Here is a 273,846-nt window from a genome sequence, read left to right as displayed (position 1 = left end):
ATGCTCTTCCTTCTGTATGACCTTATCCTCCATGAACCATCACTGTATGTTAAAACGAATTCTGAAGTTTCATAATGCACATGCCATAGCAAGTGGAAACTATCAGAGCTTTCTTTGCATGTATTCCCTTTTTTTCCTAAACAAAATTGTCATTATATATTATGTTACCTCTGCAAGGGGGCTAAACTTTAGACAATTAATCATCCATAAAATGTGATCACCATGAGCAATTCCTTCAGCTTCAGTTCATTTTACACCTGTCCACATAACATCATTGTCTCCACATGCTCTGATCTTTTTCTGGGCAGAGCATGTTATATTCTGTTTCCTTATATGCTCTAATAATATTAATCCCCTAGATAATCTAAAGAGAAAAAACTTCAATAATATATACATTTTAGCCTTCAATGGCATAGTTAACTTCCTCTACGGTCTTTGCTTGAGAAGATCTCTAAAAGATCCACAGGTAACACTCAAAATAACATACATCTTTTCCCAGATACTCCACTCATGATTCCTTTTTTTTAAGATTGTATTTATTTATTTATGAGAGACACAAAGAGAGAGAGAGACAGAGACATAGGCAGAGGGAGAAGCAGGCTCCATGCAGGGAGCCCGATGTAGGACTCAATCCCGGGTTCCAGGATCACGCCCTGGGCCAAAGGCAGGCGCTAAACTGCTGAGCCACCCAGGGATCCCCCTCCACTCCTGAATCCTAAAAATGTATTACTACCTGTTTATTATAACCAAATCTACTCAGTTTCTGCTTTTTCAAAAAGAAAAAAAAGGAGTCTCAGGATCATGCTTTCTGAAATGGGAAGTACTAATACAATTACAAGTTAAAATGGATAGAAATCAATCTTTAGGTTTCACAGTAGTGAACTACAATATTTAGTAGCTGCACAGTAGAGAACTACAGTATTTAGTAACTTCATAATAGTAAACTACAAATTTAGTATCCATCCACACAATAGTAAACTACCCTGTTTAGTAGCTCCATAGGAGTGAACTGCAGCATTGTGACTACACTCACCAATACCAAGGCTGTCCTGAGGATGATTTCCCAGGAGGATATATTTTTGCAAGGGTGAAATGTATTTCAACCACATGGTGCAAATAACACTAACAGAAACCACACAGCACCAACATATTTCTGATAGAGCTTACAAAGTGAAAATCAAATTTTGTAGTGAAACCTCAGTGATATCAGGGTCAGCACACTGAAACACTCACTGGTAAGGAGACAGAAACAGTTTATGAAAAATGCCACCTGTCTCATGTGGCAACAAGCTAAGTTAAACATGAAAATCATGCTTTCCCCATAAGCAAATGCATCCCCAGACATAGTTTATTTAGGATAAGCCAAATGATTCCATGGATCTACTACATGTAAGTCACTCTATGTATTGCAAATGTGCTTTCCCTCAGAGGGCTTATCTCAACAGAGTCAATAACTTGTCCTATTTGCTGAGTATGCCCACGTCTTAGACTATAATTTAGAAATCCCATTTGGGTAGGAGCCATTTCTTTCTTGTTCGTTTTAGTGCCATTGCCTAGCACACAAATCTTGTTGACTACAAAACACAACTGTGCCAAGCTTCATGGGGTAGAAGCTGGGGAGGACTTTTAAAGAAACATCACAGCATCCCTGTCCTCAAAGAGCTTATAGACCTCAGTGGAAGAAGACATCACAAAAGACCAAAAAAAAATTTACAGAATAGATTTAGTGTGGGGTAAACAGCAAACAAATTGTTCAGATAATAATTTACATAGACTTTCTATACATGGTACTACAATATACATCTTTGTAGAACTAAATCCTCAAGCACTACTCCTAGAATTGGCATGATTTGGTCATTGACTATAGGAAAATAACACTAACACCCTTTTTGGAAAAAAAAATTTAGTTGAGCAATGTTAATATTTGGGATACCCTAAGCAAACTTCCTGGTTTAAAATATTTCTTAAAATGTTTATAAGATATTTTAATAGAAATATGATTAAAATGTAAAAGATAAGGAACTTTAAAAACCATTTCCTACCACCACCTAGTAACTGTTATCACTCCAATACATGGAGAGCTTAGAATTTGTCCCTCCTGTTTTTCAACAAGAAAAAGCTAAACAGATGGATAATCAATGAACGTTCTTGGATCCATGAAAGAACTGAGGTCACAGGGCAATCCATTGTCCTGAAAATTGGAAACAGAGAATAAAGAGAATCACTGTGCAACCGACTTACCTGGAGGAAACAGTTATATGGTGATTTTGGTGACTTGCTAATGGCTACATGTGGACTAGCTTGAGAGTGAGAAATTCCTGGGGCCACAGCTCTGGGGACACCCCACACTTCTATGGGTCTTACCTCTAGGAGTCCCATGAGATTCTCAGGTGAAGAGCCAAGAAAAATCCTCCTCTGTCTCTAGCAAGGAGGGGGAAAGGAACCAGTTTGAAAGACATCTGGAATGTCCATCATTACAAAGGCCTACTGTGCAGGGAGATTCGTCCACTTGAGCAAAGACAGTTACCCACTCCAGCCTTCCTTTCTCCCTGCAGGTGATAGAGGTCAGGAGTTTGGATGTAGGAATAAATGAAGGAAAATGCAATTTTTTCATATTTTGACCTATTCTGCAAGATAACTGCTTTTTGTTCCATTAGGAATCATAGTAATGATGCACTGGGTGATTACAGCATATGGATAAGTGTAATGAATGACTGCAGTGGTATAAGGGATGAGCACAGAGATTGTGACACTTTGCTACAAGGTGCCTGCCTGTCCTGTGAGGTGCCTGAAAGGATTACTTGAAAGAGAATTCAGATTAGTTGTAAACATATGTTCCACACTGTCAGACAACCATTGAAAGAAAATCTAGACATAAGTATAACTGATGAGCTACAGAGAAGAGAGAAAATGGGATCATATAACATTATGATCATATAACATCCATTGAAACCAGAGAAGGCAGAAGAAGGGGGGGGGAACAAATACTAAGTATAGCAAACAGAAAACAGTTACAAACGCGATAGACAGCAACCACGTTAAATGTGAGTGGCCTAAATACATGAATTAAAAGACAGAGATTAGTCTTATCAGAGTGGATAAAAAGCCAAGACCCAAATAAACATGGTCTCCAAATACCTCCTGCACTTTCTGATTCCCTGACCAAACACAGAACTCCACCCAAGCCTGAGGCTCTGAAAGGATGGAGCCTAATGTTCAGCACGTCTCAGCAGAGGGATGGACACTAAATATGATCCTAATACCCACCACTGATTGTGCATCTCCTATGTGTCGAGCACTGTGACCTCAAGACATGAGAAACCCTTAATGCCCGTTTGGTGAATAGATGGATAAATTAATAAACCAGTTAATTAATGAAAGCTCCAAGCAAGCTGAGCTTTCTCATCATCTGTATTGATACCCAACTTTCTCTTCTGGAGATCTTCTCAGACCTTGGTTCATGAGAGCTGCAATGGGAGGGAGGGCATAGATTCCAACCTAACACGAAGTTCCCTGTAAAACAATTATCTCAATCTAGTCAGTGAGCTTTTCATCTTTCCCTGCCTTGCCCCTCACTGACACTGCTCCAGACTGTCTCCCTGCTTTTTCTGGCTTTGTACACTTTTCAGGTAGAGAACAGGAAATGAATAAAGGACACAGCCTGGTAGCTTCACCAGTTGGGCTGTCATTATCTAACAGACAGTGATATGCCCTGGGAATAAGTGTCTTCAAAGTAATCCTGCCCACAGAGATCCTATCTTCCCTTCCAAACATTATAACAGTCAGTCTGGCATGTCATTTGATGCCCAGGCTGGATACAGGGCCGAATGTCCCAAAGCAGACCACCCTGGAACAGCATGGAACAACCACCAGACAAAGATGGAGGCATGAGCATTGGCCTGAACACCAGGAGATGCAGGTTCCAGGTCTGATTTCTCACTAATTTGCTAGTAATTAGTCTATGCAAGTTTCTTCACTTCTCTGGCCTCAATTTCAACATCAATGCAGTGAACTGACGTATCCTAAATAATCTTTGATATTCTTTCCAAATTCATTATCCTGTAATTCTAAATTGATGAAAATAATACAGTTAAACATGCACAACTCTATGGTACAATTCTAAACTACCTGTGTGTATACAGAGACACTACAAATTATGGTAAGAGAAGTTCCCGTTGCCTTCTTTAACATTGATTTATAATTTGAAAGCCAAATATTATTTTGTATCAAATATAAAAACAATGTACATAAAAATAGCCCCATTCCACACATTTCTTACCTTTCTTAGCTCTTACACTTAAGTATTTTGTTGTTACTGAGAGAGAGCAAGAGAGAGAGCATTCATGTGCGAATGGAAGGTGAGGGGCAGTGGGAGAGAGAGAATCTCAAGGAGGCTCCACACGCAGCATGAACCCAACACAGGGTTCAATTTCACAACCCTGAGACCTGAGCTGAAATCAAGAGTCAGACACTTAACTGAGTCATCCAGGTGCCCTGGAACTTAGTAAAGTTTTAATTAGCATCATGTTTCTTTACAACAAGCCAACTTTCAAACCTCTCTATTCATTTGTCCTGAATTCCTGACCCTTGATTTTGCTGTTTTAATGCCCAGAATCCTATCACATCACAATAATTCCAATGGTAATAAATGGCATTCATGTCACAATACTCCACTATACTCAATGGTGTACACATTACTCCTTATTTTCCCAGTTTCCTATTCATCTTCCTTCAACTTCTGGATCAGCGTGACTGAAGAGTCACCTGAGACTGCAAGGTAAAATGTCAAAAATGTGTTCCTATGTTCAGGTCTGTAGGGCACCGTGCAACCAAAAGACAAAAGTAAACAGGATGCAGAGCCTGGAAAACTGATAATGTAACCCATAATTCCTGATTTCAGATGTTCATCAGATTTCACTATTGTTTTCATTGATTAACTTCCTAATAAGACAGTCATATTTATTAAGTATCATATACATCCAACATACTATCATTATCGTTTATTTTGTCTGTTGAGGCTCCAAGCTCATTTTTTCCCAGAAAGGGGTTCTGGCACTAAAGAGATTTGAAAACTATGATAGAGTGGCAAGAGCAAGGTGTGGACTCAGACCCAGGTGTGAATTCTGACTCTGAAACCTACTAGATTTAAAACATGGGCCGAGTGACTTAACCTCTCAAAGACTCAGTTTCTTTATGGGTTAAATATGGATAACCCTTACTTCACAGTTTTTCGAACAAGGCCAATAACCTTGCTTTCTCAGTTGCCTCCCCTTAAGGAGAAACTATCACAGAAATACTGCCCTGGGTATTTTTTAAATGCTCCCTTTTGAGATACAGCACTAAATCGATATTTTGTAGGCTAGGGATAGCTTACCAAGTGTCGAAAAGTAAAACAGCAGAGTGACCGGCTTCAAGAGTTCTCTTAAATAATATATAGTTTTGGTGCTGGTAATGCATTAACAAAACTATTAGTACCTGAAATGTTTTGGTCAAGTTTTGCAAAAATGGCATAAATCTTTAAGATGCCATCCACACAAGCTAACTGCCAAGGAGAAAAGCAAGACTATGGAATATTTATAAGATCCAATTTAAAACAGTTCTAGGCCGTCAGCCAAAAAAAAAAAAAGTGCAAAGATACTCGCTTCGTTTTCATAATTTATGAAATTCAACAAAACAGAAGAGGAGAATTTGAAAAATTTTAGGTGCCTGAATAACACATTTCTTGAGATGGTTCAATACACTCATAGATGCATTTTTATAGAGTTACCCATTTCTTCCCAAAGAATTCCTGAGATGTCATCAGAATTTCATTACGGCACCAAAAAATAGCTGGTCTTCAACGGATCTTCAGCTTAATCAACATATGGAAGAAAGCATAGGGGGATTGCATGAAATATGCACAGATGGTAAAGGACCCCTGGACATGGGCACTGGGATTATTAAACCACAGTGGACAAAGCCCATAACCAGCACACTCCTGGCTCACCCAGTGAGAAGGTAAATCTCCAGAAGCTCTGATGTCTAGCCTTGTCCTCTTTACACCATGTGCTGTGCTGAAAAAGCTTAGGTTGTCCCTAAGCAGCAACCTAAGCTTGAGTGAGTAGGAAAGACACTCATGACAAATGATTTTGCTATAGTTCAACTTCTCATGTGGAAAAGTATAGATGAAATGAACTATATAAACTCATTTTTTTTGATCCAGACTCATTTGCTCCAGGTCAGTGAAAAGGGTGCTATTTCCTTCATAAAACAAAAATTGTGCTCAGACATAGCATCCTGATGAGCTTGAATATTGTGGCCTACTTCTAGGAATTTGGGGCCAGGACTCAGGCAAATGAGGTTTCTCCCACACTATCATGTCAGAACTAGTTCAAAATACAATGATAAAAATAAAATGGGCAGTCCAGGAGGCTCAGTGGTTTAGTGCCGTCTTCGGCCCGGGGCCTGATCCTGGAGACCCGGGATCAAGTCCCACGTCACGCTCCCTGCATGGAGCCTGCTTCTCCCTCTGCCTGTGTCTCTGCCTCTCTCTCTCTCTCTCTCTCTCTCTCTCTCTCTCTCTGTCTCTGTCTCTCATGAATAAATAAATAAAATCTTTAAAAAAAAAAAAAAAAACACATACACACAGCTGAGCCTAACAGAAGGAACAGAAAACCCCAGAGGCCAGAAGTGAAAAGAGAACCCAGAGGAGGCAAACGAAGACTTCAGGGACTGGCAACCACACTGCGAGACCTCAGCTTCTGATTGTGGTGACCCGGGAGCCTGCTGCAGCAACCTCCAGCCCAGCCCAGGGTCAGCCGGAACCCCTAAAGGCCACCAGTCAGCGCATGGGGCATGGCAGGATGCTGGCCATCTCTCCATAAGATACAGGCTGGCCAAGTCCAGGAAGGGGACCCAGAGAGCAGGAGCTCCACACACGGAACCACCTTGGGCTCAGTCTGGAACCACAAGAGAGCCAAATACATTCTGTGTGGGGAGCTCCAAACCAGGACGGGTGGGAGCCCCACACGCACGGACACAGATGCACATGAACACACACACCATACAATACACTCATTTTTCCTGTTTTGTAGTTGGAAACTGAAGAGGAAACTGTTTTGTAGAGGAAACTGAAGCACACAAGAATTATGTCATGTTTCCCACTGGTGAAGCGCCAACGAGTGATACAGTTGATATCTGCACTGAGGCAGTCTGGTTAGACTAGTTTTTAAAACCCCATGTTGACTCCGACACTGAACCTCGCCACTGCTACACTCACATAGCTGCATGGACAGGAGGAAAATCCGTGGCCTGCCAACAGATGTCCCTTGAGGGGAGGTTACACATCTAGAGTCAGATGAAATGAATGCCTCCAGAGCCGTGAGAAAATCCCTGTGTTAAAGCCCTAACCCCAAATGTGACTGTGTTTGGAGGAAGGGCCTTTAAAGAAGCAGTCAAGGTTCCAGGAGGTCATAGAGTGGGGCCCTGATCCTATACAACTGGCATCGCCATAGGAGGAAGAGGCACCAGGGATGGAGACGGAGAAAAGCCACCTATGAGGACACAGGAGAAGGCAGCCACCTGCAAGCCAAGGAAATGTGTCCTGAGAAACCCCACCTGCTGACACCTTGATCTTGGTCTTCCAGCCTACAGACTTGAGACCTTGAATGTCTGTGTTTAAGCCACCACTCTGTAGGATTTCCTTACAGCTGCCTAAGCTAAGACATGGGCACTGAGCAATCAGACACAGATCCCTGTTGTGGGTCTGCATCTCCCTTGCTTCATCTCCCTCCTCCTCCCGGTACAAACTCCCTCACTTCCGGGTACCCAGGAAACTCAAAACAATGGCTCTTCCACTCAAAATTTTCTTCTCCAGCAGCACCCAGCCCTGGACCCTTTCTACCTTCGTTCCCAAAATGTTCTGATGCTGTGTATACAACTTTAGGTGTGGACACGAGAGGAACCAAAGGAGTGGAGGGAAAGTCATTGTGCTGCCGCATGAACAGGGGAGACCCCGTCGGCAGAACATGGCACCTGCATATGGAGAACACAGCCGTCCACATCAGCAACCCTGTCTGCTGGGGACACCAAACCCCGAACAAAGGTCAGAGGAGGGAACCACAGCCAAGCAATAGGGTTCTCAGCTTGTTCTGATGCTGAGCTGACTCCTTTCCCACTTCCCGGGCTATTCAATGTGGTGAGGGCCACAAAATAACCAGGGCAAAACAGTAAATGTATTACCCATATGTTCCATGACCAGTCACTGGAGAAGAAACCGAACTGCTGGACAAACAAGTTTGCATGCACCAACCTTGCAAGTATACATTTCTGTCAAACTCTAAGTTTTTATAAATACTTTAATTCTTACTAAAAAAAAATTGTTACTCCTTTGCTTCTTCTCCTGATTCACCAAAGTTCTGCCTACTACCTCTGCTGGAACAGTCACATGGTGCCACATTGCTGGGATCAAATGAGGCTCCCACTTCTAGTTACTTCTGTTAGTATATCAGTACAACACAAGGACATGTTTATGTCTCTGTGCTGCCTGTGCATCTTTCTTTGATGACTGGCCTTCCAGTGATGTGTGAACTATATTCTGCTTCTATAAACCCAACCATACAAGAGCCTCCCATTTTGTTCCTGTTATGTCCCAGCAGGTCCCTGAACTAGTGAAATCCCATAACGTCTGTAATTTAATTAATAGTATGGTGCCACTACTGGGTATTTACCCAAAGGCTACAAACACACTAATTCAAAAAGATATCTGCACCTCTAGGTTCAAGCACCATTATCAACAATAACCAAGATATGGAAGCAGCCCAAGTGTCCACTGATGGATGAATGGATAAAGAAGATGGGGTGCATATACTGCAGAATATTATGCAGCCTTCAGAAAGAATGAAATCTTGCCATTTGCAACGACGTGGATGGAGTTAGAGTGTATTATGCTCGGTGAAGTTAAGTCAGAGAAAGACAATTACCATAGGATTTTACTCATATGTGGAATTTAATAAACAAAACAAATGAGCAAAGTGGGGAAAAAGAAGAGAGGGAGGCAAACCCAGGAACAGACTCTTAACTCTAGAGAACACACTGCTGGTCACCAGAGGGGCAGGGGGTGAGTGACACAGGTGATGAGCACCAGGTGAGGTACGGACCTGTTGACTCACTCAGCTGTACACCTGGAACTAATATAACACAGTGTTAACTAACTGGAATTAAAATTTAAAAATAAAAACATAGTATCATGCCAATGGTAATTTCCTAGGTGTTTTTCTTAGTTATGATTATTATACGATGGTTAAGTTTGAAATCACCTTAAAATAATAAGTTTTTAAAATAAATCTGCCTTTGCTGTTGGCCTGGAAACTAAAGTGAAGAAAACATTAAAGCTGGTGCTTGTTTTCTGGTTCAGGAAATGAGGGATGGTGATGCCACCATTGTCAATAAGGAAAGCTCCACTTAGAAAACAGTGGATCTGTAACCAGCAATCCCCAAACTTCCCATGGCTTAAGTCAATGAAACGGTCTTTCTCCCTCCAGCACAGTCCAGTGGGCGTCTCCCATCTTGGACTCATGCTGCCAAGGTCCCCAGGGTTCTGCTGGCAGAGGGAGGCTGGGGGCGGGGCGGGGCAAAGGCCTGCCCCCGAAGGTGCTCACAGCCAGGCCAGAAGCAGGATGCATCTCTAGCACTTCAAGCCCAGCAGCCACGCTCAATCATGTGGGCCCCAGCCTCTGGGTGCATGGGAGGGAGAGGCCACTGGGCGCAGACGCCCTCATCACCAGCCGTCAGGTGTGCATTCACAAGCATCTCACCTTGACTCAAGAGGTGTCTACATGTGTGCCACCGCCTTCCCTGCCTGACTTCTCACACTTGCCCTGAGAACGCAGGCCTGACAGGCCCATGTTAGGGCCAAAGAGTCCACAAAAGTACAAAAGGCCACAGCCCCTGCACCCCGGGACCTCACACTCAGGGGCCCCTGCAGACAAGTGGGGATGAGAGCGGTCAGCCTCCAGAGCCCGAGGCCTCAAAGCTGTGCCTTTCCACCCGGGACACACAGCCTGAGGGCTCGGCAGGAGCTGTGACCTGGAAAGGTCCCTGCAGCCACCTGGCGTGGAGGCAGGCCCTGTCACCTGGTGGGGCCACCCCTCGGAGCACTCTGCAAGCACCATTAAGGAGACACCCTCCGGCCACGACTTCTAGCTTTCCTTGGTGCCCCCCAACTTTGGGCGCTAATACAACCTGAACTTCTGGAAGCAACTATTCCTTTACACGATCAACTGGAAGAGAAACTCAGCATCCGCATCGTGCATTTGCCGCTGCTCCCTTGCCTGTCTGACGGACACGTGCTGGCGTGAGCCAACAACCATAGCCTGAAAACTAACAGCACTGGAGAGGCGGCTGGACCGACTGCCACCGAGACAGGTCGTCTCTTGGTCCCCTGGGTCCTGTCTCCTCCTGTAGCACCACTCTGGCCTCCACGCCCCCTCCCAGCTCCAAGACTCCCAACACTGCGCCCATGACCCTGGCGTCCTCCTTTTCTTGCCTTTCCTTTGTGTCAGTGAGTGAGGCCCGAGCGACTGAAACAGCGAGTCTGTGGGAAGTGAGTGCCTGGTAGATGGCAGAGCTTTCAGGGGCTCCTGCCACCAGCCCCGCCACCAAAGCCACCACCACTGCCAGCGCCCAGCGGGAAACAAGCTCCCTCTGTCTCTGCGCTGATAGCGAGGCTCATTATCGCCCCGGGTTTGTGCCACCAGCCACTCACCAGGCAGAGTCTATTCATCACAAGTGCTGAGACCTTGAAAGGGACTCACATTCCTGAGTAATATTTGTTCCTATGCTAATTTGATTTTGGAAAAACCAGGTTTCCCTCCCAAGAAAAGGCAAGGAAGACAAGAGCGGGCTTTTAGCCAAAATAAATGGGAAGAAGAAACTAATTCAATTTCTACTCATCTCACAGACCCCTTCCGAGTTGCGTTTTAAAGAGGGTCCACTGCTTCGCTTGTTTGTCTCTGTGACTTAAGACAAATCCAGCTGACCGCAGCAAAGCACGTCCTTTGTCCCCACATCAGTTAATTGAAAGGGGACATGTTTACAAACAGCTTAATCTATTTAGTGCAAATACTCCTTGGCATTCTTTTCCTCCATCAAAACAAAACAATAAAGGCTTCAAAACTCGCATGGAAACTTCCAAAGTCATAAGCTGGCCTTCACAGCCACGTGATGGCTTTGTGCACATTAGCTGCACAAACAATCCGCGGTCAGCTCTTCAATGTCCTCCCTTTGTGAAATGTGGGGGCCAGAAGCTGGCATTTTGAGTGGCTGGCCTCCATTGTCACCACTTCGCTCCGCTCGCACCGCACAGACAATACCAATGAAAGCTCACTTTGATCCAAAAAATATCCCTTCCTCCAAGAACCAGCTAAAGGAAGAACAACTTTTATGTTCAGCAGAAAGCTGACCATAGGCTTCCTTAGACTTGATCTATTTAACAAGCAGACAACTGCCTGTAAGTTCACAGTGGAATGCACCAAGTTTGCTTTTCTGTAGGAGTTACATAGTTATATCAGGAGACGTTTGTTTCTACCCAAGGAATCCACTACATGGAAGCTTTAACATTGGATTTTCCTGAGAAGTACAAACTAATTCTAATACTCTGCTTGCTTATATTTTATTTTAACATACAGTAATCTCCTAAATTGGATTTAGCTATAAAGTTTTCATAAAAGTAAAATGCATGATCTCATAAAATCAAATCAGTATTTAATTGAAACAATAAAAATCGCATTGAAGTAATGGTCTCTGAGTCAACAGCCCCACAAAGTAGCAGCTGGAGAGCCGATCTTTGCCATCTGAGTAGCTATTTCTTCAACATTTCTGTAACGAAAAGATGACTGGCTCCAGTCTCCATGGCACCTTGACTGGATTTCCACCCCACCCGACCAGGAGGTGGTGAAGGACCGGCACAGAGTGAAAGGGCCACACCAGACCCAGAGGGTTACAAACCAGACGAACCCGGTCCAAGTCTACACACGCTCATCTAGAGGTGAACGTGAATTTTTTGTCATTGTTGTCACCGCACAGCAGAAATGTTTTCCCGCTATTATACACCATGATTTGCTAATACGTGGGTTATAGGATTTGTAAGTATGATCTCCATTGTTTTCAAGTATCATGAAGGAAGCCAGTAAGAAAGTGCTACTTTACAAATGTATTTTATTTCTGGAAAGGCTCCTATTCATTTAAATTTTCAAGGTAACACGTGTTACTTCTGTGGGTTTAACGGATGTTGAGTTTTTCCTGAGTGTAACAAGGGGAGGAGGGATGGAGGAGCTTGGGGCGCAGCCCAGAGCCATCAATGTGATGTGTGTACCTTAGATTGTGACAAACCTTAGACTGAGGAGCTAGAGTGCAGGCAGTAGAGGCACGGCAGGGGGTGGGGGTGGGGAGCAGGTGCCTGTGTGCATGGCCCGCAGCTCTGAGGGACCCGGAGAGCTGGGCTAGAGAAGTGACTGGCGCCAGGGTGGTGGCGGGGCAGTGCCCGGGGTTGGTGCAAAGATGCTCAGGCTGGGGAGCCCCGAGGCCTGGTGCCCCTGCCTCGGGCGGACAGCGGTCAGGCCGCCCCTCTGCTCCACACCCCCATGCCCCCACACCCAGCGGAGAGACCCCCAGAGCTCCAGCCGACTCCTGTCCCTGACTCCCTGCCGAGTGCACCAGGACACACGCACTGTGTGAATGTGAATGTGTTTCACTCATTCTGTGTATGTGAACCGAGTCTCCTAGTTTAAACTAAAAGCCCCGTTGAGGGTGTTGAGGAATGACACGAGACCGGAAGATGACACTGCTTAGTTCTGACAGTAAATCGTCCTATAACCTTGTACGATTTACCTAATTTTGTCTCCGTTTACTCCTCTACATACCAGGGCCAATGGGCAACGATGTGCCCTACGCCCCAGCTCTCGGTTCTTCTGCGGTATTCCTCACCTCATGAGTGTGATGCCTGAGAAAGCATCCACCAAATACCAGCCTCTGATCTCTCCTCTCCCCCAGCTGACAGGGCAGGCGAGCTGGGAGGCCGGGATGATGCTGGTCCCCACCAGGCAGACTCCCCAGGTCTGCAGTCTGACAAAGAACAGCCATAGGATCCCAGAGGTGCCCTCACCAGTGGACAGACATGGAAGTAAAGTGTTCCTAAAACCCACTCAGGTGCTGCACATGGTCTGATACCAACCTCTGCTCAGGGTCAAGCCCAACGTCTGTGAACCTTTTATCATAGCCAGACTCTCTGAGAATGTGGTTTTGGTTAATAATTTTTTTCCTACTACTGAAAGAAAAAAAGTGTATCTGGCAAATTCTGGTTTCATTTAAGTCCTAAATGAACTGAACATTAAGTAATTTTTCTTGGCATAAATGTTTTGTTTAGAACCCAAGGACCTCTTCCAGCTAGATATAAAACAAAGCTGGCCTTAAATACACATGTCACATTGCTTTTATTACAGAAATTACTGAAAACAATTTATTAAAGTTGTTTCAGAAAGCCTTCTCGGTGATAATACACCAAAATTGAAAATTTAAGATAATTTCATGTACCTCTGACAAGCTTAGTATATGGAAAAAGCTACAAAGACACTAGCCAGGGGATCAGGGTCTGAGCAGCTAGGAGAGGCGATATCGAGCAGGGGCTCAGAGGATGACCCTGGGGGAGACACAGCTTCTGGGGCAGCAGGTCTTGCACTTTTTCTCCACTGGAGTCACCTGGGGAGCTCATTAAAGGGCAGATGTTTCTGATTCAGGGAGTATTAGGGGGAACACCCTCGAATCTACACATCTGACAAGTTCCCACAGGAGGCTGATCCTGCTGACCCAGGAAAAACCTGAGGGCCACTGTGCAGAAAGGATGGGACAAGCAAAGGCAGAGAGCATACAGGATGCAAAGGGGCCGTTGGGGTCCTGGTGTCAGGGCCGCTCCGCCAAAGACACTGGCGAGCTTGTTTGGGGCACCTTTAAAGCTCCCCAGGTAATTATAACATGCACCCAAGTTACACATGAGTACCCCAGGCCAGGGCACGAACTACTTTCTATCCCAGAGACCTGGGTTTTCTTAACTCACCAACGAAGCCACTGACCAGACGGTGAACAAGGTGGACTCAGGAAGCCCAGCTCTAGAGACTTTCTTCTCCCCACTTACACGAGCAGTTTCATAGGTCTGGCATGGGCCCTGGGCATTGTGCTATGTCCACATCTATATACTCGTACTAATTTATAAGCTCCACAAGAGCTGGGAACTCAGCAGTCTCATTTACTGATACATGACGCAGCAGGCAGGGCAGCTCTCCATCATCAACGTGAAGTGGCAAATACTGGATTAGACCCAAATAGATTCTGAAATCATGAGCAAGTAGCTTAGCCCCCATAGTCTGCTACATGACATCATCTCTTAATCCATAGCTGTGGCCTCAGGAAGAGCATCCTATGACCAGTTGACTTCGAAATGGAGAGCTCAGGCCTGATGTACAGATGGCTGTGCACTATATGCTGGTACCACCCAAAAGTGGGCAGATGGGGCAACACAGCCCCACACAAGATGGCTCTAAAAGACAGCGGTGGAGGGAAAGCCTCCCAGTAGTCAGAAGTTCAAGCAAAGCAACCAGCTGTTCATTTTGCCCAGAAGGAAACATGGCCAGAGATATCGTGTACAGTAGCTATCAGTCTGAAGGACACTCAAAGATTTGGAAGGAATATTTGGGAAATGGTAACTAAGAAGTACTGGGAGCATGTGGACACATCTCTCCAACAGACACAGAGCGTGCATATATTACCTGAGAAGCTTAGCAAGAGCAACTTCATCAGAGAAGGATTGGAGAACCAGGCATCTGATGGGCCTGCCTCTGTCCCCAGCCACCCGTGGCCTTACCTATGGGGCTCGTGAGCAGCACAGCTATGGCAGCCAGAGCAGGGATAGTGTGGGCTTAGCAACAAGGACTCCCACTCACTAAGGCTGATGTGGCTACAGCCACCACCGAGAGTGCCAACAGCAGAGACCAACTGTGTCCTCAACATTGCCCCCCACCCCCACCCAGAGAGAGCAGCTGTCCCACGTCAGCACACTGCCTGCACCTCCATCATGTCCTCTCTCTGGAAGGACTCTGAGTGCTCTGAGTAGAGGCTTGTTTTCCCTGCCCACAATGCTTTTGCCAAAATCACCACCCATGGAATTACAAAACACATGCTTCACATAATATTGCTTCTGACCAGGGAACTTATCCTATAGCAAATGATGTGTGGCAACCCACTCATGCTCATGAAACTTACTAGTGTGACCATGTTCTCTGTTACCCTGAAGCAGCTGGCCTAATGGTATAATGGCCTGTTCACCACTCAGTTATGGTTCCAGGGGTATAGGAACACCTTGCAGAGCCTGTATAATGGCCTACAGGATGTGGTACATGCTTTGAATCAGTGACCAACATGAGGTTCAGAGTTCAGCCTGGGTGTATATCCCAGGAAATCCTTCATGAGCCACACTTCCCAATGCATGCACTCTCAGACTGAGTTGAGTTCTCCTAGATCACATATATCCCTTTATCATAGTCATTACTGCATTTAACTAAAATTATCTGCCTATATATTATCTTCCCTCCGCCCTAAGTATAAAATGTTCAGGGGCAGGAAACATGTCTTACTTATCTCTGTATTCCAAGAAGCTGACATGGGGCCTGCCCATATACAACAGTTGATAAATATTTGTTAAGTTGATCCCATTGAACTTTATGATGTATCTGTGCTGACAAACTCACATAGAGGCAATTCTGTAGCAGTCACACAAAATTGATAAACACCAAGCAAACACATTGCTTCCACACCTCACTTTGTTATTTCATTCAACCCAAATCAGGATATTTAATTAGCTTTCTTTCTGACCACATTTCTCTGCACCTGTGCCTCTTACTCCCTTCAAAGTATTCATGTGCGTACAGACTATAGGTTCTGCTCTTTCCCCTGTATCCCATGCTGGTCACATGTGAGATATAAAATAATTATTTATAGAGGTTTAGTAGATTAGAAGTAAAGGGACTAGTAAAAGAACCATAAAGAAAATATTACCTAACAAATTTGTAGACTTTAACTAAAGCAATAATTAATAGAAAATTTGTGGTCATATTAGGGTAACAGCAGACCTCTCCACAGAGACCTGGCAGGCCAGAAAGGGCTGGCAGGATATATTCAGGGTCCTAAATGAGAAGAACATGCAACCAAGAATACTTTATCCAGCAAGGCTCTCATTCAAAATGGAAGGAGAGATAAAGAGCTTCCAAGACAGGCAGGAACTGAAAGAATATGTGACCTCCAAACCAGCTCTGCAAGAAATTTTAAGGGGGACTCTTAAAACTCCCCTTTAAGAAGAAGTTCAGTGGAACAATCCACAAAAACAAGGACTAAATAGATATCATGATGACACTAAACTCATATCTGTCAATAGTAACTCTGAACGTGAACGGGCTTAATGACCCCATCAAAAGGCGCAGGGTTTCAGACTGGATAAAAAAGCAGAACCCATCTATTTGCTGTCTACAAGAGACTCATTTTAGACAGAAGGACACCTACAACCTGAAAATAAAAGGTTGGAGAACCATTTACCATTCAAATGGTTCTCAAAAGAAAGCAGGGGTAGCCATCCTTATATCAGATAAACTAAAATTCACTCCGAAGACAGTAGTGAGAGACGAAGAGGGACACTATATCATACTTAAAGGATCTATCCAACAAGAGGACTTAACAATCCTCAATATATATGCCCCGAATGTGGGAGCTGCCAAATACTTAAACGAATTATTAACCAAAGTAAAGAAATACTTAGATAATAATACACTTATACTTGGTGACTTCAATCTAGCTCTCTCTACCCTTGATAGGTCTTCTAAACACAACATCTCCAAAGAAACGAGAGCTTTAAATGATACACTGGACCAGATAGATTTCACAGATATCTACAGAACTTTACATCCAAACTCAACTGAATACACATTCTTCTCAAGTGCACATGGAACTTTTTCCAGAATAGACCACATACTGGGTCACAAATCGGGTCTGAACCGATACCAAAAGATTGGGATCGTCCCCTGCATATTCTCAGACCATAACGCCTTGAAATTAGAACTCAATCACAAGAAGAAGTTTGGAAGGACCTCAAACACGTGGAGGTTAAGGACCATCCTGCTAAAAGATAAAAGGGTCAACCAGGAAATTAAGGAAGAATTAAAAAGATTCATGGAAACTAATGAGAATGAAGATACAACTGTTCAAAATCTTTGGGATGCAGCAAAAGCAGTCCTGAGGGGGAAATACATCGCAATACAAGCATCCATTCAAAAACTGGAAAGAACTCAAATACAAAAGCTAACCTTACACATAAAGGAGCTAGAGAAGAAGCAGCAAATCGACCCGATGCCCAGCAGAAGAAGAGAGTTAATTAAAATTCGAGCAGAACTCAACGAAATTGAGACCAGAAGAACTGTGGAACAGATCAATAGAACCAGGAGTTGGTTCTTTGAAAGAATTAATAAGATAGATAAACCATTAGCCAACCTTATTAAAAAGAAGAGAGAGAAGACTCAAATTAATAAAATCATGAATGAGAAAGGAGAGATCACTACCAACACCAAGGAAATACAAACGATTTTAAAAACATATTATGAACAGCTCTACGCCAATAAATTAGGCAATCTAGAAGAAATGGACGCATTCCTGGAAAGCCACAAACTACCAAAACTGGAGCAGGAAGAAATAGAAAACCTGAACAGGCCAATAACCAGGGAGGAAATTGAAGCAGTCATCAAAAACCTCCCAAGACACAAGAGTCCAGGGCCAGATGGCTTCCCAGGGGAATTCTATCAAACGTTTAAAGAAGAAATCATACCTATTCTACTAAAGCTGTTTGGAAAGATAGAAAGAGATGGAGTACTTCCAAACTCATTCTATGAGGCCAGCATCACCTTAATTCCAAAACCAGACAAAGACCCCACCAAAAAGGAGAATTACAGACCAATATCCCTGATGAACATGGATGCAAAAATTCTCAACAAGATACTAGCCAATAGGATCCAACAACACATTAAGAAAATCATTCACCATGACCAAGTAGGATTTATCCCCGGGATGCAAGGCTGGTTCAACACTCGTAAAACAATCAATGTGATTCATCATATCAGCAAGAGAAAAACCAAGAACCATATGATCCTCTCATTAGATGCAGAGAAAGCATTTGACAAAATACAGCATCCATTCCTGATCAAAACTCTTCAGAGTGTAGGGATAGAGGGAACTTTCCTCGATATCTTAAAAGCCATCTACGAAAAGCCCACAGCAAATATCATTCTCAATGGGGAAGCACTGGGAGCCTTTCCCCTAAGATCAGGAACCAGACAGGGATGTCCACTCTCACCACTGCTATTCAACATAGTATTGGAAGTCCTAGCCTCAGCAATCAGACAACAAAAAGACATTAAAGGCATTCAAATTGGCAAAGAAGAAGTCAAACTCTCCCTCTTCGCCGATGACATGATACTCTACATAGAAAACCCAAAAGCCTCCACCCCAAGATTGCTAGAACTCATAGAGCAATTTGGTAGCGTGGCAGGATACAAAATCAATGCCCAGAAATCAATGGCATTCCTATACACTAACAATGAGACTGAAGAAAGAGAAATTAAGGAGTCAATCCCATTTACAATTGCACCCAAAAGCATAAGATACCTAGGAATAAACCTAACCAAAGAGGTAAAGGATCTATACCCTAAAAACTATAGAACACTTCTGAAAGAAATTGAGGAAGACACAAAGAGATGGAAAAATATTCCATGCTCATGGATTGGCAGAATTAATATTGTGAAAATGTCAATGCTACCCAGGGCAATTTACACGTTCAATGCAATCCCTATCAAAATACCATGGACTTTTTTCAGAGACTTAGAACAAATCATTTTAAGATTTGTGTGGAATCAGAAAAGACCCCGAATAGCCAGGGGAATTTTAAAAAAGAAAACCATAGCTGGGGGCATCACAATGCCAGATTTCAGGTTGTACTACAAAGCTGTGGTCATCAAGACAGTGTGGTACTGGCACAAAAACAGACACATAGACCAATGGAACAGAATAGAGAATCCAGAAATGGGCCCTGAACTTTATGGTCAACTAATATTCGACAAAGGAGGAAAGACGATCCACTGGAAGAAAGACAGTCTCTTCAATAAATGGTGCTGGGAAAATTGGTCATCCACATGCAGAAGAATGAAACTAGACCACTCTCTTGCACCATACACAAAGATAAACTCAAAATGGATGAAAGATTTAAATGTGAGACAAGACTCCATCAAAATCCTAGAAGAGAACACAGGCAACACCCTTTTTGAACTTGGCCACAGTAACTTCTTGCAAGATACATCCACGAAAACAAAAGAAACAAAAGCAAAAATGAACTATTGGGACTTCATCAAGATAAGAAGCTTTTGCACAGCAAAGGATACAGTCAACAAAACTCAAAGACAACCTACAGAATGGGAGAAGATATTTGCAAATAACATATCAGATAAAGGGCTAGTTTCCAAAATCTATAAAGAACTTATTAAACTTAACACCAAAGAAACAAACAATCCAATCATGAAATGGGCAAAAGACATGAAGAGAAATCTCACAGAGGAAGACATAGACATGGCCAACATGCACATGAGAAAATGCTCTGCATCACTTGCCATCAGGGAAATACAAATCAAAACCACAATGAGATACCACCTCACACCAGTGAGAATGGGGAAAATTAATAAGGCAGGAAACAACAAATGTTGGAGAGGATGTGGAGAAAAGGGAACCCTCTTACACTGTTGGTGGGAATGTGAACTGGTGCAGCCACTCTGGAAAACTGTGTGGAGGTTCCTCAAAGAGTTAAAAATACACCTGCCCTACGACCCAGCAATTGCACTGTTAGGGATTTACCCCGAAGATTCAGATGCAATGAAACGCCAGGGCACCTGCACCCCGATGTTTCTAGCAGCCATGTCCACAATAGCCAAACTGTGGAAGGAGCCTCGGTGCCCATCGAAAGATGAATGGATAAAGAAGATGTGGTTTATGTATACAATGGAATATTACTCAGCCATTAGAAACAACAAATACCCACCATTTGCTTCAACGTGGATGGAACGGGAGGGTATCATGCTGAGTGAAGTAAGTCAATCGGAGAAGGACAAACAGTGTATGTTCTCACTCATTTGGGGAATATGAATAATAGTGAAGGGGAATATAAGGGAAGGGAGAAGAAATGTGTGGGAGATATCAGAAAGGGACACAGAACATAAAGACTTCTAACTCTGGGAAATGAACTAGGGGTGGTGGAAGGGGAGGAGGGCGGGGGGTGGGGGTGAATGGGTGACGGGCACGGAGGGGGACACTTGACGGGATGAGCACTGGGTGTTATTCTGTATGTTGGTAAATTGAACACCAATAAAAATTAATTTATAAAAAATAAAAAATAAAAAAAAATAAAAATAGGTCTCTATAAAAAAAAAAGAAAATTTGTGGTCTTAAATGTCTATGTTAGAAAAAATTAAAGTCAAAAATAAATGAGCTAACCACCATCCTTCTAAGAAAGAAAGAGAGAGAAATGAAGAAATAGAAAAATGTAAAATAAACTAAAGAAAATAGAAGGATTAAATAATAAGGAGCTGAAATTAATGAAATAAAAACATTCAATAAAGAGGACCAAAAGCCAAAATGTTGCTCCTTGAAGTGATTGGTGAAGTTGACAAGTTTCTGATCCCGAACAAGAATTTACAGAAAAGGAACAAACCACCAATATCAGGAATGAAAAGAGGGACATCACTACAGACACCTCAGGAATTATAAAGATAATGTTATAAACAACTTTATAACTACAAATGTAAACATTTAGAGCAAATTGAAAAATTCCTGGAAAAATACAATTCATCAAACTGACTCAAGAAATAAAACAAAATTTAATAAAACTATTTAATAAAATAAAATAAAACTAATAAAAATTTTAACAAAATTTAATAAAACTATTACGATTAATGAAATTGAATCAATAGTTTTCCCACTAAGAAAATACTCAGATGGTTTTATAAGCAACTTCATCAAACTTCCAAGAAACAGATCACTAATCCCTTAACAAAAGTGCAGGAATAGAAGGGAAGTTCTTAACCAGATAAGGAATATCTACAAAAATCTGCAGCAAATGTCACTTTAGTGATGAAGCATTGGATGCCACCATGTCTTCTACCCAACCAAGATGTCCAGCAGCAAGAGAAGACAACAGGATTAAAGACCTGACAATTGGAGAAGGAATTTCATTACTAACAGATGATGTGGCTTCCAGAAAACCCAAATATTCAGACAAATCATTAGAAATGATCAGAGTTTATCAAAAATAGCTTACCAGACAATCCACATGCAACTATCAGTACCATTTCTTAACCAGAGAAGCAAAATAATACCACTCAAACAGCAATGAGGTATAAATGCAACATAACCTACACGGGGACATTTTATGAAGCTTTCTTGCAAGGCAGTAAAGGGGGATCCCTGGGTGACTCAGTGGTTTAGCGCCGCCTTCAGCCCAGGCGAGATCCTGGAGACCCGGGATCGAGTCCCCCGTCCGGCTCCCTGCATGAAGCCTGCTTCTCCCTCTGCCTGTGTCTCTGCCTCTCTCTCTCTCCATCTGTCTCTTATGAATAAATAAATAAAATTAAAAAAAAGAAAGGCAGTAAAGAAGAACTGCAGAACAAGTGGAAAGACCATGTTTACACACAGAGAGACTTAGTATCTTGAGGGAGTTCTGCCGTGGCTGATGGGGACACAACAGAATCACAATCCCAGTTTTGATAAGGCTTTCTATGGAACACGACAGGCTGATTTTTAAATTCACATGAAGCAGTAAAAGGCCAGAAACAGCCAAGACAACTTGACAGTGGGGGCTATAGCCCACTAGAGTAAGAAACATCATCACTCCAGAGTATGTAAGATAAGGACCCAGTGTAGACAACCAACCACTGGAAAAGAACAGGAATTCCACACTTAGACCCAGACTTAGACCCAGAAAGTTGGAAAATGGATATAAAAAACAGAGACAGTCTGTATTTCATTGAGGAAAGGATAGCTACTTACTAAACAGCCCTGGGGAAAATTACATATCTACTCTGGAAAAAAATCAGACTGGATCCCTACATTCTATCATAAATAAAACTCCGCTCTAGAAAATTCAAAGGCACTTTAGGCGAGTATCTTCATGATCTCAGGGTAGAGAAACAGCTCTTATGAAACAAAAAGCACTAACCATAAAGTTTGATAAATTGGACTACATTAAAATTAAGAACTTCTCTTTACCAAATAATAATATAAATAAAAAGAAAAAATAAGTCACAAACAGGGATATTAGCAACACATCTAACTGACATAGGACCTATATTCAAAATGTATAAATTTCCACATATGATGATGCTAGGAAAAGGTAAATGATATTAGAAAAATAGAAAAAAAATATGCGGGGGCACCTAGGTGGCTCAGTGGTTGAACATCTGCCTTTGGCTCAGGTCGTGATCCCAGGGTCCTGGCATCAAGTCCCACATCGGGCTCCCCACAGGGAGCCTGCTTCTCCCTCTGCCTGTGTCTTTGCCTCTCTCCCTGTGTATCTCTCATGAACAAATAAATAGAATCTTTTAGAAAAAAAAAAAGATGCAAACAGGGATTTCATGGAAGAGGAAATATGAACAGAGAATTATCATATGAAAAATGTTTCTACCTTAGTAATCAGAAAAATTCAAATTAAAACTACAATGAGGGGGAATGAGGGGGTACCTGGATGGCTCAGTTGGTTGAACATCTGCCTTGGGCTCAGGTCATGATCCCAAGATCGAATCCCATATCAGGATCCCTGTTCAGCAAAGAGTCTGCCTCTGTCTCTCTCTGCCCCTTCCCCTGCTTGTGCTCACTCACTCTCTCTCTCTCTCTCTCTCTCACTCTTGCTCTCAAATAAATAAAATATTTTTTTAAAAAGAAGCTTAACAATGCCAAATGTTGGAGACACTACAGGTTACTGAGAACTTTACCTACCCTCTTGGTAATACATGTTGTTATAACTACTATGAAACCACTATAAAAAGCATCTTAAAGGGAGCCTGGGTGGCTCAGTCAGTTGAGTGTCCAGCTCTTAATTTCAGCTCAGGTCATGACCTCAAGGTTATGGGATCCCATGTCAGGCTTCATGCTCAGCAGGGAATCTACTTGAGATTCTCTCTCTCCCTCTCCCTCTGCCCCTCCTCCCCCCAAATAAATAAATAAATCTTTTTCTAAAAAACACCTTGACATTGTTTTCTAAAGTTGAACATTCGCATACCTCCCCTAGCAATTTTATTATTAGATATAAACCCTAGTAAAGTTCTTGCACTTCTACATTCCATGTAAAATCAGCAGCCCTGAGTCTAATAAAATAAATAAATAAATAAATAAATAAACAAACAAACAAACTAAGAAAAATATGAATGGCCATTGGCTGGAGAATGGATAAACAAATTAAGGTATAAGCATCACATAGAAAACTATGGAGCAGTAAAAAGACAAATGATCTATAGGCAATAGCATGGATGAATCTTAAAAACATGAAATGAACAAAGTCCCAGAAGATGATAATCAGTATGATGCCATTTGTAGAAAGCTGAAAAATAGAGAGGAGGATGTATACACATTGAGAGGATTAGAAACATACAGACTAAATACATAAACAAAAGCAAGGAGATGATAAACACCAAATTTAGCATGGCATGGTAGTTACCTCTGCAGGAGAGTCCTGGAATAAGAAAGGAACAGAGGTACATACAAGGCAGTAGTAATCCTCCAGTCCCTATACTGGGGTGGTGGGTTCAAACATTACTGTATTAAACTTTCACATATATATTTATACATAACATATAAGAAGAGGGAACCCTACTCCACCTTATCCTAACACCAAAACCAGGCAAACCCCCTTTTCTTATAAGAAAGCCAAATACCAATAATCCTCATGAACATAAACACAAATTCTAGCAACAAACACAAGCAGAATGAATCTAGCAATTAAATTTTAAAAAAGAGTAATATTCCATTATCATTTGGGGCTTATCCCAGGAATACAAAGCTGGCTCACCATTCAAAAATCAATTGAATCCATTATATAACAGACAAAAGAAGAAAAACCACATGACCACATGAATTGTTGCAGAAAAGCACTTAACAAAATTGAACATTAATTCATGATACTCAGCAAACTGATAAGAAAGAAATACCTTAATCTAATAAGGGGCATCTACAGAAAAATCTAGAGCTAACATTACATTTAATGGTAGAAAACTATTTTCTGTTTAAAACAAGAAAACCAATCACTACTACTATTCAGCATCACACTATAGGTCCTAGCCAGTTCAGTATGGCAAAAAAAGAAAAAGAGGGGCACCTAGTTGGCTCTGTTGGTTGAGCATCAGACTAGGGTTAAACTCAGGTATTGATCATAGGGTCGTGAGATTGAGCCCTGCATAGGCTCTACACTCAGTGGGGAGTCTGCTTGGATTCTCTCCCTCTCCTTCTTCACTTCCCCCTGCTCTCATGCTCTCTCTCTCTCTCTCTCTCTCTCCCAAAGAAACCTTTTTTTAAAAAAGGAAAAAGCAGGGATCCCTGGGTGGCGCAGCGGTTTGGTGCCTGCCTTTGGCCCTGGGCGCGATCCTGGAGACCCGGGATCGAATCCCACGTCGGGCTCTCTGCATGGAGCCTGCTTCTCCCTCTGTCTGTGTCTCTGCTTCTCTGTCTCTCTCTCTGTGACTATCATGAATAAATAAATAAAATTTAAAAAAAAAAAAAAAAAAAAAAGGAAAAAGCATACAGAAAATTTTCTGTATTCTCAGATGTCATGATTATAGAAAATCCCAAAGAACCTATAAAACAAGCTTCTAAAACTAATGAGTTTATCAAGTTTGTAGGATACAAGATCAATCTACAGAAATTATAGTTCTATATATCAGCAATAAATGAGAAAAAAATTTTAGACAATACCATTTACAACAACTCCAAAAATTATATATCTAGGTATAAACACAAAACACTTTTTGAAAGCTATAAAACCCCAATGAAAAGAAAGGAAGAAAGACCTTAATAGATGGGGAGGCCTACAATGTTCATGGATTGGAATACTCTCCAACCAACCAACTTAGTGCAATTCCAATCAAAACCCCAGCAGGATGTTTGTGTATGCATTCAAGCCAATTCCAAAATTGATATGTAAAGGCAAAGAATCTAAAAGAGCCAAACAAATGTGAAAAAGAAGAACAAAGTTGGAAGACTCCCACTGTCCAATTTTAAGAACTATTATAAAGCTACAGCAATCAAGACAGTATAGTTTTGTCAAAGGAAGAGAAAAAGTACCTAACAATGGAACAGAATAGTTCAGAAATGGACCCACACAAATGGCCATTTGATCTTTGACAAAAGATAAAAAGGCAATTAGAAGAATAATGGTAACATTTGTTTTCAACAAATGCTGCTGAAATAATTGGACATCCATACTCAAAAAAAATTAACCTTGGTCTAAACCTTGGGGCACCTTGGTGGCTCAGTTGGTTAAGCACCAGACTCTTGATTTCAGCTCACATCATGATCTCAGGCTCATGAGATCAAGCCCCACATCTTGGACTCTACACTGGGCAAGGAACCTGCTTAAGATTCTCTCTCTCCCTCTGCCTCTGTATTCCCCTCACCTCTGCTCAGGCTCCTTCTCACTCTAAAAAATAATAATAAAATAAATAAATAAATAAACAAACAAACAAACCTCACACCTTATATAATAAGGAACAATGCGCCATAGATCTAAATGCAAACTGTTGATCTATGAAACTCTTGGGAGAACTCATGGGAGTGACTTTTGTGAACTGGAGTTAGGTAGTTTCTTACATAAGATACCAAAAGTGGAATCCTTGGAAATAAAAATTGATAAATGATTTCATCAAAATTAGAAATGTTTGCTCTGCAAAGATACTGTTTAAAAAAAATAGGCTACAGACTGGAGAAAAAATATTTGCAAATCACATCCAACAAAGGACTTGTAGCCAGAAAATATAGTAAATTCAAACAACCCAATTTTTTTAAATGGGCAAAAGACCTGAACACACATTTCACCAAGATATATTGGTAGAAAATAAGCACCTGAAAAGATTCTGCATATCATTCTCCATTTGAGGAAAAGTAAGCCTCACTGAGATAGAACCACATTAGGGCGGTGACAAGGGGGAAGACAGCAGAGGCCAGAGGAAGAAAGGCCAAGCTCAGCTGGTGCTGGGAGGGATGCAGGGCAACCAGGACATGCCCACAGTGCATGTAGGGAAGCAGCAAGACACCCCCAACACAGGGCCCAACAATCCCACTCTTAAATACTCATCCAAGAAAAATGAAAACATAACCTACAACACCACCAGCAAATGACTGTTTACAGTGGCTTTTTTTTATAGTTGCCAAAAACTTGGAAACAATCCAAATGTCCACCAACCCATGAATGGATCATCAAAGTGAGGCAGATGGAATATATCTCCTCCATGAAAAGGAACTGTGGATGCATGTCACAACATAAACAAATCTCAAGTGCATTACACTCAGGGGGAGAAGCCAGATTCAAAAGGTCACATATCATATGATTTTGTGTGTGTGAACATTCTGGAACAAGCAACACTATAGGGACTGAAGACAGACGAGTGCTCGCCAGGGCCTGTGGGTAAAGAGAAGAGACTGGTTACCAATGGGCCTAAGGAAACTTTTTTGTAATGATGGTCATGTTGGAAATCTTGATGTTGGTGGTTTCATTACTGTTTTTTGCATTTGTTAAAATGCATGAAACTGTGCAATTTGAAAGGTATGCACATCATTTACCTCTATATAATTGACTTTAAATACATATCAGGCATAGAAATAAAAACTCATGAGAAATTGACTACTTCAAAAAAGGAAGCCAGGGCAATGGTGATAAAGGTGTGCCTGAATAGACTGTGCCACATCCATACTATGCAGTATTCTGCAGCTATTAGTAATATTTTTATAAGCTTGAAGCTCCTTCTAATAATTAAATCTACAAATTGAGATTGAACAAAATAGCTAAATACCTTTTAAGAGAATCATAATCTAGAACAATAAGAGTTGAATATATAAATATGTTCTACATCCCAAATCTCTCGCTTTTACCTTTCTATTGATCTGAACCATTGTTCATGAAAACCAGAGAGGAAATGGAAGTACAGAGCAATCCTGGAAAACAATTAATTTATCTCACAGTATAATCAATTTGACCTCAATAAAAAGAATCTGAAACCAAATGTTCAAATGAAGAGATATACCTTTGTTTTCCACCCAGTTTTTATGCTGTTTAAACAAGGATTTTTTTAAAGCCTTGACTTTCAGAAGGTCACATGTGCAACATTTCCCTAAAACTTCGTCTGCTCTCTCAACAAGGTGAGTTTCCTTAATGCTGCTGCAAATCAGGTAAAAGGCATGCCGAGGGGAAAGTTAAATAAAAAGCTATCTCAAATAGCATTTTTTAAAAGGCAAACATCAACCTTGTAAGTAGTAAAAGCACATTCTAAAATCCACTCTGATGACAGTTTAAGAAAGCCGCTTTTATGTGCGCAGAGCCCTGCTCTGCAAGGTCTTTTAAATGCGAGTGTTTACCTAAAAATACAGGCAAGGGCCAGAATCTGGCCTTGAAGAGGCGCCTTTTGATTGCACACAGTGAACTCAATCTTTAACTAATAAATTGTCCCACACCTTTGTCTCGCCCAAGAAAGGCAGAGGTCTGCTCTCACAAGAACGTACAAGCCTCTCTAAAGGAACAGGGTTTTTCACTCTGCATCTCTATGCTTGTTGATTTAGAGCTTCTATGAGTGACAATGCACATCACTGGCTTTTTTTTTTACCTCTGTCATCTATGCTACTGAGTGTACTTTGACTCAGATCAAAGTTGAAAGCTTCTAGAAAGATACACAAACCACAGTGTGACAAATAGCATGCTGTGTTTGACCCAGCAAACAATAAATTACTTTCATCAACCCAGGTAAAGAATCCCGTGTTTTCAATTCTAATTCTGAGGTCTGAAATGATAGAACTTTACCACATTCTCAAAGAACGAGGAGCTTTAAATAATAAGGAAAGGACATAAGTGAAACTCACAGAATAGGAGCACTGAATTTTTCATTATTCAAAGGACTGTGGTTTCCATTTGCCCTTGTCTGAAAACTATCATAAAGTTTGATCTAAGTAGCATAAGTTCAAATAAAATATGTTATTCTGACTCTATTTTCTTAGATGAGAACCAATCTGTAGTGCATCTGTGCCCAACCAGGCTATATGAAAACACCTCTGATATTAGTCAACAACAGTATGGCCAACTACTCTTTTCCTGTGTAAAACTTTACCCTTTAATTCGGAGTGACAAAGAACACTGGACACAAAATGCCCACTTTGCTGGATTGTGCATCTGGTCGCCTGCAACTGCCACTGTCCGCAGAGACCCCACAGACTCAGTGAGTTTGAGCTATGTCCTAGGCACTGGGGAAGTGCTTGACACATACAACTTAATTCACTCCCTGCAAAGTCCTGTGGGGCAGAAATTTCTTCCCCCCAGCTTCCAGATGGGGAGACTGAGGCACAAAGACATTAGATCACTTGCCCAAGGTCACACACGTCTAGAAAGTGACAAGAGCCTGGATCGGACCTGGGCTTTTGGCTTCTTTATAAAACCCAAGCTTCACTGCACCTGCTGGCTGAGGACACTGTATTCCAACAAACATCCGAGTTATGGTAAAGGCCTAAGAGTGGCTGCACTGGTCTCTGATTTCAAATCCTTCTGGAATCAAAGAGACAAAGTCCTCCCAGTTTATCCTTACTGAGCACTTTAATGATACCTGGTATTTCCCTGGTATTCCAACAGGGAAAATTACAAATTCCACAAATATTATGACAGGGCACTGAGCTGTGTGGTGGAGGCACTATAAATAAGAAAACAAGCAAAATTATTCTCAATTCTGTAAGAATCATGTTTTCAATGTCTTTAAAAGACATACTTTTGGGATTCAGATGTCCTGGCAGAAACTAGAAATCATTAAATCCAAAACTGAGCAGAACATTCAATGTTCCAAACTGCCACCAATCCTTTTTTTTTTTTTTGCCACCAATCCTTCTACCCCCGACAATAACCCAGAATAATTAGGAAACATGATTTTGTGCCATTTGGGCAGCAACTGATTATCATAGAACAAAAACAAGGCAATTGCAAACTGCTGAATGAAAGCTACTGGCGCTCCCTCTGTCTGCCAGGACAGCAGGTACGAGGCAAGGAAACATGTGAACACGCTGTGCAGGGGATCCTTAGAGCGAACGGACCATCTTAACTCTTGAGCGAAAACCAGAATGTTCTCACTGGATTTGCTTAGTGATGCCTTATGTTTCAGGGTTACAGACTTTTTCAAGGTTTATGATAGAAAGTCCTATAGAAAAAGATACTTTCAATTCAGAATCTAAAGCTTTCTTCTTTCCACCATGAAACACTGCACAATGAGCTTCCATTCATAGAGCACCTTCCCCCACTCCCCGCACTGGACTGGGCTGCACGCCTCCTGCTGCCCCTTCCCTAACCCTGCTCCATGGCCCCTGAAAGCTTGCCTAGGCTCCCCACTCCCCCTCTTCAGGGACCCCACCATCCCCACACAGACCTGACCAGTGTTCCCTGCACCAGCTGACCTCTGGCTTGCTCCCAGCCATCAGCACACAACCTGCAGGAGAGCAGGTCTAGTCCTCAAGGGCCTTGATGGACTCTTGACAAGCCATCCCCGCCCAATTTCCTCCAATGCCCCTCCCAGGTCCAGGATGGGCTTCTCCACCTGCACATTTGTCATCCTTCCGGGCACTTTCTCACACACTCGGCAGGCCACATCCTCTCTGTCCTCACAGTCCCATTCCACCCTCCAAGGCCACTCTGACCCCACACCCACACCTCCAAAGCCATGAGCACTGTCTCTTCTCAGAAGCTGCACCAAACGCACCTGTGGTTCTGTCCCCAGCTCTTTCCACCTGGATCCAGTTCTTCACATGCACATCTTTCTCCTCCTTCCAAACTCACACCTCCTGAGGGCAGGGCTCTCACCTGGTCTCACTGCTTCTCTCTCCAGTTCTCAGTGACATTCTTTCATAAAATAGGTATCTAATCAATATTGGTTTAATGAGCAAACAAGTCAAACATGAATTTGAAGACATGGCCACCAGCTTTCCTAAATCGGTCATGCTGAGAATAACACAGAAGTGGACACTATAATTAAAATAAACATGAAAATACACCTAATATTGTATTTTAGAGAAATACAATTTTAGAGAAAGAGAAAATACTTTCTGTATTATTCCTTTATTCAAAAGTTTCTTCTTGTATTTATACTAACATAAAACTATATCTGTTTCTGTTAAAGTTCAAGCTTGGTAGCAGTTCTGAACACGATACTTGTTCTAGTGCAGTGTTTACCGCCTCCAGGAACAGGTATTTTAAGAGTAATAAAGCATCTCAAGGCGCTCACAATAGGACACTCACAGCTGAGGCAGCTGGACCCTTTCAGGACTCAACTGCATGTGTTGCTGTGCACACAAAGCGTGATGATATCTTATAAAATCACACACCTGCTGTACTTAAATATACTCCAAACATTTTTCTCAGGATCCATTTAAGGGTAATAAAGGGATAGTGACAGTCATTATAATAGGATTTAAGCTGAATTAAAAGTATAACCAGTCCGCAAGACTATTGCTACCTAAAGGCTCATAACTAAGAAACCGAGTGCAATCAAAAAGAAATGAATGGACACTTCACTGTGGAAGCTCCCAGAGGGTTGCAGCCATGGGGAAAATAGACTCACAGACACTCAAACGTTCACAAAAACATTTACTTCCAAATTACCTTTGTCTGTGAAAAACATACAGATCTGTGAGCAGAAAAGTGGCTTAATGGCCTCATTTTAAACATTTGATCTATGAATTAACAAATTGTAGACTCATGGATTAGTAAGATCTCCTTTTAAAAGTAGTAGTGATACATTTCAATGAACAACCATTAGAGAAGTTGTTTTCTTATATCCAACAATTCCACTTGCCTGGACAAAGCAAATCGAGCAGCCAAGCACAGGGTCAGGAGTACAAACTACAGAGACACAACGCAAAGAGATTGCAGAACTGGCACCAGTTCACCATGTCTCCCCCATATTCGCACATTTTGCCAGGCAGCCCTGCCGCCCCTCCCATTCTGATTCTGGGCCCCACCACATGACTTGCTTCTCCTAGTAGCACATTAGCAGACACACAAGCAAAGGCTTGGAACAGGCTTGCACACTGGGGCTTGGCCCCTCGCCCTTCTCCACGACCATGAAAACCCTGCCTGGGCTCGCCAGCCGGAGGATGGAAAGCTTGTGGCGTGGGGCTGAGTTTCTCCAGTTGCCCCAGCCAACCTAGATGAGCCAGCCGACTGCCAATTCCATTCGAATGATAGTTCTTTTTGGTTTCTTCTTCAGTAAATTGCCAGTTCAGACAGCAAGTGATCCCAGGTGAGACCAAAATAACCCCCAAGCTGAGCCCAGACGAAAAGTGCCAACCCGCAGGCTTCCTTGTATACCAGGTAAATCCTAATGTTGGAAACCCCTGACTTTGGGTGGGAGAGGGGCTGCGATACAGCATTAGCAGAAGGACAGGACAGTGACAGGCATGGAGGCACTGACTGTACAAAGGGACCATCGCCAAACGGTATATGACAAAGAACGCTGACCACATATATGTATACAATGGAATATTACTCAACCATTAGAAATACAAAGACCCACCATTTGCTTCGACGTGGATGGAACTGGAGGGTATTATGCTGAGTGAAATAAGTCAGTCGGAGAAGGACAAATATTATATGGTCTCATTCATTTGGGGAATATAAAAAATAGTGAAAGGGAATAAAAGGGAAAGGAGAAAAACTGAGTGGGAGATATTAGAAAGGGAGACAGAACATGAGAGACTCCTAACTCTGGGAAATGAACAAGGGGTGGTAGAAAGGGAGGTGGGTGGGGGGTGGGGGTGACCGGGTGGTGGGCACTGAGGGGGGCACTTGATGGGATGAGCACTGGGTGTTATTCTATATGTTGGCAAATTGAACACCAATAATGAATGAATGAATGAATGAATGAATGAATAATTAATTAATTAATTAATTAATATGCTGACCACAGTCTCTGCAGCAACTGGCCCTGAATCCTCAGGACCTGGCTAGTGACTGCGGCACCCACTCCCAGCTTGCAACAAACTAGAGAAAGCCACGCATGCCCCACATCAGCCTTGCAAGATATCCTACTTGTATTCAGCCCAGTCCAGCTTCCCTGTGCCAACAGCAATATCAGGGCCCACTAGAACTTTCCCAACATCCCTGCCTGCCACCGAGTGTCTGCTGAACACAGTGATGCTACAAGTCCCACTGCACAGCAAGCTCTGAATAAATACCTATGTGTCCCTCATCTGACCAGTTTCTCTTTACTTCCATGACATGAAAGAGCACAGAGAATTGAGAATGTTATTACAAGCCATAACAGATGCATAACCAGGAGCCACATGGATGCATCATAAAACATGATTACAGTAGTATGAATAAATAATGCCAGATTTAAAAAACTACATTGTGACATTTGTTCACTTCAACTTTGACTTCAACAAAAGCATAGTCTTTTGTCACAAATGATGCATTGTGTTCCCAGGAGCCTCTCTCAACCCCAGTCCTATAAACCTTTCTCTCTTGAAGCCCCTTCTTGCCATCATCCTTGTCATTCTCTCTTCTAAAATCATCACCTATGGGTGACGGGCACTGAGGGGGACACTTGACGGGATGAGCACTGGGTGTTATTCTGTATGTTGGTAAATTGAACACCAATAAAAATTAATTCATTAAAAAAAATTAAAAAAATCATCACCTGATCTGGAGTGCCTGGTGGCTCAGTAGGTAGAGCATGTGACTCTTGATCTGGGGATGTGAGTTCAAGCCCCACATTAGGGGTGGAGTTTACTTAAAAATAAGTAATCATTACCTGGTTTAATTATGCCAGATTTTCAATCAGTAATGGCTCTACATCATTTTTTTAATTTTTATTTATTTATGATAGAGAGAGAGAGAGAGGCAGAGACACAGGCAGAGGGAGAAGCAGGCTCCATGCACCTGGAGCCCGATGTGGGATTCGATCCCGGGTCTCCAGGATCGCGCCCCGGGCCAAAGGCAGGCGCCAAACCGCTGCGCCACCCAGGGATCCCGGCTCTACATCATTTTTATCAAGTACATTGAATCTTGAATTTCTTTCACAAGATTTGTAATTTTACCTTTGCAATCTATGCCTCATACTTTCACAAGTTTGCAGTGTCCCTTCTGCAAGACACCCCAATGATCCTTTGGCACAGATGACAGTGGGACAGGGGAAGGGACATTCACTTATTTTGTAAGTGGCATAGGAAAAAAATTTCATAATAAAAGTAGAATATAAGTGCCTCAGTGTTTTCATAATTTTCCCTATTTTAGAAACAAACAATAAAACTCAATTTTTATTTTAAAATAGCAAATACAGTGTGATCCCCTTTATCTCAAACTAATTTTCACAATCTATCTGTATATTGCGTTGGAAATACAGCTAAATGATGTTCACCATGATCACTTCTGGGAGGCTTTAAGTGTGTGTGCACACATGTATATATGTGTATAAATGTTTACTTTCTTCTTTGCACAGTTATATATTGTTAGAATTTTATAACAAGGTTCTATCATTTGACAAGAATGTAAGGTTACTCTTTTAGAAAACTCCAAACTTGAAAATATACAAAGATCTAAATCTATTTATTCAATAGTTTCCTGACAATTTATGAAAATGAAAAAACCAGAGAAGAGTTTAGAAACAGGCACACACCAAGTGAACAGTAGGCCCTAGGACAAAGGGAACATGGAAAAACATCCTGGGGTTATAGAAAATAAAGGCAGAAAGACCAAAAAGACAGATAATGAGGGAGAAATGAAAAATATCCAAAGAAAGGGAATGAAAGGAACACAATAGTTAAATGAAAAACAAAACAGCCAAACAAAAGCTTATCCAGACTCATCAATTCCAGATTTTATTCCAACACAGAGTTTGTGCCCCCCACTCCCACCCTCATACCAAGAAAACAGCTGAATAAACTGAAAATCAACAACTCTTCTGGGAGCAACCAGAGGACTGGGGTCAGAGGGCAAGCTAGCCACCCAAAAACCAGAGAGAGACATGAGCACAGGGCACCACAGTAGAGTGGGGCTGCAGTTGGCAGGTACACTACACCATAACCGATAACCACTGAGTGCTGAGTATGGATGAGCCCTAGGGTTAAAAACCACAGCAAATGTCATTTTATGGGGTGCCCATACATTCATGAGTTTCACCTGCAGGAGCCTGACCAGGTTCTCACAGTGAATACTGCACAGAAATCCCCTAGTGTTTGTAGCAGTGGGAGGAGTAAGTAGGCATTTTGAAACACAGCCAGAGCTTCCACTTTGCTTTAGGGACTCGCCCTCAGGGGAAGCATTCTTGTTGGAGCCTGTGTGACCTGGGAAAAAGATAATTGGATGGATTAGACTCTGCTGGTTTTCCTGTCTTATATAACAGAGGAGGAAAAGGGCTGAGGGACTCTTGTAAAGGTCACAGCCCAGGGACATTGGTCCATTAAGAAAATGAGAATTCAATGGTAAGATTATATAACACTTGCCCCCATCAATAGAGCTCCAGGATAATCAGAGTGGGTCACAACTCAGTGAGCTGGTAATGGAGGCACAGCATCTATTTAAGAAGGAGCCTCAAGGGAAACTCAAGGACAAAGGAGGTGCACTCAGTAAGAACACTGGAGGAAGGGGATCCCTGGATGGCTCAGCGGTTTAGTGCCTGCCTTCAGCCCAAGGTGTGATCCTGGAATCTCAGTATCGAGTTCCACGTCAGACTCCCTGCATGGAGCCTGCTTCTCCCTCTCCCTCTGCCTATGTCTCTGTGCCTCTCATGAATAAATAAATAAATAAATCTTAAAAAAAAAAAAAACAAGAACACTGGAAGAAATACAAGCTTTGACACCTACAAGTACAGAGAAAATTAAACACAGCACAACTACTTGCCAGATAAAAATACAGCTCTCATTAAAGGCCTGTTCACCTCATTTCCTATTATCCAATATATATGTCTGGCTTTCAACAACAAAAGAGATATGCAAAAAGCAACAAAAGACGCAAAAACAAAAGTGAGAACATTGTCTGGAGAGACAAAGCAGGCATCAGAATCAGGCTCAAATATGGCAGAGATTTTCAGAATTATCAAATGAAGAATTTTTTTAAACTATGGTTAAGGGACTTATGAGTGGCTCAGTAGTTGAGCGTCTGCCTCCAGCTCAGGGTGTGATATCAGGGTCCTGGGATCAAGTTCCGCATCAGGCTCCCCTAAGGGAGCCTGCTTCTCCCTCTGCTTATGTCTCTGCCTCTCTGTGTGTGTCTCTCATGAATAAATAAATAAAATCTTTAAAAATATATATGGCCAAGATGTTAAGGGTTGCAATAGAAAAAGTATACACCATTCAAGAACAGATGGGCAATGTAACCAGAGAGATAGAAACTCTCAGAAAGATTCACAAGGAAATGCAATAAATCAACAACACTGTGGCATAAATAAAGAATGTCTTGATGGTTAAGGAAAACACCCATCCTGAAGACATATCAATAAAAGCTTCCCAACCTTAAGCTCAAAGAGAAAAAGTAATGAAAACAATGGAAGAGAAGAAACTGGAACCCTCATACATTGCTGAAGGGAACATAATATGATAAAATGATATAATCTCTGTAAAAAAAAATAGTTTGGCCATTCACTTAGAATTACCATATGACCCAGCACTTTCACTCCAGATATATACACATACACACAGTAGTGCTACTGACACTAGTCAAAAATCAGGAAACCACCCAAACGTCTGTCAACAGAGGAATGCATGAACACACAATCGTATAGGCATACAACAGATTATTCAGCTGTAAAAAGGATGAGGTACTGATGCACACTACAACATGGATGGACCTTGGAACATTATGCTAAGTAAAGGAAAGTATTGTTCAATATAATAAAAAGGAGCAATACATTGAAGGATTAAAGTTATGGATAAGTGAAATGAATGACAGCAATATTATAAGGGATGGTAGGCAGAGATAGGGAATATTCTTAGGAGGTCCCTGCGCTACCCATGAAGCAGTACTATGTTACTTGAAATTGAATTTAGGCTAGTTGCCAACATATATGGTATACTCTCAAGCAACCACTAAAAAAATAACTTTTAAAAGAAGTATAGTTGGGGTGCCTGGCTGGCTCAGTTGGTAAAGTATGCAACTCTTGAACTTGGGGTTGTTGTGTACAAGCTCCATGTTGATGTTGGGTGTAGAGAGTGCTTAAAATCTTTTTAAATATATATATTAAATATTATATATTAAATAAATATATATAACTGATATATATATAACTGATATACTAAGAAGAGAAAATGAAATCAAAACTGCTCAGTTAAAATCACAAAAGGTAGAAAAAGAGGAGAAGTTGTTCCTTTTTTTAAGAAACAAAGGACAAATAAAACTGTAGATTTTGTCAACCTCTGGAAAATAACTTGCTGATTGTGATGAACTCATAGAAAAGTTGGGAAGAACCAACATCTTATACACAATGAGTCTTAACTCCAGGGATGTGGAACATCTCTTCATTTACTTAGATGTGCTTTGTTTCTTCCATCAGCTTCGTGGTTTTCCATGTAGATCTTGTACATATTTCATTAGATTTATACCTAAGTATTTCATTTTTTGGTGCAAATATAAATGACATTCTGCTTTTAATTTCAAATCCCACCTGTTCATTGCTCATCTATAGGACAGTGGCTGTCTATTGTATATTGGAACCTTGCTATGACTGTTTATTAGTTCCAAGGTGGTTCGTTTTTTTTTTCCAATTCTTTGGGATTTTCTACCTAGTCTCCTGTCATCTGTAAACAAATACAGTTTTATTTCTTCCTTCCCAATCTGTATACTTTATTTCCTTTTCTTGTTATATGCATTAGCTAGGACTTTCGATAGGAGGGTGAATAGGTGGTGAGAACGGACATTCTTGCTTTGCCGGAGGACTAATGCATGTAGGGTTTTCATTAAACATGATGTGAGCTGAACAGAAATCTCACAGAGGAAGACATAGACATGGCCAACATGCACATGAGAAAATGCTCTGCATCACTTGCCATCAGGGAAATGCAAATCAAAACCCCAATGAGATACCACCTCACACCAGTGAGAATGGGGAAAATTAACAAGGCAGGAAACCACAAATGTTGGAGAGGATGCAGAGAAAGGGGAACCCTCTTACACTGTTGGTGGGAATGTGAACTGGTGCAGCCACTCTGGAAAACTGTGTGGAGCTTCTTCAAACAGTTAAAAATAGACCTGCCCTACGACCCAGCAATTGCACTGCTGGGGATTTACCCCAAAGATACAGATGCAATGAAATGCCGGGACACCTGCACCCTGATGTTTCTAGCAGCCATGTCCACAATAGCCAAAACTGTGGAAGGAGCCTCGGTGTCCATCAAAAGATGAATGGATAAAGAAGATGTGGTCTATGTATACAATGGAATATTCCTCAGCCATTAGAAACGACAAATACCCACCATTTGCTTCAATGTGGATGGAACTGGAGGGTATTATGCTGAGTGAAGTAAGTCAATCGGAGAAGGACAAACATTGTATGGTCTCATTCATTTGGGGAATATAAATAATAGTGAAAGGGAATAGAAGGGAAGGGAAAAGAAATGTGTGGGATATATCAGAAAGGGACACAGAACATAAAGACTCCTACTCTGGGAAATGAACTAGGGGTGATGGAAGGGGAGGAGGGTGGGGGGTGGGGGTGAATGGGTGACAGGCACTGAGGGGGGCACTTGACGGGATGAGCACTGGGTGTTATTCTGTATGTTGGCATATTGAACACCAATAAAAAATAAATTTATTATTTAAAAAAATAAAGTAGTTGGCAGAAATTATACTGAAAAAAAAAAACATGATGTGAGCTGTAGTGTTTTGCAGTGTTCTTTATAAGTTGAAGGAGTTTCACTCTATTTCTTATATCCTGAGAGGTTTGGGTTTTTTTCAATTGAGAATGAGTACCAAATTTTCTCAAGTACTTTTTCTATTCATCTAATACTTCATCTATTGATATGATCATGTGAACTTTCTTCTTTAGCCTGTCGATATTATGAGTTACATTAATTAATTTCTTAATGTTGAATAGGTCTTGTCCATCTGGGGTAAGTCCCAATTGGTCATAGTACATAATTCGTTTTATACATTGTTGAATTCTATTTGCAATATTTTACTAAGGAATTTGGACCTATGTTCATGAGGATATTGGTTTGAAATATTCTTGTAGATTTATCTGGTCTTGGTATGGGAATGGGAACTCTGCTTAATTTTTCAGTAAATGTTTTGAAATAAAAACTGTTTATTAAAAAAAATATTACCTTGATTTAATCAGAAAACAGCCTCCTCTGTATTAAACATATCACAGCGTAAACCAATTCAAGTTTACAGAAACCGTGCTACAGTACCAGCATGCTCTGATTTCTCAGGTTACTGTAGAGGCTGTACTAGTAAGCTGGTATTTGTAATGCTTTTACACATTTCTCAAAACTTTCAGTTAGGGCAGAAAAATCACAAATGCCTGAGATGGGTTCACATTACCCAATCAAACTCCTTTGATACAATGAATATGTACTAATTGCTTTTGACAAGATTTTTTTAAAATGTCTGGTACATGGTGATCACAGCATTTTTAGCATGAATATCTTTATCATGTCAGTTTTTAGATCATTAATAGGACACTGTTCTTTACCAAACTGATAAACTGCTTCTAAATATATTGGATTCAAAAACAAAGAATTAATTTGGTCCAATTTCTATACAGAAAACAAGTTTTTAACAGAGCTCTTTTGTTATACCCATGACTTTATAGACAAAGAACTGAAATAAGATGATTCCTCCCCATTTCTCCACTGCACGATATTTTCATCAGTTACTTTACCACTATTATAATGTGAACAAGAATGATGTAATCATCTTACCTCTTGTCACAGATCAAAAACAAAAACAGAAACAAAAACCCACATTTGTCTGCATTTTGCCAGAGGAATTAAAACAATTTGTCCTAAGCTCTTTTTCATTTCTTTATTTAAAATGAAACAAAATCTAGTATGATCTCTAAGAAAGAAAATATTTTAGGAACTCCTACCAGTGTACCTAAGTCTCTACAGTGACCACTGCTGTGGGACAAGAACAGACAGCAGACTCTCCCCAAAACTGCTGGACCTCATGTCTCACAAAATACAGAATAGAACTTTGAGTTATTTGAGGGAAAAAAAAGAAGTACTAGGGTGGAAAGATGTTTAAGAATAGATATCAGTAATAAATCTAGAAGTGTTAGCAGAAAATTAAAGGCAATACAAAAGATTAAGAGGAATAAGTCGAAGGAAACATGATTTCAGTGAGGATTAAGCTTGAAAGCTATATTAAGGAAGGAGAAGGACTCTGTGCCACTGACGTCTGCTCCTTATATTTATTTCCAGCATCAAGGATTGTGTTAGGAGAGGCAGGAAGGGAATATGAACTGACAGGATTAAGAGTTATTTTATGGATTACAAAAGAGAAGTGGGAGAGCCCTGAGATATTAAATAGGAGAGGAGGAAGACACTGAACCAGTAGAACCATTCTGACCCACTCAGGTGTCTAGTGGAGACTCTGCAGATGGGCAAACACAGACCCTGTGGGGGTAGGATGTACTAAAGATCCAGACATTCCCAACATTGCTACCCGTGACTTGTCTCTAGGGTCGTGCTGCGAAAACCTCATCCCCAACCAGCAAACCAGCTGCCTTTCTAGAATGTGGACGCTTTCTCTGCATTGCCTCCTGCACAGACAAGATACAGTGTAAGATTCCCCTCCATATCAATGTTTCCCACTCAAATAGCCAGGCCCTCCCAGCCTTGAACCCCCTCCTGGAGACACACAGCATCCTCATCTTTCTCACCAAAATGTTGATTCATGCATCTCTTTAATGAGGTACCACACACGACGGCTTCCTGTGTAGGCCTGGCAGGGCCCAGGTGCATGGCTTGTTTACTCCCGGCACACTCACACCCTACCCTGTGTGACCAAGCAGAGCAACCAAACACTTCTGGTCATCCACATACACCCCTACCTGTCTCTCATCTTTGTCAGCCCTTTCTCTTCAGACCATTCCCAGGAGATTCAATTCATGTGCTGAAACTCCAAAATAAATGAGTCACAGGAGTGCTCTTGCAAAGTGTGCTGAACAGCACCACTGAGAAGGTACTCCACAAGATTTCTAGAAGATGCAAGCACACTTGCCCTATGTACAGGATCTTGGGCCCATCTTTAGACCAACAAAAAAGCTAATGCCATAACATGAAAATATAAACCGCTGAGAGAACCTTTTGGGAGTGAGACCAAGAACAGAACATGCTTGCCTGGAGGAGGACAAGGAAAGTGCTCCCCACCGCATCCTCTTCAAATGTCAGCCATGTCAGCTATACTTTTGTCAAGAATTACAAAGCAATAATTATAAGGTTAAATTTCCAAATGAAAGCCTGAAGACAAATAATTATGTGTAGAGAACAAGAAAGATCATTTTTTTTTTGGTAGAAACCATGCAGGTAGTAAAACTGCTGTGAGATTTTGAACACAGGGAGGGAGAGGGAAAATGTTGAATGGGGATTTTTCCTAGAACTTAACAGAGTTCAAGAAGGATTCCTTCAAATGGTAATGAAGAGTGGTAGGCACTGTCCTAAGGCCTTTGTACACGTAGGACGTTTTTCAATCTAACCACAGGAATAGACGGATAACTACACCCATTTATATCATTCACCTCATTCCTGTTACAAGGAACAGAGAAAACCAGACCCAAACTGGCTGAAGCATAAAGGAAATCTGTTCACTCAGGTAAGTAGCAACACTGAGTAGGGCTGGCTCCAGGCTCCAGCTATGTCGCTCAGGCTTGGACTCTGGCCCACTCTGCTTGGTTTCCTGTGTGACCCTCTTGTAAGGCTCACGGGAGGGCCCACAGCACCAGCTCCCACCTTGTGATGACTGGAGAGCTGGCACAGCTGCAGTTTCACATCTTCTCTTATTTCTACATCAGTAGGAAGAATTAAAAGAATTTTCCAGGGATTCCTGGGTGGCTCAGCGGTTGACCGCCTGCCTTAGGCCCAGGGCATGATCCTGGAGTCCTGGTATCAAGTCCCACATCGGGTTTCCTGCATGGAGCCTGCTTCTCCCTCTGCCTGTGTCTCTGCCTCTCTCTCCCTCTGCATGTGTCTGTCACTCACGAATAAATAAAATTTAAAAAAAAGTTTTCCAGTAGCTCCCACAAAAATACTGAGTCAACCCGACTGGCCTAGCTCAGTCATATGCCCACCCCAGCTACGTCACTGTGGCCAGGACACCGATTTTCCGACTAGCTCAGGCATATGTTCCACCCAAGGACCAATGAATCCCCAGGGCTAGTGCTGAAGTGCTGGCAGATACTGAGAGGAGTGGTAGCAAATGCCCCCTGCATGTATAAGAGACCCCGAGTTTCAGAAAATGAAGTAACTTGCCAAATTCAGACACCTATAAAGTCAGTCTAGATTTGAACTCAGGTCTACCTACCTAAACCTAAAGCTTTCCCTCCCAGTCCTAACAGTCATGAATGAAAAACTCTCAGGACTGCAGAGAGACCCCTATCTAATGTTCTAGATCCAATACCACCAAAACATTTATCAAAATTACAGTATCTGTTGGAAAAGTTTAAACTACGTGGAAGATTAAATCACTTAAAATTAACTTAATTATGAATTTAATTTGGCTTATCAAATATGTTAGCTTTAGTCTATTTTAAAAACTTCCAAACAGGAGTGGCCAGCTTAGAAAACTTAATTCCACTAAAAAAAAAAAAACAAAAAACAAAAAAAAAACAGTTATCTGAAGTGGAACTTCAGATCATCTTGTTTCACAGAATACTATTTATTCCAAAGTCATGACGAACATTTTCTTTTAGGTCTTTTCATGATCAATGACCAATTTCTAATCAACTTGGTAACCTCTTTAGATCCGTTTTCAGAGAAGTAAAAAAAGGGGGGGGCAGGATACTATTCACATTGTGTATTTTTTTTTCACTTTCAGCTGAACTTTATTTCAATAAAAGTCCAATCATGAGTTTAAATAACACAACTGAGTCACTGTCATTAAAAAAAAAAAAAAAAAAGATGAACTTCTACTCATTTCTGCTTCTGGCCATGATGGGGGTTTAAGGACCAGATTTAAGCTCTTACCTCCAACAAGTAAAAGATCAGACACAACATATGACGCAATGGTTCTGGGCACCTGAATGGTATCCTCGAGAAAAGGGGAACCAAGTGAGCTGGGCGAGTTTCCAGCCCAGGGCCAAGAGTCTAAATTATCTGTGGACAGAAAATTGAATGTGCAGGAGGCTGGCCCAGCGGGTCGGGGGAGACCAGGTGGGGACCCCCGGTGACCCCCAAGTCCTGGGGCTGCAGGCGTGCCGGGGGCCGGCGCAGCGGGTCGGGGGGAGGCCAGGTGGGGACCCCCGGTCACCCCCAAGTTCTGGGGCTGCAGGCGTGCCGGGGGCTGGCGCAGCAGGTCGGGGGGAGGCCAGGTGGGGACCCCCGGTGACCCCCAAGTCCTGGGGCTGCAGGCGTGCCGGGCGCTGGCGCAGCGGGTCGGGGGGAGGCCAGGTGGGGACCCCCGGTGACCCCCGAGTTCTGGGGCTGCAGGCGTGCCGGGGGCCGGCGCAGCGGGTCGGGGGGAGGCCAGGTGGGGACCCCCGGTGACCCCCGAGTTCTGGGGCTGCAGGCGTGCCGGGGGCTGGCGCAGCGGGTCGGGGTCCCCGGGTCACCCCCGAGTTCTGACCGCCCCGTAAGACACCGCACCCGCACGGCGGCGCCCCGACAGCTTCCCAAGCCACGGGGAGACGGCAAGAACGCGCAGGTCGTCGGCGTATCAAGAACCGACACCCATGTCACTGGACGCAGGGCAGACACTTCTGGGCAAACGCGGCTGAGACCCCGCCAGGCCGCGGGACGCCCGCCGAGCCCCGCAGCGCCCTCCGCGAGCGTGCGCACTGCGGCCTGCGCGGGGCGGGGCCGGAAGCCGAGCGGGCCGCGGACCGGCCGGCCGTGTGCGCAGGACAGAGCCGGCGAGCATGCGCAGTGCGGCTGGGTCGCCGCCGGCCCTCGAGCTCGGCGCGGTGCGCGGGGCGGGACCGTTGGGCATGCGCGCCGGGTTGCTGGGCAACGGCGAGCGGCGCGGCGCTGGAGGTGGTGGCGCGCGGGAGGCGCGGCGGGGAGCCTGCGGGGCAGCCCAGGCCCGGGTCCCCCGCACTCAGCGCCCTCGTGACCGCTGCGGGGAGGGCGACGCCGCCCGTCACCGAGGGGGAGCGGAGGCCGCAGGTAGGGGGGCCCAGCGACCGGGGGCCGGGGCCGCAGTGCCCGCTCGCGCGGCGTGTCCCGCTGTCCGGGGTCCGCACGGCTCTGCGTTAGCAGGCGGCCGCCGGGCGGGGCCTGTCCGCTGGACGGAACCGAGCATGAGTGCGCCCGCCGACTCTGGCTCTTCCTGCCCTGCGGGTGTGGGCCTCCCCTGACCCGAGGGGCTCCCGGTCCTGAGATGCAGGGACCGCGGGATGGAGACGGGCAGACCTCCCTGCAGTTCTAACCCGGACACGGAGGGGGCTCCCAGCACAGGCACCTGTCCACACCTGCAGCTGCAGGGATCAGTGCGGTGTAGGCTCCGCGCCGACAAGGTTCTGGGAGGCATCCACAGCACTGCATGCCTTCTCCCGCTGCTGTGGTCCACACCGCCCCACGACCCGCTGCTGCGGTCCACACCACCCCAACCACCCGCTGCTGTGGTCCACACTGCCCGATGACCTGACCTGAGGAAGCACTGCACAGAAGCTCTGTCGTGTGTCCTGAGACCAGCACCGAAGGGGAGCCCGAGCGTGCAGGCCGCACCACCACCTGGTTCCCGGACCTCTTAGCAGCTGTCCAGCCCTGGAGACCTCACAGCTGTTTCCACGGTCCTCACTGCTACGCTGCGAACTGAGGTGTAGCAGGTGTTGGTCCTTAGATGCATAGTTTGGATTCATTCCTTTCAAGCCTTAAAATTAGGCCCATTCCTACATTACCTTAATCACTGTTTCTCCCCATTCTGTTTATTTTGGGCCCTTGTCTTCAGAAACTACACCCTTGCCTAAAAAACTAAAAAGACCAATTCAGATTCTCCCACCAGTTTCACAGGGAATTGGAGCAAAATATCCATTTACAGAGTACCTTCTGCATGAAAGGGTCCAATTCAGATTCTTTACAAAGGGGGGGCTCACATAATCCTAAAGGTAACCTTGTAAGCCGTGTGTTACTATACCTGTTTAAGGTGAGGTACCTGGAACAGAAGACAACTGGACCCAGATGGGAGGCCAGGTGTGCTCCCCATACTCTGCAGCTCTGCGATGGGGACAGGCTGAAGGCAGCCTTGCTCCCCTTGCATCCAGTATATTCATTGTTCCCTTTCGCTCCTAAATTATAACCACCTGCCCAGTCCCTGAGTGCCTTTGCTCCCCTTGTACTGTAGTGTAGTGTGTTCACTTCCTTCTTGTCTGTCCTGAAAATCTCAGTTTAAATGTTCTCTCTTTAGGAGGCATTTCACTTACTGGGGCACCTGGGTGGCTCAGTAGGTGAAGTGTCTGCCTTCAGCTCAGTCATGATCCCAGGGTCCTGGGATGGAACTTCTTGCTCGGTGGGGCGTCTGCTGCTTCCTCTCTCTCTCTGCATGTTCTCGCTCACTCAAATAAAATCTTAGAAAAAAAAAAAAGAGGTATTTCACTTACTATTCTCTGATCTTTTCAGTCTGAAATTTTGTTGTACTTATGTACAGTATTGTAGTGGGCAGTGGACTGTACTCATTCATATTCATATGCTCCCTCCAGCTGGAGATTGGAGGCCAGGGCTCAGTCATGACTGGCTGGAATCCCAGCAGAATCACAGTGCATAGCCTAATGCTGTGCTCGCATAGGCACTCCCATATCAACCAGACGCTCAAACCTATCTTCCCATAGACTTTGTAAGAGATGTTTACATACACACCAACTTTGGCTTTCTGTTGATCATGTTTTTACAGTGGAAGAATTAAAGGAATGTGATATGATGATATAACTTGATATCGCCAAGCAGCAAGTTTTTCTGACTCAGCATGTCAAAAAATAAGGTACAGAATCCTGTTTTAAAGCACTATTTTAGGGACACCTGGGTGGCTCAGTGATCAAGCATTTGCCTTCTGCTCAGGGCGTGATCCTGAGCTTCCCACAGGGAGCCTGCTTCTCCCTCTGTGCGTGTCTCTGCCTCTCTCTGTGTGTCTCTCATGAATAAATAAAATCTTTAAAAAAAAGTTTTACCCATGAATATATTTTAATTCAGATGTTTGAAAATATAAGAATATAGTTACAAACCTCGCTCCCATGAGGAACTATCTGCCATAGCACCAACCGCAAGCATGTCATAGGTGCCAGCAGTTTTATTCTGTGTAAGTTTCCATCAAAAAAGCATGTACTTAAATGCAAGATTCCGTTCATATTACAGAAGCAAGATTTGCCTAGAGTCTAATTATAGTGAAACAGAATGTAGTCAGGCATGCACAGCTTTTATAGGTCATAATAAATTAATTCATATTATATTTAAGACCTTAGTAATTAAATGAAAAGATATTTACTCTGTCACCAACATAAATGATGAGACTGGGCTTTCCTGCAGTTAGGTAACGTGGGCCAAGCATTCTTCACTATTAGATTTGGTCTAGTATCCCCCCCCCCAAATTAAGTATTAAAGCCTGTTTTCTTCCAGATGATATTATGTAATGTTCTAAATATAAGGCTTCTTCCCCCCTACTTTTTAGGGTCATTCATCTAAACGAGGTAACTTAGCAGTCACTGCAGTTGCTTTACAAGATCACATTTTACATGATCTTCAACTTCGAAATCTTTCAACAGCAGATCATTCTAAGACAAAGGCACAAAAGAGAGAGAGCAGACCCAAATCTCTAAAAGGAAATACAAAAGCAATAATAGATACTGGACTTAAAACAACTCTACAAGACCCTAAAGTGGAAGATCCAGAAAAAGAATATGTTCTTGATCCAAAACCACCACCATTAACTTTAGGTAAGTTAGTCTTGTCATTTATATTTTGGCTTATTAGAACTGAGGAGTCTAAATGAGATTAATATGAATTTTTCTGGAACAGAAACTATTCTAATTTTTAATCTTTCAGAAAGAATGTATGTACTACAGTTTTAAAATGCTGATGGAGACAATATGAACAAGGAAAAAAAGACAGTACTATATAGAATAAATAAAAGCAGTAGAATACAATCAATATTCACTAATCCACACTGGTAGAAATTAGTCAATAATGGAAAAGAAAAAGCTCTTTCTTGCAGTAGAATGACAACTCATAAATATATAGACAGGGGCCAGAAATAGAAAAATCACCATGCGGCCAACAGCACAGTAAGAATAGGCATCACTGGATGCTGAGACCCTGAGGAACGGTGCTGAGACACAGAATGTGGACACAGCTTCACGGTGTGCCCACCCACCATGCTGCAGCCTCATCTTGGTGACATTGTGCTGGCAGCATCCTGACCAAGTGATGTAAGTGCCATCACCAAAGGGATACACGCCAACATGCCCCCGATCCCATGCAGCATCTCCTCTGTGTAAATCTTGCCAAAATGCACATCTGAATTTAAGAGGAAACACCAGACCCACCTAAACTGACAGATGTTCTACATGGTTCCTGACCAGTACTCTTCAAAAAGTGTCAAGTCAAGAAAAACAAATTAAGATTGAGAAACCATCCTAGATATGAGAGGCAAAGGGGACATGACCACTGAGTGCCGTGTGTAATCTGGATCCAGAAATAGAACTTGAGATGAGAACGAAATCGAGTAAGGAATACAGATTAAGTGGCAGTGTTGGATCAACATTAATTTCCCCATTTTGATCACTGAGGCTATGTAAAATATTAACATCTGGGGAAACTGGGTAAAAGGCACATGAAGATTTTTTATCCTGGGTTTCACAACCTTTTGCAAGTCTCAAATTATTTTAAACTGTAAATTTAGAAATAGGAAAGATTTTTAAATGATGCTGGGTATGGAAATTAGGTTTGTCTGGGGGTGATGTGCCCTCGAGCAAGTGTGATGGATGGAGGCCACGCTGGAAGCCTGCAGGGAACCTGCTGGTACGGCAAGGCCAGTGGACACTCATTACTTCCCAAGGACCCGCAGACAGTGCTGGTGGTGTTCTAGGAAATGGCAATAGCTCAAGAACAGGCAGAGGCATGGAGTGTTGTTATACAGCCATGTAGTGAATATCTTGTGCATATATATATATAGAATTTGTGGGAGATGATCAAGTCATTTTAGGAGGGAAGGTTTACATTAGACATCAGGAAGGGCTTCCCAATTTGGAAAATAAGTCAGGTTAAAAAGGAGAATAAATGAGCTATCTTCCAGGAGTTCTTTATGAAAAAAAATTTTTGACTATTCTGTGTATTGGTCACCAGTAAGTGTTGAACTATATGCTCTTCATTATTTTCCATACTATTCAAATTGCACTCTGATCTTTTCTTGCTGATTTTCTGGAGTTCCTTATGTACTCTACATATTAACCCCTTGTTGATGAGAAGATCTCACTCTGGCACCGTCTTTTAATTTTCTGTTATTTTATATTGAATAAAATCTTCATTCTGATTACTGTTAAATCCATCAGTTTCTCTTTATTGTTTATGCTTGGGTGATTTAAGAAATCCTTACCCATTCTGAGATCACAAAGATTTTCCCACATTTTCTTTATCTTAGGTGTTTTACCTTTCACATTTCAACCCCGTCACAGTTTACTTTGCGTACAGTACTGGCAAAATCAATTGGTATAAAAATTTACATTAGATTCTTCCCTCAAACCATTATCTAGCCCTTCTTTGTTGACCAGCAACACTTACCTTTTGCTTTTGCCAAGTTTTGTAATATGTCTTAAAACTGGCAGGAAAAGACTCAAAATTCATTCCCCAAAAGTATAGTCTTTCCTTACATTAAAATACAGTGGGTGATCTTTTGATTTTATCTTTGTGGAGACATTCCTTCTAGAACCTTCCATCACTCTGCTTCATCTGGACCAGTTGCTCTGTGGGGCTGGTACAGAGCCGTCAGCCTGGGATGTCTTCTCAGCATCACCCTGCAGGCTGATTCCCTTTGGTTCTCTTGCATCAGATACTCTCTCCCTGATCGCATGGCTTCTCCTTCTCAGTTTATACCCTCATTGGGGTGAAGCTGCTCCTCCAGCAGCTTCCTGGGAAAGAGCACCTAAGAGACTAGTGTACAAGCTTATAAACACAAGGATCCCTTTATTCTCTCACAGTCCATTGATAGCTAATAAAGAATTTCAATATGGGAGTCTTTCTCAGAATTTTAAAAGACTTGCCTTCTCATGTCTGTGTTGCTGGAGGTAAGTCTGATGTAATTCTGACTCCTGACCCTTTTTGTTTCTGTTTTTGTTTTTTTAATTTTTTTATTGGTGTTCAATTTGCCAACATATAGCATAACACCCAGTGCTCATCCCACCAAGTGCCGCCCTCAGTGCCCATCACCCAGTCACCCCAACCCCCCACCCACGTCTCCTTCCATTATCCCTTGTTCATTTCCCAGAGTTATGTTCCTGACCCTTTTTGACACTTGTTCTTTCTCTTTCTCTCCCTCTCTCTCTCTCTCTCTCTCTCTCTCCTCCTCCCCCCAGACTCAGATCTGCTTTTTGTGCCTACAGCTGTGAAGTATCACAGGGCAGGATTTGGTGTGAATCCTTCGTTCTGGGCTTTCCTGGGGCCTCTCAAACTAGAATCTCGTGTCCTCTTCTGGAAAATAATTTAGACTATTTGAAGATCTTTACTCTCAATTTTGTTTTCTCTATGGGATGTCTGTCTTTCAGATGTCAGACCTCCTAGACTGGTCCTTTAATCTTCTTATCTTCTGTCTCCTGCTTTATCTCCTCTACTTCCTTTGAGATTACCTCAACCTTCCTCTTCCAGTCTTTGGGTTGACTTTCACATTTCTACAAAAGATTTTTTATTTTTAAGAGTTCTTTTTTGTACTCTGATTATTCCTGGTACAGCTTCCTGTTCTTATTTTGTAGATGTAACACTTCACTTTCTATCTGAAGAGAGCCCACAGGGTGGTGCTTTACCCATTCCTTCATTTGTTGGATGGGGGGTGACATGACACCAGGGCTCCCCCGCCAGCACTGCTCTCCAGCTGCAGCAGCTCCCACTGGAATGTGCGCTCCTTTCTTGATCTAGAGGGGACACATGGTGGGCTCTCAAATATTACTGAGGTGAGGAATCAATCCTGACAATAATTATGTCGTAAGAATTTTTAGCAAGGGAAGAACTTGATTGATACTCATTCTGTGAAGGTCACTGGTGGTGCAAAAAAAAAGGGGGGGGCTGGAAGAAGACAACACTGAAGGCTGAAAGATAAATTGAGTGACAAGTGAGACGCTTTGGCCAATACGTGTGAAAACCTAGTATTCTTCAAATTCTCTTCCTGAAAATTGGATAGCAGTCCTACCTACTGTAGAGAATACTATGAACATGAAATAGGGGTAGGGAATTCTTCCTAAATAAGCGCATAAAACAAGAATGGAAGGTATCATTGATTTCTATGTACCATGGAAGAAGTTTTCCATAGATGGCAGAAGTATGCAGTATGTTTTGCTTTCAAATTTTTTTACAGAATAATGTTTAAACAATAGATGAGTGCTACATTCTGAATATATTGCAACTTCTATTTCATATTGTTTTAACTTTAGCACAGAAGCTGGGCCTGTTTGAACCTCCACCACCACTACTATCCTCAGATGAATGGGAAAAAGTGAAACAGAGATCCATCCTGCAGGGGGACTCTATGCAGCCATGCCCCATATGCAAAGAGGAATTTGAACTCCGCCCCCAGGTTTGCAGCCCGAAGATCAGATAAGCAAACCCCATACTAGGCTGAGCTGGAGCCTAAGATCCTAGGCTTCATGTTTCTAGTTTCTTCCGCCTATATGACCTCAAACACTTTTACATTTTCTTTTCCATTAATTAAAGAGAGAGAGAGAGAGTGTGTGTGTGTGTGTGTGTGTGTGTGTGTGTGTGTGTGTGAGAGAGAGAGAGAGAGAGAGAGAGAAGGCTAAACACCCTCATTAAACAGTTTTATTTACTGAATGATAGTCTCAAGTACAAAACTCATACAAAAGGAATGCTCCCATTCTACTGGCTGGAAAGAGCTGAGGAATGACTGGACACTCTGCTAGGAGGAGCCCAATGCAGGAAGAATGAGAGCAAATTGGAATTTTAAGCTGATTTATGAATTGAAATCATAAAAGAAAAAAGACTAGGCTTGAATATCTCCAAAGAATTTGTGTAAGAATCTTTAAGTAAAATGTTTTATTAATAATCTTTATTCATGAAATTTGACCACAGTAAGGTTGATGATGTTATAGATAATATGCAATCAATCTGCATCATAGGTTTTCTGTACATACTATGTCTGCCTAATCTATTGGAATCTCCTGGCAGTCAGGGATGCTTCCACTGCTAGAACTTTGCATTGTGTTTTAAACTAGCGGCCACACTACAATGGTTCCCCATGTGTGCAACATTGTGCTTCCTTCAGAGCAGGCACTTGAAGGTTTGCTGGAAAAATCCAGCAAAAAGAGTCAAAGCAGGCCTAAATTCGTAGCCTGGGAACCTCAAGCTTTACTCACTACCTTGGCACTTAACTCTCAAAGTTAATTTGTTTTAATGAGTTTCATCATTAACAAGTTAGTTCATAGTCATAGAACGTTTGTTCTTCACTAATTTGAATTTACAAGTTATTTTAAGCATACTTACTGTATTCCAGATCTCTATCAAGACCTAATCTTAAAGCTGGGTATTTTGGGAAAATTTTAGCCTTTGAACCACAGAATTGTAGGATAATGTAGTATTTTAGTGTAGCAAGAGTTAATAGAACCACAAGGAGTCTTTCTGACCCCAGCAACCTCTTTTTTATTATGCTATAAATATTTAGTGTGACTGTTGTATGAAGAATGAAAACTTACATTGACTATCCTAAGCAGGGCAGCAGGGAGATCGGAATGCATCCCATCACCATTTCTTCCATTCTGTTTTTTATAAATTTCTCACTAAATTCTTATCTTTGTTTGGTTATAGATCCAAACACTTATTTTTATTTTGCATTTTTAGTCAATTGTTCTCATATTTAGCTTTTTTCCTTCACTATAAACAAATTTGGCATTTCCTCAGCGTTTAATGATTTCAGAGGACTTCAGTAATTCTTGTGCATCACCGAGGGAGGCATTGTACCCATATAACAGATGAGGAAATAAGTGGTCCACAGCAGGGCCACGCAGGACGTGTGCTCAAGGTCGGCTGGAGTCTAATCCCAACTTCTAGGACATTTTTAGTGTATTTACCACCACCTAATCATTTATTTTTATCTCAGAGAATGTTTGCTGATAACAAACTTTCATGGACATTTAAAAGTATAATATTTTAAATATCTAGAAGTGCAGTGTTATTCAGTACAGAGCATCAAATATCTGTTGACAAAACACTTAAAGATTAGATTATTCTATCAAGCATGAGAGAGGAGTTAAGATGGCGGGAGAGTAGGGGGACTTGTTCCTCGGGCACAGACAGATAATTCCCAAACCTTCCTAAACACCCAAGAAACCAATCTGAGGACTGAGAGGACACGGGTAGGAGGTGCAGAGAGTGGATCTGAGGGCAATGCAACTGTGGGTACTGCGGGAGGAAGGAGCCCTGCTGACGGAGACTACAAGGTGGCGCACCCCGAAGTGCAAGATCCGAAGGTGTAGCAGTCCGCCACCCCCAGGGTCATGCCTGGCTGACGCGCTCCGCGGGCAGGAGCCGATGGACGCAGGAGTGGCCAGGGTGCGCGGAGGCCCCCCGGGCTGCAAGGAGAACGGGTGGCATCCACGTGCGTCAGCTTCCGGGCATAGGAGCCGGGACTCCGTCTGCCGGCGGCCGGCCTGGGTGCCAGCTCTCTGCTGCACCTTGCCATAACCTGGACCGCTGTGCAGCGTGCCATGCTTCCTGGCACTGGCCAGCCACACAGCAAGAGCACAGTGAGATGCTCCCCGCGAGGTACAGCGGGGGTCCACACCAGAGGCACCCCTGAAATCCGTGGAGTCCTTAGACCCAGGGACACCCGGGATAAAACAGCTCAGACACAGGCAGGGTGAAGGCAGGGATCTGATGGAAGCTGGGAACACTAGAGGGGTGACTGCTCACTGAAGAGGGGGGCGCAGGACCTTGCAGCTCCAGGGCCAGAGAGCAGGGCGCCCCATGTTCATCCCGCCCCTCAGTGCGGAGTCTTCAGGGAGCAAGATGGCGCCACCTAGTGGAGGCCCGCGCTGCGCACACCAAGCCCCGCCCCCTGGCCCGTCTGGCCCCGTTCGGGTCCAGGTCCGTCGTGTCTGTGTCCGCCCAGCTTGTCCACCTGTAAGGAGCCCAACAGGCCCCTCCCGCTGAAGGCCAGCACGAGTCTACACTCCTAGGATGCCGCAAAGCTTAATTAAGCTCTAAAGGAAATAAGATCTAGCTTCCTTTTTATTTTTCTTATTTTTTAATTCCTTTTATTTTAAATTTTTATTTACATATATGCATTTTATATATAGTTTTTGTTTTGTTTTGTTTTTAGATCTAGCTTCATTTAACAAGTAGACCAAAACACACCCAGGATCCAGTTGTGTTTTTTTTTTCTTTTTTTACTGCACAAAATGATAAGACAGAGGAGTCCACTGCAAAAGAAAGAACTAGAAGTAGAACTAATGACCAGTGATTTTTTTTTCTTCAAATTTTTATTTAAATTCTAGTTAGTGAACATACAGTGAAATATTGATTTCAGGAGTAGAATTCATTGATTCATCACTTACATACAACACCCAGTGCTTAACATGACAAGTGCCCTCCTTAATGCCTATCACCAATTTAGCCCATCCGCCACCCATATCCCTCCATCAACCCTCAGTTCTCTAAGTTTCTTTTTTAAAAAATATTTTATTTATTCATGAGAGACATAGAGAGGCAGAGAGAGAAGCAGGCTCCCTGCAGGGAGGAGCTCAATCCTGGGACCCCAGAATCATGCCCTAAGCTGAAGGGAGACACTCAACCACTGAGCCACCCTGTGGTCCCTTTAAGAGTTTCTTATGGTTTCTTTCTCTTTCTCTTTTTTTCTCCTTCCTCCCATATGTTCATCTGTATTGTTTCTTAAATTCCACCTATCAGTGAAAGCACGTGATATTTGTCTTTCTCTGACTGACTTCTTTCACTTAATACACTCTAACTCCATCCACACCATGCAAATGGCAAGACTTCATTCTTTTTGATGGCTGAATAATATTCCTTTATATATATATATATATATATACCACATCTTTATCCATTCATCAGTTGATGGACATTTGGTCTCTTTAATTGTTTGGCTATTGTTGATAATACAGCCAGGGATTTAATCAATACAGATATAAGCAAGATGTCTGAACTAGAATTTAAAACATTTATGAGGAACTAAATGGGCTTGAAAAAAAACATACAAGACCCTAGAGAATCCCTTACTGCAGAGATTTAAAAAAAAACACACAACTAAAATCTAGTCAGGCTGAAATTTAAAATGCTATAACTGAGATGCAAACCCAAATGGATGCCATAAAAAGAGGATGGATGAAGCAGAGAAACAAATCAGTGATCTAGAAGATAAAATTATAGAAAATAATGAAGCTGAAAAAAAGAAAGGTAATGAATCACCAAGGTAGACTTATGGAACTCAGTGGCTTATTAAAACATAATAACATTTGTATCATAGGAATCCCAAAAGATGGAGAGATAAATGAGTAGACAGTTTCTTTGAGCAAATTACAGCTGAAAGCTTCCCTAATCTGGGGAAGGACAAAGATATCAAAATCCAAGAAGCACAGAGAACTTCCATTAAGTTCAAGAAAAGCCGGCCATTGCCAACACATATCAAAATCAAATTCACAAAATACACAGACAAGGAAAGAATCCTGAAAGCAACAAGGGGGAAAAGTCCTTAACCTGTAAGGGAAGACAGATCAGGTTTGCAGCAGATCTGTCCACAGAAACTTGACAGGCCAGAAAGAAGTGGAAAGAAATACTCAGCATGCTGAATGGGAAAAATATGCAGCCAAGAATACTTTATCCAGCAAGGCTCTCATTCAGAATAGGAGAGACAAAGAGTTTTCAAACAAAAACTAAAGGGGAACTCTCCTACACTGTTGGTGGGAATGCGGACTGCAATCCAAATGGTGCAGCAATTCTGGGAAATAGTATGGAGGTTCCTCAAAAAAGTTAAAAATAGAACTACCCTATGACCCAGCAATTGCACTATTAGGTATTTACCCAAAAATACAGTTATGAAGGGGTACACCCCAATGTTTATAGCAGCATTATCAACAAAAGCCAGACTATGGAGAGAGACCAAATGTCCATCAACTAATGAATGGATAAAGTAAATGTTGTGGGGGCACCTGGGTGGCTCAGTTGTTGTGTCTGCCTTCGGCTCAGGGCATGATCCCAGGGTCCTGGGATCAAATCCTGCATCAGGCTCCCTGTAGGGAGCCTGTTTCTCCCTCTGTCTATGTCTCTGCTTCTCTCTGTGTGTATCTTATGAATAAATAATATCTTTTTAAAAAAATGTTGTGTACACACACACATAATAGAATATTACTCAGTTATCAAAAAAGAATGAGATCTTGCCATTCGGGAAAATGCGGATGGAGCTAGAGTATATTATGCTAAGTGACATAAATCAGAGGAAGACAAATAGCTTATGATCTCATTCATATGTGGAATTTAAGAAAGAAAACAGATGAACATATGGGAAGGGTTAAGTAAGGGAGAGAGGGAAATAAACCATAAGAGACTCTTAACAAAGAACAAATTGAGGGTTGATGGAGGGAGGTGGGGGGTGGGGATGAGACAGATGCTGATGGGCATTAAGGAGGCACTTGTGATGAGCACTGGTGTTGTAAGTGATGAATCACTGAATTCTACTCCAGAAACCAATATTGCACTGTATGTTAACTAAATAAAATTTAAGTTAAAAAGAAAAATCTCAAATACACAATCTAACTCTACACCTAAAGGAGCTAGAAAAGAAATAGCAAATAAAGCCTATAATCAGCAGAAGGAAAATTAAATAAAGATTAGAGCAGAAATAAATGATTTAGAAACAAAAATAGTAGATCAACGAAACTAAGAGTTGGTTTTCAAAAGAATTAATAAAATTGGTAAATCCCCCTGCCAAACTTATAAAAAAGAGAAAGGTCCCAAATAAACAAAATAATAAAGAGGAGAGATCACAACCAACAACAGAGAAATTATAAATAATCATAACAGAATATTATGAAAAATTATATGCCAACAAACTGGGTGATCTGAAAGAAATTAACAAAGCCCTAGAAACCTACAAACTACCAAAACTGAAATAGGAAGAAATAGAGAATTTGAACAGATCCATAACCAGCAAAGAAATTGAAGCAATAATCAAAAATCTCTCAACAAACCAAAGTCCAGGGCCAGATGGCTTCCCAGGGTTTCTCTGTTAGATATTTAAAGAATTAATACTTATTCTTTTCAAACTGTTCCAAAAAAATAGAAATGGGAGAAAAACTTCCAAACTCATTCTATGACACCAGCATTACCTTGATTCCACAATCAAAGACTATTCTCATAAAAAGAATTACAGGCCAATATCTCTGATGAACATGGATGCAAAAATTCTCAACAAGATAGTAGCAAATCAGATCCAATGGTACATTAAGATTCTTCACTACAATCAACTGGAATTTATTCCGGGGCTGCAGAGCTGGTTCTATATACACAAATAATTCAGTGTGACCACATTAATATAAGAAAGGATAAGAAAGAACCATATGATCTTGTCAATAGATGCAGAAAAAGCATTTGACAAACTACACCATCAATTCTTGATAAAAACCCTCAACAAAGTTGGGACAGAAGGAACATACCCCAACATCACAAAGGCTGTATACAAAAAACCCACAGCTAATATCATGCTCAGTGGGAAAAAAACTGAGAGCTTTCCCCTACGGTCAGGAACAAGACAGGATGTCCACTCTCACCACTGCTATTTAACATAGTACGAGAGTTCTAGCCTCAGCAATCAGGCCACAAGAACAAGAACTAAAAGGCATCCAAATCAGCAAGGAAGATGCCGTACTTTCATAATTTGCAGATGACATGATACTCTATGTAGAAAACCCTAAAGACTCCACCAAAAAATTGCTAGAATTAATAAAACATGAATCGGCAAAGTCACGGGATATGAAATCAACGCACAGAAATCTGCTGCATTCCTATACACCAATAACAGGCAGCAGAAAAAGAAATCAAGAAATTGATCCCGTTTGCAATTACACCAAAAACCATGAGATACCTAGGAATAAACCTAACCAAAAAAAGTAAAAGATCTGTACTCTGAAAACTACAGAACGCTTATGAAGGGAACTGAAGAGGGCACAAAGAAATGGGAAAGTATTGCATACTCATGGACTGGAAGAACCAACACTGTGAATGTCCGCACTACCCAAAGCAACCTGCACATTTAATGTGATCCCTACCAAATAGCACCAGCACCGTTCACAGAGCAGAAACAGTGGGAAACAAACCATGAAGAGACTCTTAACGACAGAGAACCCAGTGAGGGCTGCTGAAGCGAGGTAAGGGGGATGGGGATGAAGGAGGCACCTGTCATGCTGAGCACCGGGTGACATATGGAAGGGATGACTTGCTGTACTGTACACCTGAAACTAACATTACACTGTATATTCATAACTAGAATTTAAATAAAAATTTCTAAAAAAAAAAAAAAGAATGGGGACCTGAGCATACAAAAAGCTGCTATGAGATTAAATGGTGAAATTAAAAAGGACCATATTACTGAAGTTTTCCAGTTTAGGCTTGTGGGCAGTAAGTTTCAAGTCAAGGTTTTACAACTTTGTAAGTTCTATTTATTGCGATATTTCTTCCATTCTTCCTATTTAAAAAGAAAAGAGTAGAGTGAAGGCAGGGAGGGGGGCGGTCACTTTAAAAATGGGAGAGCATGACCAAGACCAGGTGGCCCTCGTGTCCGAGACTTGGGTGATCCCCAGAGTCTCTCCCGCCCTCTCTTCTCTTGGTCCCACACACTTCAGAGAAGATAAGCCGGTGGCTGAGAGCTTGGAGCCCTCGTCGACCTCCCTCCGTGCGTGCGCAGCTCATTCCTGCTGGTGTCTTGCTGTCATCCCCTGGTTCTGCTTCCAGAAGAAGCACCTCCCTTCCTCCTTAGAATATCCCCACTATGTGGTAGGGAATCGGGGTCCCAGAGAGGTGACATTTTCTTGTGAGTGTACTTCCCCTACATTTAAGAAGAAAAGGTGATTCCTTATTTCTGAGACATTTTAAATTTAAGTGTGTCACAGTTAACACGCTGGATGCTAAACAAGTCAGGAGTGCCCCTCAGCTGAACAAAGCCCTGCCCCGTCCCCACACACCCCCACTCCAGCCTGTATCCTTCCTTGGATCCACCCAGGAGATGCAGCCACATCAGAAGTTGTAAGTATACACTAACATTAATGGCTTCCTAGCAAACACGGTGTGTTTGATGTTCAGATTGTTGTTAACTTAGCTTTTCTTGTTGAATTATATACCTGTGCTGTGCTCAAATACTAAATATTAGAAATATCAAGGTTATTAATCTGCATTTTTTCATTTTTCAAAGAAACAAGACAAGCCTACCTTTTAAGCACTCAGAATTTTTCTTTTTAATTAAATGCATTTATGCTGCTGCTTTTTCAAAACTCATTTAAACTTCAAACATTTTTTTGTCTTCTCATGCACAGGTGCTGCTTTCATGTTCCCATGTGTTTCACAGAGTGAGTGAATCCTGCCTCCCTCCCTCATAAAGTGTTGCAGTGTGTCACCCTCGTAGCTCTTACTCATTTAAAGTCTCCTAAAAAGAACCACTTATTTTATCCATAATCATCACTTAGAGTTAGAAATATGACTTTAGGCTATAGTACAATTCATCCTGTTATGAAAATTATGAATTTTATGTGACAAAAGAACCACAAATGTTTATATAACACAGTGCTGTGAGTAATGTGCATCAAAATGAGTGACAGCTTGCTTCCTATGACTGACTGCATGGTAGCCTTCTACGCTGGGATCATCTACCTCGACACGAGTGGTTTTCAGAAGTTTTTGATGTATCTGCATGTATATTCTTGTAAATTTTCATTTTTGGAACAAGTTTCATGAGGAAGGTGTTAACATCTGATGAAACTTCTACCCTTTAAAATCTAAATTGGACTGTCTCATAATTCTGAGAGAAAAGAACACTATAATTACATTAGAAGTGAAAGTGTTATTTATAAATAATTACTTATACAATTCTAAGTGAAATGTTTTTCTTCAGGCATGCCTCCAGGCTTTTGAAAAGTTCACAAATAAAAAAACCTGCCCTCTCTGTAGAAGGAACCAGTATCAAACCAGAGTGATTCATGACGGAGCCCGGCTATTCAAAATAAAGTGTGCGACAAGGTAGGACAAGGGTCCCCCTTGCCTGCCAGGGGTGATGGCTCATTTTAAAGGAAGGAGGGATTTTGCCTCCCTCCTTGGCCACTGCCTCCCCCGGGGCCTTGCTCTCTTGTGAAGTACCTGCTAAGGCCATCCTGAGTTAGTCATTTCAAACATCTGTGTTCTAGGATCCAAGCCTGCTGGAGGGGACATGTGGTCAGAAAGTGGTACCAAGACCTGAGGAGAACAGTACCTCCCACAGATGCCAAGTTGAGGAGAAAATTCTTTGAAGAAAAGGTAGGTCAAGATCCTTGATTCTCCAGATAGTCTGTGCCCACCAGTGATTCACTGGGGTCAGGGAGGCTGGCAGAGGCAGTGAAGCCTGGAGACTCACTTCATTTGTAGGCTTTTTACAAATGCTTGAGATGCTACTAAAAACCCCATTCAACATAAACTGGCTTTCCAACCAGGCGGCAGAGTACTGTGAGATTTTTTTGTAGTTAAATCATAAATTTCATAAAATTAGAAGGTTAAGTTCAAAACTTTTGTTTTGCCATTTCGTGATACTTCCTTAAATAATCTCTTCAGATAATGGAATGGATAAAGCTTAAGATTTTCATACCCCTTGAACTGCAAGTTATAAAAAAAGTGTCTCCTTGGGCACCATGAGGTAACCAAAACGTGAGAGTTTCAGAAATAAATAACCTCAGTTTCTACCATTTCTTTAAACCATTTTTTAGCTTTTATGTGTACTTCTTTGGCTTAACAGTTTCCCACACTATACCCCATATGGAAAGGACAGGCATGGTGTGGTGGAGTCAGGGGAGCCAGCTGCGCCCGCGCTCACCCCAGTCCTGCCCTCAGCAGCTTGGCGGCTCAGGCAAAGCCTCCGTGTCCTCCTCTGTGATATGACAGTAATAATCTCTGCCCTGCAGAGCTGCCCGAAGAATTAGAGTTGTCCTGACAAAGGCCTAGTGCACAGCAGGCACTGAGAATGTTCAATCATTACAAATGTTAGTGTGTTGCTCGAGGTCATCTTTATGGTAACGGCTTCAGATTTAGTAATTGGAAAGTCTGGTGTTCTCACATCATGTTAGCTTTAAATCGCTAAAACTCAACAGTTGCATGTTCCTGTAATCATTATTTATGGAAGTATCCCTTACACATTTATTTAGATCTTCCCTACATTTATTTGTTGTTTTAGCCTGCACTCTCATCTGGAATAATGAGTGATAGAAAATTACCCTTTACTGTATAAAGAGATCCCTTTTCTCCCCCTAATTATTACGTCCCTCAGCATGGGAAGCTAAGTGACCTCAGTCCTGTGCTGGAGGAACAGGCTGATTTATGGTTTTATCAGACTCCCAATCTGAGCTTCACAGGCCAAGGAGCTGTCTCTCCGTGCACCTTGAACCTCGCCATCCTTGTCTGCCCTAGGTGAGGGGCTACTTGAAAGTGCCAGAGCTGCGTAGGGATCCAGAAACTAAGTGCATTTAGGCTCCACTCTCAAACAGAATGAAGCCAGATTTTCCCAGTGCCTTTCCTCATTGCTCAGGCAGTTGGTCCAAGCAATGTAGTTATTAGTGTGTGCAAAAGAAAATCTGGATTTTGGCTAATTGTGACATCATTAAATATTAGATTTAATTAAGAAAATGCATTTATCTGCCCTCAGGAGTAGGACAACATTAAATGCAACATATGAATAAATGACCCTAAAATCCTATATATCTGGAAGACAAGAAGACTGAACCACAGATTCCTTTGTATGGCAGATTCCTTTGTATGGCAAGGCCAGCCTGAGCACTGGGTGGAGATGCCATGAGGGGTCCACTCCAGCTTATACTGGTGCGGGGTGGCTCTAGTGATGGGCAGATCCTGCTGGTCACAGAGGTAGAGGCAGCCAGGGGTTGGGCAGAGACTATGGAGACAGAATCTGACATTCTACATGTGTATAAGAAAACTGTATTCTCTGAGTCATTCATGCACCTTATGGCATGAATTGGGGAGCAAAGGATATTTAGGAAAAGGGGACAGAGTCCTAGTTAAAGCTCCCCTTCCCATCTCTGCTTGTGGGGTGGACATGAGAAAAGCTTTGCTTTGTTTAGCAGTTAATTAGAAATTATTGATTTTTTCCCATACAAAATTTTAATTACAGATGATTGTCATTTTACCCATGTGTATAAATATTTTTTCATTTGCATATGTCATCTTATAATAATTTTTGAAAATACAGGCTACTCTACTTTCACATAAAGCAGTCATGACACTTGATTAATTATATATCTGTACACAAAGATGCACACACATGCACACAAACACACATGCACACACACGCTTACAAAACCACACACTGTAATTCAGATCATTCTTCCCTAAAAGTACTGATTTAGTGCTAAACTCAATTTGTTGCACAAATAGCCATTTTATAATTGTATCACTATTTTTTAATTAATTCAATAATCCTTAGCTCTTTCTGCTAGTTTCCTAAATGTTATCTGCAATTTCTTCATTCCTCACTCTACTTACTTACCCTATTTGGCTATAAACATAGAAATCTATAAGCCCAAATCTCATCTTATTTTTTAATCCAGTTAGTTAACATACAGTGTAGTATTAGTATCAGGTGTAGAATTCAGTGACTCACCACTTCCATACAATACCCATTGGTCATCACAAACAGTGCCATCTTTAACACCATCACCCACTTATCCCATCCCCTCTGGTAACCATCAATTTGTTCTTTATAGTTAAGAGTCTGCTTCTTGAGGTGCCTGGGTGGCTCAGACGGTTAAGTGTCTGCCTTCAGCTCAGGTCGTGACCTTGGGGTCCTGGAATTGAGTCCCACATCGGATCTTTTGCTCAACATGGAGTCTGCTTTTCCCTTTCACTCTCTCTCAGTGTGCTCGCTTTCTCTCTCTCTCAAAAAAAAAAAAAAAAAAAGTCTGTTTCTTGCCTCTCTCTCCTGTCCCCCGACCCTGTCCATTTGTTTTGTTTCTTACATTCCACATATGAGTGAACTCATATGGTATTTGTCTTTCTCTGACTTATTTCACTTAGCACAATACTCTCTAGAGCCATCCATGATATTGCAAATGGTAAGTTTTTGTTCTTTTTGATGGCTGAGTAATATTTCATTGTGTATATACCACATCTTCTTTCTCCATTCATCAATCAGTGGACACCTGGGCTGCTTCCATACCTTGGCTATTGTAGATGCTGCAACAAACATAGGGGTGCATGTATCCCTTTGAGTTAGTAGTTTTGTATTGGGGGGTAAATACACAGTAGTGCAATTACTGGACCATGGAGTAGTTCTATTTTTAACTTTTTGAGGAACCTCCATACTGTTTTCCACAGAGGCCATACTAGATTGCATTCCCACTAACTTCATGAGGGTTCCTTTTTCTCCACATCCTACCCTACACTTGTTTTCTGTGTTGTTGATTTTAGCCATTCTGACTGGTATGAGGTGATATTATTGTGGTTTTGATCTGCATTTCCCTTATGATGAGAGATATTGAGCATCTTTTCATAGGTGTGTTGGCCATCTGAATGTCTTCTATGGACAAATGTCTGTTCCTTTCTTCTGCTCATTTCTTAACTGGATTATTTGATTCTTGGGTGTTGAGTTGTATCAGTTCTTTATATATTTTGGATATTAACCTATAATCAGATGTATCATTGGCAAATATCTTCTCCCATTTCATAGGTTGCCTTTTAGTTTGTTGATTGTTTCCTTCACTGTGCAGAAGCCTTTTATTTTGATGTAATCCTAATAGTTTATCTTTGCTTTTGTTTCCTCAGGAGACATATCTAGAAAAAGTTGCTATGGTCAATGTCAGAAAAATTACTACCTGAGTTCTCTTCAAGGATTTTTAGGCTTTAGGTCTTTAATCCATTTTGAATTTATTTTTGTGCATAGTGTAAGAAAGTGGTCCAGTTTGACTGTTTTGCATGTGGCTGTCCACTTTTTTGCAGCACCATTTGTTGAACAGACTGTCTTTATCCCATTGGATATTCTTTCCTGCTTTGTTGAAGATTAATTGGCCATATAATTGTAGGTTTATTTCTGGGTTTCTATTCTGTTCCATCGATCTATGTGTTTCTGTACCAGTATGATACAATTTTGATCACTACAGCTCTGTACTAGAGGTTGAAGTCTGGAATCATGGTGCCTCCAGCTTTATTTTTCTTTTTCAAAATTGCTTTGGCTATTCAGGGTCTTTTGTGGTTCCATACAAATTTTAGGATTGCCAAAACTAATTTAAAATAAATGAAGACAGGGGCACCTGGGTGGCCCAGCTGGTTAAGTATCTGACTCTTGACTTCAGCTCAGGTCATGATCCCAGGGTAGTAAGTTTGAACCTCATGTTGAGCTCTGTGCTGGGTGTGGGGCCTGCTTACGGTTCTCTTTCCCTCTCCTGCTGCCCCCTCTACTCCCATTCTTCAAATAAATAAATAAATAAATAAATAATAAATAAATAAATAAAGCATTTACTGTCAGATATTATATTTGTAGTAGGTACACACTCTTGTCGTTGTTCCTAGTTGCTTGTATGGATACATGCCTTACACAATTGTCTGCCCTTAGCCCTGGGGGATGTGTTCCAAGACCCCAGCAGATGCCTGAGATTGCAGATAGTACAGAACCCTATATATACTACATTTTTTCCTATACATACCTGTGATAAAGTTCAATTTATAAATTAGGCACAGTAAGAAATGAACAACAACAAATAATAAAATACAAAAATTATAATGATATGCTGTAACAAGTCCTGTGACTCTGGTGTCTCTCTCTCTCTCCTCTCTCTCTCTCTCAACATATCTTACTGTATTCACCCTCCTTGTGATGACATGAGATGATAAAATGCCCACATGATGAGACGAAGTGGGGGGGGCGGTGAATGACCCAGGCATGTGACATAGCATTAGACTATATTGGCCTTCTGACACTACATCAGGGGAGGATCATCTGCTCTGGGACCATGTTGGCAGAAGGTAACTGAAACTGTGAAAAGTGAAACTGCAGAGAAGGAGCCAGCTTCTTGTTTGAATGTCTATGTGGTCAGAGCCCAGAGGGTGTTCTTTCCTATATAGACCACTTCTTAGTCATTTCCTGAATGGTCCTTGCAATTTAATGATTTTTCCCTACCTTTTAAAAACTCTCCTGCTGAGTTATAGCCTGAGTTAAGGTCTAGGAACTGTTCGTCTACAATTTTATTTATAATTTTAAATGCCAATTTGTTTTAACATTTTAATGAAATCTGAAAGAATTTCACATTACACAGGATTGTATAGATGCATCCAGACCATGTGGATGTATACACAAGTGATAGTTTGTGGAGAACTTTTATCAACAAATTAAAATACTATAAACTACTGGGTAAAAGATTGTTGAGGAATAGGATATTCACACAGTCTCAAAGTATCAACTCACAGATTATGTATAATTAACAAAGAGTATGAGAAAGACCTATTGGAAAGGTCTGACAGACATCTCAGCCCAATGAATGAAATTAGCAATAACTGGACAAGTTGACACCATGTGTTCCTATTGTGCACAGAGTGTACTAGGATAAAACATCACGTTTGTACTTTCATGCCAAAAATGCTTGACCTGAAACCCAATCAAGAAAGTATGTGGTCAGGTAAATTCAAAGTGAGGAATATCCTGTAAAACAGCTGGCATGGACTATAAAATGTCAATGTCATAAAGACAAAAGAAATGACTAAGGAATGTTCTAGAATAAAGAAGTCTGAGAACTATAAAATTTAGAGGAAATGACAGGTCTTTGGTCGGATTCTGGATCAAAACTAAAACTAAAACAAGTGTGATAATTGGGATATTGGGAATGTGAATATGGATCGTTATTATGACCGTGGTATGTCAATGATAAATCTCTGTAGTGTGTTAACTGTGTTGTTGCTGTTGGGTATAGTGTCCTGGGTCTTAGAAGGCATATTCAGGATGATTTAGTCAGGGGTGGTGTGTGGTTGTGTTTGCAGCTAAACCTTAAAGAGGTCACAACTCAGACATACATACATACATACATACATACATACATACATACATACAGAAGACCAAATACACTGTAGTGAAATACTAACAATTAAAATGTAAGGATAAACTCCAGCGGTGTTGGACTGGGATGCACAGTTTCTAAATCCAAGGCAGTGGACTGGGAATGGGAGGATGGGAGAAGGAGAGAGGATATAAACAAAAATAGGTTTCACAACTTATAACAAAATATGCTCTGTATGGAACAAAGAGTTAAACAGGAAAATGAAAACATAATGCCTTTAGAAGAAAGCATTATAAATTTATGATCTAGGATTTTAAAACCACACACACAAACATAGACACACACACCATATAGGAACTGACTGATAACTATATACACTTACGTAGAGGGAGAAAAAATTAAGACCAATGACAAATCAGGCAAATATATTTGAAATTCAAAGGACCAGGGGCAAATCTCCTTAGTATGTGACAGCAGTTTACAGAAGGAGGACAACATGCATGGTTACTATATAAAAAGGTGTTCAACCTGACTCATAATTAAAGAAAACTAAACAAAAATAAGAACCTGTTTCATCTATTAGATTGGCAAGAATTGGAAAATGTGACGATAATTATCTAGTACTGATGAGACTGAAGGGGAAATGGATATTCTTATAGGCCATTGGTAGAACAAAGAATGCACATCTTTCTGGGTGAGAAAGCCAGTGGCTAGGGGTTCTCCGAGCCCCTCTCTAGAAGTCACGCTACAGATATACATGTTTGCTGAGATGTATCCATGACTATGTTCACTATAGCAATGATTATAAAAGAGAAAGAACAAAGAGCCTGCCACCAAGAAGCATCCATATAGTGATTACTACACAGCAATTGTAAAGACCAAGGTAGATATGTATGTGGGGATAATAAAGGATTTCCAAGAAAAGGCAACAAGAAAGAGTAACATATAGAAAAGGTAGGATGATAGGGTTAAAATATAACAATAATTACAGCAAACATTGAGATTAATTTCCTATCAAATAACAAACATATTGGAAAAAAACCCACTACTAGCTGCTTAGGAGAGACACATTTGGATAAAAAAAAAAATGTCCTATATAAAGGCATGCTCAAAAATAAATGAGGCAAATGCAAAAAGAAGAAATAAAATTGAAAATCACAGGGTGCATGGGTGGTTTAGTCAGTTAAATGTTTGCCTTTGGCTCAGATCATGATCCCAGGATCCTGGGATCCAGGCCCACATTAGGCTCCCTCCCTGCTCAGCTCCCTGACCCTCTCCCTTGCTTGTACTCTCCCTCTCTCAATTAAATAAATACAATCTTAAAAAAAGTAAAAGGCATAAAAAATAGAAAATCACAATAAAACAAATGAATATTAAAGTGCATCTGGAAATTCAGAGTCTAAATTATACATTGTCCTGGTGCTCATGACACTGAGCACACTAGTATTCTGTGGCATACAGCTAACACCGTGGTACATGTGGCACTGTAACACATGTAGCAAATAGTGTCAAGCGTATTTATTATTAAATAATAAAGATTAAAAAATGATGAACTAACCATTTGAGTCAAAAAGCTATTAAATATTAATGAATTTTTAAATGTAGGAAGTAAAAAGTATAAAGATAAAAGTAATTTATTACGATAAAAGTAAAACTGGTAAATGAAGTCAATAGCTGGTATTCTGGGAAAGAGAAACTAGAAGATATCTCATCAGTATTTAAAAAACTAACAGGTACAAGGTAACGTCCTACCAGAGTTAAAACAGATAAAACAGAATGCAGACACACAGAATGGGAGGCATAATCATATATGTGGAAATCATTTTTAAAATGATAAAAGACATACAACTTCATGCTCTTAAATCTGAAATTATAATTAAAATTAACTCCTATCAACATAAGAAACACAGAAATATATAAAGATGACTGAGAAAAATTAAATCATCTCAATCTTAAAAAAAAAAAAATCATCTCAGGACACCTGGGTGGCTCAGTGGTTAAGTGTCTGCCTTTGGCTTAGGGAGTGGTCCCAGAATCTTATGATCCAGTCCCGCATTGGGCTCCCCTCGAGGAGCCTGCTTCTCCCTCTGCCTATGTCTCTGCCTTTATGTCTCTCATGAATAAATAAATAAAATTTGGGATCCCTGGGTGGCGCAGCGGTTTGGCGCCTGCCTTTGGCCCAGGGCGCAATCCTGGAGACCCGGGATCGAATCCCACGTCGGGCTCCCGGTGCATGGAGCCTGCTTCTCCCTCTGCCTGTGTCTCTGCCTCTCTCTCTCTCTCTGTAACTATCATAAACAAAAAAAAAAAAAAAATTAAAAAAAAATTTAAAATAAATAAATAAAATAAATAAAATCTTTTTTAAAAAAATCACTTAAATCTTTACTGAAAAGATACTAAACAGCCATTTTTAATGACAGCAATCTTGAGCTAAGTAACATTTCCTTATCACAGTAAAGACCATACATCAAGAAACTAAAAACTTTTAGATAGTGAAACCCTAAAAATGCAAAATAGGTTGCCCACTATCAACACACTTTAGCCAATCCTTGCCACTGCAGTAATACAAGAAAACAAAATACAATGTGTGTGTGTTTGTATGTATTATATAATACATAGTACATATATTCTCTATACACATGATTTAAAATCAATAAAATCATTTGAAAAATTATTAGAACTATTAGAAGATGTTCAAACTGCAGATAAATATACAATGATTGTTTCCTATAGAGCAAGAAGAGTGAGATACAAAGTGCAATGGAAAGGATCCCTTTCATAATAGTTAACACCTAAAAATAAGCTTAATAAGGAATGTACAAGTACTGATCAGGAAAAAAATATTTTCTGGGGGTGACATTAGCAACATGGCCAAATGAAATGTTCGTCATTCATACCCACCACCACCCCTTTGGCAACAACAGTCTGCCATCCAACCACAGATAAGAGTGCCTCTGTGGGAACTGTGGGATCCAGCACCATATGGCAAGGGACCCAGAAGGAGTCTCACCCACCCACGTGTCCAGTAATAGGGATACACACCTTGGTTCCTGTAGACCCTGAAGGGGCCTACGAACCTGCTTTAGCGCATCTTAGCCACAGTCTGTGAGCCCCTGGAGAGCGCTGCCTCAGACAATTACCCACATACAAGAGAGCCTTTATGAATCCAGGTTTCCAAATGAAAAGATCCATAACACCCATGGGTATGCTTTGGATAGGGTTAGAGGAGGAGTTACACTTTACCCATGTCACCCCTCCCCCAAGGCAGCACAGCTCAGGACCAAGAGAGATCTTCTTACCTGTGATTTCTCCTGCAGGGGAACATAAGGCATGTGAGTGAGCACCCAGATTTTTCAGCTCTTTCTGACACTGCCAGAGATATTCGTCCAATGTACTGAGTTGTGAGCTGCATGACTGTGGGTGGGAACAGGCTGGAAGAGTAGCAGACAGGACTCCCAGAGGGCATGAAAGACACAAGGATCCTACTAGCTGTGTTGCAGCCTCCATCAAGAAGCCCCACTGGGGTACCTCACCTGCAGATCCCCCACACAGCCCCAAGTGCTACATATGCCCCACCCACACCCTGTGGCTGGCTCTCCATGCACACTCCTGAGGGTAGGGGCAGGCGCTGGCAGACAGCTAGTAAGCACATACAGAAAGCCAGCCTGACTCCGTGGGCCAGGGAGAGACCACAGACTTAAGTTTTAGCATCTACCCTTGGGAAAGCTAAAGGGAGGCCAACAGTCCCTGGCGTGGAGTGATGCAGAATCCAGAGATGGCATACGAGCATAAGAGGGAGGAAGACATGGAGCAGGTGTATCCCCAGAAGATCTGACAAAGCCTCAGAATCCATAGCAGGGCTGACAGAGGTACTTCTCTCCTGACACCAGTTAGTCAAAACACAGAAGGCGACTGCTATTGGTTTGACAACAGCAACGCAGGACTGGAAGAAACATGAAAATCAGGGAGATTCTCAGCAACCTTCTAGTAACCAACCCCAAAGATGTGGAGAGCTACAACTTACCTGGTAAAGAACTCACAACAGGTGTTTGAAGGAAGCTCCATGAGGTGCAAGAAAACACAAAAAGGAGCATTTGATGGAATGAGGAAAACAATATGTGAACAAAAGGACAAGCTCAGCAGAGAGAAATAATGACAGAGAACCAAGTAAGTCCTGGAACTGAAGAACAGAGAAGAAAGCATCACCATCAAAATGGATCAAGGAGAAGGAAGAATCTGTGAATTAGAAGAAAGGAATTTTGAAATTATCCAGTTGGAGGAAAACAAAAAAGAATGAAAAAGCATATGCGACCTATGAGATACCATCCAAGGGAACAAGAGGGCAGAGAGCTTATCAAAATAAATAATGGCTGAGAACTTCCCAAATCAGTGAGAGATTTGGATAGCCAAGTTTAAGAAGCTCAGAGTCAACAAACAAACTCAATTAAAGAAATCACACATACAAAAAAATGAAATCTTCCCCAAAATACGTTACAATAAAATTCAGTAACCAAAGAATCTTAAAAGCAGCAAGAGAAAAAAAAAATTCCACACTCACAGGGGACCACTCCTAAGCCTGCAGGCCAATAGAGACTGGGACAAAATATTCAGAGTGCTGAAAGGAAAAACTTCCAACCAACAACACTCTCTCTGGCAAACGTGTGCTTCAGAAACGAAGGACAAATAAAGATGCTCCCAGACAAACAAAACCGAGGGATGTCACCACCACTAGGCCTGCCTTACAAGAAGTGCAAAATGGTCTTCCTCAAGCTGAGATGAAAGGATGCTAGTTAGTAACATGGAAATACGGGACTGTATACAACACACTAGTAAAAGTAAGAATATAGGCAAATTCAGATTCCTCTACTACTGTAATGTGTTGAAGTGGTAAATTCTTAACTCTGTGTGTAGCTTAAAGGACAAAAATATTAAAAATACCTAGAGCTACAATTTGTTAATTAATGTACAGTATAAAAAGATAAACTGTGGGGTGCCTGGGTGGCTCAGTCAGTTGGTTGTCCAGCTCTTGATTTCAGCTCAAGTCTTGATCCTCAGGGTCTTGGAATCCAGCCCCAAGTCAGGCTCTGCAATCAGTGAGGAGTCTGCTTGAGACACTCTCCCTCTTCCCCTCCCTCTCATGCTCACACTTGAGCTCTTGCATCTCTTTCTCTCTCTCCCTCTCTCTGTAATAAATCTTAAAAAAAAAAAAAGATAAACCATGACATCAATAACATAAAACAGGCAGTAAAGGGTAGTTTTTATATGTGACTGAAGTTAAGTAGTTCAGTATAAAATAGATTGTTATATCTATACAGAGTTTTACATAAGCCTGCGGTAACCCCAAAAGGAAGCCTACACAAAAGAGAAAGAGAAGGGGATCAGAGCACATCTCTGTGGAAGGTCATCAATCACAAGGAAAAGCAGCAAGAGAGGAAGAAACATGGGAACCACAAAAAGAGCCATAAAAGAATGAATTCACTTCTCCAATCAAAAGGTGTAAAATGGCTAGATGGATTAAGAAAACAAGACCCAACTATATGCAGCCTGCAAGACTCCTTTCAGCTTCAGGACACACACAAGCTCAGATGAAGGGGCAAAAAGATATTCCATGAAAGTGGGAACCAAAAGAGAACAGAGATGCCTATACTTCTAATCTGACAAAATAGACTTTAACTCAGAAGTTGTAACAAGAAACAAAAAAAGTTCTTTATATAATGATAAAGGGGTCAGTTAAAGAGGATATAACAAAAATTAACTCAAAATGAATTAAAGAAATATTTAAGATCTGAAACCACAAAACATCTAGAAGAAAACAGGGAAAAAGTCTCCTTGACATGGTTTTGGCAATGATTCTTTGGATATAGCACCCAAAGCACAAGCAACAAAAGGCAACAAAAGCAAAAGCAAAACTAGGGGCACCTGGCTGGCTTGGTCAGTGGAGCATGTGACTCTTGATCTTAGGGTTGTGAGTTCAAGCCCCACATTGGGCGTAGAGATGACTTAAAATATTTTTTAAAAAAGGCAAAAATAAATAAATGGGACTATGTAAAACTAAAAACCCTCTGCACACAGCAAGAAAAAAAATCAACAAAGTGAAAAGGCAATGTACCAAATGGGAGAAAATAGTTGCATCATTTATCTGATAAGGGGTTAATTAATTTCCAAAACATATAAGGAACTCATATAACTTACAAAAAATATATGATTTTAAAAATGGGCAAAACCCAAAAGCATGATACCTAGGAATAAACCTAACTAAAGAGGTAAAGGATCTATACCCTAAAAACTATAGAACGCTTCTGAAAGAAATTGAGGAAGACACAAAGAGATGGAAAAATATTCCAAGCTCATGGATTGGAAGAATTAATATTGTGAAAATGTCAATGTTACCCAGGGCAATTTACACGTTTAATGCAATCAGTTGGAACAAATTATTTTAAGATTTGTGTGGAATCAGAAAAGACCCTGAATAGCCAGGGGAATTTTAAAAAAGAAAACCATAGCTGGGGGCATCACAATGCCAGATTTCAGGTTGTACTACAAAGCTGTGGTCATCAAGACAGTGTGGTACTGGCACAAAAACAGACACATAGATCAATGGAACAGAATAGAGAACCCAGAAGTGGACCCTCAACTTTATGGTCAACTAATATTCGACAAAGCAGGAAAGACTATCCACTGGAAAAAAGCCTCTCTTCAATAAATGGTGCTGGGAAAATTGGACATCCACATGCAGAAGAACGAAACTAGACCACTCTCTTGCACCATACACAAAGATAAACTCAAAATGGATGAAAGATCTAAATGTGAGACAAGAATCCATCAAAATCCTAGAGGAGAACACAGGCAACACCCTTTTTGAACTCAGCCACAGTAACTTCTTGCAAGATACATCCATGAAGGCAAAAGAAACAAAAGCAAAAATGAACTATTGGGACTTCATCAAGATAAGAAGCTTTTGCACAGCAAAGGATACAGTCAACAAAACTCAAAGACAACCTACAGGATGGGAGAAGATATTTGCAAATGATGTATCAGATAAAGGACTAGTTTCCAAGATCTATAAAGAACTTATTAAACTCAACAGCAAAGAAACAAATAATCCAATAATGAAATGGGCAAAAGACATGAACAGAAATCTCACAGAGGAAGACATAGACATGGCCAACAAGCACATGAGAAAATGCTCTGCATCACTTGCCATCAGGGAAATACAAATCAAAACCCCAATGAGATACCACCTCACACCAGTGAGAATGGGGAACATTAACAAGGCAGGAACTACAAATGTTGGAGAGGATGCAGAAAAAAGGGAACCCTCTTACACTGTTGGTGGGAATGTGAACTGGTGCAGCCACTCTGGAAAACTGTGTGGAGGTTCCTCAAAGAATTAAAAATAGACCTGCCCTACGACCCAGCAATCGCACTGTTGGGGATTTACCCCAAAGATACAGATGCAATGACACGCCGGGACACCTGCACCCCGATGTTTCTAGCAGCAATGTCCACAATAGCCAAACTGTGGAAGGAGTCTTGGTGTCCATCGAAAGATGAATGGATAAAGAAGATGTGGTCTATGTATACAATGGAATATTACTCAGCCATTAGAAATGACAAATACCCACCATTTGCTTCAATGTGGATGGAACTGGAGGGTATTATGCTGAGTGAAATAAGTCAGAGAAGGACAAACATTATATGGTCTCATTCATTTGGGGAATATAAAAAATAGTTAAAGGGAATAAAGGGGAAAGGAGAAAAAATAAGTGGGAAATATCAGAAAGGGGACAGAACATGAAGACTCCTAACTCTGGGAAACGAACTAGGTGTGGTGGAAGGGGAGGAGGGTGGGAGGTGGGGGTGACTGGGTGGCGGGCACTGAGGTGAGTACTTGACAGGATGAGCACTGGGTGTTATTCTGTATGTTGACAAATTGAACACCAATAAAAAATTTATTTAAAAAATAAAAAATAAATGGGCAAAGGAGCTGAACAGACATGTTTCCAAAGAAGACATCCAGATGGCCAACAGACACATTAAAAGGTGCTTGACATCACTGATCATCAGGGAAATGCAAATCAAAACCACAGTGAGATAGCACCTTACCCCTGTAAGAATGGCTGCCATCCTCAGGTCATGATCCTGGAATCTTGGGATAAGTCCCACATCCTGCTTCTCCCTCTGCCTTGTGGCTCTGCCTCTCTCTGTGTCCCTCATGATAAATAAATAAAAGACTTTAAAGAAATTTTTAAAAGAATGGCTGCCATCAAAAAGACAAGAAATAACAAGTGTCAGTGAAGATGTGGAGAAAAGGGAGCCCTTGGGCACTGATGACAGGAGTGTAAATTGGTATGACCCCTATATAAAATAGGATGGAGGGTCCTTAAATAGTTAAAAATAGAAATACGATGTCATCCAGCAATCTCACACTTCTGGGCATCTATCTGAAGGAACTGAAATCAGTATCTGGAAGAGACACCTGCACCCCAGTGTTCACTGCAGCATTATTCTCAACAAGCCAAGACATAGAACAACCTAAGTGTCCAGGGATGGATGAATGCACAAAGAAAATGTAATGTGTATCCATACAGTGGAATATTACTCAGCCATGAAAAAGAAGGAAATCTTCCCATTTGCAACAACGTGGACGGACCTTGAATAAAAAAAAATACCATATAACATACTCAAAAGTGGCTAAGAGGATAAAACTTAAATGATCTCACCAAAAAAAGAAATGGTAATTATGTGAGATGATGCAAGTATTAACTAACCCTATCATGGTAATCATTTTGCAAGATAAAAATGTATCAAATCATCAGGTTGTATGCCTTTAACTTACACAATGTTATATGCCAATTCTATCTCAACAAAGTTGGAAAAAATAATTATAATCTTAATTTTTTTCCTCTCAGTCTGCAGTAAAGGAGACATTTCAGATCAGTGAAAAAAAATAGTAACTGGGAAAATCCACTAAATGGGAAATTGAGACATTCATGTCAAGGAGGGGGTACATTACTTCATATTTATCCCAAAAATGTTCCACAGTGGGTTAGCCATTTAAATACTTTTTTTAAAAAAGATTTTATTTATTTATTCATGAGATTGAGAGAGGCAGAGACACAGGCAGAGGGAGAAGCAGGCTCCTTCCAGGGAGCCCCATGCAAGACTCGATCCCGGGTCTCCAGGATCACGCCCTGGGCCAAAGGCAGGCACTAAACTGCTAAGCCACCCAGGGATCCCCCATTTAAATACGTTTTAATTGAATAAACAGGCTTAATAGAACTCAATATAGCCCGCTCTGTTAGGGAGGGGGGCACAGTGAGCACAATAGATGTCACAACCTAGCAGATGTCTGTGGGGTCAGAGAGCCCGACTGTGGGCACCCAGCTCTGTGCAGCTGCTTAGACGCAGTGGTTTGCATGGTTGCTCTAGGGGCACTCCCACTCTCTAAAGCCTGGTCGGCAGAAGAAACACTGTAGGAATACACCAGGTGTCATTGGTGGCAAGCAAAATGATTGTCTTTATTTGAACTTTTAGTATCCATAGAGTATTTGCTTATACATATATTACAGTTTAGGGGTTCTGGCTATTGTGCTTTTTTTTAAAGATATAATCACGTGAGTAGAATAAGTATTCTGCAGTTTGGAAGCAGAGCAGCCTAATAACAAATAAATGTTGACACACGAAGCAACTGCGTGCCCTGCATATGTGGAGAGAGCAATCATCACCTAGAACTGCCCTCACAGAAGGCTACCTTTTGTCTTAGTTTAATGGTAAACAATATTGTATAAAAAATATTTAAATAACATTTTTCAGGGCACCTGGGTGGCTCAGTCATTTGGTGTCTGACATTTGGTTTCAGCTCAGGTCATGATCTTGGGGTCATGGGACTGAGCTCCACACTAGGCTCTGCGCTAAGTGTGGAGGCTGCTTGGGGTTCTTACCCTCTGCTCCTCCCCCACCCTACTCTCTTGCACACACTCACCCGCTTGCTCTCTATAAAATAAATAAATCTTTTAAAAAATATATTTAAATAGCATTTTTCAATGATAGAAACAATTATTCTCATCAAGAAACAAACTTGTTTTAGGTTTTAAAAGTTTGAACTAATTGTTTTCCTTTAAATACCTATAAAAATATTTTGTTTAACATAAGCTTGTCAGTAACATGAAGCTTGAAAATCAAGAAAGCACAAACTAAATATTTGAAATAAAAATACAACTCTTGGTCTGGGTTTCTCATTACATCCTGCTGGTGTTTCAGAACTGAACGTGTGCGCTCAAGTCCAGCTTCGGGAGCAGCAGTGTGTGTAGTTTTCCTAGTAATCCACCATTTAAAAAAAAAACAAATTCCAAAGCCAGAATGAACAATGACTTTATCAAGGCTCCTCTGGGTGGGAGTCTAGCTTTGTAACATAGTCATTGGCATTCCAGAAATGCCGGGTTTTCCTACTCAAGTTTGTCTTTCGGCTCTGCCTTTTGACGCCTATGCCTTTTCATGTGCCTGTTCACCCACCACCTTCCCCACCACCTAAATGTGCATGAACTGTAGATCAGTCAGCTGTTAGAGATCTAGCATTTGCATTTTGGAAATTAGAAAGTTTACAAAGCAAAATGTGCAGTGACAATTTGTTACCTTCAGGGGAAAAGTCTGTAATTAATAGGAAAGAAAGGCAAAAGAAGGATAATAGTATGACATTCTTAGGCACAATAAATTAGGAGATGCTTGTTTTGTTTAGAGCTTCAAGATCTCCCCAAGATGGACATGTTTTTAATACTGTAGATGAGATTAGCTCAAGTCGTTGTGTTTTTATAAATTGACCTCTCTTACTTGTAACAGAACTCCGGCCTGTCTTGTCCTTCCTCCGTTACGGGGGATTAATGAAGTCTCTTTGTAGTCTCCATGCATCTGTTGGATGTTAACTAATTAATAAAATACAGAGGTCATCTTTCTACAAACACTAATGCTTCAATACACTGAGAATTTCTTTTTGCTTTAAAATATCATTGGCACATTCCTAACAAACTGAACCAGAACAAAGTGATGCGGTGTCATCATGTGGGTTCTTTCAAATAGATTGCAGTCGTGTGTAAAGAAGCGAACAGATCAAATGTTGGATTTTGTCCCTCAGAGTGTCAGCAGCGCGTTTGTTTGAGCAGGCACTGGAGCTGTCGGGGATGGCACAGCGGTCCTGGGGCACTCGGATCAGAGCTGCCTGCAAAGGTCAGGAAAGCTGCTGTGCTCATACCTGTCACCAGTGTGTACAGAAAACCCAAGTGTTGCCCAGAATGCAGTGGTTGGTCCTTGACTGTCTTTGATCCTTATCTAGAAAGTCTGCTAGCATATGTCATATAATTGAGGTATGGTCTTTTATTGCCGCAATTAAAACTTTTCAAATGCATTATATTATCTCCACCCACGCTAAAAGTCCTGACCATTGTTTAAAAAGTAAGGTTAGTGATTTGTCAGATGCCGTGGTTGACTTTAGGGGCTGCCCGCTCCCACACCCTCCTCGTGAGATTTCTCTTACTTTTTTCATTTACATCTCACCAAACAGCATAATGGTCTTAAAGTTTGTTTAGTCCTTTGACTTCCTTTATCACATAGAGATGGCAAACATTCTGTTGCTAACTTGAAGTGGCTCCAAGCAGCAAGACTGGGAGGATATTAAACCAGTAAAAGCTTATCAACTGATTCATTGATATGCTGTAAATTCCAGGCTTTTCATTTTGCTTTTGAGGGTGGTCATAAGTCAACACATTAGTAAGCAATTTGCTGACATCCAGACGGATCACTTAGTGAGGCCTCCCAGGCAGACAAAGTTCACCTGGGTACTTTTGTTAGTATATATTTTTTTTAATGTTTAGCCAGTATGTTACTTGTAAATGACCAGTAATTGCTTTACATATCAATAACCTAAACTCTTATCAAATATCTGAAATTCAAGACTTAAAAGGAAAAACATATGAAGATATTCATTCTTCTTAAAATTGAATATTTTACACATTTTGTTTCTGTAGAATTAACTATTGGTTTAAAAACTAGAACTGTCTTTGGGGGGGGGGGGCAGTTCTTGCCCTGTCAATTACTAAGGGTATCGGACCCAAATAACAGTAGGGAAATAAAGCAAGAAGGGTACTGAACACATAAGAACTTGAGATTTCAGAAATAGTTAATAATAGCTATATTTAGGACATGGCTTTGAATGGGCCACTATAGGTGATCGATAAGTATATGTTGATTTAACTTTATAAATATCACCCTTGCTAACTTTTGAATATGGGAAGCTACAAGAATAAGGTCACACCAGGTCACTGTTAGAAATCTGCTATGAATATATACTGAAGGATTTTCGTATAAGTAGTAACAAGCTAATGTGAGTGTTAACGATTAAAAGCTAAACGCCAATGCCTTGTTGAATCTTGATAGCTGGAAATAACTTCAAAATCATTCCTCATACTCATTGTTCCTTTTTTTTAATCCCAAAAAGATTATTGTACTGCACTTCTTTAGAATATATACTTTGGGGCATATATGTGTCCTCATTTCTAATCTACTGCAAACTTAAAATCAAGATTTTTTTTTTCAAGATTTTTTTTAAACGAATGCTAAGGACCTTAGCATGAATCAGGTGCTTCTCTGAATCTAAGGAACTCATTCGAGGAGATAAGAAATACACACAGGAAAAAGATAACAGCATCCAGCCAATGCTAAGTGCGGAGTGAAGGGGCCAAAGTGTGCTGTGAGAGCTGAAAGTGCAAGCTCATCTGATAGGAGCCCACGCACACGGGGCACACATGCAGGCAAGAACAATGCAAACAGGAAAATGGGACAGTTATTCACGGGATTCCGTAAATGACTGGCCGGCTGGGAAATTCCTATAGGAAAGGAGTGGGAGGAAAGGTTGGCGCCAAGCCCCAAGGGATCACAGCCTCCAGACAGGCCCAGGATGAGGATTTCGGGATCAAATAAGAGGTGGTGAAGGCAGTGCTCCAAAAAGGCGACTCGGGCATCAGAGGAGAGCACCACCCCACCCCTCCCTGCTCCCCCTGTGACTCTGAGCCCTCCACTCAGCCCTCCTTGTTCCCACCTGGCCTTCCTGCGAGCTAGGGGCCCTGTTGTTGCTCAGCCATTCCCACACTATTGTACTGACCCCATTAATCATTCACCAGGCAAACACTGAATGGCAACGTTATTTAGCGGAGATTGGATAAACTATGCTTTAAAAGTTCTTAACCGGGATCTCTGGGTGGCTCAGCAGTTTAGCACCTGCCTGCCTTTGGCCCAGGGTGTGATCCTGGAGTCCTGGTATCAAATCCCGCATCGGGTTCCCTGCATGGAGCCTGCTTCTCCCTCTGCCTATGTCTCTGCCTCTCTCTGTGTGTCTCTCATAAATAATAAATAAATAAATAAATAAATAAATAAATAAATAAATAAATAAATAAATAAATGATTTTTTTAAATGTCCTTAACCATCATTACATATAAAAGGAATTGTTACTTTTCTCATTTATGAAATGCTTCTAATTGCAACTAAGGAAGAAAGAAGGATTTGTTAACAAGTGTGAAAATAACATTATGTTTGCTAGGCAAGCTGAGTAGATACAAAAATATACATTAAACTATTCCAAAGGCTTCCGGTGACTGAAGCCTGCAAAGCCTGCAGGCCTGTGCTTTGCAAAACTTGTCTAGCCTCCTAATCCCTAGGACCACCTCCTTGGGGTCGGGGGTCCTGTCTGTTGCACCTGCCCTCCTGTGGGGGAGACAACAAATAACACCTGTTGGTAAGAATGTAAATTTCAGAAAGTAGTGAGAGTCATAAAAGTACAAAGAGATATAAGGGATGGGGAGCAAAGTAGGGAGCAAGAGGTGGGGGGGGGTGGCGACGGGTGGAGAGGTATAGAAACCAAACTGGAGGAGCTTCACAGACAGGGTGAGGGGCTCCAGTGGCCTGTACCAGGGGCCAATCAAGAGAGCACAGGTGCAAGGGTGGCAAGTAGCTGCGTGCACCCTTGTTGAGGTGAGAGTAGCAGGAGCTCTACCTGGACACTCAGCAAAGGGCTGAGCTGAGAAAGAATCCGGGAACACTGCCCAGTGAACACTGGGACCCTTGTTCAAAACCAAAACTTTCTTCTCTGGCCATTCTCAGTCTGCCTGCCTCTCTCTCCCTGCCCTGGTGGTTTTTATCTGCTCTTTAATGTTGTTCCAAGCAAAGAACAAATTTTAAATTATTAGCATAAATTTTATGCTATACAATGCCTATTTTAAGTGTCACTTAAAAGCATTTAGTTCATATGTAGAATCTCCAAAATTACACAGTTTGCATCTCCTGCCTCATGCATGCATATTTAACTCTTACACGAACAGATAAAAGCCGAAACAAAACTTAAGTCTGAGCCCTCGGCTCACAGCAGAGAAGGGACTCTGGGTTTCCTCGTGCTCCCCTTTCCTTCTGAGCCACCATCTGCGATGGAAGTGGCATGCTGAGGAAAGGACACGAAGGGATCTATCCAGGAACCAGAATTCAGGAGAGAGAGGGAGCATGGGCACAGAGAGCGCAGCTTAAGGCAAGAAGACTACAGATTTTTCATATGGGAAAGGGTGTATACACAGACTTACACACCCCAAGGATAAAAGGCCCTAATATGAATTAAAAAAAAGAAGAATGCATGTTTAGTGAAGCTGCGGACTTCTTGGAAATAACAGCAGAAATGTGATGAGCACTGGTGTTATACACAACTGATGAATTACTAAATTCTATGTCTGAAACTAATGATGAACTGTATGTTGGCTAACTGAATTTAAATTTTGAAAAAAGGAAGTAACAGCAGAAGCCAGAAGACCTCACATCTCAGTGTCACAAATGAGGCAGTAACAGCCAACCTGGAATTGTAAGTGTACCAAATGAAAATTCCAGTTGGGAACAGAGGCAAGGGGTGCATGGCTGGCTCAGTCAGAGGAGCGTGTGACTCCTGATCTCAGGGTTGTGAGTTCAAGGACCATGCTGGGCATAAACACTACTTTAAAAAAAAAAAAAAAAAACAGGCAAAAGAAAGACAGTTTCAGAGAAAAATGAGGACAGTGTCACTAAAATGCCTTTGCTAAAAGAAATTCTGAAAGATGCTTTTCATGAAGAAAGAAAATGATCCCATATTCCAAGATGCAAGAAGGGGTGAAGTGCAAAGAACTGGCAAAAATGTGGCTCAGGGAATAGGCACTGACTCTGTAAAGCAAGACTACTAATGTCATATAGGACTCAAGAGAGGATGAGAGCTCCTGAACACATGACAGTGCCATCCCTCAGTAGAATATCCACTTCAAGGGCTCCAAGATCCTTGCTTATGTGAGAGGATGGAAATTCTGATTGACTTTCGACTTTAATAATTCCAATATGCATTTCTAGGGTAACCGCTAAAAGAAGTAAAATGGAATTTCAAATCAGGAGAAAGAATAATAGAGATAGAAATTTCCACCATAGAAAAGAGCAGAGATAAAAACAAACGGATGGCAGGACAAGTAGAAAACAGAACGGGATGCCCGCAGAGCAATCTCGCAGACTGGACTGAACGTGCCAGTGGCAACAAGCCCAGTTGCAGGTAACTCTTATGTATGAAAAGAAGAATGAAATGTGTATGATATATGCACAGACATACCACACGCACACATACACATGCGGAAAACTCGACACAGAAAAAGACGGGTACTGACATCACACAAAACAAGTATGAAGCAAAGGCACTAGGGATGAGGACACACAGAACAGTGACTGCATCATACATGCTCTTTCAAAACACAAATATATCAAACATATCACTTATAAAAAGTGATCATGAACATTCCCGTCACAGTGTAAAGAATTAAAATGTGTAGGGCATGGTCTCTGATCACAGAGCTAGAAATTTAAAATAATTTTTAAGTAACTTAGAAATATCTCACACATAAAGAAATTCAGAAACAGTTCTAAATAACTGGTTGGTAAAGAAAACATTAAAATGGAAACTAGAAAGTATTTTGAACAGAATAAGCAGCAAAATACATAGCAAAACTTGTAGAATATGACTAAAGCAATAAATCTGTTCCTTCTATATGAGGTATCTTTTGAAAAATCAAACATTTGAGTATAGAATTAGTTTATAATTCTCACATATCGTAACATATCCCAAGCATGTATTGACTGTTTTGCTATCAGCATTAAGATTAGCATACTGAGCCTTAGGATCTATCCTCCCCAGATTTTCTTGCTGCATCTGCAAAACTGGCAAAGCCATGTTTTCAACAAGCACTGAAGTGCCTGCCATGGTCAGTGCACATCCTCGGCCCTTGAGAAATGTAAAGATGGAGTGGGAACCCTTGAAAAATACCGTATGGTGTCAAGGTCCAGCATCCCAGCCCCCAAATTTATAGTAATGAAAGCAGCGAGGCATGTGCCATTAGCACTGTTGAAGGCAGGAGGAGGAGCACCTGGTAAGGTGACACTTAGGGTTGTCCTCACCAGGGCCACCTGGGAAGTGCTTTATCTCAAGCTGCAAGAACTTACCCACATGTTAGAACGACTGGGATGCCTTCAGCGATACCGGGCATACATACATCTATTATCACACACAACATATGCATTAATATAACTTAAATGTGTGTGTGTGTGTGTGTGTGTGTGTGTGTGTGTGTGCCCTCGGTCTCCATATTTACTCTGTTGCTCTCTAAGGGACCTCTGAAAGCTCACAGTGATACCTAACACCCGCAATTGGGAGGGCACACTCCCAGGAATGGTGATGAGTGCTGTTTGTAAATCACTTTGACTCTTAAAATCAATCAGGTAACTTCTGCAACAGCAGTTCTCAAACTTGAGCGAGCATCAGAGTACCCTGGGGAGACATTTCTAACACACCTGGCTGCTACTGCCGAGGTTCTGACCCAGCAGCTTTGGGGTGTAGCTGAGAATCAGCATTTCCAACAAGCTCCTGGGGATGCCACTGGTCCCAGCACTACACTTGAGAATGAGCATCCAAATCAATCATTCACACTCATGCATCTTCTCCAGACAGCACTTCTGTATTCAGAAATAATTTCAGAATATGCCACATAACCCGAAACCCTTTCTAAGGTGTAGAATAGAATGTGACCTCTTTTTTTCTGAGGCATAATTCTGAAGGAAGAGATCTTATACTCCATTCCAAGAATATATGGGAAATCACTTTCACTCCCAAGAAAACTCACAGAGCATATGGATCATTTAACATGAATCAGAAGGCCAACATACAGAGTTCCAAGGAATCCCCCCCTTTTACGCAGTAGGGAACTCTTCTCTCAATCTTTTATGTAGAGATTATCAAATAGTTGAAGGGCCAAAGAACAAAGAAAATTAAAATCAAAGCCCTAGGATACACTGTCAGTTAAAGAAATTAAGTTAAGCCACAGTTGCCTGGCAATTAGAATTAGGGTCAGTGAAATAGAATTTGATTCCTAACAGAAGAGCATCTTCCTCCAGGCCTCTAAGTGCAGATGCTCCTTGGCTTACAATGGCACTAGATCCTGATAAACCCATCATAAATCAAAACTATCATTAAATCAAAAATGCATTTTACACACCAAACCTACCAAACATCACACCGTAGCCTGACCCACTTTAAGTGTGCTCAGAGCTCTCACGTTAGCCCGCAGTTGGGCAAAACTGTGTAACACGAAGCCTATTTGACAAAGTGTCGAGTAGCTCCTGTAATGCATGGAACACTGTACCCAAAGCGACAGACAGAACGGCTGTGTGGGTATAGACGGCGGTCGGTGTATCGGATACTGACTCTTGTGATTGCATGGCTGCTGGGAGCTGCTGCCACCACCCAGCATCATGGGGGGAGATCAGACCACGTGTCACTAGCCCCAGAAGAGACCCACATTCAGACATCCACTTTTACACCTTTGTAAAGTCGAAAAATTGCAAGTCAAACTACTTTAAGCTGGGGAAGGGGCATCTGTATGGCTAAAAACGAATTGCAAGCAAACCCCCAAAACAAAGGTGCCTGAAAGATTCACACACACACAATTAACCCCCCCACCAAGCCATCAGCGATGGGGGCACCTGTTGTGTCCCAGCATCTCCTTTCCCTGAAGCCCAGCACTCATTCTTGTAACAGCCAGGGACAAAGACCTTCCTGTGTGTCTCCAAGGCTGCTTAGGGGAGGAAAAGAAGTGGAAGGGTAACCTCATCCCTCGAGGCACTGAGGTTTGACCTTGGAGAAGTAGCTCTGGAGGTGACTTACACATATTCTGCAAGGTGGGTCCACATAAAAACAAAGAACACACACACACGAGATGTCCAGAAGACTAGAACGCACGTCCCTCTGACTCACTCACCTAACTTCTTGTCTTTGAGAATCCGACAGGCTTAGTTCACTTCACCAAGCCTAACAACACAAGACAGGTATAACCATTAAATCAGAGTGCTTCTAAGTGCTGGGGCAAGTAACTCCCAAGTTTTAGTGACTCAGAGTAGGAGCTTTGGTCCCACCCACAAGTGCAACGTGCCACCCTGTAGGATGCAGGCACTGTCCCCTCCAGCCTCTTGCTCTGCTGTCCCTGGGCCCCTGTGTGTCCGGCCCAGAGACCCCATTTCCATCTGGAAGAGCTATGTCACATCACCCAACCTAGCAGGAGAAAATAAATGGGAACTGTGGTTTCTGGATGAGATGCCAACTTCTACAGATAGCTCTGTGCTGGGGAAGGACCAGCCAGAGAGCAAGAAGGTGACGTCAACACGGCCCTTTGGAACACATGACTCCACTGCTGTTTTATATCAGTCTTCAGATGTTCAACAGAGGAGCCACTGTACAGCCCTGGGTGAGCTACCTCTCGTGCCTCCAGCACTGTGGTCACTCTTCAGTGATCTGGCTTCTTTGTAGCACATTTCTGCACGAGCCATCAGACTGCACTGTCCAGTACAGGCCACCACCTGCCACGTGTGGTTGTCACGTCCCTGAAGTAAGGCCAGTCCAAATCAAAATGTGCTAGGGACACACAGGAGCTTGAAGACTTAGCAGGAAAAAAAAAAAATCTCAATAGTTTATTCAATTGATATACTTTGAAATAGTATTTTGGATATATTGGGCTAAGTAAAATATTAAAATTAATTTCACCTTTTACAAACTTTTAAAAATGTGGCTCCTACAAGTTTTAGGATTACAGATGTGGCTCATGTTACATTTCTTTTGGACAGGAATGATGTAGAGTAGCTAGCTCTTACATTTTAGAAAGTTCTAGAAACAAATTCTACTTAAAGGGTTTTTTTCTAAGTGTATTATACACTATTTTGAGAAGATAAAGAAAAATAATAAAATATAGATCATCCCCAAAAGTTTTTTTTTTAATTTGAATATAGTTGACACAGAATGTTACATTATTTTAAGGTGTACAACTTACTGATTCAAGTTTATACTTTATGCTGTGCTCACCCCAAGGTAGCTCCCATCTGTCACCACACAACACTGTTTCAACACCATTGACGATATTCCCTATGCTGTGCCTTTCATCCCCATGACCCATTCATCCATGATTAGAAGCCTGTCTCTCCCACAACCCTTCACCTATTTTGCCCATTGCTTCAACCTCTTTCCCTCGGGCAGCCATCACTTTGTCTTCTGTATTTATGGGTCTGTTCTGCTTTTTGTTTATTAATTTTTATTGATTTTTTGAAGATTTTATTTATTCACAAGAAAACAGAGAGAGGCAGAGACACAGGCAGAGGGAGAAGCAGGCTCCCTGTGGGGAGCCCAATGTGGGACTCAATCCAAGGACCCTGGGTCATGCCCTGAGTCGAAGGCAGACACTCAGCCACTGAGCCACCAGTGCCCCCCTATTAATTTGTTTTTAGATTCCACACATGGATGAAACCATATAGTAACTGTCTTTTTCAGTCTTATTTATTTCACTGAGCATAATACCGTCCTTTTATGGTCATGCTAAGATGATCGTTCATAATCGGCAACCACGGTGGGAAGACAGCTGGCAAGGAAAGGGATGGTAAGAGCACGGGGCACTGGCCATACACCGTGGAGCCCTATTTACAGATGAGAGTACAGGCAGCCAGAGCAGGGCAAATGGGACTAATTCTGTGCAGCTCTAATTCCTTTCTCCTTCTTCCTTTTCCCTTTTATTAGCTCTCAACTTTTTCTTTTAAAGATTTTATCTATTTATTCATGAGAGACAGAGACACAGGCAGAGGGAGAAGCAGGCTCCGTGCAGGGAGTCAGACGTGGGACTCGATCCTAGGTCTCCAGGATCACACCAAGGGCTGAAGGCGGCGCTAAACCACTAAGCCACGGGGGCTGCCCCCTCTCAACTTTTTTTTTTTAATAAATTAATTTTTATTGGTGTTCAATTTACCAACATACAGAATAACACCCAGTGCTCATCCCGTCAAGTGCCCCCCTCAGTGCCCGTCACCCATTCACCCTCACCCCCTGCCCTCCTCCCCTTCCACCACCCCTAGTTCGTTTCCCAGAGTTAGGAGTCTTTATGTTCTGTCTCCCTTTCTGATATTTCCCACACATTTCTTCTCCCTTCCCTTATATTCCCTTTCACTATTATTCATATTCCCCAAATGAATGAGAACACACACTGTCCTTCTCCGATTGACTTACTTCACTCAACTTTCAATTCTAATGTATTTCTTGTCAACCAAGACTTACAACCAGGTGGACTCTGTTGATTATCTCTGCATAAGCTATCTGGACATGGCTTTATTAAGTAAACACCCATATGTCTCTTGCTCCAGAAAGTCTTATTCAAAGGAGAGACCTGAGGAAAGTTAGTTAAAAGGTGGTCAGGACTCAAGGAGCTTCCCTGGCACCTACAGGTAGCAGCTCCCCCTGGGCGCGTTAGTGTGCTGCCTCTGTGTCCTTTCCAGTTCACAGAAATCAGCCACCGCATCCTGTGCTCCTACAACACTGACATAGAGGAGCTCTTCTCGGAAATTGACCACTGCCTGGCCATAAACCGAAGTATTCTTCAGCAACTGGAGGACAGGTATAGCCATGAACTCACAGAAGAAGACTGGGAGAAGATCCAGATACAGGTAGGTGTGGGTCACTCACTGGAAGCAGTGGAGCCCCCAGGAGTCTGGGTGACGTCAGGGGGAGACTTGGGGACCCTGCAGTGCCAGGCCCATTCTCTCAGCCCTGGCTGTGCCTTTACCCTGAACCTTTGTCATCCAGTCTGGGGTGAGGTCAAGGCCCTTCAGTTGGAAACTGGTTTGATAATGCCCTTTTGTGAATAATGAAAACACCCAAGGGGAAAGACTGCCCTATGTGGTAGCTTCCTGGTTTTCCTTCAAGCCCTAGCCTGCCATCCTCTGGCACCTGTGGTAGCCCTGGGAGAAAGGGAGACTGAGAATTCAACAGAGGAAAAACTTACTTAGAAAATCATTAAAAATAGGAAAATTTATAAAGAAGCTTAGCAGCTACATGGGGTCAAGGATTTTGAAAAAGACCACTCTATTGCTCAACTAAAAGGAAATCTTTATCGCTAATGTTCAGCATTTTATAAAGTATTTTTGTTTGTTTTAAAATTGCTTATCACAGGTGGTTACTATCCCTTTCCATTGTCCAAAAGAGTAACATTATATGAAAAAAAAAAGAGTAACAGTATAATTAGTGTTACTGTAACACAGGATGAAACTTCATTTCAAGAAGATGTATGTCTCTTGGTATATACAGCTCTCACTTAAATGTAGGAAGTTTCACATTATGACAGAGCTAATACCTGCATGACTACTCACTTCCCGTCTCGTGGTGCAGGCCCTACATCGGGAAACCTATGAGTGCCCCATCTGCCTCACCCCACTCCCAGCCAGCAGCGACTCTCACCAGGATGCATCAGGGATGCGCTGCAGCCAGACTTCCCGGGAGACAGTCCTCCTGTCCTGCTCACATGTGTTCCACCACACATGTCTCCTTGCTCTGGAGGAGTTCTCCTTGGGGGACTGCTCTCCTTTCCATGCCTGTCCTCTCTGTCGCTCTTGCTATCAAAAGAAAATTCTTGGATATTGAATTCACAGTCAGGAAAAAATTATATAATTCCTGGAGTCGGGGGGATTTACCTCAATTTTGTACAGATTGTAGGAGTTTGGGGTTAAGTGCTATAGTGTCATCTCTTCTCCAATGAAATATACTCTTAGTAGGTGTACATAGGAACCCTAAATATATTTTAAAAGCTGGCAACCTAGCCAGCTTTAGTCTTTAGTTTATAAAAATTTCAAATTGATGGATTTAATCAGTTGAAATAAGTGAGGAATGGATAAAAACTTGAGTTTCAGAAGTTCTATAATTTAGTGATTTGCTATACTTCAAGTTGATCAGATGCTCCCTTATTTTCATGGTCATCTGACTAACTGGCCTATTTCCATGAAGTTCTGACTAGCACCAGTTGGACCTGCCAGGATGGTTCCAGCACACTGTTTCCAGGCTCAGCCTATGTATACAGCTACTTATATATAGTGACTGTCTGACCAATAAGCTGGTAACCTAAAAACATTCTTCAATTGTCTTAGACCTCCTGCCATTCCTAATATTTGTTTTGTAGTAATTGCTTTATTTCCATGTGATAAATAACTATTGCACTTCAGCACTTCAAATATGTAAACCCAAAGTATAAAAATAAAATATTCAGTGATATTCAACACCAGAAGATGGTAAATCACATTTTAATGACTTAGAGCCATAATACTATTTTAGCTTGTCCATGAAGAAGAAATCTATGAAACTACTTTGATCAGAAGCATTTGACTCTGGTTTACTCTTCCTGGGCACTTGGTTGTTGACAATAGCAAAGTACAGTTCTACAGGTCAGGTATCACATAAGGCCCTGCATTTCAGTGGTTTACAAAGAAGCCTGTTCTTTCTGAACCCCACAGCCCATCAGCAGTGGGGTGAGGGCTAGGGGCTGAGGGGTTCCTCTAAGTGGCCTCTGGCTCCCTAGCTCCTCTGCCCTGAGCCTGTGGATGTTCTCATCGCTGGGGAAGGGCAGGCAGATACATTTTATGGCCCATGCCTTGGGCATAGGGGTGCGCATCACCACAGCCATAGCTAACTACGGGGTAGAGACAATGAGTGAGAGCCCAGCAGGAAAAAGATGCAGGTCACCAAGCCCAGATGCACATATGTCAAGAGTATAGGACAATCCCAATATCTTACAGAAAGAAAGAAAATGTATATTCCTATGTTTTGATCTCATCCTTTTAAAATATTCTGGTATGTTTTATTCACAAATAGCTATGTATGTACATACATATCACTTATGAATAAATGACACTTATATTGGGGTTTGCTCAAACATGTTTTTAAATGATGGAGTATCCCATTGCAAAGTTTGGATAAGTAAAAATTTGTCCAAAATTTGTTATAATCATCCCCCCTCATCCATAGGAACTGTGTTCCAAGACCCGCAGTGGATGCAGGAAACCGCACATGGAACCAAACCCTATTTTTCTGCTACACTTTCTCCTATACACACCTATGATAAAGTGTAATTTATAAATTAGCTTTGTAAGACATTAACAATAGCTAATAATAAATAGAACAAGGTACTGTAATAAAAGTCATGTGAACATAGGCTCTCAAAATATCTTACTGTGCTGTACTCACCTTCTGGTGATGATGAAGCTGTAGATAAAATGCCTACATGACAAGATGGAAGTGAGGTGAATGATGTCAGCCCTCTGATACAGCGTCAAACTATTGCTGTTCTTCTGATGACCTGTCAGGATGATCATCTGTTCCAGGACCATGGAAAGTGGGACTATGGAAGGGGATGGGGGGCAGAGTAACTCAGAGAGCTTAGAGTGCTCTAAACAAGGAATAAGCACTTCTGTCCTGAGACAGCAGAGAGAAGCTGCTCACAGACCTCAGGTGTCCACTCAGAAGGCCAATGAGGCAGATGTCTCTCCCTCCATGGCCCGACAGGAGAGAAGAGCCATGTGACCAAGGCCTGGGCAGTCTGATTCCACTGCCCCAATCTTGGAACCTGGATAGAGAGTCCAAGGTTGCACGGGTAACTGAGTGACAGAGTCCACTGAGGACTGTGTGTGGCCACATCCCAATGCTTGTTCCTGGGCATAATGATCTGGGTCTTGCTGCCCAGACCCACTGCATTCCTGCCTTCCTTCTGAACCCATTTATTCAGCTTTCCCACTAATATCTGTGCTGCTATATATCCTTCCAGTAAACTTTTTTTCCTGGTTAGGGGCAGAGTCCACTTCTGCTCTGTGCAACCAAGTACTTTACTTGACATAGGAATTAGTGAATAGACTCTCAGGAAAATCAGTGGCAATGGCATCTGGAATTGGTCCTCCCTGGGGATGAGGGCAGTGAAAATCTCATGAGAGCTCAGAGATGAGTCTCAGGTAGCTGTGACAATCTATGTCAAATCAGGTCATTTTATCTTTTTTTTTTTTTTGATTTTTTTAATTGGAGTTCGATTTACCAACATATAGTATAACACCCAGGGCTCATCTCGACAAGTGCCCCCCTCAGTGTCCGTCACCAAGTCACCCCATCCTCCCACCCACCTCCCTTTCCACCACCCCTTGTTCGTTTCCCAGAGTAGGAGTCTCTCATGTGCTGTCACGCTTTCTGATATTTCCCACTCATTTTCTCTCCTTTCCCCTTTAATCCCTTTCACTATTTCTTATACTCCCCGTATGAGTGAAACCATATAATGTTTGTCCTTCTCCAATTGACTTACTTCACTCAGGATAATACTTTCCAGTACCATCCACATCAAAGCAAATGGTGGGTATTTGTCGTTTCTAATGGCTGAGGAATATTCCATTGTATACATAGACCACATCTTCTTTATCCATTCATCTTTTGACGGACACCGAGGCTCCTTCCACAGTTTGGCTATTGTGGACATGGCTGCTAGAAACATCGGGGTGCAGGTGTCCCGGCATGTCATTGCATCTGTATCTTTGGGGTAAATCCCCAACAGTGCAATTGCTGGGTCATAGGGCAGGTCAATTTTTAATTCTTTGAGGAACCTCCACACAGTTTTCCAGAGTGGCTGCACCAGTTCACATTCCCACCAACAGTGCAAGAGGGTTCCCTTTTCTCCGCATCCTCTCCAACATTTGTTGTTTCCTGCCTTGTTAATTTTCCCCATTCTCACTGGTGTTAGGTGGTATCTCATTGTGGTTTTGATTTATGTTTCCCTGATGGCAAGTGATGCAGAACATTTTCTCTTGTGCATGTTGGCCATGTCTATGTCTTCCTCTGTGAGATTTCTGTTCATGTCGTTTGCCCATTTCATGATTGGGTTGTTTGTTTCTTTGGTGTTGAGTTTAATAAGTTCTTTGTAGATCTTGGAAACTAGCCCCTTATCTGATACGTCATTTGCAAATATCTTCTCCCATTCTGTATGTTGTCTTTTAGTTTTGTTGACTGTTTCTTTTGCTGTGCAGAAGCTTTTTATCTTGACAAAATCCCAATAGTTCATTTTTGCTTTTATTTCCCTTGCCTTCATGGATGTATCTTGCAAGAAGTTGGTGTGGCCAAGTTCAAAAAGGGTGTTGCCTGTGTTCTCCTCTAGGATTTTGATGGAATCTTGTCTCACATTTAGATCTTTCATCCATTTTGAGTTTATCTTTGAGTCTGGTGCAAGAGAGTGGTCTAGTTTCATTCTTCTGCATGTGGCTGTCCAGTTTTCCCAGCACCATTTATTGAAGAGACTGTCCTTTTTCCAGTGCATAGTCTTTCCTGCTTTGTCAAATATTAGTTGACCATAAAGTTGAGGGTCCACTTCTGGATTCTCTATTCTGTTCTATTAATCATGTGTCTGTTTTTGTGCCAGTACCACACTGTCTTGATGACCACAGCTTTGTAGTACAACCTGAAATCTGGCATTGTGATGCCCACAGCTATGGTTTTCTTTTTCAATATTTCCCTGGCTATTTGGGGTCTTTTCTGATTCCACACAAATCATAAGATTATTTGTCCCAACTCTCTGAAGAAAGTCCATGGTATTTTGATAGGGATTGCATTAAATGTGTAAATTGCCCTGGGTAGCATTGACATTTTCACAATATTAATTCTTCCAATTCATGAGCATGGAATATTTTTCCATCTCTTTGTGTCTTCCTCAATGTCTTTCAGAAGTGTTCTGTAGTTTTTAGGGTATAGATCCTTTACCTCTTTGGTTAGGTTCATTCCTAGATATCTTATGTTTTGGGTGCAGTTGTAAATGGGATTGACTCCTTAATTTCTCTTTCTTCAGTCTCATTGTTAGTGTATAGAAATGCCACTGATTTCTGGGCATTGATTTTGTATCCTGCCACACTGCCGAATGGCTGTATGAGCTTTAGCAATCTTGGGGTGGAGTCTTTTGGGTTTTCTATGTACAGTATCATGTCATCTGTGAAGAGGGAGAGTTTGACTTCTTCTTTGCCAATTTGAATGCCTTTTATTTTTTTGTTGTTGTCTGATTGCTGAGGCTAGGATTTCTAGTACTGTGTTGAATACCAGTGGTGAAAGTGGACATCCCTGTCTTGTTCCTGATCATATGGTCCTTGTTTTTTCTCTTGTTGATATGATCTATCACGTTGATTGTTTTACGAGTGTTGAACCCACCTTGCATCCCAGGGATAAATCCCACTTGATCATGGTGACTAATCTTAATGTACTGTTGGATCCTATTGGCTAGTATCTTGTTGAGAATGTTTGCATCTTGCATTTTCATTAGTTTCCATGAATCTTTTTAATTCTTCTCTAATTTACTGGTTGGTTGACCCACTCATCTTTTAGCAGGATGCTCTTTAACCTCCACGTGTTTGAGTTTCTTCCAAATTTCTTCTTGTGATTGAGTTCTAGTTTCAAAGCATTGCAGTCTGAATATATGCAGGGGACAATCCCAATCTTTTGGTATCAGTTGAGACCTGATTTGTGACCCAGTATGTGGTCTATTCTGGAGAAAGTTCCATGTGTACTTGAGAAGAATCTGTATTCAGTTGCATTTGGATGCAAAGTTCTGTATATATCTGTGAAATCAATCTGGTCCAGTGTATCATTTAAAGCTCTTGTTTCTTTGGAGATGTTGTGCTTAGAAGATCTGTCATTTGCAGAAAGCGCCGTGTTGAAGTCTCCTATATTAGTGTATTATTATCTAAGTATGTCTTAACTTTGGTTATTAATTGATTGATATCCTTGGCAGCTCCCACATTCGGGGCATAAATATTCATGATTGTTAGGTCTTCTTGTTGGATAGAGCCTTTAAGCATGATATAGTGTCCCTCTTCATCTCTTACTATAGACTTTGGGATAAACTTTATCTGATATGAGGATTACTACCCCAAATTTCTTTTGAGGACCATTTGAATGGTAAATGGTTCTCCAACCTTTCATTTTCAGACTGGAGGTGTCCTTAGGTCTAAAATGAGTCTCTTGTAGACAGCAAATAGATGGGTCTTGCTTTTTTATCTAGTCTTAAACCCTGTGTCTTTTGATGGGATCATTTAGCCCATTCACGTTCAGAGTTACTATTTAAATATATGAATTTAGTGTCATCGTAATACCTATTCAGTCCCCGTTTTTGTGGATTGTTTCCTAGGGCTTCCTCTTTCTTTTACGGGGTCCCCCTTAATATTTCTTGCAGAGCTGGTTTGGAGGTCACATATTCTTTCAGTTTCTGCCTATCCTGGAAGCTCTTTATCTCTCCTCCTATTCTGAATGAGAGCCTTGCTGGATAGAGTATTCTTGGCTGCATGTTCTTCTCATTTAGGACCCTGAATATATCCTGCCAGCCCTTTCTGGCCTGCCAGGTCTCTGTGGAGAGGTCTGCTATTAATCTAATATTTCTCCCCATATAATTTAGGGATTTCTTGTCTCTCACGCTTTCAGGATTGTCTCTTTATTTTTGGAATTTGCAAGTTTCATCATTAAATGTTGAGGTGTTGAACGGTTTTTATTGTATTTGGGGGGGCACCTATCTCCTGGATCTGAATGCCTGTTTCCCTTCCCAAATTAGGAAGGTTCTCAGCTATGATTTGTTCAAATATACTTTCTGCCCTCTGGCCCTCTTGGCGCTCTCTGAAACCCCAATTATACACAAATTTTTCCTTCTGAGGCTATCATTTATTTCCCTTAATCTTTCCTCATGGTCTTTTAATTTTCTTTTTTCCTCTGCTTTCTTCCTTGGCATCAACTTGTCTTCTATGTCACTCACTCTTTCTTCTACCTCATTAACCCTCATCATTAGGACCTCCAGTTTGGATTGCATCTCATTTAATTGGTTTTTAATTTTGGCCTGATTAGATCTAAATTCTGCAGTCATGAAGTCTCTTGATTCCTTTATGCTTTTTTTCCAGAACCACCAGTAGCTTTCTAATTGTGCTTCTGAATTGGCTTTCTGACATCAAATTGTGATCCAAATTCTGTAACTCTATGGCAGAGAGTATTGTTTCTGATTCTTTCTTTTGTGGTGAGTTCTTCCGTCTAGTCATTTTGCTCAGTGCAGAGTGGCTGTATGAGCAGGCTGAGTCAAGAATATCAACCACGACCTAAGAAATTTTACCCTAGATGATTCTGCCGAGGTCAGAGACCAGAAATTGAAAAAAAAGATCAGAATGAAATAAAACAAAAGGACCACTAAGTGAAAAACAAATTTTAAAATTAAGTGGTAAAAAATAAAAGGCGAAGAATCCCAAAGAAGAGGGGGAAAAAAAGCAAAAGTAAAGAGGGGAAAAGAAAAAAGAAAAAAAGGGGGCGGGGGAGACTGGGAAATGGTGGTGGTGAAGAAGCTGTAGTGGAGGGAGAATGTAATCTACCTCAGGGCTCCTAGGGGGTGATCCTCTTGGTTCTGAGTATACTTAAGTTCTGTATGTTAGAAGATGCTCAGTCCCAAATTTATATAAACCAGAAATACTTGTAGAGGGCCCCACCATTGACCACCAAAACATAAGTGAGATAAAAGAGGGGGGCAGAATGGGAATGAGGAATCTCACAGAATGAACCAGCACGGTATACCACTTGGTTCTGGGTGCATGCTGGTCACGTTTTAGAAGGTATTAACTTCTGCCATTGTAGAACAAAATGAGGCAGATAAAACAACACAAAACATAAAAACCATATCGTGTATATCTCTCCAAATTAAGTTCAGTATGTTGAAGGAAATCTAGAAGTGGAAAATATATCTAGGACCTGTAATCGTAGAAATATTAAAGTCAAAAAGGAAGAAATTTAAATATGAAGAGGTGGTAAAATATTGTAGTTAAGGTGGGAAAAGAGAAAAAAATGGAAATTTACAGTCTGATATAAATCGAGTTGCGCTGGAAAAAGGAAGAAAAAAAATAGGAGGGGTATCTTCTAGTTCTATATACTGTAAATCCCTCAAACTGCCCTGGGGCTTTCCAGAGCTGCCTGGTCAAGAAGTTGTTCTTCCCCTGTTCTTCCAGTTCTTCTGGGGGAGGGTCTGCTGTGCTGACTCTCAGGTGTGTGTACCTGGGGGAGATGCCCCACCCCCTGCCGGGTGCCGAGCTCAGTGGGAGCTGTTTACCCCGTGAGGCCTCTGTTCCCGGTGGCCTCGCCTCTCCCAGACACACGGTGAAACAAGGAGGAGCAACAACACTGGCTGCGGCCAGATTTCCAGCTCTGCAGTCAGCTCCCCCAGTAGCCACCTGCAGCTCCCAGTCCACACTGGCCTAGATGCTCCCGGGGCAGCGAGGGGCGCTGATCTGCACAGCTTGGGGGCGCCCAGCGGCAGGAGAGTCCTCACGGTCCACTGCCCTCCCCGCCTTCGCCTGTCCCGGGGGAATGCAGGATTGTGGGCTGTGTCCACTCAGGCGCCCTGTGCTGCTGCAATCGCGCTCCCAGGGCGCTCGACTCCCAAAGGCAGCAGGGCGCAGCCCCCTGACCCACCGGCTTCTCCCGGACGCCCCGCTGAGCACGCGCTCCAGCCCTTTACCAGCTCGGCCCGCGGTGTGTGGCGCGCACCGTCCCCCGGGTGCACTCCCTTTATTAGGGACTCCGGGAACCTGGAGGCTCCACTGCCCCTCCAGCGATTCTGCTTGATTTACCTGCTGAGCACCTTTATCCGGGAAGAATCCGATGCGGATTTTTAAAGTTTCTGCTTCTCCGGGGCTAGGCTTTCCTGTCCCAGAGGCTTTCCCACAAGCCTTAGCCCTGCTCCTGGAGGGGCAGGGGGTTCCCCCAATTGATTCTTCCCCCCCCCCCACCTTCCTACCTTGTTAGAAGCAAACACATTTCTCTGTAGCATTCCAGCTGTTCTAGATCTCAGGATGATTTGAAAGTTATCTAGGTTGCAGTGAAACGCCGGGACACCTGCACCCCGATGTTTATAACAGCCATGTCCACAATAGCCAAACTGTGGAAGGAGCCTCGGTGTCCATCGAAAGATGAATGGATAAAGAAGATGTGGTCTCTGTATACAATGGAATATTCCTCAGCCATTAGAAACGACAAATACCCACCATTTGCTTTGACATGGAGGGACCTGGAGGGTTTTATGCCGAGTGAAGTGAGTCAACCAGAGAAGGACAAACATCACATGGTTTCACTCATACAGGGAATATAAAAAATAGTGAAAGGGATTAAAGGGGAAAGGAGAGAAAATGAGTAGGAAATATCAGGGAGGGAGACAGAACATGAAGACTCCTAACTCTGGGAAATGAACAAGGGGTAGTGGAAGGGGAGGTGAGCGGAGGGTTGGGATGACTGGGTGACGGGCAATGAGGGGGGCACTTGACGGGATGAGCACTGGGTGTTATACTATATGTTGGCAAACCGACTCCAATAAAAAAATATACAAAAACTTATCTAGGTAAGTTGGTGGGGCCAGGTGAGTTGAGAACCCCTACTCCTCCGCCATCTTGCCCCGCCTCAAATCAGGTCATTTTCTTATTGAAAACCCTCTGGAATGATTCCCATCAAAGGCTTGGGAGACCCAAATCTCAACCACAGAATAAACAGGGACTTCAGTGAAGTAGCTGCTTCTCTGGAAGTTTGATGATGATGACACATTTTCAGGTCAAGTCACAAAAACCATGCAGACTTCCATACAATTACAGCTCAGCCTCAATTCTCTTATGTAAAAACTGGGTCACTGACCAAGAAAGAGTTGGGGCCCTCAAGAAGCAGGGCATCAGTAAAGGATGTGGGAAAGAAAACTCCTGTGATGCTATTTAAATCCATCATCATAATCATGTTTATATTTCCCAGCGGTTGGGCACTTAGTTTATTACCATTCTGATCAGTACATTCCAGTTTTGTTTCAGGGCATCAGGGAATAGGATTTATCAGTCCTGTTAAAACAACAAGCTCTTATTTCCTGTTTGTTGGATGGGGCTTGGCGGGTCTGCAGTGGGTTCAGCTCCAAACTGTGCGTTAGATCCAGATATGTTCCCTGAGCTTTGTGAATTTGGTTTCTGGCACATGAAACCAAAGAGTTGTGATGAATACAAGAAAGCACAAACTAAGGTGGACCCAAAGAAGAGAAAGAAACAAGAATGGGAACAAAGACAGGCAGGAAGGAGGCTGAGCTGCCTGCTCTGGGAGCACTCCACGTTGGGTTCTGAGCCTCTTGGTAGGGGACTTGAAAGGGACACTCATGTCTGTTACACAGTTCATCATGTCCACGAGTTAAAAACAAGACAAATATTAGGAGAAGAATGACAATTTTTTTTTGATAAAAGTGTCTCCTCCCTTCTGTTTCTCAAACTGTTCACTGGGGTGGCCGTGGAGGAGCACCCCACAGATCTCGTTTCAAGAGAATAGACTGAGGAATTAGAGAGCGGACATCTTCCAGCCACTGCCGCTTCAGATCTGCCTGAGTGCCAATGCCAAGGCCATATGCTTACAGGCACCCCCTTAGCACTACAGGGGTCCAGACCCTGCTATGGGAGAGCACACCATTCACATTGATATGTATTCCCACCTCATGGACAACCACTGCTCATACTCAGACATGAATTTTACCATAAGGACAAAATTATATGACACAATAAATAAAATGGTGTTCACTCTGGTGTCCCTTCAGATATACAGTGGTGAGTTTCATGGGACAAATCTGTAAAATGTTCCTCAGTATAATGGCCACACCATGGTCAATGACAGCAATTTCTGTGAAGTTCGCTCTGATGTAGTCTAGTGGAGATGCTCTCTGTGGTGTATATGGCTTGCTTGACCAGAATATCTGTAAGGGTGTACTGACTGCGTATACTTCAAGTAATTCTGATGGAAAGTCATTTCTAGTGCTGTTTTGATAAATACTGGTGAACAGTAAGTTTCTAATTTACTCCCTAATAAGTACCAGGACTGTTTGCTTCTTTCATATAAGACAATCTGCATATAAATTGATATACCTTAATAGACAACAACAGCATGTTAAATACAGTTAACTACTTCCTGGAAAAGCTGAAAGCTTATAAAGGGCACCTGCAGACAGAGCTGTCCTTACTCTTCCCTGAGGTGAGCCACTAGCAGCACCAGAATTTCCATTTAAAAGAAATAACACAGCATAGAGAATACAGTCAATGGTATGATGGGGACTGATGGTAGCTAAAGCTCTGTACCTGATACTAATGTAACATTGTGTGCCAACTATACTTAAAAAAATGTTAACAAAAATACAAATAAATAATGTGTGGATCTGATCTCTTATTCTAGCAAACTAGGCAAACTCAAATGCCTCTGCAGTCAACCAGGTAACAGATTAGTGAAGAAAGCAGTTATTATTGGGTTGATTCCAAACTGTAGAACTTAATGTTGTCAGATTTTCTAATACTTCAAAAGAATATCTCTCAATCAAAAGATACTTAATCTTTTGACACTGACAGCAATATAGTATTGGCATAAAAATATATCAGTGAAAAAAAAAATATATCAGTGAATCAGCCCAGAAACAGATACACACACACACACACACACACACACACACACACAGTCAATTAATTTATGACAAAGAAGCCAAGAATACGCCACGGGGAAAGAACATTCTCTTCAACAAATGGTGCTGGGAAACTTGACAGACACGTGCAGAGGAATTAAACTGGGCCACTCTCTTATACCAGACACACAAATCAAGTCAATGGATTAAAGACTTGAACCTAAGACCTGAAACCATAAACTTCCTAGAAGAATACATAGGTGGTACGCTCTTTGATGTTAGTCTTGGCGATTTTTTGGATTTGACACTAACAGCAAAGGCAGCCAAAGCAAAAATAAGTGGGACTGCATCAAACAAAAAAGTTTCTGTGGAGAAAATAAATAAATAAATAAATAAATAAATAAATAAATAAATAAATCCCACAATCAACAAAACTGAATGGGAGAAAAATGTTTGCAAATCATATACCTGCTACAGGGTTAATATCCAAACTATGTAAGGAACTCATACAATCTAAGAGCAAAACACATAATCCAATTTTAAAAAGGGCAAATCTGAATGGACACTTTCCCAAAGACATACAGATGGTCAACAGGCACATGAAAACATGCTGTTGGTGAGAATGCAAACTGGTGCAGCCACTGTGGAAAGCAGTGTGGAGGGTCCTCAAATAATTAAAAATAGAACTACTATATGATTCAGCAATTCCACTTGTGTATTTATCCAAAGGAAATGAAAACACACATTCAAAAAGGTATTAGCCTTGCAATAAACCACACCATTTAAGTATTAAAAAAAAAAAGGTATTAGCATGCCTGTGTTTACTGAATTATTCACAATGGCCAAGATATGGAAATAACCCAAATGTCTATCAATAGATAAATAGATTTTTAAAATGTGATATCTATATCTATATACATAAAACACACACTGGAATATTATGCAGCTATATTAAAGGGGCAAATCCTGTTGTTTGGGACACAGATGGACCTCAAAGGCATCATGCTAAATGAAATAAAATCAGAGAAAGACAAATACCATGTTATCTCTCTTATATGTAGAATCTAAAAAAATACATAGTAACAGAGAACATAGATTGGTGGTTGCCTAAAGTGGGGAGTGGGTAAAATGGGTGAAAGCGATCAAAGGTACAAACTTCCAGTTATAAAATAAGTCCTGCTGATGCAATGTACAGCATGGCTATGATAGTTAACAATATTGTATTGTGTATTTGAAGGCTGCCAAGAGTAAATCTTCAAATCTCTCATCACAAGGAAAAAAAGATGTGTAACCGGGTGGTGGTGGATGTTCACTAACTTACAGTGGTGATCATTTCACTATATGTTGTTAAATCATCATGTTATGCACCTGAAGTTAGTATAATGTTGTATGACAATGATATTTCAATTTTAAAAAGACACTGAGGTTACAGCTATAAACTAAAACAGCTATGGTATTATGATATTTTTGTGATTTGTTAATATTGACTAAATTTTTAAAATGTTGAACTGGTAAAATCACGCTTTGAGGTGAGCACAGCCCCCAGGCCACTTGTTTGCCATCTATATATTACACAGACACACTGGGGTGGGCGGGGGAAGACCATGAAGATCAGCTCCCTACAATGAAACCAAGATATTCAGGGCTTGAAAAGTTTTCTTTTAGATGGATTATCACAATGATATCCCAGTAAACATCCATAACATAACTGGCTTTTATTTTATTTTTTTTAAGATTTATTTATTTAATTATGATAGACAGAGAGAGAGAGAGAGAGAGAGAGAGAGGCAGAGACACAGGCAGAGGGAGAAGCAGGCTCCATGCTGGGAGCCCGACATGGGACTCGATCCCGGGACACCAGGATCATGCCTTGGGCTAAAGGCAGGTGCTAAACCGTTGAGCCACCCAGGGATCCCCCCATAACTGGCTTTTAATAACACTACTTCTTAATGTAATTTTCTAAAACCATTTAACTAAGATAATTTGAAGTAACTTGGTGGATGTGATTATTAAAGGTTGGGAAATACCCCCCACCCCCAAACAATTTAATTTTAACATAGCTGATCAGTAGCCAACAATTAGGTAGCAAGAACAGCTGTTTGGATCCATCTTGGATCAAGATAAAAATATTAACTGCGTTAAAAGGCAGCAAAGGGGAAGAAAAAGTCTTCCTTGACCCTCCTGGATCCCTGGCTGGTTCTAAAAATTAAACTGACAAAGACCACTTAACAGGAGAAATGCACACAAATACATTTAGTGCAAGTATTACATGACATGGGAGCCTTCATAAAGAAATGAAGACCCAAAGAAATGGACCTATTTTCTACTACATCTGATGACGAGTAGGCAGTTGTGGGAAACAGGATAGGTTAAGGAGTATGAGGTAAGTGTGTAAGTTGGGGAACTCAGCAAGGCCTGTTAGGATTCTCTGAAATAAGGATGCTCCTCTCCTCTGGGTATAGGGAGAATGTCTCTCACAAGAGGGTCTTAGGGCCTGTTTTAGCGAAAAAGGGTAAACCTCAAACTCGTTCAGCTTAAAATATTCAATATGCCAATGTGCCACATGTGAGAGTAGTGTGTCCTGAACCCTATCACATGCTTGCTTGCTGCTTTCTGCAGGGGGTGTAGATATATATCTAACTTACCTAAAATGGTGTGAGAATATTTCAGTTTTATCTCTGGTCTCACAGTAGCATTATGGGATAAAGTTCTAAGTCCCAATAATCAGGAGTAATATTAAATTTATAAGCCTAAGGTATGACCTATTTCTGTCTAGAGAGGGAAAGACCTAAGATCAAAGATTACACTGTCCTTGACATATATTCCATGGGTTTTGCTGAAAAACTGCAAGATTCTCAGGCCTACATATGGAAACACACACACTACAGTTTTGTCAAGGACACTGCTGGTATACAGTATCAAAAGAATACCTGTAGAAGCCTTTACTGGGGGTGGGTAAGGAGCACACTGTCTTTTGTCAATATACAGATCATCTCTGGATGCAGCCTAGCTAGACCACTTATAGGGCTGAGGTGAGCAAGTCAGGGACCACAGACACCTGTGCCCCTAGACCACACACTTCTTTCTGTTCCACCCTCTGCAAGCACATGGCTTCCATCCTTGAGGGCACTTTGCAGAGGAGTCAAAATTTTTAGGTAAGAGTTTCAGAACCAAGCATAATTATTTTACAGCATAATTCTTTATTATATAATGTCTCTGGGATTTTTAAACACTTAAATTGTTGCAAACGATTAAACAGTTGCATAAATAGAATATCCATATAGCCTTCACCAGCTTCCCCTCATGTTATCATGCCATAGTAAAATTATCCAAACCAGAAATTGACAATGATACGTGTTAACTAATCTACAGATTTTATTCAAATTTTTTCAACTGTCTCTGAGATGTTTTGTGAATAAGAACTTTCTTTGCCAACGTGAATGCTAATCTGTCTGAAAGAATACATCTTCCAAATTATAATTCAAGTGTATGTGGTAAAATTACCACATTAACTGGAGGTTTAAAGACAGTAGAATGAGTCACTGACAAGAACCTCAGAAGGCAAAAGTAAATTTAAGTATTAATTCAAAACACAAGATTAGTGTTTGGTACAATAACAGAGAGGTTATTCTTCAAAATGAGTTTATGAGATACATTAATTAGAGGATTTAGAATATAAAATTTAGAAAAATGTTTGATTTTTATGGACATTTGATTCATAAAAACAGCACTGAAATCACACATACTGTTTCATATATAGTTCTGTTACACTGGCCTGTCATTTGGGAAAACAATAAAACTAGTCAAGGAGAGGTTAATATTGCATTCAGTCACTCCTATCAGACCTGAAGGCAGCAATCTGGATACTCAAGGGGCTTCCATCTCCACAGAAGCCAAGGAGGGGTTGCAGGGCAGCTGTGCACTCAGTGGGCATCCAAATTCTTTCAGCTGTCTTCACAGGCAATTTACAATGTGAAGTGGCTCTTGGAGTCCCAGCTGTCACATCCTGTCCCATTCACAGCATCATCAGCAAGAGAGGATCGGGCGGCGAGGGGCAGTGGTAGTGCTTCTTCTGGCTGACTGGCTTCTTCCAAGTTATCTTTCTGAAGGTCCCACAGGATAGTCTGAATCAAGTCCCAGGTCAGATCCAAGTCACATGGCCACACCTACCTGCAAGGGAAGGTGGGCACACTGCCACTCTGAATAAAACTGGAGCTGTGTTGCCTGGCATTAATGGTTGCTGTGTGGCCAGTAACATGTCTGCACAACCATTATCTCATTCCTTTCAACAAGATAAATCCAGATAAAGTGTTGATGAATTATGAAAAAAAAAAATAAAGACATAAAAGTAGTTAGGTTTGGGGTAATGAAAATGATCTAGGACTACACGGTGATGATGGGCGCACCACCCTGGGAATACACTAAACATCAATAAATCATATGCTTTCAGAGTGAATTTTATAATATGTGAATTATATCTCAAGTAGTTAGGGGCAAATATTGGGGAATATTTTTGAAAGTCTTAGGATAGGGAAAGCCTACGTATGACACCAAAAAAAAAAAAAAACCCACAAAAACAATGCGGAAAGTTAAAAGAATAATCAGGAAAAATACACACATCAGAAAGACATTTAATATCTATAATATACAGTTTTTATAAAACAACAAAATTATAAAATACCAGAAGAAAAATAGGCTAAGTACATTTAATGATAATTCACAAAAGTAGAAAAATAGCTGATAAAATTTTTTAAGTCCCCCCCAATAGTTATTAAAAATGCAAAGAAAAACAAATATTTGCCTCTCAGGCTGGCGCTAATGTAAAAGACTGGCAAAATGCAGTGTTAGCTAGAAAAACATCTTTATATGCTGTTGATGAGAGTATATACTGATAGAGTCTTTTTGGAAGTAGTCTGAAAATGTGCACTTCTTTGATCCAAGACTTCAGTAAACAGTGGTACTGGGTAGCCTGATACAAGCTGCTGCTCCAAACCAAGCCTGTCCAAGTAATTTATAATAAGAAACATATATTTGGTCTTCCTCCCCACTCCTGGCACAGAGCTAAAACCTGTGGAATTTCCTAAATGATAAGATCAAGGTGTCTTTTGATATTCCTGAGAAGCCCCTTTCAACCACACCTGATCTGATGTTAATGTTGTCTTTTGGAAAGCCCCTAATGATGGCCAGTGGAAGCAACAACTTTCCGTCCCACCCTTCTGGCCTCTGGGGAGTGGGGAAGGTCTGGAGGCTGAGCTAATCACTAATGGCCAATCCTTTAATCAATCATGTCCATATAGTGAAGTTTCCATAAAAAAAAAAAAACCCAAAACCCAAACTGAAGGAATTCAGAGAGCTTCCCAGCTGGCACCCCTGGAGAGAGGGCATGAAGCTCTGCGACCACCTCCATACCTGGCCCCAGGCATCAGCTCCATCTGGCGCTCCTGAGTCTATGCTCTGTAATAAATAGGCGATCTAGTAAATCAATTGTTTGGCAGAGTTCTGTGAGCAGCTCTAGCACATCACTGAACCAGGGGGTGCTGGGAACCACTGATTTATAGCTGGGTGGGCAAAGCACATGGGACAGCCCAGACATGGGACCGGCATCTGAAGCAAGGAGTGGGGAGTCAGTCTTGTGGGACTGAGTCCTTAACCTGTAGCATCTACACTAACTCCATATAGTGTCAGAAGTAAATCAAACCAGCACACTGATGTGGTATCCACAGAGAATTGGGAAAATAGCTCGGTGTAGAAACGCCCCCCCACACACACACATACACAAGTGAAGTATTTGAGAATACAGAAAAAGAGAAGTTTTTCACCACAGGTTTCTAAAGCAATAACAAAACAATGTGATAAGATATAAGTAAAAGGCTATTTTGTTAGTACTTACAGCCATTCAATATGATACAACAGCTACAGCTACACAGTATGACAGCTACAGCCGCTCAATTCTATAGCATGTCCTGGGTTCTGAGGGGCCACTGCTGGTAAGCAGTATATCTTTTACTAAGAGCTTTGCAAGAGAGAAGACATTCATACATTCACACAGGATTTTTAGTAACTAATCAAACTTTCTTCCTCAGATTCACATTTAAATCTCTATGTCCTCTCATTCAGACACTGAAGATCTTTCTGTTCATACTAGTCGTCAGGAATCATACACATCGGGTGCTGCTGCCCTACTTTTCATAACCCATGCTTGTGAATTTGACTTTTCCAGTATGTTTAGGAAGAACATAAGACCAAAACCACATTCAAGAATAACTGGATTCTGGGATGCCTGGGTGGCTCAGCCGTTGAGTGCCTGCCTTCAGCCCAGGGCATTATCCTGGAGTCCCAGGATCGAGTCCCACATCGGGCTCCCCACATGGAGCCTGCCTCTTTCTCTGCCTCGCGCTCTCTCTCTCTCTCTCTCTCTCTCTCTCTCTGATGAATAAATATATAAAATCTTAAAAAAAAGAATAACTGGATTTTGTCCGAATTTCCTATTTGATCACGTGAACTTGAAAACACTTACTTAACTGAATTACACAGAATAGGAAGTTAAGTAACTTCTCTTTAATACTAGGTCCCAGCTCTATTTCTCTAAGAAATATGGATCAACCATCTAGTTTTGAAATTTTATAATCCATTTTTTAGAGTTCCAGCAATTTCTACTGATTTTAATTACAATTTTTGCAGTGCAACAAGTAATCTGCATATATAATACTTTTGCTTCAGTGGTATTTGCAATAATGAATTTTACCTAATAGTCAAAAGTCAAAAAAAAGTTTTTGTGTTCGTTCATCTTTTAAATAGATCCCAGAAGTCACGTTTTTTCCAACTGAAGTTCACCATCCATTAGTATTAGTGGTTTGTGTCTAGTATTCTAAAAAATAGAATGAAAAATTCCAGCAGGCATCACATACAGTAAAAATATGTACTGTTTTGTTAAATTTTTGTTCACATGTATAGAAGTCTGTGCATGTGTGTGTGTGTCTGTGCATACTACAATGTAAAAAGTATTTCTTCTTGTGGTCAGAGAGTTGGAAAGCAAGCCACTGCTGTAAAGGCTTCTGTCTGGCAGTGAATTCACCAGATGCTAATGCCATTTACTCTTCCATGAGCTCTGGATTAAGCTGCCTGACCACAAGTGGGTGTGGTTCAGTCCTTCTACGGAAAAGATTAGAGGAATCAAATAGATCTAAATAACTCAAACAATTAGATGACATATATGATTTCAATTGTTGATGTTACATTTTAGCTGCAAATGTTTAGAAGAAATTCATCTACCAATAACTCCAAAAAGAGAGAGAACATTCACTTCTTCCTCAGTCCAACATCTCACCAGAACCATACTGCCCTTTATAAAAAAGAAATGGAAGTAACCTATACATATACCTTAAGTTTTAGCCACGATGGTACTTAAGACTTAAAAGTAAAACAAAAATACATTTGAATGCTTATAAACCAAAACATGAAATCACTTTTTGTAAAACTTTAATTTCTAAGACATTCAAAAAGTCACACTAAAAGTATCCCATAGAAATAAACATGGCCAACAGATAATTTGTAAACAAAACACTCTGTAAACAAAAGTAATATACCAGTGCATCTAAACATTATTTTAAAAGTAACATCATACCAGTTTTTTAAAAGTCAGTACTGCATAAATGCTATTTTTAAAAATTATTTTAATAATTCTGCCTTTATACATTTAATACTGTGCTAACAACAAAGAAAGCCACATAGGGTTTTCAAATGATGTAAGCCTGTGCTGTAGGCAGGTTAAGCGGTTATGGGGGCACAGACAGGTAGGTCTACTGCGATCCAGCAAAGCAAGCAGACACTGATGCCCCTAACTATCAGGTGCACACAGTACACTACCTGAATATTCCAAGAGTCAAACCATGCAGAAGACTTCATTCTCATCCACAAATCAATCAACCTCTCAGTGTGGCGCTAAAGGAGCTAACATCTATGTGCATGCGATTTTCATATAGTCTCTTCTTTTAGAGCAGATCTATTTTTATATAGAATATATATAAAGCTTAAGTAAATACTAAATCTAAGAAATATCTTGGAAAAAATCAGTAAAAATTACAAATGTTATCTATAAAATTTATAAGTTTAAAATAAGTATTACAGAACCAATTAAGAATAGGCTAAGTCTCCACAAAAAACTTTGTAACTTCAGTGTCTAATGCCCTTTTAAAGTTGATCCTAAGGTGAGAAAAAGTCAATGGAGCATCTGACTTCACACAGCCACCTAGCCCCCTACCCAACGAGAATAAAATGGCCATCCCAGGGGCCACTCTTGACTGTGGGCACAGGGTGTTCTGGTGTCAGGCCAGCCAGCCGCCTTCTCCTTCACTAGCACAACAACTGCAACAAATGAAAGACTGGGGGGGGGGGGGGCTGTTCTTACCAGACTTCAACATTTGGCCTCAGTGTGCTGCCTGCCACCCATTTCTGCCATGCCCTCATGCAGCCAGCCACCAGTGTATGTCCAATAGAAACACCTGCATTTAGACTAAGTCTCTTACTCAAGAGGAAGACTCTTGTGTACATGACCAGGAATATACTCTTTATAGAACCCCAAGTGGCCGTAATCATGTGGCAAACAGAGTATATTAACAGTTATTGTTCCCAGAAAAGGCATCTGAGACCCAAGGTTCAAAACTGCCCTTCACGTGCGGCAATAGTATCCTCTGTCTCAAAAGCAATGAAGATGCACCCAGTAACAGCTGTAAGAATTTAGGATACATTTCACTGCTTACTAATCCAAACCTGGCCTAAATTTTCTGATGGAAAGAAACTTTCAAATGAACAAAAAATTGATATAGACACTGAAAAGTTTAATATTTTACTCAGAAATTTTCAGACATCTTACAAATACCCAAGAACTTCCTATGGATGTGCCCTGAAACCAGTGTAAGTTACAAGTGACTTTTTTTATTTAAAAAATTTTCTTTCTCTTTTCCCCTTGACTTAGTCTGCTCAAAATATGGATTGCAAGCAAGTTTCAGTAAAAATCAAAGCTTGCAATTAATGTTTAAAGAAGTGTAATTACCAGTGAAATTAGGAAACAGCCAACTTCTGTTAATTTCCTCAATATGCATATCTTATGTGGAGAGAGTCACCAATACTAGACTGATGGTATTTATGGAGTGTTGTTTAGAATCACAAAATGTTCTTTTATTTTAAAACTGGGCTGATTTTAACAATAGAAGCTCAGAATGAAATATAGAGGTATAAATAAAGAAGTATACTCGATTGAATTTAGGAATACAGATTAATTTTTCTTATTATTTTGGCTCTATGTGGAAATTTTTTTGTCAATTATATACAGTCTGATTTTCATAAATTTCTCCCATAACACCCTTTAAACTCAACAATTTGAGAAAAATGTTCTTTTACTTTTGTCTGAACACAGACAATCTGTTGCCATACACATAGTGCATGTGAACCTATGTGTTTATAGAGACTGCATAACTACAAAGTATGTACAAGGGGCTCATCTCTCATTTCTGCATGCACAGTTTTCAGTACTCTGAGTGGATGGTAATACAGAGTACAATTTCATAGTTTTTATTCAGTGGACTTAAAGTCCCCAGAATTACTTATAATTTAATAACTGAATGATTATCAGATCATGATACACTACAAAACTATTCTCACATCATGAACACTGACAATGTGCATCTGGGTGTTAAAGTGGAAACGTTTATAAATCTGAGGTGTAAACTGGCATATATAAAAGTAACCAAGGCCTGAAGAATGTGGTGACGGGGCGGGGGGGGGGGGAGGGTTCTACCACAGAGCGTTTGTAGTTTAATAACAGACACAGGAGCACAAGGAACTGAGAGATTTTGAAAAAATGCTTAAAAAAATTAAGTGTACATATAGCCTATAAGGCAAAATCCAAGTTACAAGTGTGTTCGACACTGGCAACTATGTTATGAGAGGTAATATTAAATTACATACACAAAAGATATCAGAGAACTACAAGTACATAATACTTCCTATGTAGTCTACTACACTGTACAGAGGAAGGTATTCCCATGGTGTCCTAGCATGAACCGGGTTTTGAAAGAATTTTCTATTTTCCCCTTGACTCAAAGTCCAATCAATATCATTCTGAAATATAAACCAGAACTATGCTTTTGTCCTTTTCTTTAAGGAAGTGAAAAATATCATTTGCAAACTACCGCTCCAATGCCCCCACTGAAATAACGGCACCTATAAACCTGCATTTTTGCAGGGCCTTCACTTCACATCCAAGTACCAAGAATGTATTTCACGTCAGCTTCTCCATTTTGAATAAAATATATAATGGGATTTAACTGAATTCTTAGAAGGCCCCCAAAGTTTGCCTTTTCTAGCATTCTCATATGGGTGATTGTATCAATTGGTGCAAGCAAATATATCCACAGAAGAATGTGCTGCCCTAAGGAGCCTGCCTTTGGCTGGCAACTGCGGGATTCGTCACAAAGTTAAATGAGAAGAGGGCCTGTGGCAGCCAAGTTCTTAGGAGCTTATGAAAGAAATGGCACTGCCAGGTTCAGGCCCTAAATGTGAAGCATGGTCAGTGCGAGTTATTTCTGACTGACAGGCATGTCAGGAGTGTGGGGGTCCCAGATCTCTTGATCGCAGAGTGCTGCTGCATGTCTCACAGTGCTTTGTGATGCCCGTTTGCAGATGCCTTGGATGTTTCTGAATCCCTTGAAGTATTTGATAAGTGAAGCTTATGAAGCCCTGCAGAAAAATTAAGAAAATGGTAAGAAATGATGTATTGTTACTTGGGTAGGCAGAGGGCTAACAAGGCAGAGTGTCAAGTGTTACTGAGAAAGCTCTGATGTGCTGGCTGGACCCCCTTTAGGATGAAAGATCTCCTGTCCCCACTGGAGGCTCCCTGGAGGGCTTAAGCAGAAGACAGCTGACCCCCAGGAAACCATGCCTTCTCTTCAGCTCCATGCAAGCTCTGGGGCCCGTGAAAGCTTCTGGTTTCTTATCTCTGCACAGTTAGTTCCTTTTCCACCTTCTGCCCTCCACACAATCCCAAGAGCACCCTCTCATACACCTCCTCCTTCATCCCAGCCCCAAAGTGTGATTCCCAGGGGAACTAACCTGAGACAAGTATGATCCTATTTTTGCTTTAAAAACATACATGCAAGCACACACACAGGAAGACATACAGAAAGACACACCAAAATAGTAAGCACATAATTAAAAGGAAAAGCTTTGGAAAACATGATCAAAAAAAAAAAAAAGAAGAAATGGCAAAAGAATAAATTGAACATAAAGATTTTGTTATCCAAAGATATATCACAGAATAAAAATTTAGACTACACTATCTTTTAAAGTTATATTAGTTTCCCTCTGGATCATCCACTAGTCTCTTACATAATGTACCTGATATATACAACAATACTGTGCAACTCAGGAATAATAGGTAGAAGAAAATTTAAGAGTTCATGTGGCACCAAAACTGTCAGCACTTATTAACAAAATGAAGCACAAAGATGTTCAAGAATACCAGCACATCTATGGAAAAGATTTTGAGGAAACATTTTTATGAGGTTCAGACTTTTGTGACACCTCAAAAACATACTTGGATAAGATTCTATTCTCCTAAGATTCCAGAAAGCTATCTACCTGGCGGTTAAGCAATTTTATATCGCTCTTAAGTCAACACAGCATTCTGAATTTTAAAATTTCTATCACCTGCATATCTTAATGCAAGAAAAGGTAAAATTAAGTCTGTCTATGATGGACGAATGGGAAGGAGAAAAGAAATCAATCCAACACAATAAACAGTTCAAGTCCCAGGAATGGCCAAACCACTGCATGACAACAGGAACCCACAGCTGGTGGGTGTGGGAAAGCATATTTAAACCGGGCCTGCTGGAGAAGGAGGTAGGTGGAGAGAGAAACCAGCTGAGTAATCAGTGCCCCAAGTGAAAAGGAATCCCCTTTGAGGACAGACTTTCCATTATTACTTCTAAAACTTGGGTACAAAAAAAACAAACAAACAAACAAACAAAACTTGGGTACAGCACAGGCTACACATCTTTAAGAAAAACTACAATGTGTCTCTCTGCAGAAACAGTCACTTCCACCACCATCTATATACCAGATACTCTATAAGATAGGTACTGTCATTATCAATGGACATAGCAGCAGAAGAAAAAAGCCTACAAAAAAAGGAGGGAGGGATAATAAAATTTTATAATCAAATTATGATTCCCAGTGAAATCAGATTTAAGATCTCAGACTATTCACACATTATTACATAGACTTAATGAGGATCTTTCTGTACTTAAAATGCATTTCTTCCTTAAAGCATTCCCAAGAGTAACAGAAAACATTTTGGACAAAAAAACAAATCCATCTATTAGTTTTACACAACTCTTGATAATTCTACTGCCTGTTATGGTCAAAGAGCCAACACAACATACATGACTTCACTTTAATGATATCTCACTGCATTAATGAAGACTTCCTCAGAAAGATGATACCTAGAATACTTAACTCAAAACTAAATTTACTGCAATTTGTCTACAAGCATCTCATGTTAGTGACAGCTAAGTGGGAATTGATCTGACATTCTGGCTAACTAGTTTCACTGATGCTACTATGGGCTTAAAAATGAACCTCTAGGGACACCTTGGTGGCTCAGTGGTTGAGTGTCTGTCTGCCTTTGGCTCAGGTCATGACCCTGGGGTCCCAGGATCAAGTCCCACATTGGGCTCCTGTGAGGAGCCTGCTTCTCTCTCTGCCTTGTCTTTGCCTCTCTGTGTGTTTCTCTCATGAACAAATAAATAAAATTTTTAAAAAATGAAGTTCTAACTTTAGACATTTCGCTGAGAGAACTGTTGATTCCCACTTCACCTTACAAATTTTAACCTGGCCAACATTAGGAAACATAAGCACGAAAATTCATACATTATCCGGTGCTTCAGCTGAAATGAGATGTCATTTTCACTTCAAGGCACTACTGTACCAGCCACCCCTTCACAGGATGAATGTAATAAAATATGTAGGAATAAATACTTTGAATTATTTTTCCCTTTCCAAAGGTCATCCCTTCAGTCACAGGGGTTGGAAGAACTTGGTGGGGTGAGAAGCTTTATTGTTGTTCAGAAGTTTGAAGTTATGTGGATCTTAATGAACCAATCACTATGTAGCCTTTTGCAACAGCTAAAAGCCACAATGGAATACAGTGTATAAGCATTCAATGTCAAGCCAGGTAAATGACCTAATGTTAGGATTTTCTACAATAAATCATTACCTTTCCCTTCTGTTATTAGAAAATTACACACTCCAAACCCAAGAGGGTTTATATAGCAAGATAGTTTATACTTCCCTGGTATTCCTACAATATAAAATAAAACTTATACAAATATAAAGTAAAATAAAAACATATAAAAATGTTTAGTGCTAATGTTGAAGTAAGAATGGAAAAACTCATTCATAAGTAACATTTATACACTTTCTAGCTTAGCCAAACCTAAGAGTTTTTTAATATGGTCATAATGTATGTGACTTATGGAATACATAATAATGAATACCATCTCTCCTATTAATGACAAGAATACTAATATTTTTATCCTGAGTTATCTGGCTTACTGAAGAGCATTATAGGTCAGCCCAATACTTGTAAAATCTAAGCCTCAAAAGTAATCTGTAACTAAGAAATTGTAAGAGGTATCATTACCAAAAAATAAGTCTCTTGGCCATTAGCCTCACCTCACTCCACACCATCATCCTAACAATAAAAGAGCTCATTTTATTGAGCTCTTCTGATGTGCCATGACTCTCTGCTCAGGCCCTTACAAGAAATATTCCAGTTAATATTCACAACAGTCTTCAAGAGAAGAAGATATTGTCATCATTTTACAGATAAGGAAGCTGAGGCTTAATGAGGTGATTTCACACAAGAGCATAACCAGTAGTAATGGGTCAGAAATGGCACCTCTATGGTTTCACACAGTAGGAAAAATGAACAGATGAAGATTTAAAATTAATTCAAATGACAAAATTAGAAATTAGCAGAAAGAGAGAAAAAATACCCATAAACCTCAGGATTACCTAGGGCCTTGAAAAGTTCTTCTCGTACAGCAGAGGTGAATTTTCTGACCAGACACAATGTGGTCACAATAGCAAAAAGCAAATTGTAGGATAATACAATATAGAAATTTCCCAGCCAATTAAACCTTCCAAAGTCTCCAAGTAGATCAAATCTAGTGATTCCTGTTAAAAATAAATAAAATAACCCTTAATAAAATCAGGTACAATATATTTAAATGTTACAAAATAAAGTACAAATCAGATCAAATTCCATGGACTTTCTCATTTCTGTTAGTGGGAATCCTAGTTAGAATATGTAATTGTTATCTTAAGGAACCTCAGCCAGCCCTAACCTACTTTCTCTGTGTGTCACAGTCTCTTGGAAGTGATGAGGCTGGAGTGAATGTCCCTTGTCACTCACTATACTTACCCTGACAAGAAATCCACTGTGCGGCTCATGGGGAGAAAGGGCACAGTATGCTCAACTCAAATATGAAGAGTCAGATGGAATCTGACGGAGAAGACAGTGGACAAACCTTCAGACCTCCCACTCCCCACTGCTTGGCCACTCCCTCCATGCAGGTCCCAGGTCAAACATCACTTTCTTGGAGAGGGCAACTGTTTCCTCTACATGAAAGAGCTGGACCCTCCATGGCCAACTATCCTAATTACATTTCTTTGTAACACATACTACTTGAAATATTTCTTTTCCTTTCTGGTTTATTTACTGCCTACCTTCCCTACTAGTATACTACTACTAAGTTCTATGAGAAAAAGGACTTTGTTTCACTTTTATAATCCCAGTGCCCAGGGCAATGCTTATATATACATAATAGTTACCACATAAACGAATAAACAACTAGGGTGATTCCTTTCTGGGTTGGCAAGCTGGGGAGTGGGAATAAAAACATTATTAATCTGAACCGGATACTACAGGCTTGTGGAGTAAAATGGCAAACCTAGAGAGGCAGTTATTTTATATATATTTTGAAGTTACATAAATTCACCTACATACATTTTAAAAAGCAAGTCTTTTTACTCAAAAAATAATTCAGTCATCCTATTCAGTAATTATGTGCCCTAGACCAAATACTTATTGAAAAGAATACGTGAATGCTAGGATTTTTCTGACCACTGTAAATAATTAAGTAAACAACATTTAGGTAGTCAGTCCAGCGACAGATGATGGGACTGCTGGAAGAGGTACTTGGGGCCATACAAAATTTTAACCACAAAGGACTGTATAAACAAAAACCAGTATCTTTATTTTAGGAGTGGTCTAAGGATTTCAAGAGTAACAAAACTCCACTTCATATCAGCTGACTTTTAAACTTAGCTCTCATCCCCACCCAAAGCAATCCATAACCTGTTATAGAGACAGATTCCACAAAAGCAGTGCATAGAGACAACAGAAAGACCTTCATATCCAAAAGTATCACAAAAATAGGTTTCAAGAAGTAGTTCTTCTATGGCCACATTTACACAGGGCCAATGTATTTGAACTTGAGAGACAATAATCTATCTACCATAATATTTTAAAGAGAAGATTAATAAAAACATACAATAAAATATCTTTTTAAAGAAAGTAAAGGGACCCAGACTCCACACAGAATATGCCACATAGACTACACCCTGAACCTGGCTGAGGTACCACACTGGGACAATGGTGCCATGCACTGAGCACAGTGACAATGGAAGGTAAGTTATGAACAACGGGAAGTACTTTCACTAGGACTATCTTGGTGGATTCAACTTGATATCCTGAGAGTCAGGGCCAAGACCTAATATGAAACCCCAGACAGAGAGCAGTCTCTTCAGTATATGTGTGGCCCTAAAGACATCTCAGGTTGACCTCACAGACAGAAATCCAGGAGGATGTTGCTATAGTGCACCAAAGAGTACCAGACAAAATACTAGATTACAGGGACTAGTTACAAAGATGCTGGTGTCTCTAATTTAATTTAATCTTTTAAATATCTAACTGATATCATCTGACTAAAAGATCACTCTGGACAACACATGCAGTTCTTCAATTCTTAAAACCTTCTGTAAGACTGAACAGCAAGAACTTGGAAACAATCACTTCCTTCAACTTCTGTCTGAGAGGTTTATGTCACAGCAATTATTAAACTTTAAAATGTACTTTGTTAGAAGCACCAACACTTAAAACATAACAATACTTGAAATTTTAATTTAACACTTATTGTACAAATTTATTATTCTTCAACATCTCTATTTCTGGAGAAAGATATAAAACGGTATTAAAACAGCATATTTTAAAATAATTACTAACTAAAAAAACCTCAATTATCAAATATTGATATTTAACTCTTCTAGTCAAATACTGAAATGCTCACTCCTATTCAGAAGTCATTTCCTTAAAAGATGAGTAAAATACACACCAGGTAAAAAGCCTAGTTAGTTAAGCAATGGCTAAGCATAAGCCATATTATCTGGACTATCTGGGAATAAAATACATTAAGATGCAGTTGAAAATGTTTTATGCATAATTCCTTGAATAAAGATCTTTTTCTAGTCATACCTATATAAGAACCAAAGTACAAAACCTCATTTCAGGAAAGAGCTGGTTACTCCACCTCCAATATGAATCACGAGAATTTTCCTTCATTAGCCCACCTGATCAGACTCTGATTTCTAGCAAGCATACTCCTGTTCTTTACTAGCAAGAAGCGAGAGAGAGTTTATAAAGGTGGACACACTTAAGGATCATTAAAGTAACTTTATCAAAAAATCATATATACTGGCATCTCACACAAATGGCTGACATGATATGATACGGCTTTAATGTAAGACTGCCAAAAAGAACACACATATCTTGTCATAAAAGATAAATGTATAAGTTAAATGTTCTCTGACAAAACACTGAGATTGGGGGATCTGGGTGGCTCAGTTGGTTAAGTGTCTGACTCTTGATTTTGTCTCTGGTCATAATCTCAGGGTCATTGCTTAAAGCAAAAAATAAAAACAATGTATTATAGGGTTTATAACATGGGTGCAAATAAAATGTATGATAACAAAAGCAGGAAGACTGGGAGGGAAGAAATGGAAGTATGCTGTGGGAAGGCTCTTCTACTAAGTGCTATGATTTTACAGTAATGGCTAGTAGGTCAACAAAAGAGATAAAATGGAATCTTTTTAATGAATTTTTAATGCATTTTTATCCAGAAAAATGAAGGTAACGAGGAAAAAGGGACCAAAGAAGAGATGGAAAGAAAAAGATCATAAAGAGCAAGACTGTAGATTCAAACATAATAATATCAATAATTACATTTGAAGTAAATGGTCTAAACATCCAAATTCAAGAATGAAGATTAATAGATTGAATTAAAAAACAAGACCCAACTCTACATTATCTGTAAAAAAAACAACTATTTAAATATAAAGACACAAATATATTGAAAGTGTAAGAATGGAAAAAAGTATACTATGTAACCATAATAAAAAAATTGCTGACATGGCTCTTCAATGTCACACAAAGTAGATCTTATAGCAAAGAAAACTACCAGGGATAAAGAATGTCACCATCATCATCATAATTATAAAGGGGTCAATTCATCAAGAGAACATAATAGCCCTAAATATTTATGCATCTAATAACAGAACTTCAAAATACATGAAGCAAAAACAGAAATGTAAGAAGAAATAAACCAATCCACATTTTTAGTAGATTTCAAAACCCTTCTTTCAATAAATTATAAAACAGTTAGAAAATCAGTAAGGATACAAAGAACTTCAGTAATATTATCAGCTAATTTGATCTGACATTCATAGAACATTCTACCCACCAATACAATACACCTTTTCAAGCACATAGAGAAGATCCATGAGGACAGACCATGTTATAGGCCATAAAGCAAGTCTCAATAAATTCAAAATGATTCAAGTCATATAAAATATATTTCCTCACTACATGGAATTAAATTAGAAATCATTAACAGACAGATCTCTCTGGAAAATCCTCAAATATGTGGAAACTAAGTAATAGGCTTCTAAATAATCCATGGTCAAGAGATGAAAAAAAAAAAGGAAAGTCAGAAAGGATATTGAGCTGAATGAAAATGGAAACACTACAGATCAAAATTCAGAGGGGTGCAGCCAAAGCAGTACTTAGAAACTCATAGTGCTAAGTGCCAGTGTTAAAAAATAAAGAAGATCTCAAATCAGGGAACTCAGCTTCAATTTTAAGAAAACAGAAAAATAAGAAAAAAATAAACCCCAAAATAAGCAGAAGAAAGTAAATAAGAGAGAATCAATGAAAGGAAAATATAGAAAAATAAATGAAACTAAAAACTAGTCCTTGGAGAAGATCAGTAAAAATCAATAAACCTCTTGGGGCTCCTGATTCTTGATTTCAGCTCAGGTCATGATCTCAGGGTTGTGGGATCGAGACCTACAAGGGGCTCCAAGCTCAGCAGGAAGTCTGCTTGAGATGTGCTCTCTCTCTTTCCCTCTACCCTTCCCCTAACTCGAACATCTGTGCACTCTCTCTCTAATATTTTTTTTAAATCACTCTAGCAACACTATTAAAGAAAAAAAAAGACACAAATTACCAATATTAGCTATGAGTAGGTAAATAACACCGCAGTACACTGATATATCAATCTATACTAGAGGGATAATAAAGGAACTTTATGCCAAAATACTTGATAACATAGATAAAATAAACAAATTCCTTAAAATACATTAACAAACTCACTCAAGAAGAAATTAAAAAGCTGAGTAGTCCTCTATCTATAAAAGAAATAGAATTTGCTGTTAAAACCATTCCACAAAGTAAATTCCAGGCCCAAATGGCTTCTTCACTGGTGAACTATATCAAACATTGACAGAGAAAATACCCCAATTCTATAAAAACTCATTGTCTTAAAAAAAAAAAACTCATTGTCTTGGTTCCTTTAGGGTTGCTATAACAAAATGTCCTAGACTGAGTGGCTTACAAACAACAGACATTTATCTCTCACAGTTAGTTCTGCAGGCTACAAATCCAAGATCAAGGCTCCAAAAGACTTGGTGTCTGGGGAGGGTCCACTTCCTGGTTCACAGACAGCTATCTTTTCACTGTAACCTCACAGGGCAGAAAGGGCAAAAGAACTCTCTGGGGCCTCTTTCATAAGGGCACTGATCCCACTCATGAAGGTGGAGCTTCATGACCTATCACCTCCCACAGGCCCCATCCTAATATCATCACACTAGGGATTAAGTTTCTACATACGAATTTTGGAGGGACACAAACATTTAGTGGATAGTATTTACCCAGCAAATTGAAGAGGAGGAAATACTTCTGGATACTTTCAATCAAGATAACATTACTTACATAATCAAAACCAGAAAAAAGTTATTAACAAGAAAAGAGAACAACAAATCTATGCACTCATAAATACCAATACAAAAATCCTAAGTAAAATTTTATCAAATTAAACCCAACAAAAAAAAGGGGGGGGGGATACTATGTCATGACCAAGTGGGATATATCCCAGGAATGCCAAGATTGGTTTAACATTCAAGAATCACTCAGTGTAATTCAGCACATTAACGGTTTAAAAAAGAAAGCCATGTGATTATCTCACCAGATGCAGAAAAAGCATTTAACAAAATCCTACATCCGATAAAAATTCCAGCAAAAGAGAAAAAAGGATTGAGGATGCCTCCTCAACCTGGTGAGAGGCATCTACCAAAATAAACAAGCAAAGGAATACTACCGCTTTTATCAGTTATCACTAAAGAACAGAATGCTTTCTTGCTATGGTGAGAAGTCAAGTTTGTCTGCTCCCACTACTTCTATTCAACATTGTGCTCAAAGCTCCAGGTACTGCAAGAGACAATAGACAAGAAAAATAAAGCATCCATTTTGGAAAGGATGAAATAAAACTAACTTTATTCACAGACATTATCATCATCAACAAAAATTCAACAAAATCTACAAAACACTATCACTAATAAGTGAGTTTAGCAAGGTTGCAGAATAAAAGATAAATATATACAAATCACTTGTATCTCTATATCTCTATGTACCAGCCATTAACATTCTTAAATAAGAAATTAAATTTTTAGGGATGCCTGGGTGGCTCAGCAGTTAAGCATCTGCCTTTGGCTCAGGGCATGGTTCTGGAGTCCTGGGATCGAGTCCTGCATTGGGCTCCCTGCGTGGAGCCTGATTTTCCCTCTGCCTATGTCTCTGCCTCTCTCTGTGTGTCTCTCACGAATAAACAGATAAAATCTTTAAAAAAAAAAAAAAGAAATTAAATTTTTAAAAAATATCATTACAATAGCATCAAATGTGCAAGACCTAAACAAAAAATGCATACGATGCAGAGACAAATTAAAGAACTAAATAAGTATACAGTATTCAGGGACTAAAAGACTCAATATTGTAAAGATGTTAATCCTCTCCAGTTTGTTCTACAGATTCAACACAATCCAAAACCCTCATAGACATTTGTGTAGAAAATGACAAGCATTCTACATAGAAAACCCAAAAGCCTCCACCCCAAGATTGCTAGAACTCATACAGCAATTTGGTAGCGTGGCAGGATACAAAATCAATGCCCAGAAATCAATGGCATTCCTATACACTAATAATGAGACTGAAGAAAGAGAAATTAAGGAGTCAATCCCATTTACAATTGCACCCAAAAGCATAAGATACCTAGGAATAAACCTAACCAAAGAGGTAAAGGATCTATACCCTCAAAACTATAGAAGACTTCTGAAAGAAATTGAGGAAGACACAAAGAGATGGAAAAATATTCCATGCTCATGGATTGGCAGAATTAATATTGTGAAAATGTCAATGTTACCCAGGGCAATTTACGCGTTTAATGCAATCCCTATCAAAATACCATGGACTTTCTTCAGAGAGTTAGAACAAATTATTTTAAGATTTGTGTGGAATCAGAAAAGACCCCGAATAGCCAGGGGAATTTTAAAAAAGAAAACCATAGCTGGGGGCATCACAATGCCAGATTTCAGGTTGTACTACAAAGCTGTGGTCATCAAGACAGTGTGGTACTGGCACAAAAACAGACACATAGATCAATGGAACAGAATAGAGAACCCAGAAGTGGACCCTGAACTTTATGGTCAACTAATATTCGATAAAGGAGGAAAGACTATCCACTGGAAGAAAGACAGTCTCTTCAATAAATGGTGCTGGGAAAATTGGACATCCACATGCAGAAGAATGAAACTAGACCACTCTCTTGCACCATACACAAAGATAAACTCAAAATGGATGAAAGATCTAAATGTGAGACAAGATTCCATCAAAATCCTAGAGGAGAACACAGGCAACACCCTTTTTGAACTTGGCCACAGTAACTTCTTGCAAGATACATCCACGAAAGCAAAAGAAACAAAAGCAAAAATGAACTATTGGGACTTCATCAAGATAAGAAGCTTTTGCACAGCAAAGGATACAGTCAACAAAACTAAAAGACAACCTACAGAATGGGAGAAGATATTTGCAAATAACATATCAGATAAAGGGCTAGTTTCCAAAATCTATAAAGAACTTATTAAACTCAACACCAAAGAAACAAACAATCCAATCATGAAATGGGCAAAAGACATGAAGAGAAATCTCACAGAGGAAGACATGGACATGGCCAACATGCACATGAGAAAATGCTCTGCATCACTTGCCATCAGGGAAATACAAATCAAAACCACAATGAGATACCACCTCACACCAGTGAGAATGGGGAAAATTAACAAGGCAGGAAACAACAAATGTTGGAGAGGATGCGGAGAAAAGGGAACCCTCTTACACTGTTGGTGGGAATGTGAACTGGTGCAGCCACTCTGGAAAACTGTGTGGAGGTTCCTCAAAGAATTAAAAATAGACCTGCCCTACGACCCAGCAATTGCACTGTTAGGGATTTACCCCAAAGATTCAGAGGCAATGAAACGCCGGGACACCTGCACCCCGATGTTTCTAGCAGCCATGTCCACAATAGCCAAACTGTGGAAGGAGCCTCGGTGTCCATCGAAAGATGAATGGATAAAGAAGATGTGGTTTATGTATACAATGGAATATTCCTCAGCCATTAGAAACGACAAATACCCACCATTTGCTTCAATGTGGATGGAACTGGAGGGTATTATGCTGAGTGAAGTAAGTCAATCGGAGAAGGACAAACAGTGTATGTTCTCATTCATTTGGGGAATATGAATAATAGTGAAAGGGAATATAAGGGAAGGGAGAAGAAATGTGTGGGAAATATCAGAAAGGGAGACAGAACATAAAGACTTCTAACTCTGGGAAATGAACTAGGGGTGGTGGAGGGGGAGGAGGGCGGGGGGTGGGGGTGAATGGGTGACGGGCACTGAGGGGGACACTTGACGGGATGAGCACTGGGTGTTATTCTGTATGTTGGTAAATTGAACACCAATAAAAATTAATTTATTAAAAAAAAAGAAAATGACAAGCTAATTTAAAAAGCCACAGGGAATGCAAAGAACTTAGAATAACTAAAACCACTCTAAAAAAGAATATATTTCACTGCCTGATCTCAAATCTTACAATCTATAGCAATCCAGACAGTATGGTATTGATGTAAAGACAAATAGCAATGGAACAAAATAGAGTCCAGAAATAAACTCACACCCATGCATACATGGACAGCTGATTTTCCATGAAGTTTTCAAGGCCATTCAGTAGAAAAATGAATAGACTTTTCATGCAGTGGTGCTAGAATAACTGGTTACCCATATGCAAAAAAAAAATCTCAATTCATACCTCATACTATAAACAGAAATTAACTCAAAATGGGTCTAAGGACAGACCTAAGATCTAAGGACAGGACCTAAAAGTATAAAACTTCTAGAAGAAAATATAGGAGATAATCTTAGTGACTTGGGGTTAGGGAAAAATATACCAAAGCATAATCCAAAAAGAAACTTGGTAAATCTGACTTCATCAAAATTAAGGATGTCTGTCCTTTGAAAGATATTGTTAAAAGAATAAAAAGACAAGCCATCAAATGGGAAAAATATTTGCAAATCATGTACCTTGATAAGGAACTTTTATCTAAAAAAAAAAAAGAGGAACTTTTATCTAGAATATGTAAACAGCACCCAGCACTCAAGAATGAGAAAATAATCCCAATTTTTGGCTAAAATAAGCCGAAGATCTGAATAGATACTTCACCAAAGATATACAGACAACAAGTGACACTTTAGTCATCTGTGAAATGCAAGGTAAGTCCACAAAAACATACCACTATACACCTATTAAAATGCCAAACATTCACTGATGGACTCTACCAGTGTTAGTGAAGATGGAGAGGAACCAGGATTGCCATGACTTGTGCTGAGAATGCAAAATGGATAAGTACTTTGGGACAGTTTGGCAGTTTCTTAAAAATGAAGCATGCACCAAACTTTCCATTTCTAGTTATTACCCAAGAGAAACAAAAGCATATGCCCATACAGAGACCTGGATGTGAATGTTCACAGTAACTTTACTTAAAATAGCCAAAAATCATGAACAATTCAAAAGTCCTTCAGTGGGTGATAGGATAAACAAATTGTGGTCCATACATAAAATGAAACACTACTCAACAATGAAAAATGAACTATTGACAAGTGCAGCAACCTGGGTGAATCTTAAAATATGCCGGTGAAAAAAAGCCAGACAAAAAACAGTACATATTGCATGATTTCATTTATGTAAAATTCCAGGAATGTGAACTAATCTATAGTTATAAAAAGCAGGTCAGTTGTTGCCTGGGGATATAGGGTGGGGGTGTGATACAGTGGGAGAGGTGTGAAAGAGGAATTACACACGGCTGAAAAGAAACATTTTGAGGTGACATATATGTTCACTATCTTGATTATGGTGATGGTATCACAGGTGTACAAATATGTCAAAACTTGTAAAAAAAAAAAACCCAAACTTGTCAACTATACACTTTAAATATGTACAGCTTATGGTATGTCAATTATACCTCAGTAAAGCTGTTAAAATACATTTATTAGGCTTCAGGCTAAAAACACCCCATAGCATGCATGCCTATATTAGTTTATGGCTGTGGCAATTAGATTTAATTAGAAATTCTGTATTTCTATATTTGTTCTTATAAGTTAAATTTTTACAGTATTTTTCAGTTCCTATCATATTCCTAACACTATACAGGTAGCATAGGAGCTACAGAGTAAGTATATAAGATATTTATTCCCTTCATGGAACTGACAGTCTCCTAAGAGACTTTCAAAATATATTTCATATATATTTCCAGCACAACTAAATGTCTTTGTACAGTTAAGTAAAATGGGAAATGAAGCATGAATTCCCTGTGTGTCTGCCCTGTGCAGACCACCTCTTTCCTCACAGTTTTATGGAGGGAAGAGAGAAGTAAGCATTTAGAACACAATATGCCCAGTGACGAGACAGGTATGTGGAGCATTAGGAAGGGTGATTTGAGAGCATACAGGAGGGATGGCTGAAGGGTGGAGACTCAGGGGGAGCTTTCTCTGTGGAGTTAATGGGTGAGCCAAGTCGCCAGTGACATGTCAGGTGTGCCAGGGAGTGGATGGTGAACAAAATCATTCTTGTCAGATGAAGTCCCATGTTCTAAGGCATGTAAAGTACTTTGTTCTCGCTCAGCACACCCAAAGACCACCACTATTATTGACAGGTTCAGAATGAGTAAGGCTTGGATTGGCAAGAAACGAAGCTGGACATACAAGGAGGGGTTAGGTTTAAAGGACCTCCTATGCCACCTTAGGGAGACAGAATCTTATTCTAATGGCAAAAGTCTTTGAAACACAGAGAGTTGGGGAGAGACAGGATCATACTTTCATTGTAAGAGAAGGGGGGGAGTGCTAAACTAGCCATTAAATCATGAGTAGACTTTGCATGGAGAGGAGGCTGGAGTGTGCTCCTGGTTAGGATTCTATCTATACTATAAAGGCCCCTACTGTCTGCTCCCCCTTCCTTTATAATAAACAGAGAACATTCAAAGGCTGACTCACGATCATTAAAAATAGGTAGACCTCAGGATTAGTTAGATTACCACATCAAGGAAACATAAGAGAGAGCAAATATTTACTGTCTACTGTTCTACTGTGTAAGGGTCTTTAAAAAAATAAGTTTATTAAGATGAAATTCACATATCATAAAATTAATGATTTTAAAGTAAACAATCCAGTGCACTGAGTACATTCACAATGTTGTATAAATCTATCTAGTTCCAAAACATTTTCATCACCACAAAGTGAAACCCCATACCCATTAAGCAGTTTCTCTCCATCACCCCTCCTCCCAGTCCCTGGCAACCACTAACTTTCTTTCTCTGTCAAGTTTTCTACTCAGGACATTTCATATAAATGGAATATTACAACGTGTGGCTTTTTGTGCCTAATTTTACTTAGGATCATGTTTTCAAGGTTTATCTATATTGCACCAGAATACCACTCTTTTTTTCCTTTTTTTATTTAATTGTAGTAAAACACAACACAGAATTTACCATCTGAACCATTTTAATGATGTTAAGTACATTCATGCTCTTATACAACTAACTTCTAGAACTTTCTTCTTACAAAACTGAAACTGTACCCATTTCCCTCTCCCCGCCCCAGACCCTGGTGACCACCATTACCCCCTCCTGTCTCTATGATTTAGATGACTCTAGGGACCTCATGTAAGTGGAATCACACAGTATTTGTTTTTTCATGACTGGCTATTTTTACTCAGACATCATTTCTTTTAATGGTTGAATAATATTCCACTGCATGTACTGGACCACAATCTGCCTGTGCATTTTTATCTGTCAATGAATTCTTGGGTTGTTTCTACCTTTGGGTTGTTATAAGGGTCTTTAAAAAATAAAATAAAATACTAGGGTCAAACAAGCTTAAAACATAGAAAGACAACCAGGATGGAAGCAAGACACTTGATTTCCTATTCCAAAACCACAGTCCACACTCAACATGGGGCACCCAGTGACACCACAAATATTTATTAACTAGATGCTGAAAGGAATAAAAAGATGCATAAAATATGGTCTTGTCCTTTAAGGGATGTATAGTTTCTTGAGAAAGCCAATAGATGCAGATAAGTGTAACACAAGGTGGAATGCATAAAAATCTGAGAGCTTCTTGTGTGACTAGCCTGTGACCTGGCCTTAGAGGACAAGGAGGAACGGGACAGGCAGACAGATACAAGGACAGGACTGTGGGAGCAATGGGAACGAAAACTCAGAGAGAAGTGTATTTGCAAATATCAAACCAATTTTAAATCTTTTTTTTTTAATTTATTTATGATAGCTACAGAGAGAGAGAGAGAGGCAGAGACACAGGCAGAGGGAGAAGCAGGCTCCATGCACCGGGAGCCCGATGTGGGATTCGATCCCGGGTCTCCAGGATCGCGCCCTGGGCCAAAGGCAGGTGCCAAACTGCTGCGCCACCCAGGGATCCCTATCAAACCAATTTTAGTCACAACTATTTACATGCTACAAATTCATTTTGTCCTAATACGAAGGCAACTTAATTAGTAGTTCAGATGAACTAGAGTATGTGAATTTTAATAAACTAAAGCCAGTGAAAGAGAATGCACTATCCAAGAAGCATCTAAGTGCTCACTTTCAAACAGGTGATCATTTAAGCCTTCTAAATTGGACAGGGACAGTCTGCTCTCTTCCGGAAGAAAACATCCAGAGATGGAGCCTCCATGGTGTCCCTCTATAATACTTCCTCACTTAGAAAGTATTTCTTCAGTTCACTTGCTTTGGTTTCACTTCTTTATTCTCTTCAAAGAAAAGAACACATGGTTAAGAATCTACTTCATGAACATTCCCTAACAATGAAGTATTAAAATAAAATCATATATTCAGCTCTCTGCTTGGATGTTTACAGGAGTCTGGCTCTTTTCATTTTTTTTCTAAGGGAAATAAGAAGCAGCAGCAAATGTGAGAAATGTTAATAAGATGAAACTGAGTATCACCATTAGGTGTCAGCATGAAGAACTAGAAGCATCTAATGTAACTCTCAGGTTTCTGCTTTGGCCTATTAGAAAGTGGCTGAGGGGAAATAGGAGAAAGGGAGGAAGGAACAGAGAGAGAGACACACTCAAGTGTGGATCCTGCTGTAGAAATGGCCAGTGTGGGCTGGCACCCAAATGGAGTACAGAGTTAGGATTATTTGTTATTTGCTCAAGGGTAAGTTCTGGGTGGGAGGTTTGGGTTTGGGGACAAGTGTATGGGTATGGCTGAGAGCACAAAAGAGATAGCTGAGGAATGGCCAAAAAGAGAAGAAAGAAATAGGGAAATGAGGACCAGAAATAAAGAAAGAAGTGATATGGGAAGTGGGATTATAAACAGCAAATGCTATGGAGATAAGACAACAGAATCCACAAGATCGAATAATTAAGAGGTCACTGGTGATCCGAACAGAATGAGATAATTGTTTAGGGTCTGAAATTCATTTTCAGATAACTGAGTTCCAATAGAGGAAATGATTTCAACTCCTACTGGATGACACACTGAGGTCAGGAGTCAATGGAAGGAATAAGAGTGATGACCAGAGTCAGCATCCAGGTAACCCCCAGGTGAGGATTTCACATTTCCTGCAGAGGTACCACGTATGTCTACATATGCATGGAAGAAGACCTGAAGACCTGGACACTATGCAGAGGGACCTGGGAGTAAAACTGGTGGTCACAAAGAATTGTAGCCTGATCTCTAATTTTAGTATTCTTTATAATTTAGAATCTATTCACGTCTATACTTATATAATTAATTAAAATTAATTTTAAAATATAATCTCTTACAAATAAGGAGATAATATATTCACTGGTCTCAGAACTGACTGTGCAGGTGTGCTATGAAGTATTCTCAGCCAGGCTAGAGGCCTTTCTTCTTAGTACAAAGTAGACCCTTATTATAGCTTACTAACTGGTTTTAATGGCAACATTTTAAAGATTACATCTTAATCCTCTTTCTAACTAAATTATCCTAAGTATAATTATTTTCATATAAAAATATTTTATAACAAACTAAAATTTAAAATATTCGAATGTACGTCAACAGACAGTTAAATTATTTAGGTAAGTATGGCCAACATGACTATGTTCCCTGAAACAAGAGTAGCATCAGAAGAATATAAGATACTGGGAATAAGAGCATTTAGGGACTGGGCATTAGTCTTTTAACTCTTTTAGGTATCTGACACAGAATACATTATCTTTATTATCACAAACTAGATATATAAAATTTACTCTTCAGATATAAGAATAATACTAATCAACCAAAAATCAATTAGTGCCATTCTCTCTGCAACATAACTGGATATAAGTAAGTTATATACAAATTTTTGCTGACAATTTTTCAAGAGGGAATTTAAGATTATTTTTACATCAAAGTCATAGTTAGGAATACATATTACGATGCATAATCCTATTTTGCACTTCTCATTTCTAACTATCATTTACTTTTGTTTTACACCGAGAATTGGAAAGAAACGGCCCAAGGTAAAAATTAACAGTGTATGTATGAAACCCCCAAAAAAGACCTCTCCAAGGTGAACCAATTTTTAAACAGATTCCCTTCATCTCCTGCAAGATTAGGGACTAGATGGGACCCAGATGAGAAATACTAAAAAAAAATTCAAGGTGATTCAAAGGGGTAAATATTCTTGTTTTAATATTACAAGCACATTTTCTTTTAAAAGTCTGCATTTGGGTTTTGTATAGTTTTACAAGTTACAGAAAGAGCTTCAGGATAACAGAATAACTATAAAAATTATTTATTTAAGACTTTACTTATTTATTTGACAGAGGGAGCAAGTGGGAGCACAAACAGGGGGAGCAGCAGAGGGAGAGGGAGAAGCAGACTCCCTGCTGCGGCAGGGGGAGTTGCACAGATAAGCATTTGGCATTGCACAGATAACAGAGTAAGGAGGAGCTCAATCCCAAGACCCTGGGATCATGACCTGAGCTGAAAGCAGACACTAAATCGACTGAGCCACCCAGGCTCAGCCACCCAGGCTTATTCCTTCCAAATTATTATAAAAATAATTTTAAAATAGAAATTAGTAACAGTACTACAACGTCTGTTGGTTGCATTTGGGAAAAAATTTCCCGGTTAAAGGAGATGGAAAGTAACAATTTGAAAAAATGTTGATCTCTCAGTAGTTTCTTGATTAAGCATAGTCAAGAGCATGTCAGCAATCCTACAAAATCTGTTCTTACAGAATTCATTTCTGCCTTTAAAATATTTTATTGCAGAAAAGTTTGGCCATATGCAGAGAGTTCCTCAGGCTTGGTCTGGTTTCATGTTCACCTTGTTCGCCAGCCACCTCCTCTAGTCAGGGTCAAACCAAACAGTAAACTGTTTACTGCACATATGGACATCAGATCCCCCAAAATGATTCTTCAAACCTCAAGTATAAATAGGCAGCAAAACAGTGTTTTGGAAATCACATGCGTGGACACTGACATTACTGCCTTAATGAGTTCGAATAAGAAATGTTATACTCAGATTCCTTGTGTTTCCTACTGACAACAAAAACATCATTTATATTAATTACATTTAACTGAAAACATGCTGAAAATCTTCCTCATAACTTAATTCCCAGTTGTCAAGTGATATGCTTATAAAATTTACTCTGTGGCAATTTTCCAATTAGTATAAAGCTTTCTGTATTCAAATATAAGAAGCTGATCAAAGGAATTCTTTAATGACTGTCCTCTCACACTAAGCACTGAAGTCTAAAGCTAGAGTTTAATGATGCATCATCTGGTCCACCAGCACCACCAGCTAGCAAATTAAAAAACCAAAAACCAAAAAACTCATAGAACACTTTCATTTTTGAAGCAAAAATATCACCATATTAATTATTTTATACAGGATTCAATGTATTTTCAATTTACAATCAAAGTAAAAACTATCACTGATAAATTGTTGAAATACAAGAAAAGCTGCTCATATAGAGGTAATGCTGGGTTTTCCTTGCTATTTCATTTCTTATTGCACTGTAAGTGATGGGGTGCTACTGGTGCAATTCCCAGGAGCAGATGAAGGGTCAGGCTTTCCTTGGGAGAGACAACGAGAAAGAGTGAAAACTTTCACAGCTTGGAATCTGGTTGTGAAACGCATCCTCTATTCTAGGCTTATGAGCTTTTCAGCTGGTAAATCAAAACCCTGTTATACACCAGGATAACATTCATGACAATTCTCCACATTTTATCTTCTTAAAAATCAAAGGCTCAGTCCTAAAGGGTTAATAGAGGAATTACAAAGTAACTCTCTAGTTTGCATTTCCCATAATACTAAAATAAAGCTGCTTCTTTTAGTCCAGAAATTTGCTTTTTTAATACTGTGAAAAGCCTCCATGAATCTGTTTAACGTATTTACTTCTTTTCATCTATTCAGTGCCACTGGGCATAACCTGTAATGCAGTGCGTGTTGATATTTTGCAAAGCGCCACATGACTCACTGTACCCTAATGCGCTCCATTAATCCTGTTTGGACAGCTGGGTCCAGGCGTTTGTTAGCTGCATTCTAATTGTCCCATCTTTCTTTTTCTTCTTTTTAGTTATCTCTATGGCAAACTACTCAGGAATTTAATTTGTTGATCTTCAAAAAGCAAATTTTGCCATTAATTTGCTTTCTTTGTATGAAAAGTATTCCCAGCATGCAATTTTCTTCCATAAAATCAGTATATATCACTATTAACAATTAATCTTAAATAACAGATCACAGTACATGAGTTTTATAAATGACTAAATGGTAGCGTGGCTATAATATCACAGAAATTATTGTTGGACTGTCATAATACAAACGATACCACTTTAGATATAAATGAAGTTACTAACGTGCATACTTTTGGCATTTTCGAGATTAGCACACCATAAGCAGATGTCAAAACAATAACAAGTCCTATAAAGCAAACACAAAAGAAGACCACTAAGTAAATAAGCTTTGTATTAGTCTGTGGAATAATGGTCCCCTTACATTTATACTTAGATTTCACTTCTTACTAAAACATGAAATTCTCGGTAAGCATTGCGCAGATAACCGTAAATCCTCTATTTCCCTCTTGCAGCCAGCCTCCCCGCTGGCCAGGAGTCTTGAATCAACAACGGAGGCAAAAGAAGAGATAAACAAAAGCAACTCAAAGAGACTAGTAATTTTTGTTATGAGCAAGTTGCTGAGGTTGAATGATAGATTCTTCTAATCATTTGTGAACACTCTTAAGTGGAAACCTACGTCCAGAAAACCAAACAGAACTAACTGCCTAACGGAAACTTTTGTCTGAAATAATATTTAGCCAAGAAGCGAAATCACAGCCTGCAACATGCTTTATAAAAGATAAAAGTCCAAATGAAGATTTGTTCAACTATTTCAGTGACAAAGTAGAAATGTATTACTTTTAAAGATGATCAAAGTTCCTGTAAATTGAAAAATTAAGAGAACTATATAAATGACAGGCAAGTAAAAAATTAAACAACTAAAGGATTGTCCTTGAAATCAGCACATGCTCGCAAAGACCTCACTGTTTCAAGTCTATTTCATGGACACAAAGCAGCTTAAAATGTTTTATACATATTCAGTTTTTAAACTACATACTAAATTATATATATATATTTTTTTAATTTTCATATAAGAAAAATTAGTTTAATACTTTCTAGACCTTAAACATTTTTTTAATACCACAGTTGTCTCACCAGAGAACTCAAAAGCTTAACCAATCAGTGGGAAAATCTGTCCATTGTTTGGAGAAAGAACATTTTTAAGTATTTAAAAATAAATAGCCTTAATTTGATAAAAGTACTTGTTTTGGTATGGCTCTCTATATAAAAGACATACAGAAGTTATAAAACAATATGCAAGGAAATATTATATTTCAAAGGCTGTTTTTTTTAAAAAGTTCAGAAACTAAAAGTTAAGGCAGAAGTTTAGGAAAGAAATGTTAACAAGGTATGGGCTTTTAAAATGGACATTTCTCTGGTAAACTTACCCAGTGTTCTTGACATTACAGGCAGTGCAGAGCTCAAGACCAAGATGGACACACAATTCCCAATGATCTGTGTAGAGATCAGAAAGAATATTGGGCAGTCAGAGAAAAGGATGATAAATGCAATCAATCTATTCACATTCTGGGAACTTACTGTACATTCTACTTACCTGGTACTATTGTCCTGTACTTTGCTAGCTTCTTAATGATATTACTCAATATAGAATTTAAAGAGAACAAGAAATTTTTTTATAAATATTTGAAGTTACATCTATAAAGTTCTTGAAGATATTTACAGTAGCTGGCATAAAGTTACAGAACACTTAAGTTACACCACAAACAATACATTTTACTTTATTAATTGAGGGTGCCAACTTTAAAAAGGTTTGCCTGTCAAGTAAAATAGAATGAATACATTTAATACTTCTGACTATATTTTTAAAGCCACACTACTGCTCAAGATATATAATACTACATCTAATACATTCAACTATTAGAAGATATAATACCAAAAAGGTGAAATCTAAAACCCCTAAATTCTAATAATTCATTTCCAATGTGTCCTATGCTTAATCTTTTATATTAAATAAAACAAGTTGAAAATACTGTTTAATGCTGATGATCACTTAAACTAAATGCTAAGTATCTTAAGAAGTCATAGCATTTTAAAGATAGGTAAATAAAATATATAAAATGACTTTTTCCTTTTAAGATAGGCTGAAAATATGTGATATATAATTTAAAAAAAGAAAAGAAAGCAGCTCTTATTACTTATTCTTCATGGTCAGCCTGTGGGAATATTTTAAAAAGAAGCAGTCACTATATAAGGTAACAGTCTTTGTTATTCCAAAGCCAATGACACATTGTAGGAAGTCAAATTAGCCTCAAACTACAAAATGTTTCTGAATAGAACTCTTCCTTCTTGCTTTAATTATTCAAATTTGAAATACTTTGTCCCTACTACTTGTAACAGCTAAGTTCTTCAGATTTCAAACAAGCTTCCTGAAGTACAGTTTGCACAATCAAAGTTACTCATTAGCAATACGTTTTCTTTAGAGGAGAAAGAGTCCTTTCAGTAGCCTTCTGTAGCTAGTTAACAAGCTCTGCAGTTCTATGCATTTACAAGTGAATGGATGTCATCCAAATTAAACAGAGCAGCACATCCTTTTCCCACTCATTCAGCATTTTGAAAATCTTTCAGTTTGTGTTTATGCAATTTACAAACAAATACCTATCAGCACAAATGAACCATTCAGGGCGATTACAAAATAAAACAGTTCATTTGCCTTGGAATGCAAAAGAGAAGCATAGCCACCTAACTCTTTACCTTACCTTTGTCATAGTTGTGTCATCCTTCTTGGGAATAAAGTTTCCAAAAAATCGGAGGCTATAGAAACCAACAACAGAGGACACCATAAGATAGCTGTGAGAATCAAGGAAAAACTCTCCAAAGAATGTGAGTTTCCTTAAGTCCTCACTAGTCTCCAGAAACTCTTAAGATCCAAAGGAAAAACAAAACAAAAAGCCACTTGGCGTGATTGAGAAACACTGACTTGTTTTTCTCTTCTAGGCAAGTGTCCTAGTAAATTACCACTGTCCCAGAAAACTAAACAGAAAATTTGTTGACAATGTTTAGTTAAAGAAAGGATACAAAATCAAAATGATTTCAAGTGCAGCTCCCACAAAACCAAAAGCAGAAAGAGAAGCATTTCCTATTCCAGGACCCTGGGGGGAAAAAAATCACTTTTCAGAATTCAATGACACTATAATAATTGCTTTCCCATTCTGTTTCATAAATATAGGAATTGGGAATGTTTAATACCCCGGAATAACATCTAGATTTTCAAATGACAGTAAAACATGACATTAGACCTAGTTCACCAACTAATGCAAGCATGTGTTAACAATTTTAACAAGCTCAAAACATCTCTGATCTACCTCAAATGTAATTTACTTATCAAAATGAACCCTCCCAATAACATATACAAAAATTATATAATTAAACTATATCAGAGTAGGCTAAGCATAGAAAGAAAGTGAATGTGCATATCCCATTTCTACAGTTAAAAGTTTTCTTTCCCCAAATCTTCCTTGGGAATTCAGAGGTTTTTAAAAGACATAACTTAATTAAGACAGATTTTTTTTTAATGTAACACTACACATTTTTCCTAAACATTGTATGTATTCTCAAAACCTATTTTTATCTAGAACTTAAAAAACCAAAAAACCTAGTATTTATTAATGAGACAAGACAGGCAAAAACATTTCTAGTAGGAAGAATATTTTCAAAGCCTGCCAATTAAAGAAGTATTCAAATATCAACTACTATTCTATCAGCTTTAATTATATCGAACAAAAATACCAGGAAAATTAAGACTCTATAGTCAGGCCAATAAAAAAATAAGCCTATAATTAATATCATACATATTATATATACATTCTAATTTTGACATAAAAAAGTAAGAATACCCATGGAAATTTCATATATATATATATATATATATATACATATACACACATATATATAAACAAAGGCAAAGAATTATCAACTTTTCATCAATCTTTTGACATAGAAATGAATAATGCTAATAGAAAGCTTATTGGCTGGGGGAAAAACATTTTGGAAATATTCCCTGTCTCAAGAGAAGTCCTCCAGGCAGGATTAGGATGATTTGATTTATTTACACAATCACGCATGGACTCTACCAGGTAAAAGTCCTTCTCTATGATACACTAAGAGGATGGTACAAAAATGTACCAATAGGGACTTACCCAGTGTGTGCAATGTATAAAAGAGGGTTACAAAAAGCATAGAAACCAACACAATAGATGACTTCCTGCTCTATCAATGAATTTGGGTCTAAACAGAAGATAAAGACCAGGTTGCAGATGGAGTACTGTTGAGTGTTGTTTGCTTGAGGAGTTAGGCACCTGGAACACGTTGGTAGGCTAGACACTGGGCAGTAACAGAGGGCACAAGGTCCAGCAAAAGTTAGAAGAGGGCAGAATCTAACTAGAGAATATGGCTGGAAAAAAAAATTAGCTGTGAGAGATACAGTATCTCCGCCTTGGACTGAAAGGAAGAAATTTAGGTTGATGCTGGCTTTTTCCTAGGAGAAGAAAGTTATATATTATCTGGTTCAGAGAGAGAAGTGGCACCAAAAAGTCTGGAAGAATTCGGAAGTCTTTTCTATGGGGAGTAAGAAAGCTACTGACTTAGAAAAATATAAGAGAATGTTAAAATGTAAATGCTACTTTCATAATCAAAAGTTTACAGACACTCCCAGAAGTATGCCAAATATGAATCTTCAGTGATAACTACCTCCTGTACGGTGAACACATTTAAGTTGGCTAAAAGATAGGATTTAATAGAATCATCAACTTTTACAGGAGAGAAAACAAAGTTAATTCATGAAAAGGTGTACATCTGACTCCTCCAGTACCTAAACATTTGACTCCGTTTCATAAAATGTGACTCTTTTGAAACAGTCCCTACTAACCATATACTTGGATCTTTTGCAAACACTATGAATCAATAATAAACTCCTTCCACATCACTATTTCACAGAGTATACATTTTCTTACAGAATTACAAATATGAACTTTGGTAAAACAAAAATAAACTATGATACAAAGTCTAACTTTGCTATTTGATAAAAAGGCTGGCCAACCAAAAGTAAGAAATTAGAAACAAAAGTCATAGTTTTATAAACACTGTTTACAAAGGCTCTTTATATAAAGAAATTCATACAACCTGAAATACACATGCAGAAAGGTGATGTTTTAAATCATGTATTTGAAATACTCAGGGTATATATAGAGAACACTTTTGCAAAAGACATTTAAAGCACTTTACCCTTGTTCCCTTTGGCATGGCTGTTTCATCAACCAACAGGCAAAGAATATTACAAGCCACCAAGAGGACCGAGATGGACTACAACATAAAAAAATGAGCATCAGTTCTGAATTTCACAGATATTTTGTGAGTACACATGTATTAAAATCTAAGTTACTAACCAAATATATGCTTCAGAACAGAGAAGAAGAGAAGACAAGACCAAAATTCTACACACAAAAAAACAAAAGCCATCAAACTATCTGTAAAAACTCCAGAATAAACTCTAAAAGCTTCTGCAAATTATTACAATTTCAAAGCTTGTGACTAAAGCTAATAATATAGATCCAGTTACTGACAGATTCCACCAAATGGAAGCCCACAACTCCACAGATTTAAAAAATGGTTAAAATGTTATCAGAACTAATTAATAATATAATTTTCATATCCCATCATAGAGTTTGAAGCAAGATACCTGCAATACCTCATCTCTTAATTCTAAATGGCACAAAAGAATGATGTCCTGCTTTCATGAGGAAATAGTTAATCTTGAGGACTTTCTAAAACTTGCCATTAATTTCCATTTTTGTTCTATTGAGTTTTTCCAAATAAAAGTATAGATGGATTTTAATCCTGTAGATAGAAAACTAGTTTATATGAAACCATTTAGCTGAGGGAGTTGTCATACTCAAATACCAAAGTAAATAAAAAATAATTTGTTTTATTTAACTAGGCAAATAAATTCTTACTGTCTCAATAAGGAGGAGAACCATAACAGCAGGATACACCAAATTTCTTTCCCATGCTGAAGCTTTTTTTCGCCTTTCTATTAGGGGAAAAAAACAAAATATAACAAAAGATTTCCAAAAATATCTCTAGATCCACATTTTCATTCCTTACTGCTACAACCAGTATGTATTATTTTTATAAAACTTCTTTTTCACAAAACATAAATTATTTTTAATTTTCTTCCACAAACTATAAAGATCAGTTTTAAAATCACTTTGCTCAATCCTAGGATGCTTACATTTTAGCTCTATAAAGATATTTCAGTTGCTAACCAAATGTACTGTTAATACCCAGCTTACTATGAAAATATAGAAATATTTGTATTTGATATAGATTTACATATTGATAGAGATTTGAGTGAGTAAAGTAACATGAGTAAAAATCCCCTCTAATCCAAAGATAAATATCTGCAGTATTCTAAAGATTGGAAGCAAACCTCTGGCTACAGTGATCTACCTGATATCATAACAATCCTTACGTCATGAACGACTAGTAAAAAACAAATCAAACTTAACTAAGAAAAAAATCTGCATGAAAGAATCGCAGAGCCTCCACAACAAAACTGTGAGGTCAATACTCTGTGAAATGGATTGATGTGATCCCTCATATTTGCACTATCTTTCCCTGAACACAGTTTTCCAACATGACTGACATGGCCCTATGAGGCTGAGAAATCAAGCAACCATCAGTAGATAAAAGAAAATGATGCTAAAGCAATGCTTTCAGCAAACTCAACAGCATCAGGAAAACAAAAATTGGGAGTGTGGGGCTGCCAACACAGCCGAAATCTGAGAGGCTAGGATCCCAGAGAAAAGGAAAGAAGAAAGAAGGGAGTCTAACATTCAGCCTCTTGTCCTTCAAGGAACCAGGGACCACAGTGACCAGAAGGTACAGCAAAGAGAGAAGCAAAGCTTCTGTGAGGTTCATGTTTTGAGATGAAAACTGAAGTTCAAGGTGCACAGAGAAGGCTTGCACTTAAGAAAGCTATACACTAGGAGCAAGGCCAAACTGCAAATCGACCATCCCTTGAGAAGACCAAAACCGACTCTGGAATGATCACCAGCCCAGACGGAAAGATTGATCTAACTGCTCTAACTGCCTACCAGAAGAAAAAGTAAAGCCTCTCAAGAAGAAGAAAATATTATCCAGAGTTTTTACAGTTCTGTGTAAGAAATGCCTGACACTCCATCGAATGCTCCCTAGAGATAAGCACAAACGAAAAAGATGATAGAAACAGACTTTCGGTTTACCCAGATATTGAACTTATCAGAAGGAGGCCTTAAAATAACTGATTAATATATTTGATAACATAAGTGACAAGCTGGCAAATGTTGTAACTTGAATCTAGAAAATAACTGAATGGAAATTCTAGAACTGAAAAATCACTGTAACTAAAGTTAAAGAGTTCAAGAGACAGTTGGGCAATAGTTATGACACAGCTGAAAAGACAGCAAAATGGAAGACACATCAACAAAAAATATCACAGATCAAAGAATGTAATAAAGGAGGGTAAACTCAAAACAATACAGAGTGAAAAGGTCTAGCACATGCACAGTTGGGGTCTAAAGAAACTAAAAGAGAATGAGTAGAGGCAGTAATTGATGAGACAATGGCCAAAAAGTCCCCAAATGGATAAAATACATTAGGTCACACATTGATGAAGTGCCACATATCTCAGAAGAATAAACACTAAGAAAATCAAACCTAAGCACATCAGGGTAGAACTAGTAAACAAAGACATAAAGAAAATCTTAAAAGCATTAAAAAAGCGCAACAATACGACTTTAACCAGAAACCAGAAGACACTAGAAAGACATCTTTTTAATGCTGAAAACTATCAAATCAGGATTCTAAATTATGTAAAAATGCCCTACCAATGAGAAGGTAAGTAAAAATGTTTTCAGGTAACAAAAAGAGAATTCATTGCCAACAAACCAGCACTAAATGAAATGCTAGCAGATGTTTTTCAAGCAGAAGCTGAATAAACACTGGCAACACAAATCAGAGACATACAAATTAAAACACCAGTGAAAACCACTTCACGTCCACTAAGTTGGTAAAAATGGAGTCCAGCACCGTCAATTGTTGACAAAGATGGGGAGAAACATGAAGTCTCACTAAAGCCAGAACAAATGCAAAATAATACAACTACCTGATAAAACAATTTGGCATTATTTTAAAAAGTTGTATATCCATAGACTCAATAATTCCACCTCCAGGTATGTACATTGAAAAAACATACATACCAAGAGATATGCAGAAGAATGTTTATACCAATACATTCATAACAAAAGATAAACACATCCAGTACCCATCAACAGCAGAATGAACAAAGTAATTTTAGACAATATGACGTTCACAAAAATAAACAGGAGAGCACCATATAAAATGGGAGAAGGTATGTGCAAAGGATATATCCACCAAAGGGTTAATATCCAAAATATATAAAGAACTTCTAGGGCAGCCCGGGTGGCTGAGCTGTTTAGTGCCGACTTCAGCCCAGGGTGTGATCCTGGAGACCCAGGATCAAGTCCCACATCAAGCTCCCTGCAAGGAGCCTGCTCCTCCCTCTGCCTGTGTCTCTGCCTCTCTCTCTCTCTTTCTGTGTCTCTCATGAATAAATAAATAAAATCTTAAAAAAAAAAGAACTTCTACACCCCTACATGAATTAAAAAATGAACAGAGACTTGAATAGACATTTTTCCAGAAACAACAGATGGCCAACACAGACACATGAAAAGATGTTCAACATCATTCATCATTAGGGAAATGCAATCAAAACCACAATAAGAGGGGATCCCTGGGTGGCTCAGTGGTTTGGCGCCTGCCTTTGGCCCAGGGCACACTCCTGGAGTCCCAGGACCGAGTCCCACATTGGGCTCCAGGAATGGAGCCTGCTTCTCCCTCTGCCTGTGTCTCTGCCCCCTCCCCCTCTGTCTATCATGAATAAATAAATAAATAAATCTTTTTTAAAAAACACAATAAGATATAACCTGGTACCTGTCAGGATAACTAAAATCAATAACACAAGAAATAACAAGTGTTGGCAAAGATATAGAGAAAAAGGAGCCCTCATATATACTGTTGGTGGGAATACAAACTGGTGCAGCCACCATGGAAAACACTATGGAGGTTCCTCAAAAATTAAAAATAGAATTACCAAATGCTCCAGTAATTCCCATACTGAGTATTTGCCCAAATAAAACAAAACACTAATCCAAAAAGAAATATGCACCCCAATGTTTATTGCAGCATTAATTTAAAATAGCTAAGACATGGAAAAAACTCAAGTGTTCATCCATAGATGAATGGATAAAGAAGATGTGATATATATACATTTGTACACACATATACACATGGATATTACTCAGCCACGAAAAAGAATGAAATCTTGCCATCTGCAACATGGATAGAGCAAGAGTGTACTATGCTAAGTGAAGTAAGTTAGAGAAAAACAAATACCATAGGATTTCACTCACATGTAGAATCTAAGAAACAAAACAAATAAAAGACAAATAAAAAAAAAACAGACTCTTAAATACAGAGGAAAAAACTGGTGATTGGCAGAAGGGAAGTGGGTAGAGGATGAGTGAAACATGTGAAAGGAATTAAGAGTACACTTATCAGGACAAGCACTAATAGAAGGAATTGTTGAATCACTATACTGTACACCTGAAACTAATATAACACTGCATGGTAATTACACTTCAATAAAAAAGAAAAATTAAAATAAATAAATTTTCAATAACAAAACACTGGACTTCATTTCTGAATATGGAATAACTATAGGGACCAATATTCCATGCAAGTTGAAATAATTAGGAAACAAAAAAATACACGCATATGAAACAATTGCAGGACACTGCATTTGTGAATCACAGAAAGACAATGATCTCTGAGAGATGGGAAGCAAACAAAGCAACCCCTGGGTTTGCCCCTGCTTACTGTCTTGAGACAGTTTGCTGGCCAGAGTACAAGGCACAGGAACCCAACCACAGCCCTGCTCATTCCTTGAGTTGATATAAAATGAGAGTGTGGAGAGACCAAGTTAGCTGGACTATATAGAGCAAAGTACCACAGGCAAAAGTCCTCAGAGAAAGAACTCCACAGATCTTCAAAGGGTCATAGTTGAGTCTTCAGTGAAGATCAGCTCAGGTATGTGAGCAAACAACCCACAGCTGAAGAAAGGACCACCCAAAAAAGTTAGATGGAGCAGCATCCAACCATCATAAAGTGCCAAGAATAGGGCCTGCTTCCACAAGACAAGAATGAGACCTCATAAATCCTGAGCATTGTTGCCTTAGAACAACTGGCCCTAGAGGAAATACTACTCTAGCCCAGCCTGACAAGTCTTCAGAGCAAAGCCCAAGAATATCAAACTGTTTCCAAGTAACTTAACTGCATCCCAGAAAAAAAGTTCCACACTTAGAGGAATACAAAAATATCAGTGCCCAGCAATAAGATTCTCAGCATCCACCTTCCAATCTAAAATTGCCAGGTATGCATAAAAGTATAAGAAAAATCAATCAATCAAAATCTATCAAGAACTAAACACAGAAATTAGAATTAGCAGATAAAAACATTAAAACTGTTATTATAATTATATTCCATATTTTTTAAAAAGTGGAGGACACAGACTAAACAGTCTAAAAAGAACTTCTAAATATAAAAACTGCAGTGTCTGAGGGGCATCTGGGTTAAGTCAGTTGAGCTCAGGTCTTGATCTCAGGGTCCTGAGTTCAGGCCCCACATTGGGCTCCAAGTGCAGCCTGGAGCCTATTTAAAAACAAAACAAAAAAAACTGCAGTGTTTGAGAATACAATAGATGGAATTAAATGCTGTTTAGACCCTCAAAAGGAAAGATTAGTATACATGAAGATATACTAATTACTATCCAAAATGAAACATCCTGAGAAAAACATCCAAAAAATAAAGGAAAATCCATGAGTTTTGGGCCAGTGTACATGTAACTGGAGCCTCTGAAAGGGGGACACAGGAAAAAGAAAAACATTTAGGAAAACAATGGCCAAAAATGTTTCAAATTAGATGAAAACTATAAATTCCCAGATCCAAGAGACTCAGTGAACCCAAAGAATAAGAAGCATAAAGAAAGCCACTTTAAAGGACATTTGAATCAAATTGTTCAAAGTCAATGACAAAGAGGACATCTTAAAAGCAGAGAGAGAAAAAGGACAATTCAAATGATGAGGATGACAGAAGATTACTTGTCAGAAATAATGCAAGTCAAGAGACAGTGGAGTGACATCTCCAAACATCAGCATCTGAAAAGTCACTTTATGCATGTACAAAACAAACAAAAAAGGGAGTACATATATGCTTATCCCCTCCCCAAACTAAAAGGCAGTCTGTACCAATAGCTATTGGATACACTGGAAGATTGTACCATAAACTAAAGATTTCATAACTTTTTGACTTTCAGACTACAGGAAAGTCTATGGAAAGAATCCAAGACCAGTGCACAAGTCAAGAACAAAAACGTACAGTACCTAATTTTGTCTTAAGAGTCTTCACATTTTCAAGTTCTTGTTCCAAATCCATTATGTTGTAATCCACTGATGAAGACAGTCCTATCAAAAGCAAACATATTTTAGGAGTAGAACAGAACCTTAACAGCACAGAATTTGTAGCCCTCACATTTAATTAAAATATAAGATAACACATGACAAATTCTGATCACTGACTAAAAACAAATGCTGCTGTGATTCACAGAAAAATCCATTTCTTTACTACTTAAGACTTCCAAGTTCTTGCTGATTAAATACTTCATGTTTCCTAGAAAATGCCTTACTCTGATAAAATTTTTACTTGATCTGTTAATTTTTCATTAATGATAAAAGTATCATATGCTTATTATAGAAAGTGAAAGAAATTCATGATCTTCTTCTCCATCCCATCCTCCTAGAGTCACAATTGGCCAACAGCCTAGTTGATGATTCCAAATCCTTCTTCATGATCATGTAAATATTCACATATACATATATACCACACATGATTTCTGCTACATATTTTATAAGAATGGGTTAAATTGGACACATTTAGCCTGTTTTCATAATCAGACATCTATGTTTACAGATAGTGCCAACTTCCTTAACAACTGAATAACATTCAGTTATGAAACATTCAATTATCCAACATTCCACAGTATGGATGCACTTCAATTTATTTCAGAGTTATTCCACTTACAACTAAGCAACAAAAATTTCTGGATGCATATCCAGTACATTCTAATTCTATTGTTTCTGTAAGACAAATTCCCAAAATTCTGATTGCTGAGCCAAAGGTTATAACCATTTACAGTTAAGAGATATTTAAAGGTTACTTTATTCCAAATATTATAATTTATTATAATGATTTAAATATCATAATTTTTTAAAATGGGGCACCTGGGTGGGTCAGTAAGTTAAGCATTGGGCACTTGATTTCAGCTCAGGTCATGATCTCGGGATTATGAGATCATGTGTGACAGGTTCTGCATTGGGTGTGGAATTCTCTCCCTTCCCCTCTCTCTGCTGTTACCTCTATACATGCTCTCTCTCTCACTCTCTCTCGCTCAAAAAAAAAAAAGAAAAAGAAAAAAGAAATTTTGTAATAATTTACATTTCCATTCATAGCTTTTGAAAGTACCTATTTTCTTCCTATATCTTCCCTGCACTGGATGTTGTAATTCTTGAATTTTGGCCAGTATGATGGGGGAAAAAATGTTTTCTTATTGTTACTTTAACATGCACTTCCCTAAATGGGGTTGAGCATCTTTCCAGATGTTTAACACATGGATTTTCCTATTCATGGTTTCTACTTATTTCTATAATGACTTGTATACCTCCATACTCTATTTGTTAAATTCTGAAATGGGTAAATTAAAATTCCCCACTACAAATGTACCTTTATTGAGATCTCCTCAACTTTTAAGAATTTTTCCATTATGTATTTGTATTTGTCTGCTAAGTTTTTCAGGTTCCTATAAGACTGTTATACTCACCTTATGAATCATACCTTTTAACCTTAGATAATGACCCACTTTGTCTTTCATGTTTTTCTGCTTAAAATCTGTTTTGTGGACCTTCAGTTCTATGATCCTTTTTGTTTTTACCTGTCTTAGTTACTTACTGATTTACTACAAACTTGCAAATAAGAGACAAAGAAAGATTAAAATTATAGATATGTGTGTATATCAGCTGAATCTTATTTGAGGTTTAACCTTATCAGAGTTCGTTGGTTATGAGCAACTGAAGTTGACTGACTGGTTAAAAAAGAAAAGGAATTTACGAGACAGAACCAGTAGGAAAACTTCCAGTTTTCCTGGAAAGGAGAGGAACCATGCAGCTGGGGGCTCCAGGTGGCAGGAACAGATGGACTGTCTCCTCATAGTATTACACCTGGGATGCATCAGTCCCAACCATTTTCAATCATCATGTTGCTATGATCAAGAATGAACTTTTCAGTCTTTATGTTGCTAGGTTCAAGAATAAACTTCCAGTGTCCTAATGACCTAGCTCGAATTCCTTGAGTAGGGGAGGCAGAGAACTTTGACAAGCAGTTCCATAGATATGATCAAATAGGAGAAACAATAAAGCCAAATCAGATGCTTTTTCTAGTAAAGAAAAAAGAGCTATGGGTGCTTATAGCAAAATAGTTGAATAACCCAATCTGACAGGCTCTATTCCTTAACAGTGGAATTCAGCCCATTTACATTTAGTCAAATAGAGTATTTGCATTCAGTATAACTTTGTATAACAGCTGATAAATTTGCAGACTGCTTGTCTGAACTTTAATTTTTTTTAATTTTATTTTTATCAAAATGAAATGGGCACAGAATTCCAAGTGCCACATCCCGGCACAAGGCACCTACACACATGCCACCTTCCTCCCAAAGACTGTCACTTCAGGTCATTTAGCTGATTCTTTCAGTATCTGTCTTCTTAGCACTGAATCAACAGCTTCCTTTGCTGCTGGGTCTTGATTTTCCAGCTCTAAGTATTAACTATGGCCTTCCTACCAAACCACACCCTTGGCCATTCCTCCCTCTCCCAATGTGGATTACTGGACATCTTGGTTACATCAATATTTGATGTCTGCATTATTACAAAAGAAATGCCACCCACTGCTTACCTACATAATAAACTATGACTAGCTTTCCTTTCTTCCATAATAGTATTCTTTTCTACCCCTAGAATTAGTCATTTTTCTCATTTGCTTAGTCCTCTATGTACTTATCACTGTCTTGAAGCCACCCTCTCCTCCCAAATGTATTTTTCAATCAGTGTTTAAATTCCTATTATCCCATTCATTTCATTATCTGGGAGCAATTTCTCCTGGAGTCATTGAGACCTGCCTTGGTCTGGATCAGCTTCTCTCTAGGCCTGATGCACCCTGGCATCCTGGGCCCTGTGGCACATCTCTGATTTCCAACTCAGTCTTTCCCACTGCTTCAATCTCTCATCTAGGTGGCACATGGCTTCCCCAGCAGCTTGCAAAGAAAGGGTGAACGGGAGATAGTATTTTTGAGACTACACGAGTCTGGATATTTTACCTTTGCTCTTATGGTTTGGTTAAATATGGAAATCTACGTCATAACTAATTTTCCTTCAGAGTAAGTCACCGTTCCACTGTCTTGCAGCTTCTGGTGTTGCTCCTGAAAAGTCAGAAAAAGTCCTTCCTGTCTCCGTATGAACTGCTTCCCGTCCTGTGAAATGTACGGAATCTTTGCAGTGTTCTTGCATCGAGTCCCCTTCAATGGATGATGCAGGGTACTAGTGAGCCCTTCCAATCTCCAAATTTACATCCTTCAGATCTGAGAAATTTTCTCTCCTCTTCCCACTTGGAATTCCTAGTAGTTGGATGTTAGATATCCTGAACTGGTTCTCTAATATTATTAATTCTTTTCTCCTATTTTTGTCATTTTGACCTATCTTCTTAAAAAATTTCCTTATCTTCTAGTCTTTTGGATAGGTCATTATTTCTAATTATCAAGTGTCCCTTTCTGTTCACTAGATATTCCATTTTTATGGAATCCCAGCCTTCCTCATGACTGCAATCTTGGTCTCCTTCAGGGTATTAACAACAGGTATATTTTTATGTATTTTTCTCTAGAATATATTGTCTTCCTCGAGGTCTTTCTTGTTTTGGCCTCTTCTTTCATGTTGCTCAGAAGCCTGATGCGCCTTAGAGGTCTGCTCATATTTAAGAATAAAGCACTGGGGTGCCGGGGTAGCTTGGTCAGTTAAGAATTTGACTCTTGGTTTCAGTTCAGATCATGATCTCAGGGTCATGAGATCAAGCCCTATGTCAGGCTCCACGTTCAGCATGGAGTCTGTTTGTCCCTCTCCCTCCCCCTGTTCTTCTCCCCACCACTCCAATGTGCTCTCTTTCTCAAATAAAATCTTTGAAAAAAAAGTGACCTACAAAACATGCTAAGTTGAAACTCAAGAGTGTGTGGGTGGTGGCTGACAACTATGAGACTTCATGCTGGGTAATCCAGCCAGGTCTTTCACAGAGGACACCCCACTGCTGGCATCTGTGGGGCTTTCCTCCTAGGCTAGACAGCCTCCACAGATAAGACTCTTTGGATCTCTTCCTTGGCATATTAAAGCTTGACTGTCCAAGTGAAGGGAGATAGGAGCCTGTGAGCACTCACCCCATCCTCTACTTAACACTGTGTCTAGGCCACAGCCTCTGTTTCACTTTCTGGAGAACAACCCTCCCTCTTCTCTTGGGATAGGAAAGAGGCAGTGCCTGACACCTTGGATAGAGGGAAAAGATGTGGGAATCAAATTGCTTCATCAACAGGATTTTCAACCAACCCTCTTTATCTTAAACTTCCTCCACTTTATCTCCACATTTCCGTATCTGATGGTGCCACTTCCTGAGACTTTGGGCGATTCTGGGATATAAATCAAGCACAGATGGCTTAGGATTTAGATTCCTTGGGTCTGCTAAACTGATTACTTCTAAGATTTTCTCAGGTCTGCTAAATTCCAAAATTTTATTGGGATTTTCTCAAGTTCTCATTCTCTGAACATTAGTATTCTCATATGCAAAATGAGATATATTTAGGATGTTTTCCACTGAATCAAAAACATCAATTGAAAGTAACTTAAAAATTAAGAAAACAATTTCATGAAATTACAAGTTTAGACACAGAGTGGGCTTCAAAGTTCATTTTCCCACAGCTCAACAATGACATACAGGGACCAAGCTCTGCCATCTACAAGTCGGCTTATGAAGACTGGTGGCTCTCTCTCCTTTATGTAATTTCATAATTTCCATTTATTTTGCTCTTTATTTCTTCTTTTCCCAGCTTGAAGAATTTCTGTTTATTCTTTTTCCCCATGTTAATCTGGCATTTCAATGGTTACTTTCTCTTGTTAACACAGGTAGACTTGTATTTTTTTTCAATATAACAGTTATAACCCAATAGTGATGTTTTACTGAGTAACTTTTCTGCACCAAGGTGAAACTTTCACAGTACTTTTATCTATTTTTTCATTGCTTCCCACTCAATCATCCTAAATCCTGGATTTTGCTGAGATTACTTTAAAGTATTTAGTATACTGGGCACCTGGGTGGCTCAGTTAGTTAAGCATCCAACTCTTGATCTTGGCGCAAGTCATGATCTCAGGATTGTGAGATCAAGCCTGACGTCAGGCTCCACACTGGGCATGGAAGCTGCTTAAGACTCTCTCCCTCTGCCTCTCCCCTAACCTCCTCAAATACAATCAATCAAGTATTTAGTATAAGATTATTACTAGATTTTTCTTTCAGTATAAAAGTTGCCATATCCTTAATGCCTAGAATAGTTTCTAGCACAAATTAGATACTCAATATACAGATATGAAATGAAGCAATAAATGAATGTCTTTTTTGGCCCTAACATACATACAACATATTTATAAATATGAGTTTTTCATTGCAATCTCCCCCCCCCCACCCTTAAAACTAACAATACTATTCAATAATCCTTAGCAGGTTACAAACGGGAGGTTTGATGTTGATTTCTCTCTTCTTTATAAGTAATTTTTCTATGTGAAAGTTTGTAAGGTGTTTTATTATCACTACTCTTGGAATTCAACAATGTTACACAATAAATCTAGATCTTTAAATGTCCTGCTTAATAATCTTTTCTAGGACTCTATGGTCTTTTAACCTGCACTAAAATCTTTCTTCAGCTCATTGACATTTTCTTCTATTATCTATTTACTTAACTTTTTTCTACTTCTTCTTTTTCCTCCTTCTAGATGTTTATTATTTAGATTAAGTAGCTCAGCTCTACAGTCTATGTCAGCCATTTCATTGATGTTTCCCTCTCTTTGTACTTATGGTCTCTGACATTAAATAGTTTTCCCACTAATTCTACCAGATAATTCAATTTTTAGAAAGACTACACTCCTTCCCTATCACTACTATAACAAAGTACCATAAACTTAGTGGCTTAAACACTACAAATTTATTATCTTACAGTTCTAGATCAGAGGTCTGAAATCTAGGTGTCAGCAGGATTGTGTTCCTTCTGGACACTCTAAGAGAGAATCTGTTTCCTTGTCTTTTCCAGTTTCTAGAGGCACCTGCACCCATTGACTCACGGCCCCTCCTTCAAGTCTCTCTACCTTCACTTCCACTATCATCTCCTTCTCTGATCCTCAGTTATAACAATGCCATGAGGACAGGACACTGGGCCCACCAGATCATCTAGGATGATCTTGAGACCTTTCACCTAATTACCTTACAAAGTCCCTTTTGCCATGTAGGGGACATGTTTTTAGGATCAGGGTGATTAAGACATGGATACTTCTGCAGGGTCACTATTCTGCCTACCACAAGGACTATTTCATCTTTTGTCTACTGAATTTTTAATTTTTTTTTCACATTGTAGGTGGTCTTTTTCTTCTCTCATTATGTTTCCTTAAAAGTCTTACTGTTACTTTTTGGGTCTAAGTACAAATTCTTATTTGTCTCTCCATTAAATTTTAACCTCAGTGGGAATCATTGTTCTAGATTCTCATCTTAATCTTCATCACTCAGCCTTGAGTGATCATTTTTCTTTACGCACTGTTCTGTTCTCTTCACACTGAATCAGGTCAGAGAGTCCTTCAAACAATGACAAACCATTATGAGGTCCCAGTAATTTCTGTTTTGGGGGCCTGGGGATGAACTGGCCAGAAACAATGATTCAGGAAGAAGCGTCAGTGCTCTGGGACAGCACTCCTTCCTCAAAGGTAGAAAGAAAACAAAGGATTCAGGCCCGAAGTGCAAGATGGCAGGGGTGCTAATGCAATAAGGGAATTCAGTACTATTTCTGAAATGCTGTGCTTTTTTTTTTTTTCAGGTGACACAATGCTAGGTTCACAATAGACAGTTAATGCTGATTTACTTGCATACAAAAACTAAAAATACATTCTCATTATCTCCAAACAAGTATGCTTTCATTAAATGACTAGATTTACCCAGAATAACAATTTTCAAAGACATTATCATCCTTTATTATATATATGTATCATTACTTAAGTGAGAAGAACAAGCTTGTTTAGGCAGAATTTTCCATTATATATGACCAGAAGGAACAATGGCTATTGTAAGGAATCAAGACACACTGAAACACACATTGGAATGTGATGTGAATTTAAGTTGCACTAGAAAAAATCATCAAAATATCCTGAACAATTGTATTATCCTTACTTTATTTCAAAATGAATCTAACATGTTCCATGTCAGCATTGTCTAGTCAATAAGTCAAATTGGTAGACAAAACCTGTCTGGACTAGTCATGAAAAATAAAAAGGGATTCTCCAAGAAAACCACAAAGCAGCTCATTTAAGGTCAATTTAACGGTATTATTCTGTTTTTCTTCCAGCCTCGACACAAGATTTCACTACCTCAAAGGAAATTAGAAGAGTATCTATTTGCATTCCCCTAGGTGATTGGCAGTTCAACACCAATTAGTTCAAAATTACACTGTTACTAGCGTGCAATAAAAACAACACCTTTCATCTTCCTTACACAGGTAAGAATACCTTCAGAGCCAATAACTTTGATCAAGTAAGTATTTTTGATCCTGCCCCACCCGTCTCTTTGGATTCAGGAAAACTAATAGCTGAAGGCAACTTTTCCCGGCTTTATTCTTAAGCTGAAAAACTAGTGTGGTATTAAAAATATTTTGCTTCCAAGATAACAAAATTTCCCAAAGCCTAGCATTTCTTCAATAACTAAGCCTTAATATATGACAACTTTAACGGACATTCATATGTTAAAGGGCAGATACTAATTATTTAATTTAAAATATGTAATACATTTTTAAAAATAAATATAAATCTCTATGTTGATATGTAAACAATTCAAATAACATGAAGCAATAAATCTCCCTAAACAATTTAGTGTCCTAAACTAAGTCTCATAATAAATACTATTTAGAAGTAGATACCTCTGGTATAAACGGACTAGTTTTTCATTTAACTTTTTAATTTAGCATATAGCCAAAAAAAGTTGATTAGAAAATCTGTTGCTTAACACTTTAAAACTTTGATTATGCTTAGTATATTAAATTGACCAATGTGATCTCTATCAATACACTATAAGGTCCCTCAAGTACTTTTAATTATTTCTAATCACTTAGATAATTTGTTTAAAGCCCAAGACTCCTAAAATTTCGTAGTGTCTCCATCCTCTAAGCAAACACCAATTACTGTTCAGCACACAGCTACTGCAGATGAGGCAGACCCCCCAGAAAGTTTTTGAAAACTGAAGCCTAGACATTCAAATCTCTAAAGCATCTATCTCAACATCAACAAACTCTGTTATTTTCTACAGAAGAGATGGACAATCTATACATTCAAACACACTATTTCTATTCCATTTGTAATGCTAATATTTGTTAAAGTATTAGTTTCTATTTACTAGTGACATATCCACAAAATATAGCTAAGTACAGAAATCAAGTAATATAAGACTCTTGATATTAAACACAATTTGTTTTTTTTTATTGAACACAATTTGAAAATCAAAATTCAAATACATTTTCATTATAAATAACCACAAGCAAGACAGAAAATACTAAACAATTAGCTTTAAGAACATTATAAAAAGCTATGTACCAGGGAGCCTGGAGCTCAGTTGGTTAAGCCTCTGGCCTCACCTCAGGTCACAATCTGGGGGTCCTGGGATTGAGCCCCAAGTCAGGCTCCGCAGGGAGTCTGCTTGTCCTTCTGCCCCTCCCCGAGCTCATTCTCTCTCTCTCTCTCTCTCTCAAATAAATAAGATACAGTATTTTTTAGAAAAAGCTATATATAATTAATTGTTTGGCTTTTTTTTCACCTTAGATATAAGCTATTGGTAAATCTGATTATTTTTTAAACTTATTTATATATGGTACTATCAGGAATACTATCATCCAAATAGGTTATGGTTAAAAAAAAAAACAAATAGGTTATGGTTGAATAAACAGCTCATGTATATTAAATTTTATCTTCTGCTAAAAAATTTAGATCATTTATATCATATCATTTATAGAAAATATATGGTACTTGACTCTTAAGTAATTCTACAGTTACTCCAAACTATTCCTCATCACTGATATATATAATCTTATATCTCTTCAGTCACTTCATTTCATCTTGCAACATATCATTTGTTTGGGCCACAATTTATAGTCAAGAAAGTGATTATATGGCCCAAGAAGCTGAATAAATAGTTAACAAGGCATCTCTCACTGTTTGAGATGTTAGGATCCAAATGCTGGTTATCTTACTGGGAAAAAAAAATTTAATTAGTTTCACCAGTAGAGTTAATATTCTTTCTTGTTAGCTCAGGAAGTCAAGATATTACTAAACACTTTCTTCTAACATAGTATTGTCCAAAAGGGGGTCACTGAGTGTCAACAATTTTTGCTATATATGTTGTTGATGAGAGCTGACACTTGATCATCTTCAGCCAGCCTAAGCTCATCATGCTATGCTCAAAGTGGCCCAGGGACTGATACATTTGCAATATTCTCAACTTCAGTGATATAACCAACAGTAGATCGTATTCATGGAATAACCACTGCTAGGCTATAGAAGAATAGCTAGAGAAAGTCAAGATGAAAGTATGTAGACAACATAAGATAAGATTGGGATAGAAGCTTCCTTACAATATTAAGGGTGTTACCTGAAAGGCTTCAGATAAGTAATGACCACATCAGCAAACTGTTCTGACAGTGATGATAAAAAATGCCTCTAACAGGATGCAACTACTCTAAACCAAGTGTAAATACCACCATAAACCTTGGCATCATCATAAAACTGCCTGGCAAACTCAACTCAGTGACAATAAGCAAGGTTCCAAGACTGATGGTGACCAATCGCTTCTGACAGGTAACTAAGTTCCATAAAAAGATCGAATGAGTTATTTTTTTTTCAATCCTATTTTTCAGAATACAAAGGTACTGCAACTTGACACACCACAAAAATGAAACAAGTATATTTTCTGTGCTCTTAAGAATAAAGAATACAAGCTTCAATGAAAAAGGCTTTTAAAGGAAGATCAAAATCAAGCAGGAAAGTAATTACTACCAAAAGTGATACACTAACTTTTTATCATGAAGATGAAAATAGTACCTAACAAAATTGAATTGAATCATTAAGTTCAAAGTCTACAATATTTTTAAATAAATTACATTAAAAGAACTGTCAAGGTTTTGAACTTAAACAATAAAAAATAATTCCTATTCATTATGGTACTTCTAAAGTTACCCAGTACACCCATAGGCTATATACACACGAAAGCTAATTATTTCAATTAATGCTGTTGCATTACTTAAACATTTAAACATGCTAATGATATATGCATCCTCTTAATCCTGGGTAGGAATTACAAAAGATTTTCTACCACAATTAATGTAATGGGACTTTCTGTTGGGCTACTCTTCTAGGGTCTTGAAGTAGAAATGGATTTTGATTGCTCGTATTTCATGGCTTCACACTAAGGGAAATCACCTTATCTCTGCTTCTTTACTAACACTCCAGGGCATAAGGTCCTCCAGCCCCACAATCTTGGCTTGTCTTCAGAGGTCTCTACTGTGGGCCTTCCTAAATGTTGTCTCCATGTAATTCTTTTATCCTATCACCAAATTTTATTTCTTCTTCCTTCTTCACTTCTTTTGGTAAAATGGCAACTCTCCATCATGCAATGTTTTTCATCTATTCATTCACTCATGCAACAAGTATTTACTACCAACCCACTATATGGCTGGGGATGGTGGGATCAGGAATACAGAAAGGAAGAAAATGAACAAAAATCCTTGCCTATACAGTTCCTGTTCTACTATGGAGAAACTGGCAACATATAAAAAGTAAAACAGTGGGTCACAAGGTGAAAGTGTTACAGGAAAACATAAGGCAGGAAAGAGGGAAAGAAGTGCCAGGGCAGAGGTGGAGCTTAGCAATATTAATCATATCCACAAGGCCTCAATGTGGAAAAGCCCACTGAGAAGGGGATCTTTAGGTAAAGACCTGGAAGACAGGAGGCAGAAGGGAAACACATTACAATGCCCGGGATAAGAGGCAACTGGCCAGGGTTGAAAAGCAAGAAGTTTGCAATAAAGGAAGTCAGAGGGTACATGGGGGGCTGAAAGGGAACCACTGCAAAAACTACCTTTATTCAGATTGAAAAAGGACACCACTAAAGATCTGTGTGCAAATAAGTGAGAAGATCTGACTCATAAGGCCAAAGATAGACCCATGGAGGCTAATTAGGAAGCTACTGTAAAATTCTAACCAAGAGGTGATTGTTACTCAAACCAAGGTGGTGACATGCAAGCAGATACTTTGAAGCTAGAGCCAACAGCTTTGCTAAAGGATTCCATATGGGAGTTAAGAGAACAAGACTCTGAGGAATTGGCCTGAGCATCTAAAAAAATGGATTTGCCATCTATAAAGACAGGTCGGCTATAACAGAAGCAGAAATGGGGAATAAAATCTTTAGCTGATTTTGTTTATTTTTTTTATTTTTATTTTTTCTTTAGCTGATTTTGGAGAAGACATGTTTCAGATGTCTATCAGGCATCCAAGTAGGATTGTCTATTAGATGGATGAAGAGGTCAGAGGAAAGGTCAGCAGCATATAGATGGTATTTAAAGCCATAAGACCAGATTAAGATAACCAAAAGAATACAGGTAAACAAACATGAGAACAGTTTAAGGACTGATGCATGAGGCATGCCACTGTGAAGAAGCTATGGACACAGAGAAAAACCAGCAGTTTTTTGAGAAGCAGTAGCTCATCAGTAAAAGAACAAGGAAAGTATGGTGAATGGATAACCAAGTGGAATGAGGAGTGTGGATGAGTACTCTGAAGTCACTGGGCAACTTGATAACAGCATGTCAGTTATAGCGTGGAGGCAAGAGTGGCTACAAAAACAACTGTGGAGCACAGAAATGAAACCAATGAGTTTACAACCCTACAAGTTCTGCTACAAAGACCAGCAAAGCAATAAAGTGGTGAGGCAGAAGGCACAGGAGGTCAAGACAGTTTGATTTCATTTCCTTCCTTCCTTCTTTCCTTCTTTCTTGCCTTCCTTCCTTCCATTTGTTCATTCTACTAGAAAAATTATAGCATATCTCTATGCTGAAGGAAATCATCCAGTTGGGGAAAGACTGGTTATGTCAGAGAAATAGTAGAATGGCCATAGGTATATCCTTGAATCAGGGAGAAGGGACTGAATCCAGTGCATGAGGGGAGGGCTGAGCTTTGCCAGAAGCATGGACAGCCTAGCCATAGGATCAGGAGAAAGGCAGCATGTGCAGGGGGAGTTGCAGGTAGATGAATCAATATGATTTGTGTCAACATTTTGGCATGCTTGCTTCTATTTTCTCAAGAAAAGAGGAAGCAAGGTCTTCAGCTGAGACTGATGGTGAAGAAGTCTTGAGAGAAGACATAAAACAGTCATCCAAAAAAAAAAAAAAAGTCATCCAGGAGAATGTAAAGTATGTTTAAGCTAGTGGTCATATATTTAAAGAAAGGCCAGGCAGGTGTTACAGTTAGTCAGCTGAACAGGCGTGCATGCTGAGAACATGAAAAGCTGGCTACGACTAAGGCTAGAGTTTGGCCAAGCAGAGAGAGGGAAAGGGAAGTGGGAGAGCAGGGCACTGAGACAAACCATGGCCCAGGAATTTAAACTGTGTGAGGCAGCAAGGGTCTGAAAGAAGTGAAGGAAAAAAGACAGTAAGAAGCTATTAAGATGGATAGGGGGCATGAAGCACTGTAGGACATGGTACACCACAGGCAGTGAACAGGGTGACTAGTGGTGAGATTGCACAAGAACTTGTCACTGCTCATGTCAGGTCTGTGCTGTGGCCCGAGGCAGTAAGTAGCTGAGAGAGACCATTAAGAGAGGTCTATGGATGGCCAAGCAGGCTGGAAAGGTCATCCACGTCATCCACGACACTGAAATCACTAGTCGTGACCAGTGTAATGGCAAAAAGCACAATCATGAACAAGAACCAAAACCTTAAGGATGGAAAAGGAACTGTCTGAAAGGAGAGGAGTGAAGGGAAAAGGGAGAAGTAATCAGGTCACAATCTAATGACATGAGATTCAAAGTGTGTGAAAGCAGCAGAAGAGAACGAGAGGACACCTGTCCAAATTCCTGGATGAGTGAAGTGAAGGATGTGGGAAAGAACAGAGTTACCACCTGAGAGGGACTAAGAAGCAGCTCGTGCTGGGAGGGCCAAGTTTCTTCTAGCAAGAGGGAGGAGACTGAGGATCCAAGTGGCTCTGCTGCTGTGACCCAGTAGCTCTTCGATCTACATGGTTCCACATGGTATAAGCAGTTTCAGGAGCTCAGGGACAGTGGGAAATAAGGTCAGAAATGCAAGTAGAGAGAAGTAGGAGATAGTCTGAGACACTAGGGTCCTGGACATTAGAGGCTCCTTATGTTGACTATCAGAAAGGAGGAAGGCCAGAATGCATGCACCATTCCTCCTGGCCTCAAGGCAGACAGCAAAGTAAGGCTGTGTCCTGGAGACTCAAGGAGAAGAAGCCTTTCAAGGACAGTCCTGAGTCCTGGGGTAGCTCCTCACTCCTGCCATGGTGATGTGGACACTGGGGAAGGCTGTATGGACCAGATGGCTAGAGATCTGGGGCTTCCTCCTGCTCCAGGAATACATACAACTCCTACCACCTATTTCTTTGTTTTTCAAGTATTTCAGTTCTGGATAAAATCTTATAGATTCTTACCCTTCTTTTTCTCTTCTTCAGTCAACTATGATCTTAAGATTCAGAATCTAAATTCATTTGCTCAAGGTCTGGTGCTTAGAAGAAGATGAGTAGTAAACAGAAAAGGAAAAGAAAAAGCAGAGCAGACCACTAACAGGATGGCTTCTTTAGAACACTGATTTACATTATAATAGGACATGGCATAAAATAAAATATGTTTATTTTATTAACATATTTTCTGAATAATAATATTAAGAACAAAACTAGCACCAGCAAATGATAAATAGGAACAATGGAGAAGTCACAGGCAAGTATTCCATCAAAAAACTATACTGATACTTTAAAAACCATGCATGAAAATTCAACTCCAATAATATCTACCACAACAAGTTATAGATCTTCCAGGAAAAAAATGTTATGTTTTTTCAGATGACCATGAAGCTGAGCTCAAAGCAAACCATACAGATGTCCCAAAAATTCCTGTGATGTGCATCACACATTCCCACACAGACCAAGAAAGCACGCTCAATGGCCACTAGCAAAACACTATCATGAATTCTGGGGTAAATCACTGCTGTAACATTTTTTTAATCTTTTATTATTATTCTGCAATTCAATAGCCCAGCATATAGGGCACCTTGGTGGCTCAGTCAGTTAAGTGTCTCTGACTCAGGTCATGATCCCAGGGTCCTGGGATTGAGCCCCACATCCAGCTACCTGCTCAAGGGAAATTCTGCTTCTCCCTCTGCCCCTGCCTCCCACTCATGCACTCACTTTCTCTAGCTCTCTCTCTCTCTTAAATAAAATATTTTTTTAAAAAAATAGCACACAATAAAAAATATTTTAATTTACTTTTTAAAAATAATTTAAAATACAAAATAACTGCTACAACAAAATACATTTCATATGATACTAGATTAAATTTAAAAAGTAGGGATGATTTCCACAACCTACCTTCTATGATCTATACCTTTTTTTTTAAGTAGGCTCCCATGCCCAGTGTGGAGCCCAACATGGGGCTTGAACTCATGACCCTGAGATCAAGAGTGGGACACTTAACCAACTGAGCCACCCAGATACCCCACATATGGGGTATACTTTCTTTAAAAATAGCAAATCATAAAATACTGGGTTTGTTATAACCTTGTTTTCTTTCCCCTGCACTTATTGATATACTCTACTCAAGCTTATGATTTTAATCCATATTACTCTATGTGCCCATTTTGCTATAGAACCTTTTATGTTGCAAGCCTGTTGTTTTCCACCTGAAGCAGTCTACAGTGCTAACAAATAGTAAATAACAAAACTACAGCAACTATCCCAACATATCATTAAAGAGCCATCAACAGAAAGACTAACTACCTACCAACAGAATAATCAGAAGCAGTGCATAGCTTACCAAAATGGTAGAAAACAATGATACTTAGCATTAGCTATCATATCATACTTAGTCCTCTCCAAATTATATTTCTGTGCTAGTCAAAGTATTTTGTTTATTTGGATTTGGCTTCACTTTGTAATACATCTAGACTTCTGGCAATGACTTCTTTTTGAATTTCTTTAGACATACTAATCCACTTTTGAATTTGAGGAGCCAGAGGATCTTGAAAGATTCTGGAGGGACTTTTTCTTGAAGTGAAAAGTGAAAAAGACTGTATTTTGGGCTTGGTGTTATTTTGACTTAATTCAAACTCTTTAATTCATGGAACACTTTTTTTTTTTTTTAAGTAGGCTCCACATTCAGCACAAAGCCCAATGTGGGTCCCAAACCCACAACCCTGAGATCAAGACCTAAGCATCAAAAGTTGGATGCTTAACTGACTGAGCCACCCAGGTGCCACCATCAGGCACTATCTTTTACCCTTCCTAGATCTCAAGTCTCCCTGATCTGTAAGACAGAAAGACCTCAGGCTGAAACATAACTGTGTACTGTAGGCAGTAGTGTGACAGTTCAGGCATATTTATCACATATTAGCATGATTACCTAAGTAAGACAGATTTATTATGATATTCACTACTTTAATGAAATTTTATGAAACTGACAGTATCACGTAAAGTTGTAACTCTGAAATAAAATATAAAAATAGCTTTAATAGCATTAAAGAATAAAAGATACATTTAGTTCTAAATGTTAGTGGTATCAAAGTATACAGTATTATTGCCAAGAATTCTCTATATTAGATAAAATCTGAAATTCTTTGATCTAAGAATAAAGGTCTAAATGTTAGCAACACTTTTGCGTTGATGATTTAAATTCGCTAATTGTAACTGAAGAAAGTAGGTATATTTCTTCCTATTTCATATTTAAAGTAACCTTCCATTTTATACCTACTCTTTAATTACAACCCTGAAATACAGTTAGCAATTAATAGTCTGATCTTGGGTTGATTTTCAACATTAAAGGAAAAAAAATTTTGCAGGAAAAGAGTACAGAATGAAAAGCATTTAAGTAAAATAAAAAGAAAATTTACCCAAACTATTATTTCCCTGTTAAACTACGTCATTATTACTTTTTTCACTGGTTCTTCATTTGAAGCCAAAAAGGATGAGTAAATAAAAATTAAACTTTAAAATCTTTGACATACTTCCTTGGTTATCAACAGCGGATAATGAATAGCATTCCTAAATAACAACAGAGCTCCTAAGCATAACTAAGACTGTCAATTTTGGCACCTAGTAGCAAAGAGACATACTACTTTTGGCCTTAAAGATTTCAAAAGGAAAGAAATGAAGTAGGGATATTAAAGTGACTAAGAAAACATGCAAATCTGCAAAACCTCAGTGCCTAAGTCATCGTGCTTAAAATACATTAGGTCTTGGTAGTAGAGGTGTACCTTAATGGCCAGTGCCTCAGAAGTCAACTGGCCTTGCTAGATTACAGCTAATCTCAGCTAGGGAAAGACAGGAACTGGACTGCAATGCCGCTAGTCTTCAGCAAAACTGTCCTCACCTAAGACATTCACATGTTACTCTTAAATCTTGACCTGGCGCCTTGGCACAATGTCCTAAGAGGCTTGTAATTTTCCCCCTCAATTAGCTGTCTTTTTTGTAATTGAATAATTTTTATTGAGCTTTAACTATGGAATACATACGTACCATTTAGTCGTCTCTGGAGGGCTTCCTCCTCTAGGGTAATAATATAAATTTGCTCATCCAGGTCTTCAAGAATCTAAATTCAAAGATCAAACCATTGACTAATGCAACATTACAAAACTAGTGCTTATGAGAATACTTAGGCTATTTGGCCTATGATTTAGATAATCACTCAAAATTATTACAAATTTAAAATAAAAATACTCAAACTATTCTATTTGTAAGTTAAGGAAAATTATTTTAGCATATAACTAAACACATAAAAAGTTGCCTATTAGAAAATTCACATATATTTAAATTTAAGGATTAAAGAACACTGCAGCTCTCAATGACAAATAAATGTCTGAATTCTCAACATCCAAAAGGCTAATAATAATATCTCTTACACCCAAGCCAATATTTTAGAGCAAGAAGGAATAGATCACTCTGTCCAACATTGGCTTCTCATTTATATTTACCTACATAATATTTAACACAAGAGAACAATAAACTCAATAACTACAATGCGATACTTTCCACTTACATCATCCATACATACTAAAAATTTTCTGCAAATTATGAATACTGGTGTTATAAATTCATTTTGTAGATAAAACCCTAGAGAAATATACTTGTGTATACCCACTCACTACCATGCCACACAACACTAGTAACAAACAAGAACCACTAATCAATCACCAGGCTCTGAGCCTAAGGCACACAGGGGCCATGATACCAACTCTCCTTCCCATCAATGTTCTCATCACTTTCTACTGTTTGGATCACAATTCAGTTTTTACTTTTTTAAGATCTAGCCCATACAAAAAGATTTCCCCTTACGATGCAAACTGTCCATTCACTATCATGGGTCTGTCTCCATGTAAGTTACATTGAGTGGCACACAGATTTTGTGTTAAATGCTATGTGCCTCATCCCTTTGATTCTACAACAATCCAATGAAAAACAGACTGCTATCATCCCCATCTTATAACATGCTTCTTACAAGGGTTTGGCAAAGAAAAGTTATCTGCCTTGTGAAGCCTACATTCTTAGCCACTCTGAGCCGATGGGGACCTAAATGTGAGTCAAACATAGTCCTTGGACTCAGCTCATATACTAGTGTCCAGGAGACAGAACGAACCCAAAAAAATAATTTTAAGATTAAAATAACTCATGACTGAAGCAAAAATAAAATTTTACAAAAGTTCAGAGGAAGAAAGATTCCCAACTTCTAGGTAGGAAGAAAAGTTTTGGCAAGTGTTTTTGTTAATAGTAGCCTGTTAGCTTATAGCTAATTTAGTGAAAAGGGGAAAGGCATTTGGGTCAGAAAAAACTATAAGCAAAACACAGGTGAAAAGGTACAAAGTACATTCAGCAATAAGGTGGTTTGAGTACCCTGGAGCTTATGGCAGAGCAGAACAACGGGCCAGAGCCCAGGGTCTGAAATCAGCTTCTGGGTTCAAATTCGGCCCCATCTTCACTGACCTGTAATCTTGTATGAGCAACTTAATCTCCCCGAAATGCAGATAATTCATCCATAAAATAAGACTACCGCCTAACTCATAGGTTTGTTAACAGGATTAAATTAAATGTGTGTAAAATACAGCACTTATCACAAGCATAGAGCCTAGACTGACTGAATACCATTAATACTGGGTGTTGGGGGGGCAGCCCCAATGGTCCAGTGGTTTAGCACTGCCTTCAGCCCAGGGTATGATCCTGGAGACCCAGGATCAAGTCCCACGTCAGGCTCCTTGCATGGAGCCTGCTTCTCCCTCTGCCTGTGTCTCTGCCTCTCTATCATGAATAAATAAAAAAAATCTTTTTTTAAAAAAATACTGGGTGTTAGGAACAAGAAAAGAGGTGAAGATAATTAAAGTTTTGAGAATAATGTTAATAAGAGACAAGTTTGGGAGAAAGCTCAGCCTTGGGAAGGTCACTAAGTCAGTGGTTTTGTTTTCTATAGGCTGAGCTTTCAGCTCCACAGGGTCTGCAGGTACAGCACTGACAACAGAGTATAGTTTGTTTCCAGTGTCTTCTGCTCCCTCGAGTTATACATTTTGAAGTGCCGTGAAAGTGGCAGAGGTGGTCAGGAGACTAGAGCAGAGTAACTGTAGACCAAGGACAGAACTTTGAACATTTGCCTATTTTGGGGGGCCAGGAAATGGAAACAGAGAAAAGAGTCTCCCAAAAAAGCTCCCCCAGAGAATCAGGAAGAAATTAAGAATGCAGTGTTATAAAACTTCTCCAAGATGGAAGTGAATTTCAAGATTTGATAGCATGTTTTATTTGAGTGTATATACATTTAGGTAGCAAGTTAAATAATCCAATTTTATTTTTTAAAAGATATGATGAGATTTGTCATTTATTTTTTAAATGTTTCAAAATTAAGCAAGAATTACTAAAAGAATATCTACTACAATATTTCCCCAAATTGTTCCTTGACTAATTACCCCATAGGAAAGACAAACATATAACTAAAAACAATTTAATAGGTACTACTAGTGAAATTCAAACAAAGGAGAATGTGAGAAAGGAGCTTGATTATTACAACTTAAAGAAAAGGTGAGGCAAAATTCAAAGATAGGCAGTGAGAACAGCTGACATGAGAACCAAGCCATGAGGAGGCTGTCAGGGGGACTGGAGCAGGCTGGGGGCATTGAGGGGAGAAAGCCCCAGACACATCTAGAAAGTGAAAGCAGACAGCCCATCAGCTGCTGAGTGTGGAATGAGAGTCAAGGATGCAGATGCAGAGGCCAGAGGTCAGTGGACTAGGGAAAGGTTGTGAGTCATGCAGAACTGAGTTTGCAGGCAATGAGGATCCATGAAAATAATTTAAATGGCAAGTTCCTTTAATGCAGCTAAGAATTATTCTCATGTGATAATACTTGGCAAAATAGCTAGAAACCAAACAAATTAGGGACAAATCATTAGAATTACTACCAATTGAAAATCATTTAAAGGGCAGCCTCGGTGGCTCAGTGGTCTAGCACCACCTTTGCCCCAGGGCATGATCCTGGAGACCCAGGATCTGTCCCATATCAGGCTCCCTGCGTGGAGGCTGCTTCTCCCTCTGCCTGTGTCTGTGCCTCTCTCTCTCTCTCTCTCTCTCTCTCTCTCTCTCTCTCTCCCTCTCCCTCTCCCTCTCCCTCTGTATCTCTCATGAATAAATGAATAAAATCTTAAAAGAAAGAAAGAAAGAAAGAAAGAAAGAAAGAAAGAAAGAAAAGAAAGAAAGAAAGAAAGAAAGAAAGAAAGAAAATCAGTTAAAAGTGAATATAGGGCATCCTGGGTGGCTCAGCGGTTTAGCGCTGCCTTCAGCCCAGGATGTGATCCTGGAGACCCAGGATCGAGTCCTATGTTGGTCTCCCTACATGGAGTCTACTTCTCCCTCTGCCTGGTCTCTGTCTCTCTCTCTCTCTCTCTGTGTGTGTCTCTCATGAATAAATAAAGTCTTTAAAAAAAAAAAGTGAATATATAGTAACTCTGAGATTAAAGTGAAAAGTATAATCAAAATATAACATAAGACATAACTGCTTCATAAGTCATAAATCTGGTAAATTCTGAAACATAACAGAGTCACTACTGATACAAGATAACAAACACCTAAAATATCTAAGTATTTGTAAATTTTGTCTTAAAATATGCTAGAGGAATTTCTACCTGAGTGTCTATAATTAATATTCTAAAAGAAAAACAAATTTGGTTTCCAAAGATGAAAAAGATTAAGAAAAAAGCAACAACAAAGTCACAAGCCCACAGAAATATTCTCATGTTTTTGATTGCTAATTCCCAACTTAAAAGATCTTCAAATGTAAACACATTTATTTAACAAGATGACACACTTACTGTTGGCTTCACCAGCAACTGACCCATCACTGTGAACATGCGGGAAAGGCCCACAGGGGTACATACTACAGGAGAGATCACAGAGAGGAGGCTGAAAAATTGCTAGTCCAAAAATATAGAACAGACTCAAAGATTATCATTTTAAGAAAACTTTTGTCTCAAATTTATATTCTCTCAGTTTTTTGTCAAAGGACTCTTCAACTCATCAATAAAGAAGCTAGAGGGGGTAGCATGTGGAGGATAAAAGATATATCAAGATTGAAGAAGGCTTAGGACATGCAATACTCTAGCAGCTGAATAATAAATATTTTCACTTAAAAGAAATTAAAACCAACTAAAGAGCAGATTAAATTTCAAGTGCTAATGGAATTAAGAACCAGGCAACTATTATCTTAATTCCTCTTAACTACATTTATCTACTTATAAATATCCCTGAGAAGGAGATCCCTGGATGGCTCAGCAGTTTAGTGCCTGCCTTTGGCCCAGGGCATGGTCCTAGAGTCCCAGGATCAAGTCCCACATCGGGCTCTCCTCATGGAGCCTGCTTCTCTCTCTGCCTGTGTCTCTGCCTCTCCCTCTCTTTCTCTCTCTCTCTCTGTCTCTCATGAATAAATAAAATCCTTAAAGATAGATAGATAGATAGATAGATAGATAGATAGATAGATATCCCTGAGATATGTTGTAATGCCTCAAGTAAAAGTGAACAAATTTTAAATAAAGGCCACAAATTCACCACCAGAATTCTATGTTACCATTCAAAAGTAGAATCTTTTTTTAAAATTTTTTTCTTTTTTTTTTTTTAAAGATTTTATTTATTTATTTGGAGAGAGTTTGTGCCCATGAATGGGGAGACGGGCAGAGAGAGAGGGGGGAGAAGCACATTCCCCACTGAGCAGGGAGCCCAATGCGGGGCTCCATCTCAGGACCCTGAGATCATCACCGAAGCTGAACGTAATGTTTAACCAACTGTTAAGAATCCTCAAAAGTAGAATTTAATGCTGCAGTGGGTGTGGGCCTGTGTGTGCGTGTGCATGTGCATGCACATGTGTGTCTCTCTTTACAAGAGAGGCTTTCCTTAAAGAAAACACACGTGTTTTATTTCATGGTTCCAGCTTATCAAAAAATTTATCTTAACATAAAAAAAGTTAAGGGACTTCAGAAACGTCTCCAAGCTATTAAGTAATCTCATCGGGAAATCTCACTATTATTTTCTAGAACAAAGAACTCCACTTTCCCATCAATGTTGAGCCAGAAAAATACTTACAGAGAAGTAACAAACATCCCATCAGAGATATACAGGAATATAAATAGGGTAGGTAGAACTCCCAGAGATCTATAAAGAAATTTATAAATATAGGTTAGTAAATCCAAAATATTGTACATTAAGATATAAGTTGACTATAAATTAATGTATGATAAACATCATAATTGTCTGGGTCTACTAAACCATATAATTTCTAAATTGTACAAAAAGATCTAAAATAGAAGAAAAGGAAATAACCCTTTTGTAAAACCTGTTTGGAGAGAGAGAAAAAGGTCTCCATGGAATTTTTAAGAACAGAAACCAATTAACAAAAATCTTAAAAGCAGCTTGCTTGTTCTGAATATAGCAAACACATGAACACTCATTTCTCTTCTTATACATGTCTGAAGATTTGTTAGCTCTGTAAATTAACAACAAGGACTAAAGGACACAAAGAATTATTCAAACGTTCAGGAAAGTGAATGTGTAATTACACCCCTAGTTCAGTGTCCCCGAGACACCAGCTTACCATACAAAGACTCCATGCTTGCAGCGTCATTGTCAATGAGTGCAGAGGCTACCCACACTATCCCAAGAATAAGGAGTGCGAGAAGGACAAGCATGACAACAGTTTCTAAAATTCGAGCTCGGATTCCCTGAAAAAGATAATGGAAACAGAACTGTAGTCTTTTATTTCACCTCATGGATAATTAGGTTTCTATCCAGATGAAAGCATAAAAATTCTTTGAAAAGAGAGGAAATTTATATTTATTAGCAAGACAAAAAACACTAGCTTTACAGTGTCATGTTTAGACTGACTTTGTTTTACAAAATCATGTAGAATACCATTAAGCTTTGAAGAAATAACCAAAAAAAATGTGTCATAAAAACCTATTTCAGGACTGTGTTTTAAAACACAAGGTGATGAATTTTTGTCTCTGGTTCTAAGCAAGGGGGTCGAGGCTGACTAAGGCCCTAGGCCAAGCAGTCATGGGAGCCAGATCCCGGGAATGCACACAGCCAGGCTCCCAGAGTGCCAGCCGCCAGTGTCACTCCCGCAGCCACCAGCACAGTTGCCAGCGCCCCTTGTGCTCCCCACCCCTGCAGCCACCAGTGGAACCCCCCTGCAGCTGCCAGTGCAGCAGCCAGCGCTCCCTCCTTTGCTCTCAGCAGCCCTCCACTGCTCCTCCACTGCTCCCACAGCAGTCAGTGTCCCCTGGCCCTGCCGCTGCCAGCAGAACCCCCACCCTCCCACCCCCACAGCTGCCAGCGCTCTCTCTCCCGCTCTCACCAGCACCCCCAGCTCCCACAGCTGCCAGCATGCTACCCCTCCCCCCACCGTGGCCACCAGCGTCCCACTGTGTCCCACTGCTCCTGCAGCCACCAGCGCCCCCTGCTGCACAAATCATGACAGGGGCCGCCCCCCTGCGATGCCCGCAGCAGAAACCAAGGACAGGCGCAGTGCAAGCTATCAATTATGTACCACTTCTTTCTTCACACTAGATAAAACCATCATTACTTCATGTGCCTAAAATATAATAAACCATCTTTATGCACAATTTTGTTTTCAATATAAAACAAATTCAGACCTCAGGGCCAAACCAGAGGCCAGACTTCTAAACTTGAAATCTAATGGACAAGGCAAACGAACAAAAAACAACTTTCTCATGTTCTTGAAAAACCACCAAATGATTGAATCTGTACCTAAATTCAAAGACTCACATTGATGTTTTATACTGTAATGCACTAATGTACATCTAATACAACAAACAAAATTAGAAGTAAATCCATGCCTCTCAAGAAATGTCCCATGTAATCTTTCCTTCCCCATTAAAAATAGTGTGTGATAAAGACCTAAACCATATGCTTATTTCAATTTTGCCCTAACATTATTTGTTAATTCCTGATTCAATCACAGCATGCAGTCCTTAGATGGAGAGGACAGGGAACACTCCAGCACCACCGCCCCCCTGCCATGACACCAAGTTGGAGAGGCCTGCTCTTACTTGTCCAGTGTTACAACAGGGCAGGTCCAAAGATGTCCTCAAATGTGCAGTCAGCACAGCTTAAGTGTTTGCACAGCAAGGGAGGCTGGTGGACCAGAGTGAATGACGGTTGAATTTTAACACATCAGAGCTAACAGTAATTATGACTCGAATGAGATGAAATATGAATAGTCCCCAAACATACTACTAAAAAACACCCTCCAACTTTCCTGAAGAACTCTCCAAACCTGCACTTCACAACTTTCAAACCACTTAGGATACCAAAACACGACCACCACCTTTCTTTTCTTTTAAGTAGGCTCCACGCCCAGTGTGGGGCTTGAACTCACAACCCTGAGATGAAGACTCTTATACTCTACCAAGTGAGCCAGCCAGACACCCGGGACTGTCACCTTTAAATGGTATTTCTTTTTCCTTCCTTCTCTCTTTTTGAGCAATGGTCTTTTTTTCTAAGTACTACACATGAAATATTATATGGAAAGTTTATAACGGATAAAAAGAATAGGTGCTCTGATTTGTACGTACTATACCCTTTCAGCTTGTCTCTTTCTGTCTCTGACCAAAGCCAAAATCCTGCCTGCCTCCAAATACTTAGGAGTATTAGGGTTCCCAAAACACCTAACACCTATGCCTTAAGTGTTATGACATATGCACTAAACACTGTTTAAAGTGTTCTAATATATGAGCTAACCAGTAGTGATCCTTGGAACCATCTGAGGCCCACTGTCCAAGAAAATGTTTTAATAATATGTGTAATAATTATTAAACAATTGTAACAATGTAATAGGAAGTGCAATATATAACCATTACTATGGTAGTAAATGTTAGGGAATCAATCCACAATAAGATTTACACACTACCTCCAATACTCTAATAAAAATATTTCTTGGTAGTTAAATGTATTTTTCTTCAAATATGTTATTCTGCAGTGGAAGCCAATGCTCCATGGGTCTTTCCCATTTTTGTGCATCTCACAAAGAGAGGCAGGGACAGCCCTTGTTCTGGACAGTCTATTTTTTTAAGATTTATTTTTTTATTTTGGGGAGAGAAAGAGCACATGCACATGCAGTGGGGAAGGGAAGAGGGAAAGGGAGAGAAAGAATCCCAAGCAGACTAACCACTGAGTATGGTGCCCAACATGGGGGTCAATCCTATGATTCTGTGATCAAAACCTAAGCCAAAATCAAGAGTTAGATGCTTAAACAACTGAGACACCCAAGTGCCCCTGGACTATCTTTTTAAGGATGTCTGGATAGCAAACAGCCTTGGAAAACAGAGGCAGGTGTCTTTCTGAAGCAGAAGTAGGTCTGCAGAACAAAGGGCAAGCAGGTTTGCTTGCAGCACATTTATGGGTTTCCCCTAAGTTTGAGATTCCTCAGCTATGACCTGAGCTCACTATAGAAGCAACCTCCACCTGAACCACACTGCCCCCAGGAGGCTGTGGGGGGGTGGGGAGGGATTGTGCTGGAACACAGGAAGCTCATGGCTTGCCTTGTTCTGAGTAATGAAGTCCCTTGAGTCTAATCCAGGAGTCTCATGTCTACAAGCACCACACAGAAATCTAGCAGACTGTCAGTTCGCAAGTATAGTAAACTCTCAGACCCTCCACAGTTCTGGCAGCTGTGAGTGACAAGAGTGGGCAGCTAACATGACTTTCTAGAGAAGAACAGTAAGGGCCCACAAGGCTGGGTTAAGGGCAATGAGAAGACTCCCAAGATCCAGCAGTTAATGCTCCTAGCCAAGCAGAAGGCAGGTGAGAGAAGTGAGGGTCCCCCAAGGATGCTTGTCAGAGGCTGAGCTGCAGGGGGAGCTTGGTCATAGCCCTTTCTCCCAGAGAGGAGGGGTGTTACTGTGTTTGTGTAACAGCAAGCCCTACAAGGCCAGCTAAAAAGACTATGGTTACAAGGAGCTATTTTTCTTGTATACTTTGTGCTTTTGTGTATTTTCCAAATTTCATAGAGTGAAATCTGAAATGTAAGTAATACGAGAAGAAATTAACGTTTTAATTTTTTTTAAGATTTTATTTATTTATTCATAGAGACACAGAGAGAGAACGAGAGGCAGAGACACAGGCAAAGGGAGAAGCAGGCTCCATGCAGAGAGCCTGCCGTGAGACTCGATCCAGGGTCTCCAGGATCACGCCCTGGGCTGCAGGCGGCGCTATACCGCTGCGCCATCGGGGTTGCCCCCTTGTTTTAATTTTTATTTTTGTTAAAAGAATTAACTTTCAAGAGTGGCACCCAGAAAAATAACTAAAAATATCCAAGTTCAGTTTATGAGACAAGTATAGCGAGCTAATTCAGGACCCCAACTCCAGGAGCAGACTGCTTGGGTTCAAAGTCTAGTCCCATCACTGACCAACTATGTAACATTGGGCAAATTTCTAAATTTCTCTGTGTGTCAGTTTATTTCTTTGTAAAATGGGTTTATTAATAACATCCCTACCATATGGGGTCATTATAAGGATCAAATGAATTAACATAAGTAACATGCTTAGCATTAAACTGGGTGCTTAGTAAGCACAATATAAGCATTAATGGTAATGGCCCAAATTACTACTGCCTTTGTCTTTAAAATCTCCAAGGCTGGGGATCCCTGGGTGGCGCAGCGGTTTGGCGCCTGCCTTTGGCCCAGGGCGTGATCCTGGAGACCCGGGATCGAATCCCACATCGGGCTCCCGGTGCATGGAGCCTGCTTCTCCCTCTGCCTGTGTCTCTGCCTCTCTCTCTCTGTGTGTGTGACTATCATAGATAAATTAAAAAAAAAAAAATCTCCAAGGCTTTGGAGTTCACCTATCATTTGTGTTTCTGAATTAAATTTATATCACCTTCTAATGCCAGCTTCTCTCCTTCTCATCTCCCATCTCTGTCACTCACCGGCCATAAACCTATAAGAAATAATCCTGTGTTTCTTGATGATGTGAATACCAGGTTCACCAGCATCTCTTATGACATTCCCTGCCATGATGATTACCATGTTCACTCTGAACGAACTTAATCTCCATTCCACCACAGCCCCACTTATGTACCAGCCTGATGCCCTCATCTCAGACAGTGAGACTGCCCCGAATATCTCTCCAATACCTCCAGCCCTCTAACCTAGCACTGTCTTCATTATTAGAACTTCCTCAAACCACCCAACTCCTCCAGTCAGTCTCATTTTCACTTGCCTAAACCCGATGTTGAACTGGGTATTTTATTTTTTTTAATTTTTATTTATTTATGAGAGAGAGAGAGAGAGAGAGGCAGAGACACAGGAAGAGGGAGAAGCAGGCTCCATGCACTGGGAGCCCGACGTGGGATTCGATCCCGGGTCTCCAGGATCGCGCCCTGGGCCAAAGGCAGGCGCCAAACAGCTGCGTCACCCAGGGATCCCTGAACTGGGTATTTTAAAGACAATTCAATACCAGTAAGATTCTACTATTCCTGGTCCCTTTGATTTCCACCAGACTAGCTTAATTCCACTGGTGGCTCATTCCTTAAATTCTCAGTCCTATGAAAGAAACTTACAAAATCTCGAGAAACATGTGCTACTATATTCCAAACCAGGTCTTTGCTGTTATCAGGCAATACTCATGCTGATCTCTGGTTGACTAACAATTTCCTCAATGATCTTTTAAATGTCTCCTTGAACCTAATTTCATCTCCTACTTTCTTACAAATTGCAGCTGCCCTTACCTCTTCCTTAGTAGGATATAACTGGGGAGCCTGCACATCTGTCAGCTTCCTTCCTCTACCTCTGGTTTTTCGATCTCTGTTCTTATTTCTTTCATTCTTTATACAAAGGAAAATGCCTCAGATCCTTTTTCTCCCAGGGCTCAGGCATAGATGTTCATCCTTTCACATGCCAGATCAGTGCTTCTCAAACTTTGGCATATGTCAGCATTACCAAGGGGGCTTGCCAATCCCTGAGAACCAGCCCAAAGACACCTCAGTCAATTCTGATGAAGGCAGTTGATCTGCTGAAGACACCAGACAGACTGCTCTGTTCTTCCCCTAGGTGATCTTGCCTCCTCATGCAACCAATGACTCTGAAGTTTATATTTTTAGTACAAATCTCACCACTGGGACCAAGATCCATACATCTTAGCTGCCACCTCCCCTCAAGTACTTAAAGTTAATTCTAAAGCCAAACTCATCACTTTATCCCCTAAACCTACTCCTTCAGTGCTACATACCCCAAAACATGACACCATTACCCACTGTGTTTTCCAGATGCTGCAAACATCCTTATCATCTCCCTTCAACACACACACACACACACACACACACACACACACACACAACACACAACACACCTTGGACCCTGATTGATTCAAACACCAAGCCCTTCTGATTCTTCTGTGTCATTACAACTAAATCCATCCCACTTCTCCTTCTGCCACCACATCCATCTCACCTGGACAGCTCTCTATTTTCCTAGCTAGTAGTCCAATATTCAAATCTTGTCTCTCTCTGCCCAGCCTATTGCATTGCAGTGGGAATGCAATCTTCACAAAACAACTCTGATCATGTCACTCTTGGTCAGAACTTGCTTAACCCAGCAACAGGGTAACAGGTGCATTAGTGCAACAACAAATAAGTATCAAATCTCATTAGCACCACTTCTAAGTAAATGAGGTACTACACATGTATATCCTTAAAGTTGAGTCTTACTCTTTCTTCTTCTATTCAGATAGTGTACCAAATAATTACAGATGAAATAAAAATAGATGAAACAAGGTATTTATGATTTAATAACCTACAGAAGTGCAACCCAATAGACCCTTCTGTGATGATGGAAATGTTCTATTTTTGTTATCCAATAAGATAGCAACAAGACACATGTGTTTATGTAGCACTTAGAATGTTATTACTATGAATGAAGAACTGTAATTTTATGTAATTTTAGTTCTTTTAAATTTATATAACCACACATGACTCGTGGTTACCATACTGGTCAGAGCAGAGTATTAACAGCCTTTTGCTAACAAAATCTATAAGTACTCTCTGTACTCTCAAGTACTTTATGGTTATTTTTTTAAATTTAACTTTGATATAAAATTATTTGAAAACAGCTTGGTTAAAGTAACCTCATTTAGGCAGCCTGGGTGGCTAAGCGGTTTAGCACCGCCTTCAGCCCAGAGCATGATCCTGGAGGCCCAGGATCGAGTCCCACGTCATGCTTTCTGCCTGTGCCTCTGTCTCTCTCTTTCTCTGTGTCTCTCATGATTAAATAAATAAAAATCTTTAAAAAAAATAATAAAGTAACCTCATTTAACATGCTATTGCTCTACTTAATGTTTTCATTAGCATTCATGTCAAAAAGAGGAAATCTACTACTAAATTCAAAAACTGCCCTTTTGTTTACATTAAGAAAAATTATATCCTCTTATTAAAAAAAAATTTTAAATGCAGCCTACGTATGACCTGACAATAATACTAAGGTTCAAGACCTACACACTCATTCCCATATACTGACAAACTAATAATAAATCTGTGTTTAAAAAAAAATTATGTGAAACAGCTTTTCTATAAAGAAAACGGTAAAAAAAGGAAAAAGGTATGTAATTCTAGGATGCTTTTATATTATAATGAATAATATCATGAATAAATGTCTAGAAAGGATACTCATATGCTTAAGCAAATTAGAATCATTTAACAAAAAGGACCTCTGTAGTCAAATCATATCAACAGTTCAAAATTTACTATCAGTATTTCTTTTGAAAAACAGTAAATAACTCAAAAAAAAAAAAAGCTGCCGATTTTTTTCATCAATCACGTACAAAAGACTGAGTTTGCAACATTACACTTACAGAAAAGGCTGCCACAGAGCGAGTCACAGAAATCATTGGATAGGATTATGCCTGTTTACGAAACACTGAGGATAACTACTGCAGGAAGAAATAACCGTTATTCTGACTCAGTCCACTAGGAGGCCAGGACACTTCACGTTTTCCTTTTAATTGTATTTATTCTCTTTTCCTGATTAAACAAGACAAAAATCAGCCCAACTTGAAATCAGTGAAGTTGTCACATTTATGAGCTTTAGCAACACCAATTGAGAAGCAAATATTTTTATTAAGTGCAATGTAGCAGGGTTTTTTTATCCTTAACAACTTTAGGACAGAAAGAAGAGGGGGTAACAGGGCTATGAATAACCAGAGACTTCATCTGTTAATGCAGAATTGACTGGCTCCTACAAGTGCCAAAAATACATAAACTATGGTCACTACCTTTCTTTAGATCATCAAAGTATCACAAAGCCTAAAAAGCAAAAGGTTTGTGGCATGTAACACGTGAGATTTTTAAACTTTTACGTGTGATTCTGTCTGCAAAGTAATGAAAGCATTGAGAGAGCTTTTATCACGACCATTAATCACCAGCAGGACAGCATATAAGCAAAAAATATGCCTACTGCTCATTTTTCCATTAAGAGTCAGAATCGGGAGCTTGGAAGCCCCAAGGGGAAAGGTTCCTATCAACTCTATTCTTGCATATGCTGAGCTAAAAGATGTGCCAGATGTCGGAATAACTTACTGAAATACCCTGCAAATAACAAAGTGGGAAAATATTGTCAGAGAGGAAAAAGGTTTCCACTGTTCATCTTAAAAAGAAGGAAGGTCTCCTGAATATAAGATCACAAACTATGAGAACTTGAACTTATCAACAGTTGTACTTCTTTCAAGTACTTTTGAATGCTTATACTATGTCATATATTACTAAGATTTCAGGAACTTTGTAATATTTTTACCCCCAGTATGAATACTTATCTTAATCCTTCCTAAAAACCATAAATCTAAGTTACTTTAATAAAATTCTACTTTTTATTAAAATCATAGTTCAATATACTAGTTAAAAGCAGCATCAATGAAAAAAAAGCATCAATGTACACTCAATGTACTAGTTAAAAACAGCATCAAAACTAAGTACTTTCTTTCTGCTAATGAAACGCTATATTATTTTTAAGAAAAGCAAGCTATATAATTACACTAGTTTCATATCAATATTATTTTGGAAATTATAACCATCATATTGTAAGATTATAAATTAAGTAAGCTAGTAAAGACTAAATACATGTAGACAGATTTCTTTTTAGATTTAAATAAGCACTGAATGGCTAAAAGTCTAAAACATTAAAATAGTTATTGTTTTTTGAACTTTTCCTGCTGGTCAATTACACACTAAATTGCTTTGTGCTAAAGATCAATAAAGTGACAATTACAATGTATATACAAAAGCTCTAACAATAAGCTAACATGTTTCTGTGGTGATGAACATTTAAACAAGATTTTGCCTGGACATCCTGACCTCTCAGAAGGTATGTAAACACCATGTTATATAGTATGGCTCCACCCCTCAGGAAAGCCTGGGAAAAATTTCTACATTTACAGAACATTTAAAATAAATATCAAGCCACTGTTCATTTAACAAAAAGAGTCTCTTAGTAACACTGAGCTAAGGTTTGCTCAGCAAGCCATCAAGACTGCGCCAAACATACACGCAGTCATCTGGGGAAGATCGATAGAAACACTAATAAAGAACAGAAAATAAGGGCAGGTATTAATTATTTTAAATCATGAAAAAGCTACAAATAAGCATCAGTAGAGTGTCAAACAGTTCCCCCCTTTACTCCCAAAGTAATCATTAAGAGTTTGGACAAAAAAAAAAAAAAAATTGGTCCCCGGTCAAAGAAAAAAGCTTTATAGAAAGCTTTGTTAAGCAATAGTGAAATATTTTTTAATATTAACATTTTCTGCATTTAATGTAGCCTATATAAGATGGAAAAATCAAAACTATAAGATGTCCAAGGTATTAAAATTTGACAAAAAGAATGTATTTTAGGATAAGTTAAAATAAAAACACTATCATTGCCAGTTCATTTAACTAAGATGTTCACTATATCCAAATTTATGAGAAACTTCTCGTGATGTTAGACAAATAAAAATCCTCAGATGGCAAGTAAATAAATGCAGCAAGTAAATGAAGTAAGTAAATAAAAGACTGAACCATAAAAAAGACTTCAAGGACTTTGTATTGAAGTTTTAAAATATAAATCCAATTTTTGGGGAAAAAAAGATTTCTCAGTATACTACATCAGATCAAAATAACTTAATGGTCAGCCAGTAAGGACCTTTCCTTCTTTTCCAATAATCTTTAATTACCAATGTCACAGAAAAGAAGAGATGCAAACTGACATTTGCCAAGCTCCTACCAGTTGCTTTATACGTGTTCACTTAACCTTCACAATATATTAGAAGGTAAACTGTAATATAAATGAGGAAGCTCATATCCCAAAAAGTTAAATCATCTCCCTACAATCACCCTGTTCAAGGCTTGCTAGTGCTGTCTTTAAATTCAGGTCTGTCAGCTTTCGGAGCCTGTGCTTTCCACCTCCTCACACGATAGAAATAAGACACCAAAGGTAAACTGACATGGAAATAGGGAGGAGGGGGAAAATGCTTAAAATATGCTTAAGACAAACCTCTAATTAAGTAAAGGAAATAAAGTAAAATACCTAAAAGTTTCTTTTACTAGAACATTAATTTTCAATTCTGTAATAGCAAATTTATGCTGAGGTCAAATAGTCCTATCAGAAGCTTTTAATACAATAGAAGTCAATACCTTACTATTTGTTTCACAAAACACCCACACATAAACTCCAATAAAGACACAACAGGGCAGCCCCGGGGGCTCAGCGGTTTAGCACCGCCTTCAGCCCAGGGCGTGATCCTGGAGACCTAGGATCAAGTCCCACGTCCAGCTCCCTGCTCCCTGCATGGAACCTGCTTCTCCCTCTGCCTGTGTCTCTGCCTCTCTCTCTCCTCTCTGTGTTTCTCATGAATGAATAAATAAAATCTTAAAAAAAAAGACACCACAAAATAAAGATTAGTGTTATTATTTATCACATTACTACAGCAAAATGTACAAAATCTTAAAGTGTAGACTATAATAGAAAGCACTGCCACATGATTTAGATGATAGCATCACATCATTTATGTGGTAAAGGGTACATTCACAAAAAAAAGCACTAGGAATTCCAAAATATCACAGAAAGCTTAGGGCTATGTCCTCTCACACCATTAGCTGAGTTGGGCCCATCTCTCCATGATTTCTACATTCCCTCCAGCTCCCAATAACAGCTACGTTGGGTGGGTAGGTGTCCATGCATGTGTATTTTACAGTTTCCCACTGAAAACCAATAAATTGCCATTTTAGTTTTACATATCAGCTTCGATTTGGGTAATGTGAGCCCATTAGCAAGAAATAAATAATAGCCTTTTGTTCCTTTGTATTGTTAAATAATGATGGTATACTGTTCAGCTCTGTATGTCTATTAAATATTGTGGATATACCACCCAACTTAAAGACATCATCACAACCAATGTGGCACCCATGTGGCCCTCCCAACTGCACCAAACTTCCACATCAACCTGGCCAAATGTAACCACTAATTTGACCTGTCCATGTTTGTCATTGATTTATTTTTCATTGTGGTAAAAAAACATATAAAGTTTATCATTTTGACCATTTTAAAGTGTACAGTTGTATAGCATTAAGTATATTCATTCACATTGTTCTGCTATTACCATCACCAACCACCCGCAGAACGTTGTCACATTCTCCAACTGAAGTTCTGCACCCATTAATAATGAGTTCCCATTCCTTCCTCCTCCTGGCCCCATCCCCTACCACCTACCATCCTATTTTCTGTCTTTATGAATTGGCCATTTTAGGTACCTCATATAAGTGGCATCACAGTATTTATCTTATCATGTCAGTCTTATTTCATTCAGCATAATGCTTTCAAAGTTCATTCATGCTGCAGCACATGTCAGAATTTCACTTTTTCAGGAAAGACTATCCACTGGAAGAAAGACAGTCTCTTCAATAAATGGTGCTGGGAAAATTGGACATCCACATGCAGAAGAATGAAACTAGACCATTCTCTTACACCAGACTCAAAGATAAACCCAAAGGGATGAAAGATCTCAGTGTGAGACAAGATTCCATCAAAATTCTAGAGAACACAGGCAACACCCTTTTTGAACTTGGCCACACCAACTTCTTGCAAGATACATCCATGAAGGCAAGGGAAATAAAAGCAAAAATGAACTATTGGGATTTTGTCAAGATAAAAAGCTTCTGCACAGCAAAAGAAACAGTCAACAAAACTAAAAGACAACCTACAGAATGGGAGAAGATATTTGCAAATGACCTATCAGATAAAGGGCTAGGATCCAAGATCTACAAAGAACTTATTAAACTCAACAGCAAAGAAACAAACAATCCAATCATGAAATGGGCAAAAGACATGAACAGAAATCTCACAGAGGAAGACATAGACATGGCCAACAAGCACATGAGAAAAATGCTCTGCATCACTTGCCATCAGGGAAATATAAATCAAAACCACAATGAGATACCACCTCACCTCAGTGAGAATGGGGAAAATGAACAAGCATTTGGAGGAAATGTTGGAGAGGATGTGGAGAAAGGGGAACCCTCTTACACTGTTGGTGGGAATGTGAACTGGTGCAGCCACTCTGGAAAACTGTGTGGAGGTTCCTCAAAGAGTTAAAAATAGAACTGTCCTATGACCCAGCAATTGCACTGCTAGGGATTTACTCCAAAGATACAGATGCAGTGAAATGCTGGAACACCTGCACCCTGATGTTTATAGCAGCAATGTCCACAATAGCCAAACTGTGGAAGGAGCTTCGGTGTCCATCGAAAGATGAATGGATAAAGAAGATGTGGTCTATGTATACAATGGAATATTACTCAGCCATTAGAAATGACAAATACCCACCATTTGCTTCGATGTGGATGCAACTGGAGGGTATTATGCTGAGCAAAATAAGTCAATTGGAGAAGAACAAACACTATATATGGTCTCATTCATTTGGGGAATATAAAAATTAGTGAAAGGGAATAAAGGGAAAGGAGTGAAAATATCAGTGAGGGTGACAAAACATAAGAGACGCCTAACTGGGAAATGAACAATGGGTAGTGGAAAGGGAGGTGGGTGGGGGATTGGGGTGACTGGGTGATGGACACTGAGGGGGGCACTTGGTGGGATGAGCACTGGGTGTTATGCTATATGTTGGCAAATTGAACTCCAATAAAAATTTTTTATTTTTTATTTTTTTTTATAAATTAATTTTTATTGGTGTTCAATTTACCAACATACAGAATAACACCCAGTGCTCATCCCGTCAAGTGTCCCCCTCCGTGCCCGTCACCCATTCACCCCCACCCCCCGCCCTCCTCCCCTTCCACCACCCCTAGTTCATTTCCCAGAGTTAGAAGTCTTTATGTTCTGTGTCCCTTTCTGATATCTCCCACACATTTCTTCTCCCTTCCCTTATATTCCCCTTCACTATTATTCATATTCCCCAAATGAGTGAGAACATACACTGTTTGTCCTTCTCCGATTGACTTACTTCACTCAGCATAATACCCTCCAGTTCCATCCACGTTGAAGCAAATGGTGGGTATTTGTTGTTTCTAATGGCTGAGTAATATTCCATTGTATACATAAACCACATCTTCTTTATCCATTCATCTTTCGATGGGCACCGAGGCTCCTTCCACAGTTTGGCTATTGTGGACATGGCTGCTAGAAACATCGGGGTGCAGGTGCCCCGGCGTTTCATTGCATCTGAATCTTCGGGGTAAATCCCTAACAGTGCAATTGCTGGGTCGTAGGGCAGGTCTATTTTTAATTCTTTGAGGAACCTCCACACAGTTTTCCAGAGTGGCTGCACCAGTTCACATTCCCACCAACAGTGTAAGAGGGTTCCCTTTTCTCCGCATCCTCTCCAACATTTGTTGTTTCCTGCCTTGTTAATTTTCCCCATTCTCACTGGTGTGAGGTGGTATCTCATTGTGGTTTTGATTTGTATTTCCCTGATGGCAAGTGATGAAGAGCATTTTCTCATGTGCATGTTGGCCATGTCTATGTCTTCCTCTGTGAGATTTCTCTTCATGTCTTTTGCCCATTTCATGATTGGATTGTTTGTTTCTTTGGTGTTGAGTTTAATAAGTTCTTTATAGATTTTGGAAACTAGCCCTTTATCTGATATGTTATTTGCAAATATCTTCTCCCATTCTGTAGGTTGTCTTTGAGTTTTGTTGACTGTATCCTTTGCTGTGCAAAAGCTTCTTATCTTGATGAAGTCCCAATAGTTCATTTTTGCTTTTGTTTCTTTTGTTTTCGTGGATGTATCTTGCAAGAAGTTACTGTGGCCAAGTTCAAAAAGGGTGTTGCCTGTGTTCTCCTCTAGGATTTTGATGGAGTCTTGTCTCACATTTAAATCTTTAAAAAAGAACTTTTCTTTTTAAGGTGAAATATTATTCCATTGTAGATGCATACTACATTTATCTATTCCCCATTGGTGGATACTTTGGTTGTTTCCACTTCTGGCATCATAACTAATGCTTCCAGGAAAATGAGCATATAAATATCTGTGATGGAAAGAGGAAGATGGCAGTGGAGGAGGAGGATCCTAGGCTTATTGGTTACCAGAGGAGAGGTAGGTGGGTGGACGGATGAAATAGGTGATGGGGATTAAGGAGTACAATTGTTGTGATGAGTGCCAGGTGGTATATCAAAGTGTTTCACTATATTGTATACCTGAAACTAACATTACACTGTATGTTAACTAGTAGGAATTTGAATAAAACTTTTATAAATGAATAAATATATATCTGTGGAGTTCATGCTTTCAATTCTTTTGTATATGTATCCAGAAGTAGAATTGCTGGATCATATATAGTAATTCTATTCTTTTGAGCAACCACCATATTGTTTTCCCTACCATCTGCACAATCTTACATTCCCACCAATAGTGTACAAGAGTCCCAACTTCTTTATTTTTTTTAAGATTTTTTTTAATTTACTTATTCATGAGAGACACAGAGAGAGCAGAGAGAGAGGCAGAGACAGGAGAAGCAGACTCCATACAAGGAGCCCAATATGGGACTCGATCCTGGGACTCCAGGATCACACCCTGATCCTCAACCTCAACCACTGAGCTACCCAGGCGTCCCAAGAGTCTCAATTTCTCTACATCCACACCAATACTTGTTATTGTTTTGGGGTTTTCTGCAGTTGTTGTTAGCAGTCATCCTAATGGATGTGAAGAAGTATCTCACTGTGGTTTCGATTTGCATTTCCCCAAAGACTAGTAGCGCTGTTGAGGTCTTTCATGTGCTTATTGGCCATGTATAGGTTTTCTTTGGAGACATGTCTATTCCAGTCCTCTGCTCCTTTATTATTTGATAGAACCAGTCCCATCACTATGTTCTTCAAAACTGCCAAAATTGCTTTGGCCATTCTTGGTTCTCTATACTTCCAATAAGTAATTTTACTATCTGCTTATGACAATCTATAGGAATTTTTCTTAGAATTGCAACAATTCTAAAAAATCATTTGAAAACTGTTATTTTTAAAACAGTTATTTTGAAAGTCACAAACACAAAATAACCTATCCATTTATTTAAGTCTCCTTTAGTATCTTTCAATGAAATCTTTTATTTCCATATATTTCCATGTATTACTTCCATAAAGATTTGTCTGATTTACTTCAACATACCTTGGGATATCTTGCTATTATAAAAATATTTTTAATTAGATTTTCTCTTTGTTGCTTTTATTGATTTTCTATATTAATTTTCTATTTTAATCTATATTAATTTTTTCTATATTAATCCTACATCCAGGTTTCTTGCTAAATTTTCTGATTTGAATTAATAATTTGTCTTTAAATTCTATGGGATTTTTCTTTTTTTTCTTTTTAAAGATTTTATTTATTTATTCATCAGAGACACAGAGAGAGAGAGGCAGAAACAAAAGCAGAGGGAGAAGCAAGCTCCATGCAGGGAGCCTGTTGTGGGACTTGATCCCGGAACCCCTGAGCCAAAGGCAGACACTCAACCACTGAGCCACCCAGGCATCCCTCTATGGGATTTTTCAATAGACAGTATCATCCGTTAATAATGAATATTTTGTTCCTTTCAATTTTTCCTTTTGTCTAACTGTACTACTAGTAATTCTATTACAGTGTTATTATTAGAAATAAAGGATTTAAAATAGTATCCCAAGTTGAAAGTAAATACTTTTAACATTTTACCATTAAGTACAATGTCATTACAGACTGAGAGTAGATATCCATTATTAGGTTAAGAAAGTTCCCTCAAGTTCTTAGTTTGCTTTTTAATCATGAATGTGCTTTGTGTCTATTTAGAGGTGCCCACTTAATTTTTTTTCTCATGTACTTCCCTAACATTAATTATAGCCATAGATTTCCTAATGTGAAACCAATCTTGCATACCTAAAACAAAATTTTCTTTGATGATGGTTTTTTTGTATATATGGCTGGATTAATATTTTCTGATCCACAATTATTCACAAATAAGAATGGCCTATGGATGCTATTTTCTCATACTATCCTTGTCTACTTTCAGTGTCGAGATTATACTAGTCCCATAAAACTGTGAGTGTTCCATCTTCAAATCTCCAAACAAATTTGAATGAAACTGAAGTTTCCTATTCTTTGAAGTCTGGCAAAAGTATCCTGCACATTGTCTGGACTTGATTTTTTTTTACATCCGAATGACTATAGAACTTTCTTATTGCTGGTAATATTGAGAATAAGACACCCTTAACTCCCTCTGCCAAAAAATGCTAAAATGCTTGATCAAATATTTTTAATTCTCCCTGAAATCTTCTCTTTGTCTATTTGTCCTGAACAATACATTGAGTTTGGTACCTCTCACAGTGTTGGCTTTCCCCAGTGTCAGGTCATTTTCTGCATCCCTACTCATCTTTATATTTAAGAGTTTCTGTCTTGCCTGTTCTCTTTATCACCTCCTGACTCTGGTGACTGTAAAACTAGTAACTGGATCTGGAAAGTAGATCTGGATAGGGAAGATCTACTTATGAATGACATGTCTTAGTAGTTTGTAGCTTGGTGGACACTTGTATTTACTGGACTCTCTACCACCAGAACCTCCATTTTCTATGTCAGCCCACAATAAGTATTACTCTTGCTTACTAACTGCAGCTCCCCTCTGAGTACTCTGATCCTTTTTGTTCCTCACATCCTTTACCAGCACAGCCAGATGGTTTTAATTTTTGTTAGAACCAGGTCAAAGAAGAATGTGAAAAACACAGATATACTTAGATAACTGGAAATGCTAAAATCAATTTGCTAATAGATGCAAACTGGATAGTATCCTATGAGACAACAAAATAAAATGTTTGGGCTCTCTTTTGTATAGAGAAGAAATCAATTCTATTAGACAAAATCATCTTCATTGCTCTCACTTTCCTACAAGTTAACTCTAACCCTAAAGAGATGCAAAATAGCCAAGTCAACAGAAAATTGGCCAAAGGTACAGTACACACCCCTACAAAATCGGATGACCACCAATGTCCACTACACAATGCCTAGGACTCCACTGACAGAACACCCAGGATCTCCTCTGCCCATTTCCAAGTCTTAAACAACTCTCCCTGGTACCAGAAAATTATATACACAAAATAAATTATTAAAGTAAAAAAGATATAAATATATGTACACACTAATTATAATTACACAATAATCCAAATACAAATATTGAAGTAACTTGGAATCATATAAAATATAATATCAGGGCAGCCCCGGTGGCACAGCAGTTTAGCACCACCTGCAGCCCAGGGCGTGATCCTGGAGACCCAGGATCGAGTTCCGCATCGGGCTCCCTGTGTGGTGCCTGCTTCTCCCTCTGCCTGTGTCTCTGCCTCTCTCTCTCTAGCTGTGTCTCTATGAATAAATAAATATTTTAAAAATATTTAAAAAATAAAAATATGTAAAAAATATAATATCAGGTTAATTGGCTTTCTATCAAATTGTTTACATTTAAATTAAAATACTAAGAAAAAACAACAGAAGTCAAGATACACAGGACAACCAAGCAAAATCATCAGCCTCATAAGTATGCTTCAGGAAAGCCTAGTTATGACAAAGGAAAAGTAAACATTAAGGATCGTACAATACAGACACATTCAGCAAGGATTTGTACATTTGTAGAAATCATCTTGGAATCTCAAGGATTTCTGAACATTAGATTGGAAAAGATCTTCTCTCAACAGGAAGGCCATAAGAGGCCAAAACAGCTTACAAAGGTAAAGAGGAGAGGCCAAAAGAAAAGACTGGGCCCCAATATTTGCTGACAAAATCAGAGCCAATTCAAGCAGAGACCATAAAACCTCCCAATCTGGAAAAAGGCCAAAGAATGTCTCCAAATTAACAATTAGTAAATTAATACTGTATTCCAGATAAAGGACCAGCAAAACTAACAAGTAGAGAGAAAAGAGGAATCAGGGAAATTGGTTCAACATGGTGGATTATCACAGAAGACAGGAAAAATATATAATAATCAATCATTTAATCTGTACCATCCATCGAGCTGCAACAGTACCAAGCATATAACAAATGTCCAAGAGGAATTAACTGAATGAATTATGCTAGAAGACAGAGTGCCAGCAGTAGTCTAACAATGCTAAAAAATCCCTAATGATAGAAAGTAGATGAGATCAAATCTATGGAGAAATTACAGACTAAAAAAAGGGGGGGGGGGATAGAGAAAGATTCTAAGAGCTATAAGCTTCTAGTCAAAAAGTCCAAAAATTATAGATAAGAAATATAGAAAACATCAGAATATAATAAAATATTTAAAAATAATAGATAAGAGTAATATATAATAAATTGCCTTAGAACTGAATAATACAGAGAATAATTTAGATTCACTTTAATCACCTCACAAAATTAACTATATAGATTAAAATACTAGATCTTTGTAAAAACTCACAGAAAAGAGTCGTTAAAATAAAAAAGACTACATTATTCGTTCTTGGCTTTGAGGGATGATGACACTTAAAGAACTAAACCAGTATCAAATTACTAAGAGTGTAAGTTTAAAATGTACAAAAGTGAAGGGCCTGGGTGGCTCAGGCAGTTAAGCATTTGCTTTCAGATCAGCTCATGATCCCAGGGTCCTGGAATGGAGCCCCAAGTCAGGGCTCCTGTTCAGTGGGGAGCCTGATTCTCCCTCTTCCTCTGCCTACCCCCCCCCATTCATGCTCTTTCTCCCTCAAATAAAATCTTTTAAAAAATAAAATAAATAAAATAAAATGTACAAAAGCTAGGATAAAATTAAACCATGTTTTATTGGGATCCCTGGGTGGCGCAGCGGTTTGGCGCCTGCCTTTGGCCCAGGGCGCGATCCTGGCGACCCGGGATCGAATCCCACATCGGGCTCCCGGTGCATGGAGCCTGCTTCTCCCTCTGCCTGTGTCTCTGCCTCTCTCTCTCTCGCTGTGACTATCATAAATAAATAAATTAATTAAAAAAGAAAAGAAAAAAAAACATGTTTTATTTAGGCTTGCTTATGTAACATTTATTGTTAAGTCCTGAGTTTTCTCACACAATTAATTTAAAGGCAATTAAACAGCATGTGTCATAGTTAAATAAGACCAGGTCAAAAATGTATATGGATTATGGATCTTAAATTATATTAAATCAACTTTCTAAAACCTACTTTAATTATCTATTTATATTAACCATTTTAACTCAAATTTACTTAAAAGTATTATACATTAGGTTAAAATGACAAAATGATACATAATGCTTTAAAATAACTTTTATGCTAATTTCTTGGCTTGGGGTTTCCCAACAAGTATGAAATAATGAACTCCAACTCCTAGGAGACAAAGGCCTATGGATGAACTCTCAGGGGAGTTTTCTGCCCAAAACTAAGGTTGACAGTACAGTCTTACCCTATTGGAGGGCAAGGCAGGTGTGAGTGTTTTAAATGAGGAGGCCCTTTTGCTGAATAATCTCTGTGGGGGCTTTAGTTCCATCTCCTCATCTCCATGTGGCTATATCCTATGTCACCTTATAACCAACTCACGTCCTGACCAACACAGCCAAGGCATCACTTACTCACTATTTGGGTTTTATGGTGCCTGCTCAGGTTTGGTCTTTGGATATTTTTTTGCTTTCCTGGAACTTGTCTATGCATTTAATAATACAGGAATTTAGTTATACAGTTAAATTTTTGACTTGGCTCTATTTATCAATGATAGATGCTATTTAATTTCCTTTAACCTAACTATGTAAGAAAATTCATGAGTTGACATCAAATATCATATAATCAGACCCAAACAAAGCTTTATGTATAAAATATATAAACCAAAATTTCTCCATGCATTATAACTTATAGTATTTTTTAAACTCTAACATTTCAAACTTCAAAAAAAATTTTTATAACCTTCATATTTTATTTCTACATATTAAAGTAAGAAAATTTCAAGCAGTTATTTGCAAATGTTTATCAATAAGTAACATTCTAGGCACAAGTTGTGTATTTTTGATATATAACAAGCCAAATTAGATACAATTATTACTCAATTTTCTCTGGTTAGCATTAATTTTGAAGTTCCAGGGCCATCTTAATGTGCAGTATAGAATTTTTAATGAGGCAAATACCTTCAGCACAACCCAGTGAAGACTTACTGGGTGGGTCTACAGAATCATACTTTGTCTCATTATTAATTGTATGTTCTGTATCTACATTGCACTCAAACCCCAGTGCCCCTTAGATTCATGGTATTTAGACATTCATTATAGCATTAAATAACATATGACTAAGAATTTTTTAAAAAGAAAACACATAATGCTCAAAACTACTACTGTGGCTTGTAGGGTGCACCTGAGTGATCAATCAATCGAGTACTAGAACCATAAGCATTCTCCCCTGATCTCCACTAAAACCTGGCAAACTCACCAAATACTCACAAGCTCTCAAGATGCTTTCTTTTAAGGAAAAAAATATATGTTTAGTGATTTTTTTTAAAAAATAGAAACAGAAAAAAATATTTCTTAAATAAAAAAATAAACAGGGGATCCCTGGTGGCGCAGCGGTTTGGCGCCTGCCTTTGGCCCAGGGCGCGATCCTGGAGACCCGGGATCGAATCCCACGTCAGGCTCCCGGTGCATGGAGCCTGCTTCTCCCTCTGCCTGTGTCTCTGCCTCTCTCTCTCTCTCTCTCTCTCTCTCTCTGTGACTATCATAAATAAATAAAAATTAAAAAAATAAACAGTATGAGATCTCTTTTTAGAATTGCACTGTAGTAACCCTTCTCTAATCTCTAGAAGGTTTGAGAAATATTTGATTATTAAATATTAACATGGGGGGAAAAAACACTCTTCAGAGTCTAGTACTAGCTCTTCCAGGACTATGTCCTGGAAGTTTCCCAAGAAAACTTGGGTTTCAAGACATTATCTATAAGATATGTGCAATAAAACTTGCCTTGGTTCTCAGATATTTAACAGATGAAATGAAATATATGAAAGCAATTTATTTTTTTTTTATTTTTTTTAATTTATTTATTTATGATAGTCACAGAGAGAGAGAGAGAGAGAGGCAGAGACACAGGCAGAGGGAGAAGCAGGCTCCATAACCGGGAGCCCGATATGGGATTCGATCCCGGGTCTCCAGGATCGCGCCCTGGGCCAAAGGCAGGCGCCAAACCGCTGCGCCACTCAGGGATCCCTATGAAAGCAATTTAAAAACAATAAAATACACAAGCACGAACCTTCAATAATATCTGGCTGCAGGGAAAAAGGATGCTAGTATCCTATGTAAGAATTAAATTTGGCATATAAGATATTAGGTTAACAATATTAACACTATTCTCAAAGTTTAACTGTTCATCAATTTCTATCACATTTAAACACTAGCAGCTCTCTTCCTGCCTCTGAGGTGCTCCAACCCAGGAGGTATACTAGTCTTTCTCTGGCAGGCCCAGCGGAAAAGAAGGAAGCTGGGAACGGAGCACTACCAGCAAGGAAAGCCGGACTGCTGAACATGTGGCCCTTGAAGGGTGTAGCCAGGAAAAGGAAGATGCTCACACCCTGGCAGGTGGTCAACATCCTGCCAGGCAGGCTGCAGTCAGGCTAAGCTCCAACATAGCAAAAGACCTGGCACTACCAATCTCACCCAACAGGCAAACACGGTGGTGGCTATGGGGCTCATTCCTGAAGCTGGCTAAAGAACCAGGACAAGGGTGGGGGAGGTATGATTTTCTAAACCAAGCTAAGGATGGTAAGGATTCTGTAAAGACTCACTTCATTTGTGAAGACCCTCATTATAATTTAACTTGGGGGCTCTGGACTAAAAGCCTAAGCTATACCAAAATAATGCAAATTCTAATTTCTTCTTTTGTGTTGAGGTTCTAAAATGGTTCTAAAAATAACATACCCTGAAAGATAACCATGCAAGAACTCATAATCAGTCCCCTTCAGAAAGGGAAGCACTGATGCATTTTTAGATCCTTCCTCTAACAAATCAATGAGACCTAAGACCTACTCAGCTTTTATACTTCATTTTTCCTGTACAAAAGCTCTGTCTGCAGTAGGCTAAGTATACACATTGGGGAATATCATGGTAAATAAGAGAAAAAGACACACCTACAAATAGTCACAATACAATTATAATCCCTATCGCAGGGGGAGGAAGCAAGTCACTACAAAGGAGGCCCAACCGGAAAGACTTAAGGAGCACCAGGAGGTAGACAGATCCCACCTGGAAGTGAGAAGTGGTATTCCCAAGCAGAATACCACATGAAGACAGGAGGTGGTGAAAGCACCTGGAATGTGCTGGGCAAGGTGAGGAGCTCAGTGGGATATAGCTTGGGGAATGGGGGAGCCTCCTGAAAAGCGTGGCCTAAAAGACAAAGAAGCCAAATTTCCAGATTTAATATTACAGATTTTAGACTTCATTTTGTTGACAGTTAAAAGCTATCAAAAGATTTCATGGAAGTGAATTACAAAATATCACTATGAGAACAATGCTGGAAGGCAATGTGAAGATTACTTTGTATAGGAAGGAAACTGGAAGCAGAAAAAATAGTAGGACAATGGCTTAAGTAATCCAAGTAAAGAATGATGAAGCCTCAAGTTAATGGAAAAAAAGAAGAGGAACATTCAGAACACTTAGAAGCTATTCATAATAGTAAATCAGGTATCTTTAAGTTATCTAACACACTAAGTTCTTATTACAAGATAAGGTACCTCATTACACCTCTTGTAAAAAAAAAATCAGAATGTAATTTGATTCTGGGCATTTAGGAAGGAAACAAAAATCATCAAGAGGTCAGATAAATCTTTCTGATAACTCAAAAAGCTTTAAAAGTATTAAGCCGCTTCCAAGTCTTTTAAAAATCAACTGCTTATAATAAAAATACTCATTAATTAATGTGTAAAGAGAAACATTAAATATCAAGTAATCCCAACCAAAATACAAAAGTATACAAGTATTTCAATCTAGCATCCTAAACAACTTCAAATTTCATCTTTGTATTCTAAAAAAGATAACAGGAAATGTTTTCTATAAACTGGTCGTTTCAGTACATTTAATTCTAACTTTTTCTTCTGTTGATAGAGCCTTATTTTTTTCAGTTTTTGCCCAATCTTATTCTCAATCTCTAAAAGAGCATACATTTATATATATACTTCTGACAATTCAGTGCTTTAAAATTCAATCATTCTAGAACAGTAAGAACTTGTCTTTTTGGATGAGAACTTACTTTGCTTACCAGAAAGTGCAAACCAATAAAGTTTTAAGTAATATAACCGCTTTTAAAGAAAAGTAGATAGATCACAACCTAAAATATTCCCTAATGTCAAAACTATCAAACAATCTAATTGCCTTTGATTTATCTGACTGTGCAACTTTTATTTCTGGTACAAACAGGCCAAATAAATGGGTTGCTAAAGTAATATACCAAGTTTCAGCTATATACTGGCAAATATTTAATAAAGATCAGAAGATTAACATTGTGACATTCTGAATAAATTATTTTATAGACAAATAAATATAATTTTAAATGACAAACAGAAGATTTTAATAGTCCCAACTCCAGCCATCCTGTGGACCTGTGTGTATGTGCCATATGAGCCATAACTATAAGCAGCTCCCTAGTCACATGAAATCAGACATTAAATTAACTTTCAAATAAAGTTCATTCCAACCAAGGGTAGAGAGTTTTCAAGTCTCCCCCGAAAAAAGAGTTTTGGAAAAGAGACTCTAATTGACAATGATTATTTCCATAAAATCGTTTCATGAATATTAAAGTAGTAGAGGCCAGTTTAATTAAGAATATAATTACTTTAAAATCTGAACCTGATTATTTTTTATTTCCTCCATACAAAAACTTTCCTCTTTTAACAAAGAACCCTGAATTATATGACTTTAGTTAATAATTTAATCATCATATAAAATAAAGTTTGAAGTTTAGTTACCTATTAAACATACTATTTTTTTTACAACTTCTACTGTTACAAGATAGAGCCGTTTCTGTTTCAAAGAGTAAAAATAAAGCTATCCCAATACCATTATAATTTCTTATATGTAGCTTTGCTATCATACATAAAAAATAATCCTACACAAATTTTCCTGATGTTTCATTTCAACTTCCACACAGCTAATACATTTAAGCACCTACTAGAATGGCTGCTCCTACTGTGTCTCATACAGTAGGTGAGGCAAACAAAGCAACCCAAAGCAACCCCAGAGGAAGTACCGCAGCCCATTTTACAGACATAGCCAGAAACACGCCTGGAGTCCCATGTCAGGAAGGGGAAGAGTCAGGACTTAAGTCAGGTATTCTAAATATCAAAGCTCACAATTTGTACATTATATTATTATGCAAATAAAGAGAAAATCTAGCATTAGAGCAGAAATTTCTCATTTTTTGATAGATGGACAGAAAGATGGAAGTGCTATCTAACAGTCCAATTCAACATATCACATCATCATGAAGTATACATGAACAAGTGATACCTTTTAAACACGGCTATTAAACAATGACAGTTACTACTACTGAAATTATAATTTAGTTCCCTCTAATACGCAAACTGTACTAAGAACAGTGACCAAATTAGGACCACTTCAAAAACTAAATAATTTTTAATTCAAAATCTTTATAAACTCAAATAATTTGACATAAAATAAATGTATTTTTTCCTCAAATGCGTTAATACATCTTTGAGATCTCATATGCCAAACTTCAATAAATCACTACAACCACGCCTTTTACAGTAGATTAACAATTCCAAAAGGAACCCTGAGCATAACAAAGCTACCAGAATCAAATGTTTTAAAAATAACCATTCTTATCCATGTTGTTTCTCTGTAAAACAATGAGTGCTCTCAAGTGGGGGAGGGCAGAGGAATTCTATTAATAAATTACTGAATGATTTTTTTCTTGAAGGTGTTGGGAAAATCAAATTAACACATAACAATAGTTAGTGAGATATGACTCCATTTCTGTAATAAACCCCAAGATCAAAACGCACCCAAGGTAAATTTCCTTGCAAGGTTCCCAGCAGGAGTCTTCCTTTTTGTATGTGATTTCCTCTCACCCACAAAAACCAGGCCAAATACGCGCATGTGCCGCTAACACTAAGCAGCACTTCCTTATTCACTCATGTCCAACAATTTATGGATGATCAGTGGCAAAAACGAGCAAAAATAATGAAAGAATGCAATGAAAGCTCCCTGAGACCAAGCTGGACTTCCTACTCATTTCTGTGTCTCTCTCAGATGGAGGCCTGATACAAATTAGCCACTGGGGGGAAAAAGTCATCTGGTCATAAAATACAGTACAAGGTCACTTTTATGTAAGTTTGCCAAAAGGGACATAAACCAGGACAATTTCACACTGTGACACAGGATAGAAACATATTAAAGCAATCTCTGTTCCTCCTCCATTGTGCTGTCACAGTGCTCAGCTTTATAGGCCTTCCCAGCACCAGCACCGGGCTCTTCGCTTCCACCTGGTCAGTCTAATTAATTAAGAAAGGAAGTTACCTCAAATTCTGTACTTTTTGCTTTTATTATCAAGCACTTCGTTTGAAGTTATAGGAGTTAACCTCTTAATCCTACAGACTGTGTGCTATGTTCTGGACATTTGGGGATGTCTGGATAGCTTGGATAATTGGTCAGGATGTTGCTGTCGTTTATATTAAATTTTATGCCAAGACTTCAAATCAAAGATAGGCATTAAGGTGAGTCACAATATAAAATTACTCCCAGAAACATCTTTGGTTTGTAAATTAATCTGTCACTGATTATATTTTTTTCACTTTCATTAAATTGTTGAATTTTTGCCTTATAACATCTAAACTCAAAGTAAAATGTTAAAATATAATATGAAACAAATATATTCCTAACTCCTATCTAAACCCTGGCCAGCAGTTAGACCTTCAGAGTTCACAATGCAATCGGCTAACATCTTCTGACATCATCCCACATAATCTAGAGGTCTCTCTTGAGGCAGAATGGTAAGAGAAAACCACTCAACTGATCTGAGGTGTGACAGGAACAACAGTGCCATTGGCCCCAATATCCTCATACTCTGGTATTGATTGAGTGACCATGATAAAAACTGGAGAAAGCATCTCCATCACAAAATACAAAACCCAGCAGATGCAACCTTTTTTAATCAGAATTGAAGCAAACATTAAGATGCAAGCATGGGATCTGGTTCAAACACACATGAATATACACAATGCTTGACACAATACATACAGGTGATTGAGAAATAAGATAAATTTGATAAACATTTAAGTGCTAACAATAAGTAAGAGTTCCAAGATAAAAGTTACCTTCTTACTAAAAAAACTTTTTGTTTTATCAAAACCATTTACATTCTCCTACCCTTGAGTATATAAAGAATGGGAATAGTGAGGAGATGGTCCTAATAAAATAGAAACATGCACCATGGTAAGGAGAGAGAAGAAAGGCTTATTTAAGGCCCTTAAAAGGACATGGTCAACCCCCCAGGCCTAAAATGTCCTGTTTGAATTAACATAGTGGTTTAATTAAAAACTAAGTAGAGAATTCTGCTTAATTTGATTTTCAATTCAAGCTCTGCATCCGCCCATGGCTAGTGGCCAATTTCCGCGTCTCGGCACAATATGCAAGGGGCTGTTTTAAAATCGATTGCCCAGGGGAATCAATGGGAGTATGGTGGAGCCATATGCCACTTAGGGACTCCACCAGACTTAGACATAGTAAAACAGCACCAGGAGGGTGGCCAAAGGAATAAAAAAGAAATTTAACTTAACCATATTTCAAGTTTGTCATTACTCAAATCATTGTGCTGAATCTACCAATTAGAAGGGTTTTCTAAGCCCTCTTCAATATCCCTTCAGAACTAGATGTGTCTAATGTAACCAATGAGCAAAGAGCTTTAAAGGATATACACAAAGGAAATCCTTGCTAGCCAGTTGTTTTAAGCATGTCAGCAATGACTGTCTGTGATACATTTGGCTCAATGAGGCAGCAGTTAAAGTCTGGGATACAGTCTACAACACTGTGTACAGTACTGTAGATCTTAACAAATGTTATGCAAAACCTGCCCAAGTCAACTCCTAAGATCTTATATTAGAGAAAGGCGTAACAATGAAAGGCTTAAACGTATACTTGACCCATTTAAGACTTAACCATGCAATACTAATAACCCTTAGAACTTTCATGTAATTGATTTTAAAACTGAAAAATTGAGTATTTAAAATACATCACAATTACCTTAATTTCAAAGCTTTCTAAACAATTCTATGGGGCACTTGGGTGGCTCAGTGGTTGAGCATCAGCCTTCGGCTCAGGTCATGATCCCAGGGTCCTGGGATCAAGTCCCGCATCAGGCTCCCCGCAGGGAGCTTGCTTCTCCCTCAGCCTATGTCGCTGCCTCTGTGTCTCTCATGAATAAATAAATAAAATCTTTTTTAAAAAATAAACAATTCTAATAGAGTCTAGAATGCACCTTATCTTCAAGCAGGTTTGATTTTGCTTTAATCCATACCATTTCAAAATGGGAAAAGTAATTTGTAACCTTAAAATTGCTGAAGATAATATGTGAATAATTAAGAACTGACTGTGCCGTGTTCAGTTGCTTTCTGACAATCCCATAGAACATTTATTAGTGAAATGCCTTAAGCTCTAGAATTATGGTTCTAATAGTTAACATCTCCTGGGCCATGTGTTTTACAAAAATAATCTCTCATTTAATCCTTTAAATAATACAGTAAGGTAACGATCATTACTATACCATTTTACAGAAAAAGAACCTGAGGTCCAGATGAAAAAACTAGCCTAGCCCATGAGACTCTAAGGCAAATTTTCTTACCCTAGCACCCTCATTGACCATCTCTCTGCCACAGGCCCCTTCTCCTCAGTGCACAAAGAGCAGAATCATTCTGCCTCTTCTGCCTCCAGGCTACAGCCCCATCTCCCTTGCCTCCTCTAAATAGCTTTAAAGACCAAGTTCTTTCATTTGGTTCCTACAACTCCCAATCATTGTCCAACCACACAAGTCAGACAAATGGCAATCAACCATCTTGAGCTCTGTCTCCTTGCCCTCCTAGAAATTTCCATCCTTTATTGAGTTTGGAAATCACCTGGACTGGCTATATCCATTGTACCCTACAGTCCTCCAACACATCAGTCCCTGTGAGATCACGGAATGGAGCTGGTGATGTTGAGGGATTCTGAGGAGACTAACATAGTCAAAGATGTGCTTAGAAAAGAATATTCTTTTAAATGTGTATAAAGAAGTCAATCGGAGAAGGACAAACATTATATGGTCTCATTCATTTGGGGAATATAAAGAATAGTGAAAGGGAATAAAGGGGAAAGGAGAAAAATGAGTGGGAAATATCAGAAAGGGAGACAGAACATGAAAGACTCTTAACTCTGGGAAACGAACTAGGGGTGGTGGAAAGGGAGGTAGGTGGGGGGTGGGGGTGACTGGGTGGCGGGCACTGAGGTGGGCACTTGACGGGATGAGCACTGGGTGTTATTCTGTATGTTAACAAATTGAACACCAATAAAAATAAATTTATTAAAAAAATAATAAAATAAATGTGTATAAAGAGACTAGAAGTAAAAAACTAAGAAAAAAGACTACTATACAGGTGTAGGTGTGACATGTCTTCAGTTACCTTCTTGTGTCCTTCCTCAAGCTGCTTCTCCCCTTGGACTTTAGTCTACAAGGGGGAACAAGAGAACAGTGACAGGTCACTGGGGTTTCTGTCTGTTTGTTTTTATTCTAGAGATAGTTGGTAATTCTGCTCCAGTTAAGTGTAGCCAATTCCCTCTTCTAGTTGGTTAGTTCATAACAACGGAAGAAAACAATTTGGAGACAAGTCTACAACACACACTGTTTTTAAAAATAACCTGTTTAACTAATAAACTAATAATAACTAATAACTAGAATTTTATAAATTATAAAAAGTATAAATTAGCGACACGTATACTACCAAATATGAAAATACACTTAACCCTGAGCTTTATCAATTGTTTTTGTACTTGGTAAGATTACACATGAGATTGAGATAGGATGAAAGAACAATATGCATATTTAAAGCAAACATCAACACAGCAATGTTAGTGACATGTTGCCACACTGTTTAACAGGACTACGTGCATGATTGATTCAGTATGCTGATATCTCTACAAAACAGTGTTTCACATATGTTTACACTCTGACATGTATATTTATCTCTATACTTAAATAAATCAGTATACGTAAAAATCTTTTTCGAAAATCCTTTGTCAACTCCCTGTTATATATCACAAAATCCAAACTGACTTGCAGAGCATTTGAGGCCTCCAGGATGTGACCCCAACAAGCTTTCATGTACCCTGATCCCTCAACTAATTCTCTATTCTATAGCTATGTGTCAGCCATTCCCTCAATCCAGTCAGAATCTATACCTTTGCTCAAGCTTGGAATTCCACACTCCAGCAAAAGCCTGCTCATCCCTCAAGTCTCAGCTCAAGTGCAGGCAGACTCCTCCTACAAAGCCCTCTCCAATCTCCTGGGCGAATCAAGATCTCCTCCTTTCAGTGTCTCCCATCACAGCTGGCTGTATAAAAGTTCATCATACTGTGTCCTATTCGACTGCACCTCTTCTTTCTTCCTCTGTCTATCCCTTGAAGGCAGGAGTCCTGACTTTTCAATTTTGTCCCCAGAAAGGCCCTATAGTAGAATACTTAGTTCCTAGTAGGTACTTAGTAAAACTCTGTTAAATGAATATCCATCAAAAGCTTTGGCTCTAAAATTATACAAAAAATTGCTTTCTCAAGTGTCTCCAATGCTCTCACTTCTTAATGTTCATTCTTTCTAGCCCTCTTTAACATAATATTTTACGTTCCATTGTTCTAGAAACTGTCTTCCAGAAGATCACACTCCTTTTGTTCCCTTGCCTTCTGACAGGGCCTGCTCAGCAGTCTCCTTTGCTTCTTTCCTCTGCCAGGAGGCCATAGAGTCCTCCTTCCTGCTCCAGCCCCATTTGTCCTTGACCACTTCATCCACTTGGTCAGCCTCAATAAACTCTCCACAGTGCTGACATGTGAAGAACACAACCACTTTGGGAAGGCTAAAAGTGACCCTGGGTTTTAGTACCAGTTCTGGAATTGTACATATGTGGTCCGTAGACAACTTAATAACATTTAATATATCTGGACCTCAGTTTTCTCCTTATAAAAGGAAAGTTTGCACTGAATCCCTTTGAGCAAAACTCCTATACTTTTTTCAAGAATTCATAAACACTCAAAAGAGGTTTCTAAACTGAAACTACAAAATTCTTTCACACTATACAGATGACCTAAATAATTTAAATACATCATGATAAAAAAAAAACAATTCCAATACATCAAAGCCAGTTTTCTCAATGTCAGATTTGTCTGCCAAACACAATGATCCATTCTGATCTCAGTACATTTACTATATGTGAAATCAACTCTGAATTTTCAAGTTCAAACTATTCAAGTATGGAATAGTATCTAGAAAGTAAAAAGGTGCATCCACTAAAACAACACTTTATCACCTCTCAGTGACTCTTTCCTGGCATACTTCAATGCACAGATCTAAAAAATGCTGTACTTAAGGTTTAAAATTAGAAGACCTGTCAAAATGTGAGACTGAAAAATTTCATTCCTAAGTACCTATAAAAAGTTATATGAAATAAAAAGTAATAAAAATTCACAGTTTACAGCTTCCCTTGCCAAACTTACTGAATTGGCATTACAGTATTATTCAAGAATAAGATACAAAGGCATCCTTTCACTTCATATATCACAATACAAATAGAACTAACAACTAAAAAGGTGTAATGAGGGGATCCCTGGATGGCTCAGCGGTTTAGCGCCTCCCTTCGGCCCAGGGCGTGATCCTGGAGTCCCAGGATCGAGTCCCGGGATCATTGAGTCCTGCATTGGGCTCCCTGCATGGAGCCTGCTTCTCACTCTGCCTGTGTGTCTCTGCCTCTCTGTGTGTGTGTGTGTCTCTTATGAATAAATAAATAAAATATTTTTAAAAAAATAAAAATAAAAAGATGTGTCTATAAATAAACTGTAACACCAAGAACTCATTTTGCCAAAAAGTATTAACTACTTAAATCTTTGTATTATTTTCCAAATGTTTATAGCAAAGACCTCCACAAACTAAAAACAAAAACATCATTAAATATCATTCATTTCACTTTAAAATGTTATATTCAAAGACAGATGAAGCTACTGCCACTGATACAATATGGACTGATTGTTTAAGATGCTCTTGCAAAGTCTCCTATTTTGCTCACTTCTAACGTGCCATATTTACTAAGATCAGTAACTCACAGTATCTTGAGAACGTGACTATCTAAAGGAGGACATCTGATTTTATAAATGCCACTCTCCAAAATACTGGATGTAAAATAACTTTTACATCAAGATATGTTTTAAGATTTTGAGAAGTTCATGTCCTGCTTTAAACTAAATGAGAGACCCTAAGAAAGGAAAAACAGCTATTTTATCAGCTTTATTCTCTACAAATATTCCACCAAGTTTGTATGTACTATAAAAACATTCAAAAGCCAGAAGATGATTTCTGCACTGTGGACACACAAAATCATTCAATATGCAATTTTATTAATATTATTAACACGATTAATATTAATAAGATGTTGTTATTACTAATTAAACTTTTTATACTCCAGTCAAGTGGTTGTTCAAGCCTGCTTTTAGTAGCTCAACATGAATGACACGGACTTTTTTTTTTTTACATGGACTTCTTAATTCAACAAATTTAATTCCAAAATTTGATTCACTTACCTTTTTCAGGCCAGCAAAACCTTCAGATTCCAGAAAGAAAAAGGCAAAGGGCATCAACACAAATAAACAAAGGTTGGAAAAGAGAGAAGCAAGATTCCACAAACCTATAAAGAGGTAACAAAAACAGAAGAAAGATCAGAGACAGGCCATGTCAAAAGAAATTACTATACTAAATTATAATATTAGTCAAAGATCTATACTTTTTTTTAAAGATCTAGACTTTTTCATAATAAAAACATAAACTTCAAGAGAGTGACCTAACAAATCACCTAAACTTAGAAATGAGAAAATAATTACACATCCAAATTTCTGTAACTTTGTAAGTTGTACCTATTAGGAAATGCCAATATAGAAACTAGAAATATTTTTCCTCATGTTCTAAAACAAATTCACCAAAGATATGACAAATGCAGAGATCCAAAAACACAGTCTCTTTAGACATATGGCACCTGAATATTTAAATTAGTCACTAGCATTTATTGAGCACTTAATGCCAGATATTCTACTAGACATTTTACATGCATAATATCATTTAAGCCTAATAAAAACACTAAAGATAACAATTAGCATTTATCGAGTCCTTCTGTGCCAAGTACTATTCTGAGTGACTTACCAATGTTATACAAATGCCTCATAGTAATCCCACCACAAGACAGAGGCAGAGGTTGGTTATATAACTTAGGTAAGGTTGCAGAGCCTGCCAGGGGCAGAGTTAATTCCTGGGATTTTTAAAAACCACTGTATCAAAGAAGTTTCAGTAAGCGATTCTAAGTTGGAAAGAAAATGTAAGAGAGGCAGGCAAGTTCATATCACCTTTTCCCTTTCTGGCACATTCTGTACTCTTATAAAATCACAATAAAAAGCTACTAGGATGATAATAAAAATAGATTTAGATAAAGAAGACTTTAAGTTTGTCTTTGGGATTATATTTGGCCAAACATCTTACAACTTTTAGAGGTAAAACATGCAAATTTAAAGACAATTTTCAAAATAATGCTTATAATATTTATAAAATCAAGAGTTAAAGATAAAATCATGTTAAGCATAAATTCAATCTATCATATGCAATTATCATTCAGTGCTTTGGAAAACAGGCAACTGATGTGCTTTCATCCCCCTTATTTAGAAGATGCTGTTCCAAGACAGGAGTTAGAGAAACAAACAAAATACAAAACCCTCTGTCTTCACCATAAATATGGGATGAACAGTCTTATCAGTTTCAGTCATTCTAACAGGTGTACAGTGGCATTTCCTTACTGTCTTAATTTACATTTCCCTGATTAATAAAGAATGACATGAACATCTTCATGAACTTATCTGCCACCCATTTATATTTTCTTTGGTGAAGAGTCTCTTCAAGTCTGTTGCCCAGTGTCATTAGATTACTTATTATATACTCTGAATACAAGTGCTCTATTAAATATATAATTTGCAGATGTTTTCTCTCCATCTGTAGGTTGTCTTTTCATCCTTTTAATAAGTATCTTTCAAAGAACAAAATTTCTTAATTTTGACAAAGTCAGATTTATCAATTTTTTCTTTTATAGATCATGCTTTAGACATCTTACCCAAGAAATTATGGTCTAGCCCAGTAACACTAAGACTTTCTCCTATGTTTCCTTCTATAAGGATTACATTTTAAGCTTTATATTTACATCTATGACCTCCTTGGGTCACCTTTTGTATATGGTGCCAGGTATGGACTGAAGTTCATATTCTCCCTTTGATTATCCAATTGCTCCAACACCATTTGTAGAAGAGAACACCCTTTTTCCACCAAACTGCCTTTGCACCTTCACTGAAAGTAAATTGACAATATATATGTAGATATATTCCGGGATCTCTAATCTATCAAGTTGATCTATTTATCTTTAGGCAGATACCACACCATCTTGACTACTATGCCTTAAAACAATCCTCAAGTTGGGTAGTAAGTTTTCCAATTTTGTTCTCTTTCAAAGTTGTTTTGGCTATTCTAAGTCCTTTGAATTCCAATCTGAATTTCAGGTCAGCTTTTCAATTTCTATCCAAAAAAAAAAAAAGAGGCCTGCTAGGATTTTGAATGAGATTGCACTGAATCAACAGACCAATCTGGGGAGAACTGACATCTTAACATTGTCTTCTAATCCATCAACACAGTGTATCTCTCCATTTATTGTGGCATTCTTTTATTTTTGTCAGCACTGTTTTATGTTTATAGTGTATAGTCTCACACATCCCTAAGCATCCTAAGCATATTTCTAATGCTACTGTATACAAGTGGCATTTTTTTAATCAATGTCCAATTATTTGTTGCTAGTTTAGAGAAAGGCAATTGATTTTTGTATATTTAATATGTATCTTGCAACCCTACAAATTCATTTGTTTCTAATAGCTTTTTAATAATAGGTCCCATCACAATATCTATATAGACAACCATATCATCTGTTAATAGAGACAGTTTCTCTTTTTCCTTTCCAACCTCAATGTCCTGTACTTTCTAAAAATCACCACAATAAAGTTGAATAGAAGTGATGAGAGGGGACATCCTTGCCCTGTTTCTATTCATAGATAAAAAGCATTCAGTCTGTCACTGTTAGGCACAATGTTACCTGTAGGGTTTTTATATATGCTTTTTATTAGGATGAAGAAATTCCCTTTCATGCGTACTGTGCAAAGAGATTTTATCAAGAATGAATATTCAATTTTTCTTCTGCTTTTTCTGCATGTATTGTGGTGACTTTCCTTTTTTAGTGTTTGAATACTGAAATTACATTCACTGATTTTTCAAAAGTCATACTGTATTATTCTTTTTTGCATAGTTATATTTGATTTTCTAAATTCTGTTTAGAATTCATGCAAATATGTCCATAAAGGATATTGGTCTGTAATTTTCTTTTTTTAAATGGTCTTTATTATTATTATTATTATTTATGATAGTCAGAGAGAGAGAGAGAGAGAGAGAGAGAGAGAGGGGCAGAGACACAGGCAGAGGGAGAAGCAGGCTCCATGCACCTGGGAGCCCGACGTGGGATTCGATCCCAGGTCTCCAGGATGGCGCCCTGGGCCCAAGGCAGGCGCCAAACCGCTGCGCCACCCAGGGATCCCCTGTAATTTTCTTTTCATGTAATGTCTGTCTAGTTCTGGAATCAGGGTAATGCTGGGCACCGTGAATTAGGAATTATTCCTTCATTTCCAATTTTCTGAAAGAGCCTGTGTAGAATTGGTATTGCTTCTTCCTTAAATATTTAGTAGAACTGACAGTCAAGTCTTCTTGGCCTACAGTTTTGTTTGTAGCATTTCTACAATATCTGAGAGACTTTAGTAGTTTTTGCCTTTCAATTTTTTCCATTTCTCTAAAGTGTGATATTGGCCTAAAGATGTTCACAATGTGCACTAATTATCCTTTTAATACCTGTAAAATCCATAATGATGTCATCTCTTTCATTCCTGGTATTAGTAATTGCTGTCTCTTCTTTTTTTTGCTAATCAACCTGGCTGCACCTTTATCAGTTTTATTCATCTCATTTTCTCTGTATTTTTTCTGTTTTCTATTTCACTGATTCTCCTATCTTTTTTTATTTCCAATCTTCTTAATTTGGTATTCATTTGCTGTCTTCTCCCTGGTTGTCATGCATCTTACCTGTGTATGTTATATAACTGTGGGCACTGATTTGAGACCTTTTTTATATTCTAAAACATGCATTTTAGTGCTATAAATTTTCAAATCTTTTATTTTTGTTTTCATTTAATTCAAAGTATTTTCAAATTTCCCTTTTCATTTCTTCTTTGACCTACTATTTAGTTACCAAATAATTGAGGAATTTTCTTTTTTTTAGATTTTACTTATTTATTCATGAGAGACAGAGAGAGGCAGAGACACAGGCAGAGGAAGAAGTAGGCTCCCCGGGGGGAGCCTGATGCAGGCCCCGATCCTGGGACCCCACAACCTGAGCCAAAGGCAGATGCTCAACCACTGAGCCACCCAGGTGCCCCTAACTGAGGAATTTTCTAACTATGTTTCTGTTAGTGATTTCCCATTTAATTTCACTGTCATTAAAGAACATATCATATATTTTGATGAATTAAGTCCTTCATTATTTATGCCTGGCAAAATCCACACCTTTCCTAATAATAATATATACCTTTTCCAGTTTTCTTTTAATTAGAATCAGCATGTTATGCCTTTTTTCTTCTATTGCTCTAAACCTATTTGTGTCTTTATATTTAAAATGGATTTACTATAGGCAGCATATACTTGAGTCTTTTCTTTTCATTCAATCTGATAATCTCTGTCCTTTTTAAAAGTTTACTTTTAAGTCATCTCTACACCCAATGTGGGGCTCCAACTCATAACCCTAAGATCAAGAGTTGCATGCTCTTCTGACTGAGCCAGGCAGGAGCCCCTAATCCCTGTCTTTTACTTGGAATGTTTAGATCACCAGTGTTTACTGGTATGGTCAGGTGTAAGTCTATTGATTTGCTCTTTGTTTTCTATTTGTCCCATTTATCTGCCCTTTTTCTTCTTTTTTCTGTGCTCCTCTGGATTAACTATTTTTTATGATTCCATTTAAAAATTTTTCTTATAGTGCTTACTGATTATATCTCCTTGTTGAGCTACTTTAGTGTTATTTGCAGGTTTATCACATACACCTTAATTCATCACAATCTGCTTTCAAGTTATCACTTGAAATACTTCAAGTACAGCATAAAAACCTTCCAATAGTCTATTTCTATCTTTCCTTCTGCCTCTGAGCATTGTTGTCATGCATTTTACCTGTGTATGTTATAAAATCACAGTACATTGTTACTATTTTTTTAAGCAGCCAATATCTTTTTAAAAGACTTATATAATAAAACCTTTTATATTTTACCACAAAATTCAGCCAATAACCTGAATGAGTCTGGAAGCAAATTCTTCCTCAGGGCCTCCAATAAGGAATGCAACTTCATGAAAATATTCTTGTTTATCAATTCTGAATTTGTGTCAATTCAAAGCCAGTTTTAACTTATTTTTCTTCTCATTATGGGTTTTTCTTTCCTTTGTACTCAGCTGCAGACTCAAGGTAGGCAGAGTGTACCCCTAAAGATGTCCATATCTTAATCCCTGGAATCTGTGAAAGTGTTACATGGTCTATTAGTGTTCTAGGGCTGCTGTAACAACATACCACAAACTAGATGGCTTCCAACAACAAAAATTTGTTCCTTCACAGTTCTGGGGGCTATAAATCCAAAATCAAGGTATTAGTAGAGTCATATCTCTTCTGAAGGCTCTAGGGAAGAATCCTTCCTTGTCTCTTTTAATAGCTGCATGTCTGGTCTTATAGATGCATCTCTCCAATCTATACCTTTGTCTTCACATAGCCTTCTTCAGATGTGTCTGTGACTCTGTTTTATCCTCTTATAAGGACACCAGTATAAATTAGGGCCCATCCTAATCCAGTGTGACCTTATCTTAACTAATTACATCCACAAAAATATTATTCCCAAATTAAAGCCACATTCTGAGGTTCTAGATGGACCCGAATGGAGAGGGTTGGGTGAAAAAGAGGACCACTGTTCAACCCCGTATTAATGCCAAAAAGACCCCAGATATAACTAATAAGGTTATGGACCTTAATATAGGAAGACAGATATCTAAGATTAACCAGGTGGGTACAACCTACCCAATGAACCTTTAAAAGCAGAGAACTTTCTCCAGTTGAAGTCAGGGAGAAGCACTGGAAGGGTAAATCAGGGAGGAACTCAACCCACTCTTGCTGGGGGTGGGGGGGTCACATGAAAAACATAAGAGGTGGGCAGCCTCTAGGGCATAGACCAGCACCTGCAAGGAAACGGAGGGCTTCAGTCTTACAACCACAAAGAACCAAATTCAACCAATAAAATAAGCCTGGAAGCAAATTCTTCCCCAGAGCCTCCAATAAGAACACAACCTCATGAAACCCTTCATTTCAGCTTTTTATTCCCCCAAAAAAAGAACATCAGTTCAATAGGATCCTACTAAGAGAAATGTTTAAACTGAGATTATGATAGCCCATTAATTCTATCCAGCTGTAAAACAAGATGTTTCTCTGTGCAATTCTCTCCTGTCTAGCACTCTGCCCAGAACCTCCAGCCACCTGGCCCCCTCAACTATAGCCTGTACCCCCATCCTCCCGGCAGCACCCTCAAGCTGTTGCAGGACTCATATAACCTGAACTGCTATTCTTCAGTGCCTATGTTTTCATGAAAACATAGTTGTTTTAGGTGAGAGGATAATATACAGTCTCTCTTACTTCATCCTGACCAGACTACATGTAGCTTTTAAAGTGTTCCTCTACTGGGACACCTGGGTGGCTCAGCGGTTTAGCACCTGCCTTCAACCCAGGGAGTGGTTCTGGAGTCCTGGGATCAAGTCCCACATCGGGCTCCCTGCATGGAGCCTGCTTCTCTCTCTCTGCCTGTCTCTGCCTCTCCGTGTGTGTCTCTCATGAATAAATAAAATCTTTAAAAATAAATTAAATAAATAAATAAATAAAGTGTTCCTCTACCAACACTTGAATACTGATTTTCTTAATTTTTCTTACTTCATATCTGAGCCTTTGTTTTTGATAAAACAACAATACAGGGACTGCTCTTGGCATAAAACACCATAGCAGAGCACTCATTCTTTCCTCCCTGTACTCATGGATTTGTTAATCTTTAAAACTGTTTTTTTTTTATGATAGTCACAGAGAGAGAGAGAGAGAGAGAGAGAGAGAGAGAGAGAGGCAGAGACACAGGCAGAGGGAGAAGCAGGCTCCATGCACCGGGAGCCTGATGTGGGATTCGATCCCGGGTCTCCAGGATCACGCCCCGGGCCAAAGGCAGGCGCCAAACCGCTGCGCCACCCAGGGATCCCTAAAACTGTTTTTAACCTGTAGTTACCCACTGTTTGAAGTTGACTTCCCAGATATTTTTTTTAAAGATTTTATTTATTTATTCATGAGACACACAGAGAGAGAGGCAGAGACACAGGCAGAGGAAGAAGCAGGCTCCCTGGAGGGAGCCTGATGCGAGACTCAATCCCAGGACCGTGGGATCACACTCTGAGTCGAAGGCAGACACTCAACCACTGAGCCACCCAGGTGTCCCCCAAATCCTTATTGGTGTCCTTGCCCCTTTCTTAAATTGTTTCAACACACAACTCAACAACAAAATAAAGCCTAAACCTCAACTCCTACGTCTTTGATTTCTCTTACTAGAAGAAATTGTTCCCTATTGTAAAATATCCATTCTCTTTACTCTCTTGCCCTAAATTCCTAAAATATAACTGCTCCAGTACACATTCTACAGTGGGCCTCTAGGATACTTCACAAAACCATCAGGCTTATTCTTTTTTCTCCCATTTCTATACCCTCCCATTACAGTCTATGATACATTTAGAAAGTGCATTCTAATCAAATGATAGTGTCCTAGGGGTATGTGGGTGGTTCAGTTAGTTAAGCTTCTACCTTCAGCTCAGGTCATGATCCCAGGGTCCTAGCATCAAGCCCCCTGTCCAGCTCCCTGCTCAGTAGGGAGTCTCTTCTGCTTCTCCCTCTCCTTCTGCCCTTCTTCCCTGCTTGGTGTGCTCTCTCTCTCTCTCTCAAATAAATAAAATCTTTTTAAAAAGTGTCCTAAAAATATATTAAACATAATTATGAAATCCTTGCAAAGCCTCACTTTGTTAAGCTCCTATTACACTATTCAATACCTGCTACTTTCAATTTACACCCTGAAAGAAAAAAAGAAAAACATCTAGAAAAAAATGTACGAGTTTTAAATCTTCCCAAAGAATTGCTTTATTTATTTTTAAGATTTTATTTTATTTATTCATGAGAGACACAAAGAGAGAGAGAGAGAGAGAGAGAGAGAGAGAGAGAGAGGCAGAGATGCAGGCAAAGGGAGAAGCAGGCTCCATGTAGGGAGCCCGACGTGGGACTCCATCCTGGGTCTCCAGGATCACACCCTGGACTGAAGGTGGTGCTAAACCGCTGAGCCACTGGGGCTGCCCCGCAAAGAATTGCTTTAAATTAAAAGGACCTTTCTTCCTGTTTCTAATGGTCTAAATAAAGATCTCTTTATTTTAACAAAATACTTAAAGCAGGGCAGACATACATTTGTAGGATTCTGAAATTAAGATTTGTTCAAAATAAGCAAAAGTTTACTTTTATTTTAATGCACCAAGAATAAAAACAGAATTTTGGAGCAGAAAAGAACTTTGAGATCCCTTGTTCAATTCACTCAGAAACCAAACTTTTTTTAAAAAAGAAGTTAAATAAATGCACACAAATTCCATAACTTACAAATGATAGACAAGGGATTAGATCCAAGATCTTGTGCTCTTTGTGTATTACTGTATGGATCTTACTTACACTTAACATTCTAGATGAAAAAGGTATATTTTGAATTTTGTCAATATTATCTGCTGAAAAAAAGCAATCAGTTTAATAAGATTTTACTAAAGGAAATGTTTAAACTGAGAATATGACAGCTTATTAATTCTATCCATCTGTGTAAAACAAAATTAGTTGAGTTTCTGATCAGTTTGTAGGACACTATAAACAGAATTAAGCACTTCTACATGTGTTTATATGTAAGGACATATAAACTAAGACAGATCCGAAGCCTTCTTAAAACACCAAGTATGGGGCAGCCCGGGGGCTCAGCGGTTTAGCGCCGCCTTCAGCGCAGGGCATGATCCTGGAGACCCGGGATCAAGCCCCACGTCAGGCTCCCTGCATGGAGCCTGCTTCTCCCTCTGCCTGTGTCTCTGCCTCTCTCTGTGTGTCTCTCATGAATAAATAAATAAAATCTTAAAAAAAAAAAAAACACCAAGTATGGAAAGGTTTTAACCAATCCAACTTCAATAAAACACTGAATGTACCGTATGTACTTTGTGTGCTATAATGTCCTCTAACAAAACGAGGCATTCACACTATTCATGACTTTAAAGGCCTTCCCAGTCCTGATGACAGATGTCTGAGTGACATTTTATGTCTGACTAGCCTAAGTTTGCATTGATCAACTACATGTGAGCTAGAAAAGGAACTTCAATTCTGCTTCCTCGTGTATAAAATAAGCTATAACTTAACTCATCAAGCTCTCATAAAGAATAGAAGAGAAATGACATACCAAATACTAAACAAATGTTAGTGCCTCCCACCAGCCATCTAACATAATGCAAATGCTCCAAACAACTGAAAAATTCTAATGCGGACCAACGATTTGACCAGATAAAGACAAGAAAGTAATGTGAATTACAGCTAAAATTAGCTCTCAACCCTTTCCCAAAGAATTAGTCTTATTAATTACACCCCAAAAAAGTTTACAAAACAAAAACCTGTATACACACATTAAAAATATATGAAAACTACAATGACCAAAAAATAAAATAACCTACAAAGAAATACATCAAATTACTAACAATGTGAATATACTAAAATTTTATTCTTACTTTTCGACATATTGTAAGTTTTCTATAGGAACAACTAAAGACCCTTAAAAATAATGAAACATATATTTTTTTAAGATTTTATCTATTTATTCATGAGAGACACACACACAGAGAGAGAGGTAGAGATACAGGCAGAGGGAGAAGCAGGCTCCACGAAAGGAGCCCGATGCAGACCCAATCGAGGGACTCCAGGATTACGCCCTGGGCTGAAGGCAGGCACTAAACAACCGCTGAGCCACCCAGGGATCTCCTAATAAAACATATTTAAATCTCATTGTGAAACTCAAAATGCTCCAAATCCCTGTTAGGTAACCGCCTAACAAAATGCCTAAGGGCAGAGGTGTTCCAGTGGTGATCCAGCTAAACTGAGATGCAGATACTAGCTGGGCTTCCCATCAGCCACACCATTTACTCTATTTACCAACCTCACTGACTACAGAGTTAAAATCCCAACTTTAGCCAAATCACAGATTCCCACTTAGCAGGGAGCTCAAAGCTTGCTCCCAAGTAGTTGCAACCATGAATATAAACCCCTGAATGCTTAGAATCCACTATACTTTTATAATGGGGGGAAAACTTTATTAGTTTTGAAATATGTATCATTCATACCACAGAGGGGACTTTTTAATTGTTATTGTGCCATAAATATACATACTTCCAGAATTCATCCTTCTAATCATATATGTCCCTTTTATGCAAGGAAAGTTACAAATTTTTTTCTGAAAATCAAAAGAAATAAAAATCTGGGGAAGCCCTGGTGGCCCAGTGATTTAGCGCCGCCTTCAGTCCAGGGCATGACCCTGGAGACCCGGAATCAAGTCCCACATAAGGCTCCTGCATGGAGCCTGCTTCTTCCTCTGCCTGTGTCTCTGCCTCTCTCTCTCTCTCTCTCTGTGCCTCTCATGAATAAATAAATAAAATCTTTTTTAAAAAAATCTGCCTTGGACAAAAGCCCACAAATCAGAAAAGGTATCTACTAAGTAACCTACACATTTAAAATGAAGATAGTTATGAAAAGCTAAATAAAGAAATCTGTATCAACAGATATGAACAAGCAGCAATGTCCACAGAACAAGAAAATGAAGAGTATGATCACAAAGATTCTGAATACCAATTCATTTAGTGTGACATGGAATTAGATGCTTACTTATACTTTTACACAGTGAACTTTATATGTATGTAATATGTGTGTTTATGTTATATATATGTAGGTACATATAACACCTACATATATATATGTATATATATACATACACATATACACACACACACACATATAGTTTTAAATTGTTTCCCCTCCCAACTACTCCTTTCCAGGAGACTCAACATTACTGTTAATGGTTTTGACAATCACAACTGTAGAAAGGGACCTAATGTGATACAGAACCTCTACTATATTTATTTTTCCAAGAAATATTCACTTAACAAAAAATTTGAGAGTTGATGGTCTTGACAAGATAATCATCTATATAAATAACCAGCTTTTGTTCAAAGTCTAAATAATCTAAAAATTAAGTTTATTTACCAGAATAGGAATTCCTAAGTAGTAATTATACTCTTGGCAACTTTGTAGGACTTAGTCTCCAGCATTTTACAAACGTACATCAGACATACGTACACAAATATCCATTAAGAATTATTCTAATATCAGAAAGGGAGACAGAACATAAAGACTTCTAACTCTGGGAAATGAACTAGGGGTGGTGGAGGGGGAGGAGGGCGGGGGGTGGGGGTGAATGGGTGACGGGCACTGAGGGGGACACTTGACAGGATGAGCACTGGGTGTTATTCTGTATGTTGGTAAACTGAACACCAATAAAAATTAATTTATTTAAAAAAAAGAATTATTCTATAATTTTGATGAAACTTTCTGAATTTTAAATTATGGATAATATACATAATATAATGTATTATATATGACTATATACTAACTTATAAAATTAAAAGAAATATTAATCAAATTTCACTTCTTCAAAAGACTAAGATTACATCCTTCAATATAACACAAAAAATTCAAAAACCTTATAGTTTGTCGAAATTAGTAACAACCTTTTTGAAAGATGTCCTCTGACTATCCCCCAAAGATGTATCTGTACTTAAACAAAGATTTTTTACTAATTCTAGAATATTTAGTTTAAAACCAAACCAAACTATATTGCCAGATCCCCATAAGATGCATTAACTTCTAGCTCCATCTGCTGGAGTCACAAAACATTCCAAAATCCGACATACAATACTATAAAGCAAATTATCTATCACTTTTTATCACACAGACCAAAAGCTTCATGAATTTAAAACACAAAATTAATCAGAGTTTAGCCATTTTCAATAATTTCCAAAATGAGAAATCTAAGTTAAAGTCAGTATTTCGGTGGAATTGAAGACTTATTAATCCAATTGCCAAAAAGTGAGTTATATAATAAAAAAATTCCACAAAGAAAGAAGCCTTAGAGAAAGACTACAAGTTTGTTTTTGAATAGCAAGCACTACATGAACCTCAGAATTAGAACAGATTCTATTAAAAGAAAAACAAAAAATAAACAACTTTAGCAATGAGTTGTGAAGCTTTTTACCTTAATACATTTTTCTTATAAAAAACAATAGAAAAAAATAGAAAAAATAAAAAGCAATAGATGTCCATTGTAGAAATATTATACAAGCACCCCAAAACTTTTATATCAACAAATATTCTCCTAGATCATCATCTATAATGGCCAAAAAAGCACTCCACTGTTAGGATCTACCAAAATTTAATTAAGCAAATTTCTTACTTTGAACACTTAGATTGTGTTTTATTTTTAATACTATAAACCTCCATTAAGGGATCCCTGGGTGGCGCAGCGGTTTGGCGCCTGCCTTTGGCCCAGGGCGCGATCCTGGAGACCCGGGATCGAATCCCACATCGGGCTCCCGGGGCATGGAGCCTGCTTCTCCCTCTGCCTCTGCTTCTCCCTCTGCCTCTCTCTCTCTCTCTCTGTGACTATCATAAACAAATAAATTTAAAAAAAACTTAAAAAAAAAACCTCCATTAATATCCAGTAACTATAGTGATGCATATTGTAACAAATGACAATTAAGACCAATTAATCAGAAACTACTAGTAATGATTAATAATGGTATATTAAACTTTCTTAAGGACTTTTGATTTAATACCTATACAAAAGGAGATGTGATACTAATTTTTCTTAAAGTTTTATTGCTTATAATGTAGAAGTCAGATTTTTTTTAACCTTCTGTAGGACTTGAAAATGGATAAAATAAAGATGGACTTTGTATTGTCCCTTCATGATATCCACTAATAGCATATTGTCTACTTCTGTGAGAAAATCAAAATAAAACACCCATACCTTGAAAAAACTAGTCAGGTTCATTGCAGTTACCTTTTAACAAGCTAAATGTCAATTGGACAATCATGTTATGAACTGGTGTCTCTGTTTCATAAGTGAGTATGGACAGCTTAGCAAAATTGGTACCCAGTGGGGGGATACCTCAAACACCGAAGAATTATTTCCTGACTTTATTTAAGGCTACTACTTCACTCCATCATCTCCTGCCTTCCGAAGATTTATTCCTGTTTAGTTTTAACTTTAAATTCACATTACATAAAATCACCATCTTAAAGTAAAAATTCAATGCATTTAGTGTATCCACAATATTGTGCTACCACTACCTCCACCTCATTCCAAAACATATCCATCACCCCGAAAGGAAAACCCTCTAAGCATTTATATCACTTTTTCAATTTATGGAACTGAAGAGTTTCATATTTTTCTAAGCTTTTTTAATAATAAATTTATTTTTATTGGTGTTCAATTTACCAACATACAGTTTTCTGCTAAGTTTTTAACAAGATACAAAGAAAGTGAATACAAATAGATATCTCCTTTTTTTCTGTCCATTTTTTACCCTTTTTTCCAATTTTAACAATAAAATTGACAATATAAATTTAGCTACCATTTTAATTTGTCAGCTCTGCCCTCTTTTTGTACCATCCTACAATAACTATAGCTGCCAGCAGGTCATGCCCACACTAAGTGAACAATGGGAACACCTCACAGCATCTGGCTGACAAGTGACAAGGACCCTGGGCTAAAACTTGTCAAGGACCAGAGGATTACCATTCTTTCTCAGTCCAGCTCCAATACCATTTTTGTACATCAGTTTTCAAGCTATTTTAATCATTTTCCCACTGTAGACAGAGATACATCCTGCTACACGATAGAGATTTAGAACTAAGGTTAAGAATTTTATTTATTTATGTTACTAAGTTCTGGCCCAGAAAAGTCAAGTGGCATTCCAACGTAATCTGGTTAACATGCAATATCTCAAATCCACATATCCAAAGTCCAGACACTGCATTAAATTCAAACTAAATATGCTTATACATATTAAAGCATTATTAACACATACATTAGCCTAATACATGTAATTTACACACTAAAGGCACAAGCAATCAAAACCATCCACACTGACAATTTTATAGGACAAGCCATTATATTTCTTTTCAAATTAAGCTCTTTCTTATCAAGGTATTTCTAATGACACAACAAATAACGTTTATTCACTCAACAATGAATCTTTATTGAACAATTCCAGTGTGAAAGTACTAGAGCAGTGATCCATGGGAGACCGAGAGAATTTCAGACATATTCTGAGACCTCAAAGAATTTGGCATAAATTCACAAAGGCTTAACAAAAAAAGACAAACGACAACTCAAGAAAATCTCATAAATGTTATCAGACAGTCAATGACTAACAAATGAATGTGGATGCTACAACTGCACTGGGGTGAGAAAGGAAGTCATCAGACTTTTCAGGGACTACTAGACACTGGCTCTGAACTGACACTAATTCCAGGAGACCCAAAAGATGGCTGCGGCCCACCATTCAAAGCAAGGGCTTATGGAGGTCAGTCAATGGAGTGTGAGCTCAAGTATCACATGTGTCACAGTGGGTCTCCAAACCCAGTCTATGGTAATATCCCTCGTGCTGGGATGCATAAGGGATTAGATATACTTCACAGCTAAAAGAATCCCTACTCTGGTCTCCTGATCTGTGTGGTAAGGGTTATGACAGTAGGCAATGCCAAATGAAGCCCCCAGAATTGCCTCTAACGAGGAAAATAGTAAACCAAAAATCATGCCACATCCCTGAAGGAAAAAAAAAATGCAGAGATTAGTGTCACCATCAAGGATCTGAAAGATGCAGAAGTGGTGATTCCCATAGCCCCAAAACAACAGATTACTAAAGCCTAACTAGGTGGTGACTTCAACTGCAGCTGCTGTTCCAGATGTGGTGCCACTGCTTGAATAAATTCACACATACCCCAGTACCTGGTGTGTGACTCCTGACAGATGCCTTTATCGCCATCTCTGTCCATAAGGCCCACCAGAAGAAGTTTGCTTTCAGCTGAAAGGCCAGCAGAGCACCCTCACTGTCTTACCTCAAGGGCACTCCAACTCTTCAGCCCTAATGGCACAATTTAATTCGCGGGAATCTTGATCTCTTTTCCCTTCCACAAAATATCACAGTGGACCATTCTAATGATGACACTGCTGACTAGATCTAGTGAGCAAGAAGCCTCATAGCAGGTACTGTAGACTTATTGATAAGACATTTTCATGTCAGAGGGTGGAGAATAAATCCAAGAATAATTCAATAACATTCTATGTCAATGAAATTTCCAGGGGACCAGTAGTGTGGGGCATGTGGACATACCTCTTCTTGGATGAAGGATTAGTTGCTGAATCTGGGCTCCTACTACACCAAGAGAGGCATAAAGTCCATGGGTTTCTTTGGATTTTGAAGGTAACATATTCATCATATTCCTCATTTGAGTGCCACTCTAACCCATTTACCAAGTGACCCTCAGAGCTGCCAGTTTACAGTGGGGTTAACCACAAAAGAAAGTTCTGCCACAAGTAAAGGCTACTGTATAATGCTCTGCTACTTAGGCCCTCTGCCCCACAAATCCAATGGTGCCTAAGGGGTCCATGAAGTAGGGATGCTGTTTGGAGCCTTTGGCAAGAACTACAGATGGATCACAGCACAGAGCCTGAGGGCTTTAGAGCAAAGCCTTGCAGCACTACAGCACCCCTGGGACATCCCTGAAGGACAGCCCTGCACTCTCTTTTAAGTAACAGATCTTGGCCTATTACTGGACCTTAGCAGAGACTGAACATTTGATCATGGGCCACCAAGTTACCACGTGACTGGAGCTGCCCATCATGAACAGGGTGTTATCTGGCCCACCAAGCTATAACACTGGACAAGCAATAGTGACACTCTATCATCAAATGGAAGTGGTATATACATGATCAGGCCCAAGCAGGCCCTGAAGGTGCAAGTAAATTACCTGAACAAGTGGCCCAAATGCCCATGGTCTCCACCCCTGCCACACTACTTCTCTCCCCCAACTTGCACCTGTGGCCTCATAGGGAGTTCCCTACCATCAGCTGACAGAGAGAAGAAAAGACACAGGCCTGGTTTATAGATCATTCCACATGATATGCAGACACCACCCAGAGTGGACAGCTGTAAACATCCTTGAAGGACAGCAGTGAATGGAAATCCTCCCAATGTACCTAGTTGTTCACCTTGCTTATTAAGGAGGAGGCCAGACATGTAACTGTACATTCATGGGTTGTGTCCAGTGATTTGGCTGGATGGCCAGGAAGAAACATGATTGGAAAACTGATAACAAGGGAATCTGAGTCAGAGGTATACAGATAGTACTCTCTGAATGGGAGAAAAAAAATGTGAAGATATTTGTGTCCCATGTGACTCCTCAACAAAGGGGGATCCTGGCAGAGGAGTTTAACAATCAAGTGGATAGGATTACCTGTTCCATGGATACCAGTCAGCCTCTTTCTCCAGCCACCCCTGTCAAGATCCAATAGGTTCATTAACAAAGTGTTAGGATGGAGGTGATGCATGGCCTCAGCAATGTGCACTTCTACCCATTAGGCTCACCGGGCTATGGTTCCCACTGAGTGCCTAATTGGCCAGCAGCAAAAACCAATACTGAGACCTCAATATGGCACCACTCCCAGGGAAGATTAGCCAACTACCTGGTGGGGGTTGATGGAAATGGGTCACTCTCATCATGGAAAGGGCAGCATTTTGTCCTTACTGGAATAGACACTTACTCTGGATACAGATTTGCCTTGAAAGCAAAGCTTCTGCCAAAACTACTATCTGTGGACTTTGAGAATGTCTTGCCTACCATCATCACAGCAGTGCTTCACAACAAAAGAACAATGGGCCCATGCCCTGGAATTCACTGGTCATGCATCCTGAAGCAGCTGGCTCAACAGAATGGTGGAATGTCCTTCTAAAGACTCAATTACAGTGTCAGCTAGGTGGCAATACCTCGCAGGGCTAAAGAAAAGTACTCTAGGAGGTTGTATATGCCCTGAATCTATATTCAATAGATGGTAGTATTTCTCCCAGTCAGGGTTCACAGGTCCAGGAATCAAGGGGTAGAAATTGGAAGTGGTGGCACTCACTATTATCCTTACTGACTCACTAGCAAACTTTTTGCCTCCTGTTCCTACAACCTTGTGAACTAGTGCTGCTAATCTAGAGGCTCCAGCTCCAAAGGGAGGAACGTTTCCACCAGGAGATATAACAATTATTCCACTGAACTGGAAGTTTAGACTGCTGCCCAGAACTCTGGGGTCCTCATGTGTCTTAATCAACCAGCAAGGAAGGGAGTGTTCTGACTACCAACGACAAACTGAACTGCTACTGCACAATGGAGGTGAGGAAAAGTGTGTCTAGAACACGAGGCATACCTTAGGTCATGTCTTAGCAGTACCATAATTTGGCCCCATTAACAAATGTTTAAAAGCCAAGAAGCAAGCATGTCTAAGGTTAACAAATCTTCAACCCCAAGACAATTGAAAGGACTAATAATAAACACTCCCTCAAATGTCATCAACAAGGTTAAAGAAAGCTATGAATTTAGAAGAAAAAGATGAATTTAAAGATTTATGAAATTTACTACCTGCAGCAAAGGATATAGACCTACCAAAGATTTAGCAGAAACAAAGCTGGGGGTCATACAACCTTAGGGAAAAATTTCCGAGGCTGACATCCCATGCCTCCTGAAACCCATTCCTAAGAGTACAGTTAGAAGCAGTAACACCTGAGACGCCTGGGTGGCTCAGCAGTTGAACGTCTGCCTTTGGCTCAGGGTGGGTTCCCGGATTCCCAGAATCAAGTCCCGCATCGGGCTCCTTGCATGGAGCCTGCCTCTCTTTCTGTGTTCTCGTGAATAAATAAATAAAAATCTTTAAAAAAAAAAAAAAAGAAGAAGAAGAAGCAGTGACATCATTTAGAAGGTTCTTCCCTTAGTTCCCCAAATTCCAGCTGATGTAGTTTATTATTATTATTATTATTATTATTATATTTTATTTTATGTGGTTTATTATCTATATTATATATATTAATATATTATTAAAATTATCACATAATTTATTCATTCAACATGTTTATTAGGCAATCACTATGTGGGAATCATTGTTCCAAGCCCTAATTTATAAACAATATATTTGAGCTTACACACCTTACATTAAATGAGAAAGACTCCCAAAAAAAACAAAGATGTTAATTCCAGAGTTAAGGCCTCCAAATCATATGGCATGTCATGTGTTAGTAGTTCTTATTTCCAGTCCATAAACAGAAAAAAAAATGGCCTTGGTTTAGAGTATGAAAGGTCATTAAATATAGCATGCAATTTCTATTTAGTAAAACTGGAAACAAAGGCCAGTTCACCTGTCATACTGGTTAGCCCAGCCTGAGAATACCTGCACCGCTGGTAAAAACACCTGGAGCCCAAAATGTATGTGCCGTAGTACCTACAGCTTTACAGAAAGCTAGAGCTAGGGAAACCACACCAAACAGTGTTCCTTAAACATCTCAGACAACACATGCAAAAACCATTTTCTAAATTATATATTATCAAAATATTTTTAATAACTAATAACATGTATCTAAAAATAACTCATCAAAACATGCACAGCCATTACTTTCCAGGTTGTTTCCTGCCTTTCATAATAACAGCTGACTTTTCAGTAGAAGATTTATTTTTTGTATCAATTTCAGTTTGTTTATTTGAGTTTTTTTTCAATTGCTAAGCAAAAAAAGGAGTAATTGCTTATTTGATTAATAATTAGTAGTCCTAATTTTATTGAATTCATTTGGTCTTCAGAGCTTCATGAATCCATTTGTTTCTACCTTCAAATGCAACAGAAACCACAAAGGCTAGATTCAAATATGTGATTAAACAAAAATGTTAAAAATTTTTATGTCAAAAAAACAGCTTAAGCAGTATTAAAGGACAAATGGGAGGAAAATGTTTGCAATTAACCTCGGATAGACAATCAATTACTTAAAAAAACATTGCAAGCATAAAAAGGAATGAAATCTTGCCATTTGGAACAACATGGATGCAGTGGGAGTATAATGTTAGGAGAAATAAATCAGTCAGAGAAAGACAAATACCATATGATTTCACTCATATGTGGAATTTAAGAAACAAAACAAATAAGAAAACACGAGAGAGAGGCAAACCAGGAAAGAGATTGTTAACTATAGAGAACAAATGGTTGTCACCAGAAGGATGGTGGGTGGATGAGTGAAGTAAGTGATGGGGATGGAGGAGGGCACCTGTCGTGAGGCCAGGTGTTGTACGTTAGTGATGAATCACTACATTGTACACCTGAAACTAATATTACACTGTATGTTAGCTACAGGGAATTTAATTAAAAAAAAAAAAAGAAAGAAAGAGACAGGGTGCCTGGATGGCTCAACTGGTGAAATCTCTGCCTTCAGTTCAGATCATGATCTCAGGGTTCTGGGATGGAGCCCCACATCAGACTCCCTGCTCAGTGGAGAGCCTCCTTCTCCCTCTCCTGCTCTCTCTGCTTGTGCTTTTTCTCTCTCTCTCATAAATAAATAAATAAAATCTTTGAAAAAAGAGGGGGGAAAAACACTGTAAAAATGGGCCAAGAAAACAGGTAGGCAGTTTACTAAAAAATAAATATGAATGACTTCTGAGTATGTTTTGTAAATGTCTATCCTTACAAGTAATTGAAGAAATGTACGTTTAAGAGGGGAAATGTTTCATGTTTTTTAATTGGAAGGGTTTTTTCTTTTAAGATTTATTTTGGGGAGTGGGGGCAGAGGAGAAAATCCAAGCAGACTCTGCTAAGCATGGAACCTGATGCAGGAATCAATCTCACAAACCTAAGATCATGACCTGAGACAAAACCAAAGTCAGACACTCAACCAACTGTGCCACTCAAGTGCCCCTTGAATTGCCAGGTTTTAAGTACTGCCCACAGTTGGTGAAGATGCATTCTGCGAAGAGGAAGAGGAGGCCCACCTCCCCACTCCACCCCCCCCATATCCCATCAGTGAAAGTGAAACCACTAGTGGAATTCACACAGCTTTTCAGAATCAGGAATTATTTTCTCAAAAACTTTTAAAGTGTGCTTACCTGGAAAGTGAATTGCAGAAATCTATCCTAAGGGCAAATATTTATTTGTGAAGATGTATACTGTAGCTTTTTTAGTTAAAAATTTAGGAACAATCCATGCTTATTACAGCTCCAGGCACTACTGTAAATTGCACAGAAAAGTAGTTACAGGCATGGAAACCTTCCCCTTACACTTTGATGGGAGAAGATACAAATTATCAGTGAGTCCATGAGAGTTCCCAATCTGGTTATGTATGTATCCACATGAACACACATTATGGAAGGCTAAGAAGGCTACGAAGGCTACAGGCCAGGTATCCACAATAGCTCTGTGGGTTGTGGGATTGTAAGTAACATTAATTTTCTTCACTGTATATTGTTGTAAGTAACATTAATTTTATTCACCGTATATTGTTTCCCAAATACTCTACAGTAAACATAGCATTTCTTTAATAAACACAAAGGGTTGAGAGAAAAGGTATCTGTATAAAGTCCAGATGAATTCAACAGTTATGCACAAACAAAATCATTTTTAGAAAATGGGGTGGGGGGGAGAGAAGAGGATTTGTTGCATCTCAGGAAGGATAAAGATCTTCCAAACACAAAACAGGGCAGCCTGGGAGGTTCAGTGGTTTAAAGCGCCACCTTTGGCTGGGGGTGTGATCCTAGAGACCCGGGATGGAGTCCCACATTGGGCTCCCTACATGGAGCCTGCTTCTCCTTCTGCCTATGTCTCTGCCTCTCAATCTGTGTCTCTGATGAATAATCAATTAAATTAAAAAAACAACAAAACAATTAGAGATACCAAAGGAAGAAAATAGACTGGACAACATTTTTTGATCTGCCAATCAAAAAAGCGAGCAGAGTTAAGAAGAAAAATAACTGGAATATATTTACAAAAATCTAACAAAAAACTGGTATGTTTCACACATAAAGAAATCATAATTCAGTAAGAATAAAAGAGGGAAAAACAATGAAACATATTTTAAAAATCAATGTATTAGATTTTATAAGTTAAAATTAAAATGTCCTACCTCACTAAAAATTTCTAGAAAATAGCAGTCAAGATTGGCATGCAGGTCTATTTGGCCTCCAAGCAATATACCATGTTGCCCACAGCAAATAAGTCACTTTTTTAACCACATTAATTTTAAAGATTGTACTTGACAAAAGAAATTTTCCCCTAATATACATTTTTTTAAAGGTTTTATTTATTTATTCATGAGAGACACAGAGAGAGAGGCAGAGACACAGGCAGAGTTGGCGAAGCAGGCTCCCTGCAGGAAGCCCGATGTGGGATTCGATCCCAGGATTCAATCCCGGGACTCCAGGATCATGCCCCAAGTCAAAAGCAGACCCTCAACCACTGAGCCACCCATGTGTCCCTATCACTTACACATTTTTCAATAACAAAAATAACTAGCAACAAATAAAGTAGAAAACTATGACTCGTATTTTTAGGTCTTAAATGGAGGTAAGATAACCAGATAAACCAAAATTCTCTTGCTAAACATTTAAGTGAAAATTTATCAAAATCATTTTAAGTATAAAAACCGTTTCTTAAGTAAAATAGGAAAGCCTTCACAACTAATAGGAATAGTAAGTAAAATCTGGTTTTCTGATTTTATGAAGGACTCATGGTTTATTGGAGGAAGATGCAAATTATGAAGGAAATTAAGAAAAGGTAAATCTAAAGATACAGTTCAGTAAAAAAACAAAAGCATTCATTGTGATTATATTAAGCAGTATATACTAACCATGAATTAGGGAGCCATTTAGCCATTGAATATAGTAGTTCTGAGGAAAAGAAAGCAGGATTTCATTGCTGATTATTGAAAAGGGCAAAAGCAAAACAGCCCCAGCTGACACTGCCAGAGTGAACGTGCTCAAAAACAACCTGGAAGAGAAGAGATTGTTGTTAACAGCAACTGTAAAAAGCAAGGAATATGGTAGGAATTCAAAAAGGATAAAAACTTGTAAATCTTTTAATCCAAAAAAGTTATATAAGACTTTCATTAAATATGCGTAGTTGGGAGTCAAATGATATATATATATATATGACACTAAAAGGGGCTTTCACTTTCTGTTTTACATGTCTGAAATGTTTAAAATGTTATATCTAAATTTTTTTAAGATTTTTTTAAAAGACTAAACAGGCAAAGGAAAAAAAACCCTCACCAACATTAGAGATGGAACCTTAATATCCATACCATTAAAATCAATATAGGAAGAACATGAAAATAAATATAAGAAGACATAAGAAACAAAACATTCTAAACACTCAAAATACACATCTACTAGAGTAACTTTGAGCCCAATGCCATCTTGTGGCAACCAACAGAAGTGTTTTCCTACTTAAAGCCAAAACGACCATGAAACCCTTGTTCCATAAATCACTGATAATGTCTAAATGTAGACTATATGATACATAGCAAAAATACAACTCAAATCAGACAGAGGAAGTCTTACAAACTGTTTTGCTGAGCGGGCATGTTTCCTGGGAAAAGCACTAGGAAAAATGTCTACCCCAGGTCTACTGTCAACTCTGGCAACTACCAGCCAGCGACCTTCAGTGTGCTTCTTTGGTTTTGTCCTTGCAAATCAAGTGAGGAAGTTCTCCCAATCACTATCAGGTGTGGCCTAGAGCTGTCTGTCCTGTTGCCGGTCACACTCTGCCTGACCACTGGTCTCCACTCTAACATCACTCTTTTCCCTTTTAATTAAGTATTTTGTGGGAAGCTAAGCTGGAAACCAGGAAAAATAACCTGTTCCTTGCTTAAAAATGTATTCATTTACTGATTCCTATCAGTATGGACTCCAGATTGTTCTATTTTATGCTGTGTAGGATCCAATGTAATCATTCTCCTGACACTCCAATTGTCCCTGATTGATGTGAAAGCCCTTGAACATTCTGGGTCTTTCTGACATGTACCTCATCATTCTTGGAGCACCTCCTTGCATTCTGGCAGTACCATATGTACAGAATGAGCCTGGAACTTCCCCTCCTGTACCCCTGCGGACAGCTTCTCCCCCAAATCCTGGTTCCTACTGGTGGAAAATCATATTTAGAAGCAAAGATCTGGTGCTAAATATATTCATTGCTACTGGGGTGTCATGCTCCCAATGGACAGGCAAGGAATGCAAGTATGCACTACGCATACACGTATGTACATATGCACACTTAACACATATCCACCTTTACATCTAGATCTGGTTCACTAACTTTATTAAAAACCATGAGTCCACAATGACAATCCAACTTCAATGCAACAACCTTGTTTCATTTTCATTTTTCTCCCTTTCCCTAACTGCAAATGGTTCCTGTCACCTTTAATGGACTACTCACCCCTGTATGTGATCTGACACTCCCACCCGATGCAGAGGTGTCCATCCTGTTCCAGTGACTCCCCATTCTGGACTGTCCTACCTCCTTCCCCACTGACCTCTGACACCCATGCCAAGCCGTCCTTCTGGGGACACCCTTCTCAGCCTACTTGGGCTCTGCCATCCTGCACAGATGCCCTCCCCAACTTCTGACTCCCTGTGGCAGAGCATCCCTGAACACATGTGGGTACCCCTCAACACTCCCTCAAGCTAATACTATGTGCCAGGACTTCCTTCTGCAGGGGAAACTCCCTCCCTTCTCCCAGACCTGAAAGCCCACACCAGGTCACTCCTGAGCTGTGATACCTTATGCTAGGCTTACCTCTTACCTGGAAACTCTCCTCTCACCTGCACAGGCTCACAAAAGTTTCAGCACTTAGGCATGTTATTTTTATATCAATAACTTTAATCCTAATCAAATCAACTAACTAGACGACAGTAGCTCTCAGAAAATGTAGTTGTTGATTGCAAAGTTAATTTGGGGGCACAAGTAGATACAAACAGAGAAAAGAACAAAGGAGTAAAGGAGAGAGCAAACATGGGCCTAATGGAAGGTGAGAAAGGCCGAGGAACAAGGCTTTCCATCTTGACTCGGGGTTGAGCCAGCGCTGGAGATCTCTGTTTCAAGTGGCCAGGTAGTGCTGCCAACCACTTCACTTAAGAATTTGTCTGAGCTCTTCTAGAAGACTGAGGATTCCCTTTTTTTTTCTCCTCATTCAGCAGGCCTCTCCTTCCATTTCCTCCTCTTCAGTGGAGGAAGCAAGGCAAGGAAATATGGTGCAGAGAAGGGAAGCAACTCTGAATTTCCACATACTATGCACTAAGCACCAACCCAGGAATGTTTGGCAGATGTGATTTAATCCATACAACAGCACAACAAAGTAAGTGGCAGCTCTCCTTCACACAGAGAGAAAATAAATCTTTCTCAATCTCTTCTGACCTCAAGTTAATCTTGAGTTCAGAATTTGAACCCAGATCTGCCTTACTCTTCCATTCTCACTCATTCTATCACACAAGAGGGGGAAAAAGGCAGTGAAAGCCAAAGTCATCACTGGTGTGAGGGGCTAGGGAACAGATGAACCCTGATTCTCTCTCAGGTGCCCTCCTCCCTGCTCCTTCTCCTGTCTTTATTGTATGTGCACACCCATCTGCCTGCAAAAATCGGATGTCTCTTCCAGTCACCTGATGCAGGAACCACCTGCTAGGAGAACACAAAGCCTTCAGACATTTGGTAGCAACAGCAGAGGTGGAAGCAGAACTGCTGAAAGCAGAAGGGGAGATCAGGGCTCCAGAGACTACTCACAAGGAAACAAGGCACAAAAAGTTGATCATTTTAAAATATTTATTTCTATTATGGATGCAGTTCCTTTGGGCCCTAGTTGCTGAATTGTTTACAGTTCCTGAGCTATACATTAACATTTGATTTACCATGTAGTTGCAAAGAAACTTGTAACTTGTTTGTGAAATATTTAAATAAAGGTTATCTGGGATTTGTAATGTGTGTAAAAAAAAAAAAAGGAAAAGGAAACGAGGCACAACCACTGTTTCATAGAATACACTGCAGGGTAATGCCTAAGTGATGTGCTCTGGTCTGTTGACAAATCTACAAATGTATGTACATAGATTTACCACCAAGACTGGAGTACAGACCAGAGAGGAGAGTGGCACACATCTCACAGGTAGGTACTCACTTCATCCCTAGAGGATTTCACTGGGAAAGAATTAGTATCTGCCCTTTACTCAGTCTGAGATTCACTGAAGCTTTTTGAGATAATTGAATTATTTAGACAGTAATTTAGACACAGAAAAATGATCAATCACTTAAGGATTTTCTCAAATATCAAGGTGTTAGGAATAAAACTAAGACCCCTAATTCTATAAATTTAAATCAAATAATAGACCTAAGTTTTAAACCCACAGAGCAAGAATTCCCAGTATAAAGTTACAGATGTTTTCCCTAGGGCATTTAAAATCATTTAAATTACCAAATCTAATAAAGCAAGGTCTATTTATATTCACTGTTCAGTTATGAATTAAATCAGACCTATTAAAGTCACTTATCAGTTGAAAGTACTTTTTTATTGAAGTGAAATTCACATAACATAAAATTAACCATTTTAAAATGAACAATTTAGTGGTATTTAAGTGTATTCAGTGTTGTGCAAACACCACCACTTTCTAGTTCCAGAACATTTCATCACCTCAAAATAAAACCTTATATTCATTAAACAGTTGCTCCCCATTCTGCTCTCCCCTCCGTCTCTAGTAACCATGAATATGACACTGATGAATTTACCTACTCTGGAAATGCTAGTAAATGGAGTTAGACACTATGTGGCCTTGTGTCTGGCTTCTTTCACTTAGCATGATGTTTTTGAGGTTCCTACAAGTTATAGCATGTGTCAGTACTTTATTCCTTGTTATGGCTGAGTAATATCCCAGTGTACATAAGAGTGCATTAGCACAGGAAGCCCCCCTCTCTCTCTCTCTTTCTCTCTCTTTTTTTTCTCTCTCTCTTTCTCTCTTTGACCTTTCCCCCACCTCCTTCTTGCCCCAGGCAAAAGATGAATAATCTAAAACTAATCATGAAGAAACAATCCAAATAACTAGCCTGTAATCTTCAAAAGTATCAAGATCAGGTAAATATTGAAGAAGGGTTTCAATTTAAAGGGAACTAAAGGGACATGACAACTACAAGCAGTGTGTGATCCTGAACGGGGTCCATCTGCAACAAGACATTACTGGAAAAACTGGTAAATCTGAATGGGGCATGAGTGATACAGCATCAATTTTATTATTTTGATGGTTGTATGGTAGACAATAGAAGAATGTACCATTTATAGGCATTATATACAAAAGTATCCTGAGGAAATGGAGAACCAGGTCACCAAATTCTCAAATAGTTCTGGGGGCAAAACAGCTCTTTTTTGTTATATTTCTAACTTTTCTATAAATTCAGGACTATGACAAAAACTTTTCAAGTATCAATTAAAAAAAAGAATCCTGGAATAAAAATCTCTCCAATGTAGCTACAACTGTGTGATCTCAAATTTTAGTCAAGCAAAATCTTATAGAAACAAATTTACTGCTTCCCATCCAGTTTAATACCTCAAAAAAATTTAAAGGGTGTATCAATCATATATCACCAGCATATATAAGCAGAAATAAATAAATAAATAAATAAATAAATAAATAAATAAATAAATAAATAAATAAATAATAAATGCAGAAAGAGAGCTACAGGAAACTAAAGAACCATCTGAGTCCATCTCCCTGCTCATAGCAGGTAGATGTTCAATTAACTAGAACAGATGTCTCCTCCCTATTCCAAGACTGTCATAGTCTTCTCAGCAGATCATTAAACAGTTAAGAGTTTTCTTTCTTACGGCCTGGCAACTTTCCCAACCATAAATAAGCCCACTTCCTGGTTAAAATGTCTGAAGGTAAAATGTCAGCTCCTCAAACAAGCAAATTTTAACAGGAAACAATCAATCCTCATTTTTCCATGTATGGTTGATCCTTGAACAATATGACTTAGAAATGCACAGGTACACTTATAAGTGAATTTTTAAAATAAATATAATACAGTACTGTAAATGTATTTTCTCTCCCTTATGATTTTCTTAATAATTTTTTTCTTTTCTCTAGCTTTATTATAAGAATACATAATACACATGACATACAAAATATGTATTTGTCAACTGTTTATGTTATCAGTAAGACTTCTAATCAATAGGCTATTAGTAGTTAAATTTTGGGGAAGTAAAAAATTATACACAATTTCCAACCGCTCAGGGCCAAAGTCCCTAACCCCCACAGTGTTCAAGAGTCAACCCTATATTTGTTTATATGCGCTCCCAAAGATAGAGTTAATATTAATAAAAGCAGTGTATTACTTTAGGTGAATTTTTTACACATTTATGCCCTAAAGTGTGAATAAAATTTGAAGAATTTATAACCTCAAAATTAGAAACAGAACAAATGAATTTTTAAATACATACGAAATCCTGTTGACTATGGCATCTTCATCTTCTTGTTCATCTGTAAAAATGGTTAAAGTATTAATTTTTTTATCTTCAATAAAATGTTTCATTAATTTATCAGGAAATACAAACAAAAACAGAAACTTAATGAATTACTGAAAAGAACTTTCAAAAAGCACTGTTTATTTCAGCATGGATCTAAATTTAAAACTTATTAACTCACATGGGACAGAACGTAGAGTGTTGTGATTAACCAAAATCCTAATTAACAAAACTATCATATGCAAATTGAAACTTTCCATATATTTATTTATTGCTCCAGAAAATAAAACTTAGTAGAACCTTAGGACCAGAATCAAGTTTACTGTCATACAACATAAGTGAAATTGTAATTGCTAATGAACAAAAACTTTTAGTTGATACTATCCAACAAAAATCTTTATTATAAAGTTAGAATTCAAAATCTTAAGACTCATGTACTTTTCCACAATTCAAATTTGTCATTATTAATGATAATAACAAAGATTCTCTTGGACCATTCTAAACCATTAGATACTACTGCCTCCATACTATTTCACAATTATTGTCCAAGTTATAAACAGAAAGATACCAAGTTTTGTATTTTTTACAAGTAGCAGATGGCCTCTGCTCCAGCACTCACTCAGCTCCCTCTCTCTCGTGGCTACTAGCCTTCTCTTTGTCTTCCTACATAAATATACCAGCTAGGGCAGCCCAGGTGGCTCAGCGGTTTAGAGCCACCTTCAGCCCAGGGCCTGATCCTGGACACCTGGGATCGAGTCCTGCATCGGGCTCCCTGCATGGAGTCTGCTTCTCCCTCTGCCTGTCTCTCTCTCTCTCTCTCTCTCTCTCTCTCTCTGTCATGAATAAATAAAATCTTAATTAATTAATTAATTAATTAATTTACCAGCTAAAGAAAATATAATCCAATTACAAGAATATTGCACAACACCCCCTGGCCCCTCCTTCTCCTCAATACCTAACTGAGGTTGTCCTCAAAGGCTCTCTCTCTAGGTCTCTGTAATTATGACTATCCATTTGCTTCCATGTCAATGGTGCGTTTGAGCCATCCTCTTAACCCTAATCTCCATTCTTAATTACAGGCTGCCCAAAATAGCTTTACAACCAAAAGGACCATAAAATAACAGTCCCAATTAATTTGTATACTGTTGTACCTACTCTCTATCAACCATCAACTACTGAAGAATATTTTAATAGCTTCATATACATTTCAACTCTTCCCCCCACGCTCAGTACTAAGTCCAGAGTACTCATCACCCCTCTCTGCTATTACTCTAAAAATCATCTAATAGAGGCACCTGGGTGGCTAAATCAGTCGGGCATCGGGCTCTTGATTTCCACTGAGGTCATGGTCTCAGAGTCGTGGATCAGGCCCTGCATCATGCTCCATGCTCAGCAAAAGGTGTGGGGATGGGGGTCAGCTTGGGTCTCTCTCTCTCTCTCCCTCTCTCTCTCTACCTCTGCCACCACTCATACTCTCTCTCTCAAAATAAATAAATAAAATCTTTAAACATCATCTAAATCATCTAATAAATCTCCAATTTTCCTGATCATCATCCCCTGATCCCCTAAAATGATGCATTTTATATTAATTCTCTCCTCCTCCTCCTTCTATGTCAATAATCATTAAAACCTGATGCCAAAACATCTTTAAAAATAGCTAAAATACTGTGTTGAATCTGTAGGTCTTCAAATTTTTGAGAGATTATAGATTCCAAGAAATATTTTAATGTAACCATAGAGCCAACCTAAAACACTAGAGCAAGCACTATTTCCTAATTGCTTTCAAAAGTCTAATAAGTTTGATATTATAATATAGAGTTCCTATTATATAGAATCCATAAATATTCATATGGCACTACTGTTAGCCCAGCATACAGGTAGAAAATTCTGTTTTCTTGTTTATTTACAGAAAATAGCTGAGGTTTAACAGAAGGCAGTAAGGCAACTGTTTAGGTCCTTACAAAACCTTGGCATAAGAATCTGTGAATTAATTAGCACAAAGTTCATTTTTAAAAAAAGAATAGGGGCACCTAGATGGCTCAGTCAATTATGCACCTGACTTTGACTCAGGTCATGATCCTAGGGTCTTGGGATGGAGCCCCATGCCAGGCTACCTGCTCAGTGGAGAGTCTGCTTGTCCCCCTCCTGCTCCCTCTGCTCCTCCCCCTGCTCATGTGCATGTGTGCACTCTCTTTCCCCCAAATAAATAAAATCATAAATAATACTAATAAATTTTAAAAATAAAAAAGAGTAAAGATTTAGTGGTCCCTAAATAATAATGAAATAATAAAAAGACAATATAATATATAAATGAATATTAAATGGTATCATGGAGAATCTACATTCCATATCACTTTAGAGAAAGAACAGATAGTCTAATAGAGAAAGGATGGGGGGGGGTAGGCATGTTCAAACTCAGAGCCAGTCACAAAACCCATATATCCTCATAAACTCTAGAAATTTCCCAGATACTGAACAGCCCCACACTATTCTTGGTTAGACCTAATAATGGTGGTAAACATGGGCTCAGGTCAAACAGAATGATGACCCCACAAGCAGTCAGATTCCCTGGAGGTTCCTGTTTACTCTTAGCGCCAGGCTATTACATCCTTCAATCATTGCCATACTGAATATATCATACTACCATACTGACAGGCACGATATGGCGCATATACCACAGACCAGCTGGCATGATGATCTAAGTATTTTTAATTATAATGTTTCTACTTGCCTGATTTTCTCTTGTATCTTGTGATGATGAAGTAGGAAACAATGTAGAGAATGGCAAAAAGAAGGAAACATATCTGGAAAAAAATTAACAGATCATTTACATTTGTTGCGTATCTTTTTTTTTAATTATAGAAGATACATCTTTGGTACTTATAGGCAAAAAGGATTGATCTGGGGCACTGGGTGGCTCAGTCAGTTAAGTGTCTGCCTTGGGCTCAGGTAATGATCCCACAGTCCTAGATCGAGCCCCACATCCAGCTCCCTGCTCAGCAGAGAGCCTCCCTCTCCCTCTGCCTGCCACTCCCTTTGCTTGTGCTCTCTGTCAAATAAATAAATAAAACTCTTGAAAAAAAAAATAGATTCAATCTAAAACTTTTTAGATGGGATCCCTGGGTGGCTCAGCAGTTTAGCTCCTGCCTTTGGCCCACGGCGTGACCCTGGAGTCCTGGAATCAAGGCCCACATCAGGCTCCCTGCATGGAGCCTGCTTCTCCCTCTGCCTGTGTCTCTGCTTCTCTCTTTCTGTGTCTCTCATGAATAAATAAAAAATCTTTAATAAAAAAATAAAAATTAAAATATAAAACTTTTTAGATATTTTACTAGAATAAAGTTTTGATAAAATGCTAATTTATATAAACTAATTCAAATAACCCAGTTTTTAATATCATTGCAGGGAAAATATGTCCAATGAAGATTTTCTTTTCATAACTTGACTGAATTGTCTTCAGAATCATATGGAAGTGTAAAAAGCTAGACCAATACCAACAATTCTGATAACTAAAGTCAATGAGACACTACAATCCCTTCCAAATATCAAAACATACTATAAAGCTTCAAAAACATTTAAGGATGACTCAAACACAGATAAATGAAACATCCTATTATATAAAAATTTATATAATTTGGTTCTACATACAGGAGGCATCACAAATCAATGCGGGGGGGGGAGTAATCATTCAATAAATATACCACATATCAAAATAAACAGCAGTTGAACAAGATGCTTTTTAAATTCAATTAAATTCCATTTAATTTTATGGGGATGACAGGAAAAAGAGGATGGGGTCAAGGAACAGGAGATCTCATTACAGTCAAAGACCAAGAAATAAAGTCTTATTAGAGCTATAGATCAGGGTGAAAAGAGTTTGAAAACTCAAATGAAACAATCCCAGGTAATGACAGTTTAGGGAGCACCCCATATGTAAATTTCTGAAAAACAGCTGTTGGCCACATGACTAAAAATGACCTTAGATCTAAGTATGAACAGCCACTATACAATGTCCTCTAGGAAATGACATACTGAGAATGGAAATGACCATGAGCCTCATGTCACAATTCTTCCAATACAAGCGGGAGAGTGACAAGAGACAGCCAATATGGACAGTGACCAAAAAGGAGCCAAGAATCAAAAGCATCAGATTGAAAAAAAAAAAAAGAAAAAAGAAAGCATCAGATTGGCCTGCTGCTGGGAGCCCATCAAGAACTCCAAACGGATAACAGAATGTAAACACCATCACTACTTTCTCCCAAAATCCTTTAGGGTGTGGAAAATGGGTCAAAATGGAAACCAGTTATTGGTGAAGAAATGTAAACAGAAGGGGTTAAAGATGTTAAGGATGGGGGAGATTTACAACAGAATGGTGAAGTCTGATTAGGGCTGCAAGAGCACTGGAAAGAAGGGTTACTGGGCAGAAACTCTGTGACTTACAAGGTTAAAGTCAGAGGGATCATATGACCAATGGAATTAATATTTATGTCAGAAGCTACCTGAAAGTCAATTCATTCCACAATTACTTGCTGGGAGCTCACCGTTCACCAGGCACTCTTTTTAGAACTGGGAACAGAAGAGCAAAGAAAAAGTTCTCGCCCTCACTGAGCTTATATTCAACTAAGAAAACAGCCAATCAATAGCCAACAGGGCAAATGCTGCTTGGTGCAGGTTTAGGGGGATAGTGAGTGTCAGCAGGGCACATGATGATTGGTGCAGGATTAAGGGAATAGGGAGTGTCAGCGGGGCACATGACAACTGGTGCAGGATTAGAGGAATAGGGAGTGTCAGTGGGGCACATGATGATGGGTGCAGGATTAGAGGAACAGGGAGTGTCAGCAGGGCAAATGACAATTGGTGCAGGTCTAGGGGAATAGGGACACATCTCACTAATAAGGTAACATCTGAGGAAGGCCTTTGGGAGAAAAGAAAGCAAGGTATGCAGAAATCTGGAAGGAGCGTACTCAAGGCACAGAAAACAGTCACAGCAAGGATCTGAGACCGGGAAAGCTCTGGTGTGTTCCTACAGTAAGAGGAAAGAAGTGAGAGATGAGGTCAGGCAGTTCATATTAACTGTCAGTTCTCACAAACAGTGAAATAAGTGTTGGTTTTTACCCTGAGTGATATGAGAAACCACTGGCATGCTGAGCAGACGGGTGATAGGACCTGACAGAGTACAAAAGGCTCACTCCAGGTACAATGTGGAAAATAACTTAGAAGGGTTAAGGCCTGAAGCAGACAGACCAGTTAGGAGTGTACTGCAATCATCTAGAAGAGATGTCACGTGGACCTGTGTAGCAGAAATATCAAAAATTATCAAGTTCTGGGTATGTTTTGAAAACAGACTTGACAGGGCTTGCAGGGATAAGGCTTGGCCTATGAACCTGGAAAGAGATAGTGGGTATTTCCAGAGTCAGGAAAGATTATGAGTAAAATTATTTGGCATTGGAAGTAAAAAATACAGTTTATAATGCTGAATGTGAAATACTTATTATTCACTCAGGTGGAAAGGGCTGGATTTAAAAATCTGTACAGTCCAGGGAAGGAGCCTCACTAGGAGTTTTTTTTTTTTAAGGTGAGGGGCAGAGGGGACATAAGGAGATAGATATTCAAAGCCCTAGGCCAAATGAGATTTCTATCCTAGGGAGTGAGTACTGCCAGAGAAGTCGGAGAACCAAGCCCCAAAGCTCTCAAATATTTAGAAGTCAACTTGATGGAAGGAATAAGCAATAGCTAACTGAGAAGCAGCAGTCAGCAGACAGGAGGCAAACAAGAGACTGTGATGTCCCAAAAGCCAAATGAAAAAAGCTCATGTAGGAAAAGGGAATTATCAGCCATGTCAAATGCTGCTGAAAGGCCAAGTAAGATGAGCACTGAGAATTGACAACTGGATTTAGCAACATGGTGGTTATCAGTGACCTTGACAAGAGCTGTTTTTCTGGAGTGATGAATACAAAACCCTGACTGAAGTAAATTAAGACAGAAGAACTGGAAACAAAATGTATATATCTCTTTCTAGGAATTTTATGATAAAGGGAAGCAAAAGAAATGTGATGGGGACTGCTAAGAGAGTTTGCTTTTTTTTTTTTAAGATGAGAAAAGTTACACATAGTTGCAATAATAATCAGGTAGAGAGAAAAATTGATGCAAGAAAGAAAAAGGAGAAGTGCTAAAGCAATGTGTTCAAGGTGAGGAGCTAAAAATAAATGTATCCCTAGTCAGAAGGAGGAAGAGCAGAAGCAGGAGAGAACGGAACATTAATGTTCCATAGCAAGTAGGTAAGCAAACATGTGGTAAAGCACAAAAACGCTCCCTTTTGATGGTTTCCATTTTTCAGTGAACTTGAAGCAAGTTCCTTAAATAAGAGTTACACGTAGAGAGTGGAGACAGAAGTCACACAGGAGGATGACTCCAAAAACAGAGAACAGAAGTGAGAGCCACAGTAAGATGAAATGGACTTCACAGTTCGAGGCAAGCCCAAGCCGAACCTCAGAGCTACACAGGAGGCCCACTACTGATGCCCAACATGACAGCCTGGTTCTCGGATGCTGAGGAAGCTGCAGGTAAAAGCAGAGGTTTGAGGATTCTAACAACTACCCTATTTTCTCCTCCCCTCCTCCACAGCCTCTACTTGGGAGACTTGCACTGGGTACCATTCACTCACTCCTCCAATCACAGATCTGACTTCACGTCCACTGCCCAACTCCAAGCGCTCTGGCAGTGGTCAGTGAAGATCTTAACAGCCAAATTTCACTCTCCCAATTCCACCTGACCTCTGAGCAGCCCCTTCTATTTCAGCAATGGTCCTCCTTCTCTGATTATTCACCCAGTCTCCACCACTAGCTTCCCTTTTCCTGCCAGCCTTTAAATATATTCTTCTAATACAAACAAAACAAAACATACTATTACTCTATGATTTCAAGGCCAAGCCAGAAAACTATTCTCAATCCACAATCTTTTCACTGGTAAACTAATCCGTTCCCAGGATTTTAACCATCAACCCCCAGAAATCCCTAGACCACGATTTGAAAATGCAAGGGAAAATGTAACTACTACTTTAGTTGGGAGTCTTCAATTCACTGTGAAAGAATAAATAAATGTAAACCAAATACATAATAATATGAATCTTTAAAAGCATCAAGATTACTCTAGTATATAAGTGGGTTTATCATACTCAATGCTGTATACCCCTATACATCCATGTTCTGTCATCCCAATGTCCCAGACCCTCACAACTACTAATCTGCTTTCTGTTTCTATGGATTTGCCTATTTCAGATATTTCATACAACTGAAAACATGCCGTTTTGTGTCCGGCTTCCTTCCTTAGCATGATATTTGCAAGGTTCATCCATCTATAGTATGTACCATATATCATTCTTCCAGACTTTTACAAGAAAAATAAAACCCTATTTGATTAAAAATACACCGAATATTTTTTTGCCAGCAGTTCAAAGCATTCTTTTCAGATATATTTGCATATGTTCATTGTTTGTTTATAACTGCAACAAATCACCTTTCAAAGAGGTAAGAAAACAAAATACCAATGCTCTATCTCCAGAACAAGTAACATGACTTTGAAACACACGCTGATATCTACTTTTATGTTATTAGCACCATCATGATAAATTGCCTTGTGTCCGTCAACTTGTGTTTCAATAAAGGTAAAACAGAATTTCCTCATAAACAAGGAGCAAACATTCTATATTTCAAGATTATCACAGGAAGTAATATCAAGTTCATGAATGTCATCTACAATATTACACTCTATTACTGAGACTTCAGATTCTGTATACTCCTACATTGTAAATCACCAACAAAGTTTCTCTAAAGCCCTTCTGAGACCTAGACTCCAGCAAAATGTAAAGGAAAGACAGCTTGAGAAGCTGGCACCAGAACCAGTTGTCACTCATTCTGTCCTTCGTGTTCTACACCCAAGCACAACTATTCTACCCACAAAGCCCGCCTCTTTTTGGACCCCCACAATACTCCTAGTTCACAATACTTCAGCACAACCACAGATTTCCATTAAACGTTTCATGTAAATTGTCTCCTAAACTTTTTATTATATATAGTTTAGGCACATTAAAAGGTACTAATACAAACAGGAACTATCTTATATATCTCTTAAATCTTCCTTAGTGCCTAGATAAATAATTTTAAAATAAACTGAGTAAATTGGGGGATCCCTGGGTGGCACAGCGGTTTGGCGCCTGCCTTTGGCCCAGGACTCGATCCCGGGTCTCCGGGATCGAGTCCCACGTGGGGCTCCCGGTTCATGGAGCCTGCTTCTGCCTCTGCCTGTGTCTCTGCCTCTCTCTCTCTCTCTCTCTCTGTGTGACTATCATGAATAAATAAATAAATAATCTTTAAAATAAAAAAAAAACTGAGTAAATTGGGACTCCTTCCCAGTGCTGGTTCCTTAGCCTTCATCAGGCACAATCAGGGCACAGGGAAGACATTTTGAATAGGACGAAAGGTAGAAGTTTAAATTAGACTGGACTTGATTTTTCAATATGTGCGAGTGACCATAAGGCAATTGATAAGCTAAAGTTGTCACCAAAGGAAGGGAACACAGATCCAACAAATGATCCTTGTAAGCATCAGTGAGAGACAATTAAACTGCTTTATAACTATTTCCTACCAAGTTTACTCAATAAATAGTTAAGTACTGACATCTAAGTGATATTAAGTCTTCCTTCCAGGAGAGGAATAGCTCTCCACTAATTCAGATCTTCTTTGATGTTTATTTCATCAGAGTATAGTTTTCCTCATATAGATCATGTACACATTTTGTTAGCTTTATATCTAAGCACTTTTTTTCTTCATGCTAATGGTTTTTTGGAGGTTTTTTTGTTGTTGCTGTTTTAAAGATTTTATTTATTTATTCGTGAGAGACTGAGAGAGAGAAACAGAGACATAGGCAGAGGGAGAAGCAGGCTCCCTGTCAGGACCTGGGGATCACACGCTGAGCCAAAGGCAGATGCTCAACCACTGAGCCACCCAGGTGCCCCATCTTCATGGTAATGTTAATAGACTTGTATTTTTAATTTCAAATTTCAATTTTTCATCCTGGTATACAGGACAGTAATGGACTTCTGTGTATTAATGTGGTATCTTAATATCCAGCTATAAACTCTTATTAATCCCAGTTTTGTGTTGTTGTTACTGACTTTTTGGGATTTTCTACCTAGACTATCCTGTTATCTGAGAATGAAAACAGTATGCTTTTTCTCTTCCCAATTTGTACACTTATCAGTTCCTTTCCTTTTCTCACTGCATTACCTAGGACGTCCAGTGCAGTGTTGAAAAGCAGTGAGAAGAGGGGGGATATCCATGCCTTGTTCCTGATCCTAGTGGGAAAGCTTCTGGTTTCTCATCATTAAGGTATGAAGTTAGCCGTAGATATTTTGTGGATGTTATCAAGCTGAGGAAGTTCCCCTCTATTCTTGGTTTATTGAGAGCTTTTTTCATAAAATGGGTGTTGGATTTTGTCAAATGCTTTCTCTGATACGATACTGATAGTATTATATGTTGTTCCTTCTTTAGTCTGTTGATACGATGGATTATAATAAGTGATCTTTGAATGTTGAACCAGCCCTGAATGCTTGGAATAAATTCCACTTGGTCATGGTGTATAATAATTCTTTTGATATGCTGTTGGATTTAGTTCGCTAAAATTTTTTTGCAGAACTGTGCATTTATACTCAACAAAAACTGATCTATAGCTTTCCTTTATTGCAAACTTTTCGTCCAATTTCAGTATTAAACTAATGCCAGCCTCCTAGAATGTCCTGTAAGAGATTACAGAGAATTGCTATCACTTCTTCTTTAAACGACTGGTAGATTTCACCAATGAAACCATCTAGGAGGGGATCCCTGGGTGGCTCAGCAGTTTAGCGCCTGCCTTCGGCCCAGGTCGTGGTAGTCCTGGAGTCCCGGGATCAAGTCCTGCATCAGGCTATCTGCATGGAGCCTGCTTCTCCCTCTGCCTGTGTCTCTGCCTCTGTGTGTGTGTCTCTCATGAATAAATAAATAAATAAATAAATAAATAAATAAATAAATAAATAAATAAATCTTTAAAAAAAAAAAAAGAAAGAAAAGAAAAAAGAAACCATCTAGGACTGGTGTTTAGAAGGTCATTTGCTGGGCAGCCCTGGTGGCACAGTGGTTTAGCGCCGCCTGCAGCCCAAGGGTGTGATCCTGGAGACCCTGGATCGAGTCCCACGTCAGGCTCTCTGCATGGTGCCTGCTTCTCCCTCTGCCTGTGTCTCTGCCTCTGTGTGTGTGTATGTGTGTCTCTATGAATAAATAAATAAATCTTTAAAAAAAAAAAAGGTCATTTGCTGATTCAGTTTCTTTAAAAGATATAGACCTACCCAGATTGTTTCCTTTTTTTTAATATTTTATTTATTTATTCATGAGAGACACAGAGAGAGAGAGGCAGAGACACAGGCAGAGGGAGAAGCAGACTCCACACAGGGAGCTCAATGTGGGACTCGACCCTGGGACTCCAGGATCACTCCTTGAGTCGAAGGCAGATGCTCAATGGCTGAGTCACCCGGCATCCCTCTCATTCTAATACAGTTTATTTCTAACACTCCTTGATTCTTTCCTAAAGTTTCCATCTCTTTGCTTACATTATCCATCTGTTCTTCCACGTTGTACACTGTTTCCATTACAGCTCTTGGCATATTTATTAGTTATTTCAAATTCTGGTTATCGCCAAATCTCTGTCATATCTAAGTCTGCTTCTGGTACTTGCTTTGTCTCTTCCAACTGTATTTTTTGCCTTTTAGTTTGTTGTCATTTTTTGTTAAAAGTCAGACATTATATATAGGATAAAAGGAATTGGGGTAAATAGGTCTTCAGTGAGGTATTTCTGGCTGTGAGTCAGGCTGTTTACTGTTTGATGTAGCTGTAGGAACCAGAGGCTAGAATGTCCTTCCCTTTGCCTTTGCAAGTTTCCTCCAGGAACTTGCTCTTAAAGAGAGTCTGGGACTTGCAGTTTTAGCTGTAATCCCCTGTTCTATAGAAATCTGACAGACTGGGATCCCTGGGTGGCGCAGTGGTTTGGCGCCTGCCTTTGGCCCAGGGCGCGATCCTGGAGACCCGGGATCGAATCCCACATCTGGCTCCGGGTGCATGGAGCCTGCTTCTCCCTCTGCCTGTGTCTCTGCCTCTCTCTCTCTCTGTGACTATCATAAATAAATAAAATTTAAAAAAAAAAAAAAGAAATCTGACAGACTAGTGGAAAGGGGTGGTTCTGGTAAAAAAAAAAAAAAATTTCCCTTGAGGGCAAGCCTTTTGTCAAAGGTGAACAAAATGTTCTGGGCAGACAGAACATGAAGACTCCTAACTCTAGGAAACGAACTAGGGGTGGTGGAAGGGGAGGGGGGGGGTGAATGGGTAACAGGCACTGAGGGGGGCACTTGACGGGATGAGCACTGGGTGTTATTCTGTATGTTGGCAAATTGAACTCCAATAAAAAATAAATTTATTATTAAAAAAAATGTTCTGGGCATTTTCCAGAATGGTTACTTTCCCACCCCCCCTCCACCCTCCACCCCCACCTCTCCAGAAGCACAGGGGTTTTTTGTGGTTGTTTTGTTTGTTTACCCTGAGAACCTAGTAGAGCTCCTAAACTAAAACTCATTAAAGTGTGGGAGCATCCCTTAAGAAGACTGGACCTCTGGAGGTTCAACTTCTCTAGCTAATCCACACTAAGCTTCCATCAATTAATTGATTATACCTAAGTGTTCCTACGAGTACTAGCTACTTAGCAGGCTTCTGCTATATAGGCTTTTGTTCTGGGTAAGCTGTGGTTCTCAGTATCTACCTCTCTTTCCAGATTTCAAGGCAGCAATGTGCCCTATAATCTCAATTCTCTGATGACTCTAAGAAGAGTGCAGATTTTCAAATTCTTCAGCTTTTCTTGCTGTTGGAGGATGGGAAGGATGATTTCCAAGCTCTTTTCAAGTTGAACTGGAAACCAGAAGTCATCTATGTTTTATGATTTTATCTCTTACTTTTAGGTCTTTGATTTACCTGGGAATTATTTTTGTGTATATAGTGTATATGATGTAAAATACTGTTTTAAAAATAGTTTAGTCTCTGTGGGGAACTCTCTTGGATTTCTCACTTGGCAGGTGCTTGGGAATCTCCCTCTAATATGCAGTCTCTGCATAGATTTAATCCAGATGAGTTATCCCAGGGCTTCTTTGTAATGTATTGTTTTACTTTTAATTTCAAATATAAGTTTTTGGTTGACATAGTAAAAATTATTTTAATCCTTTTTTTAAAAAAACACAGGTGTAAGATCACAATGGAAAGTGCTTTCTCTCCCATTTTTAATACTAAGTAGTTTGGAATGATCTGTCCTTTAATCTCTTAAAGTTCCTCCTAATTTTTTTTAAAAGAGAAAGGAATTCAGTTATTACAGTGTACCAATTAATATAAACATTCCCTACTATGGCAACTTAAAATACAAAATAAGCATTACTTGTAAGAGGCTATTCAAACTGTGTCGTATATGTAATTATTTCTGTGCTTATCTTATGTATTTTTTGGCAGTTAGTTTAAAAAAAAGACTTCCTCCACCCTGCCACTGTTAACATTTCAGACCAAATAATTCCTTGTTGCCGCAGGAGTCCTTTCCAACGCAGGAGTTTAGCATCATTTTGGTCCTCTACCCACTAGATACCAACACATAATCCGCGCCCCCAGTTGTTATAGTGCTATGTTTCCTTTGGAGACCCAGTTAAGAACCATCGGTCTAAGAAATGAATGTTGTATGTGGAAAAAGGAAATAATGCTTTGGAGACCCAGTTAAGAACCATCGGTCTAAGAAATGAATGTTGTATGTGGAAAAAGGAAATAATGTAAAAAATTTAATTGGTGTTAATTTTTACAAATGATGCAAATGTTCAAGTCAAGGTATTGTATCTAAATCTCTAAGGAATGACTTAAAAATTGTGTCAGAGATATACATGGATGTAATACAGATCTTAAGACCCCAGGGGTGCCTAGGTAGCTCAGTCAGTTAAGTGGCCGCCTCTTGGTTTCTGCTCAGGTAATGATCTTGGGGTCGTGAGATCAAGCCCCACACCTGGCTCCACACTCAGCATGGGGTCTGCTTGAGATCTCTCTCTCTCCCTCTATCCCTCCTCCTACTCACATGCTCGCTCTCTCATTCAAATAAATAAATAATCTTTAAAAAGGGGGGGGGATCCCTGGGTGGCACAGTGGTTTAGCGCCTGCCTTTGGCCCAGGGCGTGATCCTGGAGACCCGGGATCAAGTCCCACGTCGGGCTCCCGGTGCATGGAGCCTGCTTCTCCCTCTGTCTATGTCTCTGCCTCTCTCTCTCTGTGTGTGTGACTATCATAAATAAATAAAAATTTAAAAAAAGGACTCCCATCCAACTCTCCTCCATAGGCAATCTGTTGTTTTTCTAAGTGATTTCCATACTAGGAAATGTTTCATTTACCAACATTAACAATATATACTGACTACCCAATACAGAAGTTCAGAATTTACCTATTAAGCTTTCTGATACTGAGAATTTATACCAGTACAATGACTATTACCACTACTACCACTTCCACTTCTGACATTTTTTATATTACTACTCCTTGTTATGCTCTTGGGTAACTCTCTAAGAACTTAAATCTTTACTTCTTGCTTTATCAGCTTTTTACCAGAAGTGGATATATAATACAGTATATAAATACTCTGTAAATTGCTTTCCAGCATGGTTATTAGAATATATTTTATTCATATGAAAAATAGTGTTACTTTTCCCAATTATATAAATAAAAATCATTATCATTAAAAATTCAATGTATTCAGGGCCACATGGCTGGCTCAGTCAGTAGAGCATAAGACTCTTGGTCTCAGGGTTATAAGTCAGAGCCTCACACTGGGTATAGAGATTACTTAAAAAAAAAAACCTTTAAAAAATTCAGCGTATTCAGGAAGAAGGTAAAACGGCAAAAATATGAAACTCCACTACTCTGAAATAAGTACCTTCTTCCACACCTCTTTCTATGTATATCTACACATCTTAAATATTTATAGTCAGATTATATACTTACTATTTTTATGTGGAAATATCTCACATTTTTTCTATATTATTTTTGGCTTATAGTCCTACTGTTGTTACATACTCTGACAACTTTACCATTTCCTCAGGTAGCCTGCAGGAAAAACCACCTGGTGTATAGCTCTCCATCCCTGCTGGCTCCAAGTTATTCCCAGCGTGTGCAATCAGAGGTGTGAGGTTAGTTCTCCTCATCCACCCGAAACTGATGTTCATATATGTGATATGGGAGTTCAGTTTCACATTGTATCTCTGAATGGTGAGTGATTAGGCCCACACAGTTTATTAAATAAACCATCTTTTCCCACTGACAGTAACTGTTGTTGCTGTAGATTGATTACCAAGTACGCTAGGACACAGTTCTGACTCTCCATTATGATTCTTTGTTCTGCATGAAGACTTCTAACTCTGGGAAACAAACTAGGGGTGGTGGAAGGGGAGGGGGGTGGGAGTGAATGGGTGACGGGCACTGAGGGGGACACTTGACGGGATGAGCACTGGGTGTTATTCTGTATGTTGGCAAATTGAACACCAATAAAAAATAAATTTATTATTAAAAAAAATTTTTAATGATTCTTTGTTCTCTGCCAATTTCTGTAACAACAACATGCATTTTTTTTTAATAATAATGACCATATAGTGTATTTGCTCTCTGGGCAAATTTCTCTCTAGGAGTTTCATTTTTCATAATTTCCTAGGCTCGTTTCAGGTTTGTTTTTTTTTTCTTTTTTTTGAGGCAAAAATTTAAACAATCTTCCATATAAATTTTAAGATCATTTTTACTCAATTCCAAAAAACAAACATTCTGGCTCTAATTGCAACTGCATTAAATATATAAATTAATTTTGGAAGAGTTAACATTTGCATTTTTTTTGTCTTTTCCCTCCAGAAATGTGATTATCCTTTCATTTGTTACATCATGTTTCATACCCTTCATAAGATTTTAATGGTTTTCTGCATGCAGTCTTTATTCCTTCTGTGTTTAGTTCTGTTTTAGTTTTTGTTGTTAATGTGAATATTTTTCTTATTTTGACTTGTGGCTGGTGATTGCTAGTACAGAGAAAAGCTCTTGACTTCGCTATAGTTACTGTTTCTGGTCAACTTATCAAACTCACTCATAATTTCAGAATCTCATGGTTTTCTCAGATCATATCACTAGTTAAAAGAGATCACCTTCGAGAAGAAATGTGTGGGAAATATCAGAAAGGGAGACAGAACATAAAAACTCCTAACTCTGGGAAACGAACTAGGGGTGGTGGAAGGGGAGGAGGGCGGGGGGTGGGGGTGAATGGGTGACGGGCACTGAGGGGGACACTTGACGGGATGAGCACTGGGTGTTATTCTGTATGTTGGTAAATTGAACACCAGTAAAAAATTAATTTATAAAAAAAAGATCACCTTCTTTTCCAATAATTATAATCAATATTTTCTTATTAGCCTTCTAAATTCCCCAGGATGTTGAAAATAATGTCTAATAATAATAATAGCAGATATGCCTCTCTTTCCTCATGATAATGGAAATGGCTTTTGATTTTCCACATTTAGTACAATGTTTCCTGTTGTTTTTTTGTTTAACAAATATTTAAGTAATTGTCATTAACTTCCATCTTATTTAGCATTTTTGTTAGAAATGGCTGCTTAATTTTATCATCATGCCCTTAGCCAAAGGCAGATGCTCAACCACTGAGCCACCCAAGGACTTTTTAGATATGACCTGAAAAACATAATACATGAATTAAAAAAATGATAAATTGGACAGGATTATAATTAAAAACTTCTGCTCTGTGAAAGACACTAGTAAGAGAAGAAGACAAGCCACAAACTGGTAGGAAATTTGTACAAAACACACAGCCAACAAAGAAGTTGAGTCTAAAATATAGAAAGAACTCTTAAAACTCAAAAAAAATAAAAAGAATTTAAAAGTGAGCTAGAAATCAGAAGAGTTGAGCAGCCTGGGTGGCTCAGCAGTTTAGCGCCACCTTCAGCCCAGGGCGTGATCCCGGAGACCCAGAATCGAATCCCACTTCAGGCTCCCTGCATGGAGCCTGCTTCTCCCTCTGCCTGTGTCTCTGCCTTGCTCTCTCTCTGTGTCTCTCATGAATAAATAAATAAAATATTTGAAAAAAAAAAAAGAAAGAAATCAGAAGAGTTATTAGCTCACCAAAACAGATATATTCTCCTTTCCTTACTATACACAAGAATTAACTCAAAGTAGATCACAGATATAAATGTAACACCTAAAATCATAAAATTCTTGGAAAAAAGTACAGGAGTCTTTATGACTTTGGTTGGCAAGGCCTTCTAGAATATGACATAAATACAAAAGTGACCAAAAAGGGGGTTCCTGGGTGGCTCAGTGGTTGAGCATCTGCCTTTGGCTCAGGTCATGATCCCAGGGTCCTGGGATTGAGTCCCACACTGGGCTCCCTACAGGGAGCCCACTTCTCTCTCTGCCTGTGTCTCTGCCTCTCTGTTTCTCATGAATAAATAAATACAATTTTTTTTAAAAAAATGATCAAAAAATATTTTAGGTAAACTGTATTTCAACAAGATTAAAAACTTTTGTGGTACAATCATTAAAGTGAAAAGATGACCCACAGCATAGAAGAAAATATATGCAAGTCATGTGTTTGATAAGGGCATTATGTCCAAAATATATAAGGATTTCTTACAAATCAATAAGAAAATAGCAGAAAAACCCAATTTGAAAAAGAACAAAGAATCTGAATAGACACTCCCCCAAAGATACACAAATGAACAAGAAGCACATGGAAGATGTTCAATATCACTAGTCATCAGGAAAATGAAAATCAAAACCATAATGAAGGGTGTGTGGCTGGTTCACTCAGTGTACAAATCTTGATCTTGGGGTTATAAGTTCAAGCCCTGCTGGCGTGTAGAGATTACTTAATAAAACTTTAACATAGACACACACACAATGAGATAACACTTTATACTCACTAGGATGACTAAAATTAAAAATCAAAATGACAGTTAATAACAAGTATTAAAGAGGATGTAGAGAAACTGAAACTCTCATACATTAGTGGTAAAAATGTGAAATGGTGCCTCAACTTTGGAAAATAGTTTGACAGTTCCTCAAAATATTCAACATAGAGGCATCATCATACAACCCAGCAATTCCACACAAGAAAAATGTAAACATACATCCACATAAAAACTTGTATATAAATGTTCACAGCAACATTTTTCATAAGAGCCAAAAAGTGGAAAACACCTAAAGGTCCATCAACTAAAGAATGAATAAACAAAATGTGGCACATCCATATAATGAAATATTATTCGACCACAAAAAAGAATGGAATATTGATGCATGCAACAATATAGATGAATCCTGAAAACATCCGAAGCTAGACACACCAAAAAACACATATTGCATGATTCAATTTATACAAAATATCCAAAATGGGCAAATTCATACGGATATAAAGATTAGTGGTTCCCTAGGACTGTAGAGAAGAGAATTCAGGGGTAAATGGAGAATGACTACTAATAGCTATAAGGTTTCTGCTAGAGACAAATAAAAATATTCCAGGATTAGATTGTGGTGATGGCAACCAACTCTTGAATATACTAAAAACCACTGAAATGGGTGAATTATACAGCATGTGAATCATATCTCAGTAAAGCTTTAAAAAAAACAGTTGAAAAAAAAAAACAGTTGAGTTTGTTTTGTGAGGCATTTCCATGGCTCTGGTGCACAAAATACATATACATGTATGAACTGTTAAATATAAATTGCATAATTTCAGTGATTCCACATGGGCTCAATGCTCTTACATTTGCATTTAAAACTAGTATTGCAGGGGATCCCTGCGTGGCTCAGTGGTTTGGCGCCTGCCTTCGGCCTGGGGCATGGTCCTGAGGTCCCGGGATCAAGTCCCACATCCGGCTCTCTGCGTGAAGCCTGCTTCTCCCTCTGCCTGTGTCTCTGTATCTCTCTCTCTTTCTCTCTCTCTGTGTCTCTCATGAATAAATAAAATCTTTAAATAAATAAATAAAAATAAAAATAGTATTGCATTATTTTTATATACTAATAATGAAGCAGCAGAAAGAAATTAAGAAAATCCAATTTATAAGTGCAACAAAAATAATACCTAGTAATACGCTTAATGAAGGAGGGGAAAGACCTGTACTCTGAAAACTCTAAAACATTGATGAAAGAAACTGAAACAACACAAAAAATCGAAAGACATTCTATGCTTATGGATTATAAGAACAAATATTGTTAATATTTTTATATACTACTAAAGCAATCTACAGATATAATGCAATCCCTATAAAAATGTTTCACAGAACAATCCTAAAAATGTGTACGAAACCACCAAAGACCCTGAATAAACAAAGTAATCCTGAAAAAGAAAAAGAAACCTGGATGTATCACAATTCCAGATTTCAAGAGAACATTCATGTCCAAGTTTTACTACAGAGCTGTAGTAATCAAAATTGTATGGTACTGGCACAAAAATAGACACATAGATCAAAGGAACTGAATAGAAAACCCAGAAATAAACCCACAACTACATGGCCAATTAATTTTTAACAAAGGAGGCAAGAATATGCAATGGGAAAAACACAGTCTCTTCAACAAGTACTCTTGGGAAACTGGATAGTTACATGTATAAGAATGAAACTGGACTACTTTCTTAGGCCACACACAAAAATAAGCTCAAAATGGATTAAGGATCTAAATGTGAGACCCAAAACCTTGAAAGACCTAGAAGAGGGAGTAATTTCTATGGCATTGGCAATAGCAACATTTTTCTAGATACGTCTCCTGAGGCAAAGGAAGCAAAAGCAAAAATAAACTACTGGGATTACATCAAAATAAAAAGTTTCTGTACAGTAAAGGAAACAACCAACAAAACTAAAAGACAATCTATGTAATAGAAGATATTTGCAAATGATATATCTGATAAAGGTAAGTACCCAAAATATATTTAAAACCTTATACAACACCCAAAAAAAAATAATCCAATTAAAAAATGGACAGAAGTCATGAACAAACATTTCTCCAAAGAAGACATCCAGATGGCCAACAGACCTGAAAAGATGGTCAACATCGCTCATCATCAGGGAAATGCAAATCAAAAATCACATTAAGATGTCACATCACACCTGTCAGAATGGCTAAAATAAAAAACACGAGAAACAAAAAGTGTTGGCATATGGAGTAAAATAAAAAACCCTTGGGCACTGTGGTGGGAATGCAAACTGGTGTAGTCATTGTGGAAAACAGTTATGGAGGATCCTTAAAAAAATAAAAATAGGGGGCGCCTGGGTGGCTCAGATGGTTAGGCATCTGCCTTCAGCTCAGATCGTGATTTCTCGGTCCTGAGATCAAGCCCCATGTCAGGCTCCTGGCTCAGTGGGGAGCCTACTCCTCCCTCTGCCTCTGTCTCTGCCCTGTTCATGATCTCTCTCTCCCTCTGTATCTCTCTGTCTCAAATGAATAGTTTTTTTTAATCTTCAAAAATAAAAAATAAGGGACGTCTGGGTGGCTTAGCAGTTTAGCACCTGCCTTCAGCCCAGGGCATGATCCTGGAGTCCCTGGATCGAGTCCCATGTAGGGCTCCCTGCATGGAGCCTGCTTCTCCCTCTGCCTGTGTCTCTGTCTCTGCCTCTCTCTCTCTTTCCCTCTCTCTCTCTCTCGAATAAATAAATAAAATTTTTAAAAATAAAATAGGGCAGCCCGGGTGGCTCAGCGGTTTAGCGCCACCTTCAGCCAAGGGTCTGATCCTGGAGACCTGGGATCGAGTCCCACATCGGGCTCCCTGCATGGAGTCTGCTTCTCCCTCTGCCTGTCTCTCTCTCTCTCTCTCTCTCTCTCTCTCTCTGTCTCTGTCTCTGTCTATGAATAAATAAATAAAATCTTTTAAAATAAATAAATAAAATAAAATAAAATAAAATAAAATAAAATAAAATAAAATAAAATAAAATAAAATAAAAAAATAGAACTACCCTTTGATCTGGTAATCACACTATTGGGTATTACCCAGGGAATATAAAAATACTAATTTGAAGGGATATATACACCCCTATGTTTATTGCAGCATTGTTTGCAATAGTCAACTATGGAAGCAGCCCAAATGTCTATGGACTGACGAATGGAAAAAGATGTGAGACAGACAGACATAATGGAATATTACTTACCCATAAAAAAGCATGAAATTCTGCCATTTGCAAGAACATGCATGTATCTAGAGAGTATAATGCTAAGGGAAATAAGTCAAAGAAAACAAGTATCACATGAGTTCATTCACATATGGAATTTAAGAAACAAAACAAATGGACAAAGGAAATAAAGAGACAAATCAAGAAACTCAACTACAGAACACAAACAGATGGTTGCCAGGGAGGAGGATGGTGAGGAGATGGGTGAAATACATGAGGGGATTAACACACTTAACTTGATGAGCACTGGGTAATACATGGAATTGGTGAATCATTATATTGTATACCCCAAACTAATATAACACAGTAATTATACTGGAATTAAAATAGTTTTTTTTATTTAGGATAACATTGAACACTAAACAAAAAGCACCACAGCAATTTAGGGAAAAAACACATAATAAAAGAAAATCTTTATATTTTAGTTTTGGTTTTTGTGGGGGTTTTTTTTTTTGCTGTTGTTGTTTTGTTTTGTTTTTTATTCATGAGAGACACAGAAAGAGGCAGAAACACAGGCAGAGAGAGAAGCAGGCTTCCCACAGGGAGCCTGATGCTAGACTTGATGCCAGGACAGGACCCTAAGATCACAATCTGAACCAAAGGCAGACATTCAACCACTGAGCCACCCAAGTGCTCAAGTACTAAAATACTTTTAACAGCATTTTTTCCTGCTTTTTGAATAAGGAATCTGTGTTTTCATTTTGAATTGGGCTTCAAAATTATGTAGCCAGCCCTGGAACATATTTAAAAGCTACTACATGGGACTTCCTGGAGTGTAAGTACAGAAGCAAAAGCAAAATATGAACATGAAGAAAAAATTTCCCATCACCTTGCTCTTTCATTTTCTAGATGTCCCTCAAGTTAACAAAGTTACATCAAGTGCTCTTGGTAACTAGAACTCTGAAACTCATTCAAAAATCATCTATTCTTAAAGAAACTTAATTCAATACATCAAAGTCAACAGAAATAATAAATCCCAAGGTACTAAGTAATGATCACATCTCTAGTACCATGCCAAGCACTTTCCCAGCATTGTTTCACTTAACTCTCACATCTTTAAGGTGATATTATAATTCCCATTTTCATGGACAAGAAAATTAAGATTCCAAGAGATTAAGCAACTTGCCCAGTATCACACAGCTACTAAATAGGAAAGATATGACTGCAACCTACACTGCCCTGGTCCAAACCCAACAAATCTGCCTCCTTGTTCAGCTTTCAGTACTGCTGTGCAATAAAGAGAAGCTCAGGTTGTCAATAAAATACAAAGGTTAAAATTTGGGGTTTTGAAAGAAAGAATTAACTATGAATAAAAACAGTACAGGCCTAATACATCTGATATTCAAATAAACAACATCAACAAACTTATAGATCAATCCGATAGAATCACTAAAGAAGCATGAATTAGTATGCTAGTGAAACAACCCTGCTTGCAGTCTTAGATGCTCAGCTTTTTGTCAAATTCCATATTTAGTTATGGTGCTCTTTGAAAGATATAGACATAGATCGGAGGAAAATTAAAACAATGTTAGATGAATGACTTCTAAAGGCCAAAAACTGTACTTTAAAGGGTATGGGAGAGGCACCTGGGCAGCTCATTCAGTTAAGTGTCTGACTCTTGGTTTTGGCTCCAGGCATGATCTCCGGGTCATGAGATCGAGCCCTTCATCAAGCTCTGTACTGGGAGCCTGCTTAAGATTCTTTCTCTTCCTCTGCCCCCCAACCCCCTGCTCACTCTTACCCTCTCCCTCACTCTAAAAAATTAATTATAGGGTATGCAGAATATTCCTGAATCCTAAGCCCCGACGAAGATATACAAAAAATTGATTTATTAATTAAATATCAGAATAACTAACAATTCTATCTAGAAAATCTATGACCTACACAACTGAAACACTACAAGCTTTTTGCCTTTTTTTCTTTTTTAAGATTTTGTTTATTTGAGAGAGAGAGAGCACACAAGCAGGGGGAGCAGCAAGCAGAGGGAGAGGGAGAAGCAAGCTTCCTGTTGAGCAGGCAGCCCAATGCAGAGCTCAATCTCAGGACCCTGGGACCATAACCTGAGCTGAAAGGCAGACACTTAACCCACGGAGCCACCCGGGTGCCCCCAAAACACTACAAGTTTTATCATCAGTCCTGCCACCAAAAGACCCACAAAGAAAAGAAAATGATATTGTATTCCCTCTCCAACTTCAATTTCCCCTCACACAATTTGTGCAGTTCCTGCAAATTTAATTCCACAAAGCTTTTTTAAAACAAAAAATTGAAAAAAATTAAATAAAAATAAAACAAAAAATTGGGATGCTTGGGTGGCTCAGTGGGTGAGTATCTGCCTTCAGCTCAGGGCATGATCCTGGTCCTGGGATCGAGTCCCACATCGGGCTTCCTGCGAGGAGCTTGCTTCTCCCTCTCCCTGGATCTCTGCCTCTCTCTGTGTGTGTCTCTAATGAATAAATAAATATAACCTTAAAAATAAATATATAAAAAACAAAAAATCCTGGCATCCTCAAATTTCAAGTCATTCCTGGTGGAGATGGGTCAGCAATGAAAAAAACAAACTGAGATGACAGGGAAATAGTTTTTATGATGTCATCTTGGGAAGGCAAATTTAAGCTGCAGAAGGCACCCCACTACTGTCTGTGGAGGCAGTAGGAGAATGGGTACAGAAAAGATACCAGGTGTTCTGACATGGATTCATCACGCAAAGAGCTAAGGTTCTACACCCCAACATCTGGGAAAGGTCACCCACAGCGTCTCTCACTTCCAGCACACAAGTTCTTCTGTGCCAGTAGAAAGATAGTGAGAAGCTGGGTCCCAGGAGTCAACAACCCTGAGCCAAAAATCAGAAGGATGTCTGGAGAGAAGAACAGACAGATAAAAGGACAGAAGAACAGATAATAATGCATATTATTCAAAACAATCCAAAATGCATTACAAGGATCCTACTGAAATTCTAGGAAACAAGATTCCAAAGATTCTAACACACCAGATAACAGATATTAACAGTGTAAAATTAAAATTTATTGTCTTTATTACGTGCCCTTTCTGAATTATTCCATCTTAAGTGTTAAAACACAAGGGCTTTCAAAGATAAATTGTGACCTTTATCACCTTGTGTCTGTTTTTTTCTTACAATGCCTTAAGTTCCTTGAATTACATTACCACCATGGTTTTCAGAAAATCAACCTATATTACTACATTTGGATATAATCTTCAAAACCTTAACATCATGAGTGAATATCTACAATTCTACAAATACTGTATAGAATAAAACAAAAGTACACAGCTCTCAGAGATTTTATATTCTATCCTACTGTATGCCATTAGCTTGGAAATAAAAGGAAAACACTAGAAATCGTGCTGAAATGACATGACAATTCTTTGGATGCCTATACGTCTTAGGAAATATACTTCCAGTTATCACTTAAGACGGAAATAACAAGAAAAAACCTCTCGCGTGCAATTAGAAATCCCTCAGTCTCCTTCAGCCTCCAGCACATAACTAGAGAGAAGTGAGGTATACTCACAAGGAGAGCTGTGAAGGTCAAAGCCTCCTGATGAAGGATTCTGAGTGGCTGGCTGCTCTAACCAATTACCACAAACTTAGTGACTTAACACAAATTTATTAGCTCATAGTTCTAAAGGTCACAAATCCAACATAGGTATCACTGGGCTAAAATCAAGATGTTAGCAAGGCTAGTTCCTTCTGGAGACTCTAGGGAGAATCCATTTCCTTGACTTTCCAGCTTCTGGAGGCCAATTCACTTTCCTTGACTTATCTTAAAAGTGCTTCACTCTACCCTCTGCTGGTTCTCACATCTTCTCTAACTCTGACTCTCCCATCTCCTTCTTATATGGATTCTTGTGATTATACTGCACTCACCCAGATACTCTAGGACAATCTCTCCCTTAAGGTAATCACATCTGCAAAGTCCCTTCTGCCACGTATGATAACAATGGGTTCCAGAGATACCACATGAACATCTTTATGGGCTACTGTACCACCTACCAGGGGAAATTCATTTCACCCAGTTTATCAAAATCAAATACAAAGAATCCTCTATACCTCTATCCCATTCCTTTCCACTCACTTATGTTATAAAATCTATATATGTCAGCTATTGGATTTGTATCTACTACACCATTCCACTCTAAGACTTCATGGACCACACTGAGAAAAAGAAAAGAAGCCCTGACACCTGGAAGCTGGCCTGCTACTATCAGCTGGGCCTTGTTGTTGCTATAAACTGGCTAGCAGCTCAGAGTGAGGCATTCACGGCTGGCCTTGATGTTTCTTCTCTTGAAAATAAACAACTGCAGAGCACAGTAACATCAGAGATGGGCACTCTATGACCATAATGGACAAACAATAAACAACACCACCGTAATCAAGCCTGAACAAAGCAAAAAAAAAAAAAAAATCCAAATCATAAAAATGACCAAATATTTCCCCACTATGGCTTATATGAATGACTTGCTTCTTTACCAACTACTTTTAACTTCACCCCACCCTGACTTCTCTCCTCCTACATAAGATTAAGATACTCAATCATAGAATTATCTCTGCTTCTTAACAGCATCCAATACAGATCAAAGCCCCATCTCCTTAAACCTTTCCAAATCACCCAACACAAGCCCAAATCCTATTTTTAGAAGTTCCTTTTAAAGGCTCTTTTATTGAAACACCCTATAGTTCCCATGGTACACATTTTTTCTTACTGCAACATGCAATCAACCCAACTTGTCCAACCACATACATATACAGGTATATTCCTAGTGGTCTTTGGCTGGAGGGCAGTGGCAAAGCCCAGAGAAGTCTACAGACCTCCAGACAACTGCATTCCAAATTTCAGTACAAGATTGATGATTCCTCCCATCTTCTGCCCAACCCCTATTCTCAAGATGCAAGGGCTAAAGTTTTTATCTGCAGCACAAAGAGTAAGTCATGGAGATGAAGGCAAGACCCTGGTAGAAAAAGGCAGGTAACCCTCCCACCCCCGCCCCAGGGAAGCAATAGAGAGAGGATGATTCCTGGCATCTCCATTATTTTCCCATTCTATTTGGCCAAAAGGAAGCAAAGTAAATTAGAGGGCCCTAAAATCTCTACTGTTGTAAAAGTCCTAGTGAATCCCAGAACTGTTCTCAAACATACTACAGCCAAGTTAGGGAGCGTAAGCCATAGCGAGAAATAGGAAGAATTCAAATTGTGCAGCTAGACCTCAAAATTCCCTGCCAGCTAATTTCATAGGTTCTCTTTGGTCCTTTCATTAGCCTTACCACAAGTATTTTATGTACCCAACCTAGTTGGATCCCACATAACCCTGTTATGGTAGAGATTTAAATTCTATAGGACTGTAAATACAGTACAGGCTGTGAAATCAGCCTGCCTGGATTTAAAGTCTGGTTCCATCCATGCTGACTGTACCACCTTGGCCACGTGCTGTGCTTATTGGGAGACTCAAGTTAGATACCTAGTAAGCATAGGAAGCACTCAATAAACGTTATTTATTATTAATTTAGTGAAGGAATTACAGGGATTTTTTGGTACAGTTATATATTAATCTGTGACCCTTTTAAAGTAATAGCTCTATCAGTGGCACCAATGTAAGAAAACCACTTGGAAGATACCAACTAAGTAAATGCACCTTAAAAACATATACCAGGGCTGGTTAAGCGACCAGCTCTTGATCTCAGCTCAGGTCTGATCTCAGGGTTGTCAGTTCAAGCCCCATGTTGGGCTCTGTGCTAGGCCTGAAACCTACCTAAAAAAAGAGAGAGATGGGCAGCCCGGGTGGCTTAGCGGTTTAGCACCGCCTTCAGCCCAGGGCCTGATCCTGGAGACCCCAGATCGAGTCCCACATCAGGCTCCCTGCATGGAGCCTGCTTCTCCCTCTGCCTGTGGCTCTGCCCCTCTCTCTATCTCTCTCTCTCTCCCTAATAAATAAATAAAATCTTAAAAAAGAGAGAGAGAGAGAGAGAATAGATGGACCAAAAGACAAGTGATGCTGTGGGTACATATAAATTACTGCCCATACTTCAATTCTCCTGCTGGGTATTTTGCTAAAGTCAACATTTTAGTATCCTGGGTAATAGTTCATGGGTGCAAACTATTTAAAAATAGGTTAATCAAAAGCAGGTCACACATGAACCAATGAAAAATTTGTGTATGAACCAATTAATCCCATTCTGTGCACCTGAAGTTCAAAAGAAAAAAGGAAAAAAAGCCAGCAAAAGGAAGAAGAAAAATAGATCTCTACTACCTGGTTAACAATTAAAATCCAAGGTAATCATTAAAGTAATTGACAAGAGAACTCTAAGATATTCATAATACTGAAGACAAAACAGAATTATTACATGAATATTTAAAAGTTAAATACTACACAATATACAAAAGTTAACTCAGAATGGATCAAAGAGGGGATCCCTGGGTGGCTCAGTAGTTTAGCACCTGCCTTCGGCCCAGGGCATGATCCTGGAGTCCTGGGATCGAGTACCACATCGGGCTCCCTGCATGGAGCCTGCTTCTCCCTCTGCCTGTGTCTCTACCTCTCTCCCTCTCTCTCTCTCTCATGAATAAACAAAATCTTAAAAAAAAAAACAAGAATGGATCAAAGACCCCAAATGTTGAGTTAAAACTATAAAACTCTAAGAAGAAAGCATAGGTAGGTATCTTCATGACATTGGATTTGATGATGATTTCTTGAATATAACACCAAAAGCATAGGCAAAAAAGAAAAAATGCATAAAATGAACTTCATCAAAATTAACAATTTCTGTGCATCAAAGAACACTATCAAGAGTAAAAAGACAACCCACAGAATGGGAAGAAATATTTGAAAATCTGACATTTAATGAGGGACTAATATCCAGAATATATAAAGAACTTCTGAAAGTCAACAAGTCAATTCAAAAATAGGCAAAGGGGGATCCCTGGGTGGCGCAGTGGTTTGGCGCCTGCCTTTGGCCCAGGGCGCGATCCTGGAGACCCGGGATCGAATCCCACGTCGGGCTCCCGGTGCATGGAGCCTGCTTCTCCCTCTGCCTGTGTCTCTGCCTCTCTCTCTCTCTCTCTCTCTCTCTCTCTCTCTGTGACTATCATAAATAAATAAATAAAAATTTTAAAAAAATTTAAAAAGGCTTTAAAAAAAAAAACAGGCAAAGTCGGTGTCCATTGAGAGATGAATGGATAAAGAAGATGTGGTATATGTATACAATGGAATATTACTCGGCCATTAGAAACGACAAATACCCACCATTTGCTTCGATGTGGATGGACCTGGAGGGTATTATGCTGAGTGAAATAAGTCAATCAGAGAAGGACAAACATTATATGGTCTCATTCATTTGGGGTATATAAAAATTAGTGAAAGGAAATAAAGGGAAAGGAGAGAAAATGAATGAAAATATCAGTGAAGGTGACAAAACATGAGAGACACCTAACTCTGAGAAATGAACAAAGGGTAGTGGAAGGGGAGGTGGGCGGGGGGTTGGGGTGACTGGGTGATGGGCACTGAGGGGGGCACTTGGCGGGATGAGCACTCGGTGTTATGCTATATGTTGGCAACTTGAACTCCAATTTAAAAACTTAAAAAAAAAAAAAAACGGGCAAACTACTCAAACAAATATTTCTCCAAAGAAGATACACAAATGGTCAGAAAGCACATAAAATAATGCTCAACATCACTAATCACATGGGAAATGCACATAAAGGCCATGATGAGATACCATTACACATCCATTAGGATAACTATTATTCTGTAAAACAACAGAAAATAACCTGTGTTGGTGAAGAAACTGGAATCCTGGAGCACTGCTAATGGGAATGTGAAATGACACAACCACTGTGGAAAACAGCATGGCAGTTTTTCAAAAAAATAAACATAAAATTACCAAGTGATCTCACAATTCCACATCTGAGTATGCACATATCAAAAAAAAATTGAATGCAAAGTTTCAAAAAGATATTTCTACACCCATGTTTATAGCAGCACTATTTACAAAGACCAGGAAACAACCCAAATGTCCACTGATGAACGAATGGATAAACAAAATGTCATATGTCCATACAAGTGAATATTATCCAATGCCAAAAAGGAAAAAAAAATTCTGACACATGCTACAAAATCCATGAAACCTTGAAAACATTATGCTGAGTGAAATAAGCCAGACATGAAAGGACAAATACTGTACAATCCTACTTATATGAGATACCTGGGATAGTCAAATTCATAGAGATTGAAAGAATGATGGTTACCAAGAGCTGGAAGGAGAAAGGAAAGGCGTTCCGTTTGGAATGACAGCAAAGTTCTAGAGATGGGCAGTGGTGATGGTTGCACAATGATGTGAATGTACTTAAGCCATTGGACTATACACTTAACAATGTCAATCATAAGCTATGCATATTTTATCAGGAAAAAAGGTAAAACTTCTAGCATTACATGGTAAAACCAAAAAAAAAGGTTAATTAAAAGAATCAGCAACAAGTCCTAGAGAAAACTCAAATATTTATATTCACTCTGAATATGAATAATTTGAAAACAGAATGCCAAAGACTAGAAACCTAATGAGCCTGTTCAGTGTCTGTAGAGCCTCTGTAGAGGGTGAAGTACATTCACCACCCAGGGGTGCTGGCTCAGAGGAAGCCGGATGACAAGGGACAGAACTAAAGAACTTTAAAATCAGCACCAAAACTAAGTTGTTTTCACAGTAGCAGAGGTAACAAAGCACCTGACTACTAAAACATGGGTCCCTTTCTCAATCCAATGACAGAACATCTAATTAACTAAAAAGTAAAGCCAAAAAGCAAATAGATCAATAGAACAGGATGGATTACAAAATCTGACAATTATAGTTACCCAATTCATGACAAAGGTCATATGTCCTAAAGTGACAGGACATCCAGATGGAAAAAAACGACTCCTACCTCAAAACACACACAAAATAAATTCCAGATGAACTGCAGCTCTAAATGGGAAGAGTAAATCAGAGAATATCTTCATAATCTTGGAGTAGGCACAGATTTCTTAAACAGGACATGGGAAAGTACTGACCATATAAGAAAATTTTTTGATCAAGTGAACTACATAAAAATTAAAAGAAAAAAAAAATTAAGAATTTCTGCTCATCGGAAGATATCGAGTAGTTTAAGCACCCACAAAATGGAAAACCAAAAACATTTTCGATACATATACCTGACCAAGGTATCATATTCAGAATATATAAAGAAATCGTGCAGGTCAACATTTAAGAGATTAGAAGGAGAATTTAGAAATGGGGGAAAGATTTGAAGACGCTCCACAACAGAGTTCCAATGACCCTAAGTCCATGAAGAGGTACTCAAATTCATTCATCAGGGAAGCGCAAATGCTCTTCCTAGGCAACAAATAGGATGACACGCTGACTACAACGGCTTCCGTTTAGAAGAGCACAGAAATGCCAGGTGTGCCTAAGGAAGAGAAGCGAGCGCGGCTGTGACAGCGCTGCGGAGCGCACGCCGCAGAGGAGCGGTCCCGAGCGGTCCCGAGCGGTCCCCAGCCGTCCCCAGCCGTCCCCAGCCGTCCCCAGCCGTCCCCAGCGCCCCGCCCCCCGGCGCGGCCCCGCACGCCCCGGAAACGCCCACAGCGGCCGCAGCCCGAGCCTCAAACCAGCGAGGGCGCCCGTCCCGCCACAGCCACGCACGCGCCGCCCCAGGACCGCTCGGTCCTCCAGGCGACGGCTCGGCAGCGGGACCCTCCACTCCCCATACCCAGGACCACGGCAAGAGGCGACTGTCCAGCCGACCGTCTCTACCTCCCCCCAGGCTGCGGCTGACGCTGGGGGTCCGCTGGGGCACGAACAGGTGAGCCTCGGCAGGTGCAGGCCCCCGAGGCCAGCGGCAGGACCCAACGGGGAACCGGAGCAGCCGCCCCGCAGCACCGCGGCCCGGGCCCACAGCGCCGCTCTTCCCACCCCTACGGCGTGGGGCGGGGGGGTCTGAGAGCCGCGGGGGCCACCAGCCGGGCGGCCGACGCTCGGCGCTCTGCACCCGGGCGCCGGGAGGGTCTGCAGGGCCGGCGCCCGCCCCCCGCTCCGACACGGGCGCCGAGGGGACGGCGCGGGCGACCGCCCCGGGCGCTCCTCCCCGCGCCGAGGTCCGCTAGCCGGACGGCGCGGCGCCCCCGGAGCTCCGGGGACGCGGGGGCGGTGTGTACCCCGCACGAAGGGGGAGGGGCGCGGCGGGGGGCGTGGCCGAGGGCGAGGGCGAGGGCGAGACCTGGACACGGGGCGTGGGGGGCCGCCACGGGCGCTCGGGGCCGGGGGCGCGGGAGGCGGGGAAGGCCGGGGGCGCGCGCGGCAGGAGGCGGCCGGGGGCGCGAGGGCCGGGGCCTCGGGGGGCGGGGGAGGCGCCCGGGGCCTCGGGGGCGGGGGCCGGCTCACCGTGGACTCCCGCACTTGGCTGTGGAAGTGCTGCTCCCGCGCCGACACCTCGTCCTGCCCTTCCATCCTCCCTCATGCCCGCCGCCGCGCCGCCCGCGTCCGCGCGCTCCGCCGCACCATCGCCCGCCGGCCGGGGACGGGAGCCGACTGACAGCGGGCCGCCGCAGGGTGGGCGACCGCGACCCCCGCCGCCGCCTCAGCCGCCGCCTCAGCCGCCGCCTCAGGCAAAGCCGCTCAGGCTCCGGAGGGCGGGCGCGGGGCGGGGCCGGGGCGGGACCTGACGTCAGAGGAAGGCGCTTCACGTCAGAGGAGCGCGCCGCGGCGTCTGCGGACCGAGCCGCCGAGGGGCGGGACCTACCGGGGTGGGAGGTGGGGCCACGCCCCCAGGAAGTGGAGGCCTGAGCTCGGCTGTGAGGACCAGTCCCGATGCGGGTGGGGACGCGGGCTGGGGGGTTTGCGGCGGCGGTTTGTACCTCCTTCAGGGCTAACAGGCGGGCAGCTGGCCACAGTCTCGGAGCAGTCGTTCCCCGCAGGAAGGAATCCTCGTGGCCCGGCACCCGGTCCCTGGCACGGAGCACTCAACACCCGGTTCCTGGCAGGGTGCACCCAGCACCCGGTCCTGGCGTGGAGCACTCAGCACCCAGTCTCTGACACAGAGCACCCAGCTCCTGGTCCCTGGCACACAGCACTCAGCACAGGGCAGAGTCAAGCAGGAGGTTTCCCAGGGAAACCTGCGCTCTGCTAAAGCCAGTCAAAGGCCAGGAGGAGTCGCCTCGGACACGTGTTGAGTGAACCCCCGGAAAGCTGCCCTCTGCGGATCTAAGTGGTTTCCCCACCTGGAAAATGTGGATAGCCCCGAATGTGAGGCTCTTGCCAAATCCATAAAGTCATCCTCCCTGTCCTTGGGGTGTTCTGTGACCTTCCCGAGACCCTGCACAGCACGTTTAGATTAGGTACATCCAAACACACAAAGTAATTCATCCTCTTTGTATATTAAGTATCTTATTTTGGATTTTTGCCATGAAACTGGATTTGAAGGAATATTTATTCTACTTTTGGATTTATTTGGCTATAAAGAAGTCATTTAAGTTGCTATTGTCCATGTGACTTTTTGTCATCTCTGAGAAGTAAGAAGAAATAGAAATTGCTTTCAAATTATTTTAATGATATATGTGAATTTAGATTTTTTGGTATCTTTTGCAATTTTGAGTTAAAAATTTTTTCGGGACTAAAAAACTTTTTTCTAATGGTGTCCGAAAAGCTCGTCAACCCCATATGCTATGCCTACAATGCATTACACTGTAGATTGTTGGTAGTGGGAGGACTCAGAACTTGAGGTTTGGTTTGAGGGAGTGCCCCTGCTGCCATAGCTGATAAGAAACCAGGAATGCTTCCAACTGCTTAAATTCAATGTTCACTTTTATTTTTAAAATGACTCAACCCATGGGGATCCCTGGGTGGCTCAGTGGTTTGGCGCCTGCCTTTGGCCCAAGGTGTGATCTTGGAGTCCCGGGATCAAGTCCCACGTTGGACTCCCTGCATGGAGCCTGCTTCTCCCTCTACCTGTGTCTCTGCCTCTCTCTGTGTGTCTCTCATGAATAAATAAATAAATAAATAAAATATTAAAAAATAATAAAATGACTCAGCCCAAAAGAGCCAGGAAAAGACACAGTATCTGAGTCTGTTTTTCTAGACACCCGTGTTCTGAGAGCTGGGTTAAATACTTGCCCAAAATGGTCTGCAAAATTTCTGGGTTCATCTCTCCAAATCAGAGGCAGATTTGAAGATGTATGGCATTTAGATGTGTTCCAGAAAGTGGATGCATGCATTTCTGCTCTTTCTAACCCAACCTCCAAGCATCTAGACCTTTCTGTTTCCTTTAGCCCTTAGCCCAGGGTAGGAGACTTCAAAAATGGCCAGAACTCACCCCTCCCTATATATTCTCCCCTTTGACTTATGGCTTTGCCCCTCCTTCCATCAAGAAGTGGTATTTATTTTCCACCCCCTTGAATCTGGACCTGAACATGTAACTTGCTTTGGCCAAAAAAAAAAAAAAAAAAAAACAGTAGAAAATATGAAGCTGCTTGGAAAAGTTGTTGTGCATCAGGGCTTGTCCCTTCTTGCCACCCTGGGCGTCCTCCAACTGCTACTGCTCAAATAAGCCCCAATAGTTTAGAGACAGGGATCCCAGTTTTCTCTGTCACCCAAGCTGACACACGCTTTTTTCTGCATCCCTCTAAAACAAATCTTCCCAAAACATAGGTTCTCTCCCCTGCTCAATACACTGCAATGCGGTTCTTCTAACTGTAGAAGAAAATTAAACTCCTTAACTTAGCATTCAAGACCTTGACTTTGGGGCCTCACCTGGCCCTTCCAGAGTCCTCCCCACTTCATTCCCTGCCGAGCTCTTTGCTACAGCCTGGCTTCCTCCTCTCTCCAACCTGAAATGCCGAGGCCCAGCCCCTTCACCTATTGCTACTTTTCAGAGTCAGTGCTACCTCTCTCAGTGTTCACACCAGGATCTTCCTTCTCAGAAAGGGGAACCCTCGAGTGCTTCTGGTGGGAATGCAGGCTGGTGCAGCCACTCTGGAGAATAGGGTGGAGGTTCCTCATAAAGTTAAACACAGAGCTACCCTACAACCCAGCAATTGTACTACCGAGTATTTATCCAAAGGATACAAACATAGTGATCCAAAGGGGCCCCTGTACCCCAATATTCACAGCAGCAATGTCCACAATAGCCAAACTGTGGAAGGAGCCCAGAGCTCCATTGACTGATGAATCGATAAAGAAGATTTGGTATATATACAATGGAATATTATTCAGCCATCTAAAAGAATGAAATCGTGCCATTTATATCAACATGGATGGAGCTAGAGGGAATTGGAGCTGAGTGAAATAAGTCAGAGAAAGACAATTATATGATCTCACTCATATGTGGAATTAAAGAAACAAAACAGGATCATAGGGGAAGGAAGGGAAAAATAAAACAAGATGAAATCAGAGAGGGAAACAAACCATGAGATACTTAATTCTAGGAACAGGGTCACTGGAGGGGTGGGGTTGGAGGTGGGGTCACTGGAGTATGGGCATGCAGGAGGACACATGATGGGATGAGCACTGGGTGTTGTATCAGACTGGTGAATCCCTGACCTCCAACTCTGAAACCAATAATACACTATGTGTTAATTAATTGAATTTAAATTAAATAATTAAATTAAAAGAACTTTCTTCTCCACAAAGTCTTTCCTGATGATTCCAGTCTCTTCATTTGTTCATCTCTTCAACTGTGGGGACATGATGGAAAGAAGACTTCAGGGGGCACCTGGGGGGAGGGGCTCTGTCGGTGGAGCATCTGCCTTTGGCTCAAGTCATGACCCTGGGGTGGTGGGATGGAGCCCCACACGGGGTGGGGGGAGGGTTCCCTGCTCAGCGGGGAGTCTGCTTCTCCCGCTCCCTCTGCTGCTCCCCTTGCTCATGCTCTCTCTTTCAAGTAAATAAAATCGGAAGGAAGGAAGGAAGGAAGGAAGGAAGGAAGGAAGGAAGGAAGGAAGGAAGGAAGGAAGGAAGGAAAGCAGACTATTTCAGTGTCTGCTCTCACAGAGCTTACGATCCAGGGGTAAAACAGAAACCTTACAGAAGTTACGCTCCTAGCCATTCCTTTGGCCCTCAGCACACACATACTTGTATCTGTGTCTATCCATAGTCAATGTATAAGCTCCGTAAGGTCTAGAGCAACTTTTATTGCATCTTGTAAGCATCCGTGTACTTCTTGCAATACCTCATAGAATGCCTTGCACAAAGTAGACACCCAGCAAATATTACTTGGTCAGTAGGTTTGGTTGCCCTGAGAAATTTCCCAGACTTCTTCACACTTCAGTATGGCTTAAAATTTCTATACCGATGTAAATAATTGTGTGGGCATTGCTAGTTCAGATGTCCGTGGTTGAAGACACTGCTTGTTACTCTGTTCTCTAGTTTTGTACACATCGTGCCTTTGAAACTGCTAAAATTCCAGATAATTCCCTCCGCTCTTGCTTGCTTTGCTTTTCTTGGTCACAATGAAATCAAAGTTTTAAGATATAAGGTGACAGAGACAATTATATTAACTTCTTTATATACCCTATGCAAAACTAAGCCAAGCAATATTCAGATATAACCTGTGATCCAGCCTCTGTCAGAGGTGAAATTTTTCTTTTTCCCTTAACCAAATACAGCAAGATATCTGAACAAGCAAAAGTCTAGAGATAGCCCAGCTATCCATCCACAGTGAGATGGGTAAATAAACTGAGATGTGTTCATGCAATGGACACTGGGGTAAAAAAAATCAATGGACTACAGCTGCAAACAACAATATGGACAAATCTCTGAAACAGTGAAACAGTGTTGAGCAAAAGGAAGACAGAACAATGCATACAGTATGATTCCATCTGAAGCTCCATGCAAAACAAAACAAGGTATTATGTAGGACACAGATGCAAAACAGAACTATCATTACATAAGGATACAAACATGCAGTAGAACTGTAGGGAAAGGAGGAAGGATGAACTTCCAGGAAGGAAGAGCAGGGCACAGAATAGTGGAGGGTGGGCGGTGTGTGGGGGCTGCAGAGGTAACTGTGCTCACTACTAAGACTTGTCACAACCTGGACCCTGATCCCACAGGGCTCCCATCACAGCACTGCAGTGGGCCTCTCTAGTTGGCGGAGCCTGGACCATGTGGCTATACCTGAGCTGCAAAGGAATGTGATATTTTCAGCTTCTTTTGTGGGAGGAAATCCCTGCCTCACAGTATAGGGAATTGTCATGATGCAGAAAGGGGCTTCTGATATGATTCAGCCAAAAGGAATTATGTGGTCCAAATACAAAGTCCTCTGGGGAACAAGCATGCCCAAAGTATAAAATTTAGACTTTCTAAAGGGACAAATGGACTTTAGGGTTTTGCTAAGTGATAAGCAGGCAGTGATGTGCTGGAGACCAGTTCTCAAACACCCCTTGTTAATTTTTAGGTATTTTGCAAGCTGATTGTTAACTACAACTGTTATTTCAAGGTAAGTTATATAAACATACATTCAAATTATATTTTTGAAAGGTAGCAAATATTCAAAATCCATCCTGTCCTAATTATTTTATTACACTTTACCATCAGCTGTGCTCGTAAAGTTACTTAAATGTACAGCAGTGTGCCACTCCTTCAATGACCTCACTTTGGAAGCTGGCATCAGTCCTGGTGGAAGAATTTGCACCTTGGAAATCAGAAAACGACACAAATCAGGGCCGGTTTCCCTCCCTCTTGTAGAGCAGTTATTAGCTGGAGCAAACCATGAGAGCTGCCAAAGTTTTGGAAAGCACCTAAATGAAGATTTTCCATTTGGGGAGCTAACGTCAACCAACCAGCTGATCAAAGTTAGTATCCTTTAAGGGAAATTGAGGAGAACGGGATGGTCACCCCATGGCTGATCATCCCAGGTGTCTGGAGAGCTGGAAGGCTCCTACAGGGAAAGTGGGATTTTCTCAGGAAAAAAATTCTGAACCCATGAGAGGACAGCCAGGTTTAGAAACATCCATTACTTCATACTGAGTAGAGTTCACCAGTGGTTTGTGTGGATGCACAAAATAGATGCATCGTTCCTCTCCCAGGAGAGGCAGCAAGCACAGGCACAGGTGCAGGAGGGGACAAGCATCGTGGGGGTTTCTTAGTCTCAGGGAGCTGCCATAACAGAGCACCTGGCCTGGGCGGACTAACATAATCTTGATTCCTCATAGCCCTGGAGGTTAAGGGTCTGCTTCAAAGGTGCCAGCAGGGCTGTGGACCCCTCAGGCTCTCTCCTTGACATGTGGACAGCTATCTCCTCCGTGTCCTCACATGGCCATCCCCTGTGTGTCTGTGTCTCATCTCCTCTTATGAGGACATGGGCCACACTGACTTGGAACCTTCCCTATGACCTCATTTAACTAAATCATCTCTTGGTGTTTTTTTTGTTTTGTTGAGAGATAGAGACAGAGAGAGAGAGAGAGACAGAGAGAGAGAGAGAGACAGAGAGAGAGAGACCAGAGGGACCAGGACGAGAGGGAGAAAGAGAGGAGAATCCCAAGCAGGCTCCACATCCAGTGCAGAGCCTGATGTGGGCCTCGATCTTATGACCCTAATATCATGACCTGAACTGAAATCAAGAGTCAGACACAAGCCATCAAGCCGCCCAGGTGCTCCAACTTACCTGTTTGAAGACCCCTCCCAAATAGCGTCACTCTCTGAAGTCCTGGGATCAGGATGTTCACATGTGAATTTTGAGGGACACAATTCCACCCCAAAAAGGGAGTGTGTTTCAGTTCTCTTCTGACTGCCTGCTTTCCTCAGGGAAACAAGCAGCAAGGTCATCCTCCAGAGGGAAGAATGTGGTATTTGAGGTCCTGGGAGAGAAAAGGTATGACAGAGTCACCAGGGGACAGGTGGGGGGTGGACAGAGTCACAGGGAGTGGGGAGTAGTGGACAGAGTCACCAGGGGCGGGCAGGGATGGACGGAGGCCCTGGGAGCAGGCAGGATGGATGAGGAAAAGCACATCATTTGGGGCAGCACTAAGCTGTAGCTTGGGCGTGGATCTCAGCCACATGCTGGCAGCAGACCCCAGCATCCACCTGCCCCCTCTGCCTGGGAGCCCCCGGGCCTTGCTTTCCAGTTCTTGTGTTCATTGCTCACCAGTGTTTGTTAACATCAGTAGATGAACCGCTCCTTTGAGACCTAGCTGGGGTAATGCTTACAAGGAGTGTCAGACCTCTGAGGAGTGGGCTGGAATGCCAGCCTCAGCACTCCTGGTTGCAGGGTTTGGGGCAAGTTACGGATCTGCTTTGTCCCTCTGTCTTCTCACCTGGAAATAATCTGGGAAGAACGACAATGCTTAAAAGGCATGGTTACTGCACAGAAATGTCTCATCCACGAAGTGCAAAGGCACCCAGCAGCTAGCTGTCATCGTCGTCATCACCTGAAAAACCAGGACTGAGCATGGATTGTGCTGACATCGGCATATTAGGTTATGTATCCATGAAATCGTCACAAATTTCAAGGACATTCATGGCAAACTTCTCCTCAGGGGATCAAAGATGAAAAGGATGCTCAGAATGGAAGAGAGGAGTTTGAATTTGCCAAGATATTGCATGGCTGTAGCATCCAAGGATTGAAACCGGTGAGAACCATCCAGAGGAGATGAAGGGATGCAGACCTGGAGTGCCCGGTGGGGTGGGGGCAGTGATTACTGGCAATCAGGGAAATCTAAGCCCACAGAAAAAAACAACCCCTCCTCCACCTGCCTGTCAACCCTTGCTGTCAGCTTCTGATTTGGGCAAGATTCTGTCTGAGGTGAGTCCCACGGCTTTCATGCGCCCCGCTAACTCTCACTGAAGTGTGAATAAAGGATCAAGGCTGCTGGCTCAGGAAAGGGGAACAGGGACGTGAGGAATTCATGTGCAGGAAGAATTGGGCCTTATTCACCCAGTGCACTGTCAGCTCGGTGTCGTGTGAGTCCCCAGCTCCTCACCCTATCCATACTAATGTATCAGATGCCACAAGAAGGCGGGACCCACTAAATCCCAAAACAACACACCTGTACACACCTGTATCCCCCCCATACACACCAACACACACACATACACACACACACATCTGATCTCTGACTCAGAGGAGGCACACATTCTCAGCCAGGTGTACATCGAGGGGCAGAGAGCGAAACAGCAATGGGGACAACTGCCTGGGCTGACGACGTGGGAGGAAAACAAGGAGGAGACAGGACACGCCAAGGCCCGATGGGGATGAATCAGGACCGGGCAGGTTCTTGGACTCACCACGGACGGGGTTCTGCGGAGAACACCTGCTGGCATGAACACGTCCCTGCCCTGCTGAAACTGACCCATCAGCAGGGGAGAAGAGGAGGAAGCAAGCCCTCCTGTGGCCCAAAACCAAGGTGCAGAAACTGAGGAAACATCCTTGGCTTGCAGAGCCAGCTCTAGAAGTGCTCAGGAGAAGGGTTGCTGACCTTACACATTTCATGATAGCTGTTTGATTATTTTGCCTACAGAAAAAGAAGGAAATGATGAAAAAAATTTAAAAAAAATTTTTAAAAAAAAGAAGGAAATGATGAGGAGAGTATACTTAAGAAGTACGCCTTTCTCACCTGCCCCTCAGATCTGATCTCTGAGCACCACCGGGGGGGGGGGGGTAAGCATCTCCAGCCGCTCCTCCCACACACATGCAACTGTTCATTACACAGCCGAGACCTACTTTGCCACTGGGTCCTTTTATTCGACAACACATCTTGGCTATCGAACCACATCGGCATGTAGACTGTTTCGGTCTTCTCACCGCTTCATTAACTCCATTGACTAGTACTTTTTACATTGATCAATCTCGTCTTAGGTGGATAGACATCCAGATTTTTTTTTTAATTTTCTAGTCTTAACTATGCTATATGGTATACCCCTTGTGCATGTATTTTTGCTCACTTGTTAGGAGTTTCGGGGGCAAGCGGGCCACTGGAGAAAATTGCCTCCAGTTTGCTCTGGATGCAGCCACCGCAGCCCAGGTGCTGTCGGAAGAGGCCACAGGGGCCCGGGGCTCCCCAGGGGGACCTGGGAGGGGCAGAGCCATTGCTGGCGGGGAAGGGAATGGATCACATTTTGAGTCTCCCCTTGCCACCAGACCTGGGGAGAGAGATTAAATGGGGGGACCTTGGGAAATTCACCCAGGGGAACGCAGACCTCATCCAGGCCCCCTCAGGGCTGCCACACGTGGGACAAGCCCACTGAGGGTAAATTAAGTCAACAATGCCCAGGAAGGAGGGGTCAGTGGGGACTCTCTCTCTCTCTTGCCTACTCCAGTGGCTTTGGAAAACACTAACTTAGCCCCTGAGAGCCCAGGCCACCCGCTTGAGAACTGGGCCTGGGAGGAAGAAGTGGCAGCAGGAGGGGTACAATCCAGGTTCACTGTCGCAGCCATTCATCCCGGTACAAGAACCAAGGCCCCCCTGTCAGCTATAACATCACAGGCATGAGGCGGGCACCTCTGCCAAGTGTCGCTTAGGGAGCTAGAGAGGCTTATCTAGGTAGCTTGTAATGCTGACAAAAATACCTTCCTTACCTTTCACGCTCCAGAGCTGTGGCATGCCTAAACATCCTGCTAATGTTCCTCTTTTACGGTCTTTTTAACCCGATTTTCGAGTGAGCATCATATAATCACTCTACCGGGGAAGTGAGTTTAATAATCTCCATGGCATAAGCATCAACGGCGAGCTAGAGACTGCGGTCGGAGCGCCCTCATCCTCGCACATGCGCTCGACCCGGAGCTGACAGCAAGTCCCCGGGACCCAAGCGTCGCCGTCGGGCGGCCGAACCAAGGGACTACTCGCCCGTCGTTGTTGGGGACACTGTAGGTTTGGGGAGAAACTGCACTCTGCAGGACACAGAAGCATTACTCCAATCACTCAAGTCTTGCTCATCCTTCTGGGAAGGTTTCTTTGACCATAAAACATCAAGACAAGAACACAAACAACACGTGAGCCTGAGAGCCCATGTTGCTGTCTGCTTTAACCTGATGTGTGGTGCAGCCAGTGTCCTCACTGTCGTTGTTTGTGTATCTGTGTGTGTGTGTCTTGTCTCCAGCAGCATCAGCTGTCCAAGGGCAGGGGCCCCTGTAATTCTCTCCCAGGCGCTGCTGAGGGTACCCTGGGCTGCGTCGGGAGGTTGGTTGTAGACAATGGCTCACCGGTTACAGGAGGCACAGACGCCTCCCAATGCCTGGCTTGCTCACCTCATCAAGAAATCTTCGTGAGAGATGCCTTGGGGGGGCTCAGTGGGTGAGTGTCTGCCTTCAGCTCAGAGCGTGACCCCAGGGTCCTGGAATCCAGTCCTACAGTCCTTCTCCCTCTGCCTGTGTGTCTCTGCCTTTCTGTGCCTCTCATGAATCAATAAAGAAAATCTTTTAAATAAATAAAAAAGAGAAATCTTCAAGTGAGGCAAAATGCCCTCCAAGGTGTACACTTAGAAATTTAAGGGGGATCCCTGGGTGGCTCAGCGGTTTAGCACCTGCCTTTGGCCCAGGGTGTGATCCTGGAGTCCTGGGATCCAGTCCCACATCCGGCTCCCTGCATGGAGCCTGCCTCTCCCTCTGCCTGTGTCTCTGCCTCTGCGTGTGTGTGTGTCTCTCTCATAAAAAAATAAAATCTTTAAAAAAATGTAAAAAAAGAAATTCAAAACATGAACCACACACACACCAAGCCCTCATTTGGAAGATGCTGCTGGTGGGAAACCGTTATTAGCCTGCTGGATGTGTAATGGGAGTGGGGTGCCCCTAGACTTGCAGCGTCACAGTGTCACAAACAGTAATGGGAGGTGGGAGGTGGGCATCCGCCCGGGGACCAAGGCTGACACCTGGGCTGCAGCCTCACTCCCCCACCTCCCACCTGGCTGCCACTAGTCCTGAGCTGGGACTCTGAGGAAGCAGCCCTGTGGCACTGGGACAGGGTGGAGCTAGGGGGCAGTCGTGCTACGCAAGCCGCTCTGGACACAGCACCCTCAGCCTGCAGCCGCCTGGGAACTTGGGACTTGCAGCCTCCAGAGCCCAGAGTCCCCCTGTCTTCCTTCATCGCTGGGGTCCCAAGGCTTTGAGCACAGGAGCCTATCACAAATCAGAGTCCTAGCATATTTTGGACCAAAGATGATGCTATGCATCCTGCTAACCTTTATACTTCATTGTTCCTTACTAGTGGCAGATCTTAGGGCAAAATCTCATAATGGAATCAGCAGTTGATGTTACAGAGAAGCAAGTTGAGGCTGGGAGGGATCAGGGCTCAGCACACACTATCTACCATCTACGGGGTCTTGTCCCAGCACAGACTGGGCAGCCTGGCCCTCTGCCCTCCTAGTCACCCCATGGGCTCCGCCTGTGAGCCAAGCCCAGCCAACTGCCCCTGGGGAATAGGTCTCGCCGTGGGATTGCCTCCCAGCTGGGCCTGAACAGCCCAGCACTAAGACCACTCTGCCTGTAGGTGGTATTTGGTAGCCCACGAAGCACATGTTCCTCATTATTTACATTCACAGTAGCCCCCCAACATAAACTAGGGTAATGGGCAGCCCAGGTGGCTCAGCGGTTTAGTGCCACCTTCAGCCCAGGGTGTGATCCTGGAGACCCAGGATCAAGTCCCACGTCAGGCACCCTGCATGGAGCCTGCTTCTCCCTCTGCCTGTGTCTCTGCCCCTCTCTCTCTCTCTCTGTCTCTCATGAGTAAATAAATAAATAAAATCTTTAAAAATAAAAAATAGGGATCCCTGGGTGGCGCAGCGGTTTGGCGCCTGCCTTTGGCCCAGGGCGCGATCCTGGAGACCCGGGATCGAATCCCATATCGGGCTCCCGGTGCATGGAGCCTGCTTCTCCCTCTGCCTGTGTCTCTGCCTCTCTCTCTCTCTCTCTGTGTGACTATCATAAATAAAAAATAAAAAAATAAAAAAATAAAAAAAATAAAAAATAAACTAGGGTTATCATCCCTTTGCAACAGATGAGGAATCTGAAGTATAAGGTGAATAGCACACCCAGGCTGGAGCAGGGCATGAGCCCTAGAGGCAGCTCTGAATTCCTGACCTCTCGTTCCCAAGTCCAGAGCCCTCAGTGAAGCACCCCACCCTAGGCCAATCCAAGAGAAAAGGAGGGAACGGGAGGTGGGGGTGGGGGGTGCATGGACGTAGGTGGATACAGATAGGGTTGTAGTAGAGACAGATGCCACTGTGCTGTGGCTATGGATCTCAAGATCATAAACCTAGTTACGGTCATTGATATGCTATGACTATCAATCTGGCCCTGGTGACAGAAGCAGAGGTAGATAAATAGTTGTAGATAGACATTGAAGAGACGGAGCAGATACTAAGTGCCCCTTTGAGCTGGGACCAAATTAAAATTCTAATATGCAACTACAAAGCCCAAGTCGAGAGAGGTGGCTCCTGGCTTTCTTAGGTCCACAGACCTCCTTGAAGGGATGCCATGCCATGGAGTTCAGGATTGTTGGTTCTGTACGCTGAGAAGCATGATAAAATTTCCCTTTCTCTTGCTCATCAAAATCAACATTCTACATAGTCAGAAAATTTGGGAGCTTCCTGGGACAGTGTGGGAGACCAGTTTATAAATAGTTCTACTTTTGTCTTTACATATGCAAGGATAGAAGGGAAATTTAAAAAAATAACAACAGTAAAAATATTTGTAATATGCTTTACTATTCTAAAATTAAATTATAATTTAGAAGCTTCGATACATTTCTAACTGTGGTAGATTTTAAGGTAATTATGTGTCTTTTCAGTAATATATTTGCTATCAACTTATTGTATAAAAGGATTGCTTGTGAATTCAAAATTATTTTTAGATTTATAGCCCTTTCAAGTGAAAAAGGGGTTTTTCAGAAATACTTCTGATTTCCAATGTCTGGTGAATCTTCCATTTGCCATCAATAATGCCTCCTACAGAAATCCTCCTTCATATAAATCCAGCCTGACATTCCTATAATGCACAGTGCAAGAGAGTGCTCTTAGGGCAAGAAATAATATCTGTGTGAATTATATTAGGCCAGCCTGTGGAAAACATTCATCCCGCAATTTATGAATTCAGATGCTCCCAGAACATGCTTTGGTATTCTACAGAGATGTAGGTGTTTTCATTTTCCTTGGCTGCCTTGATAAATGTTTATTGTGGGCACTGTGAAAACTGCTGATCTGGAAAAACATTTTGGTACTCATTTGTTTGCCTGCCTCTAATGTTTATTACTCACATTATCAAAATTGTACAGCTCATTTATGCTGCCTCAGGTTGTTTTGTGGTGGTGATTTTTCCAGCAGCATCAGTTGAAGCCTCGATGTCCGGCTACTGCTGCACGTCTGCTGGGCTGGGTCTGTCCGGGTGGAGCATGGAGAGGGCAGGCAGCAGAGGTCCCACTGCAGACACTGTAGCATTCAATGACCTGTTACTTTACATTGCTTCTTGCGCTGTGCATTATGTTTCCTGTGGTATATGGTGTTCTATTGTCCAGAGACCGTACAGCCATGGTTGCAATGCAGAAAAAAATAATTTTTTGTGGATTGAGGATAGATAAGCGTTTGGGCTAAATGATACACACTGTCCACACTGCCTACATTCAGTTGCTAGTCTCCTCACTGTCATTTTATCATGAAAATATGGGGCTTGAGGGGGCGCTTAGGTGGCTCACCTGGTTAAGCATCCAGCTCTTGATTTCAACTCAGGTCATGATCTCAGGGCAGTGGGATCGAGTCCCATGTTGAGCTCCACACTCAGTGGAGAGTCTGCTTGAGACTCTCTCTCTCTCTCTCTCTCAAAAATAAATCTTTAAAAAATATATGGGGTTTGATTGATTCATTTGGTTGTTTTAAAAGTTAAAGTCTAGGGCAGCCCTGGGGGCACAGCGGTTTAGTGCCGCCTGCAGGCCAGGGTGTGATCCTGGAGACCCGGAATCGAGTCCCACATCGGGCTCCCTGTATGGGGTCTGCTTCTCCCTCTGCCTGTGTCTCTGCCTCTCTCTCTCTCTCTCTCTCTCTCTCTCTCTCTCTCTCACTCTGTGTCTCTCATGAATAAATAAAAAAATAAAATCTTTAAAAAATAAAAAATAAAAAATAAATAAAAGTTAAAGTCTAGGATCTCAAAACTTACCCAGCCTGCTGCCTCTGAGCAAGCGTGTATCTCTATTAAAGATCCCAGGGAACTGGGATGCTGCGATTTATCTCCATAACCAGTTCTAATGCCCAAGCTCCTGAGTCAGCAGCCTTTATTAATACAAGTAAAGAGGCTCAGAACCCTCAGATTGCACACTCAGTTCTTAGAACGCTGTCTGCCTCGCTTAGCTCCTGGCCTGTGCCTGGGAGCGGGATCTAACCTGTTATTTGGATAATATTTATAAGAAAAAGCATGCAAATAAACATGTAGCATTAAATGAAGAATTATTTGTGAAAGCCGCTCAATCACTTCCTGTGGTTAGATCATTGGAAAGGAACCATACGCTATTCTTTTTCTGAAAGATTTGTTTCAGAAGCATTAGAAATCCAAGCGGGAATAAATCAGATTAATTTTCAAAATTAGCAGGGATAAGCTTTATTCTGAAATCATGAATGTTCTCTTTTAATTAAATTCAAATGCGGCTAATCCCTCTTAGGCATGTTATAATATTAAATAGCAGACTGGCGTGTGGCTAGAGGAGGCAGTGAATATCCTTGATCCCTGTAAATAATTAGACTGGCTGGCTTATAAAGCATAATGTCTAACATTGTAAAAATCCCAATCTTCTACTTCTGTCTCCCTGGCAAAAATAAATAGCCTTGTGCTAGGCATACATACTAAAGCAGGAGTTCAGTATTGTTCAAGGACACGCCGAAGGAGGTGCCTCTGCTAGCTGACCATTTATTCAACCTGTTTTTCCTCTTCCCAGAAGCATAGCAAGAAAATCATTAGGTTAGCAGCTCTCACAATTCTGCTTCTGCTCAGCCAGGTCATCAGCCAAGGGGTAGGGACAGGAAGGTGTTCACTGGCGTGCCACAGAAACATGGTGAAGAGCTTTGGGGCCCCTGGGGGCTCAATTGGTGAAGCATCTGCCTTCAACTCAGGTCATGAACCCCAGGTCCTGGGATCCAGTCCTGAGTGGGGCTCCCTGCTGGGCAGGGAGCCTGCTTCTCCTTCTGCCTCTGCCCCTCCCCCTGCTTGTTCTCTCTTTCTCTCTCTCTCTCTCTCTCTTTCTCTCTCAGTCTCTGTCAAATAAATGAATAAAATCTTAAAAAAAAAAAAAGCTTCTTTCTGCTTCCCTGAAGCACAAGGGGTCCAACAAGAGGACAGCCATCATCATTGTGAACATGGCTACCTACCCAGTCTGCTCAAAGCCCCCCACATTCAGCAGGGCCAGGCAGAGGCAGGCAGGCATGCATCTCACAGACACACGCACACCCCTAACTCTCCTTGTTGCATTTCCAGAGTCAAAGTGGACTTTCTTCATTTGTTAACAATCGTAAGCAAAAGAGACTCCGCTTGCACATGGGCGATGTCAACATCGTCCCTAACCTAGGATGACAATGACGGTATCCATGGGCTACGTGGGGTGAGCGATACCCTGCTTGGGTGAGGAGGACTCTTGCCATCGTGCTCTTCCTGTTCTCTTCAGGTCACCAGTATTGACATGCTCTGTGCCCAGCACCATTCTAGGAACCGAGTTTATAATAAACACTTACATAAATACAGTACAATGCTTCCATGTCTCAGCTATCCTGTGCTTACACTTTATGAGACAAATATAATTAATAATTTTAATGAATTAATTAAGATATCTGGTAATGATTGATAAGTGCTAAATAAAGAATTAAAATAGGATCTTGTGCGGGGCTATGAAAGATGGAAACAGAGGAGTGGACCGGAGGAATCATAGCTGCAAGACATCTTCCAAACCCTGGCCTCAGCCACACGTCCGCTGACCCACTACCCTGAGAAGAAGGTGGCCCAGGAAGGCTCACCCCTGCCCCACACCCGACAGGACTTCTGCCCACCACCAAGGCCAGGTGACCAAGCAGCACCAGCAAAGGGTGGAACCCTTGGACAAGATGTGACCAGGGCACATGTGCCGTCCTGCACCTGGAGAAATGGCGTGGCCTAGGGTTCCAGCATCCACCATCCAGAGGAATCCACCATCTGGACCCACGAGCATTCCAGACCTCCTACAGAACCAGGTGGCCTGGCCTGAGGAAGGTCCCTAGGCCCTTTTACGTGGCATTAGCAGGAACCAGTGGGAGCCCCACCAGCACCAGATAAGAAGCAGAGCAAAACAGCATCTCAGAGTCTCTGAACATTAAGTTCTTATCAGAACCACGGCTCACAAAAGTAGGCCAGGAGCTGTAGGCTGAACGTAATCAGGGTGACCACCTGCCTACTGAAATAAAAATGTTGGGCGTCACTCAATGTCTCTAGTACAAGAGCCGAAATGTCTGGAGACAGTTGAAGATCACCTGTCACACTAAGTGCTAGGAATGTCACAATGAATGGCAAAAGACAACAGGTGCCAACAACAAAATCAGGCCAGATGTTGGAATTATCAGACAAGAATTTTGAAGTTGACATCCATAAAAATGCCCCAGCAAGTAATCACAAATTCTCTGAAAACAAATAAAAGTTAGAGACTTCAGCAAAGAAGTAAAAAATTTTTTAAAAAATCAAAATCATGGGATACCTGGATGGCTCTACAGTTTGGCACCCGCCTTCGGCCCAGGGTGTGATCCTGAAGACCCGGGATTGAGTCCCACGTCAGGCTCCCTGCAGGGAGCCTGCTTCTTCCTCTGCCTGTGTCTCTGCCTCTCTCTTTGTGTCTCTCATGAATGAATAAATAAAATCTTTTAAAAAAAATCAAAATCATGATTTCTGCTTCCAGTTCTCTATTGCAGGAGTTCCTTTCCAAGGCAGTGTGCAGTGTCCTGAGCCTCAGCCATTGCGGCATACCGTGGCCTGAGCCAGAGAGTGCAGAGGATGGACAGTGCAGCCCATCAGCCTCATCCCAGAGACGTGCACAACAGCTCCCAGGTTCGGCTGTGGCGTTACGAGCCCACGAACAGGTGGGCACAGGGCTGTGTCCTTGATGAGTATGTGAGCCTCCAATGATGCAGAACAGATCACTCGAAAATTCAGGAAAACAGCGGGGTCAGATTATGCTAACAGGAAAAAATGTGACCGTGCTCCGAAATGTCTCCAACTAGAAACGACCAGTGAAGTAAGCAATTCTTGAGAAGGCCAGGTAGTTTGTTTTTTGAGATGTCATGTGTTGGAAAGATAGTTTGAAAGCATTTGCTCCTACTGTGTAGATTAGCTTTATGTTGTTACGAGGTGACAATAAGTGCCACAGAGTGGTTTTCACCTAAAAAGTAATCATGGTAAATAAAGGATGAAAATTATAGATCTGAAAAAATACAGTAACCGAAACAGAAAACTCACTGGACAGACTTGACAGTTCCGTCCCAATGACAGACAAGAACCTGTGCACTTGAGGACAGACAGTGGAATTCTCACACCTCAACAACTGAGAGAAGATGACAGGGAAAAATGCACAAGTTTCAGGGACTGTGGGACAATCACAAGATCCAACATCATTCCCTCAGAGTCCCGGGAGGAAAGGGAAGAGGGTGGTGCGGAAAGTAGAGTTAAGGAAACAGTGGCTGAAAACTTGGGGAGTTTGGTAAAATACATAAATCTCCAGATTCAAGAAGTTAAGTCACCTTAGACTGGATAAACACCCCAAATCCATCAAAGATGCATCAACATTAAACTTCTGGAAACTGAAAACCAAGGAAAAACCTTGGAGGCAGCCAGAGAGAAAGCACACTGCACCAATCCAGGACAGCAGCTGGAAAGCTGGCAGATTTCCCATCTGAAACCATCGGAAGCAGCAATAATGTTTTCAGCTCCTGGAGGTTAAAGAGCTGTGAGCCACAAATTCTATATCCTCTGTGAATCTGTGTCTGAGGAGCAAAGGGAGAACAGAGACATTCTGAAAAGAAGACCTGAACCCTCAGGTGCTTGCAGACCTCCCGCCAGGGGACAGCTGTGCCCGGAGAACCCTGGGGGATGGTGAGGCCTGGGGCCTGTGCACGCAGACTGGGAAGGCCACGGCAAGAACAGAAGCAGACAGATAGCCAGGCTGCCCTTATCCTCGTGAGTTCTCTAAATCATCTTTGATAAGCAAAACAAAAAAATTTTTAATTAATTTATTTATTTATTCATGAGAGAGACAGAGGGAGAAGCAGGCTCCCTATGAAGAGCCCGATGCCAGACCTGATCTCAGGACCCCAGGATCACAACCGGAGCTGAAGGCAGACTGAAACCTGATCTCAGGACCCCAGGATCACAACCCGAGCTGAAGGCAGAGCTGAAACAATAATTATGGGCACCTGGGTGGCTCAGCGGGTGAGCATCTGCTTTTGGCTCGGGTCATGATCCCAGGTCCTGGGTTCAGGTCTGGCATCGGGCTCCCCATAGGGAGCCTGCTTCTCCCTCTGCCTGTGTCTCTGCCTCTCTCACTGTGTCTCTTATGAATAAATAAATAAAATCTTTAAAAAACACATTTCCAAAACAAAAATTATGGCACATCTGATACTCGGGACCATGACCTATAGGAGCAGGGAAAGTAAAGGAGCCCAAATGGAACCAGATTTGGCCACTTCACTTGAAGGGGGAGAGTGGGCAGCCGTGCAGTCTACACCTCCCTGAACCCTGATCCAGAGGGGCCCAATGAACAAGGACACCACAAGCTAATACTAAATTTGGGAAAAGGACATGGAAATTTGTGTCGTTAGCACTCTATCAGTAAGACCCACTACAAGAGTGAACAGTATTTAAAATGTATGAGCACTTCCATGTGTGCACAGGGGACTCCCTCTTGCTTATTTTCCCCTTGATTTAGTCAAACCTGCAAATGTGTAAATGTATCCTAAGTGACAACGAAGATGGTGCCCTGGATGATGATGACTGCCTCTGTTCACAGTCGTGATTTTAAAAACCATTACCTGACAAGCCATCACCCCGTAGGGCACGCATCCACCTGGAAGGTGGTCTTCTCTTTGGCCTGGAGTGGGAACATCGCTCTGTCACCGGCTCTGTGTCCCAACAATAGGTGCGCAAGCCCCAATTAGACAAGAGAGCGGGTCCTGCTAAGCGGGTAGCCAAGCAGCAGAGACACCGCAGTGAATGCGACGTGGGGAGGGGCACACAGGGGACACTGGCAGACCCCAGGGGGGACGGCCCCACCCTTGGGGGCCTGTGGTCCTGCAGCTTCCCCACTCGCCCCTGCGGACCATGGACTGGCCTTTTCAGGGCTCTTCCTCAGAGAGGCAGCCTCGGGCTGGGGGTAGTCCTGGTGAGGCTGGATGGGTCTCCACTTGTTTCTGGGCCCTGCGGGTGGCTGACACTTGCCCCATACCTGCCGTGTTCCCCCCAACTCGACAGCTATTTCACTCTAGGGTGACCCACATGCCCCTGATCAGCCCAGTCCCTCACCTGCATCAGTCTCAGGTCCTGCTTCTGGTCTGGACTCTTCCTTAGGGATCCCGGCTCAGCAGAGTCTGGGAGAGTCCCTGCCACCTGAGCCCTGGCATCGGGCTTCTCATCGGAAGGCTCTGCTGCCGTCAGGGGTCCCCTTCCGCCCCCTAAGTGGGGGACAGGCCTTACCCTCCACCCCGCCCCCACCCCATCCCCACCACCCTGCTCAGGCAACTGTGGTAACAATGCGACAGCACAGTGCCCTCTGGGAGCCACCTGTGTCCTTCACAACATTTGCGCTAGGTCCTCTGCTGAAGTCGACTTTCTGAACCTGGGAAGCTCAGGGCAAAAGCCTGAACTATGAAAAATTTACTGAGTTTATGACTCTGACCCTGGGAGACCCTTCCCTGGAGAGGCAAGCCTTGACAGAGCCCCCAAGCATCCTGCAGGAGCCGGCCCTCCGTCATGTGAAAGCTAGAAGAGGAATAAGCAGGAGCAAATAAAGGAAGGCACTCCGCTTGGGTTGCATGTGCCTCCCCTTGGAAAATCCTGGGGACACGGAAACATGGCCTGGGGCTAGGGTGCCGGGGACCCTGCTGCCCAGCCTGGACCATCCCGTGCAAAGACCACAGGCTGGAAATAGAGACCCGGCACTGTCACTCCGCCCACCCTCTGCCAGCACCTGTGTTTCAGCTTGAAAGCACATTGTCGTAGCATACATGACTCTCTCCATACCCATCTGCACATAGACATAATGCCACAATTAAGCACAAAATGGGAGAATTCAGAGAAAAAACTAGAATCCAGAATACTGTGAGCTCCTCCAGAAAAGTGGAAGGGACAATTGTGAAAGTGTGAATATTTATACCACGTTGAGACCACATTTCAAATGTCAAGTTTCCCTGTAACTGTGAGATATATGTATATAAATAGAGGAATTATTATAATTCCGTCATAATTTGCTACTTGACCAAAATAAACTAATAAGATAAATAAGTATGGCTGCTTCTGCCCAACTGACTAATATGACCTGAATAGAAATAAAATATTGGATGAGCTGGAGATGCCAAGTTTAAACTGGATTAGCAACAGAATCTTAGTGTGCTGTTTTGATATAATTAACGTGATGATTTAATGTGTTTTTAGCCCAGAATCATCATGAGGAGTTTTTTTGTGATAGCGTAGAAATGAACACACACTCGTCCAGGCTGCAGAGGAATAAAAGGTTGTCATATTTTTGAGTTCTCTTGGCAGGGTAATCTATCTCGCCTTGCGCAGGAGAGCGGAGATGTTGTTTTTCCAATCATTCACAGTCATTATTTAGCGTGGGGCAACAGCCACAGTCTTCATTAATATATTAACCTATTGCTAAAAAAGGCCTTGCAGTAAACCAACTGAGGACTCCTTGTGACGGGTTTATATCACAGGGCTTGCAGAGACCGAGCATCTGAAACGCTGACCTTGGGGATGAGCCCAGTGTCAGCTGGGGAGGGAGGAGGCCCAGCCTGCAAGCAAGGCAGAGGCCAGCAGAGCCCGGGCCCACGAAGCTGCCCAGTGCATGATGGAGGGCCTGTTAAGACATACACAATGAGGAATGCCTGGGTGGCTCAGCAGGTGAGCCTCTGCCTTTGGCTCAGGGCATGACCCCAGGGTCCTAGGATCGAGTCACACATCGGGCTCCCCACTGGGAGCCTGCCTCTCCCTCTGCCTGTGCCTCTCATGAATAAATAAATAAATTTTTAAAAAAGCATATATGATGCAACCCAACAATGCCACACTTTGCAGCTTCAGAAAGCAGGTGGTAGATCCCTGTGGTTCCCTGGCCTCAGCCTCTGCTCGCTCTACAGCATCCCTGCCTGCCTCCTGGCCTTTGTCCAGCACGCAGGCCTTTGCCTGGACCCCACTTCCTGCTCTTCCCTGGGCAGCACTTCCTGGTGGGAGAAAGATCAGGACCAGACAGCACCTCACTGAGGCCCCCGCCAGTCAGGGCTGCCCCATCTAGGCTTTGGTTTGGGCCAGTCAGGCTGCCCCATCTAGGCTTTGGTTTGGGCCACAGTGTGTCATTTACATGCAAGGGATCTTACCCTGATTTTCATCTTTGTCCCCTAAAAGCGGAATTCCATAAGGGCCGGAGGATGCATTGCAGCCCAAGCAGGAAACAGAGGGGACCCTTGAATTGAATTCTCTGAGGACTGTTTATTAAAAGGGCCGTTTGGGCAGCCCGGGTGGCTCAGCAGTTTGGTGCTGCCTTTATCCCAGGGCATGATCCTGGAGACCCGGGATTGAGTCCCACATCAGGCTCCCTGCATGGAGCCTGCTTCTACCTTTGCCTGTGTCTCTGCCTCTCTCTCTTTCTCTCTCTCTCTCTCTCATGAATAAATAAATAAAATCTTTTTTAAAAAATAAAATAAAAGGGCCATTTCCCAAGATCTGGATAGAGATAGGGAAGGCTGGTGAGGCAACCACCCAGGGCAGGCCTCCATCTGGAGGGGGATGTTCCAGGGAAGGATCGGGGAAGGAGGGAGTGCCACCTGACCCACAGTTCAAGGGAGGTCAGCCAGTGCTGAGGGCCCCACAGCAGGGAGCCTGAGCCTATAAGCCCTCCCCCAACTCCACAGCTGCTCCTCATGGCCCACCCTAACCACAAACCAGAGGGTGGAGGCTCCGCCAAATCAGCCTTCCAGGGCACAAAGCAAAGGGCAGGGGGCATGTGCAAGGTGACAGAAGGGAGGTCAGCTGTGTCCGCTGCTGGAT

General features: G+C 40.1%; 2 protein-coding genes and 1 long non-coding RNA gene across 11 annotated transcripts; 2 read left to right on the top strand and 1 right to left on the bottom strand.

The window, feature by feature from the left end:
- The first annotated feature begins 43,501 nt into the window (after nt 1-43,501).
- On the top strand, nt 43,502-88,024 carry RNF32 (ring finger protein 32). 2 transcript variants are annotated; one of them, XM_055335526.1, is made up of 9 exons: nt 43,502-43,647; nt 45,371-45,457; nt 46,142-46,406; nt 50,109-50,251; nt 58,230-58,262; nt 58,805-58,929; nt 59,094-59,202; nt 85,828-85,995; nt 86,717-88,024. In XM_055335526.1, the coding sequence occupies exons 2-9, from the start codon at nt 45,443-45,445 to the stop codon at nt 86,966-86,968; spliced, it is 1,110 nt and encodes a 369-aa protein (XP_055191501.1). In that variant the 5' UTR covers nt 43,502-43,647; nt 45,371-45,442; the 3' UTR covers nt 86,969-88,024. The 2 variants fall into 2 exon arrangements, with proteins under 2 accessions (XP_055191501.1, XP_055191503.1); XM_055335528.1 differs by lacking the exon at nt 43,502-43,647 and adding an exon at nt 43,671-44,300.
- A 12,970-nt stretch (nt 88,025-100,994) lies between these two features.
- On the bottom strand, nt 100,995-252,267 carry LMBR1 (limb development membrane protein 1). 8 transcript variants are annotated; one of them, XM_055334955.1, is made up of 17 exons: nt 252,057-252,267; nt 224,082-224,154; nt 221,327-221,366; nt 215,699-215,838; nt 194,023-194,126; nt 162,356-162,482; nt 161,848-161,916; nt 160,584-160,648; nt 156,759-156,831; nt 139,968-140,048; nt 134,421-134,497; nt 133,693-133,770; nt 131,488-131,561; nt 131,169-131,259; nt 129,840-129,906; nt 111,882-112,043; nt 100,995-102,090 (listed from the first exon to the last, which is right to left on the bottom strand). In XM_055334955.1, exons 1-17 carry the CDS (start codon nt 252,120-252,122, stop codon nt 102,080-102,082), a joined length of 1,398 nt encoding a protein of 465 aa, XP_055190930.1. In that variant the 5' UTR covers nt 252,123-252,267; the 3' UTR covers nt 100,995-102,079. The 8 variants fall into 8 exon arrangements, with proteins under 8 accessions (XP_055190930.1, XP_055190929.1, XP_055190933.1 ...); XM_055334954.1 differs by having other exon boundaries at nt 100,995-101,978; XM_055334953.1 differs by lacking the exon at nt 100,995-102,090 and adding an exon at nt 105,271-108,545.
- Nucleotides 251,310-253,156, top strand: LOC129515856 (uncharacterized). The gene is made up of 2 exons (XR_008665665.1): nt 251,310-251,478; nt 252,590-253,156. It is a non-coding gene; the product is annotated as an uncharacterized LOC129515856 (long non-coding RNA).
- The last annotated feature ends 20,690 nt before the right edge of the window (nt 253,157-273,846 follow it).

This window comes from Nyctereutes procyonoides, unplaced genomic scaffold, assembly GCF_905146905.1.
Source record: "Nyctereutes procyonoides isolate TBG_1078 unplaced genomic scaffold, NYPRO_anot_genome, whole genome shotgun sequence".
In the NCBI taxonomy this organism is placed as follows: Eukaryota; Metazoa; Chordata; class Mammalia; order Carnivora; family Canidae; genus Nyctereutes; species Nyctereutes procyonoides.
This window is presented reverse-complemented; position numbering and strand designations above follow the sequence as displayed.

What these genes read in the sequence shown, in the direction of transcription:
- RNF32 (XM_055335526.1), top strand. An exon ending in GAAAATTCTTTGAAGAAAAG is followed by an intron (nt 59,203 to 85,827) that starts GTAGGTCAAGAT and finishes TGTCCTTTCCAG; the next exon opens with TTCACAGAAATCAGCCACCG. An exon ending in GGGAGAAGATCCAGATACAG is followed by an intron (nt 85,996 to 86,716) that starts GTAGGTGTGGGT and finishes CTCGTGGTGCAG; the next exon opens with GCCCTACATCGGGAAACCTA.
- LMBR1 (XM_055334953.1), bottom strand. Translation starts at nt 252,122, where the DNA reads ATGGAAGGGCAGGACGAGGTGTCGGCGCGGGAGCAGCACTTCCACAGC. An exon ending in AAGATACAAGAGAAAATCAG is followed by an intron (nt 221,367 to 224,081) that starts GCAAGTAGAAAC and finishes CCATTTTTACAG; the next exon opens with ATGAACAAGAAGATGAAGAT. An exon ending in AGAACTTTTCAAGGCCCTAG is followed by an intron (nt 108,546 to 111,881) that starts GTAATCCTGAGG and finishes ATTTTTCTGCAG; the next exon opens with GGCTTCATAAGCTTCACTTA.